Genomic DNA, 288,358 nt, shown 5'->3' with positions numbered 1-288,358 from the left:
GTTGTTCTGCTAAACACTGTGAGGAAGCTACGTTGGCCACACTTGCGAGCTGTCCCCGGAACATCCTTGAGTCATGTTATAGACAATAGACAATAGGTGCAGGAGTAGGCCATTCGGCCCTTTGAGCCAGCAACACCATTCACTGTGATCATGGCTGATCATCCACAATCAGTATCCAGTTCCTGCCTTATCCCCATAATCTTTGATTCCACTATCTTTAAGAGCTCTATCCACCTCTTTCTTGAAAGCATCCAGAGACTTGGCCTCCACTGCTTTCTGAGGCAGAGCATTCCACAGATCCACAACCCTCTGGGTGAAGAAGTTTTTCCTCAACTCTGTTCTAAATGGACTACCTCTTATTCTTAAACTGTGGCCTCTGGTTCTGGACTCACCCATCAGCGGGAACATGCTTCCTGCCTCCGGCATGTCCAATCCCTTAATAATCTTAATGCTGGTGGTTAATGCAAACTGTATGCTTCAATATGCATGCGATAACTAAATCCTCCTTCTTCCGACCTTTACCTCTTCCACCTATCATCTCCCAGCTTCGTACTTTATCCCCCCTCACCCACCCACCGCCTCCCCTCCCCCCCCACCTGGTCTCACCTATTATTTGCCAGCTTGTACTCCTTCCCCTCCCCACCCCCTTCTGCCCCCTTCCTTTCCAGTTCTGATGAGGGGTCGCTGCCCGAAAGCAATACCAGAATACAGAAAATAGTGTAGCAGTTCCAGACTGTTCATTCCTTACCACAGGTACAACTTAACCTGTCGAGTTCTCCAGCTCTTTTAGTTTGCCCCTCTGGATTTCCAACAACTGCACAACTTCTTGTGCTTATGGTAATCTGCCCGACCTGCTGAGTTCCTCCAGAATTTTTTGTGCATTGCTCTGGCTTTCCAGCAACTGTGCAGTCTCTTGTGTTTATACAGCGTGCTCGCCTTCAGAAACTGCAGAATAAAATATAAAGTTGGGATGTCATATGATCGCTTCACAAAACGCAGGCTAGCAGGGGGAGCCCAACCTTTTTTATCCCATGGACCCTACCACTAACTGAGGGATCTGTGGACCCCAGGTGGGGAATTCCTGGGCTAGAGTATCACCTGCCAGCGTATACTCCTTCCCCTCTCCCACCTTCTTACCCTGACTTCTGCCCGCTTTTCTTTCCAGCCCTGATGAGGAGTCTTGGCCCAAAAGTTCAAATTTCAAAGTAGAATTTATTATCGAAGTTCATACATGTCACCACATACAACCCTGTGATTCTTTGCCCTGCGGGCGTACTCAGCAAATCTATAGAATAGTAACTGTAAACAGGATCAATGAAAGAACAGGAGCATAGAAGACAACAAACTGTGCAAATGCAAATATAAATAATTAACAAAAATAACAAGAGCATTAAAAATTACAAGATAAAGAGTCCTTAAAGTGAGATAATTGGTTGTGAGAATATCTCAGTAGATGAGCGTAGTTATCCCCTTTTGTTAAAGTCCGATGATTGAGGGGTAGTAACTGTTCTTGAACCTGGTGGTGCGAGTTCTGAAACTTTTGTACCTTCTACCTGATGGCAGCAGCAAGAAAAGAACATGGTCTGGGTGGTGAGGATCTTTAATGATGGACGCTGCTTTCCTGTGATAGCGTTTTATGTGGATGTGCTCAATGGTTGAGAGGGTTTTACCCGTGATGGACTGGGTCTAACCCCTAACTTTTGTTGGATTTTCTTCTCAAAGGCACTGGTGTTCCTATACCAGGCCATAATGCAGCCAGCCAGCACACTTGACACCACACAACTGTAGAGGCTTGTCAAGGGTTTCGATGTCATGCCAAATCATCGCAGACTCCTGAGGAAGTAGAGGTGCTGTCGTGCTTTCTTTGCCATTATATTTATATGATGGGTCCAGGACAGGTCCTCTGAGATATTGACACCCAGGAACTTAAAGGTACTGACTCTCTCTACCTCTGCTCCTCCCATGAGCACTCGCTCATGAACCTCTGGTTTCCCTCTCCTGAAGTCTACAATCAGTCCCTTGGTCTTGCTGACATTGAGTGAGAGATTGTTGTTATGACCTCACTTGGCCACATTTTCAATCTCCCTTCTGTATGCTGATTCATCACCACCTTTGATACGGCCCAAACAATGGTGTCCTCAGCAGACCTGAATATAGCATTGGAGCTGTACTTAGCCACACAGTCATAGGTGTAAAATGAGTAGAGCAGGGGGCTAAGCACACATCCCAGTGGCCTTGCTATGTTGATGGTGATTGTGGAGCAATAACAGAGTACAGTTACAGAGAAAATGGAGTGCAGGTCAACAGTAAGGTGCAAGGGTCATGTTGAAATGGACAGAGAGATGAACAGTTCATCTTTATCATACTAGAGGTCCATTCAAGGATCCTTTAATTGTTGGATCGAGGATGTTATTTAGCTTGTTTGTATCTTTTTCAAGCTTAGCGTGGCGACATTGCTGGCTGCCCCCTGAGCATCCTTGGATTGTGTTGATCGTTGATGTGAAACGACCCACTTCACTGTCTGTTTTGATGTTTCAATATCATCATCATCATCATCACCATCACTATGTGCCATATCTTATGACATCATCATTATGTGCTGTGTCATGTGACATCGGCAGTCATGGTCTAACCATGACCATGATTGTTCTTGGCAAGTTCTTCTACAGAAGTAGTTTGTCATTGCCATCTTCTGGGCAGTGTCTTTATAAGACAGGTGACCCCTGTCATCATCAATACCCTTCAGAGATGGTCTGCCTGGCATCAGTGGTCGCATAACCGGGACTTGTGATATGCACCAGCTGCTCATACAACCATCCACCACCTCCACCCATGGCTTCATATCAGCCTAATCAGGGGCTAAGCAGGTGCCACACCTTGCCCAAGGGTGACCTGCAGGCTAGCAGAGAGAAGGAGCACCTTACACCTCCTTTGGTAGAGACGCATCTCCACCCCGTCAGCCGGTTTTGAAACACATGTGACAACTAGAGCTAATCTCTAAAAAACTGATCGGCCTTCTGAAGCTGTTTTGGGATTCAACATGTGAATATATGCAAGATAATAGTTCTCTTGATACAGCTAAAGGCTGACGTCAAATCCAGTTGCAGTGATCCTGATGGGAGGGGCTGACGAGCAAATAACCAGATAAGAGGGGTCTTTGATAATCTCCTATTATTGTGTCAGCAGTATGACTCATGTTGTCCTGTTGCCTACACCACGACAGTAACTAAACATCAAAATGTCTTCATTTTTTGGAGCACTTTGTGCTGTGATGTAATGATAAAGCGATATTTTCTTGCATCCAGGTTATACTTTACCTGACCGCATCTCTGTGAGCAACTCTTTCAATTTCTGTCTCACTATTTCAATTATGAAATTCCTATTAGTCATTCTACGTAATTGGCAAGGAAAAGTACGTTGGATCTCTGTAAATCAGTTTTGACATCAACCTTCAGTTGCATCGAAACAGTATTAGCTTGCAGATATTTGCTTATTGAATGCCAACACAGCTTTGGAAGGCCATTTTAAAAATTTTATCCTGATTTATTACAAGTACATTGAAACATCAAAACTTACAGTGAATTGGGTTACGTTGCAGCAATGACAACACAGTCCGAGGATTCCGGCGCCTGCTACTTACTAACATTAACCCATACATTTTGGAATGTGGGAGGAAGGTAGAGCAGCTGGAGGAAACCACTGCAGTCGTGGCACACCAACTCCTTACAGACGCCAGCGGGGATTGAACCCCTATCACGGGCGCAGCAAACGCCGTGCTGACCGTGACACGCTCCGGTGAAGGAAGCAAGTTTTAAGTAGCATCAGATGAAGGCGAGCGCGGCAGCTGCAGAGAGTCAGACCGCAACACCACACTTACATCAGAGGCATGCTAACTATGAACAAGTATAAAATATTAATACCATGTTTTATGAAAATATGCTTACAAAGATTAAATGTTATCCTGAGGAAAACCTCAAGTCCTTTGAGAGCAAAATATAGAACATCTCACTGTACTTTTCACTCTCTCTTTTTCTAAAGACGTTTAGTTGGACTGAGACATCTCTCCACATGTACCAGATATTCCCTGGTGGCTTGTTGCCGTGTCCTAGATAGGCAGCTTATCTGCATAAGTGTTACTATAAATAAGGTATATTTACACACACATTTAAGAGGCGATGCTTCAGGAAGGCGACATCCATTAGCAGAGACTCCCACGATCCAGGCCGTGCCTTATTCTCGATGCTGCCATCAGGCAGGAGGTACAGGAGCATGAAGACCGCACCTCAAGGTTCAACAATAGCTTCTTCCCCTTTGCCATGAGCTCTTGATAAACCCTAACACTTCCTCAATCTCCCTCTCTCTCTCCAAACTTCTACTAATATGGTTATGTTATTTTGTTGTTTATTCTGTCGTGTGGTCATAGACTAATATTGAACAGGATTAGGCCCTTTGCCCAAGATTCCCATTTAAATGAATCCCATTTTCCCTCATTTGGTCCAAATCTTTCCTATCCAAATATCTTCATATACTAGAATCAACCACTTCCGCTGGAAGCTCATTCCATGTCCTGACCACCCTCTGAGTGTAAAATCTGCCTTTCAGGTCCTTATTAAATCTCTCCCCTCTCACCTTAAACCTGTGCCTTCTGGTTCTTGATTCCCCAACCCAAGGGAAAAGACTGTGTGCTTTCACCCTATCTATGCCCCTCATGATTGTATATATTTCTATATAATCACACCTCCTTCTCTTGGCAATAAATTACATTAAATTTATGCTAACTTATGTTTGTCATGACTTTAAAGATTTGAAGATTAGTAATATTTGTCACATGTATATTGCAACACACAGTGAAATGTGTCGTTTACATCAATGACTAACGCAGTCCGAGGATGTACGGGGGGCAGCCAGCAAGTGTTGCTATGCTTCTGGCGCCAACAAAGCATACCCAAAGCTTACTGACCCTAACCCGTATGAGGGGGGAGCCACAGGAGACCCGCACGGGGAGAACACGTACACTCTTCAAGGACAGCGGTGGGAATTGAACCTGGGTCACTGGTGCTATCGAACATCACACCAGCCACTACACTATCATGTTGTGATAAGCTGTGCTACAACTCTTAAAAAGTTGATTTTCATGGCATTTCTACTGTGCGTGTGTATGCCTATGTCAAGAAACCTGAATTTGAACTTATAAAACACGGATCTTTTTTTTAAATGGTATCATTGGCATGTTTTGTAGTTTTGTTGTTGCTGTGCTCTGTGTCGTTCTGGCCATTGTGGCCGTGCTATGTTGGTGCCGGAATGTGTGCCGACACTTGCCGGCTGCCCCCAGCACATCCTTGGGTGTGTTGGTTGTTAATGCCAGCAACGCATTTCACTGCATGTTTCGATGTACATGTGACAAATCAAGTCAAGTCACTTTTTATTGTCATTTCGACCATAAACTGCTGGTACAGTACACAGTAAAAACAAAACAATGTTCCTCCAGGACCATGGTGCTACATGAAACAACACAAAACCACACTAGACTAAGTGAGTAAACACAAAAACTACACTAGACTACAGACTTGCACAGGACTACATAAAGTGCACAACACTGTGCAGGGCAGTACAATAAATAATAAATAAGACAATAGGCACAGTAGAGGACAAATTACAATATAATAATAAATGATGTACTGTGGATGTCAGTCTAGACTCTGGGTATTAAGGAGTCTGATTGCTTGGGGGAAGAAACTGTTGCCCAGTCTGGTCGTGAGAGCCCGAATGCTTTGGTGCCTTTTCCCAGATGGCAGGAGGGAGAAGAGTTTATATGAGGGGTGCGTGGGGTCCTTCATAATGCTGTTTGCTTTACGGATGCAGCATGTGGTGTAAATGTCTGTAATGGCGGGAAGAGAGACCCCGATGATCTTCTCAGCTGACCTCACTATCCACTGCAGGGTCTTGCAATCCGAGACGGTGCAATTTCCAAACCAGGCAGTAATGCAGCTGCTCAGGATGCTCTCAATACATCCTCTGTAGAATGTGGTGAGGATGGGGGGTGGGAGATGGACTTTTCTCAGCCTTCGCAGAAAGTAGAGATGCTGCTGTGCTTTCCTTTCTATGGAGCTGGTGTTGAGGGACCAGGTGAAATTCTCCGCCAGGTGAACACCAAGAAATTTGGTGCTCTTAACGCTCTCAACGGAGGAGTTGCTGATGTTCAGTGGAGAGTGGTTGCTCCATGCTCTCCTGAAGTCAACAACTATCTCTTTGTTTTGTTTACATTCAGAGACAGCTTGTTGGCTCCGCACCAATAAACTTGAATCTTGAATTAATGTAACACCTTTAACGAATGGGCTAAAGATAACCCAGAAGTTTAACTGAGCACAAATTAACATTGTGAGTGATAGGTCAGAGAGGCAGGTGTTATTGGACATTCCAAGGGTAAGTTGCAGAGCTTTAGAGTATAAATTGCAGAATTAAGGGCTCAGAGAGATGAAAGTTTATGTGGCAAGAATAGAAGAAGTAGAGGAGAGGGGAAAAGATTCAGATTCAGACTAATTTATTTATCATATGTATTTAGAAACATACAGTGAAATGTGTCCTTTGCGTTTACACCCAACACACCCAAGCATGAGCTGGGGGCTGCCTACAAGGGTCGCCACACGTTCTGACAGCAACATAGTATGTCCACAATGCTTGACAGAACAATGCAGAGCATAACAGGCAATGAAACAACAGCAAAACAAGCCACATTCCTTCCTCCCACGCGTGCACATACATTGTCCTCTAACCCCAGGGCAGGCCATCCTCTTCAGCCTCTAGACTCCAGCAGATTCGTGAGTTTGCAGTCATGGGGCCCTTAGCTCTCCAGTAGACTCACAGAGATTCACAGATATGATGTTTTGTAACTCCAAAACATAAAACTAGTTGAAGGAAAAACACAGAAGACCAAAAGATGCACATCTTAGTTTTGTTTTGCCCTGGTGAGACGTGCACATGTGACGTGGTGGCATAATGACGTATGCCATTTACATACTTTTACATATAACCTGCAATGAATTATTTAAATGAACAAAGAATGCTTAAGCAAATGACTTATTTACAATTTTACTCAAAATACTATTTAACTATTAAATATAGACATCCTCATTTTTAATTTTCTCATTCAGGCCCAAAGATTTACTCGCTGTGGAGGATTTCTTACAGGTGGGATAATATCTTTCCTGATAAGGTGGGGTGGGGGGGGGGGGGGTCACTCTGCTTGGCAGGAGAGACTTATGGCTGTGAAACAATCTCAGTTTCTGGGGCCTCCTCTGTGGAGATTGTAGGAGTTGATTCTGGGACTGCAGGATGTGGGTCTGACAGCTCTGGACACCTTTCTTCTCTAACAATCAACTCTGCTCTCCTCAACTGATCGATGTGTCGTCTCCAAACAATCTCTACTGTGAAGGATAGTGGTCCAGATCTGTCCTTAATTTTGCCATGTACCCACTTTTGATCAGTAACAAGGGGAAACGCTCTCCCATACAAGTACTGGTTGAAACGTTTTGCACACTGAATCAAGGCCTTTCTCTCAATCTGTGCATAATTTTTCTCTGCAGAAGTAAGCAAATGTGTTGCAAAGTCTATGGGGTGTTCACTTCCATCGGCACTCGTAACATGTGACACAACTGCACCTATACCATAAGGCGAAGCATCACAGGCAAGCTTCACTGGAAGATGTAGATCATAATATGTGAGTACAATGTCTGAAATTACCATTTGCTTTGTCTTTTGGAAAGCCTCCTCACACTGCTTTATCCATTTTCATTTCCTCTCAATCTGTAGTAAGGAGTTCAGGGGGTTGGAGCATTGTAGCCAGGTTTGGCAGGAACCTGTTACAGTAATTGACAAACCCTAAAAAGGACTGCAACTGTGACATCCTTTGGCCTTGGAGCATCCATCATTGATTGAATTTTCTCAGCACACTTGTGTAATTCTTGTGTGTCAATGGTGTGACCACAGTAAGTAATGTTTGATTTAAAGAATTCACATTTGTCACACCATGATCTGAGCCCATAATCTTCTAATATTTGCAACACTGTCTTGAGATTTCAGAGATGTTTCTTATCGCCTTACTAGGAACAAATGATATCATGGTAACAGAGTGCCTGGGCAGCTTTGCAATGCTGGCCAATAGCTTTCTGCTAGAGTGCGTATTATAGCAATAAAGCCCTTTATGAGTGTTTATGGTGAGAAATACCTTGGACTCTTCTTCTATCTCCATCTTTAGGTAGACCTCAGTTAAGTTCACTTTGCTGAAATATAGTTTGCAAAGGTATCCTTTATCCAGGGAAGAGGGTATTGATCTACTTTCACTACCGGGATAATGGTGATCTTAAGATCACCGCAGATCCTGACAGACCCATTCCTCTTGGCCACTGGGACCATAGGTTTTGCCCATCAGCTCCACTCAACCTTGAAAAGGATTCCTTCAAACTCCGTGTGATCACTGGCTACCTTATCAGAGTGTAAAGAACCAGATGGTCTTTGTAAAACTTGGGTGCTGCATTTTCATTTAACATTATTTTACCCTTGAATTGTTCCAGTTTTCCAATGCCATCCTTGAACATTGCTGTGGCATCATCCAGTACCTTTTTAAATTCACTTTCAGTTGACTCTATTGCAGGGGATGGGCCTGTCACAATGGTGGGGCATTGGGAGCAAGGGTGGACCCAAATGCAAGACACATCTTGTGAGGTTACTTAGATTTAGTTTATTGTTTGATACCAGGAGAGCAAGGCAGGAGCAGGAATAGCGAACTGGACAAGGACTGAGGACTACGACTAGGCTGGGACCAAGGGTCTGGGCTAGGACTCGGAATCGGCTCCCAGAACTAGAGGAGACATGAAGAGGCTAGGGTATGGACTCCGAGCCAGAGACTGGGCAAGGACCCAGTACCTGGGTCTTGCCTTGGGCTTGGACCCCAGAACCAGGCAAGGACATGACATGGGCTAGGGAGAGGAGGAACATGGGAACACAGAGCCTTGGTCTCAGGGAGCAGGTACATGGAACCATGGATACGTACACAGAACACAAAGTTGGGACCCCTCCTTGGGTACAGGACATAGGGCTGGGACTCACACACAGAACAGTGAGCTGGGACCCCTCCTTGTGTACAGAACATAGGGCCGGGACTCATGATCCTCCGCGGGGCAACGGCAAGACGACCTGACTTACCCCACGGAGGCAAGGACAAGACAAGACAGAACATGACCCCCCCCGCGGGGCAACGGCAAGATGGCCTGACCTACCTCACGGAGGCAAGGACAAGACAAGACAAGACCAACACGAATGAACACCAGACAGTACCTATCTAGCTCCGGCGATGGAACTAGACCGAAGTGCAGGCGGGGGCTGCAGACGAGGGCTAGAGGCGAGAGGGGCAGAGAAGGGATTCAGACAAGGGGGTAGGACAGGAATCACAGACCGCCAGGGCCAGGACTTGACTTGGAACTGGGAAGCCGCCAGGACCAGGACTTGACTTGGTACTTGAATGCCGCCGGAGTCAGGACTTGACTTGGAACCTCCGGGTAGTGGCGAGCTCTCGACTCGGCCCGGGAACAGTAGGCAGCGGTTCTTGATTCCCTCCGGCAGGTTAACTGACGGACCCACCTTGGTGAGGAAACTTTGCAGGCTCGCTTTGGCGAGGTAACTGGGCAGGGTTGCTCCAGTGAGGAAGGATGAATTACCGACACTCGCTTCGGGTGGAGACTAGGCTTGCTCCGGCCAGATGACATTGGCATGCTGTACCTTGGTGACTTTGCAAACGCTCCCACTCCGAACAGCTGAAAGCCGGAGACCATAAACTATTGATTCAGCCGAGCATTAATTGCCTCTAATCACCAAAGTTGAGGGACACGGGAATACAGGGAATCAATGGTCCGGATCGTAACATAAACAAGGTAAATTTAAAGGGACCCCGATCCGGACCATGACAGGGCCATGCAAATAGTGGATGGATCTCCAATCAAGTGTAGTTGTCTCAGCCACTCACAAACCCACAATGCCGGCCCTCCTGTTTTTACCACATACACGCCCAATGTGGCTGGTTGGTTATTGTATTTCACTTACAAATGTCATTCCCACAGGAGTTAGCCCTTCTCTAGTACAAGTTCTTTGTTGGATAGCTGCAGGCTTTAGTTCGGTATCTTTGAAATGCCATTCAGACTCATATTATGGAATGACTGAAACAGCTGAGTCAGTATCCAATTTCATGTTAATAAATTTGCTGTTCACTTCTGGTGTAAGCCATATTGCTTGTCTATTATTACAGTAGCTTTCACATTGTAATTCTCAAGGCTTCTCAGTCCTGTGTCATTCTCAACATTATCAGATTTTCATAACGACATACAGATTAGTGCCCTTTTTGAAACTGCAACTTTACTTTTTAACTTTATTCTCCCCCGTGCAGTCCAATTATTTTTGTCTGTCCAACATGCTCTTTGAGTGTGTCCTACTTATTGCTTTTTCTGCAAGTTTTGCCTTTAAATCTGCATTGGTCTGGTGTATGTGAGTCTCAGCCACAATGGTAACACAAATTGTTCAACCAGGCCAGTTTCTTTTCGGACACTGCAATTTTGTTCACGCTCACTTTCATTCCTGACTGCAATTCAATTGCACCTCTGACTGCTGTTTCCATTGACACAGTGATTTCAACTGCTCTTCTAAATTTGAGTTGCACTTCAGATGGAAGATATATTTGAATGCTTTCTTATGATTCCACTAAATGATCTCTCAGTGCATCATTAAGCCCATCACTGAACCAGCAATGCTCAAACAATCTCCTCAATTCAGGCATGTATGCTGAAATGGACTCCCCTTCCTTATGATTGAACTTATGAAACCTAGACTCTGCAATCAACAATGGTTTGGGTTCTAAAAGTTCTTCCATTAATTTCCAATATCATCAAAGACTATTTTGGCAGGTTTGGTGGGAAAATTCAAACTTCTAAGTAAACTGTATGCTCAGTTACACTCAGCAAAACTAGAACTCACTTCTCATTGGCTATTTCATTTGCTTTAAAATGCTGCTAAATTTGCTCAGTATACAATATCCAGTTATCTCTTGTGATATCAAATGCATCTATCTTTCCAATGTAGCTGGCAATTTTTGCTTTTTAAGAATTTATTATTATTACTACCTAGTATTCACCCATAAACTTGTCTGTTTTCTGTCTTTTTTTTAACTTGACTGGCTTTGTCACGTCTCAGAGAAGCACATGCTGTACTGCTTTTTAACTCAACAATTTCTCTCTATGCTTTTTTAAAAATAGAACCTCTCACTGTGCTTTTTTTAAACTCAAACATCTTGCTATACTTCAAAAGGTGGTAGTTGTCTCAGGTTCATTCAAAACTTACATGTCACCACTCTTATGATTTCCAACTCTAAAACATAACACTAATTGAAAGAAAAACACGGAGAGACTGGAAGACATACTCCTTTGTTTTGCTTTACTTTAGTGAGGCACACATATATGACGTAGTGGCCTAATGAGGTGTGCCATTCACGTACTTATACATATAACCCTTAATGAATCATTTAAACAAACAAAGAATGCTTAATCAAATAATATATATATATAATATTACTCAAATATTATTACCATATTAAATACACAACAGCAGAATTGGGGCTCCAGCCATCAGGCTTCGATCTAAATTTTACATCAACCTTTGGATCTTGATCTTTGGAATTGACCCAGGACTTGCCAATGATGACGAATGAGGGCCCTTAATGAGGACTGAAATTCCAGGTCTGAAACTCTGGTTTCGCAGACTTGCAAACCTAAGGGATCACCGGCCCTTGTGCTTCCTGCCCATACGGACCTCCATTCCCGGAACATGCTAACACTGACTGAGGCGGGGGGGGCCCACAAGCTCTCATCCTCAATGTTCCATAACCACATCACTGGCCTTCAAATGTAGACCAGAAGCTTAGATTCCAGTCTGTCCTCTAATTCCACCACTAACTGGTTCTAAACCCAAACCTGACCCCTAACCCCCCCCCAATCCTCAAAACTATCCTTATGGATCTAAAAAAAGCTGAAGAGCAATGAGGTTTGAGCTATGATCCCAATGGAGTTTGTAGCTCAGCAGGTGATAACAAAGTGATGTCAAAGGTTGGCAGTGGGGAATAAGCTGTTGTTGGACATTCTGTGAAGCATAGGAGAATGAGGGGAGATTTGACAGAGGTATACAAAATTATGAGTGGTATAGATGGGGTAAATGCAAGCAGGTTTTTCCCCCTCAAGTATGGCAAGACTAGAACTAGAGGTCATAGATTAAGATCGTAAGACCATAAGATATAGGAACAGAATTAGGCCATTATCTCTGCCATTTCATCATGGCTGATCCAATTTTCCTCTCAGCCCCAATCTCCTGCTTTCTCCCATATCCCTTCATGCCCTGACCAATCAAGAATCTATCAACCTCTGCCTTAAATATACATAAAGACTCAGCCTTCACAACTGCCTGCGGCAAAGAATTCCATAGATTCACCACTCTCTAGCTGAAGAAATTTCTCTTCATCTCCATTCTAAAAGGATACCCCTCTATCTGAGGCTGTGTCCTCTGGTCTTAGACTCTCCCAGCATAGGAAAGATCCTCTCCACAATCCACTCTACTAAGGCCTTTCACCATTTGATACATTTCAATGAGATTACACCTCATTCTTCTGAATTCTCATGAAAACAGGTCCAGAACCATCAAACGCTCTTCATATGACAAGCCGTTCAATCTTGGAATCATTTTCGTGAACCTCCTTTGAACCCTTCCCAGTTTCATCACATCATTTCTAAAGGGCCCAAAACCGCTCACAGACTTAAGGGTTAAGGGTGAAAAGTGAAATATTTAAGGGAAAGGCATTTAGCACAACCGCTTTACAGTGCCAGATGGCAATTATCAATCGGGGGTTCAATTCCCACCGCAGTCTGTAAGGAGTTTGTACATTCTCTCTGTGGCCACGTGGGGTTCCGCTGTGTGTCCTAGTTTTCCCCACAATCCAAAGACATACTATAATGGAAGGAGGGAGGAGAAGATGGCGGCGCGTCACAGCGCGCGCAGCCGTTCCGGATTGATATCGTATCTGTGAAGTAGGATGCCGTGCACAATCCTGATTTGATAGAGACGGACGTGAAGAGGCACGGAGGAATATCTGGAGTAACTTCTGAAATGCCCGCTTCGCTGCCGCTGCTACTGAGCGATCGAGAATCTCCGGAGGAAAGGCCCCAACTCCTCAGCCTTGCATATCGCCTGTTGCTGGGGCTGGGGTCGAAACGCTCGGCAGAGATGGTGCTCGGTGCATCGGTGTTGAGGAGCTGGTTGGAGGCTCTGAGTTTTCGGACGGATTCGGAGTCGGACTGTGGTCGGATGCTTCCGGGATGCTGCATCGGCAAGTTGGCGGCGCTGGAGGTTTATCGTCTGCGTGAGATGATGGGACTTTTGAGAGACTCTGTGATTTTACCGTGCCCATGGTCTGTTCTTATTAAATTACAGTATTGCTTTGCACTGTTGTAACTACATGTTATAGTTATGTGGTTTTTGTCAGTTTTTCAGTCTTGGTTTGTCATGTGTCTCTGTGATGTCATTCTGGAAAAACATTGTATCATTTCTTAATGCATGCATTACTAAATGACAGTAAAAGAGGACTGCGTGTCCTCATAATCTAATGTTTTGTAACCCCATAAACTAGTCAAAAGAAAAATGCTGGAGCTCGGGATAAACTTGTACTCTTTGCTTTTTACTTTAAGTAAGGCATAAAAATATGAATAATAATGTAATGACTCGTGCCATTCACGTACCTTTTTCATATAACCTGTGTAAATAAACAAAGGATGCTTAATCAGACAATATATTTACAATATTACTGACATATTAAGTACACAACAGGGACAGCTCAAGTCATTATGTTCAGAATAACTGACCGGCTAAGTATCTTTCAAAGGAGATTGTTTAAACTTAAGAGACAGAGGGAAGAAGATCTGAGAGCTCAAGCAGATTACAAAAACAAAACATTTTTGTAATATACTGCGGTCCCAGGGCATTAGAGCTTTAAATACAAGTAAGAGAACTTTAAAATCAATTCTAAAAGATCCTGGAAGCCAATGTAGAGTAGCGAGGATGGAAGTGATCTGTTCCCTCATCCTGGTTTTGGTTAAAAGTGTAGCAGTGGTATTCTGAATGAGTTGAAGTTTGTCAATAGATTGCTTTGGAAGGCCAGTAAAAAGTGCATTGCAGTAATCTAGTCTAATGACAATTGGAATCAGAATCAGGTTGTTTAATATCACTGGCATATGTCATGAAATTTGTTAACTTAGTGGCAGCAGTTCAATGCAATATTTGATAAAATCAAAAAAAAAATTACAGTACATATATATTAAGGAGGTTCACGAAAATGATTCCAGGTCTGAATGGCTTGTCATATGAAGAGGATTTGATGGCTCTGGGCCTGTATTCACTAGAATTCAGTAGAATGAGACCCATTGAATGGTGAAAGACCTTGATAGAGTGGATGTGGAGAGGATGTTTCCTGTGTTGGGAGAGTCTAAGACCAGAGGACACAACCTCAGAATAGGGGGCATCCTTTTAGATCAGAGATTTAAAGGAATTTGTTTAGCCAGAGAGTGGTGAATCTGTGGAATTCTTTGCCACAGAGCCAAGCCTTTATGTATATTTAAGGCAGAAGTCAATAGATTCTTGATTAGTCAGGGTATGAAGGGATACAGGGAGAAGGCAGGAAACTAGGCCTCAGAGGAAAATTGGATCAGTCATGATGAAATGGCAGAGCAGACTCGATGGGCCAAGTGGACTAATTCTGCTCTTATATCCTGTGGTTTTGTGGTCCTATATTAAATACTTAAATTAAAAATAGTTCAAAAAAAACAGAAACCATATTAAAAAGTGAGGTAGTGTTCATGGGTTCAATGTCCATTTAGGAGTCGAATTGCAGAGGGGAAGGAGCTGTTCCTGAATCACTGAGTGTGTGCTTTCAGGATTCTGTATCTCCTATCTGCCAGTAACAATGAGAACAGGGCATGTCCCGGGTGGTTGGGACCCTTAATAATGGACGCCGCCTTTTTGAGGCACTGCTCCTTGAAGATGTCTTGGATACTACAGAGGCTAGTACCCAATACGGAGCTGACTAATTTTACAACTTTCTGTAGCCTCTTTCAATCCTGTGCAGTAGCCCTCCCCCCTATACCAGACCATGATGCCGCCTGTCAGAATGCTCTCCACAATACATATGCAGAAGTTTTTGAGTATTTTAGATGACAAACCAAATCTCTTCAAACTCCTAATGAAATATAGCTGCTGTCGCGCCTTCTTTATAGTTGCACCAATATGTTGGGACCAGGTTAGATCCTCAGAGATCTTGACACCCAGGAACTTGAAATTGCTCACTTTCTCCACTTCTGATCCCTCTGTGAGGACTGGTGTGTGTTCCCTCGTCTTACCCTCCTGGTCCATAATCAGCTCTTTGGTCTTTCTGACATTCAGTGCAACACCGCTCAACTAACTCGTATATTTCACTCCTGCACGCCCTCTCATCTCCATTTGAGGTTCTGCCAACAATCGTTGTATCATCAGCAAATTTATAGATGGTATTTGAGCTATACCTATCCACTCAGTCATCAGTATAGAGAGAATAGAGCAGGCTGCTAAACACACATCACTGAAGGGCACCAGTGTTGACTGTCAGTAAGGAAGAGATATTATTATCAGTCCACACAGATTGTGGTCTTCTGGTCAGGAAGTCAAGGATCCAATTACAGATGGAGGTACAGAGGCCCAGGTTCCGTAGAATATTGATGAGGACTGTAGGAATGAAGGTGTTAAACGCTGAGCTATAGTCAACAAACAGCATCCTGACATAGGTGTTTGTATTGTCCAGGTGATTTAAAGTCATGTGAATAGCCATTGAGATTGCATCTACCATAGCCCTATTGTAGGAATAGGCAAACTGCAGTGGGTCCAGGTCCTTGCTGAGGCAGCAGCCATGACCAACCTCTCAAAGCATTTCAACACCGTAGATGTGAGTGCTACTGGACGATAGGCATTAAGGCAGCTCTCATTATTCTTCCTAGGCACTGGCGTGATTGTTGCTTTTTTGAAGCAGGTGGGAACTTCTGACAGTAGCAGTAGCAATGAAATTGTTCTTGAATACTCCTGTCAGTTGGTTGGCACAAGTTTTCAGAGCCTTTTCAGGTACTCCATCGGGGCCTGCCACCTTGTAGAGTGTTTGCCCTCCTGAAAGACAGCCTGACATTGGCCTCCAATACAGAAATCACAGTGTCACTGAGTACAGCAGGGATCCTCACAACTGTTGTTATATTCTGTCTTTCAAAGCTGGCATAGAAGGCGTTGAGCTGATCTGATAGTGAAGCATCGCTGCCATTCATGCTATTGGGTTTCACTTCGTAGGAAGTATTGTCCTTCAAACCCCGCCAGAGTTGACGTGCACCTGATGTCGCCTCTAACCTCGTTTGCAATTGTTCCTTCACTCTTGAAATAGCCCTCTGCAAATCATTCTGGTTTACTTGCACAGATCTGGGTCACCAGACTTAAATACCACAGACCTAGGCCTCAGCAGATGACGAACCTACTGATTCATCTGCAGCCTTTGCTTTGGGAATGTACAGCGAGTTTTCATAGACACACACTCACCCACGCAGGTTTTAATGAAGTCAGTAACAACTGCAACATACTCATCCAGATTTGAAGGTGAATCCCTGGATACAGTCCAGTCCACAGATTCAAAGCAGTCCTGTTCTTCCCTTGTCTACACCTTCTTGGTCTTCACTACTAGTGCTACAGTCTTCAGTCTCTGCCTATGCTCAGGGAGTAGAAGTACAGCCAGGTGATCAGACTTATCAAAGTGTGGGCGTGGAATAGCACGGTGGGCATTCTTGATGCTGGTGTAACAGAGTTCCAATGTGCTTCCTCTGGTACTACAAGTGATTTATTGATGATAATTATTTAGTGACTTTTTTCAAGCTGGCCTGGTTAAAATTCCCCAAAATGATGGGGAAAGTGTCAGAGTGCGTTGTTTTGTGCATGTTGATCACATTGCACAGGTCATCTAGAGGCTGTCTGACATTGGCCTGAGGTGGAACGTACACTGCTACCAAAATAATCGCTGAAATCTCACGCCGCAGGTAAAATGGCCGACGCTTAATTGCGAGCTATTCCAGGTCTGGTGAGCAGAATTGGAACATTTGTGCACCAAGAGGAGCTGATCATGAGGCAAACATCTCCACCTTTGCTTTTGAGAAACTCAACAGTCCTATCCTGGCAGTCAACCTGTCAATCTGAATCGTAGCGTCCAGTAAAGAAGGGGTTAGGCAGGATTCCATGAAGCAGAGGACGCAAGCAGTCCTCATGTCTCTCAATTCTAATCGATATAAAATTATTTTTGAACTAGTTCTTCAGCATCAGAAGGGAACATAAAGTGTAGAAATACTGCTCTGGTCACTTACTTTCTTTATGTGGGATTTAAAATTCAAATCTAAATCAAGGATAACACCCGGGCTTGTTATTTCTGATTTTACAAGGGGAGCCAAGTTCCCAGGTTTATCAAGGAGTTTATCTCTTTTGGTTTTGGGACCAAGCAAGATTATTTCAGTTTTACCTTCATTTAGTTTTAGGAAATTATTGCTCATCCATTTTAGCCATATCAGAAGTCAGAGAAGATAGTGTGTTATCATCATCAGGTTCAACTGAGCTATACAATTTGTGTTATCTACAAAACTGTGCAAGTCAAGTTTATGCTGCCTAATGATGTACCCTAAGGGGAGCATGTAACTGTTCAGCGTGTTTTTAGTGGTTGTGGTTACCTTTGTATCTTTCTGACGGGTATCACGTTACTCGTATTGGGGCTTTCTTATTGGTTGACTGTTATCTTATGGAAATTCAAAAGTACTAGCAATCTGGATCTCAATAAATAAGTAAATGAACTGCTGGAGGAACTCAGCAGGTCAGGCAGCATCTATGGAGGGGAATAAACAGTTATGAAGGACTATAAGAAGACCAGATCACATTCGCTCTAACTCTTCTTTCACTTGCGTCTGCTCTTTCGTCTCTGTTCTTACCCCGTCACTAGGCTCTTTGCCTTTTGCTCTTTCACTCTTCCCTTTGCTCGTTCTTGTAATGCATAACAAATGACCGTAAGCAACAAGCTTATGCCTCATCCGTGGCATCCGAAGATCAAAAATATCAGGATCCAACTCTTTCCATATAGTCCCCCATTTTTCTTTCCTCCATAAATGTTTATTCCCCTCCATAGATGCTGCCTGACCTGCTGAGTTCCTCCAGCAATTCATTTATTTATTTATTGAGATACAGCACCTGACATCCTCCCGATGCTTTCCTCCACTGACCTTGAAATTATGCCCTCCTGTATTAGCCATTTCCACCTTGGGAAAGAGCAATCTGTTCTGCCACTCGATCTATGCCTCTTATCATCTTGTACGTCTTTGTCAAGTCACCTCTCAACCTCCTTCACTCCAAAGAGAGAAGCCCTAGTTCGCTCAACCTATCCTCATAAAACCAGCTCTCTACTCCAGGCAGCAACCTGGTAAATCTCCTCTGCACCCTTTCTGAAGACTCCACCTCCTTCCTCTAAAGAGGTGCCCATAGCTAGGTGAGCATTTACTTTCTGCAGGAGTGTGCTCCAGTATTTTTTCATCTCTGTCTGTCACCAGGACCCTTCATTCCCTTCTCCCTTGAACCTCCACCATTCGTCTCAACCTCTTCCAGCTGGGGAATTTAAATTTAAACACTTACAAGTAAATCCCTGATGTAAAACGCTCAAGTCAATAATAACAACCACAAAGCTACTAGATTGTTGCAAAAATCCATCTGGTTCATTAATATTTGTTTTGATGCAGGAGCACTGCCATCTTCACATGGATGCTGCTTCTGAAAACTCTATGGGATGTTTGGGTAACTGTTTCACACACATGCACTTAAATTATACTTATCCCCCTAACATCTGTGTGTGGGCACGTGGCCAAGTTGTTAAGGCATTGGACTAGCGACCTGAAGGTCGAGAGTTCGAGCCCCAGCTGAGGGAACGTGTTGTGTCCTTGAGCAAGGCACTTAATCACACATTGCTCTGTGACGACACTGGTGCCAAGCTGTATGGGTCCTAATGCCCTTCCCTTGGACAACATCGGTGTCGTGGAGAGGGGAGACTTGCAGCATGGGCAACTGCTGGACTTCCATACAACCTTGCCCAGGCCTGCGCCCTGGAGAGTGAAGACTTTCCAGGCGCAGATCCATGGTCTCGCAAGACTAACGGATGCCCCTGACATCTATCAAAAACTTCCATTGTACCAAAGACCTCCATAATGTCACCCACCAACCTTCTTTCCCCAGAAGAGAGACCGAGTCTATTCAAACTGCCCTGATGTACACTCAGTGGCCACTCTATAAGGTACTTGGACCTGATGAAGTCGCCACGACGCACGTTCACGGTCTTCTGTTGCTGCAGCCCATCCACTTCAAGGTTTGAGATGTTATGTTCAGAGATGCTCTTCTGCACACTGTTGCTACAACGTGTAACACACACAAAATTCTGGAGGAACTCCGTAGGCCAGGCAGCATCTATGGAAAAGAGTAAAGTTAACATTTTGGGCCGAGACCCTTCAACAGGACTCGAGAGATAAAAAAAGAGGAGCCAGAATAAGAAGGTGGGTGGAGGGGAGGAAGAGACGCAAGGTGATAGGTGAAACCAGGAGTGGGGAGGAGGTGAAGGAAAGAGCTGGGAAGTTGATAGGTAAAACAAATACAGGGCTGGAGAAAGCCTTAAAGCTTTTTGTTGCTTTCTGGACACCAGACTCAACCAGTTCCCCTCCACCACCACTCTCCTCCGTCTGGCAGAACTTGTCCTTACTCTCAATAATTCTCCTTCGGCCTCCTCGCACTTCTTTCAAACTAAAGGTGTGGCCACGGGCACTTGCATGGGTCCCAGCTATGCCTGCCTGTTTGTCAGCTACGTGGGACAGTCTATGTTCCAAGCTTCCACTGGTGACCACCCAACTTTTCCTACGCTACATCGACGACTGCATTGGTGCTCCTTCCTGCACCCGTGCCAAGCTCATCGACTTCACCAGCTTTGCCTCCAACTTCCATCCTGTCCTCAAATTTACCTGGTCCATTTCTGGCACCTCCCTCCCCTTTCTCGATCCCTCTGTCTCTATCCCTGGAGACAGCTTATCTACTGATCTCTATTATAAGCCCACGGACTCTCACAGGTACCTGGACTAGAGCTCTTCCCACCCTGTTACTTGTAAAAACACCATCCACTTCATCAATTCCTCTGACACATCACCTTTCAGGGTGAGGCTTTTCATTCCAGAACTAAGGAGATGTTCTTCTTCAACCATATCTCTTCCATTTCATTCATGTCTGCCCTCACCCCATCCTCTCGCCACCCCACCAGGGACAGGGTTCCTTTATCCTCACCTACCACTCCACCAGCCTCTGCATCCAACTCATGTCCCCACAACTTCTGCCAACTCCAACAGGATCTCACCACCAAGCACATCTTTCCTCCCCCCCCCCCAACTATCTGCTTTCTGCAGGGATCACTTCCTACGCAATTCCCTTGTCCATTCGTCCCTCCCCACTGATCTCCTCCTGGCACTCATCCTTGTGTGTGGAACAAGTGCTATACCTGCCCCTACACCTCCTCCCTCACTACCATTCAGGGCCCCAAACAGTCCTTCCAGGTGAGGCGACACTTCACCTGTGAGTCTTTTGGGGGTCATCTACCGTATCCAGTGTGGCCTCCTGTAAATCGATGAGACCCGATGCAGATTGGGAGACCGCTTCACCAAGCACTTCTGCTCCATCCGTCAGAACAAGCGGGATCTCCCAGTGGCCACCCACTTTAATTCACCCATTCCAACAAGTCAGTCCATGGACTCTTCCACGGTCGTGATGAGACCACACTCAGGCTGGAGGAGCAACAACTTGTGTTCCATCTGGGCAGCCTCCAACCCGATGAACATAGATTTTTCGACCTTCCTCCTCCTTCACCATTCCCCATTCCCATTTCCCTTTCTCACCTTATCTCCTTACCTGCCCATCACCTCCCTCTGGTGCTACTCCCTCTTTTCTTTCTTCCATGGCCTTCGGTCCTCTCCTATCAGATTCACCCTTCACCTACCAACTTCCCAGCTCTTTATTTCACCCATCCCACCACACCGGGTTTCACCTATCACCTTGTGTTTCTTCCTTTCCTCCCCCCACCTAATAACCCTGACTCCTCATTTCTTTTTTCTCCGGTCCTGATGAAGGATCCCAGCCCAAAACATTGACTTACTCTTTTCCATAGATGCTGCCTGGCCTGCTGAGTTCCTCCAACACTTTGGTGCGTGTTGCCTGGATTTCCAGCATCTTCAGATTTTCTCTTGTTGCAACATGTGTTTATTTGAGTTACTGTCATTGTTCTGTTAGCCTGAACTGGCCTGCTCATTCTCCTCTGACCTCTCTCATTAACGAGGCGTTTTCACCCACAAAACCGCTGCTCAGCTTTTTTGCACCATTCTCTGTAATATCTAGAACCTGCTGTGTGCGAAAATTCCAGGAGGTCAACAACTTCTGAGCTACTCAAACCACCCCATCTGGCACCGACAGTCATTCCACAGACATAGTCACTTAGATCACATTATGATCTTTGGTCTGAACAACTGAATCTCTTGACCATGTCTGCATGCTTTTATGCATTGAGTTGCTGCGACATGATTGGCTGATGAGATATTTGCAGAAACGAGCAGGTGTACCTCATGAAGAGGTCACTGAGTGTCTGTCAGAGACAATAAACTTTCCCAGTCCTAACGCAGCGTCTCGACCCGAAATGTTGTAGGTTCAGACCCCATTTCAGAGATGTATTACAGGTGAGGTGCAAAGGGATGTAACGCGGTGTGCATTTTTTGGGAACACCACCATTTTAAAAGGTTTCACTGACCTGACTGCTATGAGGCCGTAATCATTACTCCTCTCAGCCTTGTTTTAGTACCGTGTGATGTGTGATTAGAAATTCACCTCTGAGCAAGTCCTATTTCACTTCCATTAGCTCTGACATCTCTCTGCATTCCCAAACGGGTGATGTGTCATTCACAGGCAACAGTAAATTAATCCTCAGTTGCTTTCTCTTCCACTCTCACACACCCCAACCACAAATTGTTTGGCTGCAAGTGTTGCGCCATTAATCAACAAAGAGACAGAGAGAGAAAGACAGAAAGAGAGAGAGAGAGAGGGAGGGAAAGAGAGAGAGAGGAAGAGAGAAAGAGAGAGGGGGAGAGTGAAAAAGAAGAGGGAGAGGGAGGGAGAGAGGGAGGGAGAGAGAGGGGAAGAGAGAGAGAGAGAGTGGGACAGAGAGAGAGAGGGAGAGAGAGTGTGTTTGTGAGAGAGAGAATGAGAAAGGAAAGAGAGGGAGAGGGATACAGAGGGAGAGTGAGAGAGAGAGAGAAAAGAGGGAGAGCAAGGAAGGAGAGAGAAGAAGGAGAGGAAGGAGCGAGGGAGAGGGAGAGAGACAGTGAGAGGGAAAGTGAAAGAGAGAGGGAGGGAGGAGAGGCACTGAGAGAGAGAAGAGGGAGGAGTGGCTCTGAGAATGCAGAGACAGTGAACAGTCACATGGAGGGTCATAGGGAGAGATACAGGAGAGTTGGGAGGATTCAACACAGGAGTGAAGAGAGGAGAAAGATAAGAGGGAGAGGACCATGTGACAGAAGGCAAAGGTAGTGAGTGAGGAAGCTGGGGGGAAACCTGTGTGTGCAGTGTGTATGTGTATATCTGTTCGCAATGTGTAAGTTTGTGTGTGTGTGTGAGAGAGAGAGACTGGCAGCTCCTGCAGCGCGCGCTGGTGCCAAACTATATCAGTCTCTGCCGTTCCTTTGGATTCATCAACAACGTGGAGACGGGGAACCTGCTGCACGGGCAACAGTTCGCTCTCCATGTTGTACTGCCCTGGCTTGCTCATTGGCTTTGTCAGCTAGGACACAGCGTTCACGGCCACGCCTGACCAATGGAGGTCTGTCGGTGTCTCTGTGTCTGTGCATGTTTATGTGTGTATGTATATATATAATGTATGTGTAAGGGAGAGAGAGGTTCAAAAGTTCAAAGTTCAAAGAAAATTTATTATCTAAGTATATATATGTCACCGTGGACAAACTTGAGATTCGTTTTCTTGTGGGCATTCACAGTAGGTGCAAAGAAACACCATCAAATCAATGGAAAGCCGCACAAGGAGTGTTGTCGCCTTCCTGTGACATCGCTCCATGTAGACATGCTCAATGGTTATCAGGTCTTTACCTGTGATCAACTGGGCTGCATCCACTACGTTTTGCAGGATTTTCCATTCAGGGGCTATTTGGTGTTTCCAAACCAGGCTGTGATGCAGCCGGTCAGTATGCTCTCCGGCACACATCTATAGAATTTCTTAAAAGTTTGTTTTAGATATCATGCATCACCTCTGAAAACTCCTAAGGAAGGAGAGGCGCGGCAGTGCTTTCTTCATAATTGCACTTACCTGGTGAGCCCAGGGGAGGTCCTCTGAAATGATAACACCTCGGAATTTAAAGTTGCTGACCCTCTCCACCTCTGGTCCTCTGACGGGGACTGGGTCATGGACCTCCGATTTCCTGCTGCTGAAGTCAATAATCAGCTCCTTGGTCTTGCTGACACCGAGTGAGAGGCCAGATTTTCAACCTCCCTCCTATATGCTGATTCATCCCACCGTCGTTTCGGCCAGTGACGGTGGTGCTGCCCACAAATTTAGATATGGCATTGGAGCTGTGCTTAGCCACACGGTCGTAAGTATAAAGTGAGTAAAGGGAAGGGGGCTAAACGCACAGCCTTGTGGTGCTGTCTGTATGTTCACCGCCCCCCCACCCCATAAGGTATTCCCCATTTCACACCAGCCTCAGAAACTGAATCACAGGGTTGTCGGGGACCGTGGGAGCTTGTGAAGATGCCTCCATATTTTGACAGTCAAAGCGTGCATAGAAGGCTTTGAGCTCATCTGGGAGTGAAACCTTGTTGTCACCTACGTTGCTTGGTTTCACTGTCGGAGGTGATACCATTCAAACGCTGCCACAGCTGTCATGAATCCTTCAGTGATTCAAGTTCAGAATGGCCACTTCGCATATGAGAAGGCTTTCCTGGAACTCTTGTTCTTCACTTGGTTCCCCAGACCTGACCTGAACACAATTAATCTTCGAATCGACATGTGGAGGATCTCTTGGTTCATTCGGGGCTTCTGGTCAGGGAAGACTCTACTTGATTTTTTGGGGGCAAATTTGTCCACAACTGACTTTATAAAGTCCATCACAACCGTGGCATATTCTTTAAGATTTTCTAATGAGTCCTTAAACATAATCCAGTCCACTAGATGAAAGCAGTCCTGTAGATGTTCCTCTGACTCCCATGACCACCACTTTGTTTTCCTTACTTCTGGAGCCTTGCTCTTTAGATTAGGTTAGATTAGATTCAACTTTATTGTCATTGTGCCAAGTACAGATACAAAGCCAATGTGATGCGTTTAGCATCTGACCAGAAATGCAAAGAATAGTGTTATCTACAAAATAACTGCGAATAAAAAAAGTGCTACAGCACACAAATATAAAAGTACTGAGACAGTACAATATGGGTGCGATACTGGTTAGTGCTGTGATGAGAGGTTCAGCAGGGTCACAGCCTCAGGGAAGAAGCTCTTCCTGTGCCTGCTGGTGCGGGAGCGGAGGCTCCTGTAGCATCTACCGGATGGGAGGAGAGTAAAAAGTCTATGGTTAGGGTGAGATGCATCTTTGATAATGCTTTTCGCCCTGCTCAGGCAGCGTTTATGGTAGATGTTCTCAATGGTGGGCAATTGGGTGCCGATAATCCGCTGGTCAGTTTTCACCACACGCTGGAGTGCTTTGCAGTCCGATACGGGACAATTGCCATACCACACTGAGATGCAGTTGGTGAGTATGCTCTCAATGGTACAGCGGTAAAAGTCCGTCAGTATCCTGGGACAGAGGTGAGCTTTCTTCATGCTCCGCAGGAAATAAAGGCGCTGTTGCGCCTTTTTGATCAGGATGGAGGAGTTCAGGGACCAGGTGAGATCCTCGGAAATGTGGACACCAAGGAATTAGCCTCTGCCTGTATGCAGGTAGGAGCAGGACAGCACAGCCAGGTGGTCAGATTTCCCAAAATAAAATATAGGAACAAAAACCTGAGGTGCAAAGGGACTTGAGAGTCCTTATGCAGGATTCCCTAAAGGTTAATTTGCGGGTTAAGTCTGTGGTGAGGAAGGCAAACGCAATGTTAGCATTCATTTCAAGAGGATTGGAATACAAAAGCAAGGATGTAATGCTAAAACTTTATAAAGCACTGGTGAGGCCTCACTTGGAGCATTGTAAGCAGTTTTGGAACCCTTATCTCAGAGAGGATGTGCTGGAGAGGGTTCAAAGGAGGTTCACGAAAATTATTCCAGGATTGAATGGCTTGTCATATGAAGAGTGTTTGATGGCTTTGGCCCTATATTCACCAGAATCCAGAAGATTAAAGGTCGACCTCATTGAAACTTATAGAATGGTGAAAGGCCTTGATAGAGTGGATGTGGAGAGGATGTTTCCTAAGACCACTTGACACAGCCTCAGAATAGAGGAGCGTCCTTTTAGAACGGAGATAAGGAGGAATTTCATTAGCCAGAGAGTGGTGAATCTGTGGAATTCCTTGCCACAGGCAGCTGTGGAGGCCAAGCCTTTAGGCATATTTAAGAATCTATAAACCTCTGCCTTAATCAGTCAGGACATGAAGGGATATGGGGAGAAGGTAGGAGACGGGGGCTGAGAGGAAAATTGGATCAGCCATGAGGAAATGGTGGAGCAAACTCAATGGGCCAAACGGTCGATTTCTGCTCCTCATGGTCTTATGGTATTTTGAGAACTACTGTTTGTGTTGGGAGGTTCTGCGTGGCCCAATAGCAAATGGGTAGCATAGTACTGTGTGGGCAGTATGTTAGCATAGTTGTCACGGTAACGCTATTACAGCGCTAGCAACCTGGATTCTCATCCGCCACGGTCAGTCAGGAGTTTGTACGTTCTCCCCATGGCCGCAAGGGTTTCCTCCAGGTGCTCTGGTTTCCTCACACGTTCCGTTAGGGTCAGTAAGTTATCGGCATGCTGTGGTGGTGCCGGAGGCATGGCAACACTTGTGGGCTGCCCCCAGCACTTCCTCAGACTGTGCTGGTCATTGATACAAACCAGACATTTCATTGCATTTTGCAATGTATACGTGACGGATAACGCTAATCTTTAATCTTTAGTATTTTGGTCATCACTAGCTGCTGCTGTTCTGACAAATTCCTGATTGTATCTGAAATACATTTCCACAGATCTTGAGCTGGGGATTATCACGGCAAATGAAGAGCGTGCTGTTTCTATACACAATCATTGATCATCTTTGGCTCATGCTGTACGATTCACTTAGACCGGAGATGAGCAGAAAAATACCACTTGGGAAAGGTGTCGCAACGATCTTGTCCACCCACCCGAGTGAAGGATTATCAACACACTTCAGCTTCGAGTGCCCCCCTCGATATTTGCCAAGCACAACAGCGCTGCACTTTGTCTCAAGTGGAACATAAGAAAGAAATCAATAACCGCACTCATTTCTGTAGTGCGACCACAACTTCAGGACAACCTAAAGTGCTTCACAGCTAATGAAGTATTTTTTAAGAACACCAGAGATTCTGCAGATGCTGGAAACTTTGAGTAATGCACAACACACAAAATGCTGAAATAACTCAAAAGGTCAGGCTGCATCTATGAAGAGTAATAAGCAGTCGATGCTTCATCAGGACTGGGAAAGAAGGGGGCAGAAACCAGAATAAGAAGGAGTACAAGCTGGCAGGTGGTAGGTGAGATCAGGTGAGGGGGAGGGTGGGTTCGTGGGGGAGATGAGGGATGAAGCAAGAAGCTGGGAGGCAGATGAGGTGAAGAAGGAATCAAATAGTAGAGGAGAGTGGACTATGGATGAAAGGGAAGGAGGAGGGGCACTAAGGGGAGATGATGAGCAGGTAAGGAGAAGAGTAGAACCAGAATGGAGAATGGAAAGACAGAGAAGGGGGAGATACTGATGTGCACACCGTCAGTCTGGTTCGGGATGTTGTTGGCTTGCTTCTATTGTTTGCACAATGTGTTTTTTTTTACCCTCTTTCTCTGTGCAGTAGTTTTTGGTCTTTTTAAAATTGGGTTATTCAGGTTTCTTGCTTTATGGCTGCCTATAAGCAACAAATTTCAAGGTGTATAATTTATGCATTCTTTGATAATGGGTGTGCTTTGAATCTTTGGATCAGGTTGGAGACGGTTCAGATGGAATATGAGGCGTTGTTCCTCCATCTTGAAAGTGTCCATGTCATGGCAGTAGATGAGGCCATGGACCGACATGCTAGAATGGGAATGGGAAGTAGAATTAATACGGGTGGCCACTGGGAAAACCCTGTCTTTTGTGGCAGATAGAGCAAAGGTGCTCGATCTATGCCAGGTCTCACTGATGTAGAGGAGGCTACACAGGGAGCACTGGATATAGTAGATGACCCTGACAGACACCTCACCTGGAAGGATTGTTTGGGGCCCTGAATGGGGGTAAGGGAGGAGAAGGGGCAGGTGCAGCACATCCCATTTGCAGGGACAGGTGTCAGAAGGGAGATTGGTGGGTATGAGCGAGTGAACAAGAGAGTCACATAGAGAACAATTCCTATGGAAAGTGGAGAGAGTGAAGAGGGAAAGATGTGCTTAGAGGTAGGATCCCATTACACACTCAGTGGCCACTTTATTAGGTGCCTGTACACCTGTGCATTAATGCAAATACCTAATCAGCCAATCATATGGCAGCAACTCAATGCAGAAAAAGCATGCAGACATGGTCAAGAGGTTCGATTGTTCAGACCAAACATCAGAATAGGAAAAAATGTGATGTAAATGACTTTGAGCAAGGAATGATTGTGGGTGCCAGATGGGGTGGTTTGAGTATCTCAGAAACTCCTGATCTCCTGAGGTTTTCACACAGAATGGTCTCTAGAGTTTACCGAGAATGGTGTAAAGAACAAAAAAAAATCCAGCCAGGTGGGATGGTTTGAGTATCTCAGAAACTGTTGATCTTGTGGGATTTTCAAGCACTAGCCTCTAGAGTATTGGCGCGTGGCCAAATGGTCAAAGCGTCGGTCTAGTGATCTGAAGGTCGCTAGTTCGAGCCTTGGCTGAGGCAGCGTGTTGTGCTTGAGCAAGGCACTTAACCACACATTGCTCTGTGGCGACACCGGTGCCAAGCTGTATCAGCCCTAGTGCCCTTCCCTTGGACAACATTGGTGGCGTGGAGAGGGGAGACTCACAGCATGGGCAACTGCCGGTCTTCCATACAACCTTGCCCAGGCCTGCGCCCTGAAAACCTTCCAAGGCGTAAATCCATGGTCTCACGAGACTAATGGTTGCCTATTATTATTATTAGCCTCTATACCGAGAATGGAGCAAAAAGCAGTTAGCAGTAGGTCTGTGGGCAAAAATGCCTTGCTAATGAGAGAGATCAGAGGAGAATGGCCAGACTGGTTCAAGCTGACAGGGGGCAATAGCAACTCAGATGACCACGTGCTACAACAGTGGTGTGCTGAAGAGCATCTCTGAACACACAACATGTCGAACCTTTGAGTGGGTGTTCTACAGCAGCAGAAGACCATGAATGTGCTCTCAGTAGCCACTTTATTAGACACAGCAGGTACATAATAAAGTGGACACTGAGTAAATCACCCATCCATCACCTCGTTACTTTCCTTTAACTGATTCTGTGGATGCCTTAATCAGGTAAGCCGCCTTCCAACAGTTGCAAAGGATGAACTTTTATGTTTAGTGGGGCAATTTTGGCGACATAATGACAGTGGGAGTTTGAGTCATTTTATGAAGTTTTTTACAGAGATCTTAATGTAATTCAGTCTGACTCCAGGGAAGAAGATTGGCAAATGAACACACAACACGCTCATTTCTAGAAATCTAATTTCATCAGCAGGATGAATTAGTGTAATGGCAGGGCTCACTCTGATTAATTCTGGTCGCGTACACTTCAGCCCATTTATGGGATATGACTGTCACTGGCCATGTGGGCACCCACTGTCCTTTACCAACAGCCCTTGAGAAAGTGGTGGTCAGATGCCTTCCAGAACCCCTAGACCCTGCAGAGAGCATGCCAGCGGGAAGGGAGACAGACCAGGGACCACAGAGAATTTCTTTAGCCAGGGGGTGGTGAATCTGTGAAATTCATTGCCATAGACAGAGGAGGACAATTCATTGGGTATTTTTAAAGTGGGGGGTTAATAGATTCTTGATTTTATTTATCTATCTATCAATCTATTTATTTATCTGTCTGTTACTTATTTATTATTTGTTTGTTTGTTTATTGATTGATTGATTGAGAAACAGTGCAGAATAGGCCCTTCTGGCATTTTCAGCCACACCACCCAGCCTGCTCATGGAACTATTTACAATGACCGATTAATCTACCAACCGGTAGGTCTTTGGACTGTTTGATTAGGAAAAGTTTACAAGAAGAAGGCAGAAAAATGGAGATGAGAGGGATAGTAAATAGGACATGATGGAATGGATAGTAAATAGGACATGATGGAATGGTGAAGCAGACTCAATGGGCCGAATGGCCCTGATCTGCTTATGGAGAGGAGGTTCCTTTAATAGCCAGGTGGGTGGCTTGAAGGCAGAGCCCGAGATCTGAGAGGAAGCCTCACGACCTGCACTTCAGGAAGTGAGGTTGAGGAAAACAATTGCGCCTGGCTAATATGAGGAGCGCAATGTTAGGAGATTGCAGGAAAGTATAGGAGGGACGTCGGAGGTGGGTGTTTTACACGGAGAGGGGTGGGTGCTTGGAACATGCTGCCAAGGTGGTGGTTGAGGCAGATACATTCAGTGCATAGAAGACAGAAGAATGGGGGGGGGGGGGAGTATGTGGGAGGGAGGGGTTAGATCGATCTTAGAGTAGGTTAAATGGTCAGCACAACATTGTGGGACAAAGGAGGCTGTAATGTGCTGTGCTGCCCTACGTTCTCTGTTAAGATCTGGAATCTGGAGGAAAGGGGGATGACATTATGAAACAGAGTTAATATGCAGGATTAGTGGGCGACTAGGAAGACAAGGACCACTCCCAGCAGTGATGAAGGGTCATCACGGGGCACAACATTGTGGGCTGAAGCGTCTGTACTGTTTTATGTTCCACGTTCTTCCTTGTTCTTTCATTAAATCATATAACCCACTTGGTCCGTACTGACCCTAATGCCTCTCCATGTTAAACCCATGTTCTTGAATTAGGCCAGTACCATTCCACACTGTTCCTTTACCTATGCAGTTGCCTTTTATATGTTTTGATTGTATTTTTGGGTGGTGGAGTGGACATACGTCTCTACCAAAGGAAGTGTAAGGAGCTCCTGCCCTCCGCTAGCCTGCATGTCACTCTTGGGCAAGGTCTAGCACCTGCTTAGCACCCCCCCCCCCCGATCAGAGACATTTAAACCATGGGAGCATGGTGTTGGATGGTTGTATGAGCAACTGGGGCATATCGCAAGTCCAGTTTATGTGACCACTGATGTCAGGCTGACAACCTTTGAAGACTAGTGATAATGGCTGGGATCACCCGTCTTGTAAAGACACTGCCCAGAAGAACCCAATGGCAAACCACTTCTGAGGAAAAATATGGCCAGAACAATCATGGTCATGAGAGGACCATGATTGCCCACATCAAACGACATAGCACATAATGAATGAATGGATTGTATTTGCCTCTACAACTTCCTCTTTCCAGATAATTGTGTGAGAATCTTACCCCTGAGATCTTACCCCACGGTAGTGTACTGATAAGCACCATGCTTTTACAGCATGGAGAGTTCAGAATTCAATTCCATGTCATCTGTTAGGAGTATGTCCTCCCTGTGAAATGCATGGGTTTTCCCTGGGTGCTCCGGTTTCCTACCACAGCCCAAAGACAAACCGGCTAATAGGTCAATTGGTCATGGTAAATTGTCCCATGATTAGGCTGGTGTTGCTGAGCAGTGCGACTCAAATCAGAATCATGTTTAATATCACCAGTGTATGTCGAGAACTTTGTTACCTTTGTGGAGGAGCCGGATGTGCACTGTATCTTCAATAAGTAAATAAACAAATATCCTATAAATATCTCCTCTCTCTGTGCCCTCTAGGTCTGTACTCCATGTGTAAGTAAAGAAAGAATCAACCTGTGTATCCTATCAGCACAATCATGTAGCAGTTAGTGTAAGGCTTTACAATGCCAGCTGTAAGATCGAGATTTAAACCCTGCCATGCTCCTTAAGGAGTTTACACATTCTCCCCGCGACCGCAACGGTGTCCCCCCACATTCCAAAGACGTGCGGGTTAGGCTTAGTGAATTGTGAGCATGATATGTTAGCGTTGGAAGCATGGAGACACTTGTGGGCTATCCCGAGCACATCCCCGAACTGTGCGGAGCAAATGATGCATTTCTCTGAGAGTTTTGATGTGCTTTGCAAATAAAGCTAATCTTTCATCTTCCAGTTTTTAAGACCTCTATGGCGCCACTCCTCGGTCTCAGTAGGAACAAATGCAGCCTTTGCGATCTTTCCACAGCCATTCATTCCATGCACCGTCCTGGCACATCTCTCCTGCAGTCTCCCCACCGGTGCGCATCCTTCTTGTTGTGTGGCAGTCACTTGTGGGCTGCCCCAGTGCATCTCCAGATGATCTTGTTCGATGACGCAAATGGCACATTTCACTGATGTTCCAATCTTTCAATGTGCATGTGACAAATAAAGCTAACCTAATCTAATCCACAGTCAGTGGCCACTTTATTAGGAACAGAAGCAGAACCCATTTTGGTCTTCTGCTGCTGTAGCCCATCCACTTCAAGGTTCAACATGCTGTGCATTCAGAGTTGAACTTCTGCACACCACTGTTGTAACACGTGATCATTTGAGTTACTGGCCTTTTCCTGTCGGCTTGAACTAGTCTGACCTCTTCTGACCTCTTGCATTAACAAGGCCCACAGAATGGCTGCTCATAGGATTTTTCTTTTGATCTTCACACCATTCTCTGTAAACTCTAGAGGCTGCTGTACATGAAATTCCCAGGAGATCAACAGTTTCTGGGATACTCAAAACACCCCAACTGGCACCAACAATCAATCTACGGTTAAAGTCACTTAGATCACATTCCTTCCCCATCCTGATATTTGGTCTGAACTACAACTGAACCTCTTGACCATGTCTGCATGCTCTTATGCATTGAGCATGATTGGCTGATTAGATATTTGCATTATTGAGCAGGTGTACCTAATAAGGTGGACACTGAGTCTAATGTTATATTAAGACCGTACCACCCTCATCCCAGGTCCTTCTCTGAGGTGAAGAACAAAAATCTCATTGAGGAAGTGTGGGACCAGGGTGGAGACCACCACTCCTGATGCAGGTCTTCCTATGTTTGTGTCACACACTTGAATGGAAGTGGGTGGGATGCTTATCGTAGAAGGAGTGCCCACCACCTCATCATCATTATGTGCCATGTTGTATGATGTGGGCGATCATGGTCTCGTGGCCATGATTGCTCTTGGCAAATTTCTCTTCAGGAATGTTTTGCCATTGCCCTCTTCTGGGCAGTGTCTTTACAAAACCGGTGACCCCAGTCATTATCAATACTCTCAGCAAATGTCCGCCTGGCGTCAGTGGTTGCTTAACCAGGGCTTGTCATATTCACTGGCTGCTCATACAACCATCCACCAACTGTTCCCATGGCTTCATTGGCTGGGGGTGGTGGGAGGGGAGGCTAAGCAAGTGCCACACCTTCCCCAAAGGTGACCTGAAGGAACACCTTGCCTTGCACCTCCTTTGGTAGAGACGCAAATCTAACCCGCCACCCTGCCCACCACCTGGATGGTTTAAATGTTTCTGGGAGAATAACATTTCCTTCGTTTCCCCTTGCCCACAACAAATTCCCTCTTTATAGCATGGCTGTAAAACTGGGAATTTTTAAGACAACCTCAGTGCTGCTCACTGACAGCAGGAATTGTTTTATGAAGCTTCAGAGAAATATAGAAATGTTTCAGCCAGACTCCAGGGAAGAAGATTGGCAAATTAACACACAACACGCACATTTCAAGGAATCTAATTTCTTAAGCAGAATGAATTGGTGTAATGGTGGAAAACCTTTTTGATTAATTCCTGATAAACTGCCAATTAGTTGGAGCAAACTCAGCAATTATTTAACCCACAGCGTAGTTCCATTTCCACCTCCTGATTTGCAGTCATAGTCATAGAGTCGTTAAGCACAATAGCACAGAAACAGGCCCTTTGTCCCATCTAGTCTGTGCCAAGCCATTATGCTGCCTAATCCATAGGCCTCTATACCCTTCCCTGGGTATCCATGAGCTTATCCAAATTTCTCTTAAATGTTGCAATCACACCTGCATCCACCACCTCCACTGACAGCTCGTTCCACACTCGCACCACCCTCTAAATGAGGAAGCTCCCCCTCACGTTCCCCTTAAACGTTTCATCTTTCACCCTTAGCCCATGACCTCTAGTTCTAGCCTCGCCCAGCCTCTATGGAAAAAAACAACACACACAAAGTGCTGGAGGAACTCGGCAGGTCAGGCAGCACCTGTGAAAATGAATAAACAGTCGGCATTTTGGGCCAAGACCCTTCTTCAGGACTTGCGGGAAAAACCTTCCTGCATTTACCCTTAATATTTTGTATACATCTTTCAAATCTTTCCTCAAATCTTCTGATTATCTATGTAAAGTCACTTATTTCACCTCCTTTTTCCACCCTCCCCTGGCCCCTTTCAAACCCACAGCCCTGTCCTCAGCCACTCACCCTTTCATGAAAAGCTCCATCTTTTTGGTATGTGTCGAGTGGACAACCAGAGACTCTTTTCCCAGGGCAGAAATGGCTAATAAAAAGGGACATAATGATGAATGGTCTCGGCCCGAAACGTCGACTGTACCTCTTCCTATAGATGCTGCCCGTCCTGCTGCATTCACTAGCATTTTTTGTGTGTGTTGCTTGAAATTCCAGCATCTACAGATTTTCTCGTGATAACTTTAAGGTGTTGGAAGGAAAGTATAAGGCAGATATCAGAAATGTTTTTTTTTTACACAGAGAGCTGGTTAAAGAGTTGGCACAGCAAGTGGGTCGAAGGACCTGTACCCTGCTGTAGTGTTCTATGTTTTCACCTTTCAGTTCAAACTGCAGTTCTCCCCCTTTGTGTGTTCTGTGCTGATGTGCTGAGCTTGTTACCACTGATCCTGGGCACGTTATGCTGTCGCTGGAATGGGTGACAGTGCTTGCGGGCTTGCATCGTCACATCCTTGGGTGTGCTGGCTGTTAACACGAAGGACGTATTTCGCTGTATGTCTCGGTGTCCGTGTGACAAACAAGCTTGGATCCTGCGTTCTGAATCACGCTGCCATTTCTCCGCGGGCCCTTCACTGGAGTCAAAGTGACGGACGTTTTATCTGGGGTGGAGGTACAACCGGACCAAAACAAATGCTTTGACCTTAAGCTGATGTGTTATCCCTGTCGTCTGGGAAAGAATCCAGAAGCAAGCTGTTACTCAATACATTGCTGTTATGGCATCCTGTTGTGAAATTAATTGACTGCTGTTTGATTACACTTCAAAGAAGGTATAACATATTCTCCCACCTCCCGCCTTCTTTATTTTACTATTCTAGTTCTCCTCTCACCCGCTTCTCTTTTCCTTTCTGTGGTTCTCTCCTTCCTTTTCTCCCATTGTCCACCCTCCTCGCTTATCAGATTCCTTCTTCCTCTTTACCTCTACCACCTACCACCTCCCGGTTTCTTACTTCCACCCTCCTCCTCATCCCTCACCCACCCATCCTCCTCTCACCTGGTCTCACCGATCACCGGCCCCTCCTCTCACCTTCTTACTCTGCCTTTTGCCCCCTCCCTTCCCGGTCCTGAAAAAGGATTTTGGTCTGAAGTGTTGACAGCTTATTTCCCTCCATTGATGCTCCCTGACCTGCTGATTTCCTCCGGCATTTTAGGTGCGTTTTATGTGTGTGTGTTGCTCTGGATTTACAGAATCTGCAGAATCTCTTGTGTTTACGAGCCATGCTTCTCTTCATAGACTAGGGAATAAAATATAAAGTAGGGATGTTACGCTACCACTTCAGAAAAATCTGGCTAGACCACACATGGAGTATCAGCTGTCAGCTTGCATTCCTCCCCTTCCCAAACAAGAGAAAGTCTGCAGATGCTGGAAATCCAAGCAACACACACAAAATGCTGGAGGAACTCAGCAGGCCAGGCAGCATCTATGGAAAAGAGTGCGGTCGACATCTGGGCCGAAAACGTCGACTGTACTCTTTCTCATAGATGCTGCCTGGCCTGCTGAGTTGCTCCAGCATTTTGTGTGTGTTATTCCTCCCCTTCCTCCCGCCTTCTTATTCTGGCTTCTGACTTTTCCAGCCCGGATGAAGGGTCTCAGTGCAAACTGTTGACTGTTTATCACCCTCTATAGATTCTGCCTGACTTGCTGAGTTTCTCCAGCATTCTGTCTGTGTTGCAGAGGGCACATGGGTCAGAAACGGGGTAAAGCTCTCACTACACCATCCTGTCACACACTCCAAGGTTCAGGTAGCCTCCTGGGGGCAGGAAAGGATAGCTATCCATGTATCCTGGAAGCGGGCAGCAGAGGACTCCACCTGGCAATATTCCAGGAGTACGTCTGTGTCTGGGTAGCCACGGAGGAGGAACCCATGGTGTCCACAGATACCGTCATGACCACAGATTTTGCCGCAGAGTCTGGGGCCCTTTCAGGCAGGCAGCTGAACATGAGAATGCATATTCCAGCCAGTTAGTATTTCATTGTGGTTGTACGTAACTCCCTGCCTTGTTGTTTCATCCTTGTCAAGTCTTGACCAACGGACAGTGATAGCTACCTCCCACCGCCCCCCCCCTTACCTTAGTCCTTATTCCAGTACAGTTTAAACTGATGCTGTAAAGAGGTGGAATTAATTTAGTGTTAAGTTACTACTCTGAGCTCCAGTGTCATTGTTAGCTTTAGTTTGAGAGTTCTAGTTAATGGCCTTGTTGGCCTAGCTTTTATTATTCTCTTTCCTTTTGTTCTGCGCAGTTCTTATTAAAATTCAATGAACTGTTCAATCTGCTTTAGTGTCTCTCCCTCTGCACTTGGGCTATCACTGCACATCTGTATGAACAAGACTCAAGCACCAAAATGGACCCAGTGAAGAGAGAACAGCTGAGCATGGCCCTGACATTCATTGTTCAGGTAGGAGAGAAGTTAAAGTCAGTGGAGGCTGCGCTAGCAGCGGTGTCTCGTGCAGTGCGACAGCTACTCATAAAAGACAAGCCCAGTCCAAACTGAAGTTCGCAAAGGAGAAGTTAAAGTCAGTAGAGACTGGGTTGGCAGAAGTGACTCACACAGGGTGACAACTACTTTAAGAGTGGCAGGCCCAGTCCAAGCAGGAACGACTGGTTTCAACACTCACACAGAACAGTTCAATAACTCACCACGAACAGCCAGAACCAGGTGGCAACATTAATGCTCTCGCTGCCGCACTTCAGCAGCCTTCAGCCAGGACGTTCCCACTCCCAGCATAAGCACCTCCCACATACTCCTCTATAACAGTTTCATCCGCCTCAGCCACTAATTCTCCAATTCCCTTGGCAGCTTCTTGACCTGAACCAAGCATTCCTCCACCAGAAACTCCAGTGACCCCCCCGCCGCCATGGCTGCAGAAACTTTATTACCCACTGTGAGATAACTTTCCAATCCCAGCCAGGTCTTTTAGGTGACGAAGTGTGTAAACTAGTTTACATGATGAATTTCTTAGATGAACTCCGAGTCAGCCTGTTCAACGTTCAATGAGGACTAAGTTCCCCTGCAGCCCAGTCTTTCGTGCAATTTGTAGTCGAGATCAAGAGAGTTTTTGATCTTCCAGTACGGGATCGGGAGGCTGATGGTCAACCTCTGGGCAGCAGCAAGAACGACCTTTCCGCAGAGCCCCTCCAACTTCTGCTAGAAGGCAACCGCAGGGAACAGCTCTCCTAACCTGAACTGCTGTTGGTACTTGGCCTTGCCTGGTTATCTCCATACAACCCATGGACCTGCCACTGTGCACCACAGTGTATTGGATTGAGGTCACCCTTCCCATCTGCTTGGCCACACGTGGATTCAACAGACACTAGAATTTATAGAGAGACTATTTTGGTGGTTGCCTATGTCACAGGATGCCCACAACTTCATCTCTGCCTATCCCACATGCCCAGGACAAGACACAATGTCAGCACTCTGCCTCTAGTCCCAACTCTCAATGGATTTTATCACTGGCCTCTCTCCGTCAGATGGAGACACTTCCATTCTGGTAGCTGTGGACTGGTTCTCCAAAGGTGCCTCATTCATTCCTCTCCCCAGGGTCTCCCCATCAGCTTGTGAGACTGTCACCCTCATGGTTCAGCATGTGTTCAGGCAGCACAACTTCCCTCTGGACATTTTGGGAAGATTTTCTGTTCTCTTTTGGGAGCAACAGACAGCCTCTCATCAGACTTACTCTCACGATCCAATGGCCAGACTGAGACAGTGCATCAAAAGCTGCAGACAGCCCTGCACTGCCTTGTCTCTTCCAAACCCATGACCTGGAGCTCTCAACATGCTTGGGCAGAGATTGCCTACAATAACCTCCAGTCATTCCCCACTGGTATGTCTGCCTTTGAATTTCAAAAGGGATTCCAGCCACTGCTCTTCTCTGATCAAGAGAATAACATGGGAGTTCCTACCCCTGTACAGTTGGTCCAACGCCAGAAGCACATGTGGGAATGGGCCGGGGCTTAGACTATAAAATATAGAAGCAGAATTAGGCCAATTGGCGCATCAAGTCTGCTGCACCATTGCTTCATGGCTGATACAATTTTTTTCTCGGACGCACTCTCCTGCCTTCTCCCTATATTCCTTCATACCCTGACCAATCAAGAATCAATCAATCTCTGCCTTAAATGGACATGAGGGTGATCTCCACAGCTGCCTGTGGCAAAGAATTCCACAGATTCACCACTCTCTAGCTAAATAAATTCCTCCTCATCTCTGTTCTAAAAGTATGACCCTCTATTCTGAGGCTTTGTCCTCTGGTCTTAGACTCTCACACCATAGGAAACATCTCCTCCACATCCACTCTGTTAAGGCCTTTCACTATTCAATAGGTTTCGATGAAGTCACCCCTTATTCTTCTGAATTCCACTGAATACAGACCCAGAGCCATCAAATACTCTTCATAGGACAAACCATTCAATCCTGGAATCATTTTCATGAACCTCCTCTGAACCCTCACCAGTTTCTACACATCCTTTCTAAGATAAGGGGCCCAAAACTGTTCACAATACTCTAAGTGAGGCCTCACCAGTGCTTTACAAAGCCTCAACAGGCATACTTTTATACTCTAGTCATCCTGAAAAGAATGCTAACAGCTCATTTGCCTTCCTCACCACAGACTCTATCTGCAAATTAACCTTTAGGGAATCCAGCACAAGGACTCCCAAGTCCTTTTGCGTCTCAATTTTTTTTTGTATTATCTCTCCATTTAGAAAATAATCAACCCTTTATTTCTTCCACCAAAGTGCATGACTGTATACTTCCTAACACTGTATTCAGTCTGTCATTTCTTTGTCCATTCTTCTTATCTGTCTAAATCCTTCTGCAGCCTCTCTACTTCCTCAAAACTACCTGCCCCTCCATCTAACTTCATATCGTCTGCAAACTTTACAACAAAGCCATCAATTCCATCATCCAAATCATTGACATATAATGTAGAAAGAATCAGTCCCAACAGAGACTTCTGTGGAGTCACTGGCAGCCAACCAGAAAAGGCTTCCTTTGCCTCTTGCCAATCAGCCACTGCTTTATCCATGCTAGAATCTTTCCTGTCATACCACGAACTCATAGTTTGTTAAGCAGCCTCATGTATGGCACCTTGTCAAAGGCCTTCTGAAAATCCAAGTACGCAACATCAACCAATTCTTCTTTGTCTATCCTGCTTGTCATTTCTCCAAAGAATTTCAACGGATTTGTCAGGCAAGATTTTCCCTTGAGGAAACCATGCTGACTATGGCCTATTTTATCATGTAGCTCCAAGTACCCTGAATCCTCATTCTTAACAATTGACTCCAACATCTTCCCAACCACTGACATGAAACTATCTGGCCTACAATTTCCTTTCTTTTGCCTCCCTCCCTTCTTGAAGAGTGGAGTAGCACTTGCAATCTTCCAGTCTTCTAGACCCATTCCAGAATCTAGTGACTCTTGAAAGATCATTACTAATGCCTCCACAATCTCTTCAGCCACCTCTTTCAGAACTCTGGTGTGTACACCATCTGGTCCAGGTAATTTATTTACCTGCAGAACTCTCAGTTCCCCAAGAATCTTTTCTCTAGTAATGATAACTTCACTCTTCATGACCCCTAACACCTGGAATTTCCACTGTACTGCCAGTGTCTTCCACAGTGAATACTGACGCAAAATACTTATTCAGTTCATCCACCATTTCCTTGACCCCATTACTACTTCTCCAGCATTGCTTTCCAGTGGTCTGTTATCCACTCTCGGCTGTCTTTTACACTTTACGTATCTGAAGAAACTTTTGGTATCCTCTTTAGTATTACTGGTTAGCTTACTTTCATATTCAATTTTACCTTCTTAATGACTTTTTAAGTTGCTTTATGTTGTTTTTTAAAAGCTTCCCAATCCTCTAAACTCCCACTCATTTTTGCTGTATTATAAGCCCTGTTATTTACTCTATTATTATTGCGATTAAATAATATAAAATACTGATTTTTGTGTTGCTGTTGTTGCTTGTGGTGTTCCGTTCAATATTGTGTGCATGCTGCACTGATGCCAGAATACGTGGCAACACTTGTGAGCTGTACCAGTACATCCTTAGCTGGTATTGCTTGTTCATGCAAACGACACGTTTCATTGTGTGTGTCACAGCTAGGGTACTGTGTGCGGCTCTGGACACCACACTACAGGATGGGTTTGATTGCACTGGAGTGGATGCAAAGGAGATTCCCTCTTCTCATTGCTACCATCATGGAGGAGGTACAGGGACCTGAAGACCCACACTCAATGTTGTAGGAACAGTTTCTTCCCATCACCATCAGATTTTTAAATAGTCCACTTACCCTTTCTCCCTCCCTCTCTCTCTCTTTCTCTCTCTCTCTCACTCACTCACACACACACACACACACTCTCTCTCAACAACTCAAAGTAACTCAGTTAATTTATTATCAAAGTGCATATATGTGACAGACACGGGTGGTGGGGAAAGAAAAAAAAGTGCAGATATGTCATCATATACAACCCTGAGATTCATTTTCTTGTGGGCATACTCAATAAATAATAACTATGACCCCTGACGCCTGGAACTTCCACCATACTGCTAGTGGAGACTGTTGCAAAATACTTACTCAGTTCGTCTGCCATTTCCTTGTCCCCCATTACTACCTCTCCAGCATCATTTTCCAGCGGTCCAATGTCCACTCTCACCTCTCTTTTACACTTTATGTATCTGAAGAAACTTTTGGTATCCTCTTTAATATTATTGGTTAGCTTACTTTCCTATTCCATCTTTACCTTCTTAGTGACTTTTTTTTAGTTGCCTTCTGTTGGTTTTTAAAAGCTTCCCAATCTTCTATTGTATGTCATCCCTTTGGCTTTTATGTTGGCTTTGACTTCTCTTGTTAGTCACGGTTGTGTCATCTTTTCTTTTGAATACTTCATCCTCTTTGGGATGTATATATCCTATGTCTTCTGAATTGCTTCTGGAAATTCCAGCCATTGCTGCTCTGCCATCATCCCTGCCTGTGTTCTTTTCCTATCAATTCTGGCCAGCTCCTCTCTCATGCCTCTGTAATTCCCTTTACTCCACTGTAATACCAGTACATCTAACTTTAGCTTCTCCTTCTCACATTTCAGGGTGAATTCAATCATATTATGATCACTTGCCCATAAGGGTTATCTTACCTTAAGCTCGCTAATCAGTTCTGGTTCATTACACAACACCCAATCCAGAATAGGTGAGCCCATATTGGGCTCAACCCCAAGTTGCCCAAAAAAGTCATCCTGTAGGCACTCTAGAAATTCCCCTTCCTGGAATCCAGTACCAACCTGATTTTCCCAATCTACTTGCATATTGAAATCCCCCATGATTATTGTAACATTGGCCTTTTGACATGCATTTTCCATCTCACAATGTAATTTGTAGACAAAATCCTTACTGTTGTTTGGAGGATTGATATACAACTTCCATCAGGGTCTTTTTACCCTTGGAGTTCCTTAGCTCTATCCACAATGATCCAACACCTTCCGACCCTATGTCACCTCTTTCTAATGATTTGATTTCATTTTTTTACCAACAGAGCAATGTTGCCTTTCCCTTGCCTTCCTGCCTATCCTTTCCATACAATGTGTATCCTTGGACGTTAAGCCCCCCTTGAAAGGGATAAGAACCTTTTAATTTAGTTTGTGTTAGTTATTGCGTTTGTGTTTGCTGTGGTACTGTAGCATGGAATTTGTAATCAACATATTTTTGTAAAATGTAGGTTAGATACAGAGTAAGGAGTAAAGCTCCCACTACACTGTCCGATTATCATTAGGCCATAAGACATAGGAGCAAATTTAAGCCATTTGGGCCATTGAGTCTGGTCCACCATTCCGTCATGGCTGACTTATTATCCCTCTCAACTCCATTCCACAGCCTTCTCCCTGTAATCTTTGATGCATGATGGAACAACCTAATTCTGCTTTTATGTTATGTCTTAAATCTTATGGTCTTATGGACTGTGCCCTCTGGTCTTAGACTCCCACATTATAGGAAACATCCTTGCAATGTCCACTCCGTCTAAGCCTCTCAATATTTGGTAAGTGTTAATGAGATTCCCCCCCCCCCCCAACCCTCATTCTTCTGAACTTCAGCAAGTACAGGCCCAAAGCCAGCATTCTTGTGAAACCTCCTCTGGACCCTCTCCAATGCCAGCACATCCTTTCTTAGATAAGGGGCCCAAAGCTGCTCAGAATACTCCAACTGCGCACTACTCCATCCTGCCAGCCATTCCAAGGACAGGGTGGCAGAGGTTAGATCCAGAATGAAGCTCCCTCTACACCAGCCTTTCAATCTGTCTCAGGACAGACAGAGTGTGTGCTTTAGTGCCGAGTAATCGCCCTTTGCTCTGTCAAACAAATGGTTTATTCTGTTCCAAAAGAGCGTCTGTAACAGGATCACTGTGTTCCAGTTTCCACATAAAACAACTTCAAGAGCCCTGTAGATGAAATTGATCATTTAGTAACTGCCAGGACAAATACTGAATATTCATCACAGTTTAAACCTACAGAACAAGGATAATGTTCAGAGACATGTGGAAGTTACCCTTAGAACCTGATCTCTGACAGAGGGCATACACAGGAGAGAAAGCATTAGAACCTTTGCACTTAGTGATCATAATCCCATGTTCTTCAAAGTAAAAATGGGAAAAAGACAGGTCTGGTCGGTGGGTTGAGATTCTAAATTGGAGAAAGGCCAATTTTGATGAGTCTCGGTCCGGAGTGTCAACTGTAATTTTCCCCGCAGATGCTGCCTGGCCCACTGAGTTCCTCCAGCATTTAGTGTGTGTTTCTTGGAGCATCGCCTTTTGAAGATGTGTTCGATGGTGAGGAGGCTAATGCCCATGATAGAGTTGGCTGAGTTTACAACTCCCTGCTGCTTTTTCGGATCCAGTGCATCAGCCCCTCCACACCAGACAGTGATACGACCAGTCAGAATGCTCTCCACCGTACTTTAGTAGAAATTTGCGAGAGTCTTTGGTGACGTATCAAATCTCCTCAAACTCCAAATGAAATATAGCCACTGGTGTGCGTTCTTTGTAACTTCATCAATAAGTTGGGCCCCAGATAGATCTTCAGAGATGCTGACACCCGGGAACTTGAAGCCGCTCACAGTTTCCACTGTTGACAGTGTGAGTCGGTGACTGTGGAACTTCACGTTACAGCGTTCCAGTGTTCCGGTTTGAAACCTGGTGAGTTTGAGCACCTTTTGAAGTGGAGAGGAGAATTGTGTTGGAACAAAATAATGTTGTCAATCACCTGCAGAAACACTTCTGCTGAATGCTATATACAAAGCCCTCGCGCCACTAACGTGGAACAACAGAAACACGCCACTTATCTGCAGGTCCTTTGCCACGCTCTCTGCTGGATCTGACTGCTCTACCCCCACAAAGGTCGCTCTTTGTCACAGCAGAGCACCTGCAGAGAAGCACAGTACATCAATTATAACCGATGCAAAATCCAAAGTTCAAAGTAAAATTATTATCAAAGTACATGCATGTCACCTCATCATATAATATCCTGAGATTCATTTCTTAAGGCCGTAAGATTCAGGAGCAGGTCGGCTCATCATATCTGCTCTGCCATTCTATCATAGCTGATCTGTTGCCCTCTTTCCTGTCTTTTACCCGTAGCCCTTCATGCCTCGACTAATCAAGAACCTATCAATCTCTGCCTTAACTGTACCCAGTGACTTGGCCTCCACAGCTGCAAGAGGTGTCATTCACAGTAGAACAAAAAAATACCATAGGATCAATGAAAAACTACATCTCCACCATGGACGGTCTTTGGACAAGGGACTAACAATCCCATCCCATAAAAACCTAACGGCAACAGATGCTCCAAAGACCTCACTCATGGGAGAGGAAGATTCTTTGCCTACTGACGCGGGACAGAGGTCACTGCCACCTCCTATGCCCCAGTAGGGGTAATGGACTTAAGTAAATGAAAAACTACACACAAATAAAGCCTGACAAACAACCAAGATTCAAAAGAAGACAAACTGTGCAAATACAAAAAAAAAAATGAAAGGTCGCCTCAGTAGCGCGATGATATTGTAGCGTGGGGCGTTTTGGAGTTCGGTGGTCAATTCCGGCACTGTTCTGTAAGGAGTCAGTATGTCCTTCCCGTGGAATGAGTGGGTTTTCCCCAGGTGCTCCGGTTTCCTCCCACAGTTCAAAGACAGGCGTACTGGTCTTTGTTCAGTGATTATGCTAGGGTTGATTGGGTTTGTCAGTGCTTGCTGGGGTGGCATAGGCTGCAAGGCTGGAAGGCCTTACTCTGCTCTGTATGGCTAAATAAATAATACTGAGAACATGATTTGTAGAGTCCATAGGCAGTGGAGCCAGTTCACTGTTGAGATGAGTGACGTTATCCATGCTGGTTCAGGAGCCTGATGGTTGAAGGGTAATGACAGTTCCTGACCTGATGGGTGCAGGACCTAAGGCTCCTGTACCTCCTGCCCAGTGGCAGCAGCAAGAAGAGACCATCCAGGCAACCTCCTTTGGCTTGAATCGTGCGGAACAACTCTTCCATTCTCTCGGTTCTTCGTTGTCCCCGAAGACCTTTCCGCCTCTTATCTCTCCGGAAATATTGTAGGTCTCGGAGGAAGAGTTTGGAAGAATTTAATCCCAGTTCATTGGCCTTCATGTGAGGCTGCGTCGCTGATTAGGGAGGCCGCTTTTTACTTATTTAGAGGTACATCACAGTAACCGTCCCCTCCGGCCCAACGAGCCTGTGATGACAAGTTACGCCATGTGACCAATTAACCTACAAACATAAGAGAATCTGCAGCTGCTGGAAATCCAAAGGAACAGCCGCTAAATGCTGGAGGAGCTCGGTGGAGAGGAATAAAGAGTCAATCTTTCGGGCTGAGACTCTTCATCAGGGCTGGAAAGGAAGGGGCGGGGGGAAGAAACCAGAATAAGAAGGTGGGGAGGGGGAGGTGTACCATCTGGAAGGTGATAGGTGGAACCAGATGAGGGGGAAGGCAGGCAGGTGGGGGAGGGGGAATAAAGTGAGAAGCTGGGAGGGGACAGGTGGAAGAGGTGAAGGGCTGATGAAGAAGGAATCCAGCTGACTAACATATGTCCTTGGAATATGGGAAGTCACAGGGAGAACGCACAAACCTTTTACTGACAGTAGTGGGAATTGAAGTCATGTTGCTGGTGATGTAATAGTGATACACTAACCACTACCCTCCCATACCAGGATATATCCCACTTGGCCATCACTGCAGTTACCCTAATTGTTCATGCCATCCTTTCCCACCACCTCTGACCTCGCCCAGACCAGAAGCTTAAGTGGCAAGGAGCTGGTCAGGAGGACGTCAGCACAGGCGTGACCCTCCATGACCCACCTCCCCGGCCGACAACTGATGGCCACCAGCATCACCGTAGCTACTGAGCAGGCAGAATCAACCTTCCATCTCCCCCCTTCCCATTTCTCTTCCTTCTGCGAACAGCCACAATGACACACTGCTTGCATTAAAGTTATTAGCATTTATCAAAAAGTGTCTGCCAGGCAATTCCTCTCCACCAATGAGAGGGGAGAGGGATAGATCATATTTGTCATTATGTCATTGCAATAAATGACTCGATAACAGTCTGCCATCCGATTTATGCTGCACAGATGCCAAGTGAAAATGCACAGGGATGTTGTGCACAGCTTGGCTTAAGGGACTATTCCTTTTACCTGAGCTCCCGGCACCCTTCCCAAGAATCACTGCTGCACTCCAAACCCTAAGATTGGTAAGTAGGTTTGTTCTTGTCACATGTACCAGGGTAGGGCGAAAAACTAGGTTTTGCATGCCATCTACACCCTGTGGCCACTTTATTAGGTACACTTGTACCCCTGCTCGTTCATGTAAATATCTAATCAGCCAATCATGCGAGAGCGACTCAGCGCATAAGAGCATGCGGACACGGTCAAGAGGTTCAATTGTCGTTCAGGTCAAACAGCAGAATGGGGAAGAAATGTGATCTAAGTGACTTTGACTGTGGGATGATTGTTGTTTCCAGATGGGGTGCCCTGAGTATTTCAGAAACTGCTGATTTCCTGGGACTTTCACCCACAACAGTCTTTGGAGTTTGCAGAGAATGGCGCAAAAAAACAAACAGAGAGAAAAAAAACATCCAGTGAGCAGCAGTTCTGTGGGCAAAAATGCCTTCTTAATGAGAGAGGTCAGAGGAGAATGGCCAGACTGGTTCAAGCTGACAGGAAGGTGACAGTAACACAAATAACTACATGTTACAACAGTGGTGTGCAGAACAGCATCTCTACATACACAACACGTCGAACCTTGAAGTGGACGGGCTACAACAGCAGAAGACCATGAGCATACACTCAGTAGCCAATTTATTAGGTACAGAAGGTACCTACCTAATAAAGTGGCTACTGAGTGTATAAGATCGTACATAACAGCAGTCCATTTTTTTTAGATTATGAGAACACTCAGTCCTCTTTTATTGTCATTTAGAAATGCATACATGCATTAAGAAATGATACAATGTTTCTCCGGAGTGATATCACAGAAGACAGGACAAACCAAAGACTAACACTGACAGAATCACATAATTATAACATATAGTTACAGCAGTGCAAAGCAATACCATAATTTGATGAAGAACAGACCATGGGCACAGTAAAAAAAAGTCTCAAATTCCCGAGTCGATCGACTCCCGAGTCCCCGATAGCAGGTGGCAAAAGGGAGAAACTCCCTACCATAAACCTCCAGGCACCGTCAACTTGCCGATACCTTGGGAGCAGCCGACCACAGCCGACACTGAGTCCGTCTGTCCAAAAACTTTGAGCCTCTCCGATATAGCCTCCCAAGCACCATCCTCTGCCGAGTGCCTTCGACCACGCCCCGGCTGCTGAAACACGCAAAGCCGAGGATTTCGAGGCCTTCAGCTCCGGAGATTCCGGTTACCACACAGTAGCAGCGGCAGTGAAGTGGGCATTTCAGATGTTTTCCAGATGTTCCTCTGTACTCTCACATCTGTCTCCATCAAATCAGAATTGTGCACGGTCCCCTACTTGACAGATAACAGATATTACATTGAGGTGGTACAATGGGAAAAAAAAACAGAATGCAAAATAAAGCGTTACATTTACAGAGAAAGTGCAGTGCAGGTAGGCAATAAGGTTCAAAGGCCATAACAAGGTGGATTGAAATGTCTAGAAGCCATCTTATTCTACCAGGGAACCATTCAATAGTCTCAACAGGCTTTTGTATGTTCTGCCCAATGGCAGAGGGGGGATCAGAGAACGTCTGGGGTGGGCTGGCTCTTTGATTTTGCTGTCTGCTTTACTGAGGCAGTAAGGAGTATAGTCCAAGTCTATGAAGGGGGGGCTGGTTTCAGTGATAGGCTGAGCTTTGTTCACAACTCTGTGAAGTTTCTTGTGGTCTCAGATACAGCAGTTGCCATACCAAACTGGGAATAACTGGGGAGAGGTCTATCTGAGGTGGCCTGTTCCCAGTTACTCTTCATCCCACCCTCACTAATATGAATGGAATAATAACATTGTACTGGTGTCACCAAGGTAATAGTGGCCCATTGGGAAGGTGAAAGCCCACTACCCCATTCTGTTTCTACCATCAGCAGTTTCTTCAGTCATTTGAGGATCAACTGAGGTCAAAATGGAACAGGTTTCCAGTCATGTAACCTGGTGGGCTTGCATTCAAGCCCAACACATGTCTTCCTAATTTTAAAAAACAAGAGATTCGACAGATGCTGGAAATCCAGAACAGCACACACAAAATGCTGGAGGAACTCAGTAGGTCAGATTGCATCTAAAGAGAGGAACTAACAGTTGACATTTTGGGCCAAAACCTTTCATCAGAACTGTGTATGTTCCTTGTCTTCCTCATAGTGTCGTAGAGCATAGTAAATTGCCCACTAAACCTGCATATTAGCTCTGTTTCATAAAGCAGTAACCCCTCCCCCAAAACCGCCAGATTCCAGATCTTAACGTAGAACATAAAACATAGAACATTACAACAGAGTACAGATATATATATGATACCTATTGTTTTGTGACAGCAGTACAGTGCAGAACATAAAAAATACCATAAATTGCAATAAAAATATATATGTATAAAACATATAAGGTAAAAAGAGGGCAAAGATAGTGAGGTAGTGTTCATGAGTTCATTGACAATTCAGAAATCTGATGGTAGAGAAGATCCCACTTTCTTGAAGCAAGAAGAGTCTCAGCCCGTAACTTTTTCCATAGATGTTGCCTGGCCCGCTGAGTTACTCCAGCACTTTGTGTGTGTTTCTTGAAGCCTCACCTTTTTTAAGGTGTCTTCAATGGTGAGGAGGCTAGTGCTCATGTTAAAGTTGGCAGAGCTTACAACTCTGCAGCTCTTTTCCAATTCTGTGTAGGGGCCTCTCCATACCAGACAGTGGCACAACCAGTCAGAACGCTCTCCACGGTAAAATCTGTCGAGATTTGCTAGAGTCTTTGGTGACATGTCAAATCTCCTGCCTGTAAAAGGTTTGCATATTCTCCCTGTGATCGTGTGGGTTTCCTCCCATATTCCAAACACATACAGGTTAGTAGACCAGCTTCCTTCTTCTTCATCCCTTCACCTCTTCCACCTGTCCCCTCTCAGCTTCACACGTCATTCCCCCTCCTCCACCCACCTATCTTTCCCCTCATCTGGCTTCACCTATCACCTTCCAGCTGGTAAATTGCCCACTAAACCAGCATATTAGCTCTGTTTCATAAAGCAGTAACCCCTCCCCCAAAATCACAAGATTCCAGATCTTAACATAGAACATAAAACATAGAACATGACAGCAGAGTACAGCTATATATATGATATCTATTGTTTTGCGACTTGTCTCGCCACTTTTGGCCTATAATGTTGTGCCAGCCTTTTAAACTACTCCAAGATCAATCTAATGCTTCCCTCCCACATAGACCTCCATTTCTCTATCATCTATGTGCCTATTTAGGATTTTATTAATGTATCTGCCTCTCTACCACCACCCCTGAAAGCTTCCACTCTCTCTGTACAAAACCTACCTCTGACATCTCCCCTGTACATTCCTCCAATCATTTAAAATTATGCCCCCTTATGTTAGCCATTTCCACCCTGGAGAAAAGGTGTTGGCTGAGACTCTTAACATCTAGTACACATTTATCAAGCCACCTCTCATCTTTCTTCGCTTATTCTTCTCATATAAGACACGCTCTCTAATCCAGGCAGCATCCTAGTGAATCTCCTCTACACCCTGTCTAAAGTCTCTACATCCTTCCTACAATGAGGTGGCCAGAACGGAAGACAATATACCAAGTGTGGTCTAACTGGAAATTTATGGAGCTTGTAGGATCCTGATGTTTTTGTAATCCAAAAACTCGTTGGAAGTCAAGAATGAGGCTTATAACTTGCTTACATTTGTGTTATATTAATTGTTGCAAGAGCAAAGAAGAGGAAGGAAGAGGAGGCATGGCAAGAAAGAACAGAGGAAAGAAAAGCTAGAGTTGTCTTCTCACCCCAAACCAGAGATGACAGAAATTCCACTGATCACAATTAACCAATAAAATAGCCAGGTTCGAGTAATATGACACTTGCCATTGAAGCCAAGGAGTTTCCAGAAAAATCATTACTACTGGAAAACATACTGAAAAGTTACATGCAATACTATATAAAAGTCTTGGGCACATATACATAGGTAGGGTGCCTAAGACTTTTGCACAGTACTGTCGATGGCATGCAAAACAAAGCTTTTTGCTGTACCTCAGTGTAGGTGACAATAATAGATCGATTAACCTTTTCTCAGTGACGTTTTCAGTTCTTTTCTGGATGTAGGCTTTGTTGACACAGCCTGGCTTCATACAGTGAAATTGTGCTGATTGGTCACCTCCCTAATGGCTGCAGTGGGTGTGAAGGTTTAGTCAGAGTCAGCAGTCAGGAATCACGAGTAGGTCAGATAAGGGTGGAAGGGAACCGAATGGAAGCATATCCCGACAGGTGAGAATACGTCACCGCAAAATAGAAGGTTTCAGAAGAAGAGACACCAGAGATTCTGCAGCTGCTGATAATCCAGATCAACACACACAAAATGCTGCAGGAACTCAGCAAATCAGGCAGCATCTGTGAAGGGAAATAAACAGTTGATGTTTCGGGCTGAGATCTTACGTCAGGAGTCCTGATGGTTAATTCCCATGATGGAGCTGGTTGCGTGTATTACGCCCTGCAGCTCAAATGCACGGTGTCTACTGTTTAATATTTCTACCTTGGGAGAACAATTCTGACTACCTATCCTATCTGGACCTCTCAAAATTTTCTTTCACCCTTCAGCCTCTGACACCCTAAACAAGGTTGATCTTGACAAATATTCTCCTTTAAACAACATCCATGTAACAGATTATTGGCTGCACTCACAACACACTGGAGGAATTCAGCAGGTCGGGCAGCATCCGGGGAAACGATCAGTCAACATTTCGGGCCGGAACCCTTCGTCGGGACTGATTATTGGCTGTTTGTGAGATCATGCTGTGAAAATAACGATTGGCCCAATTTCATAAATAACAACAATACATTACTTTTGATGAGATATTTATGATAGATTATAAGTGCGATATTAATTTGTACTGAGGTGAGAAAACATTTCTCCCGTTTCCATGGTGGTGTGAAGCCCAGTGCTGCCACCTGGTGTCAAGATCCTCTCTGCATCTTACAGTTTATTTCTCCAAGGTGTTCAAAGTTCAGAGTAAATTAATTATGAAAGTATATATATGTCACCATATACTACCTTGAGATTCATTTTCTTGCAGGCATTCACAGTAGCACCAATAAAGAAGTTTACTTGTGGGCCCCCAGATGCTAAGAACTTTCTACAGAGGCACAATTGAGAGCATCCTGACTGGCTGCATCACTGCCTGGTATGGGAACCGTACTTCCCTCCATCGCAGGACTCTGCAGATAGTGGTGTGGACAGCCCAGCACATCTGTAGTTGTGAACTTCCCACTATTCAGGACATTTACAAAGACAGATGAGTAAAAAGGGCCGGAAGGATCATTGGGGACCCGAGTCACCCCAACCACAAACTGTTCCAGCTGCTACCATCCGGAAAATGGTACTGCAGTGTAAAAACCAGGACCGACAGGCTCCATGCAGCTTCTTCCACCAGGCCATCAGACTGCTTAACTCATGCAGACACAACTGTGTTTCTATGTTATATTGACTATCCTGTTGTACATACTATTTATTATAAATTACTATAAATTGCACATTGCACAGTTAGACAGAAACGTAACAAAAGATTTTTACTCCTCATGTATGTGAAGGATGTAAGTAATAAAGTCAATTGAATTCAAATACAACAGAATCAATGAAAAACTACATGAAGACTGACAAACAATCAATGTGCAAATACTAAAGTAAAGAAAGAAAGAATACTAAGAGCATGAAAAACATAGAAAGTCTACAGCACAATACAGACCCTTCGGCCCACAAAGCTGTGCCGAACTATCTAGGCTTACCCATAGCCCTCTATTTTTCTAAGCTCTCATGTATCCATCCAGGAGTCTCTTAAAAGACCTTATCGTTTCCGCCTCCACCACCGCTGCCAGCAGCCTATTCCACGCACTCACCACTCTCTGTGTAAACCACTTACCCCTGACATCTCCTCTGTGCCTACTTCCAAGCACCTTAAAACTATGCCCTCTCGTACTAGCCATTTCAGCCCTGGGGAAAAGCCTCTGACTATCCACACGATCAGTGCCTCTCATTGAGTTGTGGAGTCCGTGAGAGTGAGCCTATAGGCTGTGTTCAGTCGTTAGCTCAGTGTTGAGGTGAGGGAAGTTGTCCATATTGGTTCAGAAGTTTGATGGTTGCAGGGCATTAACTGTTCCTGAACCCAGTGGTGTGGGACCTAAAGCTCCTGCATCTCCTTCCCAATGGCAGCAGCGAGAAGAGTGCATGACCTGGGCGCTGGGATTCCTTGATGATGGACACTGCTTTCTTGTGGCAGCGCTCCTTGTAGATCTGGTCAGTGGTGGGGAGGGCCTTGCCCATGATTAACTGTAATTGACCCTTACTAGTATGTCACATGTAGCAAGAAAGACTGAAAATCTTTCGCTTGGATGCCATCCAGACAAATCATTCCACTCTAGGGGTGATACAGCAAGGAAACAGGTGGATGTGACAGACAGCTGACAACAAACCCTGGTGAGTTTACAGGAAGCATGGGAACTCGGGTGCCAGGAACTTTAAAGAGGCACGGAGAAAGAGTCTGGTTAGGAGCATGGGGAGCCACACCCCAGCAATTTTACACAGAAGGGAGTGTGGGAGCAGGACTCCTCGGTGTTCAAAGGAATGGCGGGACCCTTCTGAACCAGTTGTCAAACTATTGGGATTTCCAAGCAACGTCAGAGTTCAACTATTTCATAAAACTTGCAATTATGAGCGATTTGGCATGACATCTAAGCCTTTGATAAACTTCCATAGGTGTGTGGTGGAGAGTATATTTTCTGACTACATCACAGTCTGGAATAGGAACACCAACATCTTTCAACAGAAAATCTTACTCAGCGTAATGGATATGACCCATTTAATCGTAGGCAAAGCCCTCCCCACCATTGAGCAGATCTACACAAAGTATTGTCATTGGAAAGCAGCATTCACCATCAGGGACCCTCAGATCCACGCCATGCTCTCTTCTCTCTGTTGCTATCAGGAAAAAGGTACAGGAGCCTCAGGACTCACACCATCAGGTTCAGAAACAGTTATTACCCCTCAGCCATCAGGCTCTTGAACAAAAGGGGATAACTTCACTCAACTTCACTTGCCCCATCACTGAACTATTCCCACAACCAATGGACTCACTTTCAGGGACTTGCTATTTGTTGCTTATTTATTTATTATTATTATTATTTCTTCTTTTTGTATTTGCACAGTTTGCTGACTTTTGCTCGCTGGTTGAGCACCCAAGTTGATGTGGTCTTTCATTCATTCTATTATGGTTATTATTTTATTATAGATTTATTGAATATGCCTGCAGGAAAATGAATCTTAGGGCTGTATATGGTGACGTGCTTTGATAATGAATTTAATTTGAATTTGAATTAATTTACATTGAGCACATAAAACAGGACAGTCCATCTCGTCTGTGGCAAATTACATTAAATCCCCACCATTGAGCACATTTACAAGGAGCGCAAGAAACCAGTATCCATCATCTAGCACCCTCACCAGCCATGCTCTCTTCTCGCTACCAACATCGGTAAAGAGGTACAGGAGCCTTATGTCCTACACCAACGGGTTCAGGGACAGTTATTACCCAGCGATGGCCGGGCTCCTGAACCAGTGTAGACAACATCGCTCATCTAAACACTGAACGGTGGGAGGAGAAGATGGCAACGCGATTCAGCTCGCAGCGGTCACTCCAGTAGTGATGTCTGTCATCTGTCAAGTAGGCTGCTGTGCACAATCCTGATTTGATAGAGACGGACGTGAGAGCATGGAGGAACATCTGGTGAAAACTCTGAAATGCCTGTTTCGCTGCCGCTGCTACTGTGTGATCCGAAATCTCCGGAGGAGAAGGCCCTGAGTCCTCGGCTTTGCTTGTTGCTCGGCGGCCGGGGCGGGGTCAAAGCACTCGGCAGGGATGGTGCTCGGAGAGGCTGTGTGGGAGGGGCTGGTCAGAGGCTTGAAGTTTTCGGACAGACTCAGAGTCCACTGCGGTCGGGTGCTTCCAGGGTGCTGCATCAGCAAGTTTGCGGCACTTGGAGGTTCATGGCAGGGAGAGTTTCTCCCTTCTGCCACCTGCGTGAGATGATGAGGCTATCGGGACTTGAGACTTTCTTTCACCGTGCCCATGGTCTGCTCTTTATCAAATTACAGTATTGCTTTGCACTGTTGTAACTATATGTTATAATTATGTGGTTTTGTCAGTTTTGGTCTTGGTTTGCCCTGTGTTTCTTGTGATATCATTCTGGAGGAACATTGTATCATTTTTTAATGCATGCATTTCTAAATGACAATAAACGAGGACTGAGTGTCCTCATAATCAAATCTAAAAACAAAACTAATCACGCAACACAAGGGTTATAGATAGGACAGGACGGATTATACATGCAAGTGGGCTTTTTCCACTGACGTTGGGTGAGGCTAGAACTAGGTTAAGGGTGAAAGGTGAAATATATAAGGAACTTCTTCACTCAGAGGGTAGAGAGAATGTGGAAGGAGCTGTTCACGAACGTGGTGGATACAGCTTTGATTTCAGCAGTTAATAGAAATTTGGATAAGTACATGGCGGGAGGTGTATGGTCCAAGTGTGGATCAATGGGTCTGGGCAGAATAACAGTTCTGCATGGACCATAAGTGCCTGTTTCTGTGGTGTAATGTTCTATGACTCTAAGTAGATTTAAGTGGTTATTACACAGAGCATTACCTATGTCTAATGGGGGGGGGGAGGGAAGAGTCTAATATTGCAGTCCTTCCTCACAGAACCTCTGTCGTGACTTGCCATTTATCTTGCAGGCCTGAGCCCCCAGATTGAAAGTTCTGGTCACAATCAGTCCCTTGCGCTAGAAGATAAAACAAAGTATGCCTTCCATAGAGTTGATGACCCTCCTGGGCAAAGTTTGGTGTTTGTCGCAGGGAGCACAGTCCTGTGATAAAGACTGAAGACAAAAGAAATAAGCTTCATTTGTACTTTGAACACCAAAACATACGGTGAGATGCATCGTTTACATCAATGACCAGAACAGTCCAAGGATGTGCTGGGGGCAGCCCACAAGTATCGCCATGCTTCTGGCGACATATACGGTGACATGTATGTACTTTAATAATCAATTTAGTTTAAATTTTGAACTTTGCCAACAACTTACTAATTGATTATATCATTACAGAGCCTGCCATTAGTTTTGGTTACAATATTTATGTATGTTAATATTGCATGAATTTTTCATTCCAATTATTTTATCAGAAATAAGTTTGAGAAGTTATTACACAGAGTCCTGCCTTGGTCTGGTAGTTGAAGGATCTATTATTAAAATCTGCAGATGCTGGAAATCCAAAGCAACACACACAAAGTGCTGGAGGAACTCAGCAGGTCAGGTAGTGTCTATGGAAATGAAGAAACAGTCGACGTTTCGAGCCGAAACCTGAAGGGGGAAGATGCCAGAGTAAAAAGGCGGGGGAGGGGGGGAAGGAGAATTAGCTAGAAGGTGGTGGCACTTTGTTTTCAAATGTTTTTATTGTGAAGCAACATCAGCTTAACCACAACTGACAATGTCCTAAAGTGTAATGCTTCTTTTTCCTTTTCTTTCTTATAACATGATGAAAGTCAAATGAATGTATGTGTGGTAAACAAGCAAAAAGCAAAGGAAACCCTACCACCCTGTCTCCTTTCCCCTTCCCAGCCCTACCCTCCCCTCACCCCTCCCGTACGTGCTATTTAGGTGCTACCGCCCCCCACGTTTAGTTCAGCTGTCGGTCTCTTTGAAATACAACAGTAATGGTTGCCAGATTTTTTCAAATTCATTGAGTCTCTCCTTGATAACATATCTTATCCACTCTAGATGCAGAGTATCCATTAATGCAGCCAGCCATTGTCTGAGTGATGGAGTCTCCTCCTTTTTCCAGAATATCAGTATGAGTTTCTTTCCATTAAGTATGCCATAGGTCAGGAGTTGTTGCTGGATAGCCTGGAATTTATTTGACCTCGCAGAAGTTCCAAAAATTACTAAAGTGAGGTCTGGTATTATCTGAACCTTTAGTACCTTCGATAGGACCTCAGATATTTGCTTCCAATACTCTTGTATCCTGAGACATAAAGCATAACTATGTAACAAAATTGCTTCCGAGGACTTGCATTTCTCACACATTAGGGACACCTCTGGGAATATTTTATAACCATACAACCATATAACAATTACAGCACAGAAACAGGCCATCTCGGCCCTTCTAGTCCGTGCCGAACTCTTGCTCTCACCTAGTCCCACCGACCTGCACTCAGCCCATAACCCTCCATTCCTTTCCTGTCTATATATCTATCCAATTTAACTTTAAACAACAAATTTATGAATCCTTACTTTTGAGTAATGTAGTCTACGTAGGATTTTAAATTGTATTAAACAATGCCTGGCATTGATGGAACGGGAGTTAACATACTCCAAAGCCTCATTCCATATAACCTCCTCTATCTCTGTACCCAACTCCTTTTCCCACTCTTTTTTAATATTATCCATTGTTGTATGACACTTGTTTTCTATGGCATCGTACAGATAGGCGATAATGTGTTCTGTCCCTAAACATGATCTTAAATGATCATCTAATTTATCAGGTTCTGCCATCTTAAAACCAGAAATATGTGATCTTATGTAGTGTCTTAGCTGGAGATACCTGAAAAAATGAGTCTTTTGCAATCCGAATTTGTCCTGGAGCTGCCGAAATGATCCAAAAATCCCTTGTATGTATAAGTCTCCAACGCTGCATATCCCTAATTCTCACCATGCATCAAAGGCACCATCTATGCATGAGAGCTTAAAGAGAGGTTCGCTGATATAGGTACAAGAAAAGATAATGTTCTGAGTTTCAAATGCTTCCCCATTTGTCTCCACATCTATACGGTGCTATGGATACTGGGATTGCCTCTATAACAGGCTTTATTTAACCAAATAGGGGACATAATGATTGCCCCTATGGAATATGGTAGGCAATCCTCACGCTCCACCTCCAACCGAAGGTGATGGTACTTTATACTTTATACTTTATTGTCGCCAAACAATTGATACTAGAACGTACAATCATCACAGCGATATTTGAATCTGCGCTTCCTGCTCCCTGGATTTCAAATCGATAGCAAATATTAAAAATTTAAATTATAAGTCATATATAGAAAAAAGTAAGGTAGTGCAAAAAAAACCGAGAGTCAGGTCCGGACGTTTGGAGGGTACGGCCCAGATCCGGGTCAGGATCCGTTCAGCAGTCTTATCACAGTTGGAAAGAAGCTGTTCCCAAATCTGGCCACCCGAGTCTTCAATCTCCTGAGCCTTCTCCCGGAGGGAAGAGGGACGAAAAGTCTGTTGGCTGGGTGGGTCGTGTCCTTGATTATCCTGGCAGCACTGCTCCGACAGCGTGCGGTGTAAAGTGAGTCCAAGGACAGAAGATTGGTTTGTGTGATGTGCTGCGCCGTGTTCACGATCTTCTGCAGCTTCTTCCGGTCTTGGACAGGACAACTTCCATACCAGGTTGTGATGCACCCTAGAAGAATGCTTTCTACAGTGTATCTATAAAATTTGGTGAAGGTTTTAAGGGACAGGTCAAATTTCTTTAGTTTTCTCAGGAAGTAAAGGCGCTGGTGGGCCTTCTTGGCAGTGGACTCTGCTTGGTTGGACCAAGTCAGGTCATTTGTGATATTAACCCTGAGGAACTTAAAGCTTTTGACCTGTTCCACTTGCGCACCACCGATGTAAATTGGGTTGTGCGATCCCCTACTCCTTCTGAAATCAACAACTAATTCCTTCATCTTGCTGACATTGAGAGATAGGTTATTGTCTTTGCACCATGCCACCAGGTTCTTAATTTCCTCTTTGTACTCAAACTCATCATTACCCAAGATACAGCCTACAACTGTTGCGTCATCAACAAACTTGTATATTGAGTTTGATGGAAACTTGGCTACACAATTATGGGTGTACAGTGAGTACAGCAGGGGGCTGAGTACACAGCTTTGTGGGGCACCGGTGCTCAGAGTGATTGTAGAGGAGAGCTTGTCCCCTATTTTTACAGCCTGGGTCCTTTCTGTGAGGAAGTTGAAGATCTAGCTGCAGATCTGAGTGCTAAGGCCCAGGTTCCAGAGCTTAGGAATCAGTTTATTTGGAATGATGGTATTAAAGGCAGAGCTGTAGTCAATGAAAAGGAGCCTTACGTATGCGTCTTTATTCTCCAGGTGTTCTAAGGAGGAATGTAGGGCCAGAGAGATGGCATCTGCCATTGACCTATTGCTCTGGTAGGCGAATTGCAAAGTGTCGAGGTTGACCGGTAGGCTGTGGTTGATGTGTGCCATAACCAATCTCTCGAAGCACTTCATAGCAATTATGTCAGAGCTACAGGTCATTAGTCATTCAGGCATGCCACCTTGCTCTTCTTCGGCACTGGGATTATCGTTGCCTTCTTAAAGCACGAGGAGATCTTAGACTGAAGCAGGGAGCAGTTGAAGGTGTCAGCAAACACTCCAGCTAGCTCGCTTGCACTGACCCGGAGAACCCATCCTAGGATGCCATCTAGGCCCGTCGCCTTCCTTGGATTTATCTTCAGGAAGGTCCTTCTAACGTTCTCCTCGGTGACAATGAATCTCGATGCCACCAGGTCCAGTCAATCCAGAGGGAGCAGAATGCTCCTCTTCTGTTTGAATCTTGCGTAGAATACGTTAAGTTCATCAGGAAGAGAAGCGCCACAGTTATTGATATTCCCAGCCTTTTCTTTGTGCCCAGTGATCTCATTTAGACCCTGCCACAGTCTGCTGGCATCCCTCTGTTTAGCCTGGGCTTCCAACTTGGCTTGATATTGTCTCTCGGCGCCCTTAATGGCTTTCCGGAGTTCACGCCTGGATTCCGTGTAACGACTGGTATCTCTGGACCTAAGAGCCACAGCTCTAGCCTTCAAAAGGAATTTGACCTCATAATTCATCCAAGGTTTCCAGTTAGGGAATACCCGGATCATCTTGCGAGATACACAGTCCTCCGTGCATTTCCAAATAAAGTCTGTGACAGCTGAGGCATACTCATCGAGGTCAGCTGCCGAGTCCTTCAATACCAACCAGTCCACCGATTCAAAGCAGTCACGGAGGACCTCATCTGCTTCCTCCGTCCAACGCGACACTACTTTTGACACCGCGACCTCCCGCTTCAGTTTCTGTTTGTAAGCTGGGAGGAGGAGTAAACTATTGTTGTAGATTTAGTAAACCTATATATCTTTGGTATGTGGGAGAAAACTGGGGCACCCAGAGCAAACATATGCAGTCCGGAGGAGAACATTCAAACTCCATAGAGACAGTGGTGGCAGTTCAATCGCAACTGGTAATCGCTTGTGTTATAACAGTGTTGTGCCGGCACTGGGTTACTGTGCTACCCACAACTGTTCTGATATGCAAATATTCTGGAGCCTCGACAAAGGCTGTTGTATTCCCTCCACCCTTTCTTGGAAACACACACAAGAAATTGATAGTCTCATAGGTAGCAAAAGAAAAACTGAATGCAGAATACAGGTTTGCAGCTAGACAGAGAGAGAGAGAGATGTGCTTTATTTGTTATGTGTACATCGAGGTGTACAGTGAAATGTGTCATTAGCATCACCGAGGATATGCTAAGGCCAGCCCGCAAGTGTCACCAAACCAAGCTTCCGTCACTAACATAGAACGCCTACAACTGGCTAACCTGCACGTCTTTGGAACGTGGGAGGAAACCGGAGCAGCGGGAGAAAAGTCACAAGGTCATGGGAAGAACGCACAGACAGGGGTGGGAATTGAACCCGCCCGCCGGCACAGTAAAGCGATATGCTAACCACTTCACTACTGCGCCTCCCACAATAGTTCTGATATGCTACAGTTCGGGAACCACTGCATCCCTTCTACCCTTTCCTGGAAACACACAATAGAAGTTGATAAACATAAAGCCATGAGCCTATAAGACTATTAGACACAGAAGAGAATTAAGCCATTCAGCCCTTTGAATCTACTCCATCATTCCATCATGGATGATTTATTAACCTTCTCAACTCCATTCTCCTGCCTTCTCCCTGTAACCTTTATAGGCATCCGTTAGTCTCGTGAGACCATGGATTTGCGCCTTGGCAAGGTTGTATGGAAGACCGGCAGTTGCCCATGCTGCAAGTCTCCCCTCTCCACGTCACTGATGTTGTCCACGGGAAGGGCATTAGGACCCATACAGCTTGGCACCGGTGTCGTGGCAGAGCAGTGTGTGGGTAAGTGCCTTGCTCAAGGACACAACACACTGCCTCAGCCAAGGCTGGAACTAGCGACCTTCAAATCACTAGACGAATGCTTAACCACTTGGCCACGCGCCAACACTGTAACCTTTAATACTCTCACTAATCAAGAATCTATCAACCTCCACTTTAAATGTACTCAATGACTTGGCCTCCACAGCCGCCCATGGCAATGAATTCCACAGATTCACCACTCTCTGGCTAAAGAAATTCCTCCTCATCTCTGTTCTAAAGGGACATCCTTCTATTCTGAAGCTGTGCCCTCTGGTCCTAGACTTCTCCATGATAGGTTTCAATGAGATCCTCCCTTCATTCTTCTAAACTCTAGTGAGTACAGGCCCGGGGCTATCAAATGCTCCTCATACATTAACCTTTTCATTTCCAGGATCATTCTCGTGAACCTAGTTTGAACCCTCTTCCATTTCAGCCTATTTTTAGATGTGGGGCCCAAAGCTGCTCTCAATGCACCAAGTCTGGTCTAACTAATGCCTTATAAGGTCCTAGCAGTACAATCTCATCTGCAGTGCCTTATGGGCAGATGCAATTGGACTGAGAATCGGGCTACGGGTTAAAGGAATGAAAAGGGAGAGCCCTTCTCACCAGCAGCCAGGCAAAATCTTGGTTCCCACTGAAAGCTCATGAGAGAAATCTTTTCTGCCATATGGCCTTGACAGTCTGCTCAGGAAACTGTCCAACAAAATGCACAGGGCTTCAGGCAAGTCCAGACAATTACTGACTGACTTCTGATCAACAATGTCCAACCATACACCATCAGGCTCCTGAACCGACGTGGATAGCTTCACACAGCTTAACACTGAACTGACTCCACAATCTACAGACTCAATTTCAAGGATTCTATAACTCACAAACTCAGTGTTATTTATTTACTTTTTACTATTTGCATGATTTGTCTTCTTTTGCACATTGGTCTGTCAGTCTTTGTTATTTATAAATACTGATTTTTCAGATTCCAATTTTAGATTTATTTATCTTGAAACATAAAATGAAATGACCAACACACCCAAGGATGTGTGGGGGTTTCCCGCAAGTGTCGCCACGCATTCTGGCACCAAAAATGCGTGCCCACAAAATGTTCAACGCAACAACACACGCAGTGACAACAACAACACAACGCCAGTAAATACAAGCCTCTTTACCACCCTCACACACAGGCCGCCAATCGCAAGATAGGCTGCTTCCAGGTCTCCAGTCTTTGGCACCAGAATCTCAAACTCGCAGACACTGGGCCTCTGATCTCCACATTTTTCCTGGTATTTTCACTAAAATTTGTCAAGAACTATTTCAATGTCTTTATTCTCCTGCAAGTGTCTACAAGAAAATGAACCTCAGGGTAATATATGGTGACACATACACTCAGTGGCCACTTTATTAGATCGACCTGCTCCTTAATGCAAATATCGAATCAGCCAACAATGTGACAACCCAATACATAAGATGCTAAGACAATAAGACATAGGAGCAGAATTAGGCCATTTGATCCATTGAGTCTGTTCTGCCATTCAATCCTAGCTAATCCTTTTTTACTCCTCCTCAACCCCACTCCCCGGCTTTCTCCTCGTAACCTTTGATGCTGTGGCCAATCAAGAACCTATCAATCTCTGCCTTAAATACACCCAACAACCTGACCTCCACAGCTGTCTGTGGTAACAAATTCCACAAATTCACCATCCTCTGGCTAACGTAAGTACTCCATGTCTCTGTTTTAAATGGACGCCCCTCTATCCAGAGGCTGTGCCCTCTCGTCCTAGACTCCCACACGAAGAGAAACATCCTTTTCACATCTAAGCATGCAGACATAGTCAGGAGGTTCAGTTCTTGTTCAGACTAAATGTCAGAATGGAGAACAATGTAACGTAAGTAACTTCGATCATAGAACGATTGTTGGTGCCAGATGGGGTGGTTTGAGTATCTGATAAACTTCTGATCTCATGGGATTTTCACACACAACGGTTTCTAGAGTTTACAGAGAATGGTGTGAAAAGCAAAAAGAAACATCCAATGAGCATCAGTTCTGCTAATGAAAGAGGTCAGATGAGAGTGACCAGACCAGTTCAAGCTGATACAGAGGCAACGCCTGGTGGCCCTGGCGTGGACGCTACATAGTCTCCTCCCTGATGGGAGTGGGACAAAAATCTGAATCTGAACCTGAAATGTGTGGCCATGCTTTTACCACAGCCCTCCAGAAATCCTACAGTTAACTCAAACTGATCTCAGAGCCGTAGAGGAATGAGATAGCTTGGTCGGTTGAGTGGTATCACAACAACAATCTTGCACTCAACGTCAGTAAAGAATTGATTGTGGACTTAAGTTAAGTTAAGTTTGGTTAAGTTAAGTTAAGTTTGGTGTCAAGTTAGGAAAAGGGGAAGTACAACAAGATCTAGGAGTCCTTGTTCATCAGTCACTGAAAGTAAGAATGCAGGTACAGCAGGCAGTGAAGAAAGCTAATGGCATGTTGGCCTTCATGACAAGGGGAGTTGAGTATAGGAGCAAAGAGGTCCTTCTGCAGTTGTACAGGGCCCTGGTGAGACCACACCTGGAGTATTGTGTGCAGTTTTGGTCTCCAAATTTGAGGAAGGACACTCTTGCTATTGAGGGAGTACAGTGTAGGTTCACTAGGTTAATTCCCGGGATGGCAAGATTGTCATATGTTGAAAGATTGGAATGACTGGGCTTGTATACACTGGAATTTAGAAGAATGAGAGGGGAGCTGATTGAAACAAATAAGATTATTAAGGGATTGGACACGCTAGAGGCAGGAAACATGTTCCCGATGTTGGGTGAGTCCAGAACCAAAGGGCACAGTTTAAGAATAAGGGGTAGATCATTTAGAACGGAGTTGAGGAAAAACTTTTTCACCCAGAGAGTTGTGGATCTGTGGAGTGCTCTGCCTCAAAAGGCAGTGGAGGCCAATTCTCTGGATGCTTTCAAGAAAGAGATGGAGCTCTTGAAGGTAGCGGGGCCAGGGGATATGGGGAGAAGGCAGGAACGGGGTACTGATTGTGGATGATCAGCCACGATCACAGTGAATGGTGGTGCTGGCTTGAAGGGCTGAATGGCCTACTCCTGCACCTATTGTCTATTGTCTATGCAAGATGGGGAAGTCAGGCAACACACACCAGTCCTCATCGCAGCAATGGAAAGGATGAGCAGCTTCAGGTTCCTGGTGTCAACACCTCTTAGTCAACATCCTGGGCCAAGCGTATTGATTCAATCACAAAGAATGCACAAGATCAATAAAGGCTGCAATGGGTGGTAAACTCAGTCAGTTCCATCATGAGCATGAGCCTTCCCTCCATCAAGGTTATCTCCAAACGGCGGTGCCTCAGGAAACATCATTAATTACTAAGGACTCTCACCATCAGGGCATGCCTTCTTCCCATTTCTACCATTGGGGAGGAGGTACAGGAGCCTGAAGACACACACTCACACTCGACATTTTACGAACAGCTTCTTCCCCTCCGCCATCAGATTTCTGAATGGCCCATGAACCCTCCAACACTACCTCACTAACAAGAGAAAATCTGCAGATGTTGGAAATCTCAACGACGCGTACAAGATACCGGAGGAACTCAGCGGGACAGGCGGGACCTATGGAAAAAAAGTACAGCTGAAGTTGCGGGCCAAAACCCTTCGGCAGGTTTCAGCCCAAAATGTTGACGGCATGCTTTTCCCTAAATGCTGCCTGGCTTGCCGAGTTCCTCCAGCGTTTTGTGTGTGTTGCTAACACTACCTCACTATTTCTTTTAGATTTTTAATAATATTTCGTATTTCTAATTAGAGCAATCTTTTTATATATTACACTGCATTGCTGCTGCAAAACAACAAATTTTATTTGTCAGTGATAATGAACCTGACTCTCTGATCTCCAGCATATGAACAGCGGGTCGGAGCAAAGGGGCTGATTATCAGCTACAGGAAGACTTTGACCTGCAGGGTCACTACACCTTTTGTGATGGATTCAGCCAAACACTTCATACTTTTGTTGGATGGGGAGGGATTAAGTCGTCCAGATGGTTCCTCAGAAGTAAAGAATGAGGCTCAATCCTGAAAGTCCCACTTGTGTTATTGGATGTGCACCATCATACAGGTCAGATTGCGAGCACCATGGTAGTCTAGTGGTTAGCCCATTGCTATTACCACTCAGGTGTTCTGGAGTTCAGAGTTCAGTTCCAGCACTGTCCGTGACAAGTTTGCGCGTTCTCCTCATGAATTGCGTGGGTTTCCTCCTGGTGCTCCAGTTTCCTCCCACAGTCCAAAGACGTAGGTTAACTGGTCATTGTAAAATGTCCTTTGTTAAATAGGTGGGTTGCTGGGCAGTGTTTCTCATTGGGCCAGAAGAGCTTGCTCCTCACTGAGTTTCTGAATGAAAATAAATTTTAAAAAATACGGAGCAAAACAAATAAAGAGAAAGGAAAGGAACAAAGAACTAAAGACTAGACATAGTCACTTTTTGTACAGCAAGCATAATCCAATAGGAACAGTCTGTGAGACAGCAAGGACAGTCTTGATTTACACAGCCATGATATCTCAGGCTCACTGACGAAAACACTACGAAAGGAACTGATAACTGAAAATCTGAACATTTACAGGCAAACTGGTGATTATGTAACATATAAGAGAAGATAACTTTATTCTTAGATGAAAGAAAAATAAAGGGCTATTTCGGAGGGAAGGTTGAGAATAATTTTGGAGTAGGTTGCGATTGTTCTAGGACCATGCTCAAGAATGTCCTGACCAGCTGCATTGCCGTCTGGTAGAGAAATCACGAGGCATCTGATGGCAAGACCCTACAAAGGGTTGTGAGGACTGCTGAAAGGAGCATCAGTCTCTTCCCCCCCTTCAGAGATATTTACTAGAATCACGGTGTACGCAAGGCCCCTACTATAGTCAATGATCCCTCCCATCGATCTCACAATCTCTTTGACCCCCTACCATCAGGCAGGAAGTATCATAGCATTAGGATAAGGTCTGTTAAGATAGGAAACAGCTTCTTCCCTAAGGCTGTGAGACTACTGAACTCCCTGCTACCACCAAGTCTCACCACATATGAAGTGCCAGTAAAGTTATTGTTCTGGCCACTAAAGGTACAGTTCATTTTGTTTGAATATCACCTCCTGTACACAAGGCTCTTTTTTTATGATAATTTCCTGAAGCGGTTAATTTGGATTCAACTTGAAGCTCACGGCAGAAAGACATCCATCTACATTTTCTCTTTATTTGCCCTTGAAATAGAAAAATCTGTGTATCTTAAGCAATGTTCCCTCTAATTTTTAGTAGTCAGTGTGAGCAAAAATCTTATGTTGTGCAAATTTTTTTCCTGTGACAAAAGTACGTGCACACTGAATGCACACATGGCACAGTTTCTGTAGGTTTACAAAATATCTGACATAAAACTGCACAGAATAACAACAAAATAGCATACATATTTAAGTCACTCAGTTATTTTTCCTCTCTCCTGTCTTTGGCATTTAGCTTTTGATTCCCATTAACATGTCCAAATGACATTCACCTAAATGGTTTCTCAGCTTGTTTTTGAGTTGATTCATTAGGCTAAAACCTCGCTCACAGTCCGCACTAGACACAAGAAAGGTCCCCCCAATGTCCATCAACTGTGCAAGGTTGCAAAACTGTTCATTTTGAAGTACAAATGCCAGCATTTGAGCAAAGTTTGAAATCAGTTTGGATTTAATTTTTTTCTTGCATGGAAAATTTGAAATCATTAAACTGTCAACCTATTACAGTATTTTCAGCTAGAAAATCATGATACTTTAGACATAAGGCATTTACTTGTTCATCGCCGAATGTGAAGTCATAATCTGCAATTGTGGAGAAATCAAAAGCTGACCATTCTTGTACCTCATCTCCTGGAAACCTTTCTTCTAAATGAACACAAAGACAACAGCGAACTTGTATCTACTGTGATGTTTTCTTCACGTTGTTGGCTTAGCAAAACTTTAACTTTGTCACTCCATGAAACATTGTCTCCCAGATACTGCTTTCTTATCTTGTTAATTTTGCCTCGTGCAAAATGAAGTGAATCCATCAGTGTCAGGCCACTCTTTTGTAGAATCTTGCACAGTGCAGCCAGTTCATCAAAGACATCACTTAAAACCTGTAAAACTACTTTGTACGTGATGTTTATCAATTTCTTGGGATAATATTTAGCCACAGGGTCATTTGACTGATCTTTTTCAATAAAAACTTAGTAAGCTATCTACAAGATTTGAAACAGATCTTTGTAAACTTTATGATATGAACATTGTCCGCCAAAGATGGCTGCCGCCATGATGCAGCTGTACAAACCGGAATAGGAAAGTTGAGGTGACGTAAATTAGCGATGTGCATTGTAGTACTTGAAAAACCGACTAACTAGTTAACAGAAACATTTAGCTAAAAGATTATTTTCGATAAGTATCATTATTAATTACTACATTTTTTTGGTAACTAACCTTTTGTGCACACATTAGTTTCCTTTGTGCGCTGATTGAAAAACGTGTGTGCATGTGCACATGTGCACAGCTTAGAGGGAACATAGATCTTAAGTTTTGTTAATGTCGGCAGACATTTAGTAGATATATTTTGAAGGAAGTACGTTTATTGTTTATCATTATTACGATATCATTGCACCATGAGTTTACTCTTGTTTACATGGCATAGGCATGGACTGTTGCATGAGAGTATTACCTTGGTGAATACCATTGTGAGAATAATCGACAGTATTAATATATTCAGGTGCGCGATGATTCTGTATTGAATTTAATATGCATTTTACTTAATTTTCTGAGTTTCACAAGTAAGATTTCATTAAGAGTGCTGAAGCAAGCTTCCTTCTCTGGTGATTTTTGAGAAGGTGTTTAACTCACTGCATAGCTTTGTACATATGCATTGCGAGGGCAATGGAGTGAAAGATAACTTGTTTACAAGCACAACTTGAGATGCAAATAGAGAAAGCTCACAAAAACATGAAGAAACCTTGTATAGACATGGAGAAAGCATGTGTAAACATTGAAAGACACGTATAGGCATGAAGAAAACATGTAGAAACTACATTAAGTACACCTAAGGAAGAGCGTGAAACTGGGGCTGCATTAGCAGAGGCAAAGGTGTATGAATCAGCATCTGACCTAGACAGTGATGAGTCTATAACCAGAATCAATCATCCTTTGCCATCACAACAGCCAATGCAGCTTACTAAAGAATATGTTCAAATGCAGTTTGTCTGAAAAAAAAAAGACAGTGCTCTAGCTCTACAAGGAGAAGCTGTCCAGCCAACTTGCCTTTCACATAGTTCAGATATTGACAGTTAAGGTCTACAGCACCCCCTTCTGTAGTTTCATCACAGTAAAGACTTCAGTCAATGACGCCAATCCCATCTGAACAGATATGGTCAGACTGAACTTCCCTCCACCCTGGGACAAACATCTGGCAAACTAGTCTCCACAATTCTCTCATTCAGGAGCTGCAGATGCAAATCTGGCTTGTCGAGACCTAGTCACAGGGAGACTAAAAGTGTTTGACAGCCAGTCTACTGGTTATCTGTCCTGAAAGTCAAGCTGTCACAATACTGCGGAATGAGTGAGCCTCAAACCTGGTGAAGAAGCAGACCTTCTCTGTAAGTGGCCTGGTGCAGAGTCACTGCAACATGCAAGAAGGGTTAAGGCAGTTCACATTAATAATTCAGCTAAGTGTTTACAAATGTTGTGGCAAAGGCCGGACAAATGCTATGGCTCTCCAGGGGCAACAAATCGCTCTTCAGTAGACCTGATGATTTCCCAAAGCTCTCACATAAACAATCTCGGAAGCTGCTGGACCTTGCAGATCTCTTGTCAGAACTGCAAGCCCCAAATCCAAGGTTTCCCTACTAGGACTGAGTCACTTGGACGCAAACCCTATCGTGGAGAAACTAACAAACAATATGCAAGAACAGTGGATAACAGACAGATTCAGGTATACAATGAAGTATCATATCCCCATCTGCCATTTTTTGTGGAATTCAACTGCATCCATGCAGAACTACAAAATGATGCTAGTTTTATGATCACAACTTCCAGCAGCACCTCATTCAAAGAAAGGTCTCTGACAAACACGTGAAAAACCAAAACCCCTGTCACGATCGACAAAACTGAAGTAGAAAGCTCTGTCACGAACACTGATAGACAACGCTCTGTCCACCAGAAACCTCACCCCTTAAGGAAATGCAGAAGATTCGGAGAAAAGATGCTCCCAGATTGAAAACAATCTCTAAAAGAGCACTCAATATGTTTCAAATGTTGTGCTTCAACAGCACACTGGGCAGAAGACTGAAAAGCTGTCAGATACTGTGCTGAGTGCAACAGTGACCAGCATATATCAGCATTTCATTCAGGGCTGGCACCTTGGGCTATTACTGAATCCAACACACCCACGACAGAGCACAGCTGGGAGCCAGCTGAGCATCCATCAGATGTAGCTGCTTCCTCATGCACAGAGGTATGTAGGAAAGGATTCTAAGGCAAATCCAGCTCTAAAATATATCAAGCCGACACCTATCCAAAAGTCTGCTCAGGGTCCTCATGTGCTTCAGAAATGAACTGAATTAAATTGACTTTATTACTTCCACCCTTCATATACATGAGGAGTAAAAATCTTTATGTTACATCTCCATCTAAATGTGCAATGTGCAATTTATAGTAATTTATAATAAATAGTATGTACCACAGAACTGTCAATATAACAGAAATACAGTTGTATCAGCACGAATTAATCAGTCTGATGGACTGGTGGAAGAAGCTGTCCCGGAGCCTTTTGGTCCTGGCTTTTATGCTGCAGTACTGTTTTCTAGATGGCAGCAGCTGGAACAGTTTGTGGTTTGGGTGACTTGGGTCTCCAATGATCCCTTGGGCCCTTTTGACACAACTGTCTTTGTGAATGTCCTGAATAGTGGGAAGTTCATATCTACAGATGCGCTGGGCTGTCTGCACCACTCTCTGCAGAGTCCTGCGATTGAGGAAAGTACAGATTGAGGGAAATGAGTCGGCCAAAATGACGGAAGGCATTGAGGAAATATTCCATGGCTTTCTAGTGAGAGAAGACCATTAATACGACCTCAAAATCTTGTGGTTTTGCGACCACCAACTAGCCAATAAGATTCTGAAGTAGCGCATGAGAGTGCATGCATTTGGTAACTGTCCCTCCTCAGCTATGCCAATCTATGGCCTTAAGAGTACAGAGAAGGTATTCGGGACTGAAGCACAGTAGTACAGTCCATAGGTAATCATTTTCTGGTGCAGAAGAAGCAGCCAGCATACTGAAAGCAGCTGAATTGTAGGTCAAATCAAAAGTGGTGATGAATCAGCATATAAGAGGGAGATTGAAAATCAGAATCAGGTTTCATTCCACTGGTAAATGTCGTGAAATTTGTTAACTTAGCAGCAGTATAATGCAATACATGATAATATAGAAAAGAAAAGTAAATCAATTATAGTAAGTATATATATGAATATTAAGTAGTTAAATTAAAACTAGTGCAAAAACAGAAATAATAAAAGTGAGGTAGTATTCATGGGTCCAATGTCTGGTTAGAAAGCAGATGGCAGAGGGGAAGAAGCTATTCCTGAATCGCTGAGTGTGTGCCTTCAGTTTTATGTACCACCTGCCTGGTGGTATCAATGAGAAGAGGTAGGTCCTCGGTGGTGGAGGTCCTTAATAATGGACCTTCTTTCTGGTCCTTGAAGATGCCTTGGATATTATGGAGGCCAATACCCAATATGGAGATGACTAATTTTACAACTTTCTGTAGCTCCTTTCAATCCTGTGCGTTAGCTCCCCGCCAAACCCCACTTTCCAGACAGTGATGCAGCCTGTCAGAATGCTCTCCATGGTACATCTTTAGAAGTTTTTGAGTATTTTAGGTGACAAGCCAAATCTCCTCAAACTCCTAATGAAATACAGCTGCTGGCTTGCTTTCTTTATAGTTGCATCGATATGTTGGGACCAGGTTAGATCCTTAGAGATCTTGACACCCAGGAACTTGAAATTGCTCACTCTCTCCACTTCTGATTCCTCTAATGAAGATTGGTTCATGTTTCCTTGTCCTACCCTTTCTGAAGTCCACAATCAACTCTTTGATCTTACTGACATTGAATGCAAGGTTGTTGCTGTGACATCACTCAACAATATATCTCACTCCTATACATTCACTCATCTCCATCTAAGATTCTGCCAGCAATGGTTGTATCAAAAGCAAATTTATAGCCTAGCCACACATTCATGATTATAGAGAGTAGAGCAGTGGGCTAAGCACACATCCTTGAGGTGCACCAGTGTTGATCGTCAGCGAGGAGGAGATATTATTACCAATCTGCATAGGTTGTGGTCTTCCAGTTAGGAAGCTGAGGATCCAATTGCAGAGGGAGGTACAGAGGTCCAGGTTCCATAGCTTATCAATCAGGACTGCAGGAATGATGGAGTTAAATGCCGAGCTATAGTCAATAAACAGCATTGTGACATAGGTATTTTTATTTTAGAGGTGACCTGAGGCTGTGTGAAAAGCCATTGAGATTGTGTCTGCTGTTGACTTATTGTGGAGGTTGGCAAATTGCAGTGGGTCCAGGTTCTTGCTGAGGCAAGAGTTGTTTCTGGCCATGACCAACTTCTCAAAGTATTTCATCACCGCAGATGTGAGTGCTACTGGGTGATAGTCATTAAGGCAGCTCACACTACCCTTCTTGGGCACCGGTATAATTGTTACCCCTTTCAAGTGGATGGGAATTTCAGCCTGTTGAGAGGTTGAAAATCTGGTTGAGTGGTGCCACAACAACAACCTCTCACTCAATGTCAGCAAGACCAAGGAGCTGATTATTGACTTCAGGAGGAGGAAACCAGAGGTCCATGAACCAGTCCTCATCAGGGGATCTGAGGTGGAGAGGGTCAGCAACTTTAAATTTCTCTGTGTTATCATTTCAGAGGACTTGCCCGGTGCCCAGCACCAAAGCACAATTACAAAGAAAGTATGGCAGTGCTGGCAGTGCCTCTACTTCCTTAGAAGTTTGCAAACATTTCAAACTTTGGCAGACTTCTATAGCTGTGTGGTGGAGAGTTGTGTCACAGCCCGGTACGGAAACATTAATATCCTTGAATGGAATATCCTACAAAAAGCGGTGGATACGGCCCGATCCATCATGGGTAAAGCCCTCCCACCATAGAGCAGGAAAGCAGCATCCATCATCAAGGACACCCACCACTCAAGCCATGCTCCTTTCTCACGACTGCCGTCAGGAAGAAGGTCCAAGAGCCTTGGGACCCACACCACCAAGTTCAGGAACTGAAGCATCAAGCTCTTGAACCAGAGAAGATAACTTTATTTAACTTCACTCGCCCCATCACTGAACTGTTCCCACTCATATAACAGAGTTGACTGGCCATATTTTAGATCTGGATTTGCCTTGTAACCCTTTCCCATATACCTCTGTAGAAATGCTTCTGATGGATACTCAACAGGCCCCCCCCACCCCCGTGCTCTGCTGTGGGCGTGCTGGAACCAGTGGTAGACTGGCTATAACTATATAACAGTGTTATACTGTTTACTTTTTAACTTGTGTTGTAAATGCACCACATTATTTGATCCTTATTTGTGGTAATATTACTTTATGTCTTGTTTATGTATATGTGTGAGAAGTATTTGAACTGTGTTGTGCACCGTGGTCTGGAGGAACGATGCTTTGCTTGGAGGTGCACATGTGTACAGGTCTTATCCTTCTTATCTATCACCCCTACTGGAGCATAGGCCACCAACATCAGCTCGCCAGGGTCTTCTGTCCTGGGCCAAAAGAAGGATGATCAGCCCTGTGGCCTTCACTTTCACCACATGACTTCATACTTCTTCTGGGAAGTGATCCTTCCTCTCCTAGGGATGAGGTCTTTTGAGCTTCTACTGGCATTTCTCCAGCTCTGGGTTTTTATTGGATCGCGTTGCTAGCCCCATGGCCAAACCTCTTTCTTTCACAGCCAGACTTGGGACCGTCCATGGCAGAGTTGTGTGTACGGTTGAATGAGAATAAACTTAAACTTGAACTTGTAGGGTTGGCACAACACTGTGGGCCACAGGACTGGTGGTGTACTGTACTGTTCTTTGTTCTATATGCAGAAAAAGTTAACAATTTAGCCCCTAATGCAACACTTGTTTCGGTGGCAACTGAACAGGAGTAATACAATCCTGTGCAGTACTGGGCAGAATTTGTTTTCAGCTCCTATATTTGGACAACATAACCGGAGGCAAAGGAATTTTTTTCTTTTCTGTACATTGAGCCTCTGCCACAGCTCCTGTCTGTGCACAGTACGAAAGTAAAGACTTCATTCCCAGCTGATCGACCTCCAAAAGACGTACGGGTTACGGGTATTAAGTTGTGGGCATGCACGTTGTACATTGGTTGTTTGTCAGTCTTTGAGTGTAGTTTTTCACTGATTCTATTGTATTTCTTTGTTCTACTGTGAAAGCCTGCAAGAAAATGAATCTCAAGGTAGCTTATGGTGACATATACGTACATACAGTACTTTGATACAAATTTCTTTTGAATGTTGCTATGTTGGTGTTGGAAGCATGGCATCACTTCCAACTTCCCCCAGCACATCTGCAGACTGTGTTGGTCATTGATGCAAAGTAATGCACTTTACTGTATATTTCAATATTTTGATGCACGTGACAAATAAAGCTAATCTTTAATCCTTACACTACCAGCTTTGCCAGTGAAATGGGGGGGGGAGTGGGCATCAACTGCTGGAATTACACCCAGCTTCAGTGAACAAACAATTAATTTCTCCTAAAATGTTGGCCGTTTCGTTCAGGCATCACTTCTTACATGGCTGGCTGCATCACTACTTGACTTGTCAATCCCAAGTCTCAAATTCCAGTAATTGCTAGTAAATTATCTGACTCTTTTCACCATTTTCAAAGCAATGGGAGTAACAGTTATTTGCAAATCTGCCTTCTGGGTGAAATCTCTCAACAACATGGATCTGGCAGGCAATTTGTTCCCTTTGCTTTTTGCTTTGCAGGGAGAAGAAAAGAACATTTCAACATCCAGGCTTGTCAAATCTTTTACAGGGAACCTCATGCATGAGAGCACAAACTCCCCCCTCATGATTCTAACCTGCCACTATATAAAGTGAACCAATAGCCTCATTATCTGCTCATTTTAACAACCCGCGTACTCCTTGATCTGTTAAAATTTCGGGAGTGGAACACTACAGCACAGACAGGCCCACAATATTCTGCCGACCTTCCAGTCTACTCAAAATTCAACCTAACCCTGAACAGGAGAAAATCTGCAGACTCTGGAAATCTGAAGCAACAGACACAAGATGCTGGAAGAACTCAGCGAGCCAGGCAGTGTCTACGGAAAAGAGTAAACAGTTGATGTTTTGTCTGTTTCATCAGGACTAGGACTCTTCCCTCTTACAAAGCCCCCACTTTTATATCACCTATGTGCCTATCTAATTGTCTCTTCAATGCCCCTAATGTATCTGCCTCTATCACCAGAATCAGAATCAGGTTTAATATCACTAAATCAGGTTTAAGTTTAAAAAACAGTGCAAAAAGAGAAAAAAAATGTAGTGAGTTAGTGTTCATCGGTTCAATGCCCATTCAGAAATCGGATGGCAGGGTGGAAGAAGCTGTTCCTGAATTGCTGAGTGTGTGCCTTCAGGCTCCTGTACCTTCTCCCTGATGGTAGCAATGAGAAGAGGGCATGTCCTGGGTGATGGAGGTCTTTAGTGATAGATGCTGCCTTTTTGAGGCATCGCCTTTTGATCATGCTTCGATGCTGAGGCTGGCTGAGTTTGCAACTTTCTACAGCTTTTTCCAATAAAGCAGTGGCTTCTCCATACCAGAGGGTGATGCAACCAGTTAGAATGATCTCCACAGTACATCTGGAGAAATTTGCGAGTGTCTTTGGTGACATACCAAACCTCCAAAATAATAACACTTAGGAATTTAAAGTTGCTAACCATCTCCATCTCTGATCCCCTGTTGAGGACTGGCTCAAGGATCTCTGGTTTCCTTCTCCTGAAGTCCATAATCAGTTCCTTGGTCTTGCTGGCATTACTGCAAGTAAGAGGTTGTTGTTCTGGCACCACTCAGTCAGATTTTCAATCTACCTCCTATATGCTGATTTATCACCTCTTTGATTCAGCCTACGACTGTGAGGTCATCAGCAAACTTGAATATGGCATTGGAGTTGTGCTTAGCCACAGAGTCATAAATGCAAAGCAGGTAGAGCAGGGGGCTGGGCACACAGCCTTATGGTGCACCTATGCAGATGGAGATCATAGAGAAGATGTTGTTGCCAATCCAAACTGACTGTAGTCTGCAAATGCAAGGATCCAATTGCGCAGAGGTATGGAGGCCAAGGACTTGGAGTGTATTGATTAGTTTTGAGGGGATAATGACATTAAATGCTGAGCTGTAGTCGATAAAGAGCATCCTGATGAATACATCTTTGCTGTCTAGATGTTCCAGGGTTGAGTGAAGAGCAGTTGCTATGGACCTGTTGCTCCAGCAGGCAAGTTGGAGTGGATCTAAATCACTTCTCAGGGAGGCGTTGGTATGTTTCATCACCAGCCTCTCAGGATGCTTCATCACTGTGGTTGTAAGTGCTACTGGGCGATAGTCGTTGAGGCAGGTCACCATGCTCTTCTTAGGCTCTAGTGCAATTGAAGCCTGCTTGAAGCAAGTGGGTACCGCACACTCCATTTCAGAGTGTGTATGAAAGGCATTGAGCTCATCTGGGAGGGAAGTATCACAGCCATTCATGATATTAGGTTTCACTTTGTAGGAAATAATAGCCTGCAAACCCTGCCAGAGCTGATGCGCGTCCAATTCTGTCTCTAATCTGATTCGGAATTGTCTCTTCGCCCTTAAATTAAGCCTTCCGTAGGTCGTACCTGGACTTCCGGTATAGTTCCGGATCATTAGTCCTGAATGCCACAGATCTAGCCCTCAGCAGACTACAAGTATCCTGGTTCATCCACAGCTATTGGCTTGGGTACGTCCGGTATGTTCTCAAAGGCACACACTCATCCACACAGCTCTTGTTGAAATGGTGATAACAGAGATGTATTCATTCAGACTCGAAGATGAATCCTTGAATATTGTCCAATCCACCATATCAAATCAATCCTTTGAGCACTCCTTCACTTCCCTTGACCATACCTTCTTGGTGCTCACCACTGGTGCTGTGGTCTTCAGTCTATGCCTTTATGCTGGGAGTGAAGTCTAGCCAGGTGATTGCACTTTCAAAGTTTCATAGGATGGCACGGTGCGTGTTCTTGTTGATGGTATAATGGCGATCAAGTGTGTTGGCTCCTTTGTTTCCACAGACAATATGCTGGTGGGGGTTGTTCAGAGACCTCTTCAAGCTGATTGAAATCCCCACAATGATAGGGAAGGGATCAGGACTCCCAACTTCATGCCTGCTGACTGCATTGTTTAGCAAATCCAGTGCCTGCCTATGTTGGCCTGAGGTGGAATGTAACAGCTACCAAGACGATGGTGCAAAAGTCCCTTGGCAGGTAAAATGGATGGCATTTGATTGTTCCTGGTTGGTTGAGCGGGACTGAGACAGAACTGCCATTTCTTTGCACCATGCGGAGTTAATCATTAAACATGTTCCATCTCCTCTGCCTTTAAAAAACTAATCTGTCCTGTCTTTACAGAGAATGGTGAAGCTATTGGGCTGCAGCGCTGCGTCCAAACTTGTCAATGTAAGCCATGTTTCCATGAAGCAAAGTACACAGCTGTCCCTGATGTCACTTTGGTACAGCATTCCTGCTCTGAGGTCAAGGCCAGACTTTAGGCAGGGCTAGGCTGGGCTGCAGCCCAGAGGCCAGAGCTGCAGAGGGGCCCAAAATAGCTAGCTATCATCATAGCAGACAAAAAAAGAATACAAGAGTGGAGCACAGAAAAGAAAAAAGAAACAAGAAAAAGAGGACCGTGAGAAGGAAACATTTGAAAAAGACATTGAAATCGACAGAGTTTTTTAAACTTGTTCTCGATGATGCAGCAGTACCATCGCTCTTTTCACAGTCTGAGACCGGTGGACAAATGGAAACTTGTTCAACAGCTAGTGTTAGCACAGGACCACCGCCCTTACCACAGTCAACAGCTAACGTTGAAGAGGCAGAGAGCATGACTTTGGGATTCCCGACCACAGAGGCCTCAGAACAACCAAGTTGGGCCGCCATTAATGTTAATGTTACCGCTACTGAGGATCCTTACAGCACTGATCCTGCTCGCTGGGGAAAGGAAACGCTAGATGATTCAGTCCGAGCACACTGGGCTAAGAAAGGGCCGGAGTCCTGCTGGATAGCAAAGCTTCGGAACGAGTATAAAAGCAACAGAGACGTTTTTCTAATTTCACTTCAAACGCAAGCTGGTAAACGGTGAGTACACATCAAGGCGATGGCTCTTGTATTCCCTTCCACTGGCTGTGTGTTTTGTTTTGCCGCATCTTCAGTGATGGTGACTGTCAGTCCATCTTCGAAACTGGCTTTAGCGACTGGAAACATGCCGCTGTGCGCATAGGAGAGCATGAAAATAGCGAACACCACAGGAAAACGATACTGACCTACGTTATACTAGCATCTTACAGCAAAAGAATAGATACAGAACTGCAAAAACAGTTCAAGCCAGAGTGTGTCTACTGGACCGATGTATTGAGAAGAGTGGTGACGGTTGTGAAGTTTTTGGTCGAGAGGGGACTGGCGAGCCGAGGCTCCAGTGACATATTTGGCAGGCCTGATAATGGCAGCTACATGGGCATTCTAGAGGTAATAAGTGAGTTTGACACGTTTTTGAAGGTGCACGTACAGAAATTTGGAAATGCAGGATCGGGCACCCCTTCATATCTTGCACCTAAAACATGTGAGGAGTTTATTGAGCTCATGAGCGATCAAGTTCTGTCAGAGATCATCAGTGAAGTCAAAATGGCCAAATACTTCTCTATTAGCATCGATTCAAGCACAGATGTTCCACACGTAGTTCAACTCATACTTGTTTTACGTTATGTGTCAACTGATGGAAACATTCAGGAGCGATTCTTACAATTTCTACCCATTGAGAGCTCCACAGGGGGAGGCTTTATGTGAGTCTGTGCTCAAAGTTTCAGGAGCGATGAATATTGATATAGGCAACTGCAGGCGGCAGTGCTATGACAATGCTGCAAATATGTCCAGTGCATACAAAGGCTTACAATCCTGCATCAAGGAAATCAATCCACTTGCTGAGCGGGTTCCATGTGCAGCACACACATTGAATCTCATTAGAATGAACAGTGCCAACTGTTGTGTTGAAACAGCTGATTTTTTTCAGCTTCGTGCAGAATGTGTTCAACTTCTGCTCCAAGCCAGCTTCTAGGTGGAAGGTGGTGACCGCAGGTCTTCAGCCCAATGCGAACAAGCGCATTGAAACTCTGAAGTCTCTCTCTAATACTAGATGGGCAGCACACGCAGAAGCCACACAGGCATTGTGCAGAAATTATGCCAATATTCAAGATTCATTAAAGAGCCATGCAGATGACGTTAATCAGAATGTGGCAACTAGAAATGAAGCAAGGTCACTATACAAAAATATGGAGAAGCTTGAGATAGCTTTTCTGAGCAAATTGTGGCATTGCATTCTTCAGTGTTTTGAAAGTGCAAGCGTTGCATAGCAAGCTGTAAATCTAGACTTGTGTAATGCTGTGGGTTTGGTGAGATCGCTACGGGGATACATAGCAAGCTTGTGTGATCAATCTGATATTTTTGAGACTCAAGCTAAAACTATGCCTCCAACAGTCTCACAAGTGTACAAAGAAGCCACCCAACGACAAAGAAAACGTAAAGCCTTTCTGGATGAATCCACAACATCTGATGTTGTCTTGTCAGCCAGAGAAAAATTCTCAGCTACTGTTTTTTTGGTTGTGATGAATAGATTACTTGCAGAAATTGATTGCAGATTTGCATCATATAATGACCTTAACAACACATTTGGCATCCTAAACAATATCCCTTCTCTCTCTGTACAAGATCTGTGCAAGAAAGCATCTGATCTTCAAAGCAGATATTCAGCTGACCTGGAGTTAGACTTTGTGGAGGAGATGGTCCATTTCAGGGAATTTGCAAGTGGCAAAGATATTTCATCCACCACAGAGCTTTTATGCTTCCCCAGAGAAAAAAAACTTGCAGGTCATCTTCCCAAATGTAAGCATTGCTTTGAGGCTTTACCTGACTCTCCCTGACACAAATGCAAGCGGTGAGCGATCCTTCTCCAAGCTCAAGCTAGTGAAGAATAGGCTCAGATCCACAATGGGACAGGACAGGCTGAATCATCTTACTCTGATGTCACTTGAAAGTGATCTTGTTCGGAAACCGGATTTTAGGGATCTGATCAAGGACTTTGCTGTGAAGAAATCCAGAGGAACTAGGCTTTAATTTTGAAAAACAAGCATCCGATCTTGTAAATATTTTGGCTTGTGTGTTAGTACTGTTCCTGTTTTTGTGGCAATGCTAATAGATGACTGCTTACAAACCTAGTAAGTAATAAGTGGTCTTTACTCTGCAAGCCACACAGCACAGTAATAGGTTAGTATGTGCTAGATCTCATTCTACAAAAAGATTGTTGGAGTATTGTCAAGTTTCCTAGTTTGCCATTGTGCCATCTCTCTTGGCCTTTCTGTCTCTCATTTCCATTTTACTTTCTCAGAACACACAGTTGAGAAAAATACCGAGATAAAAATGCTTTGGCATTGTTTGAGAGATAAGGCCTATGGTATGTGCAGCAATAGCTAAATGAAAATTTAAGATTGGGTACATCATACTTCATCTCACTCATAACTTTAATAAGCCAACTAAGCCTCGGTCAATTTTTGAGTGCTTTAGATGCTGTCCTTCAAACTAAGAATCTGCATTACTTTCTGTCCTCCCTCTTAAGGCCTGTAAGTTTATAGCCTACGTGTTGTATTAAACGAATGTCTTCGTTCTTGGCTTTGATATTTAGACCAGTACAACCTTTGCTCTTGTTCTTGCCTTTTTTTGCTTGGTACAGCAGCATTTTACAGTGTCGGCAGGGGCCCATTAGGGCCTCCAGCCCAAGGGCCCCGGCCCACTAAATCCGGCCCTGTCTGAGGTCTTCAGATTTATTCTCCGGAGACTGTACATTCATCTGCTGGATAGTCAGGGGTGGAAGTCTAAGGCCACTGCACTTTAATCGCACCTGTAGACTGGTACGGCGTTCCCACTTCCATTTTCTTAGAGGAACTGCACCTGTTACTCGAGTCTGCCATCTGAGGTTTGTCAATTTAGTTGTATCGATGGGTTCTTTAAACGTCTTAAAATGATGCTGCTACTGAAGTACCCATAGCTGAGAAGGGTCTCAGCCTGAAATGTCGACTGTACTTTTCTCCATAGATGCTGCCTGACTTGCTTGAACTCCTCCAGCATTTTGTGTGTGTTACCCATAGCTGTGGCTGGAGATATCAGCATAGTGGTCCTAAGCAGGAAAAATTGATGATTCCCATTTAATGGTGCCATCTTATCAGAACCACATGTTCATGGACTGTTAAGAAATCTGATGGCAGAGGGGAAGTGGCTGTTTCTAATATGTTGAGTGTGTGTCTTCAGGCTCCTGTACCTCCTCCTTGATGGTAGCAATGAGAAGGGAGTATGTCCTGAGTGATGAGGGTCAGTAATGAAGGATGCCGACCTTTTTTTGAGGGAGGTGATGGGGTTGGCTGAGTTTACAACCCTCAGCCGCCTCTTTCCATCCTGTAACGTTGGCACCTCCATACCAGACAGTCATGTAACCTGTCAGAATGCTCTCCATGGTATATTAATTTATTTGGCACGTGGCCAAGTGGTTAAGGTGTTCGTCTAGTGATTTGAAGGTTGCTAGTTCGAGACTTGGCTGAGGCAGCGTGTTGTGTCCTCGAGCAAGGCACTTAACAACACATTGCTCTGCGACGGCACCGGTGCCAAGCTGTATGGGTCCTAATGCCCTTCCCTTGGACAACATTGGTGGCGTGGAGAGGGGAGACTTGCAGCATGGGCAACTGCTGGTCTTCCATACAACCTTGCCCAGGCCTGCGCCCTGGAAACCTTCCAAGGTGCAAATCCATGGTCTCATGAGCTTATGGATGCCTATATATATTGTGATACAGAGCAGAATAGGCCCTTCCAGCCCTTCGAGCCGCACTGTCCACCAACCCCCCGATTTGATCTGAGCCCAATCACAGGACAATTTACAATGACCAATTAACCTGCTACACATGCCCTTACACTTCCTCCCTTACCACCATTCAGGGCCCCAAACAGTCCTTCCAGGTGAGGCAACACTTCACCTGTGAGTCGACTGGGGTGATATACTGCGTCCGGTGCTCCCGATGTGGCCTTTTATATATTGGCGAGACCCGACGCAGACTGGGAGACCGCTCTGCTGAACATCTATGCTCTGTCCGCCAGAGAAAGCAGGATCTCCCAGTGGCCACACATTTTAATTCCACATCCCATTCCCATTCTGACATGTCTATCCACGGCCTCCTCTACTGTAAAGATGAAGCCACACTCAGGTTGGAGGAACAACACCTTATATTCCGTCTGGGTAGCCTCCAACCTGATGGCATGAACATTGACTTCTCTAACTTCCACTAGGCCCCACCTCCCCCTCGTACCCCATCTGTTACTTATTTTTATGCACACATTCTTTCTCTCACTCTCCTTTTTCTCCCTCTGTCCCTCTGAATATACCTCTTGCCCATCCTCTGGGTCCCCCCCCCCTTGTCTTTCTTCCCAGACCTCCTGTCCCATGATCCTCTCGTATCCCCTTTTGCCTATCACCCGTCCAGCTCTTGGCTCTATCCCTCCCCCTCCTGTCTTCTCCTATCATTTTGGATCTCCCCCTCCCCCTCCAACTTTCAAATCCCTTACTCACTCTTCCTTCAGTTAGTCCTGACGAAGGGTCTCGGCCTGAAACGTCGACTGCACCTCTTCCTACAGATGCTGCCTGGTCTGCTGCATTCACCAGCAACTTTGATGTGTGTTGCTTGAATTTCCAGCATCTGCAGAATTCCTGTTGTTTTTGTAACCATAATGTCTTTTGTCTTTGACTGTGGGAGGAAACCAGAACACCCGGAAGAAACCCACATGGTCACGGGAGAACGTACACGCTCCTTACGGGCGGTGGCAGGTTGCCTGTACCGTAAAGCATTGTGATAACTACTACGCGACCGTGTCGCCCATCTGCAAATATTTGGTATAGGAGACTTAATAGAGAAAGTATTAATATTCAGAAGGACGGACAGCATCTGTGAATATAGAAAAATGGTGTTGACGATAAAGGTTGAAAACCTGTCATTGAAACCAGCCAGTTATCACCGCAAATTAAAACGCTTTTGATTTCTTTTCCTACTACCACTGAAAGATCATCATTATGCAACACTGATCCAGTTTCTCTCCACATAGCGTATGAAGAACTATCAGTACTGTCCAGCTCTATTCCAATTTCTCCAGTTCTCCACACAATTCAAATTCAGATTCTTATTTATTTATTACCTGCTCAGAAACATACAGAGAAATGCGTCCTTAGCATCAACAACCTAAGCTGGGGCAGCCCGTCGGGTGTCGCCACACATTTCAGTGCCAACATAACATGCCCGCAATGTTTAGCAGAGGAACAGCAACAATAGAACAGGACAAGACAGAACGAGAAACAAAACAACCACAGCTAAACAAGTCCCTCTCTTCTCGCCCATCCCACACACACACAGTCCTCCAACCCTTGACAAAGCCTCTGGGCCTCGGGCCTCCAGCCTTCAGTGGACCCAAACGCAACAGGCTTCCAATTTCCTGTTAGACTCTCAGACTTGTAGACCCGGGGCTTCGACTTCCGAACTTCCGATCGACCTTCAGAGCCGATCCCAGGAGTAGTTGATAATAGCGTCCCAAACTTCAGATCTTGGACTCTGGACTCACTAACTCCAGACATCCCACCCTGCAAAAACTCATTTCAGGGAGGTAGCACCATCAATTTGCGGGAGACTCCCGGAACTTCCAGGAGAGGTGGGATGTCTGCAATAGAGTAGCTCCTTAGTAGCCAGCCAGCTAGTTTAAATAACGTTAGCTATGCAAATGAACGAATGACACCTGTTAAACTCACCTCAACATTTCTTTTACAGTCTTAACCCACCATGGGCAATAGAAAAGTCACTGTTGCAAACAGTGCAGCGGGCAACACTGTCATTATTTTTGACCCCTATTAGGCAGGGGTACACTTTAGTGTAGTCTGGGGTGACTGCGTTTTATATTTTCTTTATTTTGAAACACTCTGCCATGGCGGTACAGGACACTAAACTAAACTGATGGAGAGACAGAGGTTGACTGTAAAGCCCACCCACAGAGAAAACTGATAGGTCTACTTAGCACAAAGAGAGGCTAATCAGGATGCTCGCTCTCGCTCCTGCTCCCATTTCCGGGACATTGTATATGATTTGCGGGCGTCAGGGAGCTGCTATTAATATGCGGGAGACTCCCGGAACTTCTGGGAGAGGTGGGATGTCTGTAACTCGCTGACCTGGTGGGGCCCTCGTGTCTCCTAACGCTCGCATGGACACTTGATTCAGGGGCCCGCTTAACATCCTGATGTCAATGGATATTCTTCACCACACATCCACATTGCTGACATTTGAATGCAGAGTGAAGGCCTATGCTCCAACCTGACCTCTAACTCCTCTACATCCCTGTCCCTAAACCACAATCCTGACCTCCAGCTCTTCCCACATACCTGTCTCCAAACCCCACCCTGACACCTAACTCCCCTCACTGTCCTCAAAACCATCCCTACGATCTTAAGAAGCAACATGGTCTATCCACAACCTCCTTGGAGGCTGCATCTTGGTGACACCTTGACCTAAGGACAGTTAGAATCTCTCGACCCAGAATCCATTTCCATGCTGTGGTACCCTATAGCTCTACCTTGCTGAGATGGGAATTACATACGGGCTAGACAGGGCTAAGATGGCAAATTAAGATAGTATTTAGCTAACACTTGGATAGGAACATGGAGGGTCATAGCTTAAAAGGATCTTGGTTGCATGCAGGAAATTCAGACTAGTTGGGTCGGTGCCATGGTTGGATGAACACATTGGAAAGAAGGAATCAGTATCAGAATCAGAAGAAAACAGACACAACAGAATGCAGATGCTGGAATCTGGAACATCAAACAATCTGGAGGAACTCAGAGGACCTAGTAGTAACTGTGATCAGTCCTAGAAGTTTATGCTCATACCTCTAGCACTGGATGTAATCCTTGAACAAACACACAAGATGCTGGAGGAACTCAGCAGGCCAGGTGGCATCGATGGAGTGAGATGGACAGTTAACATCTTGGTTCAAAACCATTTCCGTAGATGGGATGCATCCAATCGTGAGTCCACATGACATGATTCAACCCAAAATGTCAGCATTCACTTCCCTCCACAAATGCTGCAAAAACTGCTGAGATCCTCCAGCATCTTATGTGTTACTTCCAGATTCCAATACATGTACTATGCCTGGGAAAAAAAAAACACAAATAAAACAGACTAAAACTGATGGGTAGAGAGCATCATAAAAAGAGCTTTGGTATATTAGCCTTCATAAATCAGAGTATTGAGTACAGAAGTTGGGATGTCGAAGTTGTGTAAGACATTGGTGAGGCCAAATTTGGAATATTGTGTGCAGTTCTGGTCACCTACCTGCATGAAAAATAGCAATAAGATTGAAAGAGTACAGAGGAAATTTACAAGGATGTTGCTGTGACTTGCATTAAAGGGAAAGATTAGGACTTTAAAGTTTAGGCCTTATTCCTCAGAGCGCAGGAGAATGAGTGGCAATTTGATAGAGGTAAATGCAAACAGTTTTCCCACTAAGCAACACACACAAAGTGCTGGTGGAATTCAGCAGGCCGGGCAACATCTATGGATATGGACAAACAGTCAACGTTTTGGGCTGAGACCTTTTTTTTAAAAAAAGACTGGAACTAGAGGTTATAGATTAAGGACAAACTAATTATGGGGAAATCTGAGGGAGATCTTCCACAGAGGGTGATGCAGGTATGAAAGGAGCTGCCAGCTGAAGTAACACAAATCAAAGTCGCTGGTGAACGCTGTCCTGACAAAGGGTCTCGGCCCGAAACGTCAACTGTGCCTCTTCCTAGAGATGCTGCCTGGCCTGCTGCGTTCACCAGCAACTTTGATGTGTGTTGCTTGAATTTCCAGCATCTGCAGAATTCCTCGTGCTTGCCAGCTGAAGTGGTGGTCATGGTTTCAATGGAAACATTTCTAAGGGTATGGAGGGCTATAGTCCAGGTGTGGGTCGATAGAACCAAGCAGAAGAAAGTCTGACATGGAATAGGAGGGCTAAAGGGGTGCAAGTCCTCTATGACTAAAATAATGTAGAAAGTTCACTGAAAGCAATTAAGCAAGTAGTGAGGGTGGTGAAGAAGGCATTTGGCATGCTGGCCTTCATCAGTCAGGGCACCGATTTAGTACATTATGGTACAGTTAATAAGCCATTAATAAGCACACACTGAGAATACTATGTACACGTGCCCTTGACTCTCATCATTCGCCATTTCACAATTTCTACAATCACCAAAAGACGTCACATAGCGACCGCGAAGCTTGATTGGTTGAGCTAAGGCGGGAAGACTGACGACTTGACAGAAGATAGGTACAAACAACAACCCAATCAAAAATGCATACGTCAAGGCATCGAAGCTACCATTGGTTAATTTGAAACTGGACGACTTCTGACTGGTTCAAGCCGCCGTCCATCAAAGTGGGCAGCGTCGGCCGCCATTTTGTGGTGAGGTTCGGAGAGGGAGTTTAGGAGGCAAGAGATCTGAACGCGAAAAAGTCGTGGACGGCAGGTGAGGCCTATCGTGAAGGGATGGGCGGCTTCGGGAGCGGTGATGGTCCGCAACACATCAGTGGGAGGGAAGAGCAGTGACCGCAGTCCCGTTGTAATCCAGGAGGAGCGCGGACCCAACGTTGCTGCTTGAGGCCTTTTTACGCCCCCGTGTTCACCATTCCTGTTCTCCTTACACCCCGGTATACCCATTTGTTTCCCACCTTTATACTCCTGCCCTTCCCTATCTCCTTGCGCCCGCTTGTAGTCTTTTCCTTCCCCCTTGTAGCCCTCCCCCCCTTTGGCCCTCAGCTCCCCCCTCCATGCTCCTTTATACCTATTAAATGGCTTCCATCTTTACATCTGTTCTGCCCGCACAACACGCTGGAGGAACTTAGCAGGTCGGGCAGCATCAATGGAAACGAACAGTCAACGTTTTGGGCTTCTATAAAGAAGGTGGGGGGAGGGTGGGAAGGAGAAGGCTGGTAGGTTCTAGGTGGAAAATCAGTAAGGGGAAAGATCAAGGGGTGGGGGAGGGATAGGCAGGAAAGGTGAAGAAGGAATAGGGGAAGCATAATGGGTAGTAGAAGGAGACGGATTCCCCCCCTTCCCCCATCCCAGTTTCACTCTGCCCCGTCCTCCAGTTGCCTATCATCTCCCTCATGGTTCTGCCTCTTACTACCCATTATGCTTTCCCCTATTCCTCCACCTTTCCTGCCTATCCCCTCCCCCACCCCTTGATCTTTCCCCTTACTGGTTTTTCACCTGGCACCTACCAGCCTTCTCCTTCCCACCCTCCCCCCACCTTCTTCATAGGACCCCTGCCCCTTCCGTCTTCAGTCCTGACGAAGGATTCCAGCCCAAAACGTTGACTGATCGTTTCCACGGATGCTGCCCGACCTGCTGAGTTCCTCCAGCGTGTTGTGCGTGTTACTTTGACCCCAGCATCTGCAGGGTATTTTGTGTTTACGATCTGTTCTGCCTTGCTTGTTTGCCCTTCCCCCTTGTTTCACAATCCTACTACCTTCATCTTTGCTTCACACATTCTTCCCCCGTGTTTCACCCACTTTTTTAGGCTGCCTCTTTCCAAGTTCAAGTTTATGTAGTTCAACCACGTGCATATGTACAGTGAAACGATGCAACTTTCCTCGGGGCTTATGTGCACAACATAGTAATATAACTCGCACACAAACTTAAATTAATATTGCCATAAATATCTGGCTATACTGTGCATTTAAGATGCAAGTTTAAAAAGTAAACTCTGGCACCTGATGAAATCTGGGGTGGTGGCAGGGAGTTCAGTAGTCTTGTGTCTTGTGAAAGAAGCTGTTTCCCATCTCATTCTCATTGAAAGCTGTTTTTCAAATTTTGAGGTACAGTATATGTTTAAAATTTTGGTATGGATCTTGTCCTCTGCACTGTTTATCACTCCTAATGCCTGCTTTCTCTCATAATTCTCAATTTTTCTCCTCTATTATAGTGAACTATGACAGGATTCTTATCTCATGATTTCAATATTCCTATTAATGATCTCTCAAATGCTCACTCTGCCAGCTGTATTCCGGAGCCTAGGTCTTACCCAACACGTCACTGAGCCCACTCCATTGATTTGGAAATACACTTAATAATATTTAACCCTTTTGTCATTACTAATGCCTCTCTGTCTGATACCACTGTGTCTGGTTGTTTCTGTGTATTTTTTTATGCCCTCATGTCTGGAATCAAGATCATGAAAGAAATTATAGATTAAAAAAATGTTCTTGATGCTGCAACTCCACTTAGATTCTCTGAGCAGGCTAGTTTATCTGACTCATGTGACCCTAAACTGCTCAGTAAATTGAAATGATTGATCCTTTCAACAATAACTTGACAATTATAATAAGTGCAGTGGCCCCATTTACGATTAAAAAGAAACCACATATGTGAAATCAGAATGTTGTCCATGAACTCAGGATCATGCAGAGTAGCTGAGTGAAAATGGAGGAAAACTGGACTAGAATATGTAATTGTAAATATTTTTTCAATTAAACTGTACCGCATGCATTGTAAATATCTTGCACGACTGGGGTCGCACTGCAATCTCGTCTTAAGCAAAGACGATAAAGGTCTGTTCTATTCTAGAAATCCACTGTAGTATTTTCATTGGAAAAACTAGGCTCCTTTAACGCTAGTAGCACTGCAAGAACACCTTCTTCCAAGATTATTACAGAGGATAGTGACATTTCAAAGATATTGGCTGTTGAACCCTGCTCCAACCTATAATGTCCTTAGTCACGCATCTACTATGAAATGTGATGAGTTTGTAATATTTTTGTCATCAAAATTAATTCCATTAGGGAGAGTATAGATGCAGATATTGGGAACCTCTATAGTCAACCTCAAAAAGAGGGTAACCATGTCAAAATTTATAAGTTTTTTCAGTTCAGAACTGCATAAGGTTATAACTAAGAGTAAATAGTTGATTTGCTGTTTCAACTCTGTCCCTACTGCACCTTTTAAGGACTCTTAATAATAGTGTTTTCAATTCTGTTAAGAAAATTATTAGCACATCTCTAGAAACTGGCTTTTTCCCTGATACCTTCACAACAGCAGCTGTCAAACCCCTACTTAAAAAGTCAAACCTCGATAATGAGGTACAGCTAACTATAGGGCTATATCTAAATTTCCCTTCATGGGTAAGATGCTTGAAAAAGTCATTTTCAACTAATTCAACAACTTTTTGAATGGGAACAATATTCTAGAAAAGTTTCAGGCAAGTTTTAGAACAAGCCACTGCACGGAGGTGGCCCTTACCAAAATTGTCAGCAACTTTGGACTCAGCACTAATGCCAGCATTCTCAGTTCTAATTCTTAAATCTGAGTACTTCCTTCAACACAATTGACCACAACATTCTCCTAGATTGCCTTGGGAACTGGATTGTCTTGGAAACCAATTTTCTAAGAGGTATGATGTACCTTTATATATGCTGCCTTTAGGAGACATCATTAGAGAGTTTATATTTGATTTCCCCCAGTATGCTTATGAAACACAATTGTATGTCTTGATTGGGTCTGATGATAACACCCTGATTTTTGGTAAGGCTAGAATAAGTGGATGAGCAATAATTTCCTAAAACTATATGAAGATAAAACTGGTCCCAAAGCCAAAAAGAGATAAACTTGGGAACTTTGCTCCCCTTGTAAAATCAGAAGTAACAAGCCTGGGTGTTATCCTTGAATCAGATTTGAATTTTAAATCCCACATAAAGTGACCAGAGCAGCATTTCTACACTTGAGAAGATATGTAAAGATATGTTTATTTCTGTCATGTAATGATGCTGAAAAACTAATTCAAGCCTTAGTATTGAATAGACTTAGATTACTCCAATGCATTTTTTGACTGGCCTTCCAAAACAATCTATTGACAAACATCCAACCAATTCAGAACACTGCTGCTAGACTTTTAACTAAAACCAGGATGAGGGTTTTAGTTAAAACCCTCATCACTCTTATACTAGATACTTAGAATTGGCTTCCTGTACCTTTTAGAATTGATTATAAAGTTCCCTTACTTAGTTCTAAAGCTCTTAATGGTCTGGGACTGGAGTGAGTACATCACGGAATTGTTTTGGGGTCTTCTTCCATCTATCTCTTAAATGTAAACCGTCTCCCTCCAAAGATGATCAGGTTTTTTCAACTGCATGCCTAAACTGGAATACTTAAAAGTATAAGGGATACAGACTCAGTGGACACTTTTAAACGGCAGCTCAAAGCCCATCTATCTTTGCTTTTATCTAATATCTTTTTGTCTTATTATTTTCATGATTATTTTCTAATTTTCAAGTTTGTACTTTTATTCAATAGTAAAGCACTTTGAACTACGTCTGTGTGAAAAGTGCTCTATAAATAATTATCCTAACAGTTGTCCTAATGCTGGTACCTCTGGCCTGATGGTAAGGGATTCAGAGAGATCATTGGACGGATGGGAGGGTGCATTGATGATGTTAAGGGCCCTGCATATGCAGTGCTGATAGATTTATCGGATATGAAGAAGAGAGACTGATTCTCTTAGCAGTCCTCACAATTTACATTTAATTTGTTTTTTGTGAATGCTACTTATGGGGCTATATACCTGTGAGTGACAATAAACTGAACTTGTTTTGGCTTCATTCAATTTCGAAAAGTATTTAAATCTCTTCTGAATGTTATCAGCAACTGATCCTGCACACGCTCTAATTAAAGAATTCCTAAGGTTGACTGAGTTTTGGATGAAGATTTTTTTATATACTGTTCAGAATATATGTCTAGTCTGCTTTAATATCCCCAAGTCATGCCAGGAGTTGGTTTATTGAACATTTGCTAACATCAACCCTTTACCCTTCATTTGTTAAGTTGAGACATCCACATGCTATTCCAGTGCTGGATATAATTAAATCATCTCTAGTCTTATCCTCTTGCAAACAGTAAAACATTCTTTACTAGCGAGTTAATTTTTAGTGATTTATGTAGAACATCACTGAGCATTCTCTGAACATCAGCACCTTTCAGTTGTCTCATTTAGAAACAGGAATTGCTAATTTTCTAAGTCGATGACCTCCCATGCTTCCAGTTTATATTTTATCTGCCACATCACTGCACATTGACTTGACCTTTGTATATTGCCCGAAGCCTTTCTGCATCTTCACTGCTGCCCACTTTTGTGTTACCAGCAAATTTGGTTTTGTCGTATTTGATCTTTTCATCCCAGTTTTGCACGCACAAAATGCTGGAGGAGCACACAGATCAGGCAGCATCTATGGAGTGGAATAAAGAGTGTAGGTTTTGAGCCAAGATCCTTCACCAGGACTGGAATGGAAGGGGGAGGAACCCAGCAAAATCTCTACTGCCACAAAGAGGCTACTCTTAGGTTGGAGCAACACCTCATATTCTGTCTGGGTAGTTTTCAACTTGATGGCATGAACATCAATTTTTCTCGCTTGCTGTAGTTTCTTTCCTTCCCCCACACCCCTTTCCATTCCCTATTCTGGCTCTCCCCATTTCCTTCTTGCCTATTTCTGGTGCCTGTCATTTGTTTTCTCCCACGGTTCACTCTTCTTTCCCATCACTTTCCTCCTTCACTCCTGTACCTCTTCTAGGACTGGAGAGCACAGCCTCAGACTAGAGGGATGTCCATTTATAACCGAGATGGGGAGGAATTCCTTTAGCCAAAGTGTGGTGAATCTAGAATTCATGGCCACAGAGGGCTGTGGGGGCCAAGTCATTGGGTATATTTAAAGCGGAGGTTGATATGTTCTTGATTAATCAGGTTGTCAAGGTTATGGGGACAAGGCAGGAGAATGATAATAAATTAGCCATGATGGAATGACAGAGCAGACTTGATGGGCTGAATGGTCTAATTTTGCTGCTATAATCTTATGGTCTTCCACCTATCACCTCCCATCTTCTTACATCATTCCTATTCTCAACTACCTACTTTCCCCTCAACTAGTTTCACCCATCACCTGCCTGCTTGTACTCCTTCCCCCTCCCCCTACTTTCTTATTCTGACTTCTTCCCTATTCCTTCCCAGTCTTGATGAAGAGTCTCAGCCTGCAACATTGATTCTTTATTCCTTTCCATGGGTGCAGCCTGACCTGTTAAGTTCCTCCGGAACGTTGTAGCTATGGATTTCTGGCATCCACAGACTTTCTTGTGTATATAATGGTGCACAACTGGATTTCACTAACACATTCGTGCAGCATCTCACAAGCATCTGTTTCCAAACACAAACATGATTTTTTTTCCCAGGAGGCACGAGACTGCGGTTGCTGGAATATGGAGCACCTCCCCTATCTGGCACCAGGCACTATCTGCCTGTCATCTAGCCCACCGATCGGCTCAGAATCCATTTTCATCATTTCTTTGTGCTAACCATTTCATTATCAGTCCTGATGTAGCATAAAGACTCAAAGCTTCAACAGCTTTTTTCCAAGATGCTGCATGACCCATTGAGTTCCCTCAGCACGTTGTTGCTCTTTCTGTGCTTTGTTCTTTTCAGTTCTCAAGACTCAGTATTGTTTAACATAATTTCCAGTACACAAATGTACAGGAGAATGAAAAAATTGCTGCTCTGTATCTGATGCAGCATAATTAATAAGTCAAAGAACACAATAGTTTAAAAAAAGCATGCTAAGTATAAATACCTGAAATAGCTTAAAAGAAAGGTCTCAGCCTGCAAGTTCAACTGTGTGCACTTTTCCATAGGGTGCTGCCTGACCTGCTGAGTTTCATCTTTGGTCCACAATGTTGTGCTGCCCATGTAACATACTCTAGAAATTGCCTGGAATTACCCTCTAATTTTCTAAGCTTCATATACCTTCATGTCTCTTAAAAGACTCTTGTATGTGCTTCCACCACTGTCGCCAGCAGTGCATTCCACAGATCCACCACTCTGTGTGGAAAAACTTTCTGCTGACATCCCGCCTTGTATCTACTTCCAAGCACCTTAAAACTATGCCCCCTTGTGTTAGCCATTTCAGCCCTGTGAAAAAGCCTCTGGCTAACCGCATGATCAATGCCTCTCATCATCTTATACAAATGTATAATTGATTTATAGATTAATTGTATGTTCATAAAGTGACACCAGGCATAGGAGGAAATTATAAAGTAGTGGTGGTGGGGGCTGTTGAGGGGTGGGTTAGTGGGTGGATATGTTGATTATCCTTGCTGCTTGGGGAAAGTAACTCTTTTTGAGCCTGCAAACATGAGGAAATCTGAAGATGTTGGAATTTCAAGCAACACACATAAAAGTTGCTGGTGAACGCAGCAGGCCAGGCAGCATCTCTAGGAAGAGGTACTGTCGACATTTCGGGCCGAGACCCTTGTCAGGACTAACTGAAAGAAGAGATAGTAAGAGATTTGAAAGTGGGAGGGGGAGATCCAAAATGATAGGAGAAGACAGGAGAGGGAGGGATGGAGCCAAGAGCTGGACAGTTGATTGGCAAAAGGGATATGAGAGGATCATGGGACAGGAGGCCCAGGGAGAAAGAAAAGGGGGAGGGGGGAAGGCCAGAGGATGGGCAAGGGGTATAATGAGAGGGACAGAGGGAGAAAAAGAAAGTGTGTATATAAATAAATAACAGATGGGGTACGAGGGGGAGGTGGGGCATTAGTGGAAGTTTGAGAAGTCAGTGTTCATGCCATCAGGTTGGAGGCTACCCAGACGGAATACAAGCTGTTGTTCCTCCAACCTGAGTGTGACTTCATCTTTATAGTAGGGGAGGCCATGGATGGACATATCAGAATAGGAATAGGACGTGGAATTAAAATGTGTGGTCACTGGGAGATCCTACTTTCTCTGGTGGACAGAGAGTAAGTGTTCAGCGAAATGATCTCCCATTCTGTGTCGGGTCTTGCCAATATAAAGAAGGCCGCATCGGGAGCACCGGACGAAGTATATCACCCCAGCCAACTCACAGGTGAAGTGTCGCCTCACCTGGAAGGACTGTCTGGGGCCCTGACTGGTGGTGAAGGAGGAAGTGTAAGGGCATGTGTAGCACTTGTTCCGCTTACAAGGATAAATGCCAGGAGGGAGATCAGTGGGGAGGGATGGGGGGGGGACGAATGGACAAGGGAGTCGCTTAGGGAGCAATCCCTGCGGAAAGCGGGGGGGGGGGGAGGAGGGAAAGATGTGCTTCGTGGTGGGATCCCATTGGAGGTGGCGGAAGTTACGGAGAATTATATGTTGGATCCGGAGGCTGGCAGGAGGATGGAGTAAGAGCAGATGTGCGTGAAATGGGGGAGCTGCGTTTGAGAGTTGATGGTGGAGGAAGGGAAGCCCCTAAAAAAGGAGGACATTTCCTTCGTCCTGGAATGAAAAGCCTCATCCTGAGAGCAGATGCGGCGGAGACGGAGGAATTGCGAGAAGGGGATGGCATTCTTGCAAGAGACAGGGTGAGAAGAGGAATAGTCCAGATAGCTGTGAGAATCAGTAGGCTTATAGTAGACATCAGTAGGTAAGCTGTCTCCAGAGATAGAGACAGAAAGATCTAGAAAGGGGAGGGAGCTGTTGGAAATGGACCAGGTAAACTTGAGGGCAGGGTGAAAGTTGGAGGCATTGGCAAAAGAGATATGAGAGGATCTTGGGACAGGAGGCCTAGGGAGCTTTTTTTGAGCCTGGTTGTTCAGGCATGGATGTTACATAACCTTTCTGATGGAAGTGGGACAAACAGTCCATGAGCAGGGTGGGTGGGATCCTTCACAATGTTACTGACACCTTTCTACATGTGTGTCCTTGGTGGGTAGGCTGGTGCTGGTGATGCATTGGGCAGTTTTGGCCGCCCATTGTAGAGCCTTCCTATCTGCTACAGTGCAGTTTTTGTACCATGCAGCATGTTAGGATGCTCTCTACTGTTCATTTGTAGAACGACAAAGAGTATAGATGCGCTGCATAATCCAGCTGTCTTTAGCCGCCTTAGAAAGTAGAGGCTTTGGTGAGCTTTCTGATTGTGTAGAATATGTTCTGGGATAATGAGAGGTGGTTTGAGATGTGCACTCCCAGGAATTTGAAACTGCTTACTGTTGATGTAGAAAGGGGTGTGAGTGGTGCGAGTTTGTCTGAAGTCGATAACCGTCTCCTTTGCCTTGTTGAAATTGAGGGAAAGATTTCTTGCCTGGCACCATGTTTTGAGCTCTTCCCACCTCTAGCAATCCATGCTAGTATATCACCCAATCTTCTGCAAAGGTTATTTAACAATGCTTTGAATGATACCTTATCAAAAGCTTTCCAGAGTCCAAATATACCAACTAATTTGCATTTGTTGATTCTGACAGTGATACAAAAAAGCAGAAAAACAACTCAACAAACTTGTGAAGGGCAATTTCACTTTGATCAATCCTAATATTTATTCTTTTAACTTTTCTTGAATGGTAGATTCTGGTGTTTTCCCTACTAATGTCATTTGGTAATCCAGTTTTTTCCTCCCTCATTTCAATGTTGGAGTTATTTTGATTACAGCATTCATCCAGAATCCATGGAATATAGTGAGATGACAACTAGAGTATCCTTTATGCCCGTTACTTACCGCTTTCAAAACCATAGGATATAGGTCAGTAGGTTCTAAAGATTAACTATCGCTTGATCCAATTAACTATAATGTTAATTTTTGAGTTTCTTGTTTAGTCTATTCCTGTATTATCTTTCTATGGTGTTGTGAACATCGACACTAGTTAAAAGTAATTCCACTTCCTTATTCCTCAGTGTAATTTATCTGTCTTTAATGTGAACTAATTGATCATTTTCTGTTTCTGTGGGAGTTATTGCCTTTGTTTGATTGTTTTTCCCACCAACAGCTCTCATTCTACATTATTTTCCCTTAAAAATACCATGGTCTTTCATGAATTCTGATTTTCCCCCTTCATATCCCCAGGCTGTTATTTCTTTTTGGCCATAAGTCTATGTCCTTGATTTATTACTACCTCCTGATAGCCATGGCTGCGCTTCTCTTGCATTTGGGTTTTATTTGCCTAAAGGATATTTGTAAACAGATTTGTTTCCTTAAATGTTAGCTGCACTGTCAAATCTTTTAATGTAGTTTTCCAGTGTGCCATAGGCAGCAGCTCCTTGGACTTTTGTACATTCCCATGCTTACTCTTTTTTTATTATTTATTACGTGAAGGTGTGTTTTATTGTATAGCTATTTAGTATCATGCTCATATTCTGTTTTCTCACACAGCTGACTAAATGTGTTGTATAAACAGTAAATTTAACCTTGATCATCTGCACAGGCCATCATTTCTGGAAGCCATTACGTATGGCAATCAAAAACAATAAGACATAGGCAAATTAGCCCATTTAGCCTATCGAGTCTGCCCTGTCATTCCACCATGGCTGATTTATTGTCCCCTTCAACACCATTTTCCTGTCTTCTCCCCGTAACCTTTGATGCCCTTACTAATCAACAACCTATATGTCTCTTTAAATATATCCAATAACTTGGCCTCCATACCTGTGGCACCCTTTGGCTAAAGAAATTCCTCTTTCTCTCTTTTCTAAAAGAATGTCTCTCTTTTCTGAGGCCTAGACACCCCAAGAAAGGAAACATCTACACATCCACTCTATCTAGGTGTTTCAATATTTGATATGTTTCATTTAGATCACCCCTCATTGTGCTAAATTCTAAGGAATACAGGTCCAGAGCCATCAAATGCTTATCATACTGTCAATCTCGTGAACCTCGTCTGGACCCTCTCCAATGTCAGTGCATCTTTTCTTAGAGGCCCAAGACTGTTCATAATACAAGTGTGTCCACATCAGTAATGTGCAGAGATGGCAATTGGCAGTTGAAGCAACAGAACAACTTGCATTCATTTAGCACCTTGGGTGAATTAGTAAGCCCTAAAGCGCTTTGCAGAAGATACTGACCAAAATTTGACAGTGACCCTTAGAGGTGTTCAGAGAAATGACATTTCGATAGAAATGACTTGAGGAAGGGAGAAGAGTATACTGGTAATTTACTTTAGAAGCTAGGCCAAGGGAGTAGGGAGAAGGAATTGAAGGACAAAAGTTTTTGTAGGAATAGGTGGGCTACAGATTGATGTGGAAGGATGCCTCCCCTTCTGAGTTTAAATCTTGAGACGTTACTGAATCAGGAACTAGCTTATGTGAGCCAGCTGATGGGTAAACAGGAGTTGGGATGTAGGGAACAGTTAGTATTAGTGTAATTTTTAAAGTGGATGATAGTTGTGCAGTTTAATTTGTGGAGCAACTTACCCATTTTACATAAATTACTTTCTCAATCTATATGTCAGGTTTGCACTAACTTTGCTACCATATGAGTCAATTATAATGACACTGATTAGAACATAGTAACCACACTGTGTTTCAGGTGATTCAGTCAGTGATTGTGCTCCATAACCTAATTTTGAAGCACACTACTCATTCTGAGTGGGGGCTGCAAGTTTTCAGCTGTAGTGATTTAAAGTATAAGATATATTTTACTGTCTTTTGTATAAATGGAAAAGTAGTAACACTGTCATACATCTACAAAAGTTGTGGAGACATTATTGAGGTGTTAAAAGGTGTACTATTAATTTTAAGTCTTACGAACAACTGTTTCCTGGAAACATGTATGGAGAGGAATAAACTGTTGATGTTTCAGGCCAAGAACTTTCATCAGGACCTGACGGAAGGTCTCGGTCCAAAACATCAACAGTTCATTCCTCTCCGTAGATGCTGCCTGACCCAAGTCCCTCCTGCATTTTGTTTGTGATACTATGGATTTCCAGAATATCTTGTGTTTATAATAGTTCCTGGGATTGTTTTCAATTTGGTATTCAGAAATCAAAGTTTTTTAATAAAGATTAAATAAGAATCAGAATCAGGCTTATTATTACAGACATTTTGTGAGATTTGTTTTGTGGTAACAGTACGGTGCAATACATGAAAAATTGTAAGTTACAGTAAGAAAAAATTTTTTTAGTGCAAAAAGAGCAAATAGTGAAGCAGTGGTAGAGAGGAAGAATCTTTTCTAAAACATTGAGTGTGAGCCTTCAGGCTCTTGCTGGTAGCAGTATGAAGAGGGCATGTCCTGGCTGGTGGGGGACCTTCATGATGGATCTGCCTTCTTGAGGCATCACCTTTTGAAGAGAGTCTTGATTACTGATTTTAGTTTGTAATTGGTTACAGTCTGTAAGTAAATATAAAAGTAAGGATGGTGTCGGAGATTGGATTTAAGGTGGGTGGAATTTTCTTTAGACCTAATTATACTTGGAAGTTTGACCTGTATCCACTTGGCTTGCACAAAATCTGTTGGTAAGAAGTTATTGAAAGAAATGCTGAAGGCAGAATACAGCTCTCTGATAACTGCTTAATATCAAGACAGATTGTGTGGAAAAGTCTGAGCTCTAAACGTTTACCCACATTTTTTTCATCAAAAGCTTTATAATTGCATGTTACTGTTTGAATTTTTGAAAAAGTGTTAATAAAGTAGGCGTTAATTAGATTGGATTCAGAAGGTGTTCTCATGTTGTCTGACTTGAAAGAATTACTCACTCCCTGTTATCTCAGCCACAATGCATGACGTTTTGACAACTTCTATTTCAGACTATTACTGTGATGATAAGCACTTCATTAAAATTGAATTGCTGTTGGATATGTAGGAATAAAGATTAAGCAGTAGGTTAGATAGTATTCTGCTTTGTCAAATCTGTGTTGAAAGCAATGCTGTAGATGTCAGAATACCAAAAACCATGTCAATCTTGTCAGGGTTTCCTGGGATTCTTGACATATTCCTGAATGTTACGATGACATTAAACAAATAGAAATTAGCATTAACTATCCATAATCCGTGGAAAACACCAGACTGAACCTTACTAACACACACAATGCTGGAAGAACTCAGCAGGTCAGGCAGCATCTGTGGAAAGGGTTAAAGAGTCAACATTTCAGCCGAGGGCTTACATCGGGACTGGAGAGGAAGAGCATAGAAGCCAGAATAAGAAGGTGAAGCATTTTGAGTGTGTTACTCTGGATTTCCAGCATCTGAATAATCTTGTGGTTAAATTTAGCCTTATTCTTTGGATGAAGTATTTCTCTTAAGTTCTTCATGTGAGAGAATTAAATTTGAGGGTTTCTCTATGCACGGGGTATTGGCAGAATAATTTTGTTTTTTTTTACTGTGATTCACTTTTGTTAACATAAAGATGCATTCAGAAAGACAGAAATGGTGTACTACTTCTCTATATGAAATAATGCTTATTGCACTGCAAGTTTATGTAAGATTCACTTCACAGTTTAGCTGAAGTTGATTATCAGCAGATGTGTTTGAAAATCAGAGTAGGAAATTTGAATCCAACCTAAAATGTGACAAAGTACATGTTTGAATTCTGTTACTTTTTTTAAACAATAACAAAGATAAAATACTAGGCTGCATACATTGTTAAGGACCTTCACCAAGGACATGCCCTTGTCTTATAACTACCATCTGAGAGGAGGTACAGAAGTCTGGAGGTACATGCTCAACATTTTGGGGACAGCTTCTTCCCCTCTACCTTCAGATTTCTGAACATACAATGAACCCTTGGACACCACCTCAATATTTTTGCTCTTTTTGCACTTTTGTAATTTATAATATGTTCAATGTATTGCACTGTACTGCCGCAAAACAAATTTCATGATGTCAACAATAATAACCCTGATTCTGAGCACGTTAGTGCATGTTTAAAAGCTTAAATTTCTTTTTTTTAATATTAGTGAACCCCACCCCAAACCCTGGTTTGTTTGGGTACTGTGTAATTTGCTACACATCTGTATATGACTGAAGAAGTTGTATTTATGAATCTTAATTAAAAGGTTAGTAAAGAAATAAAAACAACAAAAAGGGCCCATCATAATTAAACTGTCAAATGTGAGCAAGTTGGAGCTCAACTCTTCTAAAAGGCATATTCACCAATCCTCAGTAAACCTCGGCACCTTGCTCCATCGCATCACGGTCCCCCACCAGGTCAAGTCCTGCAGTGATCCTTCTCTCTTCATCTTCTGCCAAACAAAGGACCCCAGAACACACTGGTGTCAGGCACACAACACAGAAACCTGCTCCTCAGTGGGACAGCTCACATTCCAAAGCACCCGTTACCTCTAACCATAACCTAAACACTGCTTCTACAGAAAGACCATTACGTTGGCGGTGCAACGTTTGCCAGGGTATTATATTAGCAAAATTAAAATCGCTTCTGAACATTGTGATATTAATGATGTGCTTCTTAATGTTGGATTTGTGTTCTTATTTTAAAAAGAATTCAGCTGAACGATGATGCGCCGTGATTCCTGCCCGCTTGACTGCAAGGTCTATGTGGGTGATCTGGGAACCAATGGGAACAAGACAGAGTTGGAGCGCTCATTCAGCTACTATGGACCCCTGAGGAATGTCTGGGTTGCAAGGAATCCTCCTGGCTTTGCATTTATAGAGTTTGAGGATCCTCGTGATGCAGCAGATGCTGTGCGAGAATTGGATGGCAGGTATGGAATTGGTAATGAGCTCAACAGTTTAAGCGTAATATTCCCCATGATCTGCTCCTTTATAGTACAGAAGGTGCAACAAACAAAATACCATCAATGTTTATCGCAAGGGGAGCATAAAATCACATTTATAGAAATGCGATTTTCATAGGACTCATGGGTTACAGTTTCCATGCGTCTGATTCCAAAGATCCGTATGTGCATTTATACTTCCAATTAGATTAACTTTATTTGTCATATGTGCATTGAAGCATAAGGTGAAATGCATCATTTTTGCATCAGCAACCAACACAGTCCAAAGATGTGCTGTGAACAGTCCAAAGATGTTGCTGTGCTTCTGGCACCAGTATAGCATGCCCACTATTCACTAATCCAAACCCATGTGGCTTTGGAATGTGGGAGGAAACCTACGCAATCACGGGAGGAACATACAAATTTCTTACAAACTGCAACAGGAATTGAACCCTGATCACTGGCTGTTAAGCATTGTGTTAACCACTGTGCTGCTGTGCCACGTATCTGGAATACTGGCCACAGGTCTGGTCAACCTCTTGAAGGACATAACTCTGATAGGATTGCTACAGTGGAAGGTCAGCAGATTTAAAGCTAGCACTCATAGGTTTGTCACGGGAGTAAGAGATAAACTGACCTTCATGAGATAGTGAGAATGAATTTTTTTCTATTGCACTAGATAGACATTAGAGTTGGGATTTGGAGTTAATGGTTGTTAGCAGCATTCTGCTTCGATTGTCTACCTCAAGAGTGACATCAAAACACTCCAGAGGTGTAAATAGGGAATAGAGGTCATGGGCATACATTTTCAATTGCATTTAAAATGTAAAGGCACTTTAGATCAATAACACTTTGTTACAAATTATTTTTGTGAAGCTTGGCAAGCTCCCAAACTATTGTAAAACAACTAATACAGATTTAATGATGGGAAAATAATCAGGTATGTAACATTTTAAAATATCGAATTTTTTTTTAAAGTCTACCAAAATAATAGTAAATTTATTAAAGCAACTTTTTCATGCAGGAGATTGAGAGTATATGGGCAGAATGCAGAAAATTGAGACTAGTTGCTTGGACACCATGGTTGGCGTGGACGGATAGTGTCATCGAACACTACAGCACAGAAACTGGCCCTTTGGCCATGTCAGTTGTAATTGTGCCTAGTCCTATTGACCTACATCTGGACCATAGCCCTCAATATCCCTCCCATCTATCCAAACTTCTTTGCATGCTCAGCCTAGTTGCAGGGTCTCGTCTGAAGTATTAACCGCCCTTTTGCATCCACAGATGCTGCCTAACCTGCCGAGTTCTTTCAGCAGTTTATTCTTTTTCAGATTCCACCATCTGCAGTCTATTGCCTCCAGTGAACTTTTGGCTTGCTTGGCTAGGTGCTGTGCAGTAAATGGTGATTCTGTCTATTGAGATGTCAGTGGTGAATTTTGGAAGCACTCTGACCTGATCATTCGGTGTACGCCATTGTCTTCTGTCATGCTGTGATTTGGTTCTTGAGGGAGAAACATTTCAATGTTATTTTGTCTTCAGAGATACCAACAGTTCATCTTTTATTGATTAATACAGAACCTTGTGTGGGGTTCGTGTCCGAGTGGAGTTGTCTTCTGGTGAAAGGAGGAAGCGTTATCGTGGTCCACCACCACCCTGGAACAGACGTCCCCGTTACGATGATTATCGCTATCGCAGCCCACCACGGCGACGTTATTCTAGGTGAGAGTGGATCCATTCATGGTAACATCGATACTTTTTCGCTCCCAACCTTGTGTGTGAAGCTAAAACAGGTACAAAGATGTGTTGGACCCCTATGTCTGGAGTCCATTGTGTAGAAGGGCCTGTGGTCAGCATTGAAAAGGTTAAATATTTTCTGACTTCTAGTTTACTACCTTACTGTAATTCTGAAAACCAAGCCTTGGAAATAAATATTAAAATGTAAGTGTTTTGGTAATGCTGCCCTGAACTTCTACTGCCATGTCATTTTATTGGCGGGTGAGTGCAGTCTGTCAGATCTTAAATTTCTTTCCACGTAGCAAGAGTAATGCAGACTTCAGTATAATCCTTGGAAATTTGAATATCTGAAATTCACTTGACTCTTTAGAGATTTTATGTTTTATAAATATATTAATCCCTTTTTCTGTTACAACATTAAATTCCATAATCTTCAACATGGCTTTGATGTTAGCTGCTTCAGTCTACCTTTTGAACCTATTGAACAGCTAATTTAATTCAGTGTACAAAGTCATAATCACATAGCATAAATTTACAAATTGCCTCCAATATATTGTGAAGAAATAGATCAAACCTTGGATTTTCCTGAATTAAATTTGGAAATCTAGATTAAATCCTAATTCTGAAACTCCTATTTTTTTTTTGGCAGAGAGGGGATTTTTATTATATCAGGATCATTTACTGAACAAGCTCCCATAACTCTTTAAAACTTTAATTGGTCATCTCATCCATTTGATATCTCATAGAAATAGATGCAGTTATATAGTAAGGAGTATTGGCAAAGTGCTGTAAAGGACTTCACAATGAGAAAGTATCTAAGGACCACAGTAAATCATTTCTGCAGTCCTTTACAGCTTTGGGGAAGGGTTTCAGTACCACAGTATCACACCATAATGTTTTACTGAGCATTGCAACAACATATAATTACTTGGGTTCTGTTTTCATTTAGTATAAATAGTGCTTCTGTGGTGCAATTTCAAGGCAGCCAATGTTAGAATCAGAAGTCAGTTGGGTAGATGCTTAGTTATCAAGACCTTAAAGGAAATTAACGTAAGACGTAGGGGAATTGGGCCATTTGTACCATTGAGTGTGCTCCACCATTTCATCATGTCAACCCCATTCTCCTGCCTTCTCCCTGTAACCGTTGATGCCCTGCTTAATCAAGAAACTGTCAGCCACCACTTTAAATGTACCTAATGACTTGGCCTGCACAGATATCTGTATCAAAGAATTCAAAAGATTCGCCACCCTCTGGCTAAATAAATTTTCCTCATCTCTGTTTTAAATGGGTGCCCCTCAATTCTAGGGCTGTGCCCTCTGGTTTTAGACTCACTCACAATAGGAAACTCATTGTCTGCATCCATCACACCAGACCTTTCAATATTTGGTAGATTTCAATGTGATTTCCCCTTCCCCACTGCGCCGCCCCCCCCCCCCCCATTCTTTTAAGCTGGAGCGAGAATCAAACTCTCCTCATCTTAACCCTTTCATTCCTGGGATCACTCCCGTCAACTTCCTCTGCCAGAACATCCTTTCTAGCTTTGACTTCCCTTGTCAGCCATGGTTGTCTCAACCTCACTTTAGAATACTTTGGGCTTTATCTTTCCTGTTCCTTCCGAATTTCCCCCAGAAGCAACAGCCATTGCTGTTCTGCCATCTTCTCTGCTATTGTCTCCTTCCAATCAACTTTGGCCAGCAACTCAGCCATGCCTCTGTAATTCCCTTTACTCAACTTTGGCCAGCAACTCAGCCATTCCTCTGTAATTCCCTTTACTCCACTGTAACGATACATCTGAATTTAGCTTCTCTTTATCAAACTGCAAGGTGAATTGCATCAAAATATGATACTGTCTCCTCAGGATTCCTTTACCTTAAGCTCCCTAATCAAATCTAGGTCATTACATAACACCTGATCCAGAATTACTATTCCCTTAGTGAGCTCAACAACAAGCTACTCTTAAATCTACGAATTCCCTCTCTTGGGGTACAGCACCAACCGTATTTTACCAATCTACCTGCATATTGAAATCCTTCATGACTATCATAACATTACCCTATTGTATGTATTTTCTATCTTCTGTTGTAATTTGTAGCCCACATTCTGGCTGCAGTTCACGGTCTTTTCACCCTTGCAGTTTCTTAACTCTACTCTCAAAGTTCTACACCTTCCGATCCCATGTCACCTCTTTCTAAGCGTTTGATTTCATTTTTTTTTTAAACCCATATAGCAACCTCTCTCCCTCTACCTATCTGGCTGTCCTTTTGATCCAACGTGTACCCTTTGATGTTAAGCCCCCACCTATGATCTTTTTTCAGCCAAGATAGGGAGATGATGCCACAACGACATACATTCCAATCTCTAGCTGTGCTACAAGATCATCTTCCTTAATCTGTATACTGCATGTATTCAAATATAGCACCTTCAGTCCTGTATTCATTACCGTTATTGATTTTGGCCTCTTACACTCTAGCTCATCACGATGACTGCAGTTTTGCCCTATTATCTGCCTGTCTTTCTCAGTCTCACTACACACTGTGTATACTTGCATGGCAACTGTCCCATCCTCAGCCTTATTCTGATTCCCATCTCCCTGCCAATTTAGTTTAATCCCTCCCCAACAGCAATAGCAAACCTGCCTGCAAGTATATTGATCCCCCTCAGGTTCAGGTGTAACCCATCCTTTTTGTATAGGTCATTGGGCTCCTGAAGAGATCCTAATGATGCAGAAATCCTGAAACCTTAAAACACACATTCATCTACCAAAACATCTTTTTACCCTCTACTGGCGCATGACAGAGACATCAATCCAGAGATTACGACCTGCTTTTCAGCCTTCTACCTCTATATCCTTTCTTCAGGACTTCTTCCCATTTCCTACCTATGTCGTTGGTATCAGTATGTACCATGACTTCTGGCTACTTACCCTCTTCCTTGACCCAATCAGAGACATCCCTGACCCTAACACCTGGGAGGCAGCATACCTTCCGGGTATCTCGTTCACATCCACAGATCTGCTTTTGCTCCCCCAATTATGGAATCTCCTGTCACTACTGCTCCTCTCCTTCTCCTCTTCCCTTCTAAGCCACAGAGCCTGACTCAGTGCCAGAGACTTGGACACTATGACTTCCCCGTGTGGGTCATTTACCTCCCCCCCCCCCCCCCCCCAAACAGTCCCCAAACAGTGTCCAAGGCAGTATACTTATTATTAAGGGAAATGGCCATGGTTGTGCTCTGCACTGGCTGCCTATTCCCTTTCTCTATCCTGGCAATCAGGGTCCTGCCTCCTGCAGCTTCGGGTCACTACCTCCCTATGCTCCCATCTTTTACCTCATGCTCCCATATGAGCCAAAGATCATCAAGCTGCCACTCTGGTTCCTTAACACGGTCTCTAAGGAGCTTGGGGTCTCTGAAATTTCCGAGGTCTCATACAAAAAACATACCACTACCTCCAGATTAATTCTCAGCGCACCAGTTCTGTATTAACAGGAAAAGGTACTCATGAGAAATCTTGTTGCTTGGAACCATGGCTATGCTTTCCCAAACCTGTTCTCGCCTAAGCTTGTTGAGCCAAAGCCAAGACCACTCTTAACAGTGCCCCACTCACAATGGCTGCTCTGCGTACATTTCTTTTCCTTTTATTGGCTCTGCACTGATTGCCGCCAGCTGAAAAAAAGCCGAAAGTCACCTGAGCTCTATTTAAACCTTGTGCTGCATTACCAGTAAGTGACCTCTTGTGCAGATTGCTGCTTGCCGACAAAAATATTTTATCTAGAGGTTTTGTTTTATAACATTGTTTACCCACCATTTACTCATGCCTCTGTTTCTGACACAATGATACTATGCAAGAGGACCAATGAGTGCCTCCACTACAGTGCGCTGTAATTGCTGGCTGTTAAGCATTCTGTAGATTTCAGCCTGGCTTGTTCTGAGGTCAGAATCAGGTTTATTATCACTAACTTGTGTCGTGAAACTCGCTGTTTTCTGGCAGCAGTATAGTGTTAAAATATAAAAATAACAATAAATTACAAACTAAATCGAGCCAAAAATAAGGAATAACAAAGTAGAGTTCATGGACTATTCAGTAATCTGATGGCAGAGGGGAAGAAGGTGTTCCTAAATCATTGAGTGTGGGTCTTCAGATTCCTGTTCCGCCATTAAGATTAAAAATAAAAGATAGCTCTCTGTTCTTGAAAGCTATTTAGTGCACTTCATCTGGAGATGTGTGAATGATAAATAAGGGTAAGATCACAATGTCACATCGACAAAACATTCAGTGATTTACGCTGACACAGGAGAGCATATTGCGAAACTAGGAAAGAAAACAACAAAAAACTTTTATTGATATGAAGTTCTTTTTCTTGAACATCTATAAATAATGAAGCATAAGACTAGGTCAGAGTTTAAATTCTCAAAAGCAAAATACTGCAGGTGCTGGAAATCTGAGGGAGACAAAATGAAGCAAGTGTAGAGTAGCATCTGTTGGGGGAGAGAAGGGGAGGGCATATTGGCATTTAATGTTGGTAGCTTTTCATGCAAACCTAGGTCTGTAATGATTTTAAAAGTTAATTCTGTTTCCCTTGTTTTCACCCAGGTGTTGCTTGCCTTGCTTAGTATCTCCAGCATTTTATTTTATACTAAGATCCAGTCTTGATACGAATGGCACTGGCAAAGTAGAGAATGATGATTCCCACTTTCTGTGCTTGCACCTTCTGTTAAAGTGTGGCTTTCTATTCCTGCTTTTTATATATACTCTGGGAGGGATGTGCTCTGCCGCTAAAAGTAAGTCATTGATGTCCTCCAGGCTTCCCAAGGTGATGCTTTACACATCCTCTTGCCTCTCATGTTTCTTTTCTATTTGAGGAAGAGGGCAATTACTAACACCTCACCCCCATTCTCCCCTAAAAACCTTCCTCAACTACAGTGTGCATACTTGACACCAAGGTCTTCCAAGACTTAACCCTTAATGCGAAGAATGTATTTCACATTCACTCTACTCTGCTTTCTGGTTCCATAGATGATCCTTTGATAAATGACTGTGGCAAAAATAAATGAGTAGCAGACATCAGATTATTAGTGGAAAGCCTTAACCTACTTTTTAACATTGTTTAAAAGAAAGATGTTGGAATCATTCACCTGGTTCATTCCCTCTCAATTAGGACATCAGTGAAGTAATGCTATTCAGACATTGTTTACTAGTTTTAACTTGAGTTCACCACTTCCATCATATCGATGTTGAATGAAATTTATTGAAATCAAGCAGCTACATATTGCATTGTATTAGGCTAACCATTAAAAATAATAGCTGGTGTTATATGTAATGATTGTTCTTGGAGTTCATAGAACACTTACAGCAAGGTACAGGCCCTTCGGCCCACAATGTTTTGCTGACTGTTTAATCTTACTGGTAAGATTAATCACTCTCTAAGTGCAATCAAATATTTACAACTAAAACATAACGGGCTACAACATTGTACGGATGTAGAGTTTATTATATGTAAATCTAAGCTGAATTACTGTTTTTGTACGTGCTGACTAAAAGTTTCTAAATTTTATAACAGCGAAGTATGAATTTCTTTAATTGTGTACTTGTTAATGAATGGTATATAAAAAATAATCTACAATTTGGAACAAACAGTGGGAAGTTTCATTATCTTTGCAATGTTAGGTGTTCCTTTTAAAAGCCACAACCCTAATGATTTTTCTTAGTTGTCACTCTTCAGGTTAATGCTGACTGTAGGGCCAACAAGCCAATTTGTCTGTCTTCAAAGCATTGCACAGCAAAAAGTACAACAGTTACTTCTAGCAATCCTATCAGAAAATGTCACTAGCTAGTAATCAAGGGCATGAGCCCTGTCTTTAACTTATTCCATAAGATGTAGGAGCAGAATTAGGCCAATTGGCCCATTGAATCTGCTCTACCATTTCAACATGACTGATTCAATTCTCCTTTTATCCCCAATCTTCTGCATTCTCGCTGTGTCCCTTCATGCCCTAACCAATCAAGAACCTTATCAACCTCTGCCTTAAAATTTACATAAAGACTTGACTTCCATAGCTGCCTGTGGCATTAAATTCTACATATTCACCACTCTCTGGCTAAAGAAATTCCTCCTCATCTGTTCAATCTGAGGCACTCTCTTCTGGTCTTAGACTCTCCCTCCATAGGAAACATCCTGTCCACATCTACTCTGTCAAGGCTTTTCACCATCCAATAGGTTTCAATAAGGTCACCTCTCATTCTTCTGAAATCTAGTGAATATAGGGCCAGAGCCATCAAACACTCTTAGTCCTTACTTTGAAGTTGTTGGGTCAGTTAGTGGATTTTCTTTTGCCTCAGCTAAGACCAGTTAAGACATTTCAGAGATATTTTATTTCTGGATTAGTGCTGGGCCAAGGCCATTTTTGATTGACTTATTATAAAAGAATATTCAATATTTGCAGTCTGAGCTTATTTACTTATCCCTGCTTGCCTTTTAAGGTGGCAGTAAGCTGCCTGTTTGAACCACAGCAGTCTTTAAGGTGTGGGTATACCCAAAATGCTGCTGGGCAGAGAGAGTTTGAGGATTTTGACCCAATAACTTGTAGCTATTGGAAAATAGGGGTTGCAATAGTTCAACTTGTCACCATGCTTGGGTTTGTGTCTATACCCAAAATACACAGCAATATGGCAATATTATGATGTTAGCAATGTCATAACATAAAATTTTTACAGGGAAATGGGGCAATAATTGGAGTTCAGAAAAGATTGAATGTTTCAATTCAACACTGGTAATATGACTGCTCAAACTTAAAAGTGACAAAGTTTTTTTTCTTTGTGTTCTGTATATTCAGTGTTGGATGATTTTTTAAATCTCGTACTGGTGTGTATTTCTATGTATTGAAAAGTTAAGTTAAATGAAAATGCATCATCATTGGTTAGATAGTAACTGGTGTTTCTGTGCATTTTTTTTTCTTTTGATGAAATGTGCAGTTGAAACCCACGCACTCACCCCCTGCCCCCTTTCAGAGACCGTCCACTTCTCCGAGTCTACATTAGCCAATCAACTGGTTGTGTCTACATCAGGGGATCAGCACGTCCCACTCTAAACGAACGCCTCACACTTCAAATGTCCAGCATTCACGTGTATCTGTGAGTGTGTGCAACCGAATGGCCAACCGCTGGACCGACAAGTTTGGGTCTTTTCCTGCGCACCCCAGCACGCTGTTTATAAACAACCATCCCTTCTCTACTGTTTCTGCCGGCAACCATAACGACCAAACAGCCAACGGGGGAAAAAAAATAACCATCTGAAATCCTCTCGATCCATCAGTGGGGTGTGGCTGTCCGCCAGCCTTTGCAAACCCAAGGCCTGCGTCGGCAGTAAACTGGTACCAACGCACTCTAAAAGTGGCTGCTCCGATTGGTCTCCGTGCCAATACACAGCAGATAAATTAATACCTATTTTTATTTAATTCTACACTTTACATCGTGCATGAATCCAGGTGCAGGCCCCTTTTTTTCCCTCCCCACCACCATCGTCACACGACACGCCCTGCAGATGGCTGTTGAGTTGCTATAATGTTGACTGTTCTAGTAAGTTTTATCTGCCTTTTACGTTTTAAATTGAGAATTCACTTTTGTGTTTCCCACTCTGCCTTCCCATCCCTTGTGGTTTTTCAGTCCCTTCCACTCCTGGCTGTTCGAAGTTTTCTATTGGACTGATAACCTGAAATTTCTGGAATGTGAAACAGTTGCTGCTATCCTGTTGAGTTAGTGTTAGACCTGTTGAATGATTTCTTAAGAAAAGCAAAACATTAAAAATTTACACAGTTCTTAAGCAGGTTGTGTACTTAAATTAATCCTGAATGCAGGTGGACCTTTGTATTTCCAGTTTAGTTTTCAAATTTTAACTATTTTTAAGTAATTCAGTTAGCTTAATTCCAGCATAATGTGCAAGTTCCAAATCTATCACAAAGGCATAACTAGAGATTCACACTATGGAGAAACTTAATCTGTCACCAGGGGCCTGTATTGAACAAATTTGTAATAAATTATTACTGGATTATTTAGCTGGATCATGTGCATTGTTCCTTCTTCCACCCACAAAAAAAGGATATGGTAATGAAGTATTTTCAAACGATTGAATTATTCCAATTTCCATAAAAAGGGAATGTGAACCATGTTAGTTTTCTTCCTGAAATTTTTGCTTTGCTCTCCTGTTTTGCTGAACTGGGGATCTTGTTGATTAAAAGATGCCAGTGCCTTAAAAAGATAAGATTAGGAAAAAAAAACTGCTTTATTTGCCAACGTATACATTTTAAAAATCCATTGACATATGTTGTTGGTGTCAAATCAAGTCAGTGAGGGTTGTGCTGAGCAGCCTGCAGGTGTCGCTGTGTTTCCGCAGTCAACCTAGCATGCCAACAACTTTCTGACCCTAACCCATGTCTTTGGAATGTGGGAAGAAACCGAAACACCTAAAGGAAACCCACGCGATCACTGGGAGAATGTACACTGCACAGTGACTCAAATGGAACCCAGATCTTAGCTGGCGATGTAAAGCATTATGATACCGCTTCGCTACCATGCCACTCACTTGTGTAGTGTTCTAGTGTTGTGGGGAATATAACTAAGCGAGGATTAATTTACACTCTCCTGGGAACCACCCCTCTCCTCAACACCCCGATAGTGGCAAGGGTTGATCAGAGTGGTATCTGAGCCTAAAGCTGATATCAAAGTTGATTAGTCTTGACTTTGGTACAATGTTGTTAGATCAGGCATATGGAGGCAATTAGTCCTTTATCTTGATTTTACTAGCATTCAAAGTAGAACAAAAGATATTCACCAGCTTAATTTCTAGAATTATCACACATTTCTAAAAAGGAGTTGCATTTCATTCCCCATTTGAACACTGATTGACGTTATTGAGATCATAAGAGAGCATGGCAGGGGTAGATTTTAGATATGGTAGTGTAGCAGTTAGCGGGATGCTATTACGGCTTGGTGTATTGGAGTTAAGTCCTGGCATCCTCTGTAAGGAGTTCATTTGCACTTGCTGTGGAATCTCTGGGTTTCCTTCCATAGTCCAAAGACCAGGTAGTAGGTTAATTAGTCATTGTAAATTATCCCATAATTAGACTAGGGTTAAATCAGTATGTTGCTGGTGGTGCTATTCTGTGCCATATCTCCAAATAAATAAATATTTCCACTGGTGGTGAGTGGCATGAATTCCAGAAGAGGGAACATGATCATGTGTAGTCTTAGTGAAAACTACCACCTTTAGATGTAGAATACTGATGTATTTGGAGGCTATTATGCTTAGATGCAGGCCACCAAATTACATAGTGGCTTCTTCTAAATGGATTTTTTTTTACTAAAAGTGCATGTTGCTGCCTGATTGGTCAGCACATTGTTTCACAATCCAGACATTGGAGGTTGCTTAAGAATCAGTCCTTCAGCTGGGAAGACAATGTCACCAAAATCAAGAACTTATTGGGCTGCTTTCAGACCCACACAGTACATTTTAATTCAGATGAGTGATTTTTCTCAGAAGTATCTTTATATTTTGCCATGGTGAAGATTTCCAGAAATTGCTTATATGTTTGGGTGTAATAGCGTGTCAAGAGTGACCCAACTGTCAGTAAAGGCCATTTGATATTGGTGTTGGAGGTTGTTGTTACCGGAAGGTGTCCTTGCTGCCATCCAGACAAGTTGAGTGTGCGTGTTACTTTCACTGCTCCCAGGTGCTTGTAGTCATGGTGAAAGTGACCTTGATTAGGGAATGGCCAGTTGACCATTGGATCTGCATACCTATTCGTACCGAGGAGCTGGGGAGCGGGCAGTGGAAAGTTACACCTTTTTAACAGATCAGATTAATTACTTCACAAGCTAGATATGATTTCACAGGCTCATAATGGATTTCTCAAAATCAGGTTTATTATCACTGACAATGTGATAGATTAAAAAACTTGCAATGAGAAATATAACAGTGCAAAAAGAGAGCAAAATGGTGAGGTAGTATTCATGGGTTTAAGGACTGTTCAGAACTCTGGCAGAGGGGACGAAGTTGTTTCTGAAACATTGAGTCTGTGTCTTCAGGCTCCTGTACCACCTCTGGTAGTAATGAGAAGATGGCATGTCCTGGATGGTGAGGGTCCTTACCGATACGTGCTAGCTTGAGGCACTACCTTTTGAAAATGTCCTCAATAGTTGATTTTTTTTTAATGTAAATTCCAAGATGCATGATAAACTTATTTTAATTGTAGTTCTTCCTTTGAAGCCCGAGGGGTGAAAGAGTAGGCGGTGATAATTTATAATGGTTTGAGGGTAAGAGTGTGGAGAAAATACACATAGGAAATTTCATCTGCAGTTCATAAGATTTAATTCCTCAGGATCATGATGTTTGCAACAGAGTAAGATAATGGCCTCTCTAATCTGGTCTCTTGTCAGTATGGGAAGATTGATCTTCTGCTCAATATCACACAAGATAAAACTTTATTTTGTGCCCTTTAACTTTTACCTGTTCATTTTTCAGGATTTGATCATTGTCGGCAAGGCAGCATTTAGTTCCTAACTTTAGTTGTTCCTGAAAGTATTGGTGATCCATCCTTTGACCTGCTGTTGCCCTTGAGATGAAGGTATTCTCACCTCTCTATTGGATAGGAGATGAGGATTTAGACCCAGTGAGGCAGAAGTTACACCCATCCACTTCCACCTCTGGATGATGTCTGATTGGTAAAACTGCAGATGATGGTGGTATCTCTGTTGTCCCTTTTCTCCGTATTCCCCTTGGTGGTAGAGATTGATGTGGTCATTTGCTGTTGGAATAAGTTTGGTGAATAAAATGGTTGGTGTACACTGCAGACGCTAGAGAGAATGGATGGGATGCTGGTCAAATAGTAGTTCTGAATGTTGTCAGGCTCCACTCATCTGAGCAAATTCCATTGATTTGTAATTTGTGTAACATGCAGTACTGTGCAAACGTTTTAACATATATAGATTGCAAGAAAGTTTGTGAGCCCTTTGCAATTACCTCGTTTTCTGCATTAATTACTCATAAAATGTGGTCTGATCTTCATCTAAGTCACAATAATACACAAACAATTGTGCTTTTCATGTCTTTATTGAGCACATCGTTTAATCATTCACAATCCAGACTGGAAAAGTATGTGAACCCTTCTATTTAATAACTGGTAGAACCTCCTTTAGCAGCAATAACCTCCCTCAGATATTTCCTGTAGCTGTTGATCAGACTTGCACAACAGCGAGGAGGAATTTTAGACCATTCCTCCATGCAAAACTTTCAATTCATCAAGATTTTTGGAATACCTTGCGTGAACAGCCCTCTTTAGGACATGCCACAGCATCTCAATTGGGTTAAAGTTTGGGCTCTGACTTGGCCATTCCAAAATGAAAATTTTCTTTTTTAACCATTCTGTTGTTGATTTACTCTTGTGTTTTGGATCATTATCTTGTTGCATCACCCAACTTCTATTAAGATTCAGCTGTCGGACTGCTAACATTCTTCTGGGAAATGTCTTGATACAATTTTGAATTTATTGTTTCCTCAACAAATACAAGCTGCCCAGGCCCTGAGGCAGCAAAGCAGCCCCAAGCCATGGTGCTCCTACCATGCTTCACAGTTGGGATGAGGTTTTGGTGTTGGTGTACAGTGCTCTTTTTCCTCCAAACATAGCAGTGTGCATATCTGCCAAAAAGTTTTTAACTTTTGTCTTATCTGTCCACAGAACATTCAGGTGTTCTTTTGCAAACTTGAGAAGTGCAGCAATTTTTTTTTCCTGTTTTGAAGAGCAGTCATTTCCTTAGTGGTGTCCTTCCATGAACACCATTCCTGTTCAGTGTTTTCCTTATAGTGGACGCATGAATAGACTTCAGTAAGTTAAAGAGATCTCTGCAGGTTTTTTGTTGTTACTGCTGTGTTTTTCACCTCCTTCAGCATTACACTGATCTTTGCAGGATGCCCACTCCTAGGGAGAGTAGGAACAGTACTGAATTTCCTCCATTTGTGGACAATTTCTCTAACTCTGGAATGATGAATAGTCAGGTCTTTAGAAGTACTTTTGTAACCCTTTCCAGCTTGCATCTCTACAATTCTTCTTCAAGGCATGGTGCACATAAATAGATTTTTCTTGAGAAGCGCAGGCTCAGTCAGCAACCTGACTGTGTGTCTTTTTTATAGGGCAGGGCATCTCTACAATCCACACCTCCAATCTCATCTTATTTCCAAATAGCCGTTGTAGAAGGCATTACCCTAGGATTGTGATTGTTTAAATGGTGTACTCAGTATTGATGAGAAGTAGTACAATTGTTTGTATATTATTAGTTTGGGCAGATTGTGTTTGTCTATTATTGTGACTTAGATGAAGATCAGACCACATTTTATGAGTAATGCAGAAAACCAGCTGATCGCAAAGGGTTCACAAACTTTTTCTTGCAACTGTATATTGCTAGAATGCCTAAAACTTTGTGCAGTACTGTAGTAAATTTGTGTATTACACTGTACTGTTGTCACAAATGAAAACAAATTTCATGACATATGTGAGTGATGATAAACCTGATTCTGATAAGGGTCTCTATTGTGAACTTGAGTGGGAAGGGGGCAGGGAGAGGGGAATCATGGTTGGGAAAAGGGGATGCACGAGGGGAGGGAGCAGGAAGCACCAGAGAGATTCTGTAATGAACAATAAACCAGTTGTTTGGAATCAAATGGCCTTGTCTGGTGTCTCAGGGCTGGGTGGGTCTGCACCTGCTCTGCCCCTCACCCCTGACACTCCCCTGTACCACCTGTCCAACATGCCTCCTGCCATTCCCAACATGCTTTGCTCCCGCCAAATTTACAAGCTCACTGTCTTCTCCACGTTGACAGTACTGTATGTAGTGGAAAGAGCTGTCTTAAGGTAAAACAATTGTCTTGGCATACTCGGTCTGACCTGTTACTGATAACGGTTTGTTTAGTTGAGTTTCTGGTCAGAGGTGATTACCGAAGATTTGGTTTATGAGTTGGTGACAGGCTTCCCGAGCAGACTTGAGAGGATATTAGACTCTCCGTATTGATGGTGGTGCCATGGATATCACTTTGGTAGTTCAATGTTAACGAAGAGGTGCTGTGATTAAAGATCTGTTACATGGCTCAGTTGTTAGTTAGCATTTTCCGCATTTGCCCTGCAACTCGCAGTAAAGTACCCTTTTCCATCCGAGATAAAGAACATACATAGGTGATTAGAGGGAGATGAAGGGGGAGAGATTTAATGGCTCTTGCTGCATAGATGTAATAATTGGTATTGGAACTCTGTGCCACCCTTGCAGTTACAGAGAGTGTGGACTTCAGAAGTAAGTTCAGGATTAACACAACTTATAATAATTTATTAGCTCCCCTCAGGTGGTTACTGCCTCTTCAAGGTCCGATTGACTACACTGCACTCTGGTCTTTGGTATTGCAGATAAAGAGGAAGGCAGTCAGGATTCGTATTCCTCTAAGAAAATTAAAGAATGCATTTGAAATTTTGCTAGATGGTGATGGTGCTCTTTTCTGGAGTAAATTTTGATTAAATATTTAAGATTTTAAAATGGTAGCCTCACCACTATTAACTGGGTTTATCAGATAGTTAAGCTGAAATGCTCAAATCTTTATCGTGGGGAACATTTCCTACCTCATAGTTTTAAAAGGGGTTTACCTACTTGTATATTTTGTGCATTGGGGTAGCATGTTCATTTTTTTTGAAAGTTGCCAGATTGTGCATATGTTCACAGACTAATTAAGAAAGTGCACTAGCATCATTTAGTGAAAATAAAAGGTTGCTGTGTAGTTGTGGTTTGCATTAAACTGGCTTGAGATTTTCATTTTTATGGTGTCTTCCCCTCTCACATTTGATAGATCCCTGTAGTGGATTTTGTAATGCCTGAATACAGTTGGCTCACGTGTTCTTTTGCTCCTGTTTCACTTGGTTCACCACAGGTCTCGGTCCAGGGAGAATAGGCGTCGTGAGCGTTCAATTTCAAGGGAAAGACGTGAGCCATCCAGATCTTTCTCCAGGTCACACAGGTTGGTAGTCATTAAAGGCCCTTCAGCCCATCTACTTGTACTGTACTGATTCTGCCTAGTCCAATCAATCTGCATCTGGACCATATCCCTCCCCTCCATGTACTTATCCAAATTTCTCAAGTATTGTAATCAAACCTGAATCCAGCACTTTTGCTAACAACTCATTCCACACTCTCAGTAGCATTAGAAGTTCCTGCTTGCTTACCCTTTAAATAGTTCATCTTTCACCCTTAACTTATGACTTCTAGTTCTATTCTCGCCTAACTTCAGTGGAAAAAGCATGTACGTATTTACCGTGTCTACATCCCTCATAATTTTTGTAAATCTCAATTAAATTTCCCTTCATTCTTCTGTACTCCAGAGAATAAAGTCGTAAACTGTTCAAACTTTCCCTATAACTCAGTCCTCAAGTCCTGGCAATATCCTTGTAAATTTTCTCTGTAGTCTTTCAATCTTAGTGTTGAAGTTCTTGATGGAATTTTCTTCTGCATGTGTTCTATTGCTGTATTGAGATTGTAAGAATCTTTTTAGTTAGATTCTTGCAATGTGCTGGATTTATTAAATCTGTCAGGGGCGGCATGGTAGTATAGTGATTAGTGTAACCCTTTACAGTGCCAACTATAAAATTGGGGTTCAATTCCCACAGCTGTCTGTAAGGAATTTGTATGTTTTCCCTGTGACTGTGGGTTTCCTCCCACTTTCCAAACACAGGATTAGTAAGTAATGGCAGGCTGTTTTTGTGCTGGAAACATGGTGACACTTGTGTTGGTCGTTGATGTAAACTAGTGGTCACCAACCTTTTTAAGCCCAAGATCCCCTACCTCGACCTCCGTGAAAGGCAAGATCTACCTAATAAATCGTTTAGAGAAAAAACAGCTCAGATTGTACTTCCAGTTTGAGGCCTTTTATTTGGGCGAATTGTATTTGAATTACACAAAATACTTTTTATCAAACTTTCAAATTAATTCAAAAAGAAAACACTAACTAGCATAGCCATAGCTGTCTTTCTTTAAGAATATTACAATACTTCACACCTTTAATTCTAAGTTTCATTATTTGATTTTATTTCAACATGAAAAATAAATGAATAAAAATTGACTGTTGCACTCAATGTGATAACTGGGGCTGAATACTTTCTGCTAGTTCCCTGAAATTTGGCTCATAGCTACAGACAGCCAGTCTGAGACAGTCTGTGAGGTGTAGGGTTGCCAACTGTCCTGTATTTCCCCCGCTAAGATAGAGCGTTCCTATGAAACCTTTCGTACCAAAATGCTTTATGCCGAAAAAGCAACTGCCATTAATTTATATGGAAAAAATTTTTGAGCGTTCCCAAACCCAAAAAAATAACCTACCAAATCATACCAAATAACACATAAAACCTAAAATAACACTAACATATAGTAAAAGCAGGAATGATATGATAAATACACAGCCTATGTAAAGTAGAAATAATGAAAACTAAGCAAAAACGGATTGGTGGGGTAAAGAAAAGAAATCGGCACGTACGCGCCCGTGCAAGGCTTCATGGTCATGGTAGTCTTTCTCGGGGTAAACACAAATGTCCCGGATTTGACTGCTACTTTTGTCCCTTATTTGGGAGTGAGAGAGTTGGCAACCCTAGTGAGATGTCTGTCAGTAAGTCAGCTCCTGTACTTAGGTTTAATAATTTTCATTTGTGAAAATGCAGTTTCAAATAGATAAGTTGACCCGTTGTAGGCACTGACTTTTAGTGGTATAAAACCACGCGCACACTGCGCACTGCTGGGGCCCCATCAGTAGTAATTGCCACCAGTTTATGAATGGGGATGTCATTTTCGCGGACATATTTTTTTAAACTCATTGTAAATATCCTCACCTCTCATTCTTTCCTTTAATTGCAAAAGAGTGAGGAAGTCCTCCATTGTTGTAAAATCCTAGAAAGCCATTCTGACAAATACAACATGCTGAGCTGTTTGCATTACATCCAGGGATTCATCGAACTGTAGTGAAAAATTACTCACAGAGTGACAAGTGGATCCACGTCCTCTGACAGTGATTCTACCCTCCTTGTCACTGTTGCAGGGCCAAGCGGTATGTTATGTATTGCGGTTGTGATGCCGTTTTTGTTTTTAAAGTCATTAAAAACATTCTCTGCGGTAATGACCATTGCTTCCTTGAATAAATCACCATCTGTAAAAGGCTTCTTGTGTTTAGCGAAAAGATGACTTACACGAAATGATGCTTCAATAGCAACCTTATTTTAAGCAGCATGTTTTGTGGAAAACGATTGCTGGGCCTTCAACCCTGATTTCAGCTCAACTTTCCAGGCATGAATTGCGCTTTTTGGGGGGTAGATGTCTTTAAATTTCTGGTGGTTGGTGGTGTGGTGCCGCTCCAGATTCCCTCTTTTAGTCAGTGCTTGTGTTTGGTGGCACAACATACATACACACTTGTCTTTCACCAAGGTAAACAGAAATTCCGCTTCCCATTCTGGATGGAATTTGTACATTTTTGCCTTCTTTCGTGGAGCTTTCGCCACGCTATCAGGATATCACGAGTGATTGCCGACTGCATCGCCTCTGATCTGGGCCGACATTTATGTGCCAGGCAGCACCTAATTAATTAGCTTGTTTATTTCGGCTATTTTTTCTTAAAGATGTGCTGTGTGCCTCCCGACTACTGCTGCACCCCTGCATGCTTCGCGGCCCGGAGGTTGGGGACACTGCCGAATACTGATGTTTGCGACAGTCTGTACTCTTACCTAATCTGATTGGTCACTTTGATGGAGCACAAGCTACGCTAAAAACGCGGTGCATGCGGGGGGAAACTACACACATGCGCACTCGGCAGAAAGAACGGAACTCAACCCCTGCAACCCAGAAACAATCTCTCTTTACAAACAGCTTTTTAGCAAAAATATTGCTATATTACCATTATCCTAGTTAGTATTACTTTTATAATGCTCACGTAACAGTACTTGTGAATTTATTTTTGATTTTTCTTCGGGATCTACTGGGAAGGTCTCAAAGATCGACCGGTCGATCATGACCCCTAATGTAAACAATGCATTTCTCTGTATTTTTCTATATAATTAAAAAAAACTCACGTCCAACAAAATGTTGAGTAGAAGAATTTGTCAGTGAGGTAGCTATAGAATATGTTGTTATACAAGAAAATGCAGGCTGATGCAGTCCTTTGCCATGTATCTGATTATAAGCAAAATTTGTTAAAAATCAGACAACAGAGCACTAAACAACCGGGGAGTTGTGTTTGGGGAAGAATATTATTACTGTTTTCGAACTGGTGGCAGTTTGGAATTGTCCCTGACCATTGATTTGATAATTACTGAGCAGTTTGCTACTGATATGTGGTAAACAGCATGCAGGGGGACTGTCACCACAAGCAGATAAATGCATGCCGTTGAGCAACTTGTGACTTGTGTGTAATTAAAAACAATTAATGAATGGTGGGGAGGACAGAGAAAATTAAGAGTTTAGTTCTAGTGCACAGCATGACGATTATGAGATTCCTTTTGCAGAGAGAAGCCATATACACCAGCTTGTCCTATTTGCTGATGATAGTTTGGGAATCTTCCAAGTGCACAGTGAATGTAGCAGTAGGTGGTGGCGTTGGGGGGGAGGGGTTACCAGCCTTCATTTTATGAATTGGTTTGATAATTTAGTCATTAAGTTTAGAGACTTTGATTTCTGCAGCAGTGTAGGTGAGAACCTCAAAAGATTTCTTTGGCGACTGTCTTCCTTGGCGTTTCTATTTATGGTCACGTAGCCTGCAACATAATGGCATAAACACAGATATTATCCCCCTTCACCTTCCCTCTTCTGTTTGCACTCTGGCTCGCCTCTTATCTCTTCCCCTCATCTGCCTGTCGCCTCCCCTCCTTCCCTTTCTTCCTTCTATCAGATTCCTCCTTCAGCCCCCTACTTTTTCCTGATCACCTTCCAGTTTCTCACTTCATTCCTCTCTCTCTTCCACCCTCCCCTCCCCCATGAAGTTTGTTACACTTAAGGCCTCATTAATCATCCAAGGCCAGAAATTTCTTAATGGGGGTGAAAATTTTCTTAAGCTATTTTCCCACATCTTCCTTTTCATGCCATACTGTTTATTTATATGTTTATGTAGTTATGTATAGTTTTTCATAAATTCTATTGTTTCTTTATTTTCCTGTAAATACCTCAAATTACAAGAAAATGAATCTATGGTGACAGGTACAACTTTGATAATAAGCAATATGATTTTGACTTTGACTTTATTTTCCTTCCCTGCAGTCGTTCCCGATCTGTTGAGAGGAAGTAAGATCTCTTGGTGGAGATGGCCTCTTCTCCACCCTGGCCTCTGGGAGATGAAGAACATCTACAATGCTCCTTTGATTCTACATCTGGTGACGATTTAAAAGCAGCAGGGTGGGATTGGGAGAGGAGGCTCTTCTTTCTTTTATTCTGGTTTGAAGGATGAGCTTTAACCAGCTCACTTTTTTTTTGGAACTTTTTTTAAAAACAAAAAAACTTGTGTCATGCAAAATATATAAAATTTCATACTAATTATTGAAGAAGGGGGTCAGACCAATAGTAGAGCAGTAACAAGACATCTATTGTCAATCACTTGTAATTGTTTTTGCTTTTGTTACCCAACGATGTCAAATGTTATTCATTAAATCCCTTGAAGTGATTTTTTAAAAGTTTCTCTTGCAATGAAAAGTTACTGTGTCTGAAAAAGGGCTGTTTTCACCGAGATGTACATACTGTTAATAAACTGCACCCCATGGTGTCTGACCTCAGTTCCCTTTATAGATGCTGTGAGTGAGGAATTGGGGGGGCATTTAGAGGTGAGCAGGAATGGGGGTACAGTTCAGAGGAGAGCAAGAATGGAGGTTCTGCTTTTGTCAGGTTGGTCTTTGTATTGAACTGCGTGGATAAGAAGGTTGTTTGTAACAGTGAGTCAGATCTGGTGTTGGGGAAGGGAACATCTTGTAAACAATGGTTTAAGCAGCTCTAGCGACAGTGGCCTTAACTCACTGATGCACAGCTAGTCGATTTTGATTAATGGGCCCATGGCTGAAACATGATGGGAACCACCTATTGTTTCTTTAACATTAAGGCGCCCAGACTGTGTTGGTAAATATTCATCCCTGTAACAGAGGAACCCTGTAAATGCTGCTGATTCAAAATTAGATGAAACATTGTACTGTAACAAAGTGCATTACAATAAATGACCCAGAGTGTGGGGGGGCTTGTCCATTTGGCTGGCACCCAATGGCCCAGGGGTGGGAGCTAATAGCCAACGGCCCGTAGGGAAAGCTTGTCCACCTAGCTGAGACCCAGTGGCCTGGGGTGGCGGGGAGGTGGTGCAGGTGCTTGTGCTTATCTACCTAGCTGACAGCTAACAGAAATGTACTTCGGCTTTTCTTTATTTTGAAGGATTCATTCACCTTTGCGGCAAAACATTCCTATGAAATATGACATGATTTAGGGTGTGGAATAGATTGTGTGCAGTGCACCTCTGTCTTGAAGCTTTTTTTTCTTGTGGCTAATTTTTTTGTGAAAAGCATTGATTGTGCACAATTCCCCGCTTGAGTTGTTGCTGCTAGCTCTTGTAGTGTATACCTTGTGTTGTTGATGTAAGTGATGGCCCATAGAGGTTTACCCCAAAGGGCTGGCAACAAGCCTACAGCCAAATTTCCCTGAGCGCATCTGCATCTCTGACCTTGTCACTCTGAAGAAATACTTCACTTCGGGTATTGCAGCCAGTTAAGCCCATTTTGTCTTCAAGGAAGTGTTCACTGTTGCATTTTTTTGAAGGCACTGTGGACAGTGCTCTGGCAAAGTATCCGATCATCGTTCAACTACTGCTGACTCAGGCCGAGTGTACCTTACCCTGTACAGTCGAATTTGATTTCAATCATCTTTGCTTGTAGTGACTATTCTGTTGCAAGCAAACAGTCTGCATTTGAACTCCTGCTTGCTGTATCTTTCCTAACTGGTAATATCTTTATGCTTGTATGGGAATCGATGCTTGCAAGGGAAGACCTCCAGTGCAAAAAATCATAACCCTTAGTGCACAATTACATTTATTAACTAAATAAATGCAATCCTGCACCATGGGATATGATTTTTAAATAAATATGGGAGATTTGGTGTTGCATTATTTCCACAGGACATCTGAACCACCTATTCTTCATTGGTAATGGAGGTGAGAAACATTCTTGCTAATATAACGTTCTTGGTGACAGAGCCCCCACAAATTATTGTTGCTCTCTGGCAAACAGATTTAGGTATTATAGGACATCACCTTTCTAACTAGCATCTCCAATGTTCTTGTGTTAATGTTCAAAAATGCTGAGTGAAGTGATTCGTCAAGGTGTCTGATGTGAGATAAAAGGGGTGTGGAAGTCACAATCTTGTTACTGTAACTAATGTGCTAGTTAGTTCTATTGCCAGGAGCTGATGTGTCTAATTACCAGCTAATTCTCCAGATGAATGAGAATTCCATTGATTTTCCCCTTTGGTCCAGCAGATGGTCTGTTTCATGTGGGAATATTCCTGGAGCTATATCTGACAAAGTAATAAAATGGCAATATTTTTCTCCCTACTTGTTAGTCCAAATAGATGTCAATTCTGTCATGGGATATATTTCTGTTGGAGTTACTTAAGGAATGGCAGCTGCACTTGTATTCGAGGATTAATCCCAAAACTTTGCTGATGTTGCAAAGTCACAATCAATCTACTATTCCTCAGTAACCTAACTCCAGCCAATAAGAATTTAAGAATAGCAGCAAGTATTAATAAAAGTTGTTGGCTTCTCAGTGATGGGGACTGGTCACTAATAGTGACCAGGCATAAGACTAGAGAATTCTATCTTTCCTGATACAAGGACTAATAACTCTTACGGGCTTTGCTAATATTACCCATCAGAGACAGCTAGAAATCCACCCTGATCCTTTGGAGCTTTTTATTGAGCATTCAGAACCAGCTACACCTGCCATTCTGTTGTTTAATTTGGATTTCCAGTGCCACATTTTGCTGATTTAGTCATAAGATCCGCAGCCTATTCTAAAGGTTCTCTCACACACTGTGAAATGCCTACATTCCTGTGTAGTTTGCTTCACAAAAGCTACCAAAGGCCATTCTGTAGCTCCAAAGACACCGCTGTGCAATGGTTTAATATTTTCATGTAGACAGGATCTTAATAATGGGGTCTAAAAAGGATTGTTTACTTTTATGATTTCTTGGTGGGAAAATGGCATTTCTACAGCACTGTTGAAAGACTGTTTGGCACTACAGTGGAGCAGATTTGGTTCAAAAATGATTAATTGGGATGGAGTTCCGCTTGCAAGTGTAGTGCTACTTGTTTGCAGGCTTGCTTATCTAAGTACTTTTACAAAGAGCAGTGTTTGTCATGCTGTTTATTGTTGCAATGTATTTAAAGCACGCTCTATGAGAACTTAGAGGTTTCTGTTATACATGTTGCAAATTCCCAGTTAATAATGTATTTCAGACCTGTAAACTACACCTTTAACCTTGTTCTGAGAAGTTTTGAATATATCCAGGTGAATGTTTGCAAATCTTTTACTGTTGGACCAGTTGTACAGTTAATCTGAATCTCTTCATTAAGTTACTGCATTTTAATGCTCCTGCAAAGTTAACGACCCCTTGTGTGTGACATTAGTGCTAAGAAAATGATTTCAGATTGTCTAACTGAGAAAATGGTGTGGCATCCACAGCCAAACCCTTTTGAAGTCACTGTGGATAGCTGCAGTCACACTGTCAGGAACTGACTTTTTTTAAGAAAAGACTTGATACTAGCTGGATTGATGTTTTGATTGTACTTTCTTTTGTTCTGTGTTTTTTGTCAGATTTCAATATAAAAGTTATTACAATCACATTTGTTTGAAATGGCATTGTTCTTTAGGGGCCAGTTACGCTTAACATTTTCATTCCAATGTTGTGCTGCCCAATCAGGAGATCCTGGGTTTGATCATCTGGAGTCGTACATTAAAGAGCAGAGAAACAGGCCCTTTAGACCAACTAGTCTATATTGTCCATGACTGATATCCCTCAATAGCAGGGGTTCCCAACTTTTTTTTTTATATGCCATGGTGCCTTAAGATTAACCATGGGTCCATGGACCCCAGGTTAGGAATTACTGCCCTGGAGCTTTCCTGTATGTACCCATCCAAGAGTCTCTTGCCTCAACCACTTCCTCTGGCTGCTTGTTCCATAAACAGGCCACCCTCAGATTTTTTTATATATCTTTCCTCTCCCCTTAATGCCACTAGTAGCTAGCATAATGCTATTATAGCAACATAGTTTGAACGTTGTCCCCATGACGACATGAGTTCCCTCTGAGTGCTCCGGATAGCTGCCAGATTCCAGAGACATCAGGGTTAGTGAATTGTGGGCATGCAGTGTTACCGACAGAAGCCTGGCGACACTTGCAGGCAGCCCAGTACAACCCCTGCTGATTTGATCTGACGCGAATGACACTTTTCACTGTTTTGGTGTACCTCTGACAAATAAAGGTAATCTTTTGTTCTCAATTTGCATTCCCTTTGGAAAGAAGTGTGCATTCACCCTGTGTCCTTCGTGATTTTATAGGGTGGGTTCGATTTTAAAAAGTAGGGTACTTTTACCTCAGGAACAGCTGTAACACGCAGTGGGGGGAAAACGAGAAAGAGATGGTGATCAATGGTTCCATTTAATATCTGTGAAAATACAGTATACAACCTGGAATTCTTACTCTTTGCAGGCATCCACAAAACAGAAGAAAATAAAACCCACAGAATGAATGACAGACAAAAAAAACGTTAGAACCCCCCAGATCCCTCTCCTCTTCACACACAAGCAGCAGCAAAGCATCAACTCTTCCTCCCCCCACCACTTGTTGCAGCAGAAAACATCAGCCCCCCCCCAACCACCATTCAAGCAATAGCAAAGCCCCAAACAGACCATGATCTAGAGTCCATCAAAAACCACTGTTCATCTTAACAGTTTGACATGCCACAGGCGCTGTCACACTAACAAGGGAGAGTTAGCACTTCTGCCACAGCACAAGGGAGACCAACAGCTCACTGTTTTGATGTTAGTCTGCAGTGTCGCTTATCTCGACAGCAGTGTACACTGTTGTCTCAATGGCTTCATGTAGATAATTCTCACTATTGTTACTAGTTAATACCAATAACTAGAATGAAACTGGACAAGATCCTGACTAAGATGGTGATGAACAGAATGTGATGATCATGATGGGCAACGAGGGATGAGGCGGCTGTAGTGGCTGATGAACACTGGTGAGATCTGTTCTGATGTGAAGTGGTTAGATGAATCAATAAATGATCTCAATAAAAGCCTGTGTGGTACTGCAGCACACTGACAGACGATCTGGAGTATTTCCTTATGTTCTGGAACAGGGCTTTAACCCGCTTTTGACTTGAGAAGAGGTTTGCAAATGATCACATGACTTGCTGCATACCTGTCCTGCAGACATGGCAAAAAGCGTCCCATCTTCTAACAAATGGAAGAAAATTAATGTAGAATTCTTCCGAGACGATTTCAAAGGATGGATTGGAAGTGGCTATAGTTTCAGTTCTCAAGTTCAAAGTAAATTTAGCAAAGTATGCGCATATCACCAGATACTATAACGAGATTCATTTTTTTGCAGGCATGCACAATAAACAAAGAAGTACAATAGAATTAATGACAAGCTATACACAAAGACTAACAAGCCACCCTTGTGCAAAAGATGACACTGCAAATGCAAAAATAATAAATACTGAGAAGGAGTTGCAGAGTCTTAAAAGTTACCTGATGAGTGGGTAATATGCGATGTGGGAATTACTGGTGAATGCTTGGTGTTCATTTCTAAGTTCCTGGTAATCAGGAGATAATGAAGTTGTGCAATTTATTATCTCTGCACGGGTGGAATCTCTGTGAGCAAATAGCCCCAGCAATTCCCACTGGCATAGCGACTGAGCATTAACACATTTGGTGTTTTGCATTTGCGGTACAAAGTGTTTGCAGTGCATTTTATCAACGATTAAGGGTCAGATTTATTTATCGTATGTACATGGGAACAGTTGAAATATGTCATTTGTGTTAACAGTGCCTCGGTAGTGTAGCGGTTAGCATAATGCTATCCTTGCTCAGAGTTCAAGGTTCAATTCAGTATCCTCTAAGAAAGTTTGTGTCTTCTTCCCATGAGTGAGGGTTTCCTTCAAGTGCTCCAGTTTTCTCCCATGTTCCAAAGACATTTCAGTTAGTAGGTTAATTGGTAATTATAAATTGTCCTGTGATTAGGCTAGTGTTAAACTGGTGGGTTGCTGAGTGGTGTATCTCTAAATAAATACATTTTTAAAAAATACACAACCTAAGGATGCGCTGGGGTAGTCTGCAAGTGTCCCCACACATTCCAGCACCAACCAATGAATACTTAAAAGCTATGAAGAACCTTGTCAGACCACTTCCTCCTTTGCTGCGATAGGCGTCAACAAGAAGATCTCAAACAAAAGAAAATCTGCAGATGCTGGAAATCCAAAGCAACACACACAAAATGCTGGAGGATCTCAGCAGGCCAGTCATCAGCTACGGAAAAAATGTGAACAGTCGATCTTTCAGACTGAGACCATTTGGAGGACCCCCTTATTTAATAAATGGCCATCCCCAGGACAGTGCTGTAGTGGTTAGCATAATGCTTGGCAGCACCAGCAGAGCAGCAATGGCTGGAATTTCTGCTACAAGTGAGGGAAGTGCAAGGCAGATATATTCCAAATAAGAAATTTTCAAAGGGAAGGACACTACCGTGGCTGACAAGTGAAATCCGAGCCAAAATAAAAGCAAAAGAGAGGGCATACAAGGAAGATAGAGGATTGGGAAGCTTCTAAAATCTGGCAGAAGGAAACTAAGAAGGTCATTAGGAAAGAAAAAATTAATTATGAGGGGAGGCTGGTGACTAATATCAAAGAAGATACTAAAAGCTATTAAGGGTAAAAGAGAGTCGAGGGTATATAAAGGACCAATACAAAATAACACTGGAGGTTTTGTAATGAGAGATACAGAGATGGCAGAGGAACTGAATGCGTATTTTGCATCAGTCTTCACAGTGGAAGACGTCCGCAGTATACCAGACATTCAAGAGTGTTGGAAGTGAAGTGTGTGCAGTGAAAATTACGACTGAGAAGGTGCCCAGGAAGCTTAATGGTCTGAGGGTGGATAAATTTCCTGGACCTGATGGAATGCACCTTTGGGTTCTGAAGGAAGTAGCTGGGGAGATTGTAGAGGCATTAATAATGATCTTTCAAGAATCGATAGATTCTGGCATTGTACGGCATAACTAGAAAATTACAAATGTTACTCCACTATTTAAGAAGGATGGGAGGCAGCAGAAAGGAAACTATAGATCAGTGGTTGGGAAGTTGTAGGAATCGATTGTTAGGGATGAGATTACGGAGTACCTGGAGGCACATGACAAGATAGGTCAAAGCCAGCACGGTTCCCTGAAAGGAAAATCCTGCCTGACAAACCTACTGTGATTCTTTGAGGAAATTACAAGCAGGGTAGACAAAGGAGATGCAGTAGACATGGTGTACTTCAATTTTCAGAAGGCCTTTGACAGGGTGCCATACATGAGGCTGCTTAGCAAGATAAGAGCCCATGGAATTACAGGAAAGTTACTGCATGGGTGGAGCATTGGCTAGTCAGCAGAAAACAGTGGGAATAAAGGGACCCTATTCTGGCTGGCTGCTGGTTCCACAGGGGTTGGTGCTGGGACCACTGCTTTTTACAATGTACGTCAATGATTTAAGACTGTGGTATTAATGGATTTGTGACTAAATTTACTGATAATACAAAGATAGGTGGAGAAGCAGGTAGTGTTGAGGAAACAGAGCCTGCAGAGAGACTTAGGTAGTTTAGGGGAATGGTCAAAGAAGTGGCAAATGAGATACAACATTGGAAAGTGTATGGTTATGCACCTTGGTGGAAGAAATAAACAGGCACAGTATTATTTAGATGGGGAGAGAATTTAAAATGCAGAGATGCAAAGGGACTTGGGAGTCCTTGTGCAAGATACCCTAAAGGTTAACCTCCAGGATGAGTCGGTTGTGAAGAAGGCAAATGCAATGTTGGCATTCATTTCTGGAAGTACATAATAGAAGAGCAGGGATGTGATGTTCAGGCTCTATAAGGCACTTGTGAGACCACACTTGGAATAATGGAATATTGGTCCTGACGAAGGGTCTCGGCCTGAAACGTCGACTGTACCTCTTCCTATAGGTGCTGCCTGGCCTGCTGCATTCACCAGCAACTTTTATGTGTGTTGCTTGAAATTCCAGCATCTGCAGATTTCCTCGTGTTTGCGTTGGAATATAGTGTGCAGTTTTGGGCTCCTTATTTTAGAAAGAATATACTGACATTGGAGAGGGTTCAGAGAGGATTCCCAAGAATGATTCCTGGAATGAAAAGGTTACTGTATGAGGAATGTCTGGCAGCTCTTGGGCTGTATTCCTTGGAGTTCAGGAGAATGAGGGGGGATCTCATAGAAACATTCTGAATGGTAAAAGGCCTGAACAGATTAGATATGGCAAAGTTATTTCCCATGGTAGGGGATTCTAGGATAAGAGGGCACAACTTCGGGATTGAAGGACGTCCTTTTAGAATTGAGATGTGAATAAATTACTTTAGTCAGAGGGTGGTAAATCTGGAATTTGTTGCCATGAGCAGCTGTGGAGGCCAAGTCATTGGGTGCATTTAAGGCAGAGATAGATAGGTTTTTGATTAGCCAAGGCATCAAAGGGCTAAGGCAGTGGAGTGGGGATGGAAGAATTGAATCAGCCCATGATTGAATGGCGGAGCAGACTTGATGGACTGAATGGCCTACTTCTGGTCCTATATGTTATGGTCTTAAGATCAGGGTTCAATTCACGTTCTTGTCTAAGGAGTTTGTGTGTTTTTTCTCCCACATTCCAGACATACAGCTTAGGGTTAGTAAACTGTACACGTTCTGTTGGCGCCAGAAACATGCCGACACTTGCATTAGTGTGTTGGTCATCGACACAAATGATGTATTTCACTGTATGTTTTGATGTGCATGACAAATAAAGCCAATCTTTTTTATCTTTGCAGCTATTTGATCCACAACCAAAAAAACATTGAATTACTTGTGTATAACAGAGCAAGGATCCAGTCATTCCTAACAGTTCTAGTCACTTTTGTAAATGTGCAGACACTGGATAAAAGAATATACTTTGCTTACATTTTCTGAAGACCTTTCACATAAACACACGGAAATGAGAGGTAGAACATCTGGACCCTGAAACCTGCCCAAATTCAATATGAATTTGATCCACAGCAGGCCTCAACTCCTCTTTTGTGTCAGATCTGCATGGTGCTCAATCACCCAGTCTTTCAAAAACGTGTCTACCTTCACTTTAAATATACTCATGACATAGCCTTAAACATAATAGATTCTAGAAATGCAGAACATCACACAAAATGCTGGAGGAACTCAGCAGATGAGGCAGTATCTATGGAGAGATTTAAACAGTCCATGTTTTGGGCTGAGTCACTTCATCAAGACTGGAAAAAGAGACAGAAGCTGGTGGAGACAGGAAGGAGCAAGTGATAGGTGAGACCGGGTGAGGGTGGAAGTGGGTGGGTGGGTGGGGGAGAGAGGGTGACATGAGAAGTTGTAAGGTGCTAGGTAGAAGAGGTAACGGGTTGAAGAAGGAATCTAAAAAGGGAGGACAGTGGACTGTGGGAGAAAGAGGAGGGAACCAGAGGGATGTGATAGGTGAAGAGAAGAAAGAGAGTGGGAGCCAGAATGGGAAATGGAAGTGGGGGGGGGAAGGAATCCAAAGTTTGAGAAACCCTAATGCCATCAAGTTGGAGGCTACCCAGACAGAATATGAGGTGTCCCCTCCAGAAATGTTTCACTTCCCCCACCTTCTTACTCTGGCTTCTGCCCCATCCTTTCCAGTCCTGACAAAGGGTCTTGGACCAGAATGTCAACTCTTTATTCCTCTCAGTAGGTGCTGCTGGACTTTCCGAGTTCATCCAACACTTCGTGTGTGTGTGTGTGTTGCTCTGGATTTCCAGCATCTTGTTTAAAATTCTCCACCCCACCCCGTCTAGTTTTGAAGTTGACCCAGTGAAGCCTGACAACATCTCACCTCCGATGAAGGCCTGCTTCAGAAATCAATGCTGAATCACTTCACATGATAATCGAGTCGGCAGCGAAGCACGACCATTGGCCCACTGAATCAGTGTAAGAGTAGGCAGTTGCGTGAGCGTTCAAAGGGTCAGCTGTCTCTATTGTTATGTGAAATGTTTTGAAATTGCAAAACTGGCAGCTCAAGCAGCCAGAATTATTTGTAACTTTTACTTTCTTGCTGTGCACAGCCGATTAAGTCAACCCTTGGGAAGAAATAACAGTGAGATCGGAAAAATATCAGAAACTTTAATCTAAAGTCTTCAACTAAACGTTCTCAAATCGGGAAGTGAAATCACAAAGCATCATGATCACAAGAGAGAGAAATAACTTTGGGCAAGCAGATGTAGTGGAATTCAATGAAGAAATGCTGTGAACACAGTCAGCTGAAAGACGAGGGTAAACATGCGCCTCAAGTCAGGAGGGAAACATGGGGAGTGAAATTTGGCTTTTTCAATACCAAAAATAAATTAGATGTAAGCATTTTATTAGACATGTTTAAACACCCCGTTTCTATGTTTATGCTTCCTTGTTTTCTATCATTAACACATCCTTCATCAAACTGTTTTTCCACCATGTTCCTCACTGATTAATTCACATCTTTCTCCTTATCCCTTTTGGTCTTTGCTTGCTTTGTTTTGTCCTTCTGCTGCGACCTCTTCTCCTTTTCCTCCGTCCTGCTTTGTTTCCTCCCTCTCTCGCTGTTTCTTCTCCTCCTCCCCCCTCTGCTTAGCCTTCTTTTCCCTCCGTCTCTCTTCCTTTTCTCGCTGCCTCTCTTCCCTTTTTTGCCGCCTCTCTTCCCTTTCCTGCTGTCGCCTCCCCTTTTCCGTGCCCCCCTTGTCCTCCCTCTCTTTCTTTTTATCCTTTTCTTGTTGCCTCTTCTCTTCTTTCTCCTTCAACTGTTGCTCTCTTTCCTTCTGTTTTTCCATTTTCTCCTTCTTCTTATCTTTATCCCCCTGTTTCTTCTCTTTGCCCTCCTTGTCCTTTGATTTCTTCTTCTGCCTGTCCTTGCCTTTATCTGACTTCTTTCTGTCATCTTTCTGCTCACTCTCCATCTTTAGTTCCTCCTCATGGTCTTCAGTCGGAGTTGTTGCTGGCCCCAACATTTGGTCTTCCTCTGGAGATTTCTCTTTAGACCCCTTGTCTGTCTTGAAGAAGTTGAAACCCATTGGCCCTGCCAAGAAAAGCAAAGGGATTACACCACAATCATTTCAGTTTACCTTTTAATTTCAGTTAGCCAGAGCCAAAGAGAGGAGCACTTTCAGATTGAAAAGTGAAAATTGATTGGTTAATTAGTTAATTGGCAGCAGACAATTAAAAGATGTTAGGGTCAACAGAGTGGCAATTGTGGGAATGGTAGAGTGGCGGAGCTGTGGCTTTGTCGAGCAGAGGCGAAGATTAAAGTTAAGGTGAGATACTGGTTAGTTCACTTTTATTTTTTCTTATTGCACAGGTGAAAGCAGTGGGAATGACCTTCAAGGCCATGGAATGCTCCTTTTGCAGGATGTGGGAAGTCAAGCAGACCTCCAGTGTCCCTGGTGACAACATCTGCAAGAAGTGCATCCAGTTGTAGCTCCTTACAGACCGTGTTAGGGAACTGGAGCTGGAGATGGATGAACCCCAGACCATTTGAGAGACTGAGGGGTTGATAGACAGGAGTTCCAGGGAGAGGGAACGGAAATAAGGAGTCAGTGCGGAGTACCCCTGTGGGCATTCCCCTCAAAAGCAGGCATACCACTGGGGGGAGGAGGGAGTGGGGGAAATGACCTACCAGGGAAAGCTGCAATGGCCAGATCTCTGGCACTGAGTCTGGTTCTGTGGCTCAGAAGGGAAGAGGGGAAGAAGAGGAGTGCAGCGGTGAGACGGAATTCAATAGAGCAGCAAACAGAAGGTTCTGTGGATATAATAGAGACACTCGGATGATATCTTGCCTCCCAGATTCCAGGGTCAGGGACATCTCGGATTGGGTCCACAGCATTCTACGGTGGTGGGGAGAGGGTGGGGGGGGGTAAGGTGAGCAGCCCGAAGTCATGATACATAGTGGTACCAAGCCAGGGAAAAAGCTGAAAAGCAGGACCTCAAGAGTGGTAATCCTGCCTGTGCCTCATGCCAGTAAGGGTAAGAATATGATAATTTGGCAGTGATTGAGGAAAAGGTGCAGTGGGCAGGGTTTCAGATTCCCGGTTCATTGGGATCTCTTCTGAGGATCTGTCCAAAAGCGACAGGTTACACTCAAAAAGGACCAATGTCCTTTGGTTTGTTAGAACTGTTAGGGGAGGGCTTAAATGAGATAGGGAGGGGAATTGGAATTGGAGTGATAGGCCAGAGGTTGGGGCAGTTGGTAAATGTAAAGTGAGAGACTGAGAGACCATAAGAAATTTGTAGGGCATAAACTCATTCAGTTGTATGTGTTGAAATGTGTTTAATGCGAGAAGTATTAAGGACAAAGGTGATGAACTTGGAGCATGGTTCAGTGGGGTTCAGCAGCAATCAGTTCTGGGACCCCATTCTTCAAGATTATTATAAATGACTTGGATGGGGAAGTGGAAGGGTGGGTTTGCAGATGACACGAAGGTCGGTGCTGGTGTGGGGAGTGTAGGGGGTTGTTGAGGGTTACAACAGGTCATTGGTAGGGTTCTGATGGAGTCCAATCCAGAAAAGTGTTAAGTTGTACACTTTGGAAGTTCAAATTAACGGCAGGATTCCTATCAGTGTGGAGGAACAGGAAGGTCTTGGGGTGCATATCCATAGATCCTCAAAGCTGCCACACATGTTGTTAGGGTGGTTAAGTAGATATATGGTAAGTTGGACTTCATTAATTGGCGAATCAAGTTAAAGAGATGTGAGTTAATATTGTTTCTCTATAAAACATTGGTTAGACTACACACTTGGAATATTGTGTTCTGATCTGGCCACCTCATGTGGTAGCTTTAGAGAGGGTGCTGAGGAGATTTATCAACACGCTGCCTGGATTAGAGTGTATGCCTTATGAGGATAGGTTGAGCAAGCTAGGGCTTACCTCTTTGACCCAAAGGAAGATGGGGGGCATAGAGACAGTGGGCAGCCTGCGCCTTTTTCTCAGGGTGGGAATGGGTAATAGCAAAGGATATCCTTTTAGGTTAAATAGAGAAAAGTAAGTTTTTTTAAAAAAAAACAGAGTGGTAGATGAATGGAATGCATTGCTGGGGATGGTGATTGAGGCTGATACGACAGAGACATTTAAGAGGCTCTTAGATAGGCACATGGATGAAAGTTAAATTGAGCTAAGTTGTGGGCTGTGTGGGAGGGAAGGGTTAGATTGAGTGTGAAGTAGGTTTAGGTAGATCAGCACAATATTGTGGGCCAAAGGTCCTGTGCTGTGCTGTAGCATTCTATGTTTTGTGTTTGGAGACCTTATAGATATGGCACCAAGTAGCTGGTCATCTCAACAAGGTATGAACGAGCAAAACTGGTTTGAAGCATAGCTTCAAGCAGACTTGGTCCATAGCCGGAGGTCAATTAAATACCATAGGCAAATTTTCACCACAATACAGGATCGCATGACATGCTTGTCTTCATTGGTAGAGCCATTGGGTACAAGGGTAAGGAGGTCATGCTACAACTGTATAAAACTTTAGTTAGACTGTACTTGGAGTGTTGTGTGTATTTCTGGTTGCCCCATTATAGGAAGGATGTGGAGGTTTTGGAGAGGCTGCAGAAGAGGTTCATCAGGATGCTGCCTGGATTAGAGAGTATGACCAAGAAGCAGAGGTTAGACAAATCGTGTTTTCTCCAGTGCTGGAAGCTGAGGGGAGACCTGATGGAGGTGTATAAAATTATGAGCCGCATAGAAAGCGTTGACAGTCAGAATCTTTTCCCCCGGGTAAAAATGTCTTAACCTCAAAGAATATGCTTTTAAGGTTGGGGGGTGTTTTTAAAGGTGATCTGAGGGGCAAGTATTTTTTTTAAAAACATACAGTATGGTCGGTGCCAAGAAGGAGTTAGCCGGGTAGTAGCAGACCAGTATGGCGGAGTTTCAGAGGCTTACGGATAGTCACAGGAATGGGAGGATATGGATGCTATACAGGAGGGCCTTTAGTATAAATTGGCATCAAGACTGGCCTGAGGTTGTGGGCCGAATGGTCTGTCCTGTGCTGTACTCTTCTATGTTCTAACATGCCGGGAAGTGTGTGTATTTATTGTCCATTCCATCTCCTGGTCTTCACGTGTGGCTTAGCTACTAAGCCCAGCAGAACTGTTTCTACTGACAGGAAAAGGGGCAAAGGTGGGTTACCAGCACCTTAAAACCAGTTGCTTCCGGCAGATGGGGCTCATCAGTCATGGTTGACAGCTCATCTAGGAGAAGGAAAACTCTGATTTCAACCTCCACCACTTTGAGGCTATATCCACTCATGGGATATGGGAATAAACCCCTGAGAGAAAAATCCAGAGCTGTAGTCACTAAGGCAGTCCTACGTTGAGTTCAATGCTGACTGGCAACTCCTGCGATGCTGCTGGTACCAAACTGCATTGGTCTCCGCTGTTCCTTTGGGATCATCCGAAGAGGGGGAGCTTGCTACATGGGCAACAGCTTGCTCTCCATATCGTACTGCCCAGGCTTACTTAACTAAACAGTTAGGTCACTATATCCATGGTCAACTCTGACCAACAGAGGCCTCAACCAACTTCACTACCCCAGAGCTGAGGAGATAACCAACCTCAGTGCTGGATCATTGATTAAGGATTGCCTGAAGGACCAGATAGAATTTTAAGACACATCCCCATCAGTTCATCATTACCCCACCCCCCCAACACACTTTTTAACTCCAGAGGCATTTAATAACCAGAACTGAAGTTACCCAGGTGGCAAGGTGAGATGCAAGCTTTGGTCGGTGGACCGGAGTTCACCCACAAGCTTCCCTAATCCTTGAGCGTGAGAAAATGATCCAAGAGCCCAAAAGAATGTCAGCCAGCCTTTACACTTAGAGAGCCACAATGCAAGCAGAAAGGAGTTACGGTAGAGATATACAAAGCCCAGGTTAGACCTGGCAGATGTGTGTGCATGCTGGAAAATGGTATTTAATCTTGACGGATGACTTGATTGAAGTTTCTCAAGGAATTGACAAGAGTGGCAGAAACCAAGGACTGAGAGGTTTAGTCCAATATTCAGAGCTACCCGAGCAGTCAACATCTCGACATACGGAGAGAGCAGCAGAGATTTAGAATGCCCTGAAAAATAGCAATTACTGTGGGGGCCAGTTGTTAAATTTGGATCAGAGATTGAAGGATCTCGTTAACCACATATGTGAAGACACATAGGGTCAGCGAGTTGTCGGTGGGTTCTGGAGTCGGAGCTCAGTGTGGGCAGGAGAAACGAGTTCCCATGACTCCTTGGGTTCAAGAATCGGTGAGACTGGAGGTCGACGTCTAGCGTTTGGTGATTGGCGAGCCCTCTAGCCGAAGCTGAGGATCGAATCGGAAGTCTGGAAGCCGGAGCCCTGGCTCTGCAAATCTGCTCGGGTAGTCAAAGGATCAACATCTGCATGTTTGCACCCAAATTCGGGTTGAAGAATACAGACGGTCTTCGGATTAGAGGACTGCATATATGCATGGGTGGGAGGGAGGAACAGGGGATTGTTTTTGCTGTCGCTGTTTTGTTGCTTGTTGTTCTGTTGAGCATTGTGGACACGCTACGTAGGGGCCGGGAATGTGTCCCGACACTTGCGGGCAGGGGTACATGGAGTAGTACACTGCAGGTTGGGGTGCCGGAAATGGAGGCTCATCGAGTGAAAGGCGAGGATGAGGGGTCTCTGTGTCTGTTGGGAGGAGGGGTCAGAACAGGACGAGAAACTGAGGAGAAATCCTTCAGCAGACAGCACCAAGTTGCAATCTCTGTCGACGTCGGGGCTCGGACTCAGTTTAGTTTTAAGTTTGCAAGGATGGTTTTGTGGACAGAGAGCGGAGCTGGGGTTCAGGTGAGGGTTTAGGGACAGGGAGTGAGAGAGTTCGAGGTCAGGCCGGAGTGCTTTGTGGGTTGAAGGCCAGTGATCCCTGTGGACACAGATGTCAGGCCAGCAAAACGGTGTGGATGAAGTCTAGCAAGGACGATGGCAGGTGACCCCCCAGACCGGTGGGTCCCAGCATCCAAGGTCCTTGCAGGCAGGAGGCATAGGGGCCACCCTCCCAAGTTGGCAAGTTTGAAATACATGCCCAGGAATTCAGGGTGCCATCATCAGAGAGTCCTGAGGTTGATAGCAAAGATGGGAGTCCGGAAGATGAGGCCTGTTGGCCAAAGACCTCGGTCTGCAAGTCTATTAGGCAAGTCGGAGGCCTGATTTCTGCAAGTCCACTGGAGGCTGGAGGCTGGGAGGTGGCCTCTGTCCTGGGGTTGAAGGCCTGTCTGCATGTGTGAGTGGGAGGGAGGTAAAGGAGTTGCTTTGCTCTTGTTGCTTTGTTGCTATATAGGCACCGGAAAGTGTGGCAACACTTGGCAGCTGGGCCCAGTTTGTTAACAGTTGTCAAAGCAAACAATGCATTTCACTGTATGTTTCAATGTACATAACGAATGAATGTGAAATCAGAGAGGAAACCATGCTTCCTAACAAAGGGCGTTTTAGATGTCTGGAAGAGAAAGCCTCATCTTGAGAGCAGATGTGGTGGAGTCAGACACATTGGAAGAAGGGAATGGCAGCCTTACAGGAGATAGGGTGGGAAGAGGCGAAGTCTACGTGGATGAGGGAGTCAGTGAGTTTATAGTAACTATTACTCGATGGTTTATATGCTGAGATGGATACAGCAAGATTTAGAAAAGTAGATAGATAGAGGTATGCCTGATTGAGTGGACTAAATTAGCCCAGAAATGGCAAATACAAGGGGCAGAATTTTAAAGTGATTATATGAATGTATGGGGGGGGGAGGGAGGGAGACGTCAGTGGTAAGTTCTATTTTTAAAAACATGAAGAATGATGAGGGTGTGGAATGCACCATCAACGGTGGTGGTCGAGACAAATGCTTCAGAAGCATTTAAGAGACTCTTAGGTAGACACATGGATGATAGGAAAATGGGGGCTATGTAAGAGGAAGGGTTAGAGTGATCTTAGAGGTTAAATGGTCAGCACAACATCATGGACTGAAGGGCCTGTACTGTGCTGTGATGTTCTATGTTGTATGTGCTAAAAGGAAGGGAAGTATCAGAAATGGTCCTCGCGAGAGCAGGGTGAAACAGGGAAATCTGTTACGTTTCAGACTGGGCTGTTTTCCCGTTGGACGGTAGAATATGTCTGAGGGCCAAATGGGCTCTGCCTGTTCCTACAGAATGATCATCATAAATTCTAAAGGGGGAAGGTGTGCAGCCAGAGGTCATGGTAAATACTGGACTGTAAGTGTTATATTCGAATGCACGTGGCATAAGAAACAAAATGGACAATCTTGAAACTCAGCTAAAGATTGGCAAGTATGACGTTGTGGCCATCTCTGAAACTTGGCTAAAGAATGGCTGCCATTAGGAACTGAACGTCCAAGGATATACAGTGTATCGGAAAGATAGGTTAGTATGCAGAGGGGATGGTTGGCCCTATGTATAAAAAATATTAAATCATTAGAAAGGAATGACATAGGATCAGAAGGTGTAGAGTCTCTATGGGTTGAGTTAAGAAATGGCAAGGGTAAAAGGACCCCAAAGGCAGTTGTATACAGGCCTCCAAAAAGCAGCCAGGATGTGGATTACAAATTACAGCAGGAGATAGAGAAGGCACATCAGAAGGGCAACGCCATGATAATCGTTGGGGATTTTAACATGAAAGTGGATTGGGAAAACCAGGCCAGTACTGGACCTCACGAGAGAGAATTTGTAGAATGTCTAAGGGAGTGTTTTTAGAACAGCTTGTTGTTGAGCCCACCAGGGGATCGGCTGTGCTGGATTGGGTGTTGTGCAATGATCCGGAGGTGATGAGAGAGCTTAAGGTTAAGGAACCCTGAGGGAACAGTGATCACAATACGATCGAGTTCACATTGAAATTTGAGGAGAAACTAAATTCCAATGTGTCGGTACTTCAGTGGAATAAAGGAAATTACAATGAGATGAGGGGGGATCCGGCGAAAGTTGAATGGAAAGGGACACTAGAAGGAAGAACAGCACAGCAGCAATGACTACACTTTCTGCAGGAAATGAGGGAAGTGCAAGAAAGATATATTGGTGCAGGGGGCAGAGTTTCATATTTTGGGATCATTGGGATCTCTTCTGGGGAAGGTATGACCTATACAAAAAGAACGGGTTAAACTTGAGCCTAAGGGGGACCAATACCCTTGCGGGCAGGTTTACTAGAGCAGTTCAGGAAGGTTTAAACTAATTTGGCAGGTGGATGGGAATGGGAGTGATATGGCTAAGGATGGGGCATCTATACATTTAGGTGCAGTATGTAGTGAGATTGTAAGGAAGGACGGGCAAATGATAGGGCAAAATTGCTGTCAGTGGGATAAGTTGAACTGTAACATGGGGGCAAAAGCAAAAAGGGTGATGAATACAGGACTGAAGTGTTATATTGGAATGCATGCAGTATATAGAATAAGGTAGATGATCTTGTAGCTCAATTAGAGATTTGCAGATACGACGTTGTGGGCATCAATGAGTCATGGCTGAAAGAAGAACAGAATTAGGAGCTTAACACCCAAGGATACACATTGTATCAAAGGAACAGGCAGATGGGGTACCTCTATTGGTAAAAAATTAAATCAAATCCTTAGAAAGAGTGAGTGACATAGGATCAGAAAATGCAGAATCCTTGCGGGTAAAGTTAAGAAACTGCAAGGATAAAACAACCCTGATGGAAGTTATGTACAGTCCTCCAAATAATAGCCAGGATGTTGGCTACAAATTAGATTAGATTATGAGGACACGCAGTCCTCTTTTATTGTCATTTAGTAATGCATGCATTAAGAAATGATACAATATGCCTCTGGTGTGATATCACAGAAACACAGGACAAACCAAGACTGAAAAACTAACAAAAAACACCTAATTATAACATATAGTTACAACAGAGCAACAATACCATAACTTGATGAAGAACAGGCCATGGGCACAGTAAAAAAGTTCAAAGTCTCTCGAAAGTCCCACATCTCACGCAGACGGGAGAAGGAAGAAAACTCTCCTTGCCATGCCCGACCACAGTCCGACTCTGAGTCGTCCGAAAACTTCGAGCTCTGACCAGCCCTCTGACACCGAGTACCGAGCACCATCTCTGCCGAACGCTTCGACCTCAGCCTCGGTCACCAGCAGCAGGCAAAGCCGGGGAGTTTGGGGCCTTCCCTCCGGAGATTCTCGATCGCACAGTAGCAGCAGCAGCGAACCTGGCATTTCAGAAATTTCTCCAGATGTTCCTCTGCTTCTCACGTCTGTCTCCATCAAATCAGAATTGTGCATGGCGCCCTACTTACAAACACGATATCATTTCACTGGAGAGCTGCGCGCGCTGCATCGCGCTGCCATCTTCTCCTCCCTCCCTTCACTCTGTCCCTCCTTAAAGAGAGGAGTGACATTTGCAATTTTCCAGTCCTTCAATGGGACTGGAATTTCCCATTACAATGGGAGATAGAAAAGGCATGTCAAAAAGGCAATGTTACGATAGTAATGGGGGATTGTAACCTGGTGGTAGATTGGGAAAATCAGGTTGGTGCTGGATCTCAAGAAAGGGAATTTGTAAAATGCTTATGAGATGGCTTTTTAGGAGCTTTTTGTGGTTGAGCCCACTAGGGGAAAGGCACTTCTGGATTACTTTGTAGATGTTATATAATGAACCAAATTTGGCTAGGGAGCTTAAGGTAAAGGAACCCGAAGCAGATAGTGATCATAATGTGATTGAATTCATCCTGCAGTTTGAGACAGGAGATGATAAAGTCAAATGTGTCAGTACTACAGTGAAGTAAAGGCATGAGAAAGGAGCTGGCCAAAGTTAACTGGAAGGAGACACCATCAGGGAAGATGACTGAACAGCAATAGCTGGAGTTTTGGGGCCAATTCTGAAGGTGCAGGTAAGAAACATCTCAAAGATGAAGAAGCATTCTAAAGGGAGGCTCAGGCAATTGTTGTGGACAAGTGATGTCAAAGACAACATATAAGCAAAACAGAGGGCATACAATATAGCAATAATTAGTGGGCAGTTAGAGGATTTGTAAAGTTTTAAAGACCAATGGCAACCAAAGAGCCATAAAGAGGGAACAGATTAAATATGAAGGGAAACTAGCTGATAAAATATAAGAGGACACATATGTTTTTATTCAAATAACTGCATAAAGAGTAAAGGAAAGGCAAGAGTGGATACTGGACCGCTGGAAAATGATGCTGGAGATGTAGTAATGGGGACAAAGAAATAGTGCACAAATTTTGCACCAGCCTTCACTGTGGAAGACACTAACAGTACACCAGAAATGCGAAGAGTGTCACAGGACAGAAGTGAGTGTATCTAAGGAGAAGGTGCTTGGGAAGTGGAAGGTCTGAAGGTAGAAAAGTCACCTGGACCAGATGGACTAACCCAGGGTTCTGAAAGAGGTGGCTGAAGAGATTGTGGAGGCATTAGTAATGAGCTTACAAGGATCACTAAATTCTGAAATGGTTCTGGAGGACTGGAAAATTGCAAATGTCACTCCTCGCTTTAAGGAGGGGCGGAGCCAAGTTAAGATGGCACTAAACAGCAACTCCTTTGCTTCCATCTTCAGAAATAGCCCTATTTCTACCTTTGATATCTCCTTTTTTTTTCCCTTTTCAAGGTTCTTTTGAAGACCCTGACCTGGAGTTACACTCTGACTCTGGATCTTGCGGGAATGAAACCTGCTCTCAGGGCCTCACGACCGGCGCTTTTTGATATCCCAAGGACGTGGCCTGGAAAACTAGCGTGCCTTCAGGGTGCCGGATTTTCGTGGCTCTGGAGACGGGCTGATTCAAGGCCGGTGCCCCTGACACCGCGGGAGAACACGGAACATCGGCAGCAGCGAGTTAGCCGCTGCAGGCTGTGTCCAGAGACTCGAGTCTTTCTGGGGCCAAATCTCCGGGCACAGAGCTCAGAAAAAGCGACGCAACGGACTTTTAACATCATAAATCAGTGAGTTGTTTGTTATGTTTCCCCTCTCACTGCGAAACAGGGACACCTCTTTTTCCTTTATTAGGGAGAGTGAGAATGCCTGTGGTATGTCGAATTACCGGGTGAACGAGTAGTCTTTGGGGTACTGCAAGTCTGTGTCTTTTTTGATGCTTTGCTGCATGCCTGAGTGCTCGGTTGAGGGTGCAAATGCTTTTTGCTGGTGGGGAGGGTGTGCTGTGGCCTTGCTGCTGCTTGTGCCTGGTAGGGAGAGTTGGTGGAGGGACTTCGAGGTTCTAACATTTAACTGTCATTCATTCCTTGGGGCACTCCTCTGTTTTTGTGGATGTTTGCAAAGAAAAGGAAGTTCAGGATGTATATTGTATACATTTCTTTGACATTAAATGTACCTACTGACCTACTGAAAAAGCGAGGGAGACAGAAGAAAGCAAATTATAGGGCAGTTAGCCTGACTTCCATGGTTGGGAAGAAGTTAGAGTCCATTATAAAGAATGAGGTTTCAGGGCACTTGGAGTCACATGATAAAAATCATGGTTTCCTTAAGGGGAAATCTTTTTGGAATTATTTGAGGAAATAACAAGCACAATAGACAAAGGAGAGTCAGTGGATGTTGTTTACTTGGATTTTCAGAAGGCCTTTGACAATGTGCTGCACATGAGGCTGCATAACAAGAGCCCAAGGTATTACAGGAGAGATACTAACATGGATAGAAGATTGGAGGCTAGGAGTGGCTGCCTTTTCTGTTATATGTCAATGATTTGGATGACGGAATTGATGGCTTTGTGGCCAAGTTTGCGGATGATACAAAGATAGGTGGAGGGGCAGATAGTGTTGAGGAAGTAGGGAATCTACAGGAGGACACAAACAGATTAGGAGAATGAGCAAAGAAATGATAGATTGAATACAGTGTAGGGAAGTGTATGGCCATGCCCTTTGATAGAAGGAATAAAGGTATAGACTATTTTCTAAATGGGGAGAAAATTAAAAATCAAAGGTGCAAAGGGACTTAGGAGTCCTTGTGCAGGATTCCCTAAAGGTTAACTTGCAGGAAGACAAATGCAATGTTAACATTCATTTGGAGGGGATTAGAATACAAAAGCAAGAATGTAATTCTGAGGTTTTTTAAGGCATTGGTCAGGCTGCAGTTGGAATATTGAGAGCAGCTTTTGGCCTCTTATCTGAGAAAAGATATGCTAGCATTGGAGAGGTTCCAGAGGAGGGTCACAAGAATGATTCCATGAATTGAAAGGGTTAACGGTTGAGGAGTGTTTGATGGTTCTGGGCCTGTACTTGCTGCAGTTTAGAAGAATGGGTTGGGGGGGTGGGGGAAGAGGGGGAATCTCATTGAAGCCTACCAAATTTTGAAAGGTCTGGGTAGAGAGGATGTTTCGTATAGTGAGTGAGTCTAGAACGAGAGGGTCTCAAGGCTAGAGGGATGTCCATTAAGAACAGAGATGAGGAGAAATTTCTTTAGCCAGGGAGTAGTGAATCTGTGGAATTGATTGCCATGGGCGGCTGTGGAGGTGAAAATCACTGAGTATATTTAAGGTGGAGGTTGATAGCTTCTTCATTAGTCGGGGAGTCAAAGGTTACAGGGAGAAGGCAGGAGAATGGGGTTGAGAGGGATAATAAATCAGTCATGATGGAATGGCAGAGCAGACTCGATGGGCTGAATGGCCTACTTCTGTTCCTATGTCTTATGGATATTTTATCTATTCACTGGATGCAGGCGAAGGGGGCCATCCATTAACAAATGTTCCTTCAGCTGCATTTAAAACCTCTCCAGCAATGGGGTGAAAGAACTGCATTGTTAAGATTAAACTCCTACTGTTGATGCATCACGGACACTTGGTTCGATGCTGCTAATGGTGCAAAGGAACAGGGTAAGTGAATGGTGACATGAGCATCTGTTCGGGCCCCAGTTCTCTCAAGTGCCACAAAGTGCTGGAATTATTCAGTGGGTTTGCAGCACCCACGGAGAAGGAGAGTGATTTGTACTTTCACATAGATGTCCTTCTATCTCTTACAGGGCATAAAACAGCTTTAAAATTCAGGGGAGGGAGAGAAAAGAGGAATAGTGGCCAAGACTAGCTGGAAATGGGATGGGTGTCTAGATGTTTACACTGAACCCGCCAGTGGGCAATATGTTTCAATGTCAAATCATCATGGTCAACTCTGACATACCTATTAACGTCCCGGACTCTCCCCTCCCCTTAATCATTCTTACTTTACCCAAACAGCTCGATCTCCGTGCCAACCAAACATCATACCTCGAGTTTTCTTCTTTCTCTTAGGCCTGTTGGATAAAGTACGATGGCGGTTAGCGGAAAAGCGAATTGTGACAATGGCGCACATGCAGTGATTTATATCACACTGTAACCATCGGGATCAAGGCGAAAGTTCAAAGCTCCAAGTAAAATTTATTACATACACGTCACCACATACTACCCCAAGATTCTTATTGCTGCGGGCATACTCAGCAAATCTATAGAATGGTAACTGTAAACAGGATCAATGAAAGAGCAAGAGCTTAGAATACAACAAACTGTGCAAATACAAATATAAGTAAATAGCAATAAATAACGAGAGCATGTAATAACAGGATAAAGAGCCCTTAAAGTGAGATCATTGGTTGAGAGGGTATTTCAATAGATGAGTGTAGTTATCTCCTTTTGTTCAAGAGCCTGATATTTGCGGGATAGTGACTGCTCTTGAACCTGGTGGTGTGAGTCCTGAGGCTCTTGTACCTTCTACCTGAAGGCAGCAGTGAGAGAAGAGCACGGCCTGGGGGGTGCTGCGGACCTTTGATGATGGATGCTGCTTTCCTACGACAGCACTTCATGTAGATGTGAAGTAGGGGGAGCCAGAGGGAGGGCTGGAGACAATCTCAAAGTTCAAAGTAAATTATCAAAGGACACATGTGTGTGGCGGGGTGGCGCTGTGTCTCTACCAAAGGCGGTGTAAGGCACGCCTTCCCTCCACTAGCTTTCAGGTCACCCTTGGGCAAGGTGTAGCACCTGCTTAGCCCCACAATTAGGGTCACATAAAGCCATGGGAGCAGGTGGTGGATGGTCGGATGAGCAGCTGGTGCATATCACAAGTCCTGGTTATGCGACCACTGACACCGGGCAGACAGTCTCTGAAGAGCATTGATAATGGCTGGGGTCACCCATCTTGTAAAGACACTTCCCAGAGGAAGGCAATGGGGGCAAGACACTTCTGTTGAAAAATCTTGCAGGAACAATCACGGTCATGGAAAGACAATGATTGCCTACGTCTCATGATACGGCACGTAACGATGATGACAAGTATGTCTTTTGCACATTGGTCATCATATACCATACAACCCTGAGATTCATTTTCTTGCGGGCATTCACAGAACAAAAAAAAACAATCGAATCAATGAAAAACTACACACAAAGACTGACAACCAATGTGCAAAAGACAAACTGCAAGTACAAAAAAAATAAAATTATAATAATAAAAATATGAAATAATACCAAGGAAATTAATCGTAAAGCCTTGAAGCTGAGTCCATAGGAATCAGATGAGAGTTGAGATGATTACACGATTGATCTACTGAATATTGGTCGATTCCAATGGCGCACAAGGAAATTTTGCAGCTTTTTCCACCCTTGGAAACTCTTCCAAGAGCTTTCTGACTGGAGCCAACCCTTCTACCATCACCCATTTCCCTACGCCCTCAACTCTAATCCATTGACATTCAGTAGCCACTTTATTAGGTTCTTCCTGTACCCACTTTATTAGAACCTCCTCTACCCAATAAAGCGGCCACTGAGCGTAAGTTTGTGGTCTTCTGCTGCTGTAGCCCCTCCACTTCAAGATTCAGAGATGCTTTTCTGCACACCACTGTTGTAACACTGGCTATTTGAGTTAATGTTGTCTTCCTGTTAGCTTGAACCAGTCTGGCCATTCTCCTCTGATCCCTCTCATTAACAGGGCTTTTATGCCCACAGAACTGCCGCTTGCTGGAGCATTAACTGTAAACTCTAGAGCAGGGGTTCCTAACCTTTTTTATGCCATGGACCAATACCGAGAGGTCTGTGGGCCCCAGGTTGAGAAGCCCTGCACTAGAGTTGTGTGCTGTTGTGTGTGAAAATCCCAGGGATTCAGCAGTTTCTGCTATACTCAAACCATCAACAATCATTCCAAGGTCAAAGTCACGAATATCATATTTCTTCCCCATTCTGACGTTTGGTCTGAACAACAACTAACCTCTTGACCATGTCTGCATGCTGTTAAGCGTTGAGTTGCTGCCACGTGATTGGCGGATTAGATTAGCAGGTGTACAGGTGCTCCTAATAAAGTGGTCACTGAGTATATGTTTCTAATCCATTCTCCAACTGTCCTCTATTATCCTCTGCATTTTGCAGTTCTCCACAACTCTTCCTGGTAAATGAATTCCTCTTCAATTTCCCTGCTGCTTCTTTTGGCAATTCTCTTTGTGAAGTTGCCTCTGGCCAGTAGCTCTCACACGGTCCCCAGCCCTGCCCTAGCATCCTGAACCCATAGAACATCAGCATTGCTCCCACAATCCTAACCCATGCGAATCCTGTCTCCGTCACCCCACCCTCACCACCATCCACAGCCTCTCTCCCTCCCACCCTCCTTCGCCTTTTCAAATGGAACCGTTTACTATTAGTAAGAAAAAACCATCCTGTGGAGTTTAGAATTTAAAAAAAATATGTAAAATATGTTCGAAACACTCAGCAAATCAAGCACCGTCTGTGGAGGAAGAAGCTGAGGTAATATTTCATCTACCTGAAATGTTAACTCATTTTTTTCCTCTCTTGTATCACTTATGAGGTTAGGTTGAGCGAGCCAGGGCTTTTCTCATTGAAGTGAAGGAGGCGTTGATTGTGGACAGCCAGAGAATCTTTCCCAGAGCAGCAAATGGCTAATACCGGAGTATTAATACATAAAGGTACTTTTAAGGTGAACAGAGGACAGTTTAGGGGAATGTCAAAGTTGTAAAATCATTGTTTTTTTTACATACACACTCACAGATCATGCTAGATCGTACTGCAGGGGGGTAGTGGTAGAGGCGGATCCAATAGGGATTCTTAAGAGGCTCTTAGACAGATACAGCTATAAGAACAATAGAGAGTAATGGGCCAGACAGGAGAGACAAATTAGATTAATGGTGGAATAGGTCAACAGAACATTATGGCCAAAGGACCTGTACTATATTTAAAAAACTATGTTTGCGTAGAGCCTTTTAGAATCACTGAGGTACTTTTGCAATGCTGTATTGTAGGAAAAACATTGTCAATTTGTATGCAGTCAGGCCCATATGGACAGCAATATTGGCCAGTGATTTGGTTTTACCAATATTAATTCAAGGTTAACTATTCTGAAGGTTATCTGCACAACTTTTAAGACTGATAGATGGATAGAGTGGAAACAGGCCCTTCACTTCATTGAGTTGATACTGACCATCAAATAACCAGTTACAACAATCCTAGCTGATCCCATTTCTACCGAGCACCGTGGCCGTGCTACGTTGGTGACACTTGTGGGCTGCCCCCAGCACACCTTTCGGTTGTGTTGGTTGTTAATGCAAAGAGCACATTTCACTGTACTTTTCCACGTATTAATCCAAATTTGAATCGCAATGTCCGACTGCTGTTTGGGGTGTGGGAGGAAACCGGAGCACCCAGGGGAAACCCATGCGGTCGTGGGGTGAGTGTGCAAACTCCACACAAACAGTGCTGGGCATTGGAATTGATCCCGGAGCTCGGAAGCAGGGATTTACTCACTGCGCCGCTGTGGCGTAGAGGTGCGGCTTACTTGCCAGTCGGAAGCCGCTTTCGTGGATCGGTTAGTTTAAAAGCCGCAGGCGCCCTTCCCATTGTTGGCTTGCGCGCCACAGCACCTGGCATCCAATTTCAAACACCCCGGGTATAAAGAGTAACACACGTGCGAGAGGCTCACACTCTCTTTCCTTTTGTTCTCAGGGCGCGCCTCGCAGAACCGTCAGGAAGGTATGCTCCGCACGTACTTTTAACTAAGTGTCTATTGAATATTTAGTTCTGTAGTTTGTGTAACTTGGAGGGACTTAAATGGTTGGTCAATTTTTTAAAACTATTTTAAAATAAATTATTAATATGCTTATTTGTAGTCAGTGTTTTCGGTCTCACTCACCAAACCCACGAACCTGCTTCCATGTTACAGCCACGCAAATTTGGTCTGGTTGGGATTAATGGAGACCTTCTCAGCAGAGGCAGAGACGGTAGCCCTGGTCCATTCTATTGAATAACACTTCCCTCCGAGACAGGAGATGGAATTTTGTTTCGATTCCACATCTACACCTTCTCTCCCTCCGTACCACAGTGATGTTGGACTTTCTCTTGAGTAAGAGCCCAACTCCACCCACCCTGATCTATCATCCTACTCACTGCTGACCGCAAACACACACACACACACACACACAAAACCTACAGCACCCAGAAGGGGGATACCCACGGTTCGATGGGAGGCCAGGACTCCTGCTCCTGGCTGAAGTCTGGAGTGCTCTCAGCCTCCTCCGCTTTGCCGGAGTCGCTCTTCCGGCTCCTGCTCCGGGTCCTCGTGCTGCAGTCTTCGGGCTTCTCGCTCACCTCGCTCTTCTCGCTCTTCCTGCTCTTGTCACTCTTCCCGCTGCCTGGGCGATTGGTCTCGTAGTACTCCCGCATGGCCTGGCGCAAGGAGGTGGGGTGGGGAAAGAGGGGGATCATTAGTTCAACATTACCGAGGGGTAGGAGCAGGGGTTAAGTCAGGTCACCCCATTATAGGAAGGGTGTGGGCGCTTTGGAGACGGTACAGAAGAATCCCCTCGGAATGCAGCCCGCATTGGAGGGGCCACTTCCGATTGACCGATCAAGAAGACCACATGCGAACTAAGAGAAAAGGCCACCAGGAGCAGATGTTATTCCCTTAAAATGCTGCAACTCGGCATCCACAACAGTGTTGTCCACGTTCATGGGCAAAGTAAGGGGAAAGTATGCAGTTAATGGCAGACCTGCTGGAGCACCGAGGTACCGAGAGATCTTGATGCCCAAGTCCGTAGCTCCCCTGAAAGTAGCTATAATTGAGAACGGCGGCGTTCGCATCCTTGCCTTTATTGATCAAAGCACGGAGTACAAGAGGAAAGATGCTATGTTGCATCTGTTAGATCACGTTTATTACTTTCTGTTGTTCTGGTTGTCCCACGACAAGAAGAATGTGGGGGCTTTGGAGAGGGTGCAGAGGATCATCTCCAGAGTGCCTTTGGGTCAGTACCTGCTGGAGTTTAGAAGAATGAGGGGGAATCTCATTTGAACCTACCAAATATTGAAAGGCTCAGATACAGTGGATGGGAAGAGGATATTTCCTATAGGGGTAGAGTTGAGAAACAAAGGGCACAGAATACAAGGGCATCTTTCTAGAACAGAGGTGAGGAGGAATTTCTTAAAGGGTGGTGAATCTGGAGAATTCTTTGCCGCACGAAACGAGGTCAACGGTGCATTTAAGGCAGAGTTTGGAAGATTCTTTACTGGTAAGGGGCTTGAGCATTACTTGGATTAGAGAGCATGTCTTATAGGATGAACAAACTGGGGCAAAAGAAGACAAGAGGTGACTTGATAGAGGTGTACATGATGATTGGAGGCATTGATCGATTGGATAGCCAGAGACTTTTCCCCCCAGGGTAGAAATGGATAATACAGGAGAATGTAATTTTAAGAAGATCGGAGGAATGTTTAGGAAGTTTGTCGGAGGTATTTTTTTTTGCACACAGAGAATGTTGGGTGTGTGGAATGTGTTGCAAAGGGTGGTTGTAGAGACAGATACCTTAGGGAGATTTAAGAGACTCTTAGATAGGCAAATAGATGAAAGTAAAAGAGAAGGGTTTGTGGGAGGGAAGGATTAAAAGTCAGCACAACACTGTGGGCTGAATGGCCTGTACTGTGCTGTAGTGCTCCATGCTGTATATTACAGTGAGAAGGTGGGGAAATGGGATTGACAGAATCAGCCAGGGTGGTCAGACTTGATGGGCAAAATGGCCTAATTCTGCTCCTATATCTTATTGTCTAAAGGTCTGACCTTAAACAGTGATGCCGCAACCCCGCCGTCTCCCTTTGAAAGAGAGACTGAACCTACCGGTGACATGGCAGGTTCTTCCAGTTGCCAGTCAGAGAGCTCGGTAGCCAAGGTCTCAACGCTCGTCTGCTCCAGGATACACTCGATCTCAGGAGTGATGGCTTCGTAGCCGTACACGTTCTCTGGATTGTTGTGGAGGAGGGTCACAAGTTTCATCCAGCGCTCAAAAACCTCGTTCTCACAGTCCGGGTGGACATACAGCTGGAGGTAAAAGGCACGGCCGTTGGCGAGTTTCAGCCGTAGCTGCCGGTTGTAGACGTCGTGGATCGAAATGTTCACGAAGCAGAGAGGGAAAAGCCTGTCAGAGAAATGGAGAGTGAACCAGCAGTCAACGACCTCCACGTGGAAAGGAAAGGGGAGCAGACATCAACCATCACCAAGCAAACAATGGCACAGATACAACACAGTGACCAGCAGAATACAGATAGGGAGAGGCAAAGAGGGAGGAACCAAAAGAAAACAGGTGGGGAGGGAAATGGGGAGGAGAGGGAGGGATTGGGGATAGGGAGGGGGTGGAAAGAGGGGGTGGGTGGTGAGGGTGAGGGGCGGTGAGAGGGGGGTGGGCGTGGTGTGAAGTTCCGATTAAAGAAACCTTGATCTGAGCGAATGCTGTGTAAATGTTGTTCCTGCACAATTGTCGGTCGGTAGGAAATAACTTTCTCCTGATCCCACCATCCTGAACAGCGACACAACATTCCCAAGTTAAACAACATGGCGTCTTATCTCGAGCCAAAGCCAAAACGTTCTACCAGCAGGACACACTGCTTGTGCAGGACACTGCTGAAAACAAATACCTACAGCAGAGCAGTATAAATCTTAACCAGGGCATTATATTTGTATCATGCTTACTCTCTGACGAAGTTCAGCACTGTGTACGGGTGTTCTAAATGCAGGCTGCGTAACTTGGCCACGATTTTGTGCTGAACAAATTGAGCTAAAGAAATTGCAAGAGTTGTGGATTCAGCTCAGCATGCCACGAGAAGCAGCCTTCCCTCCACAGACTCTGTCTATGTCTCGTTGCCTCAGTAAAAGCCGTCAGCGTAATCAAACGCCCTACCCACCCACCCCGAACATCCTCTCTTCTCCCCTCTCCCATGCGGGAGGAAGTATGAAAGTTTGTAAGCATGAACCACCAAGCTCAAGGACAGTTTCTATCCCACTGTTACCAGACTCTTGGACGATAAGATGGACTCCTGACCTCACAATGTACCTCATATCATCTTGCACTTTATTGTTTACCCGCACTGAACTCTTTCTGTAGCTGTTACACTTTATTCTGCATTGTTACTTTGTTCTACCTCAATGCACTGTGTAGTAACGATCTGTATGAACAGAATGCAAAAAAAAAATCACTGCGTCTCAGTTGATGATAAACCAATATCAATACCCAATTCCTGCTGTCTACGCATGGTCAATATCCCTCTGCACGGGCCTATCTCCAAGAGCATTTTAACTCTCTCTGTGATATCTGCCTCCACCAGTGTATTCAAGGCACCCACCACTCCCTGTGTCTTGCCCCACACATCTCCTTTGAAACCCACCCCCCTTTGAGGTCCTGCTTTGGTTGCGGTTGACCATGGATATCACCTCTGAGCTTATCCCCGTTACTTTCTCCGGCTATAACATTCTGAAGGAACCTACGCCCACCCCCTCACCTTAAATTGATGCACTCTAGAATTAGACATTCCAACCCTGGGAAAACCTCAGGGAAAGGGCAATAAATCCTCACTTGCCAATTACACAGATCATAAGAAAATATTAAAAGAATTGAGTCTTAAAGTTGGACTAAAATACCGCAACATAATCTGTGAAATATCAACGGGAACACACACCGAATAATTGATAGTTCACATGTCCCTGCCTTTGATGGAACGACAACCACCTCATTTTACATAGCACCTGTAGAAAATCCTGCCACAGGATTACGGACTAGAGGGAACAGCCTCGGAATAGAAGGACTTCCCATTAGAACAGAGATGAGGAGGAATTTCTTCAGCCAGAGGGAGGTGAATCTGTGGAATTCGTTGCCATGGACAAGTCATTGGGTATATTGAAAGCAGAGGTCAATAGGTTTTTGATTAGTAAGGGTTAAGCGGAGAAAGCAGGAGAATGGGGGTGGGGGGGAATAATAAGTCAGCCATGATTGAATGGCGGAGTAGACTTGATTGGCCGAATGGCCTAATTCTGCTCCCATGTCTTATGGTCTTATAAAACGTTGGAGGAACTCAGCAGATCAGGCAGAAACTGGGAAGGGAAATGAACTTCCCAGGAATTAGGTATCGATGATTATAGTTTATCAATACCAGGGAAGGCTGTGACCCTTCATCAAGACTTGCAGAGGCTTCCTTCCACAGAGGCAGATGGACTGCAAGGTACTTTCCACATTGAATGTTATTACAACAGCAGGCGGATTGGTTAGTCACGTGCATACAAATACATATTGATGTAATTGCAGTCATTATTAATGGCCGGTGTCAAGAGGCAACTATTTTATTTAATTTTATTGAGAATTAGTGCAGAATAGGCTCTACAGCTGTGACACGCAGCAACCCTCAATTTAATCCATGCCAAATCATGGACAATTTACAATGACCAATTAACCTACTGGCCGGCATGTCTTTGGACTGTGGGAGGAAACCAGAGCACCCAGAGGAAACCCATGTGGTCACGAGAATATACAGACTCCTTATAGACAGTGGCAGCAACTGAACCAGGGTTGCTGGTACCGTAAAGTGTTGTGCTAACCACTATGCTACTGTACCAATGGTTTTGGGTCAAGAACGGTGGGGCGACAGAAGAGGAGGATACGTAAGAGGGATGAGCAATGGGAAGTCTTCGGAGAGTTGTTAGAGGCTGCCGAGAGTCGGACAGGGAAGGGGGAGAGGAGATGAAACACAACGGCAAGAACTGAGAGCTCAGTAAATCAGAGCCATAGGAAGCAGAGAGTAAGAGGACCTGGAATAAGCAGGGTATAGGAGGGACCCAAGCTCTTATTTTATTAAACTCTTCATTCTGAATTGGCAAGTATGACAATCCTGAACAGTAATCACCCTCTCCTCAGCCTGCATCATCCCTCACCCTCCCTTCCCATTTTAGAGTGTTTTCTTGTTTGACATTTGAGGCTTCACGTCTTGTCACAGTTCATTGCTGCCATCATGTGGTTGATTTGCACAGTGCAGCCAGGAGAGGATTAACAGAGAATTACACCTGTGAGTTCAGCCTAACATTGTGGGCCGAAGGGCCTGTCCTGTTCTGTACTGTTTTATCTTCCAAGTGTTAATGTATTTGCCTTGACCACATTCTCTGACAGCTATACCGAGCACCCACTGTATAAAAAAAAGTTGCCTCTCAAGTTCCCTCTCACCTTAATTCCATCTCCTCTAGTTTTTGATTCTCCCTTGTTGGGAAACACACTGAGTATCCAGGCTCCTCACAACTTTATACACCTCTGTAGGATCACCCTTCAGTTTCCTAGCCTGTCTCTATAACCCATTCCCTTGAGTCCTAGCAACATCCTTGTAAATCTTTTCTGCATCCTTCCTACAGCAGGGTGACCCACACCACCTCCTTTAGACAGAGGCCAGTGAATCTGTGGAATTCATTGGCTTAGATGGCTGTGGAGGCCAAATCATTCAAAGTGGAGGTTGATGGGTTTGTGATTAGTTCTCTCAGTTAGGCACAAGGATAATAGAAAAATGGAGGGCTGTGTTGAGGGATATTAGAGGAGGTTAAAAGGTCAGCACATTATGTCCCCCCCCACCCACCATTGCATGAATGAAGTCACCAGAGAGAAGTACAGGTAGATATGAGGCAGACTCTGTATTTGACAAAGTATCACAAATAAACTGACAGCCTTTGGAGTCACAAGAGAGAGATAGAGAGAAAGAGAGAGCCCCTTTCGGAGCAAGAGGTCTGCCTGGCCTAACTTTACATGATATTTTATATGCTAAAGGTCAAAGGATTCAGGCTAAAGTTTAAAGGACAATTCCATATTTACAATGCTTCCTTTGAATTGCATGTAATAGTTTCAAATGCCTGGATCTTCCCGCCATCCCACCGCCCTGTTCGCACCTGTATTACAGACATCCAAGTACTTTCAAGTAATGAATCTAAATCAGCATTGTCTGTTCTTCCCAATTAACCCTGCTACATGGTTCTTAGGAACCCATTGTTCAGAACTGCATTTTAGATTTCATCCACAATTCCTATTTGAATCTGAAGGCTAGTAGCTGATATCAGTTAAATATATTTGCTATATGTGCTAGCCCCAAACATCGCCCTAGTGGGACCTGTACTTTGCTGTAGTGTTCTGTGTTCTACCGAGTCCAAATGGTTAGTTGTTGGTCAGTCAGACCCAACAGGCTGCAGGGCCTGTTTCCCTGCTGTGTGGCTCGTTGATTACCATGGCGATGACAGGAGCACCTCGGAGGCTGGCTATCCAGGAACAGCAGTTCACCAGTCGGCTCAACACCATCCGGGTAAAGGCAATGTGACTGATTGGCACCCAGCCACCAGCCTAATCCCTCACTACCCCTTCCCCCCACCACTGGCTGGACACACAGTGGCCGCAGGATGGACCACGTACAAAGTACCTTGTAGTTATTCGCTCGGGCTACCGTGACAACAGCTTACAAACCCACCAAGGACAAGGACAGTGGGACACAGGGGAATAAAGTTACCGTGCCATTTTCTGGGGCTTAGATGCTCTAACTCTCTGGAATATGGAGAGCTGTCATGACTCTTTTAAGGGTTCAGGACCATCCTGCTAATTAGCAGTCATGGTTTGGGCAGCAAGAATTGAGTATTTGAAGAGCCCCTGAACTGAGGTTCGGTGCTCTAACTAGAGATATTGTCTAGCATTGTGTTTTTGTTCAGTTCTCGTTCCAGCTTAATACTCAGTCTCGATTCTAGCCTTGGATACTCCAGCCTTGGGTCCAAACCATTCGCGTCATGGTCTCTCGTCATGAATAAAGCCAGCGCCTGCAGGTTGTCCTCAGACTCGCATACCATCCTGACTGGTAACTGGACAGAGCTTTCGTCATTATACCAGAGATTCTGCCAATGCTCGAAATCCTGAATAACACACACATACACATGCACGCACACATAGAAACATAGAAAACCTACAGCACGATACAGGCCCTTCGACCCACAATGCTGTGCCAAACATGTACTTACCTGAGAAATTATCTAGGGTTACCCATAGTCTATTTTTCTAAGCTTCACGTACCTATCCAGCAGTCTCTTAAAAGACCCTATTGTATTCACCTCCACCACCGTCACCAGCAGCCCATTCACCACTCTCTGCTTGAAAATCTTAACCCTGACATCTCCTCTGTACCTACTTCCAAGCATCTTAAAACTATGCCCTGGGAAAAATCCTCCGACTGTCCAAACAATCAAAGCTTCTCATCACCTTATACACCTCTATCGGGTCACCTCTCATCCTCCGTTGCTCCAAGGAGAAAAAGCCAAGTTCACTCAACCTATTCCCATAAGGCATGCTCCCCAATCCAGGCAACATCCTTGTAAATCTCCCCTGCCCCCTTTCTATAGTTTCCACATCCTTCCTATAGTGAGGTGACCAAAACTGAGCACAGTACTCCAAGTGGGAAAAGGTCAGCAGGTTAGGCGGCATCTACGGAGGGAAATAAGTAGTTAATATTTCCGGCTGAGAACAGTGACCATTTATTCCTCTGATAAGTTCCTCCAGCATTTTGTCTACATGTTACACTTTCATCGTTACTGGGTCCAAATCCTACGATTCTCTCCCCAACAGCACCTTCACCAGAAGGACTGCAAAGGTTCAAGAAGGCAGCTCACTGCTAGGTCCCTCAGGGTCAGTTAGGAACGGGCCTTGTTCCTGTCTATATCCCCCCACCCCCACACACAAAAAAAATTAAAAGCAACCCACTTAGAGTGTCCCTCCATCTTGGTCTCCTGATGGAGCTGATTCTAACTGGATCACTTCTGAAAGTCTGGAACTGTGTCAACGAGATGTTGAGAGGTGAACAATGGGATAGAGGGAGTGGCATGGTAGTGTAGTGGTTAGCGTACCACTATGACAGCCTACAGAGGAGAGGTCGACACCCTGACACAGTGGTGCCAAGATAACAACCTCTCCCTCCATGTCCAAAAGCCTGAAAAGCTGATGGTGGATTACAGGAGGAACGGAGACAGGCTCGCCCCGATCGACATCAATCAGACTGCAGTTGAGAGGGTGAACAATTTCAAGTTCCTCGGTATTCACATCACTGAAGATCTCACCTGGACTGCACACACCGGCTTTGTGGCTAAAAATAAAGCACAACAGTCTCTCTTCCACCTCAGGCGACTGAAGAAATTCAGCATGAGCCCCAAATCCTCAAGATCTTCTACAGGGGCACTACTGAGAGCATCCTGACTGGCTGTATCACCGCCTGGTGTCGGAACTGCACCAGCCTTAATCGCTGGGCACTGCAGAGAGTGGTACGGACAGCCCAGCACATCTGGGATGTGATCTTCCCTCCACTGAGGACATTTACAACAGCAGGTGCGTAAAGAAGGCCTGGGAGAGCATCGGGGATTCCAGTCACCCCAACCATAAGCTGTTTCAGCTGCTTCTGTCTGGCAAATGGTACCACAGCATTAAAGCCAGGACCAACAGGCTACAGGAGGAGTTTATTTCTACAAGCCATTAGGCCTTTAAATTCACGTCTGCACATTGCAATGGAGTCATGACGCAAAGAGTTTTACTCCGTCGCATTGTGGGACGGGGGATGTAAGATTTAAATAAATTCAAATTCAAATCAATGCAAATTACTGCACCAGCAACTCGGGTTCAATTCCTGCAGCTGCAGGTAAGGACCTCCTACGTTTCCCCCTCGTGCTCTGGTTTCCTCTCACATCCCAAAGGCATTTGGGCCAGTAGGTTAATTGGTCACGTGGGTGTAATTAAGCAGCCTGGGCTTGTTAGGCTGGAAAGCACAGTTACCGTGCTGAATCTCTAAATAAAATAAAAAGATTTAGTGTCCCAAGATGGAGACATTCTTGAGACATTGTAAGTGTTGCTTACTTCAATGTACTCGTGTTAATTTTGGATAATAATAATAATAAAAAGATTTGAAAAGAAAGAAAGAAAGAAAAGATTTAGTGTCCATCTATTCCCATTCTCCACTGACATTACCAACTTCACGTGGACCAGTTTACCTCGCCTTTCACCCCAACCCGTGGCAGTCTGGATACTGAATGCTTCTGTGACTCCTCAAGTGAGGTCCCCTTGTGCCCCCACCCCCCACCCCACCCACCTTACCTGGTGAGCTCCATGGGGCATCTATCGGTCGAGATTCGGCAGTTGCACACCATCTCCCTCAGGCTGTCGATCGGTCGGGCAAGTAGCATGACATTCGGAAGGGAAAAGCTCGGGCTTGTGGATGTCACTCCCACAGTCACCATGGTGATATCCTTATGTATGCTCAAGACCTCCCCCTTCTTTGTCACCTGTGTAAGACAGAGACCAGTGAATCCTGGTGCTCGACACCTCAGTCCATGCGGCTCGTAAGCATGACATTCTGCTGGGGCTGGGAACTCACAGCCGCACACACAAAACGCTGGGGGAGCTCGGCAGGTCAGGCAGCAGCTGTGGAGTTAGTTGGAGCACGGAATCACTGGGGTACAGGGGCATGGAAAGTTGAGGTGCCAAGTTCAAAGTAAACTTATCAAAATATAATCATATCGAGATGCCAAGGATGCAGCCTGGAAGACTAGTGAGCCTTCAGGGTGCCCGATTTTCTTGGCTCTGGAGGCGGCGGATTCAAGGCTGGTGCTGCCGCCTGATGTGTCATGGGAGTACACGGAAGATCAAAAGCAGCGAGCTGGTTGCTGGCTGTGTGCCCAGAGACTCGAGTTCTTTGGGCACAGAGCTTGGGAGAAGCAATGCAACAGACTTTTAACACCATAAACCAGCGAGTTGTTTTGTTATGTCTCCCCTCTCACTGTGAAACAGGGACATCTCTTTTTCCCTTATTAGGGGGAAGAGAGGGAGAGAGAGAGCCTGTGGTATGTTGAATACTGGGTGAACTAGTAGTCTTCAGGGTACTGCAAGGCTGTGTCTTTATTGATGCTTTGCTGCACACTTGAGTGCCCGTTGGGGGAGGGGTCATTGTTTTGCTGCTGCTTATGCATGGGGGTGGGCTTTGGGATTCTAACATTTAACTGTCATTCATTATTTGTGGCACTCCTCTGTTTTTGTGGATGTTTGTGAAGAAGAAGAATTTCAGGATGTATACTGTATACATTTCTGACATTAAATGTACCTATTGAAACATATATGCCACCATATACAACCCTGAGATTCGTTTTCTTATGGGCATTCACAGTAAATCCAACAAACATGATAGAACGAATGTTCAAAAGACAACAAATTGCAAATACAAAAGAGAGAAAAAAGAGACACTAAAAGACAGATTAATAAGTATTAAATATCAAGAACATGAGACAAAGAGTCCTCATAATTGAGTCCACAGATTATGGAAGCAGTTAATTAATTAATTAATTTAGCAATGCAGCACAGAGTCATGTTGCCTCTGACAACCAGATTAACCCTAACCTAATCACAGGACAATTTACATTGCCCAGTGAAGTGACCCAGTATGTCTTTGGACTGTAGGGGGAAACTGGAGGACCAGGAGAAATCTCACGCATTCCACGGGGAGGACTTACAGAGACTTCTTACAGAACGGTGCTGGAATTGAACTCCAAACTCTGGAATGCCCCGAGCTGTAATAGTGCCCCTACCACAGTGTCCAGTTCAGTGGTGGGGCGAGTGAAGTTACCCCCACTGGTTCCAGAGGCTGATGGTTGACGGGCAGTAACTATTCCTGGCTCTGGTGGTGTGGGTCCTGAAGCTCCTCCTCCCTGATGGCCTTAGGTGGCTGAGCAGGTTAACGAGAACCAGCAATAACTTGATTGTTTCAAACAGTAAGTACATATATGAGAAAGGAGTTGATTTCAGCCTGTGAAATCAAAGCAAAGTCTGAACAGTTTACAAAGAAAAGTGTAAAAAGGTGCCTCATGAGATGATTGACATCAATAACTCTGGAAGACCACAAGTCTACAACACAGGAACAGGCCATTCGGCCCACAATGTTGTGCTGAACCAGCTAAAAAGCAAATCAAATATACCCAAACACTAATCCCTCACATCTACACAATGTCCATATCCCTCCATCTTGCTTATGTTCATCTGCCTATCTAATGTATTTGCCTCTACCACCATACTAGGCAGTGCATTCCAGGCATCTACCACTCTGAGTAAAAAACCTACCCCTTACATTCCCTATGAACCTACTCCTTCTCACCTTCAATGCACGCTCTCTAGTATTAGACATTTCAACCCTGGGAAACAGATACTCTCTGACCACTCTATCTATGGCTAGCATAATCTTGTAAACCGCTATCAGATCTCCCCTCAGTGTCTGACGCTCCAGAAAAAACAACTCAAGTTTATCCAGCCTCTCATGATAGCCCATGCCTTCTAAACCGGGCATCCTGGTAAACCTCTTCTGCACCCTCTCCAAGGCCTCAATATCCTTCCCATAGTGGGGCGACCAGAACTGTATCAATACTCCAGTTGTGGCCTAACCAGAGTTCTATAAAGTTGCAACATAGCCTCATGACTTTTGACCTCATTGAAAACAAACATTCTATAAGCCTTCCTAACCACCTTAACGACTTGTGTAGCCACTTTCAAGGAGCTGTGAACTTGGGTCCCAAGATCTCTCTGCTCAGCAACATTGCTAAGAGTCTTGCCCTGAACAGTGTACTGTCTCCTCGCATTTGCCACACCAAAGGTGCAACACCTCACATTCAAGCAACACACATCAAAGTTGCTGGTGAACGCAGCAGGCCAGGCAGCATCTCTAGGACGACGTTTCAGGCCGAGACCCTTCGTCAGGACTAACTGAAGGAAGAGTTAGTAAGAGATTTGAAAGTGGGAGGGGAAGGGGAAGACCCAAAATGATAGGAGAAGACAGGAGGGGGAGGGATGGAGCCAAGAGTTGGACAGGTGATTGGCAAAAGGGATATGAGAGGATCATGGGACAGGAGGTCCGGGGAGAAAGACAAGTGGGGGGGGAACCAGAGGAAGGTAAGGGGTATAGTCAGAGGGACAGAGGGAGAAAAAGGAGAGTGAGAGAAAGAATGTGTGCATAAAAATAAATAACGGATGGGGTACGAGGGGGAGGTGGGGCATTAGCGGAAGTTAGAGAAGTTGACATCTCTAACTTCCGCTAATGCCCCACCTCCCCCTCGTACCCCATCCGTTATTTATTTTTATACACACATTCTTTCTCTCACTCTCCTTTTTCTCCCTCTGTCCCTCTGACTATACCCCTTGCCCATCCTCTGGTTCCCCCCCCCCTTGTCTTTCTCCCCGGACCTCCTGTCCCATGATCCTCTCATATCCCTTTTGCCAATCACCTGTCCAGCTCTTGGCTCCATCCCTCCCCCTCCCACTTTCAAATCTCTTACTAACTCTTCCTTCAGTTAGTCCTGACGAAGGATCGCGGCCTGAAACGTCGACTGTACCTCTTCCTAGAGATGCTGCCTGGCCTGCTGCGTTCACCAGCAACTTTGATGTGTGTTGCTTGAATTTCCAGCATCTGCAGAATTCCTGTTGTTACACCTCACATTCATCTGGGTTAAACTCCATCTGCCATCTCTCTGCCCATATCCACAAATGATCCATATCGCGCCACATTCTTTGCCAGTCTTCTACACTATCCAGAACTCTGCTAACTTTAGTATCACCCATAAACTTACTAAGCCAGAGACTCGCAGCTGGAATGCTGCACCCATTATCAGTGACTTGCTGCCCTGATGTGCCCAGACAGAATACGATCTTCTGTGCAGTGACTAAGAACTGGTAAGGTTCAAAAGAGACATGCTGAGTTTCCTTAGCAATTAAACCAAAGTAAATGCAGAACCAGAGTACAACTTGGCCCATTGACTGCATCTCTTCATTAATGGCCATTAGTTCAATCAACTTAAAAGTTCATTAACTCTTCGCTTCCACATAAACAACTTTCTTTCAGCAGTTTCATAGCCTTCAAAACTCACTATTACTTGCTCGAGATAAATCTAGCTGGGGCTCAATGTGGTGAGTTCCCTTCCGTGTTGGGAACTTCAAAGTAAATTTATTATCAAGGTACATATATGTACTTTTTTAACCAATTTACTATTTTTATCATTAAAATTTTCTCGCGGGCATTCACAGTAAATAGAAAGAAACAAAAAAGGATCAATGGAAGAACCACGCACAACAAGATGGCCAAAAAAAAAAGTCATGGTAACGTAGTAGTTGGCACAATGCTTTACAGTACAAGCAAACGGGAATCAATTCCCACCACTGCCTGTAAGGAGTTTGTTTGTTCTCCCTGTGACCACGTGTTTCCTCCGGGTGCTCCGGTTTCCTCCCACAGTCCAAAGACAGACATACTGGTTGGAAGGTTAATTGGTCATTGTGAATTGTCCCGTGATTAGGCCAGGATTGGGAGATTGCTGGGCGGTGTAGCTTGAAGGGCCGAAAGGGCCTTCTCCGTGCTGTATCTCAATAAACAAATACGCAAATAATCAGCGTGCGGAAGACAACAAAATGTCCAAGGACAAAAAAGAATCAATACAGTAATAATTAATATGCAAGCAATAAATATTGAGAATGTGAGAGGAAAGGTCCCTGAAAGAGGGTCCACAGGTAGTGGGAAAAGTTCTCATCACAGCTCGGTATGCCATCTGCTCTGCGCATGATCGTACGAAAGTGAAGCTTAGAACATCACATGAAACCAGCTACCCCTCTGTGGAATCAGTCAATGATTCTCGCTGTCTCAGCAAAGCAGCCAGTGTAATCAAAGACCCCACCCACCCCAGATATTCTCTCTTCTCTCCTCTCCCAGAAGAAAAGGAAGCCTGAAAGCATGTTCCACCAGGGTGAAGAACAACTTCTACACCACTGTTATCAGACCCTTGAATGGATCTCTTGTACGCTTGGCTCCACGGTGCGCCTCACTCTGATCTCGCACTTCGCCATTTACCTGCACTGCACATTTTTGGAAACTTTCACAGTTTATTCCGCATTGTTATTGTTTGACCTTATTCTAGCTCAATGCACTGTGTCACAATTTGATCTGTACGAATAGCATGCAAGTCAGCTTTTCATTGTATCCTGGTAAGAGGAGCAGATTCGGGAAAGGCTGGTCTCTTTGGACTATGCAGGCATGGAAAGCGTCGGAGTCACCTCAGCTGCAAGTAAAAGGAGGGTAGGCTCGGGTGGAGCGGCCATTGTGGGAGTGTGTCAGTGACAGAGTGTGAAGGATTTGGCTCAACAGGCTTCAGCGTGCACAGGCGGAGGCGCACTTAAGAAAGGGCAAGGCTTTTTCTTTATTGGGACAGGGCAGCCAGGATGGAATGCTCCTCCTGTCGGATGTGGGAATTCAGGATACCGGATGACTAAATCTGCGGAAAGTGCACCCAACTTCAGCTCCTGACTGACCGGGTCAAGGAGTTAGAGCTGGAGTTGGACGTACTCAGGATCATTCGGGAGACCGGAGACGTTACAGATGAGACTTTTGAAGAGCTGCTCACACCCAAAGTACAGTAGGTGGGTGACCGCCAGGTGATGTAATGGGAATAGGAAGTCAGAGCAGGGTTGCCCCTGTAGCCGCTCCCCTCAGCAACAAGTATACTCCTTTGGATACTGCTGGGGGATGGGGTGGGAATGACCCATCAGATCACAGTGACAGCTGCCAGCTTGTTGGCACTGTGGCTGGCTCTGAGCCTCGGCCGGGAAAGGTAAGGCCAGGCAGTGTGGTAGTTACACGAGACTCGATAGTTAGGGGGAGAGAATGGAAATTTTGTGGAGGCAAAAGAGACACCAGGATGGTGCATTGTCCCCTGGGTGCTGGAATCCATGATATATTGGAGTGGCTGGAGGATATTCTCAAGGGAGAGGGGAACAACCAGAAGTCGTGCTGTGTGTTGGCACCAAAGACATAGGCAGAAAAGGGGAAGAGATCCAGTGCAGTGAGTATAGGAAGTTAGGAAAAAGGCTGGAGAGAAGGACCGACAGGGTTGTAATCTCCAGATTGCTCCTGGCGTCATGGGCTAGTGCAGGTAGGAATGGGGTGATAGTGTAAATGAATGAGGAGATGGTGCAGGGGGACAGGGTTTCAAGTTCTTGGATCATTGGAACCTTTTCTGGGGAAGGGGTGACCTGTATAAAAGGGATGGGTTGCACTTGAACTGGAGGGGAACCAATATCCCGGCCGGGAGTTTTGCTGATGCTACTCAGAAGAGTTTGAATTAGTTTTGCAAGGGGTTGGCAATCGGAGCCCCAGGGCAGTAAGGTAAGGATTGGACCAGAAGGTAGATGTCAGGAAAAGAATTGAAGGTAAAATTGAAATAACAGGTATGATGGGTCAGAGGGTTTGAAGTGTGTATATTTTAATGCTTGGAGATTATGGGTACAGGTGATGAACTTGGTTGAGAGAGGGGAAGGATGGGTGAATGGGTGTACCAGGTTTTCGAGGTTTTAGGAGGTTTTCGAAGGTAGGGGAGAAGGTAAATGAGGGGGCAGAGTTGCACTACTAATCAGGGACAATATCATACCTTCACTCAGGGAAGACATAATGGAGTGGTCAGACACCGAGCCCATTTGTGTGGAACTCAGGAACAGGAAGGGTGCAATGCTGGGATTGTACTACAGACCCCCCCCAGTAGTCACCGGGACACTGAAGAACAGATACATAATCAGATTAAGGGAATATGCAAAAAAAAGGGGGGTTTTGTCATAGGGGATTTCAACCTCCCTAATATAGACTGGGACCTTCTTAGTTTAGATGGGGCTGAATTTGTTCAGTGTATCCAGGAGGATTTCTTAAATCAATGTGTGGCCGGTCCAAGGAGAGGAGGGGCCGTACTGGACCTGGTGTTGGAAAGCCTGGCCAAGTGACTGACCTTTCAGTGGGTGAGCAGTTAGGGAACAGTGACCACAGCTCCTTATCCTTCAGGATAGCTCTACATGAGGAGAGGTATGGTCCTTGTGGGAGAGTTTTAAATTGGAGTAGGGCAAATTATGAGATCATTAGGTAGGAACTAAGAAGCGTTTATTGTTTTTCTGGTAAGTCAACATCAGGCATGTGGAGGGTGTTTAAAAACCAATTGAACAGAGTACAGGAAAGGTATGTTCCTGTTGGAAGGAAGGATGAGGATCAAAAGACAAGAGAACCTTGGATGTCCGGAGAGGTGATGAATTTAGTAAAGAAAAGAAAAGGAAAGGTATGTAAAGTTTTGGAAGTTAGGGTCAAACGGAGCACATGAGGAGAATAAAGAAACCAGAAAAGGACTAAAGAGGGGAATTGGGAAAGCCAGGAGGGGCCGTGAAAAGTCCTTGGCAAGTAGGATTAAGGTGAACCCCAAGGCATTTTATACATACATCAAGAGCAAAAGGATAACTAGGGAGAGGGTGAGACCACTCAAGGATAAAGAGGGGAACACATGCTTGGATGCAGAGAATGTGAATAAGGTACTTAGTGAGTACTTTGCTTTGATATTTACCAAGGAAAAGGATATGAAGGACCAGGGGGTCGGTGCTGAGTGTATAAATACATTAGGGCATTTAGATGTCAAAGAGGAGGAGGTGCTGGGCCTCCTAATGAGCATTAAGCTGGATAAGTCCCCAAGACCTGATGGGATTTTCCTCAGGTTACTGAAGGGGGTAAGAGGCGAGATTGTTGGGCTCTTGACCAGTATCTTCCTGTCCTCTCTATCCACAGACAAGATCCGGAGGACTGGCGAATGGCTAATGTTGCACCTCTATTTAAGAAGGGAATAAGAGAAAATCCTGGGAACTATAGACCGACGAGTCTCATGTCAGTTGCAGGGAAATTGCTGGAGAGAATTCTCAGGGATAGGGTATGTGAGCATTTGGAAATCCGTGGCCTAATTAGGGAGAGCCAGCATGGCTTTGCGCGGGACAAGTAGTGACTTACCAACTTGATTTGAGTTTTTTGACAGGGTGATAACAGAGATTGATGAGAGTAGGGGAGTGGATGTTGTCTACATGGACAAGGCATTGACTTCAAAATTCAGGAGATTATGTTGCAACTTTGTAAAACTCTGGTTAGGCCACATCTGGAGTATTGTGTACAGTTCTGGTGACCCCACTATAGGAAGGATGTTGAGGCTTTGGAGAGGGTGCAGATGAGGTTTACCAGGATGCTGCCTGGTTTAGAGGGCATGTACTATCAAGAGAGGCTGGATAAACTTGGGTTGTTTTCTTTGGAGTGCCAGAGGCTGAGAGGAGACCCGATAGCGGCTTACAAGATTATGAGCGGCATAGAGTAGACAGGGCGTATCTGTTTCCCAGGGTAGAAATGTCTAATACCAGAGGGCATGTGTTGAAAGTGAGAGGTGGTAGGCTTAAGGAGGCTGTGGGAGGCAAGTCTTTCCTCAGAGAGTGGTGGATGCCTGGTGTGGTGGTAGAGGCAAATACATTAGAGACATTTGAACAGGTACGAGGATACAAGGAGGATAGAGGGATATGGACATGGTGTAGGTAGGAGGGATTAGTGTTTGGGTGTTTTTGATTTGCCTTTTAGCTAGTACAGCACAACATTGTGGGCCGAATAGCCCATTCCTGGGCTGTACTCTTCCATGTTCTATGTTCTAAATGTGACAATAATAAAGCAATACCAACACAAATCAGTAACAATGGAATGGGTCAGGTCCCAAGCAGAAATGTAGGTAAAGGGAAACCCGCTGATTCTGAGGGTAATGTGTGTGTTTGGGCTGAATAGCCTATTTCTATGCAGCTGCCATGTGCCGGCTTCATGGGGGGAAAAGGAAATGAAGGATGCCGCAGCAGATGCTAAATAATTTCTTGTCACCTGTATGAAATCGCTCTCGAAGATGGGGGCGTACTTGAAAGGGCTGTACTCTCCGTAGAAGAGGTGTTGCTGGAGGGCCCCAGGAACGGGAAACTTGGAGCAAATCTTCTGCTTGGCAAGAGGACTGCACAGCTTTGTGCCTTCCGTGTCCGGGAGGACCATTCTGAAACCTGGCCCAACAGAGACACGAAAATGAGAAAGGCTGGAAAGCGATCCCTCTAAAAGTCAACATGAAATAAAAAGGTAAGTTGAAATGCAGGAAACACTCGGCAGGTCAGGGAATATCTGTGGAGAGAGGAACAGAGTTAATGTCTCAGGTCTCTAGCCTTAGATCAAGAACCAAAACATTAACACTGTTTTTGCTCTCTCTCGCATTATGATCTTGCACGTTTATCTGTACTACACTTTCTCTGTAGTTTTTACACTCTATTCTGATCTATATGAACAGTGTGCAAGACATCCTTCACACTGTATATCAGAATGTTTCTTTGTTATGTGCTAAGTCTTATGACGTGGGCAATTATGGTCTTTTCATGACCATGATTGTTCCTGGCAAATTTTTGTACCAAAGTGGTTTGCCATTGCCTTCTTCTGGGCAGTGTCTTTATAGGACAGGTGACCCTCCCCCCCCCAGCCATTATCAGTACTCTTCAGAGACTGTCCGCCTGCGTCAGTGGTCGCATAACCAGGATGTGATATTCACCAGCTGCTCATACGGCCGCCCGCCGCCTGTTCCCATGGTTTCACGTGACCCTGATCGGGGGGGGGGGGGGGCTAAGCAGATGCTACACCTTTCTCAAGGGTGACCTGCAGGCTAGCAGAAGGAAGGAGCACCTTAGACTATATTCGACTTATCACCACCCCACCACCCTATTGGTTCATTGCTGTCACATGTCTCAGTGCACATGATAACAATAAACCAATTGCGATTCTAGTTCCGATATGGAACCAGCCGTTTTAGTTCAGTCAGGTAAAATAACATTTAAAAGACATTTGGAATAAGTATGTGGAGAGGGAAGGGTTGGAACGATGTGTGTGAAATATGGGCAATTAGTTCCAGATGGGTATAGATCTGGCCTGGACTAGATCAGTAAGATGTTAGAGTCGATTCTTAACCATGAGGTTTTAGGAGTACTTGGAGGCACATGATAAAATAGGTCAAAGTCCGCATGATTTCCTTAAGGGGAAATCTTGCCTGAAAAATCTGCTGGAATCCTTTGAGGAAATAACAAGCAGGATAGACAAAGGAAAATCGGTGGTGTTGCTTATTTGGATTTTCAGAAGGCCTTTGACAAGGTGCCGTTAAACAAGAGCCCTGGTATTACAGGGAAGATATTACCGTGGATAGGAGGTTGGCTGACTGGCAGGAGGCAAAGTGTGGGAATAAAGAGGGCTCTACCGATTGGCTGCCAGTGACTAGGGGTGTTCCGCAGGGGTCGGTGCTGGGACTGTTATATGTTAATGATCTGGATGACAGAATTGATGGCTTCGTGGCCAAGTTTGCAGACGATACGAAGGTACATAGAGGGATAGTTACGATTGAGGAAGCAGTGAGTCTGCAGAAGGACTGAGACAGATTAGGAGAATGGGCAAAGAAGTGCCAGATGGAATACAGTGAATGATCATGCAATTTCATAGGAGGAATAAAGGCATGGACTATTTTCTAAATGGGGAGTAAATTCAGAAACCAGAGGTGCAAACAGGCCTGGGAGTCTTTGTACAGAATTCCCCAAAGGTTAACTTGTAGGGTGAATTGGTGGTAAGGAAGGAAGGCAAATGCAATGTTAGCATTCATTTCGAGAGGACTGGAATGTAAAAGTGAGGATATAATGCTGAGGCCTTATAAGCCATTTGTCAGAATGGAGAATTTTGAGCAATTTTGGGCCTTTTATCTCGAAAGGATGTGCTGGTATGGGAGGGGGTCCAGAGGAGGTTCACACAAAATAATCCCAGGAATGAAAGGGTTAATGTATGAGGAATATTTAATGGCTCTGGGCCTGTACTCGTTGGAGTTTAGGAGACTGGGGGGGGGGGATCTCAATGAAACCTATCAAACGTTGTAAGTCCTAGAAAGAGTAGATATGGAGAGGATGTTTCCTATAGTTGGGGGAGTCCAGGACCAGAGAGCATGGTCTCAGGATAGAAGGTCCCTCCAGAACAGAGATGAGGAGAAATTTCTTCAGCCAGAGGGTGGTCAATCCATGGAATTTATTGCCGCAGATGATTGCGGAGCCAAATCATTGGGTATGTTTAAAGCAGCTGATAGGTTCTTGGTTAGTCAGGGCATCAAAGATTATGGGGAGAAGTGAGGAGAATGGGATTGAGAGGGATAATAAATCAGCTATGATGGAATGGCGGAGTAGACTCAATGGGCCGAATAGGCTAATAATGCTCCTATGATTTATGATCTTGTGGCGCCTTGGTTGGCATGAACTAGTTGGGCTGAAAGGCCTGTTTCTATGCTGTATGACTCTTAGACTATTTACCAAAGCTGCCCAATCGGCATCTTTTACACGAGCCCTGGTGACTAGTGTGCTTTTCTGACAGTGTCTAGACAGCTACGTCTGTTCCTGTGGGGTTTAACTCACAAGTGGCATTCTTCCCTCAATTACTCATTGGCTTCCTTGGTCTTGGTGGTAACTTCTCCTGGGGATGGAATGAAATGCGGCCACGGAAGACCCCCCCCCCCAGCCGCCCAACCTTATATACATTTAAAATTGGTGTGCCACCTTAGCCAGATTATATAAAACAAGGAAGTAGACCCACAGGCCCAAAACGCCTCTGCCTACCAAGATATTTACCTGAGCTATCTATCTGCACTTGGCCCATATTCCTCCAAACCTTTCCTACCCCTATACCTACCCAAATATCTTTTAAGTGTTGTAATTGTAACTACCTCACCCATTTCTTCCATCAGCTCGTCCCATATACGTGCCACTTGCTGTGTGAAAAAGTTCAATTTCATGTTCCTTTGAATTTTTCCTCCCCCCCCATCTTAACTCTATGCCCTCTAGATGTTGAGTTCCCTATCTTGAGGAAAAGGCTGTGACCATCTACCTTAACTAAGTTCCTCATGACTTTTTACATGTCTGTAGTGTCACCCCTCAACCTCCTAGGCACCAGGTAAAACAGTCCCCACCCTCCAGTCCTGGTAACATCCTTGTGAAGCGTTTCCGTGGCCCTTCCCAACTTAACAACATCCTGACTATAGCTGGGGGACCAGGACTGCACACGTTACTCCAGGTGTGGTTGTAATCTCAGCCAGCGCCACCAGGGGCACTAGCCTCCCCAGCGTCGACGACATCTTCGAAAGGTGGTACCTCAAGGAGATGGAATTCATCATGAAGGACTCTCACCATCCAGGACATGCTCCTCATTACTACCTTCAGGGAGGAGGTACAGGAGCCCGAAGACTCACACTCAGCACTTTAGGAACAGCTTCTTCCCCACTGCCATCAGACTTCTGAATGGGCAATGAACCCATACATTACCTCACTATTTTTGTTTCTTTTCGCACACCTTTTTTCCCCGTGTGTGTGTGGTGGAGATACGTCTCTATCAAAGGAGGTGCAAGGTGCTCCTTCCCTCTGCTAGCCTGCGGTCACCCTTGGGCAAGGTGTCGTACCTGCTTAGCACACCCCCACCCCCCAATCAGGGTCACGTGAAGCCATGAGAACAGGTGTTGGATAGTTGTATAATTCTGGTTACGTGACCACTGACGCCAGGCAGACGCTCTCTGAAGGTAATTGATAATGGCTGGGGTAATCCGTCTTGTAAAGACACTGCCCTGAAGGTGGCAATGGCAAACCACTTCTGTCAAAACATTTCTCTGGAACAATCATGGTCATGATCACCTACGCCATACAACACGGCACGTAATGATGATGATTCTGATGATGTGTGTACATCTTATTGTATAGCAAATTTTACATATTGAACTGTGCTCCAGCTGCAGAACAACTAATTTCATGACATACCTCAGCAATAATAAACCCAATTCTGATACAGTGAATGTGGGAGAGGGGGCTGGTTGAGAAAGGCTACCGTGAGTAGATGGGAGTGTGGACGAACCCACAGTTTCATCAGTGGTTTGCACGAACTGTCCCACTAACCAAGGAAAGCACTAACAGAGAAAATCCTAAACACGAGAGAATCTGCAGATGCTGGAAATCCAGGGCAGCACACACAAAATGCCAGAGGAACTCAGCAGGTCAGGCAGCATCTATGGAAATGAATAAATGGTCGACGTTTCCGGCTGAAACCCTTCTTGAGGACTGGAAAGGAAGGGGGAAGAAGCCAGAATAAGGTGGGGGTGGGAGGTGAAGGAGTACAGCTGGCAGGTGATACAGCACCCCCCCCCCATACCTTTTCCATCCACCTACCTATCTAAATTTTGCTCAAGTGGTGAAATCGACCCCGCATCCACCACTTGTGATCCACACTCTCACAGCTCTCTGTGAAGTTGTTCCCCCTCTAGTTCCCCTTTAACATTTCACTTTTCACCCTTATCCCATAACCTCTAGTTGTAGTGTCACACAAATTAATACCTATCTATACCCCTTATAATTTCCCATACCTCTGTCAAATCTCCCCTCATTTTTCTACATTCTAGGGAATAAAGTCCTAACTTATTCAATCTTTCACTATAACTCATTTTGGGCATCGAGGGAGAGAGGAAGAGGAGAGCCATCCGCAGTACCACCGATGTGGCAGAGAGGGCCTCAAGATGGCTGTGGCTCAAAAGAGGGGAGCCATGGAGTCATAAGTAGCTAGCCATCTGGACACAAGCTGGGGTTTGATCAGCCCCGGCTGGGTCACCTGGAGGAGGTTGTATGATGTTAAAAGACCCGAAACACCCGATGATTCCAGGAGCATCACTGAAGATGTGTCCAGAAGCATCAATAGATGTATGTACACAGCAGGTCCTCAAATCCCAGCAACAGCTTTGTAAATTTGCTTTGCACTCTTTCAACCTTATTGACATCTTTCCTGTATGTAGGTGACACAGTACTCGAAATTAGGCCTCACGACATCTAATACAATTTCAACATAACATCCCAACTCCTGTTCTCAACACATTCACTTATGTAGGGCAATGTGCCAGAAATTCTCTTTACAACCCCAACTACCTGTGATGCTACTTTCAAGGAATTATGGACCTATATTTCCAGTTTGCTTTGTTCTGTGCAACTCCTCAACACCTCACTGTTGACCTGTCCTCCCAAAGTGCAATACATCACACTTGTCCGCATTAAATTCCATCTCCCATTTTTCAGCCCATTTTTCCAGCTGATCCAGATACTGCTGCAAGCTTTAACAACCTTCTTTGCCGTCCACTACACTCCCTCTCTTGGTGTCAACTGCAAATTTGCTGATCAAGTCTACTAAATTATCATCCAGATCACTGATAAAGACGACAAACAGAAAAGGACCCAGCACCGATCCCTGCGGCACATCATTAGTCACAGGCCTCCAGTCAGAGATTTAACTATCTACTACCACTCTCTGGTTTCTCCCACAAAACCAATGTCTAATCCAATTTATAATCTCATCTTGAATACCAAGCAACTGAACCTGCTAGACCAGCCTCCCATGTGGGACCTTGTTAAGCACCTTACTAAAGACTATGTAGATAACATCCACTGCCTGGCCTTCATAAACTTCCTTGGTAACTTCCTTGAAAAATTCTATAAGATTGGTTAGACACAATCTACCAAAAAGCCATGTGACGATCCCTAATCAGTCCCTGTCTATCCAAATAATTATGCATCTGGTCCCTTAGAAAACCTTCCAATAACTTTCCCACTACTGATGTCAGGCTTACCAGCCTTTGATTTCCTGGTTTATTCTTACAGCTTTTCTTAAACAGCAGAACATTAGCTAATCCTCCAACATCTCAGTTGTGGCCATGGATGTGGAGAAAAAGAAGGGGGTATTGATATTGGGTAATAAGGAAATGGCTGAGGCTTTGAATGACTATTTTGTGTCGGTCTTCACGGTGGAGGACACATCTAACATGTCAAAGAGAGATGTTATGGATGCAATGGGAGGTGAGGACCTCGATACAATAGCTATCACTAAAGAGGTAGTGCTGAGCACGCTTGTGGGCTTACAGGTAGACAAGTCCCCTGGTCCCGATGGAATACTGAAAGAAAGGGTAGCAGTTACAGTTGAGGCTTTGGTGATAATTTATCAAAATCGTCTTGACTCTGGGCAGGTCCTGGCAGATTGGAAGAAGGCAAAAATCTTGCCTCTGTTCAAAAAAAAGGCAGGTAACTTTAGGGCAGTTAGTTTAACATTTGTAGTCGAGAAAATGCTTGAAGCTATCATTAAAGAAAAAGTAGCGAGGCATCTGGAAAGAAATGGATCCATCAGGCAAACGCAGCATGGGTTCAGTAAAGGCAGGTCCTGTTTGACAAATTTACTGGAGTTCTTTGATGATATAACAAGCACAGTGGATAGAGGAGAACAGATGGATGTTATTTACTTGGAGTTCCAGAAGGTGTTGATACGGTGCCACATAAGAGACTTATCCGTAAGATAAGGATGCATAGAGTTGGGGGTGATGCATTAGCATGGATAGAGGATTGATTAACAAATAGAAAGCAGACATTTGGGATACATGGGTGTTACTCTGGTTGTCAATCAGTGGTGAGCGGTGTGCCACAGGGGTCGGTGCTGGGTCTGCAATTGTTCACGATATACATTAACGATCTGGAAGAGGGGACCAAGTGTAGTGTATACAAGTTTGCTGATGATACTAAATTGAGAGGAAAAGCAAATTGTGCGGAAAAGCAAATTGTGCAGAAGAGATGGAGAGTCTGCGGAGAGATATATAGGTTTAGTGAGTGGGCAAAGGTCTGGCAAATGGAGTACAATGTTGGTAGATGCGAGGTCATCCACTTTGGAAGGGAAAATAGAAGATCAGATTATTATGTAAATGGTAAAACAATGCAGCATGCTGCTGTGCAGAGGGACTTGGGAGTGCTTACGCATGAATCACAAAAGGTTGGTTTGCAGGTGCAGCAGGCTATCAAGAAGGTAAATGGAATGTTGGCCTCCATTGCTAGAGGGATTGAATTTAAGAGCAGGGAGGTTACGTTGCAACTGTACAGGGTACTGGTGAGGCCACACCTGGAGTACTGCATGCATTTCTGGTCTCCTTACTTGAGGAAGGATATACCGGTTTTGGAGGCGGTGCAGAGGAGGTTCACCAGGTTGATTCCAGAGCTGATGGTGTTAGACTATGAGGAGAGATTGAGTTGCCTGGGACTGTACTCGCTGGAATTCAGAAGGATGAGAGGAGATCTTATAGAAACATATAAAATTATGAAAGCTATCTGTCACTTAGAGGCAGGAAAATTGTTTCCACTGGTAGGTGAGACTAGAACTAGGGGATATAGACTCAAGAATTGATGGAGTAAATTTAGGACGGAGATAAGGAGGAACTGCTTTTCCCAGAGAGTGGTGAATCTGTGGAATTCTCTGCCCAATGAAACAGTGGAGGCTACCTCAGTAAATATATTAAGACAAGGTTGGATAGTAGGGGAATTAAGGGTTATGAGGAAAAGGCAGGCAGGTGGAGATGAGTCCGTGGTCAGATCAGCCATGATCTTATTGAATGGTGGAGCAGGCTCGACGGGACAGATGGCCGACTCCTGCTCCTATTGCTTATGTTCTTATGTAAATATATCTGCTAGGGGCCCCGGCAATTTCTGAACTAGCCTCCAATAGGGTCCGAGGGAACTCCGTCTCAGGTGCTGGGATTTATCCACCCTGAATTGCCTTAAGGCAGCAATCACCTCCTCCTCTAATCTGTACAGGGTCCATAACCTCACTGCTGCTTTGCCTCACATCTATAGACTGTATCTGTCTCCCGACTAAATGCTAAAAATTAATATAAGATCTCTCCCACCTCTTCCAGCTCCACGCTTAGATGACCACTCTGATCTTTCAGGGGGCTGATTTTGTCCCTTGCTCTCTCTTTGCTTTCAATACATCTGTAGAAACCCTTAGGATTCTCCTTCACCTTATCTGCAAGAGCAAGGTCATGCCTCCTTTTTGCCCTCCCGATTTCCTTCTTAAGTGTTCTCTTGCATTTCCCATACTCCTCAAGTATCTCTGGAACAGTGAGTGGAGAAGTTGTGGAAACAGATGTTCTTTAGACCCCAGACAAAGTCAGGAAACAAAAGGTTGAGCGTGGTGTGACTGATGTTCTGAGCTGCAAGAAGTATTGTAGGAAAGGCAGATGAGCTCGGGACATGGAACAACACCTGGAATGATGATATTGTAGTCATTGGTGAGACTTGTTTGCAGGAGGGGCAGACTGGTCGCTCAATATTTTGGAGTTCTGCTGTTTTAAATGTGACAGAGCGGGAGGGTGTAAAGGAGAGGTGGCATTATTAGTCAGAGAAAATGTCAGGGCAGTGCTCAGTCAGGACAGACTGGAGAACTTGTTTAGGTCTTATGGGTGGAACTGAATAATAAGAAAGGTATGACCATGGGCTAAATGACAGACCATCCAACAGTCCAAAGGATTGAGAGGAACAAATTTGTAGAGATCTCATCGACTGCTGCAAGAAACCTAAAGGTTTTTATAGTAGGTGATTTTAACTTCCCACATATTGATTGGGATTCCCATACTGTAAAATGACAAGATGGGATGTAATTTGTCAAATGTGTTCAGGAAAGTTTCCTTAATCAGTACGTACAAGTCCAAATGAGAGAATGTGTGATTCTTGAAGGGAAAGAGACACGACAGGTGACAGAAGTTTGTATAGGGGAACACTTTGCATCTAGTGATCACAATGCCATTAGTTTCAAAGTAAACATGCAAAAATATAGGTCTGGTCCGCGGGTTGACATTCTAAATTGGAGAAAGGCCAATTTTGATGGTATTGGAAGGGAATTTGTAAGTGTGGATTGGGACAGGTTGTCTTCTGGCAAGTGTGTACTTGGTAAGTAGAAGGCCTTCAAAGGTGAAATTCTGAGAGTGCAAAGCTTGTATGTGGCTGTCATAATAAAAGGTAAAGATAAGTGGTGTAAGGAACCTTGGTTTTCAAGAGATTTTGAAGGTCAAGAAAGAAAAAGGAGGCGCACAGCAGGTATAGACAGGTAGAAACAAATGAGGTGCTGATGGTGTATAAGAAATGCAAGAGAATGCTTAAGGAAATCAGGAGGGCTGAAAGGCAGCATGAGGTTGCCCTAGCAGACAAGGTGAAGGGGAATCCTATGGGATCTTGCAGTTATGTTAAGAGCAAAAGGATAGCAAGGGACAAAATTGGTTTTCTGGAAGACCAGAATGGTAATCCATGTGTGGAGCCAAAAGAGATGGGGGAGATCTTAACTGGATTTTTTGTGCATCTGTATTACTCAGGAGATGGACACAGAGTTTGCAGAAGTGAGGCAAACCGTTATCAACTTCATGGATCCTATGGCGATACCAGAGGAGGAAGTGTTTGCTGCCCTGAGGCAAATTAGGGTGGATAAATCACCAGGGCCTGGCAAGGTTCCACTTGAATCCCGTGGGACGCAAGTGGAAAAATTGTCGGGGAACTAGCAGAGATATTTAAATCCTTAACAACAGTTGAGGTACCAGAGGATTGGAGGATAGCAAATGTTGTTCCACTGTTTAAGAACGGCTCTCAAAACAAACCAGGCAATTATAGGCAAGTGAGACTGACGTCAGTAGTGGGAAAGTTATTGAAGGGTATTTGAGGGGACCTGATATATGAATACTCGAACAGACATGGACTGATTAAGGATAGTCAGCATGGCAGAGTGTGTGTTAGGTCATGTCTAATTAATCTTATAGTTTTTTGCTGAAGTTACCAGGAAAGTTGATGAAGGCAAGGCAGTGGATGTTGTCTACATGGAGTTTAGCAAGGCATTTGACAAATCCTGCATGGGTGGCTGGTCAAGAAGGTTCAGTTGCTTCGTATTCAAGATTGGACACTGGCTTTGTGGGTGAAGCCAGAGAGTGGTAGTAGATGGTTGCCTCTCTGACTGGGGGCCAGTGACTAGTGGAGTGCCACAGGGATCAGTGCGGGGTCCTTTGTTCAACGATCTGGATGATAAGGTGGTTAACTGGATCGGCAAATTTGTGTACAACACCAAGATTGGGGGTGTGGTGGACAACAAGGAAGACTATCAAAAGGTAGAAAACTGGCAGATGGATTTTAATGCAGACAAATGTGAGGTGTTACACTTTCAGGGCAAGACTTGCACAGTGTGCAATGGGGCACAGAGGAGAATGGAAGAACAGAGGGATCTGGAAACACAGATCCATAATTCCCTGAAAGTGGCTTAACAGTCAAATATGGTTGTAAAGAGAATTTTTCGTACATTGGCCTTCATAAATTAAAGTACTGAGTACAGGAGATAGAATATTTTGTTGATTTTGTATAAGATGTTGGTGAGGCTTAATTTGGAGTACTGTGTGCAGTTTTGGTCACCTACCTACAAGAAAGATGCGAATAAGGTTGGAAGAGTACAGAGAAAATTTACAGGGATGTTGCCAGGTCTGGAGGACCTGAGATATAAGGAAAGATTAAATAGGTTTTTGCCAGCCGGTGGTGTAGAGGCACTCACACCAGAGGTGAGTGGTTCCAGGTTCGAATCTGGCCGGCTCCTTGCACGCTTTCCATGCGTGCTGGGCTGAGCGTCGAGCTAGCAAATGGAGCTCGTAAAAAACAGACAAATGGTAAAGAAATGGCAAGGTTGCCACCCGATGTGCCACAAGGCGTGGAGAGGAACAATAAATAGGTTAGGACTTTATTCCTTGGATTGTAGACGATTTGCAAAGGGGTTTAACAAATTATGAGAGGCATTGACAGAGTAAATGCAAACAGGCTTTTTCCCCACTGAGGTCGCGTCTGACTACAACTAGAGGTCATGGGTTGAATATGAAAGGTGAAAAGTTTAAGGGGAACATGGGAAAGCTCTTCACTCAGAGGGTTGTGTGATTGAGGAACAAGCTGCCAGCACAAGTGATGCACGTGAGCTTGATTTCACTGTCTTAGAGCAGTCTGGATGGGTACATGTTTGATAGGGGTATGGAGGGCTATGGCCACGGAGTACGTCGATGGGAGTAGGCAGTTTAAATGGTTCAGCATGGACTAGATGGGCCAAAGGACCTGTTTCCGTGCTGTACTTCTTTTATGACTCTACCTCATTTGTTACTGCTTGTCTATACCCATGACACACCCCCTTCTTTTCTTACCCAGTCCTTAGTAACTCTTGAAAAATAAGGTTCACTAAACCTATTATCCTTGCCTTTTATTCTGACAGGCACATACAAGCTTTGTACTCTCAAAGTGTCACTTTTGAAGGCCTCCCACTTGTCTGGTACACATTTGCCAGACAACAACTTGTCCGGTACACCTTTGCCAGACAACAGCTTGTCCAAATCCACACTTGCCAGATCTTTTCTGATATTATCAAAATTGTCCTTATTCCAATTTAGAGTCTTAACCCAAGGATCAGACCCATCTCGTTTCACAATTACCTTGAAACTAATGGCTTTATGATCATTAGATGCAAAGTGTTCCCCTACACAAACTTCTGTTACCTGTCCTGTCTCATTCCCTAATAGGACACCTAGTATCACACTCCCTGTAGTTGGGAGGACTTTGTATTGACTAAGGAAACTTACTTGAGCACATTTGACAAACTCTTTCCCATCCAGCCCTTTTACAGTATGGGAGGGAGTCCCAATCAATAACTACTTAATTTATTATTAAAAAAAGTCATGCAAATATACTGTAAATTACAATACTTATCTATCTTATTATTTCTTACTATAATTTAGAATACTTTTTATGCATTGCAGTGTACTGCTTCGTGACATGTATCACTGATAATAAACCTGATTCTGATTCTAATCTTTTGAAAGCAGTCGGGTGCCACCATCCAGTACCTGTGCTGCCATCCCCACCCGCTTCTCTGTCTAGGCCTTGCTATCAAATCCCAAACCCAGCTGCTCCCTCCACTGGTAGTTGCTTTGTGTGTGGAGGAAGGAAGGAAGTTCGGCGGGTTCACTGCAATGCTCTCCACAGCAGAATAACCCATTGAGCCGACTGATGGCATGTTATTATGGGACGGGACCACCACACAGATCCAGAACCACCCATGTGGTGGAACAGCGGGATCTAGGGGGCCACATCCATTGATTCTTCGAAGTTGCCACACAAGTTGATAGGGTGTTTAAGGCGGCCTGTGGTGTGTTGACCTTCATCAGTTGGGGGCTGAGTTCAAGGACCATGAGACAATGTTGCAGTGTAAATGTAACTTTGCTGGATCAAATAACGACAGCACAAAAAGATCGTTACTTATCCTTTCACCCATTTATTTCTTCGAGCTCGGCCGGCGAGTGAACTTAGACCCGACATCAGGGAGAGAAACGCTCTCATCTCCCCGGCAGTTCAACAGGTTCACTGCCTGATGTCAGAACTGTTAGAAGTTATACAGCCACCAATACAAAGAACAATCAGTTTGATAACCATTCCGGTCAAGTCAATGGACTATTGATACAAAGTACAATCAATTTGTTAGACACTCCAGACACCTTAATTAAAGAAAAGAATGTCCTACCTGGTTTGCTGGAGTCACAACTTAATTACAAAGGTAAGAACATCCGTCAAATTTATGCTTTAATTAAAAAGGAATGTTCTGTCTAATTTCCATCAGGTACTGCTTTTGTCAAAATCAAAAGGTTTGAAAAGCCCAGAGACATCTTATGTGGAGCTGGGTGAACTTTAATCCTTATTTTGCTCCAAAGAAAGCAGCTGTGAGACATTATTCAAACACACTGCAGTCACAGACATCGTCAGTACCGAATCTATTGTTTACGGGAATCTGAGAATCCCCCATTCCCCTAAAGTTTATCAGCAGCTTTATAAGACCCTGGTTAGACCACACTTGGAGTATCGTGTTCAGCTCTGGTCACCTCATTATAGGAAGGATGGGAAAGCTTTGGAGAGAGTGCCGAGGAGATTTACCAGCAGACTGCCTGGATTAGAGAGTTTGTTTTATGAGGATAGGTTGAGCGGGCTAGGGCTTTTCTCTTTAGAGCAAAAGAGGTTTGACAAAGGTGTACAAGATGCATAGAGTGGACAACCAGAGATGTTTCAGGGGTAGAGTCATCACCACAGAAAACGGTCCTTCAGCCCATCTAGTTCGTGTCCAACTGTTATTCTACCTAATCCCATGGACCTGCACCTGGACTACAGCACACCATAACACTCCCATCCATGTACTTATCTGAACTTTAGTGTTGGAGTAATGACGGTTAGTACATAACTGCTTCGGGACCTGGTGGTGTGGGACCCAAGGCTTCTGTAGTTCCTGGCCGATAGGTACTAGCGAGCAGAGAGCATGGCCTGGGTGGTGTGGGTCTTTGATGATGGATGCCGCTTTCTTGTGGCAAGTTTGATTAATAGTGGGGAGGGCTTTTCCTTCGATGGTCTGGGCTGTATCCACTGTGATGTAATTAATATTTCAATAATATTTGAGCAACCTTGTGTATATATTGGTTGATTAGACATTCTTGTTCGTTTAACTTATTAACTACGGGTTATAGTAAAAGTACATTAAATGCGTACATCGTCACGCTACCACGTGATACGTGTGCGGCTCGCTTAAAGAACGAACCAGTCCGTATTCTCAGACTCGCGTGTATTTCTTAGAATTAATGTTTTGGAGTTACAAAACATTAAATTAATTCAAAGGCACGTGATGTTACGAACATAACATCCGCCACTAATCCCAATGAAAACTTGGTAATTACCATTCACAATCCGTCTACAAGAGGTCACCGCACACTTGGGCAGGTACTTACGCTCTTAATGGAACCGCCCCGACCGGCACATGCAGCGTTAGGGAGAGCCAGTAGCTGCCTTGCCCGTGCCTCTAGCAGCTCCGTAGCGGACCATCAACAGCGGTGAAGGGAAGGGGAAAAATCATCGATTATTGTTAATCTCCGAAAAGTCCAAAGTCTGCGGGGAATCCCCAAAGCCTGTCGTCATCGGGTTGTGACGTCACAGGGGCGCCCCTTTACTCTGTACCATTAATCCCGTTGAAGGTTAAGAAGTTTATCTCCTCCCGGAGGGGGCAACTCCCTTGCAAAGCTCTTCTCTTCTCTCCCTTTCCCTCTCCTCAAAGCCGGAGCACTACGCAACTGTCTCCCATAATTTCAACGCCTGTCTCTCTGTCATTATTATGTCATTTTACTAATCATTCATAAACGTCTGATATATATATAAAAAATTAACTTGCTCCCCCAAATCCCCTTAGCACTCACTTGTTTCGTTTCGTTAATTTGCCACGGGTCTACGTGTCTGTTATCTCTTAAAAAAGAAACAATTTTTATATTTTTCGACATCTGGCGCAGGATGGTTCAAGAAATCACTGTCGCAGAATTAATAATATGTAAATTAGAAAACGATGATGTCACCATGAACTGTCACAAAGTATTATCAGGGGCTTTGGCTAAACTTTTTTCCTGCAACCCCCCACCTCCGCCATCTAGTGGTCATTTAAAGCACCACACGCATTTTCGCAATAAGGCAAAGATGTAATACTGAAGCTTTATAAGGCATTGACCAGACTGCTCTTGGGTATTGAGCTGTTTTCGGTCGCATATCTGAGAAGGGATGTGCTGTCACTGGAGAGAGTGAAGAGGAGATTCGTGAGAATGGTTCTGGGACTGAAAGGGTTAATGTTTGAGGAGTGTTTGATGGCTCTGGGCCTGCACTTGCTGGAGTTTAGAAGAATGAAGAGGGATTTTATTGAAACCTATCAAATATGGAAAGGCTTGGATTGGATGTGGAGCAGATGTTTCCATTAGTGGGTGAGTCTAGAAGCAGAAGGCACATCCTCAGAATAGAGGGCAAACACGAGGAAATCACCCTACTAGGAATAGGGTTTCCCCTTGTCCTCACCTACCGCCCACCAGACTCCGGGTCCAAAATATAATTCTCCGTAACTTCCACCACCTCCAATGGGATCCCACCACTAAGCACTTTCCCTTCCCCCTGCTTTCCGCAGGGATCGCTCCCTAAGCGACTCCCTTGTCCATTCGTCCCCCCCATCCCTCCCCACCGATCTCCCTCCTCGCACTTAACTTTGTAAGCAGAACAAGTGCTACGCATGCCCTTATACTTCCTCCCTCACTACCATTCAGGGCCCCAGACAGTCTTTCCAGGTGAGGTGACACTTCACCTGTGAGTCGGCTGGGGTGATATACTGCGTCCGGTGCTCCCGATGTGGCCTTCTATATATTGGCGAGACCCGACGCAGACTGGGAGATCGTTTCGCTGAACACCTACGCTCTGTCCGCCAGAGAAAGCAGGATCTCCCAGTGGCCACACATTTTAATTCCACGGCCCATTCCCATTCTGACATGTCTGTCCACGGCCTCCTCTACTGTAAAGATAAAGCCACACTCAGGTTGGAGGAACAACACCTTATATTCAGTCTGGGTAGCCTCCAACCAGATGTCATGAATATTGACTTCTCTAACTTCCGCTAATGCCCCACCTCCCCCTCGTACTCCATCCGTTATTTATTTATATACACACATTCTTTCTCTCTCTCTCCTTTTTCTCCCTCTGTCCCTCTCACTATACCCCTTGCCCATCCTCTGGGTTTTTCCTCCCCTCCCCCTTTTCCTTCTCCCTGGGCCTCCTGTCCTATGATCCTCTCATATCCCCTTTGCCAATCACCTGTCCAGCTCTTGGCTCCATTCCTCCCCCTCCTGTCTTCTCCTATCATTTCGGATCTCCCCCTCCCACTTTCAAATCTCTTACTAGCTCTTCTTTCAGTTTGTCCTGATGAAGAGTCTTGGCCCGAAACGTCGACTGTACCTCTTCCTAGAGATGCTGCCTGGCCTGCTGTGGTCACCAGCAACTTTTATGTGTTGCTCAGAATAGAGGGACTCCCTTTAGGACAGAGATAAAGAATTTCTTTAATCAAAGTATGTTGAATCTGTGAAGTTCATCGCCAAATATGGCTGTGGAGGCCAAGAAATTGGATATATTTAAATTGGGGTTCATAGGTTCTTGATTAATAAAGGTGTCGAAGGTTATGGAGAGAAGGTAGGAGAATGGAGTTGAGAGGGATAATAAATCAACCATGATGGAATGGTGGAGCAGACCTGATGGGCTGAATGGTCTAATCCTGCTCCCATGTCTGACGGTCTAATGGTCTTAGTTCAGTATTAGAGATACAAAAGACTGCAGATGCTGGAATCTGGAGCAATGCACAATCTGCTGGAGGACCTCAGGGGCTAAGCCGCAACTATGGGGAGGGAGGGCAATCACTGAGGTTCTAGTTTGATCCCTGTGTCTGCAGTCCCTTGTGTCTCCATTTTCACCCTCCATTTGAGTGTCTGTCAATCCATGAGTCTGACGTTGGCCTGTCCTGGGGTTGGAGGAATGTGTGTATGTCTGGGTGGTTGGATGGGGGGAGGGGAGGCTTGTTTTGCTGTTGTTGTTGTGTTCTGCGTTGTTCCACCGAGCACGGTGGGCACGTTACAGTACATTGGTGCTGGAATGTGTGGTGTCACTGTGGGCTGCCACCAGCCCATCGTTGGGCTCTGTCGGTTGCTAACACTCTATCTTTCGACGTGCATGTGATAAATACATGAATCTGAGTCTGAACGCGGTCCGAAGTCTGTTCAAGGCAGGGCAACTTCGAAAAGGTTCATCTTCAATCCAGATGCAGGGCTTTGACGATTCCTTTCCAACCCCTCCCAGAGATGCTGCTCAACCTGCTGAGTGGCCTTCACTGCTGGGACAGGGACTCTACAGACACCGAGGGGGGAGTCGCTGAGCCAACTGTCCTAATCATCTGGCAGAATGCCCCACTGCCAGACAAGCACCAAGACCTCACTTAGCCGGTAGTGAGAGAAGCCCTCGCAGTCAGATCCTTTCTGTACAGATGACACACCTTGCCCAAAGCTCACCCACTCGCGGGACGGCTGAGATGGGGAGGAGATGCTGGTGTGCTTTCCTCCTGGTGGTTCTTGGATTCATGATCTCTGGTAGTTAGAGTGGTTCAAGTGGCGTCATCACAAACTTTATCACTTTAACTGATGGATGTCTGGAGAAAACAGGAGAGCAGAGCGAACGTGCCCTTGTGGCGCAGCAGCACTGAGTGAACAGGATGTGGAGATATTCTTGCTGAGTCTGACAGGCTGCCTCCTGTCAGAGAGCAAGCTTGTGATCCACCTGCAGATGGAACTTGGAAAGTTAAGGGAAGGACTACCCCTCACTAAATCAAGTCAAGCTGGGGTCAAATAATTAACACGGGAGTCCGCCGACGTTGGGAGTCCAGAATTATACATACAAAATGCTGGAGGAACTCAGCAGGTCAAGCAGCATCATTGGAGATGAATAACCAGTCAAAGTTTCAGGCTGAGATCCTTCATGAAGGCTGGAAAGGAAGGGGACAGAAGGCAGAATAAGAGGGATGGAGAGAGTGGAGGGCTACAAGTTCGCAAGTGATCGGTGAGACCAAATGAGGGAGAACATAGGTGGGGTATGAAGTGAGAAGCTGGGACATTATTTGTGGAGGAGTTAAAGGACTGAAGAAAAAGCAACCTAATAGGACTCCCCTCTGGATACAAATAATTTTATTACACTTGTTTGAAGAAGAAATGGCTTTGACAATGTTGATAAAGTAGATTATCTAGTTGTCGCTTATACTCGTGAATGTTCTGTGAAAGCAAGTTGGCCACTGTATTTAGTGCGTGCTGTGGGAGTGACCTACAGTATGCTGTCCCCAGATGTTGGTTCAGCAGCTGCCAGTTTGCTGAGCAAGGCACTGTATAAATGTAGAGTTTTCACTCTAATTATTGTAGTTCAAATCCGCCATTAATATTCGCTTGTTAATCTGTGAAGTAGATTGTCCATAGTCGGAGAACCATTGAAACTTACAATTGACAGGAGAGCATTTGACCTGCTGTGTCCACGCTGGCCACACATGGAATCACACTTCCCAACTGTTTTTAGCTCTGTAAGACACAGTTCTTCAAGCTATTCTCTGAAATTAGACTTCTACCACCATCTGGACCACCACTATTTATTGAATGAAATATTATTTTCTTTTAATTTTAATTTTTTATTTTGAGCTGCAGCATGGTAACAGGTCCTTCCATCCCACTGAGCCCCCACTGCCCAATTACACCCATATAACTAACCTACACACTTGTTCGTCTTTGGATTGTGAGAGTAGCTGGAAGAAACTCATGTGGTCATGGGGGGAACGTACAAACTTCTTACCAACTACAGTGGGAATTGAACCTGGGTCGCAGGAGTTCTAATAGCATTACACTAACCACTAAGCCCTGTCCGCCAGAGAAAGCAGGATCTCCCAGTGGCCACACATTTTAATTCCACATCCCATTCCCATTCTGACATGTCTATCCACGGCCTGCTCTACTGTAAAGATGAAGCCACACTCAGGTTGGAGGAACAACACCTTGTATTCCGTCTGGATAGCCTCCAACCTGATGGCATGAACATTGACTTCTCTAACTTCTGCTAATGCCCCACCTCCCCCTCGTGCCCCATCCATTATTTATTTTTATACACACACTCTTTCTCTCACTCTCCTTTTTCTCCCTCTGTCCCTCTGACTATACCCCTTGCCCATTCTCTGGGTTCCCCCCCCTTGTCTTTCTCCCTGGGCCTCCTGTCCCATGATCCTCTCATATCCCCTTTTGCCAATCACCTGTCCAGCTCTTGGCTCCATCCCTCCCCCTCCTGTCTTCTCCTATCATTTTGGATCTCCCCCTCCCCCTCCCACTTTCAATCTCTTCCTAACTTTTCCTTCAGTTAGTCCTGACGAAGGGTCTCGGCCTGAAACGTCGACTGTACCTCTTCCTAGAGATGCTGCCTGGCCTGCTGCGTTCACCAGCAACTTTGATGTGTGAAGCTATTGAGCTGGCCCAATTTTCTTTCAACTATTCTGGAAGCTTTAGAGAGGGTGTAGAGGGAGATTTGCCAGGATGCTGCCTGGATTACAGAGCATGTCTTGCAAGGATAGGTTGAGTGAGTTGAGGCTTTTCTCTTTGGAGTGAAGTAGGCTGAGTGGTGATGGTAGAGGTGTACATGATGATAAGATTAGATTGAGTTGACAGCCAGCAACTTTTTCCCAGAGTAGAAATGGCTAATGCGAGGAGGCATAATTTTGAGGTGATTGGAGTAAAGTATAATGGGGGAGACGTCAGAGGTATGTTTTTCTTTACACAGAGAGTGGTGGGTGTGTGGAACGCCCTGCCAGTGGTAGTGGTGGAGACAAATAAATTGGGACATTTACAAGACTCTGAGATAGGCACATGGGTGAAAGAATAGAGCAGGGCTGTGTAGGAGGGAAGAGTTAAGTTCAGTTTAGAGTAGGTTAAAAGGTCAGAACAACATCGTGCGGAAAACGGCCTGTATTCAGCTGTACTGTTCAAAGGTCTATAAACCTTCTGCCAAGAAACTTGATTTTCTGCCCCAGCACCCTCACTCCAGTCTCTCCTCTCTCCTCCCATCAGGAAGAAGATGCAAAAACATGAGAACACATAGCACCAGACGCAAGGGCAGCATCTCTCCGACTGTTATCTCTTCCTCATATTGCTAAAGATGAACTCTTGATCTCCCAATCTGCCTCACCGTGACCCTTGCACTTCATTTGTCTATCTGCACCACACTTTATCCATAGCTCGAATACTATATTCTGCTTTCTTTTCAATATCTCATACTTGCGTATGGAACGATCTGACTGGCTAGTAAACAAAAGCTTGATAAATTGGTAAATTGTTTCATCATTGTCTCATGTACTAAGGTACGGTGGAAAATTTGTCTTAAATACTATCGATACAGTCTTGAGGGCTGATTTATGCTTCTGCGTCAAATTGACGCCGTAGGTACGGCGTCACCGCGAACCCTACGCAGATCCCTACGTCGTAGGCTGACGCACACCTCTCCCAAAATGTAACTACACATCGCGGCAACGCAGACCGCAACAACTGTGATTGGTCCGCTTGGTAGCATCGCCTTTCCTCCTACACTGCAATAGCTTCCCATTGGGTGACTGAAGGGCAGGGAAGAAACTCTGGCTGCAATGCTTTCCATAAAGCTTTACAGACCTCCGAAATTATGGAGGACGCATTTCACTTCTACGAAAAAAGACGCTCCCTTTAAACTTGCTTACCCTGAGAAAGACTACCATGACCATGAAGCCTTGCACAGGCAGGTGTGTGTGCATGCGTGCCATGCGCGAATTGCAGAGCGACGCAGATGCACCAACGCACAAGTATAAATGCTCACAGCGCGCTTAGGCCACTTGCGTAAGTTACGGCGTCCATTTGACGCACAAGTATAAATCAGCCTTCACACCTCTGACCTTAAACATATACCCTCTAGTTTTAAACTCTACTACTGTCTTATTTACCCCGTTATGATTTAATAATACTGAATAAAGTTACCCCTTAGAAGCCACCTCTCTAGTGAAAACAGTCCTAGCCTATCCTATCTCAGTCTATATTTCTTGCTGCTTCAGTAAAGCAGCCAAAGACTCCATCCACCCCAGGCATTCTGCCTTCTGTCCTCTTCCATTGAGTGGGAGACACAAAAGCCTGAAAGCGTGCACCACCAAGGTCAAGAACAGCTTCTACCCTGTTGTTAATAAGACTATTAAATTATCACAAAATGCTGAAGGAACTCAGAAGGTTAGGTGGCATCTATGGAGATGAATAATTCCCTCCAGCATTTTCTGTGTGTTCCTCAAGATTTCCAGAATCTGCCAAATCTCCTGTGTTTATTAAATAGTCCCCTAGTACTGTAAGGCAGAATCTTGACCTCATTATGATCTTGCACCTTGTTGTTTAGCTGCACTGGACATTCTCTGTAGCTGTTAATTTATTCTGCATTCTGTTATTGTTATCTTCCTCAACACACTGTGTATTGATTTGATCTGTATGAACAATATGTAAGATAAGCTTTTCACTGTGTGTCAGAACATGTGACAAAGGTAAACCAAATCCAATACCAACTCGTAACTCAAGCCCTCAAATTCAAGCAACGCCCCTGTGAATCTCTTCTGCAACATCTCCAGCTTGCTCATAAATACAAGAGATTCTGCAGGTCTGGCAATCCAGAGTAGCACACATAAATACTGAAGGGATTCACCGGGTCGGGCAGCATCTATGGAGAAGAATGAAGAACCGCGCGTTTCGGCCCAAAATGTCACTTCGTTATTCCTCTCTATAGATGCTGCCTGATCAGCTGACTTGCTACAGCATTTTATGTGTGCTACTCCAGCTTAATCTTATCTTTCCTGTGGTTTGCCAGGCAGGACTACGCATACAGTAATTCTCCCGATGCAGTTGTACTACTGTCTGGTATGGTTGCAACATGATGACATTCTAAATCCTGTAATTAATGCTCTGACAGGATAGGGTGTCGTCGCCAACCAACTGGGCACTGAAAACACACTCGTTCCTCAACCGCACTTTATTTACTTGTGTGGGGTGTATGGGGTGTCAGGGAAGGGTAGCACCTCTGGTGGGGGAACATGTTGCATCACACGCTAGTCACGACACCATCATAATGGTGTCAAGGTCCTCATCGACGTTGACGATGGACAAACACAGATTTACTTGTGCACGAGGAGAACAGCACAGCCCCTGTCACCCACACTGTTCTGAAATCTGAAAAAAGAAGTGCCATTTTTATACAGGTATTGTCTAGAGAATACAGATATTGGTCAATTGGTAAGCTGGTGTATGTTCAAATTCATTATTTTCATAATCAATCGCCAATCACACTGGCCGGCTGGTGGTGCAGTGAGATCAGCGCCGGACTCCGGAGCGAAGGTTCCCGAGTTCGAATCCAGGTCGGGCCACCCCCGAGCGCACTTTCCATCCGTGCTGGGTTGAGTGTCGAGCTAGCCACTTGGCCTCGTAAAAAATACAACGGTCGAGCAGGAATGTTCATAACGTGACCCAGTTAGTCCTGACACCACGTGACAGACAAGAATGGCTGAATGTCTGGTACGACACGCTTAAAAAAAATCACACTATGATAATGCAGATGTTAATAGCCAATGGAATCTCCACGTTGAATACTAATGATACTTTGGAATTAGTAAAGGAATAGTAAGTGTCACCACAGAATTCTTCATTTGCACCCTTACCTTGTCCCCGTGAGCCAAATGGCTCTGGTCCCCAGCTGTTAAAAGGGAAGTTGTGCTCTTCAAAGACTTCTCTTGCCTGGGCTGGTCTGCACATTATCCATAGACACCCCTTGCCAGGACATGACCTTAATCCGTGCCTTGTCACTTCCACAAAGTCCAGTGTGCCAAGTGCCACCTTCACCACCCGAGTCACCTCTTTCAGGAACTTGTACCCCTGGGAGAATATTATGGAGATACAAGATGGGGATTGGAGTTGTGGGACTCTTCTGTAGAGAGCTGCGCAAAACCTTTAGGCTGAATGGACTCCTGAGTTAAATCACACACATTGATTGGGCCATACTTCAGGTCCAGGCTAATGGCACACATCCCAAACACCAAAACTATCAAGTAAACAAAAATTTTGAATTAAACTCTTAAATCATTACCCAGCTAATGATTCCTCTTCCCTTTCTCCCATGGTCTACTATCCTCTTCTATTAGATTCCTTCTTCAGCCCTTTATCTCTTCCACCTATCGCAATCCAGCTTCTCATTTGGTCCCTGCTCCTCCACCCACCTGTTATGTATTTGATGTTTCAGTAATATTTGAGCAATATTGTTAATATATAGCTTTATTAAGCATTCTTGTTTATTTAAATAATTCATTGTGGATTATATGTAAAACTATGTAAATAGCATATGTTATCATGCCACCACATCATATGTGGGTGCTTTGCTTAGAGTAAAAGCGAAACCAAGATACGTTTATCTCCCAGCTCCCTTGTTTTCCTTTCCATTTGATTTAATGACTTGGAGTTACAAAACACAATAATGCCTACATAACTCGGTCTACCTTCTGCCTCACCTGGTCTCACCTGCCTGCTTACGCTCCTACTGCACCCACCCCCACCTTCTTATCCTGGCTTCCTTCCCTTTCTTTTCCAGTCCTGATGAGGGGTATCAGCCCAAAACAATGACAGCTTATTTTTCTCCATAAATGCCGACTGACCAGATGTGCTCTGCCCAGCATTTTGCATTTGTTCCTCTGGATTTCTGGCATTTGCAGAATCTCTTGTGTACTGGAGGATTGGAGGATTATTCACTGTTTAAGAAAAACAGCTAAAAATAAACCAGGGAATTATAGGCTGGTGAGCCTGACATCAGCAGTGGGAAAATTACTGGAAGGTATTTTAAGGGACCGGATATGTGAGTACCTGGATAGGCATGTACTTATTAGGGATAGTCAGCATGGCTTTCTGCGTGGCAGGTCATATCAAACCAATCTTATAGAGTCTTTTGAGGAAGTTACCAGGACAGTTGATAAAGACAAGGCAATGGATGTTGTCTACATGGACTTTAGCAGGGCATTGACAAGGTCCCGCATGGGAGGCTAGTCAAGAAAGTTCAGTTGCTTGGCATTCAAGATAAGGAAGTAAATTAGATTAGAGTTTGGTTTTGTGGGAGAAGCCAAAGAGTAGTAGTAAATGGTTGCCTCTCTGACTGGAGAACTGTGACCAGTGGAGTTCTGCAGGGATCAGTGCCCAGCCCAGTGATGTTGGTCATCTCTATCAACAATCTGGATGATAATATGGTGAAAGAAATGGCAGAAGTTATAGTAGAGGCCTTGGTGATAATTTACCAAAACTCTGGACTCTGGGGAGGTCCTGGATAATTGGAAGGAGGCGCATGTCAGACCACTGTACAAAAAAAGGAATGTAGGCAAAAGGCAGGTAACTATAGGCCTGTTAGTTTAACGTCTGTCATTGGGAATCTACCATTAAAGAAGAAATAGCAAGGTATCTGGAAGCAGCATGGATTCAGAAAAAGCAGGTCCTGTTTGACAAAAATTGCTGGAGTTCATTGAGGATGTAACGAGCGCAGTGGATAGCGGGGAACAGATGAACGCTATTTACCCGGATATTCGGAAGGAGTTCGATAAGGTGCCACGAAAAAGACTTAATCATAAGATAAAGATGCATAGAGTTGGGGGTGTTGTATTAGCATGGATAGAGGATTGATTAACAAATAGAGAGCAGACAGTTGGGATACATGAGTGTTATTCTGGTTGTCAATCAGTGGTGAGTGGTGTGCCGTGGGGGTCAGTGCTGGGCCCGCAACTGTTCACCATATACATTAACGATCTGGAAGAGAGGACTGAGTGTAGTGAATCCACGTTTACTAATGATACTAAATTGAGTGGAAAAGCAAATTGTGCAGAAGAGACAGAGAGTCCGCAGAGAGATATAGATAGGTTAAGTGAGTGGGCAAGGGTCTGGCAGATGGAGTACAATGTTGGTATATGTGATGTCATCCACTTTGGAAGGGAAAATAGAAGATCAGATTATTATTTAAATGGTAAAAAATTGCAGCATGCTGCTGTGCCGAGGGACTTAGGAGCGCCTGTGCATGAATCACAAAAGGTTGGTTTGCAGGTGCAGCATGTTATCAAGAAGGTAAATGGAATGTTGGCCTTCATTGCTAGAGGGATTGAATTTAAGAGCAGGGAGATTATGCTGCAACTGTACAGGGTACTGGTGAGGCCACACCTGGAGTACTGTGTGCAGTTCTGGTCTCCTTACTTGAGGAAGGATATACTGGCTTTGGAGGTGGTGCAGAGGAGGTTCACCAGGTTGATTCCAGAGATAGTGGGTTTGACTATGAGGAGAGATTGAGTTGTCTGGGACTGTACTCACTGGAATTCTGTAGAATGTGAGGAGATCTTACAGAAACATAAAAAATTATGAAAGGAATAGATAAGATAGAGAGAGGAAAGTTGTTTCCGCTGGTAGGTGAGACAAGAGCTAGGGAACATAGCCTCAAGATTCGGGGGAGTAGATTTAGAATGGAGATGATGAGGAACTGCTTTTCCCAGAGAGTGGTGAATCTGTGGAATTCTCTGCCCAATGAAGCAGTGGAGGTTACCTCAGTAAATATATCTAAGACAAGGTTGGATAGATTTTTGCATAGTAGGGGAATTAAGGGCTATGGGGAAAAGGCAGGTAGGTGGAGATGAGTCCATTGTCAGATCAGCCATGAGCAGGCTCGATGGACCAGATGGCCTACTCCTGCTCTTATTTCTTATGTTCTTGTGTGGTTAAAGGGATTAGCAGATTTGTGGATGGCACCAAGATTGGGGGTGTAGTGGACTGGTGGGGGGGAACTATTGGAGCTTGCAGTGGGACCTGGACCAGTTGGAAAAATGGGCTGAAAAATGGCAGATGGAATTTAATGCAGACAAGTGTGAGGCTTTGCTCTTCGGAAGGACCAACCAGTATAGTTTTTACACATTGCATGGCAGGGCACTGAGAAGTGTGGTAGAATAAAATTCTTTGAAAGTCGTGTCACAGGTGGATAGGGTCATAAGGAAAGCTTTTGGCACATGGCCTTCATAAATCAAAGTACTGAGTGCAGGAGATGGGATGTTATGTTGAACTTGTAGAAAACATTGGTGAGGTCTGGTTTGGAGTATTGTGTGCAGTTTTGGTCACCTACCTACAGGAAACATGTAAAAATGGTTGAAAGAGTACAAATAAAATTTACAAAGATGTTGCCAGGACTGAAAGACCTGAGTTATAAGGAAAGATTGAAAAGGTTAGAACTTTATTACTTTATTACTATCTCGTTATTATTCTTATATTGATCCAATATGTGATAGATGTCATTTCAAGATAGCTTCTTTAACTCACATGTTTTAGTCATGTCCTTTGTTGGAACAATATTGGAAAGATATTTTTGATATTATTTCAACGGTTTTGAATATGGATTTACAACCTCACCCAATTACTGCTATCTTTGGATTACCAATGATAGATTCAAATTATTTAATCTCTTCAGCATGCTGGATGATTGCATTTCTTACTTTAATGGCTAGAAGATCCATTTTGTTGAATTGGAAAGAGATTAACCCTCCTACTGTATTTCATTGGTTTTCACAAACTATGGTGTGTTTGAATTTGGAAAAAATTAGAAGTGCGGTTTATGACCCCTCTATTAAATTTGAAAAAACTTGGAGGCCATTCATTCAGCATTTTCATTTGATGTAATTTGACCATTTCTAAACTTATTTTATTTCTCTGTACTGCTGGTTGAGAGGAACGGAGTCGTCGACACTAAGGTTTTCTTCTTTCCCATTTTTAAGTTGTTAGAATTGTCCAAGTCTTTTAGTTTAGTTGACTAATTCTGTTTAGTTTAGTTTTTTTTTGGGCTGGGGTTTTTTTTTCTATTTTTTTTTTCTTTTTCATGATTTTTCTTCAGTTTTTTTTTGCCCTGTATTATTCATTGTTATCCTACACGATTGGGAGCTTTGTCAATTTATACTATTTGGCCTTACAATTACTCATTTTAAGTGCAACAATGTATCTCCCACTATTTGTATTATTGCTATGTTATGTTTTCATTCTATGAAATTAATAAAAAGATTGAAAAAGAAAGAAAAAACTTTATTACTTGAAATGTAGAAGTTTGAGGGGAGATTTTGATGGAAGTATACGCAGTTATGAGAGGTATAGATGGGGAAATGCAAGTGGGCTTTTTCCACTGAAGTTACTACGAGAGGTCATGGGTTAAGGGTGAAAGGTAAAAAGTTTAAGGTGAACATAAGCCCATAAGATATAAGAACAGAATTAAGCCATTTGGCCCATCGAGTCTTCTCTACCATTTCATCATGCTGATCCATTTTCCCTCTTAGTCCCAATCTCCTGCCTTTGCCCTGTATCCCTTCATGTCCTGACTAATCAAGAACCCATCAACCTCTGCCTTAAAAGTACCCCATGACTTGGCCTCCACAGCTGCCTGTGGCAGTGAAGTCCACAGATTTACCACTCTCTGGCTAAAGAAATTCCTCCTCTTCTCCGTTCCAAAAAACACCCCTCTATTCTGAACGCAAATACGAGGAAATCTGCAGATGCTGGAAATTCAAGCAACACACACAAAATGCTGGTGGAACACAGCAGGCCAGGCAGCATCTATAGGAAGTAGTACAGTCGACGTTTCGGGCTGAGACCCTTCGTCAGGAATAACTGAAAGAAGAGTTCAATTCGTCCTGACAAAGGGTCTCTGCCCAAACATCGACTGTACTTCTTCCTATAGATGCTGCCTGGCCTGCTGCGTTCACCAGCATATTGTGTGTGTTGCCTCTATTCTGAGTCTGTGTCCGCTGGTCTTAGACTCCCCCATCATAGGAAATACCTTCTCCACATCCACTCTATCAAGGCCTTCCACAATTGATAGGTTTCAGAGGTCACCCTTCAATCATCTGAATTCCAGTGAGTAGAGGCCCAGAGCCAACAAACACTCCTCATGTGACAAGCCATTCAATCCTGGAATCATTTTCCTGAACCTCCTTTGAATCCTTTCCAGTTTCAGCACATCCTTTCTAAGATAAAGGACCCAAAACTGCTCAGAATACTCCAAGTGAGGCCTCACCAGTGCTTTATAAAGTCTCAACATTATATCCTTGCTTTTATATTTTACTCCTCTTGAAAAGAATGCTAACATTACATTTGCCTTCCTCACCTCCAAATCAACCTGCAAAGTGACCTTTAGGGGATCTAGCAAAGAGGATTCCCAAGTCCCTTTGCACTTCAGATTTTAAAATTTTCTCTCCATTTAGAAAATAGTCTACTCTTTTATTTCTTCTACCAAAGTGCATCTACCAAAACCATCAATTCTGCCATCCAAATCATTGGTATATGATATAAAAAGAAGCAGCCCCAACTCAGACCCCTGTGGAATACCACCAGTCACCAGCAGTCAATCAAAAAATTATTAGCTATTACCTTCATATTCCATTTTTTTTCTTCTTTATGAATTTTTTAATTGCCTTCTGTTGGTTTTTAAAAGCTTCCCAATCTTCTAACTTCCCATAATTTTTGATCTATTATATGCTCCCTCTTTTGCTTTTATGTTGGCTTTGACTTCCCTTGTCATTCATGGTTGTGTCATTGTGCCTTTTGAATACTTCTTCCTCCTTGGGATGTATATATCCTGTCCCTTCCAAATTGCTCCCAGAAATTCTAGTCATTGCTGCTCTGCCGTCATCCCTGTTCATGTTGCTGTTCAAACAATTTTGGCCAGCTCCTCTCTCATGTCTCTGTAATTGCCTTTACTCCATTTGATCTTAACTTCTCCTTCTCAAATTTCAGGGTGACTTCTATCATATTATGATCACTGGCTCCTAAGGGTCCCTTTACCTTAGGCTCTCTAATCAATTCCAGTTCATTGCACAACACTCAATTCAGAATAACTGATCTAGTGGGCTCAACCAGGAGCTGTTCTAAAAAGCCATCTCATAGGCATTCTATAAATCCCTAACTTGGGATCCAGCACTAACCTATTTTTACCAATCTACCTGATATTGTATCCGTTAAATAAGGGCCGTGGACAATTCTGATTTGATGGAGACGGACGTGAAAGCACAGAGGAACATCTGGAAAAATTTCTGAAACACCATTTCGCTGCTGTTGTTACTGCGTGATCGGGAATCTTCGGAGGGAAGGTCTCAAAATCTCTGGCTTTACCTGCTGTTGGCGACCGAGACGGAGGTTGAATCGTTCGGAGAGAGATGGCACTCAGTACTCGGTGTCGGACAGCTGATCAGAGCTGGAAGTTTTCAGATGACTCAGAGTCGGACCGTGGTCGGGTATGGCAGGGAGAATTTTTCTTCCTTCTCCCATCTGCGTGAGATGTGGGACATTTGAAAGACTTTGAACTTCTTACTGTGCTCATGGACTTTTTCATCAAGTTATGGTATTGTTGCACTGTTGTAACTATATGTTATAATTATGTGGTTTTTGTTAGTTTTTTTCAGTCTTGGTTTGTCCTGTGTTTTGTGATATCACACCGGAGGAAATATTGTATCATTTCTTAATGCATGCATTACTAAATGACAATAAAAGAGGACTGCGTGTCTTCATAATCTAAATCTAAATGATATGGAAATCCCCCATGAGTATCATTGCCCTTTTGACATGCATTTTCTATCTCCCATTGTAAATTTTAGACTATATCTTCACTACTGTTTGAGGGTCTGTGTATAATTCTCATCAGGGTCTTTTTACCCTTGCAGTTCCTTAAGTCTATCCACAACAATTCAACACTTTCCGATCCTATGCCATTTCTTTCTGATTATTTGATTTCATTTTTTATCAATATGTAGGGAAGCTTCTTCACTCCGAGGGTCATGAGAATGTGGAATGAACCAGTGCAAGTAGTGCAACTGAGTTTGATTTCAACATTTAAGAGAAGCTTGGATAGGTACATGGATGGCAGGGTTATGTAGGGCTATGGTCCAGGTGCAGGTCGATGGGACTAGGCAGTTTAAATGGTTTGGCACAGACTAAAACTGCTGAAGGGTCTGCTTCTGTGCTATACCTTTCTATGACTCTATGTAAAAATGCCCTTTTAATTTTTAAAAACTTTGTTATAAATTCTCAAGTTTCCTGCTATTTTCTTCTCCCTCTTGCAGATGGCTAACCCAGGCAGGTTTAAAACAAAAGACCATCTCAATTTTATTTGCTGCAATCCTTCCCCAGCCTGTAGGTTGTGAGAGCCTTTCCCCACCAGCAGAGGGCAGTGCTGACCAGCACTTGGATATAGGACTTGCCCTGTTGGATTATGCTGATCCTGATATCAGGCAGGAGTCTGATCAAGAGCACTTAATGTATTCATGTGCATAATAACATAACAGGAGTGAATTATAGACTGCAATCTAACTGAGGGTGCCTGACAGTTTATATAGTATATACTCGTGGCCATTTTAATAGGCACCTTCTGTACATAGTGAAGTGGCTACGGAGTGTATTTTTGTGGTTTCTGCTGCTGTAGCCCATCCATTTCAAGGTTCGATGTGTTGTGCGATGAAAGGTGCTCTTCTGCACACTACCATTATAACGTGCGATTACTTGAGTTACTGTTGCCTTCCTGTCAGCTTGAACCAGTCTGGCCGTTCTCCTCTGACCTCTCTCATTAATGGGGCATTTTTGCCACTTACTGGATGTTTTTATTTTGTTTTTTGCACCATTCTCTGTAAACTCTAGAGACTGTTGAGCATGAAAATCCCAGGGGATCAAGAGTTTCTGAGATACTCACCCCACCCTGTCTGGCACCAACAATCATCCCACGGTCAAAGTCTCTTAAATCACATCTCATCCTCATTCTGATATTTTGTCTGAAAAACAACCGAATCTCTTGACCGTGTCTGCATGCTTTTATGCACCGACTTGCTGCCACATGATTGGCTGATTTAGATATTTGCAGGAATGAGCAGGTAAACAGGTGTACCTAATAAAGTGGTCATTGAGTCTAAAATAAAGTTTCCCCCAAGTAACTGCGTCTAGATCCTGATGTGAGTTATATGAGGAGTTCAACGGAGTGGCTATGGGGTCTTTACTTATGGAATCATGGATACTGTGGTTCAAGGGTTCCCAATCATTGTTTATGCCATGACCCCTACCATTAACCGGTGGGGGGGGGGGTCCATGGACCCTGCGTTGGGAATCCTTGCTCTAGTCTGGGTTATAGCTGGGCTTGCACTGAGGAGACTGGGTGGTCTGTACAGTAAGTAACAGATCCCCAAAGTTTTACACGTGGAATATAACGGAGGGACTCGGGTGGTTTGTATACACACTAACGAATGTCTTATCATGAGGGACAGGTTAAAGCGGTATTGAGAGACTCATTTTGTGTGAAGGTGACTGGACAAGATGGAAGGTGATCACGAACGGTTGGCTGGCTTGGTAATTGGGAAATGGTTTATTATTGTCGCATGCACCGAGATACAGTGAAAGGCTTTGTCTGCATCCCCTCCAGACGGGTCATTCCATACACTGAGGTAGTACAAGGGAAAGCAATAACAGAATGCAGAGTAAAGTCTTAGAGTTACAGTGTAGATAGACAATAAGGTGTAAGGGCCACAACGAGACATATTGAGAGTTCAAGAGTTCAGTGAGCAACTGGGAGCATTTCTGCGGACAAAGAGATGCTCTGCAGACTTCTTATCCAAAGCTTTGACAACTTATTCCTACTCTGGTTCTGTGGAATCTATCACTTGTGTTACCCTGAATCTTGGTTTGACTGATGAGATAAAACTGGAATAAGATCCTACTTTCACAATAAAATCAGTGATTCTGATTCTGACTGCTACAAAACTACCAAATAGTTGTTAAACTTTTGTCCTCTGTACCCTATCATCATCATTATTATGTGCCGTCTCGTATGATGTGGGCGAATATGGTCTATGACTATGATTGTTTTTGGCAATTTTTTTTCCCAGAAATGGTTTGCCATCGCCTTCTTCTGGGCAGTGACTTTACAAGACAGGTGACCCCAGCCATTATCAATACTCTCCAGAGATTGTCTGCCCAGCATCAGTGATCACATAACCAGGACTTGTGACATGCACTGGCTGCTCATCCAACCATCAACCTCCTGCTCCCATGGCTTCACGTCACCCAGATCATGGGGCTAAGCAGGTGCTACACCTTGCCCAAGGGTGACCTTCAGGCTAGGGGAAGGAAAGACACCTCCTTTGGTAGAGACGTATCTCCACGCCACCACCCATCAGTACCCTATAGCGATATTAAATGGCTTCTGAAATGGGTGGACGGGACAGAGATGGCGTGAAGAGTCTGAGTTTTTTTGGTAGAGTTGCAAAAACTTACACACACAGAAGATCTGTTGCCAATGAAACCTGGGCTTTCTTAGCATTTTACTGTTATATGTAAAAATAAACTTCATTCACAATGAATTATTTACAAGAATAAACCATGCAATGCCTTTTCATTCTTGCATTCATAGATAATGTGTTAAATAGTGTTCTATGAAATTAAACCCAATTGCACCATTGACAATCATGTGGCTCTGTGGGCTGGTACACTACTACAATAACTGAGGCGATTCCTCACCCAAACCAGCCCCTTCCTGCCCAGTAGCAGAAGACCCCTATACTGTCAATAGAGACACTGCCAAATGGTTGGCACGAGATTGGCACTCCCCAAGGAAGGACTGAGTTCCAGCTGTCGCTCTCCTCGATGCTGACGGAGGATGCTTATTGAAATTCCGAGACTTATGTAACTGTTGGTGCGGACTGTAGTTTACATGATCTCATTCAGTTTTCTGTGTTTTCTCTCTTTTTGCCATTTTCTGGCTGGGCGGTGTGCTAGTCTTTGTGCGAGGGAGGGGTTGGGGAGGTGGGTTTTGGGTTTGAGATTCCAGCTGCCATTTTCAGGTGGGTGATCGGTTAGTTTTTGTGCGAGGGAGGGGTTTGGGGTTTGCGTGTTTTGATTCTTTTTCACGCAAGGGAGAGGGGTGTTGATGTCTTTTCTTCCAACAACTTGAGTTGAGCTGCTGATCAGCGACAATATCACAGCTGCACTCAGTATCTGGAGGGGTCATTTGGGTGGAGCTCGGGAATAGGAAAGGTGCGATCACACTGATGGGATTGTACTACAGACCCTGTAATAGCCACCGGGATATTGAGGAACAAATATGTAATCAGATTAAGGTAAAAATAATCGGGTTGTTGTCATGGGGGATTTCAGCTTCCCTAAAATACAGTGAGTCCTTCTTAGTGTAAGGGGATTAGCTGGGGTAAAATGTGTTAAGTGTATCCAAGTGGGTTTCTTACACCGAAATGAAGATGGTCCAATAAGAGGAAGGGCTGTCCTGGGTAATGAGCCTGGCCAGGTAACTGAGCAGGGTGAGAAGTTAAGAATCAGTGATCTCAACACCTTAACTTCCAGGGTAACTATAGATAAGGATAGGTATGGTCATTATGGGAGAGCTTTAAATTGGAGTCGGGCAAATTATGAGGACATTAGGCAGGAACTAAACAGGGTTAATTGGGAACACCTTTTTTTCCAGGCAAATCCACATCAGATGTTTAAAGATCAATTGCACAGAGTACAAGAAAGGTATGTTGCTGTTAGAAGGAAGGACAGGGATGACAAAATAAGAGAACATTGGATGTCTGGAGAAGTAATGAATTTAGTCAAGAAGAAGAAGGAAAAGTATGTAAAGCTTCAGAAGTTAAGATCCAACGGAGCACATGAGGAGTAGAAAGAAGCCAGAAAAGAAGTAAAGACGAAAATACCTACAAAATGTTAAAAGGACTAGATAGGGTGGATGTGGAGAGGACATTTCCTAGTGGGGGTATCCAGAGCTGGAGGACACAGCTTCAAAAGTGAGGGGGCGGCCTTTTAGAACGGAGGTAAGGAGGATTTTTTTTTTTATCCAGAGAGTAGTAAATCCATGGAATGCCCTGCCACAGATTGCGGTGGAGGCCAAGAATGTGGGTATATCTAAGGTGGAAGTTGAAAGTTTCTTCATCGGCCAGGGCATTAAAGGATATGGCGAGAAGGCAGGTGTATGGGGTGGAGTGGGATCCGTGATCAGCCATAATGGAATGGTGGAGCAGACTCAATGGGCTGAATGGCCTAATTCAGCTCCAAATGCCTTACGGAATTAGGAAAGCCAGGAGCAGTCACGAAAAGTCCTTGGCAAGTAGGACTAAGATGAATCCCAAGGCTTCCTATATATACATCAAGAGCAAGAGGATAACTAGGAAGAGGGTGGGACCACTCAGGGATAAAGAGGGCAACATTTGCTTGGACGTGGAGAATATGAGTATCTTGCTTCAATGCTTACCAAGGAAAAGGATATGGAGGACGAGGATATCAGTGCATTAATATGTTAGGGTGTTTAGAGGTCGAGGAGGAAGAGGTGTTGGGTCTCCTTGGATGTATTAAGGTGGATGTCCCCAGGACTTGAGATTTACCCCAGGTTATTGAGGGAGGCATGAGACAAGATTGACAGGACCTTGACCAGTAACTTCATGTCCGCTCTAGCACAAGCGAGGTCCTGGAGGACAGGCGAATGGCTAATACTGTACTTGTATTTAGATTATGAGGACACTCAGTCCTCGTTTATTGTCATTTAGAAATGCACGCATTAAAAAATGATACAATGTTCCTCCAGAATGATATCACAAGAAACACAAGACAAACCAAGACTAAAACTGACAAAACCACATAATTATAACATATAGTTACAATAGTGCAAAGCAATACTCTAATTTGATAAAGAGCAGACCATGGGCACAGTAAAAAAAAGTCTCAAAGTCCCGATAGCCTCATCATCTCACGCAGGCGGCAGAAGGAAGAAAACTCTCCCTGCCATGAACCTCCAAGCGCCGCAAACTTGCCGATGCAGCACCATTGGAAGCACCCGACCACAGTGGACTCTGAGTCCATCCGAAAACTTCGAGCCTCCGACAAGCCCCTCCAACACAGCCTCTCTGAGCACCATCCTCTGCCGAGCACTTCAACCCCGCCCCGGCCACCGAGCAACAAGCAAAGCCGAGGACTTGGGGCCTTCCCCTCGGGAGATTCTGGACCACACAGTAGCTGCAGCAGCGAAACAGGCATCTCAGAAGTTTCACCAGATGTTCCTCCATGCTCTCACGTCTGTCTCCATCAGATCAGGATTGTGCACGGCATCCTACTTGACAAATAACAGACATCACCGCTGGAGTGGCCGCTGCGAGCTGTGTTATGCTGCCATCTTCTCCTCCCTCCAGAAAGGAACAAGGGAAAGTCCTAGGAACTATAGACCGGTAAGTCTCACATCAGCTGTAGGGAAATAGCTGATGAAAATTCTTAGGGATAGGGTATATGAGCATTTGGAAACTCATGGTCTAATTAGGGAGAACCAGCATGGCTTTGTGCGGGGGCAAGTCGTGCCTTACAATTTTATTGAATTTTTTGACAACGTGAGAGAGATTGATGAAGGTAGAGCAGTGGATGTTGTCTACATGGATTTATTAAGGCGTTTGATGAAGTCCCTCATGGGAGGCTAATCCAGAAAATTAGGATGCATGGGATCAGCAGCGAATTGGCTTTTGTATTCAAAACTAGCGTGTGTGTTGAAGATGGAAGGTAGTGGTTGAAGGGATTTGTTTAAGCTGGAGGGCTGTAATTAGCCGAGTTCCGCAGGGATCTGTGCTGGGACTCCGCCGTTGGTGATGTACATAAGTAACCTGGATGAAAACGTGGATGGGTGGGCTAGTAAGTTTATGGATGACACTAAGATTGGTGGAGTTATGGGTAGTGTAGAAGGAATACAGCACGATACAGATATGGGCAGAAAAATGGCAGATGGAGTTTAACCCAGATGAATGTGAGGTGTTGCACCTTAGTAGGGCAAATGACCCTAAACTGTATCACTGAGCAGAGATATCTTGGGGTCCAAGTTCACAGCTCCTTGAAAGTGACTACACAGGTTGATAAGGTGGTTAAGAAGGCTTATGGAATGCTTACTTCTATTAGTTGAGGCATTGAGTTCAAAGGTCAAGAGGTTATGTTGCAACTTTATAAAACTCTGTTTAGGCCACATCTGGAGTATTGCGTACGTTTCTGGTCACCCCACTATAGGAAGGATGTTGAGGCTTTGGAGAGGGTGCAGAAGAGGTTTACCAGTATGCTGCCTGGTTTAGAGGGCATGAGCTATCACGAGAGACTAGATGAACTTGGGTTGTTTTCTTTGGTGTGGCAGAGGTTGACGAGAGATGTAATGGAGGTTTATAAGATTATGAGAGACATAGACAGAGTAAACAGGGCATCTGTTTCCCAGGGTAGAAATGTCTAATACCAGAGGGCATGCATTGAAGGCGAGAGAGTGTAGGTTCAAGGGGGAAGAGAGGAGCGAGTTTTTTACTCAGAGAGTGGTGGATGGCTGGAATGTGCTACCTGATATGGTGGTAGAGACACATACAATAGAGGCCTTTAAGAGATATTTAGATAGGCATATGAATATGCGGAAGATGGAGGGATATGGACACGTGTAGGTAGGAAGGATTAAGTTTTGGAGATTTTTTTGATTTACTTTTTGGCTGGTTTGGCACAACACTGTGGGACGAAGGGTCTGTTCCTGTGCTGTACTGTTCTATGTTCTATTAAAGAAAAAAATAACAATGAGAGAATGAGTTGCAGAGCGCACTCTGACTGCGCTGGGGATTTGAAATTCACACAATTAAATAAATGTGGAATTACAGAAGCAAAAGCTTGTCTCAATAAGGTAATCACAAAACTTGCCTTACTGTTGGCAAAGATCATCTAGTTCTCTAAGGAAGGAAATTTGCCTCTCGTATGCATGACCCCTGACCCACCAACATTGTTCTATCAGATTCCGCTTTCAAATTCAGACTTAATAATTTCTCACGTGTAAATGGAAACACACTGTGAAATGTGTAATTTGCGTCACCAACCAACACTGTCTGAGGATGTGCTGGGGGCAGTCCACGAGGGTCAACACCCAGGCGGCATCACTAGAGCACGCCCACGCCCATGCCCACCATGCTAGAACAGCGTCAAACTCAGCAAGCCGCAAAACAATGGCAACAAAACACCTTAACAAGGTTTAAAAGCCATCTACTGTAGATAGGTCCATGGGTAGGAGCGGTTAGAGGACTGTGGGCCAAAGGTGGGCCGATAGGATTAGCTCATTGGGCAACGCTGTTGGCAGGGTCTTTTTCTTCACAGTGCAACTCTACAGGTCTGCGATGGTTGGCTCCTTTGACCAGAGGCAAGCAGAGAAATTCCACCCTCCATAAGCAAATTTAAAAAAAAAAGTATAATTAGTGCATAAAGAGCTGTTCGACACAGTTACTCCTTGCCTGGATTTGCCCAAAAAAAAAGTGGCCCCTTCCATGTGCTTGACTCCCTCCAATTCCACCTCAGATTCTTGGAAGCACTTGTTTAAGCAGGCTAGGGAATTCCCAGCACTGCATATAGCAGAGACTGAGGATTAAAACCCTTACGAGGGGAATCCTGACTCACACTGTGACTCATTGCTCAATATTGCTTGGCTGAACTTTGGTGAGGGAAGGCGAGCTGGTGGATTATGGAGATGAGTGAGTGTGTGTGTGTGTGTGTGTGTGTGTGTGAGAGAGAGAGAGAGAGAGAGGGGAAGCCTTGTCTTGGGATGAGTCATTGCCATATGCCCAGAGTTTTGTCAGAGCCAGCCACTCTGTCAGACATCAACACACAGCAACGGAGATTGGGATCGCCCTGCCGACACTGGGGTTAGGATTGAGGGGCTGGGTCAACAATGAACTTGGAAATTTGATGTGTCCAATGCACTACATTGCATTCCAACCAAGCGCCTCACGTTCCACCTAATGATATTGCCTTGACACTTTTTCTGTGTTTATTTTAGTGATTTGTGACCTAGCCCATCGTCAGTTGTCTTCGAATGGTGGGGGAAGGGGAGGAGAAGATGGCTGGGTGTTTGCTGAGGGCACTTAAGGGATTCAGCTCTGCCTGACCTGCTGAGTTCATCCGGCACTGTGTGTGTGTGTGTGTGTGTGTGTGTGTGTGTGTTGCTCAAGATTTCCAGTGTCTCCACAATCTCTAGTTTTTAGATTAATATATCATTTTCTTTGGTGGGTACCTGCATTTTTATTCATCACACCAAAGCTTTTATGACTTTCCAGCAAATATAGAAGTTGGCCAATCCAGATAGCAAGGGTGACATGTATTCATGAGTGACGACTGATCCTGGTGGGCTTTTACAATAATCTGACAGCTTCATCATCACCAGTAGTGGGGTTGATTTTATTTGTAGTCACACATCATGAAAATAGGCCCTTCAGCCCATCCAGTCCCTGCTGACCATCAAGCACCCGTTTTGCACTGAGCCTACAATAGTACAGTGACCTGTCCTCATTGAGAGGTCACTGGTGGAAGGAGTGAGCAGCTTCAAGTTCCTCGGTGTCAGCGTCCATCCCGGGCCCAACACATTGATGGCATTATGGAGAGGGCTTCCTACTTCATTAGGAGTTTGAGGAGATATGGTGCGTCACCGAAGACTCTAGCAAGCTTCTACAGATGTGTGGTGGTTCTGAATGGTTGTATCTCCACTTGAGGCTCCAATGCACAAGATCGAAAGAGGCTACAGAGAGCTGCAGACTCAGCCATCTCCATCAGCGGCACGTCCCTCTCCACCATTGAGGACATCCTCAAGAAGGCAGCATCCAACGCTAAGGGCCCGCACCACCCAGGACGTACCCTCTGCTCAGTTCTACCACCAGGGTAGAAATGGAGCTTGAAGACACATATCCAATGTTTTCTGAACAGTGTTATTCCCTCCATTGTCGGATTTCTGAAAGGTCCATGAATCCATGAACACTACCTTGATATTATTGTTTTGCTTTATCTATCTATCCATTTATTTATCTATCCATCTATCTATTTACTACAACTTAGAGTATTTTTAGTAAATTGCACTGTACTGTTACCCCAAAACAGATTTCATGACATACAGTATGCCAGTGATAATAAACCTGATTCCGATTCTGGTCCCGTTTCTTTTAGTTCTCCTCTCATTCCTATCAACCACCCTACTCCCTCCCCCCGAGATTGTACACCTCACCTACACACCAGGGAAAACTTTCAGTGGCAAATTAGCCCACCAACCCGCCCGCCTTTGGGGTGTAGGAGGAAACTGGAGCACCACGTGGTCACGGGGAAGAAGTGCAAACTCCACACCTCAATAGTGCTGGAGGCTGGGATTGAACCTGGGACTCTAGAGCTGAGAGGCAGCAGGACAATCTGCTACACCAGTGCACTGCTAGTAATTGTAGGTGTATTGGTGAGATCGCGTGGGATTATCGCACAGTAACATTAAGGCCTACAGCACAATAGGTAACATTCCTTGTCCTAGTCCATCTTGCATTCCATTGCCCCTCCCTCTTCCCCACTGGCTGCTGTGCTTTTAGTTGGCAGGGAGTGGGGGGAATCTAGTTGCTCTCCCTAAGCCCTCCCTGCCTCTCCAATTCCCACCCCCTCGCCATAAAACCCACCACAGAGGTGGATCCACAGTCCAATGCTTCCCTCTCACCACCAGCCCAGCGTTGCCAAGCGATTGAGCTCAGCGGTGGACAGAAGTAAAGAAAGAGTTGGCACTCATTTCACCCTGTCAACATCTTCATAAAGTGCAGCACTCTTGATGTGTGAGTCCAGTTGTGACATCCAAAGGAGACAGCCAATGTGTACACAGGAAGCTCCCACAAGCACCAATGTGATGGCCACAATATGATCATTTGGAGTTCAAAGTTATTATCAAGGTATGTACAATACTGAGCAAAAGTCTTAGGCACATGTAAAAAACATCTGTAAAGCGAAGGTGCTTTCAAAAACAATGAAATGACATTTCCTAAATATCAAAAAAATTGCTATAATGAGTGTTAAACAGTAAAAAAAGAACTAAATCAAATCAATAGTTGGTGTGCCTTTAAAACAGCATCAATTCTCTCAGGTACACTATCGTGCTGTTTTATAAGAAAAGCGGCTGGCAGGTTGTTCCAAACATCTTGGAGAAGTTTCACAGTTCTTCTGCAGACTCTGCCTGTCTCGCTTGCTGCTGTCTCTCCAGGCAGACTGGATGGTGTTGAAACCGCGGCCGAGCCATCGGGAATCCTATTAAAAATGAAGGGTGCCTTGGCACAGTACTGTATGTGTTACCATGTGCTAACTTCAGATTCACTTTTCTTGCAGGCATTTTCAGGAAAAAGAAATACAATAGGATTTTGATAAAAACTATACATAAGCAGACAGACTGAGAAACAACCAATGTACAAAAGAAGACAAACTGTGTAGTTTAAAAAATACTGAGAGCATGACTTGCAAAGAGCTCTCGAAAGTGAGTCCATAAGTCATAGAATCAGTTCAGAGTTGTGACTGAAATTATCCACACCAGTTCAGGAGCCCAATGGTTATAGGGTAAGAACAGTCCCTGAGCCTGGTGGTGTGGGACTCAAAGCTTCCCTACCTCCTTCCTGATGGCGGCAGTGAGAAGAGAGCATGGCCTGGACGATGGGAGTCCTTGATGATGGATGCTGCTTTCTTTTGGCCAGTTCTCCAAGTAAGTGTGCTCAATAGTGGGGAGGGCTTTTCCCGTGATGGACTGGGCTGTGTCCCACTACATCCTTTTCTTGCTGCTGCCATCAGGAAGAAGCCTCAGGACTCACACCACTAGGTTCAAGAACAGTTACTACCCCTCAACCATCAGGCTCTTGAACAAAAGACGATAACTGCACTCACCTATTAAGATATTCCCACAACCAATGATCTTACTTAAAGGACTCTTTATCTTGTTATTTCATGCTCTCATTATTTATTGCTGTTTATTTACATTTGCATTTGTACAGCTTGTTGTCTTCTAAATGCTTGCTCTTTCGTTGATCCTGTTTACAGTTACTATTCTATAGGTTTGCTGAGTATGCCCACAGGAAAAAGACTCTCAGGGTTGTATGTGGTGACATGTACGTACTCTGATAATAAATTTTGCTTTGAACCTTGAACATCCTAGATTTTAGGAACAACCTACTAGCTGATTTTCTTATAAAACTGCACGCCAGCGTACTGTACCTAAGAGAACTGATGCAGCAGGACTATCCAGTGCATTACTGCACCACAAGTGGACATTCTGTGTGCTCTCTTTCCTGGCCATTGGTGTTTCTATACCCGGCCGTGACGCCTAAGTGAGGGATAAATATTGACAAGTTGCCTGCCAGCCCTTTTTCAAGGTGACTCTGTGCGAGAAGGGATGTGGCCTTGATTTAATGGTTCTTGGTAGCTGGTAAATCAGTTTATTTCTTTCACAAGTTCAAAATTACAGCGAAAAGCTTAATTTTGCTTACTATCCATCCAGATCATTTCACAGCAACAGTACACCCAGGTAGTATAAAAGGAAAACAGTAACAGAATGCATCAAGAGTCCATCAAGAGGGAGGAGAAGATGGCGGTGCAATGCAGCGTGCGCAGCCTCTCTGGTGAAATGATATCATATCTGTTAAATAGGGGCCGAGCACAATTCTGATTTGATGGAGACAGCTGTGAAAGCACAGAGGAACATTTGGAGTAACTTCTGAAATGCCCGGTTCGCTGCCGCTGCTACTGTGCGATCGAGAATCTCCGGAGGGAAGGCCCCAAAATCCCCGGCTTTGCCTGCTGCTGGCGACTGAGGCTGGGGTCGAAGCGTTCGGCAGAGATGGTGCTCGGTACTCGGTGTCGGAGGACTAATCGGAGCTTGAAGCTTTCGGATGACTCAGAGTTGGACTGTGGTCAGGCATGACAAGGAGAGTTTTCTTCCTTCTCCTGTCTGCGTGAGATGTGGGACTTTCGAGAGACTTTGAACTTTTTTACTATGCTCATGGCCTGTTCTTCATCAAGTTATGGTATTGCTTGCACTGTTGTAACTATATGTTATAATTATGTGTTTTTTTTCAGTTTTTCAGTATTAGTCTGTCCTGTGTTTCTGTGATATCACACCGGAGGAATATTGTATAATTTCTTAATGCATGCATTACTAAATGACAATAAAAGAGGACTGCATATCCTCATAATCTGATCTTATCATCAAGGTCTATTCAATAGTATTATACAGCAGGATAGAAGCTGTCCTTAAGCCCGGTGAGATGTATCTTCTGTCTGGTAGGAGGGAGAAGAAGAGAGAATGACAGGGGTGGGAGGGGTCTTTTATTACTTTGCTTTTATGAGGCTGCAAGGAACGTAGAGGTTGGTTGGTTGGGAGGCTGGTTCCATGATGCGCTGGGCTGTGCACGCAGCTCTCTGCAGTTTCTCATGTTCTCAGGCAGAGCAGTCGGCACGCTGCAGCCAGACAGGAAGCTTTCTATGGTGCATCTGAGGGTGAATGGGGACATGTCAAATTTGCTTCGTCTTTTGAGGAAGTAGAGGTGCTGGGGTATTTTCCTGGCCTTGGCATCTACCTATTCATCTGAAAGGCAATGTAGCATTCTTCCTGCCCTACACCATGGTGTGAACTTGTCTCTAAGGCTTGAAGAATTCACAGTGAAAGTGGAAATGAGCTACAACCAAAACAACTCCAAAGAAGCCAGGGTCGTTGTATTTGGTTACCCAGATGTTAAGCTCACCACTTCATCAGGTCATGTGTCATGTGTCCAGTGTCAGTGGTGGGTTAAGGGTGGCATGGTGAAAATCCTCAAGCCTACCACGGGGGAATCCACAGGGAATGCTCGACTTTGATACCATCACGGGGCTCTGCGAAGGAATTAAATCATCGAGGAACAGATGACTGGAAAGAGCGAGCAGTGATTAAAACAATCTCAGGCTGCTGCTTTTGGCAGCCGATACCCTGCCTCTTGATGGGAGTGAGGGTAACAGGGAACGACTTCCCCACGTTCTGGGGCCTTCTCTGGTGGGACCAGCTCCCCGGGGGTGGGGGAAGTACGCTGTCACATGGCTGAGTTAGATAGAGAGTCATAGGAGAGCTGACTCTGAGTGTGTGTGTTTGTATGTGCGGGTATGTGTCTGGGGGGGCTGGTGTTCTCCCCTCTCCACTCTCTGTGCTCTCTTTCCGCTGGACAGAGCAGGTGCAGCCAAAGTGAGCACGGACGGACTCCTGGCACCGTGTGTACCCTGCATTTCCCTGGCAACAGCTGTGCCCTCAGGGGGCTGTTTCAGGATATTAAGGGATGTGGAGAGAAGGGGAGAGGAACTGCGAATGGGAACAGACGATTCAGAGGGGCTCTTTGTAAGTTAATGCAGGGACACAGCGGATCCGGGGAGAGGAATGGATGTTTGTACACAGCAAGGAAGCTGAGAGTAAGTGTACGGCGCGGACTAGAAGGGCCGAGATGGCCTGTTTCTGTGCTGTAATTGTTATATGGTTATAAGGAAAGGGATGGGGGCAGGGGAGATGTGAGGTAGCAGAGGGGCAAGTAGTGAATGAAGTATTATAAGGGGAGATTGATTCGTGACCCAATCAGCTCGCACCCTGGAGTGGGAAGGTTGTACATTCCGATCCCACTTTATACCCAGTGTCGCAGTTAAGTGCTGAGGGAGTTCTGTACTGTTGATAATAAAGATAGATTAACTTTATTTGTCACGAGTACATCAAAACATGCAATGAAATGTGTCGTTTTGTGCCAAATCAAACCAGTGAGTATCGTGTGCATCCAGTGCCAATATAGATACCCACAACTCACTAACTCTAACCCATACATCTTTGGACTGTGGGAGGAAACTGGAGCACCCGGAAGAAACCCACACAGTCATGGGGAGAACGTACAAACTCCTTCCAGATGGCAGAGGGAATTGATCCCCAGTCTTACAGCTGGCATTATAGAGTTTTGCACTAACTTCTACGCTACCATACCACTCTTGTTTTATGCCACAACACATCACTGGCACCAGCCTACATGCCACCAAGGACAGAAGGATGCCAGAAAAAGGTCAGCAATACCAAGAAGCATCCCACCCACCCTGCTCGTGGACTGTTTGTCCCACTCCTGTCAGTGAGGCGGCTACGTAGCATCCACATCAGGATGATAAGGCTCAGAAACTGTTACCCTGCCCCCCGCACCAAGCTGTCAGGCTGATCAACACCTCCAGCGATTAACTCACCCCACCACCCTCCCTTCACCACTACATCCACATCAGCCATTCCTCTTCACAGATCCTCAGCACCCTTCAACTCCCCAGACGCGGCCACTTTACAGTTGCAGTCCACACACACAGTCACTGTCCTACTGCGTTTCTACGTGTCCTGTTATACCTAGAAGAGATTCTCAGGACAAGAGTCACTTTGTCACTTTATCATTTCCTGTCAGAGTCACCTTATGTACAGATACTCCTGCACCTCACGTCATTTTGTCTACAGTCTATCAGTCTATGTACTGTATATCGTTTGTTATGTACTGTGTCATATGATGTAGGCGATCAAGGTCTTTCTATGACCATGATTTTTCTACAGAATTGGTTTGCCATTGCCTTCTTCTGGGCAGCGTCTTTACATGATGGGTGTCCCCCAGCCATTACCAATACGCTTTGGAGATTGTCTGCCTGGTGTCAGTGGTCACATAACCAGGACTTGTGATGTGCACCGGCTGCTCATACGACCGTCCACCACCTGCTCCCATGGTTTCACATGACCCTGATTTTTTTTTGGGGAGAGGGGGTTAAGCAGATGCTACACCTTGCCCAAGGGTGATGTGCAGGCAGGCGGTGGGAAGGAGCGCCTTACACCTCCTTTGGGAGAGACGTATCTCCACCCCACCACCCACGATCTATATTATGTATACACAGTATAGCCATTCTCAACAGTTAATCGTACATTATGTTGTATAGAAATGCTTTTATATTTATTGTCTTTCTTATGCCATGTCAGATCGGGAGTAACAATCATTTTGTTCTCCTTTACACTCATAATGAAGAGTGACAATAAACCAGCTTGAATCTTCATAAGGATTCTTAAGACTCTGGTGTGGACTGGAAAAGAGCAATAACAATCTGACCCCTCAAACAACATGGCTGAGCAGCAAGAATGGGTAGGGAAAGGGATATGTTGTTTGTGATGTATATACAGTACTGTGAGTGGGAGGGGTGTGGCAGAGAAGGGGTGCCAGGGGCGAGAGGGGGATGGCACGGGTGCAGACACACCCAGCCCTGAGACACTAGACAAAGTCATTTGATTACAAACAATTGGTTTATTGATCGTTACAGAATGTCTCTCTGGTGCTTCGCTCTGCCTTCCCCTTTTCCCAACCATGATTCCCCTCTCCCTGCCCCCTTCCCACTCTCAGTCCACGACAGAGACCCTTATCAGAATCAGGTTTATCATCACTCACATATGTCATGAAATTAGTTTTTTTTTTGTGGCAGCGGTACGGTGCAATGCATAAAATTACTACAGTGCTGTGCAAAAGACTTAGGCACCCTAGCAATGTATATGTGCCCGGGAATTTTGCACACTGCTGTAAATATGCGATTTGGACAGAAATGTGGATGGGCTGTTTGTAGATGACACAAAAAGCTTTGTAGAATAGTAGACCAGAAACAAAGTTATTAAAGGATTCATCAGGATACTGACCTGGATAGAGCAATGGCAGATTGAGTTTAATCCAGGCAAGTGTGAAGTGTTGCACTCTGGGAGGTCAAATGTAAGAAGAGAGGATAGAGTAAATGACAGGACTCTTAGTAGCACCCATGTGCAGAGGAATCGCATAACTCTCTGAAAGTGGAATCACAAGTAGATCAACCGGTAAAGAAGGTGTATGGTGTACTTGCCCTCAACCGTCAGGGCACTGGGTACAGAGCAGATTAAATGCTGGAGGAACTCAGCCGATCAGGCAGTATCTATGGAGGGGAATAAGCAGTCAACGTTTCAGGCTGAGACCCTTCATAGGGTCTTGGCCGAAACATCGATTTTTTTATTCCTCTCTGGTGAGTATCTCCAGCATTTTGTGTATGCTGCTCTGGATAAACAGCAGAGCCTACTATGTCATTGACGAGGAGGGTCAGGAAGTCATCTTGTAGGTTATAGGAAATTATTTAGGCAAAATTCGGAGTAATGTGTGCATTTCTGGTTGCCCTATTACAGGAAGGATGAGAGGGTGCAGGAGAGAATTGCTGCCTGAATAAGAGGGAATGAGCTATAAGGAGCGTTTGGACAAACTTGTGTTATTTTTTATATAGAGGTATATAAAATTATGACTGACTTCCACAGGATAGAGAGTCTTCTTCCCAGGGTGTAAATGTCAAGTGCCAAATGCCAAATGCCAGAGAGCATAGCTTTAAGGTGGGAGGGGGAGCCCTAAAGACTTGTTGGGTATGTCTTTTGCACAGAGAGAGGCAGGTGCCAGGAAAGTGTTGCCCTGGAAGGTGGTGAAAGCAGATACAATAACGGTGTTTAAATGGCATTTAGACAGCCACATGAACTGGCAGAGAGTGATTCATAGTTTCATTGAGTTATATACCACGGGAAAATGTACTTTGGCCCATTTAATCCATGCTGACCAAGTTGCCTACTTGAGCAGGTTCCCATCTGTCTGTGTTTGACCCATAACCCTCTATACCAGGGGTTCCCAAACTTCTTTATGCCATGGACCCCTACCATTAACCAAGGAGCCTGTGGACCCCATGTTGGGGACTCCTGCTCTAAACCTTTCCTATCCATGCACATGTCCAATTGTCTTTTAAATGTTATTAATGTACCTGCTTCATCTGGCAGCTCATTCCATATGTTCACCACCTCTGTGTGAAAAATGTTGCCTCTTGAGTCCCCTTTTAATCTTTTCCCTCTCACCCTAAGACCATGCCCCCTAGTTTAGGACTACCCTACCCTGGGGAAAAGAGTATTTTAATCATTTCTGTAAGGGGGATCCTCACTCTTCTACATTGCAAGGAGTTAAAAAATCAGAATAAAGTTTATTTTCACTGTTCTATACAGCACGAACTTTATTGTTTTGTGAGAGCAGTATAGTGCAAGGTATACTAATTACTCGGTGGCCAATTTATTAGGGAGCTACTGAACCCAGTAAAGTGGCCACTGGATGTAGATTTGTGGTTTTCTGCTGCTGTAGCTCATCCAGTGTTCTACATTGTTCTACTCTCTCCACACCCACCTGTGTGGCTAGACACAGCTCAAACACCATCTATAAACTTGCCAAAGACACAACTATTGTTGGCAGAATTTCAGGTGGTGAAGAGGAGGTGTACAGAAGTGAGGTAGATCAGCTGGTTGAGTGGTGTAGTAAGAACAAACTTGCATTCAACATCAGTAGGACAAGGGAATTGATTGTGGACTTCTTGAAGGGGAAGTCGAGGAAACACACATCCATTCTCACCAGGGGAATCAATAATAGAAAGAGTGAGCATTTTCAAATTCCTTGGTTATCATTATCGTTGAAGATCAATCCTGTGACCAACATATTGATGCAATCACAAAGACAGCGGCTGTATTTCATTAGGTGTTTGAGGAGGCTTGGTATGATGCCAAAGACTCTCGCTGATCTCTACAGATGCACCATGGTTGCATCGCAGTCTGATACGGAGGGGCGACGGCACAGAATCGGAAAAAGCTGCAGGACACTGCGCACTCTGCCAGTCACGTCCCAGTCACTAGCCTCTCCAACATTGAGGACATCTTCATAAAGCGATCAGAAAGGTGGCATCCCCCATCACACAGGACATGCACTCTTCTCGTTGCTACCATCAAGGATGAGGTACAGGAGCCTGAAGGCACAAACTCAATGTTTTAGGAACATCTTCCCCTCTCCCACCAGATTTTTGCATGGACAATGAACCTACATACGCTACCTCGATATTTTTTCTTTCTTTTTGCTCTCTTTTTGCACTACTTACATAATTTAATTTTTATAATGGAACACCTACCGTAATTCACAATTTTTATTATTATGTATTACAATGTACGCGGCTGCAAAACAACAAATTTCATGACATATGCCAGTGAATTTAAACCTGATTCTGATTTACTTCGACATGTTGTGCATTCAGAGATGCTCTTCTCTACACCACTGTTGTAACACGTGGTTATCTGAGTTACTGTCACCCTCCTGTCAGCTTCAGCCAGTCTAACCATTCTCCTCCGACCTCTCACATTAACAAGGCATTTTTGCCCACAGAACTGCCGCTCACTGGATGTTTTTTGTTTTTCGTACCATTCTCTGTAAACTCTGAACACTGTTGTGTGTGAAAATCCCTGGAGATCCCAGAAGGTTAACAGTTTCCGAGATAGTCAGACTAGCCCCGTTTGACACCTACAATCACTCCACGGTCAAAGTCACGTAGATTTCATTTCTTCTACATTCTGGTGTTTGGTCTGAACAAGAACTGAACCTCTTGACCATATCTGCATGCTTTTATTCTGCCACATGACTGGCTGATTAGATATTTGCATTAACGAGCAGGTGTACAGCTGTACAAGTGGCCACCGAGTGTTCAAAGATTCAAAGCATATTTATTATCAAAGAACGTATAAATTATACACCTTGAAATTTGTCTGCTTACAGGCAGCCACAAAGCAAGAAACCCGAATAACTCAACTAAAAAAAATGACCAAAAACCACTGCACAGAGAAAGAGAGAGAACAAAAAACACACACACATCATACAAGCAAAAGAAACAAGCCAACAGCATCCCAAATCAGAGTGAGTCCCAGTTCCGCTCCCGGGGCAACTGAATTGGCCCAAACCTCTGTCCCCAGTTTGTCACACCAGTGCAGAAATGAACCCCCCTTCTAACTCGGGCCCTCTAGTCCAGACAGCATCCTCACAAATCTTCCCTGCACTTTTTTTCCAGTTTAACTATCATGTCTTTCCTATAACAGGGTGAACTTCTTTGAGAAACAAGTTTTGGAACCTACCTGAGAACAGACTATTTCAGATTTAATCGTGACCAGTGAGGAAGAATCTTGTGCTTAACGATCTCCTAAGAGGTAGTGACCACAGTAATGATGTTCAAGTTTGACAGCGAACACCACAGAGCCAAACCCTGTGTCTCTTCAACTTAAATAAGGACAAATTTAATGAATGAAGGTGGAGGTGTCTGAGGTGCACTGGGGAGATAAGCTGAGACGCAAGTCAGTAGATGAGCAGTGGCACATGGGCAGATGTTCAGACATCTGGTATATAGTGCTCAGTAGGAATTGATCCAAGTTAGGAAGAGGGATTTCATGGGAAAGAGGCTCATGAAGTTAGGAAAGGAGGTCAAGTTTAACAGTATATTGAGAAGGAGGTCATACAATGTGGTAAGGGCTGGTGGTAACCAGAGTTCTTCTTCAGGTTCATATTCAGGTGTGTTCATCACATGCACATCAATGCTTACAGTGAAATGCACCATTTTCACCAACAACCAACACACCCCAGGATGCGCTGGGGGCACAAGTGCATTTATGATCAAGTGCAATGAAATATCTATTTTGCTTCTGTAACCCCTGCCCGATGATAGCTGTGAGGAGATGGCATGGACCATATGGCGGGGATTAGTACTGATGGATGTTGCCTTCTGTAGACACTATTGATGGTGGGTGTTGAAACGTGAACAAAGTCACCAGAGAGACACTCTGAACTTAGTGAATACAAAAGTTTTTTATTCCTCAAAAACAAGCTATAGGCATCGTATTGAGACACTCTTGGAAGAGGAGGCCTCCCAACCCAATATTACATGACACTTTTATATGCTAAGGATCAAAGGTAGCAGCAGGACAACTCTATAGTTACAACGTACCTACAACGCTTCCTTTAAATTACATATAGTTTTCACATACACCTTCTTCGCAGCCACACCCCAGACACCTAAAATGAATGTTAATCAGCAGTGTCTGGTTTGCAATCAGCTCCAGGAACAGTGGACAGATCAGGTCTGCATTTTAAATTCAGTTTGCAATTCACGTTCGTATCCGAAGACTGGCTGCTGGTGAAGTAAACATTTACGGTATACCCTAACTCCAGAATATGCCCTTACAGTGCAGAGGGATGTGACTGTAATGTATTGGACAGAGTCCACTGCCATGAAAGTAAATGACATGTTGGCCTATATTACACAGGAGTTGAAGATTATAACAGGGAAATCTTGTTACAGTTGTATGGGCAGTTGGTGAGGTTTCACATCAAGTATTGTGCATGGTGTTTTAGTCATCTTACCAAGAAAAATAATGTAGTTTGGAGCTTGGGAGAGACAATGGCACCTAACGACAACTCCTTTGTTTGCATCTTCGGAAACAGCTTATTTCCAGCTTTAATATCTCTATTTTCCCCTTTCAAGGTTCTTTTGAAGACCCTGACCTGGAGCTACCTCATTATGGGAAGGACGTGAAAGATATAGAGAAGGTGCAGAGGAGATTTGCCAGGATGCTGGCCTGTCTCGAGAGGACACTCTGAATGATCTCAGGCTTTTCTCTTTGGAGCGAAGGAGGATGATCACATTTGGAGTGTTGTGTTCCGTTCTGAGCGCTTCATTATAAAGAAAATGATGTGGAAGCTTTAGTGAAGGTGCAGAGGAGATTTACCAGGATGCTGTCTAGACGAGAGAACATGTCTTATGAGGATAGGTTGAACAACCTGGGGCTTTTCTCTTTAGAGTGAAGGACAATGAGAGGTGAGTGCATGGAATATGCTACCGGGGTGGTGGTAGACACAGACACATTAGGGACATTTAGGAGACTTTTAGCTAGGCATGCCCTCCAAGAGAACCACAACCTTGTCGTAGGGTTTGGAGGCTTGCATGCCTCAGTGACCAGGAGAGCTACACTGGCTGGAGTCAAGGCCTTGTGGTTTGGCTCTTGGTAGGGTCACCCATACCAAACAGGTCAAAGGGTAGAGGACAGACCAAGGGAGGTCCACTGGTCCTCCAGGTTCAGGGGTTCAGCTCAGGGCTAACAACCCTGAGTGGTTAAAAAACAACTGTTGTGGAAACAGCAATAAAGAATCCTTTTATACAGAGACAGAGGACCTTCATTGCTACCCTAAACGTCAGCTGCGTAATGAGCAGTAGGTAAGAGCAGCACATTGATGAATAAAACTGGAGGGTTTTGTCGGAGGAAAGGGATAGATGGATCTTCGACCCATTAAGTTGCTCCAGATTCCAGCCTCTACAGTCACGTGTGTATCCAGGTGTAGTTTTGAATTGAAAATGTCTGCATAGGAGCATGGAGAAGACTGCACATCATATCTACCTACGGCCACCAACCCTGTTTCAGAGTCCGATCCAGAGTCACCCTACACCAGGACCAACGTTCAATTGTAATGAGTCTGAACATCAGACAACTGAGCAATGTGAGGACAGGGGGACAGCAACGTGCTCACTGGGTGAAGGCAAACTCCCCCTGCAGAGTCAGGCAGTTGGGCCCCGAGGTGAGGGGAAACCTCTTCACTCCAAAAATCAGGAGTCTTTGAAATTCCCTGTGTACTTGGCTGCTGATTATAACACAGATTGACTGCCGATGTCCACCCCACCTTCTAAGGATGTTCATCAAACCGCAGCCTTTGTAGGGAAAGGGTGTCAAGTTGGGGGTTTTAGAGTCATGGAGTATTATAGCAGAGAAATAGGGCATTTGGCCCACCAAGCCTATGCTGAACACGGTGCCAAATTAAACTAAATCCCTTCTGCATGTGCATAATCAATATCCCTCCATTCCCGGCATATTCTCTGCTTCCATCTAAACATTATTTGAACACCATTGATACAGTATATCTGCTTCCACCACCATCCTCGGCAGCCTATTCCAGGCTCCCATCACTCGCTACATAAAAATCCTCCTTCTTATTCCCCCTCCCACTTCAAATGCATGCCCTCTAATTGTTGACGTTTCTACCCCGGGAGAAAGACCCTGTCCTCGGCTCTCGGAATTTTATAAATTTCTATCAGGTCTCCCCTCAGCCCCTGACGCTTCAGAGAAAACTTTGTCCGACAATCCAAGTTTGCCCAATTCCGATGATTCGGTTCAAGAGCTGATGAGGGGCATTCAACCGGAAACTTCAATGTTCGTTTCTCTTTCCACAGATGCTGCCAGACCAGATGGGTGTTTTTATTCCCCCACCCCACCCCAGCATTTTCTGTCTGTATTAATGTGCATTCAGTGCTGGGCGGGAAAGAGTTAACTGGTTAACCCCCCGATGTCCAATAGGAGAGAGGTCTTCTGTGTGGAGGCTGCTGCTTTTTCTAGCCTGGTTACCCATTGCTCAGCTCTGCTTTGCAGCTGAGAGATTACGCACGAGCCTTCTGTTCATCAGTCCGTGCACGACCAGCGTTGCTTCTATTTCTGGCACTGCAGGGTCGCTGACTTTAAAACACGAACCTGCTCTATTTTTAAACATTTCGAAGCTTCACAGGCAGACAGACCTGGGAAGACTGCAGAGTTAACTCACGGTGTGCCAGCTTCCTCCCAACACCCCCCTTTACCCCAGCCTCCCTTCACTTTGTGGGGAGCCGGAGGGGGTGGGGAGAAAGTCCAGCCCATCTGCTGGGGCAGAAATAAGGGGGAAGGAGGAAGCAGGAGGGGCCATTTGCTTCACATTAAATCTGCCTCCTTTTACCCTCATCAGTGCTAGAAACAAGAGGGCACTGGTTTGAGATCAGAGGCGAGAGATTTAAAAGGGACATCAGGGGCAGCTTTTTTCACGCAAAGGATGGTGCGTATTTGGAATGAGCTGTCATAAATAATGGCTGAAAGGCATATTAGTGATACTTAAACGTCATCTGGATAAGTACATGGATAGGAGTGGTTTATTTAAAAACAATTTTATTTCAGACGTACAGCCTGGTGACAGGTCTTTCCACCAGTCCAATGAGCACATATCACCCAGTTACACCCAAATGACTAATCAACCACCACCAGGTTCAGGACTAGTTATTACCCCTCAGCTATCAGCTCTTGAACCAAAGGGGATAACTTCACTCGCCCCAGCACTGAACTGTTCCCACAACCTATAGACTCACTTTTAAAGACTCTTCATCTCATGTTCTCAAAATTTATTGCAAATTTACTTATTATTATTTCTTTATTTTTGTATTTGCACAGTTTGTTAACTTTTGCTCACTGGTTGAATGCCCAAGTTGGTCCGGTCTTTCATTGATTCTATTATTGAGTATGCCCACAAGAAAATGAATCTCAGGGTTGTATATGGTGACATGTATGTACTTTGATAATAAAATTACTTTGATCTTTGAACTTTGATCCTACTGACCCGTACGTGCTTGGAACACATCATCTCAATGTGTTCCAGTCTACCTGTGTCAGTTGGGTCAATTTCAGGTTGCTTCGGAAGACAGGAATATCCCGGGATATATTTTTTTAGAGATACAACGCAGAACAGGCCCTTCCGGCCCGACAAACTGCACCACCCATCGACCCACCTATTTATCCCGAGCCCAATCACAGGGTAATTAATTAACCTGCTAACCAGTATGGAAACCCACAGAGTCATAGGGAGAGCATGCAAACTCCTTACAGATGGCAGCGGGAAATGAACCCGGGTCGCTAGTGTCGCAATAGCGTTAGGCCACCGACTACGCTCCTATGCCGTCCCACTTAGAGGGGTCTGGGGCCAAACACTGGCAGGTGGGGCCAGCTTGTTGGGCTGCACCATCAGCATGAACAAGTTGGGCCGAAGGTGTCCCTGCCGTATAACCCTATAGTTGTAATACTTGCCCAGCACAGAGCCCTGAATCTAACTCCTCCATTTCACTTGATCTCAGCAGTCTAAACACTTACCCATCTACTGTGAAATTCTTCCCATCCAGCATTTCCAGGGTATAATCCTACTGGCTGAAACTCTTTTCAATATCTGCCCAGTGCGCAGATCTCAAGACAAAAGGGTCAATCTCCCAGTGAACTCTGAAACCATTCCACTCTACTAGGAGAGGTTTGGGATACGGGCCAAGTGTGGATAACTCACTGAGCAGCGCATGGATGAGATGGGACGAAAGGCCTGTTTCCATACTGTAAGACTCTATGACTATGATTAGCTCCGTGGAAACTTGCTGGACCAGCCTGTCATCACCGGGCACTTCCACTGTCCCGAGCATATAGACGGTGTCCCTTCACGATGAGCCCACTCACCTGTTTTATATTGGGGATAGGGCAGCTGACCAACAGGGACTTAGAGCGGTACTCTCCAATCCTGAGGGCAATCCACAATCCTTGCACCTCTAGCCTGCCACCCCCCCAACCTCCAGCAGCCAATGCAAAGACAGAGTCTCCATTTCGTCATGGCAGCTGTTGGCACCTAAATCAGGAGGTTTCAGGTTCAAATCCCACTCTGGAGAGACCATAAGATTCAGCAGAGTACAGAGGGAGTGCTGCACCATCAGGAGTGTGCAGAGCAGATCAAGAGAATAACCCCAGAGTTCTGACCACATTGTTGCTCTCACAGTGAGCAGGCTGTCCAGTGACTTTTGCGTGGCCTCTCATGGGAGCTCGTGACTGACAACCTACTTACATTGCAAGACAGGATGCACCTCAAGCAAAATAAACCAAGGATTCTGCTGATACTGGACATTTTGAGCAACATGCACAAAATGCTGGTGGAGCTCAGTGGGTCAGGCAGATCTATGGAGGGGCTCACTATTTTGGGTTGAGTGATGAGGGATCTCAGACTGAAATGTCACCTGTTTATTCCCCTCCATAGCTGCTGCCTGACCTGCCGAGTTCCTCCAGCATTTTGTCTGTATTAGTCTGGTGTAACCACGAGAACCATTTTAAAGATTTATTTGTCACATGTACAGTAGTGTGCAAAAATCTTAGGCGCATATAAATAGCTGGGGTGCCTAAGACATTTGCACAGTACCGTAGTAATTTTATGTATTGCTCTGTACTGCTGCCACAAAAAAATTCATGATGTATGTGAGTGATGATAAACCTGATTCTGATATGGGTCTCTATTGTGGACTGAGAGTGGGAAGGGGACAGGGAGAGGGGAATCCTGGTTGGGAAAAGGGGAAGGGAGAGGGGAGGGAGTGGAAAGTGCCAGAGAGACATTCTGTAATGATCAATAAACCCAGAATCAAATGACCTTGCCTGGTGTCTCAGGGCTGGGTGTTTCTGCACCCCCACCACCCGTACCCTTGGTGCCCCTTTGCTGCCACCTGTCCTGCACCCTCCTTCAGCGCTCCACTCTCGCCATTCCTAACATCATTTGCTCCCACTTAGCCTAATCATGGGACAACTTACAATGACCAATTAGCCTACCAACAGGGAAGTTTTTGGACTGTGGGAGGAAACTGCAGCACCTAGAGGGAACCCATGCAGTCATGGGGAGAATGTACAAACTCCTTACAGGCTGCGGTGGGAATAGAACCTGGGTCACTGGCACTGTAAATCATTGTGCTAACTACCACACTAGCATGCTGCCGTATCCCTCGAAACACCATTCTCCTGCCTTCTTCCCATAGCCTTTGACGCCCTTACTAATCAAGAACCTATCAACCTCCGCTTTAAATATATCCAATGACTCGGCCTCCACAGCCTTCTGGTGACAATGGATTCGACCAATTCACCACCCTCTGGTTAAAGAAATTCCTCCTCATCTCTGTTCTAAAGGGGCGTCCTTCTATTCTGAGGCTGAGGCCTCTGGTTCTAGACTCTCCCACTATAGGAAACATTCTCTCCATATCCATTCTATCTAGGCCAGAGGTTCCCAACCTGGGGTCCATGGAACCCTCGGTTAATGGTAGGGTCCATGGCATAAAAAAGTTTGGGAGCCCCTGATCTAGGCTTTTCAGTGTCAAAAAGTTTCAGGGAAATCCCCCCTCACTGTCTGATGAGGTACCATGATAAAACTCCAGGAGAAAATCCTCACCTCATGACAAAACACTTTGCAAAAGATCAAGGCAAAATAATGCTGGCTCTCAGTAACAAGTAACTGCAAACAACAATGTCCTCTGAACCTTACCTTGGGTATCCGGAAAAAAAAACTGCTACCAACTGATCTACAGCAACAGTAGCCTCCATTTACATAGTACCCGACACAGCAGAAATATCCCAAGGCATTTCACAGAGGCGGCAGATAAAGTTCTGCCTGGAAAAATATGAAGGTCGATTTTGAAGGCAAAATGCAAGAGGATTCTTAGCAGACTCATCCAAAGTTGCAGTGCACATCGATATAGTGGTTAAGAAGGATTCTGGTATGTTAGCCTTCATTAGTTGGGGGATTGGATTTCAAGAGCTGTGAGGTAATATTGCAGCTCTATAAAACCTTGGTTAAATCACACTTGGAGCATTACCCTCTAATTCAGGATGCTGCTTGGATTAGAGAATATTTTGATGAGGATAGGTCGAGTGAGTTTTGGTTTTTTCCTTTTAGAGCGAAGGAGAATGAGAGGAGACTTGCTAGAGATGTACAAGATAATAAAAGGCATAGAACAAATGGACAGCCAGAGAGTTTTTCCCAAAGTAGAAGATGATTAGAGTAAAGTCTAGGGAAAGTCAGAGGTAAGTCATTTTTTACACAGTGGCTGGTGGGTGCGTGGAATGTGTGTGGGTGGTGGTAGAGGCAGATACATTAAGGACATTTAAGAAACTTTTGGATAGGGACATGAATGACTGAAAAAATGGAGGGCGATGAAGAAGAGCTTAGCTGACTGGTGGTGTAGTGGCATCAGCACCGGATTTTGAGGTGAATGGTCCCGGGTTCGAATCCGGCTGGTTCCTTGCACACTTTCCATCCGTGCTAGGATGTGTGTTGAGTGAGCAACTCCGCCTCGTAAAAAACAGACAAATGCTAAGGAGATGGCAAAAATTCTGCCTGATGCGCTACAAGGCATGAAGGGGAACAGCAACAATGTGAGAGGGCAGGATTAGATTGATTTTAGAGTAGGTTAAGAAGTCAGCAAAACTTCATGGGTCAATGGTAAACACAAAATAAACTGCAGATGCTGAGGTCAAAGCAACACTCAAAACACACTGGAGGAACTCAGCATGTTGGGCAGCATCCGTGGAAGCAATCAGTCAACGTTTCCACGGATGCTGCCCGACCTGCTGAGTTCCTGCAGCGTGTTGTGAGTGATGGGTCAATGGGCCTGGTCAAACATCATGGGTCAATGGGCCTGGTCTATGTTCTATATGAGGCATCAGGGCAGATGGGCAACGGCTGGACAGTCTTGGCTGTAAGATGCATCTTAAATGTGGAGCAACAGAGAGGCGGGGGTAAATTTGTTTATTATTATCACATGTGCAGTGAAAAATCTATCTTGTGTACCATTCATAGACATCAGTTCATTACACAGTACAAGATAAAACAATAACAGACGCAATATAATGTGTTACTTTTACAGAGAATGTACAGTGCACGTAGACAATGAGGTGCAAGACTGTGAGATTAACAGTCCATCTTATCATACTAGGTGACCATTCACCAATCTTATAACCTTGAGCCTAGTGGGACATGCTTTCAGGCTTTTGTACCCTCTGCTGGAGTGGCGGGGTGGTGGTGAGAGGAGAGAATGTGGGTGGTTGTGGTCTTTGAAAGATGCTGCCTGCTTTACTGAGGAAGCAGGAAGTGCAGACAGAATCTGTAGATGGGACGCTGTTTCTCATGAAGTGCTGAGCTGTGTCCACAACTCTCTGCAGTCACAGGCAGAGCAGTCGCTGTACCAAGCCAATGATGGATGCTCGATGCGGTGTGTCAATGAATATTTGTCCAGAATTTGAGAGTTCAGCATCCAAAGATAGAAGCAGCAGTAGTGGGGTGGTTAAATTCATGGACAAACAAGAACCCAGAAATGGAACGTTGGTATGTTGGGGGGGCTTGTGTGAATGGAGGACATCACGTTCACGGGGAGTTATTGAGTCATACAGGATTGAAACTTGTCCGTGCTAGCCAAGCTGCTCATCTAAGCTGGTCCCATTTGCCTTTGTTTAAACCAATATCACTTTAAACCTTTCTGATCCATGAAGATCCTCCAAGACAAACACAACCTTGTTGTAGGGTTTGGAGGCTTGCGTGCCTCAATGACCCGGGAAGCTATGTTTGATGGAGTCAGAGCTTTATGCTTTGGCTCTTGGTAGTATCACCCAGGTCAAACAGGTCAAAGGCTAGAGGGCAGACAGATAGAGGTCCACTGGTCCTCCAGGCTTTGGTCTGGGGGTTTCAGCTCAGGACCAACAATCCTGATGGATCAAACAAAACTGTTACGGAAGCAGCAATGAAGAATCCTCCTACATATCAGTGTGCTGATATTCTTGAGTCCTTGCCCAGAGCTTGCATGACTGACAGTAGTGAAAACTGAGCTACTGACGTGATGGAGGAAGTCCTGAACTCCACCAGATGTGGAGGACGTTCATTGCTCCCCTAAACTCCGGTGGCGCAATGGGCAATAGGTAGGTGGGATCCACAAACCTGTGTAAGTGTCTTTTCATGAGGTGAAGAGCAGGAAGAATGGATAAAACCTTTAAAATTGATAACAACAAGATTCTGCAGACGCTGGAAATCCAGAGTAATATACACAAAATGGCGACGGAACTCAGCAGGTCAGGCAACAGCTACGGAGAGGAATAAGGGGTTGATGTTTCAGGCCAAGACCAATTAAGAAGTGTGTTTTTGTAATTCAAATTTTTAGTATTATTTATTCATATTTTACAAAGCAGCACAGCATCTCATAGAGCAGATAGAGTACAGCATACTTACACAGCCATCCCATGACAGGAAAACAAATAAAACAGAAAGAAGTTCTAATTTAAGTTTAAATTAACATGCAACCAAAATTGATCCCACGCGTCTTGCACTTTTCCCTCACTGTTAATTCTTCCCAACATGTGTTCATATGATGAAATCTTAATCATTTCCTCAGTCCATTCCTTCACAATGGGTTATCTGTGTTTTTCCCAGTTTTGCAATGTAATTCTTGCAGCTGTGATGAGACCCACCTCTAAAATAGTAAATTTGTCATTGTTTACATTAGGTATCATTGTCCTATCACCCAGGAGACAAAGCCGTGGGCACAAGGGCAGTGTGGAACCCGACCAACTCCCCAACAAATCAAGAACTTTACACCAAAATGGATGAACTGTGGAACACTCCCAAATCATGTGAAAATACGTGCCCACCTCATTTTTACATTTCCAGCATAAAGTACTATCAACAATCCCCATTTTCTAGTTGGTGTCCAATAATTTCTGTGTACTATCTCATACTGAATAAGTTTCCCTTTCACTTCCCTAATATGTCTACCCACATTTGATAAAATATTAGACCACTCATTATCTTCAATATCGCTTTCAAGATCCCTCTACCATGCTGCTTTGAGATTGTTACACGATTCACCCACAGAGTGCTTGAACATTTTATAAAACGCTGATATTTTATGAATTTCCTGTGGTAATGTAAAGTATTCAGTTAAAGAGTTACTTTGTGGGTCATCGTTCTTGAGTATGCTACTAACGCAATGTCTTATTTGTAAATACTTCCAAAAATTCCCTTTATCTACAAAGTTATATTTCCTCTGCAAATCCACATATGACATAAAAATCCCATTCTCATAGAGATCACCTATTGTATTTACACCTTTAATCTTCCATTCTTTCCAATATACCATTCTTTTTCCAAGGCGTACCTCAGGGTTATTCCAGAGTGAGGAGTATAACTGGTTTAAATGTGACATTCTACAAGCTTTATGAATTGTACTCCACATACTCCTTGAATGAAATAGTATAGGATTTAGATTAGTCTTGTTTTCCACATGTTGTGAGAGGATGTTAAGGGGAGAATGTGGTGCAGCCAGGCTCTGTTCTATAATTACCCAATCTAAGTCAACATCAGCCCTGTCCCAATGTTTAGCTAATTTGGTCATTTCAAAGGATAATTTATATGCCCTGACGTCTGGTAGACTGAGCCCACCCATGTCCCTGGACATACACATCTTACTCATTTTAATTCTGGGCTTCTTCTTATCCCATAGAAAATTCCTGATAATTTTGTTGTATTGCTTGTAGATCAAATCTGAAATATTTAAAGGAAGCATCATAGAAAGATAGTTAAATTGAGGTGCTATGACCATTTTAACCACATTGACTTTACCCCAGAGTCACAGTCTCAGTGCCCCCCACTTATCCAGATTATTTCTTATCCTACTTAATAATGGATCATAATTTAAAGTAATTATTTCATCCAAATTCTGACTGAGTTTGACCCCTAAGTACTTCATTCCAACTGGCACCCATCTGAAATTAAACTGAGACACTGAATTTGAATAACACCATTTTGACATTGGCATAGCCTCAGATTTATTGTAGTTGATTTTATAACCAGATACTTCAGAACATAATTGAATTGTTTTCATTAGTGGGGGTAAGGAATTAGGAGGGTCACTAATCAGTAATAAAATATCGTCAGCATATAGCATCAGCTTATGCTCCTTTCCGCCTCCCTTCACCCCTCTAATATTTGGATCTGCTCTAATCATGTTTGCCAACGGTTCCAAAAGAATCGTAAATATCGGTGGGGAGAGGGGGCAGCCTTGGCGTGTACCCCATGAGATGTTGAAAAATGGGGGTATGATACCATTTGTAATAAGTGCAGCCTTAGGTGCAACCTCGTCAAAATTCTAATCCATGATTTAAGGCTGTGGTTAACAATCTCCACTCAACCTCGTCAAAGGTTTTTTCGGCATCCAGGGAGGTGGCAGTAACTGGGATACAACTTGAGGAGTTCAGCCATGTTAAGTGCAGTAATCTCCTTAAAATGTCAGTTGGGGATCTGCCTTTAATGAAGCCAACCTAGTCAGTATTAATTATAGATGGCAATACTTTCTCTAATCGCAAAGCCAGTATTTTAGTCAGTATCTTACAGTCCACATTAATTAAGCTTATAGGCCTATAATTGGAAGGATCTATTGCATCCTGTCTTTTTTTGGGATCAACGATATTAATGCTTCATTAATTGTATGAGGTAAAGATCCTAAATTAAATGCTTCTGAATAGATTTTTGTTAGAATGGGAGCCAATATGTCCAGAAATTTCTTATAATATTCATCTGGGAAGCCATCCATACCTGGAGATTTCCCCATTTTCATAGCTGCAATAGCCCGTCTGACCTCATCCTCAGTAATTGATACTCAGCTTGTTGTGGGGATAATGTAGACAATTTTATGTTAGCAAAAAACTGATTCAGCTCCTCCTGGTCATGATTAAATGGTGGAGAAGTTGTTTAATTTGAGATCCAGGGATGAGGGTGACTTACAAAATGGACAATTGGTTAGTCGGAAGCAACACACACAAAATGCTGGAGGAACTCAGCAGGTCAGGCAGCATCAATGGAAATAAAGGAACAGTCAATGTTTCAGGCTGAGACCCTTCATCAGGACAGTCGGATTTACAAAGAGGAGAGATCATGGCCATGTTACACCACAGAACACTTTCTAATTTGTTCTGATCTGTTTTATTTGAATTATCACGTTTATCAATTGATGCTGACCACAAAAACTCACATCAGTAAAGGAAATCTGCAGAAAATTATCTTCAATGAAAAATTATTTTTGGCAGCAATCAAATACGTGATTTCCAGAAGACATTCAGTACTCATGCGATTTAATCTGAATTGTTTCATCCCAGTAATTTTTTTTCTTCGTCCCTTGAGAACGTGGCTGATGACGATGACAGTTGTAAAGCGGGAGTGCTACAAAGTTGGCAGGGCTGCACGAAATTTAGCCAGGATGCACTCACAGAGTATGCCTGCATAAGTTATATTGCATGCAGATGTTAAAGCAGACTGATGGAGAGACACAGTTGTAACATGAACTCTAACTAAAAAGTCAAAAATTACAAACTAGTAATAGATCGGAAGGGAAAATTGCCACAAATGAACGTTAGTTGATGTGGATGGTGAATGTGTGTGTGTGTGTGTCTCTCTCTCTCTCTCTCTCTCTCTCTGTATCTGTGTGTATGTGTGTGTGTGATAGATAGATACTTCATTGATCTCAAAGGAAATTACAGTGTCACAGTGGCATTTCAAGTTCACAGATATGCAATATTAGATGATAAGTAAGAAGAATAAATTAAAAATTACCACAAACAGTCTAACAGGAGGGGATCATCATTTCCCTGGCTATAGGTTGACTCATTATAGAGTCTAATGGCCGAGGGTAAGAATGACCTCATATAGCGCTCTTTGGAGCAGCACAGTTGTCTTAGACTATTACTGAAAGTGCTCCTCTGTTCAGCCAAGGATTGCCAGGATTTTCCGTAGGGTCCTTTGTTCTACTGCAGCCTCCAGTGTGTCCAATTTGACTCCTATAACAGAGCCAGACTTTCAAATCAGTTTAGCGAGCCTGTTGGCATTGCTCGTGTTGATGCCATTGCCCCAGCACACCACCGCATAAAAGATTGTACTGTCTGTGAGTGTGTGTTTGTGTGTGTGTGTGAATGTGTGTCTGTGTTTATGTGTATATTTGCATGCACCAACAGCAGACTCGTGCACATCTTTCAGTTGTGTTTTACATGCGCCAATATATGCATGTGCTTGTGTGTGCACTGTACGTGAAATAGTTGAAATAGTTGGATGCATGTTTGTGAGTGTTTATGTGTGCATGTTTCTGTATGCTTGTAAGTAGTTTTGTGCGCATGCCTGTGAGATGATGTACGTGTGTGTGTTTGTTTGTGAATGTCGATATTTCTGTTTGTGTGTGGGTGCCTGTGTTTTAGTGTATTCGTTTGCGCGTATGTCTTTTAGCTGGAGTGATTGTGTGCACATGTTTATATTTCATGAGGTCCGATAACCCCCTGGGTTCATGAATCGGTGAGACTGGAGTTCGAAACATGGCATTTGGTGATCGGCAGGTTCTGGGAGTGATGCCAAGGATCGCTTCGGAATTCCGGAAGCCGAGGCCAGTAGGCCGGAGTCAAGTCTGCAAATCTCTGTGAGTACGCTGAGGCTTTATAAGGCATGGGTAAGACCCACACTTGGAGTATTGTGAGCAGTTCTGGGCCCCTTGTGTAAGGTGTGCCGGCCTTTGAAGGGTGCAGAAGAAGTTCATGAGAATGATACCTGGAATGAAAGGGTTAACATATGAGGAGCTTTTAATGGCTCTGTGCCTGTACTCGCTAGAGTTAGAAGAATGGGGGGGGGTAAATTTAATTGAAAGCTATCAAACAGTGAAAGGCATAGATGGAGCATATGTGGAGTGGATGTTTCCTATAGTGGAGGACTAGGATGAGAGTCTAGGACCTCAGAATAGAGGGATGTTCATGTAGTGGAATTTCTTGAGCCAGAGGGTAGTGAATCTGTAGAATTCATTGCCACAGTCGGTTGTGGGGGCCAAGTCATTTGGAATATTTAAAGCAGAGGTTGACAGTTTCTTTATTAGTCGGGGCATTAAAGAATATGGGGAGAAGGCAAGAGAATGGGGTTGGGAGGGATAATAAGTCAACCATAATGGAATAGCAGAGCAGAAGGGCCTAATTCTGCTCCTATATCTTATGGTCTCATGGCCTTATGGAAAGTCGGAGGCCCGAGTCTGAGTCTGAGTCCGCTGGAGGCTGGTGTCCAAAGACGGCCTGTCCCGGGGTTAAAGGACTGTGTATGTGGATGGGCGGGAGGGAGGAAGGGGCTCGCTTTTGCTGCCGTTGTCTTGTTGCTTGTTGTGTTCTGTGTTGTTCTGCCAAGCATTGTGGGCTCGTTACATCAGCACCGGACGTGTGGCGACTCTTACGGGCTGCCCCCAGCACATCCTTTGATTGTGTTGCTCATCAAAGCAAATGACACATTTCACTGTATGTTTTGATACACACATGATAAATAAAGGTGCACTTTGAATCTCCATGTGGGTTTGGATGTATGTGAGTGTATTTCTACTTATCTTTGTATGTACATGCTTGTGGTTCTGCGTTACTTTGAAGTTTGAGATTTGTAAGTTTATCAGGGCCTGGGGGAAGACTGACTAGGTTATGACTTTATTTTCTGGAGCACAGGAGAATGAGGGGAGATTGATAGAATTATGAGGAGTGTAGTCAGGGTTAATGTAAGCAGGTTATTTCCACTGAGTTCGAGTGAAACTAGAACTAGAGGTTTAAGGGTGAAAGGTGAAATATTTAAGAGGAATCTGCGGGGGATCTTCTTCATTCATAGGGTGGAGCGAATGTGGAACAGGCTGCCAGTGTAAATGATGGATACGGGTTCGAGTGTGACGTTTAAGAGAAGTTTGGCTAAGTACTTGGATGGGAAGGGTCCAGGTGTAGGTCAATGGGACTATGCAGTTTTGCATGGACTAGATGGGCTGAAGGGCCTGTTTCTGTGCTGTAGAGTTTGATGACTCTACGTATGCACATGGCGTGTTTATGCATGTTTGTATTTGTACATGTGTCATCTGTATGTAGATTTTTGGTACCTATAAGCATGCATGTTGCATGTTTGAACACACATGTCAATGTAACGGGCATTTCCAGGATACAGTGCTGCAAAACTCTCTATAGGTGAAATTCCTGCCAATTACACCTCCCAATGCAACACACACAACATGCTGGAGGAACTCAGCAGGTCAGACAGCTTCTATGGAGAGGAACAATCAGTCAACGTTTTGGGCCAAGAGCCTCCATCAGGACTGGAAATGCAGGGGGAAGAAGCCAGAATATGGAGGTGAGGGGAGGGGAAGGAGGACAAGCTGGAAGGTGATAGGTGAAGCCAGAAGTGAGAAGCTGGGAGGTGATAGGTGGCAGGAGTGAAGGACTGAGGAAGAAGGAATCTGATAGGAGAGGATAGTGGACAATGGGAGAAAGGGAAGGAGAGGCTTGAGGGGGAGGTGAGAAGGGAGCCAGAGTGGGGAAAGGAAAGAGACGGAAGGAGTGGGAGAAATTATTAAATGTTAGAGAAATCGATGCTCACGCCATTGTGTTGGAGGCTACCAGGACAGAATATGAGGTGTTGGTCCTCCAACCCACCCAGCTCACGTCTGAGGTGAAACCACACATGGACAAAAGTGTAAGCCCGCCAACAGGACATGAGAGATAGGGAGCAAAAAGGAAAGAAGATATAACATTTAAAACAGGGGGAGAAAACGAAAGCAAACAAAAAAACAGGGCGACCTGAGAGATGGAGAGCGATCATGCCTGTGGAATCCTCATTCAGAACTGGGAATGAAAATTGAGAATAGCAAAAAAATCTGAGGTGGAAAATGCTAGCTGGAAGGTTAGTAAACTGGGTTCTGTGAGTGAAACACGGAACAGTGGCTCATTTACATGGCCGTACTGCAGGATTTTTGCTTTGGCACTCGAACGGTTAATCATTGAAATTCTGAACACAGAGTCTATGTCAGGGGTCCAAGATTTATCAAAGGGGCTCACGTGCCGAATTGCGTCAGCACCCGCCCCCTTGAGAGCTTCGAGTGTTCTATAAACAGAATGAAAGGAGTCGATACTAACCCAAGGCATCTCGGTCTGAGGGTTTTATATAGACAGAAAGGTACCAAAAATAGAAATGTGCCTTGAGACAGCAGGCTCTAAAGAGACAGACAGACTGAGAGACACAGAACAGACAGATAGACAGAAAGAGACAGATGTGCAGGGAGAAGATAGAGGGACTCACCAGAAAATGAATGAAACTCACCACTGTGAATAAAAAGCAAAGATTCATTCTTAAAAACCTGACAGAAGAGGTACTTCTGAATGAAAAATGTAATCATTCAAATGGATCAATTTTCATTTATTTTTCTCTTCAACGTGCCCAGTCTATTCCTATTCAACCCCTCTCCATTTCGTTACCTTCCTCTTCTGGTTCATTCATTCACGTTCATTCAGTCATCCCCTCTGTCTCTCTCTCTCTCTCTCTCTCTCTCTCTCTCCCTCATTCTGCTTTTCATTTTGCTGGCTTATCTTACTGTTTTCGCTCACTGGTTCTTTCAGTATCACTTTCCCGGTTTTTGCTCTACTCTCACTCTCTCTCTCTCTTTTTCTGTCTCTATCTCTCTCTTTAGCTTACTCTTTCTCTTTCTCTTGCACTCTCCCTTTCCCCCATCTCTTCTGCACTCTCTCTCCCCTCCCCTCTCTTTCTCTGTCTCACCCTCATCCCTCTTCTCTCTCACACTCTCTGTCCTTTCCTTATCCCCAATCTCTCTTATTCTTCCTCTCTCCCTCTCTTCCTTGCTTTCTCTTCCTCCATCTCTCTTTCTCTCTCATTCTCACTCTCCTTCTCCCTCTTTTTCTCCTCTTCCACCCCTCTCGCTCCCTCTCTTTTTCTCATGACCTACCGTCTCCCTCTTTCTTTCTCCCTCTCTCTCTCACTTGTTTTACATCTTTATCTTTTCTTCATTTCTCTCTCCCCCCTTGTGTTCAGTTTCCCTCACCCTGTTATAGGAAAGAAAGTGTTCCTAAAAGATTTATCAAGATGTTGCCAGTACTTGGGAGCCCGAGACATAAGGAGAGGTTGTGTAGACTGGGACTTTATTCCTCGGAACGTAAGAGATTGAGGGGTGATCTGATATACGATCATGAGGGTCATAGACAGGGTGAAAACGCATTGTCCGTTACCCAGGAAGAGACTGCAAAGATAAGAGGGCATGGTATAATATCAGAGGCAAGGGGTTTACAGGGATATCAGGGGCAGCTTCGTTACACAAAGGGTGGTGTGTATTTGGAATGAGGTGCCAGAAATTGTGGCTGATGTGGACATATTAAGGATATTTTAGAGCCATCTGGGGATGTATATGGTTAGGAAAGGTTTGAAGGCCTATCACAGAGAGGGGGACAAAATCATGGGTTTTAGATTGGGGTGTAGAACTGCGGGTCTTTTGGAGCCTAACTTTCCTATGTTTGCTTGTATTTTTATATAATCACCTCTATACACGTGATTGTTCAGTGAATTTTACAGCAATTACGGTATCATTGCTTCTGTATTTTTCCAGAAGCTTTTTAGCTTTCAGTATCAGGTATCACACCACTTGAACCTGGCAATTTTATAGGTTAATTGTTATCCCTGGAATTTTTGTTATCACTAGTCAGAGTATGAGACGGCCACAACTTCTTGTCCCTTTACTTTGTTCCCTCAGCTCCCCTTCTTCCTCCGATTTCCATTCTTGTAAAACACTTCATAAAACGATGGTAAGCAATAAGTTTTATGCTTCATTCCTGACTTAAAACACTTGATAAAACAAGGGTAAGCAAAAAGTGTCATGCTTCATTCCTGACTTCCTAAAAAACTTTGGATCACAGAAATATCAGGATCCAACACTGTGCAAAGCAAGTTGCTGTGGATGTCTCCATATCTCCCTGCTTTTGCTTGGACCTTCTTTCTCTGGATGCCTCATTGTGGAAGTTCCCTTCATTCCAATGCGTCCACTCCATCTCGCCTCCGTCTACAAGTTCAAGGAAATGGTTACACCTAACTCAATCCCTAAGAGTGTTCATGCTTCAGGAGTACATGTCTACTGACCTCAAAGTGTACTGATATAAGCAAAATCAGAGCACATTCATTCAATCCTTCCAAGGATCAAGGATCAAATTTAATCACCATATACTGTACTTTCATGTGTATTAAGAATTTGCTGTGGTGTGTTGGCCCAACATGCAACAAAAAAAATCACCAATTATAAAGTATAAAGAATATTGTAAATAAAACATATACAAAAAAATAAAGTTAGAAGTTAAAGGATGGATATAGAATGAAATGTTCATAAATAAACACTTTGTGGCCACTTTATTAGGTACACGCATACACCTGCTTGTTAATGCAAATATTTAACCAGCCGATCAGGTGCCAGCAACTCAATGCATAAAAGCATATAAACATGGTTAAGGGGTTCAGTTATTGTTCAGACCAAACCTCAGAATGAGGAGGAAATGTGCTTTAAGTGACTTTGACTGTGGAATGATTGCTGATGCCAGATGGGGTGGTTTGAGTATCTCAGAAACTGTCTCTAGAGTTTATACAGAATGGTGCGAGAAGCAAAAAAAAATCTAGTAAGTGATAGTAACATCTTGTTAATGTGAGAAGTCAGAGGGGAATGGCCAGACTGTTTCAAGTTGACAGGAAGGCAACAGTAACTCAATAATCATGCATTACAATAGTGTGCAGAAGAGCATCTCTGGATGCACAACACATTGAACCTTGAAGTGGATGGGCTATAGCAGCAGACGATCTTGATTGTACAGAAATATACTAAGTATAGGTATACAAGCATGTATTTACAGTGCAAACAGTGTTATAAAATGTGGTTTAAAGAGTTTACAGTGCAGCGACTGGGGCAATAAACTTTGACAAGTCTGGAAAAGAGTACTTGACTGGAAGTCCCATCCCTAATCCCACAGAAAAGGTGATAGATAACCACTCAGACCAGTCTAAAATAGATCAACGAAAATCAGAAAATACAGGAAACACTCAATGGGCCAGGCAGCATCTGTAAAGAGAGAGAAACAGAGTTAATGTTTCGGATCCTAGACGCTTTGTCAGAATCCTTTCTGAATCTTGTTCCAATTGGATCTGAATCGTTAATCTCTCAAAGGGAAAGATAGAGATTAGGTTTATTTGTTACATATACATTGAGACATACAGTGAAATGTTTCAAATCAAATCAGTGAGATTGTGCTGGGGTCAGCCCCCAAGTGCCACCACGTTTCCAGTGCCAACATAGCAGGTTCACACTCACTACCCCTACATGGTACACCTTTGGAATGTGGGAGGAAATCAGAGGAAACACATGCGGTTACGGGGAGAACATACAAACTCCTTACAGAGAGCGGCGAGAATTGAACCCTGATCTTCCCGCTGGTGCTCTGAAGCATTGTGCAAACCGCTTCGTACAGATCTCTCTCCACAGTTGCTGCCTGACTGACTGTGTGTTTCCAGCATTTTTATGTTTTTATTTCAGTTTGCAGCATCTGCTGTTTTTTTTTGCTTGCTTATTTATTCTCATTCATAATGGCATGGATTATGTTTTCTCTGGGATATGACTAAATAGCTTGCAACGCCTTTTCAGGGAAAGTTCTGAGACAACTGTGGTGCCGTTTGTCTGAAGTCACAAATGCCATTGTCAAGGGCATCACAGAACCTGTAGCTCAAACAATATTGACAACAAGTCACTATTAAGGGTGCAAGCCTTTTATTCTAGATCTTTATCAATATAAACTAAATTTAAATTTATCAACTGATGCAGACAGGATTTGGCTTCATGAATCCAGATTTCATTTCTGGACAATTCTAAAGTTCAAGTTCAAAGTTCAAAATAAATTTATTATCTAAGCAGCTATACATTCAGTGGCCACTTTATTAGGTATAGGAGGAATAGTAAGTCTTCTGCTGCTGTAGCCTATCCACTTCAAGGTTCGACAAGTTGTGCATTCAGAGATGCTTTTCTGCACAGCACTTTTGTGATGACGAGGCCTCTGTCAGTCAGTGTTGACCATGGATGTTGCGTCTAATCTGTCTAGATATGCAAGCCTGGAGAGTACGATATGGAGAGCGAGCTGTAGCCCATGTAACAACCTCCCCCTCTCCACGCATCAGATGAACTCAAAGGAACGGCAGAGACTGATACAGTTTGGCACCAGCAGCGTCACAGGAGTTGCCAGTCAGCGTTGAACTCAACGTAGGACTGCCTTAGGGACTCTAGCTCCGGATTTTTCTCTCAGAGTTTACTCCTGAGTCCTTCCTCATGAGTGGGTACAGCCGCAAGGTAGCAGAGATTTGAGATCAGAGTTTTTCTTCTAGATGAACTGTCGACCATGGCAGTTCAAACGTAGGATTGCCTTAGGGACTCCACTTCTGCAGGCTTCCTCAGAGTTTACCCCTGAAGCATTCCCCATGAGTGGGTATAGCCACAAGGTAGCGGAGATTTGAGATTTTCATCTCCTAGATGAGCTGCCAACCATGGCTGACGAGCTCCAAATGCACAAAGTGACTGGTCTTAAGGCACTAATAACCAGTCTTTGCCCCTTCTCCTGTTCGTAGAAACGGTTCCGCTGGGCTTAGTAGCTAAACCACACATGAAGGCCAGGAGCTGGACTTGGTTGTCAGCGGCTATTTGAGGCGCATGCCATTGGGAGCATTTATTAGGTAGAAGGAGCTTGTCCTCATTACCACCCCCGTCTGTAATAACCTTAAGGAATCGCCAATGCTGTAACGCATGGTTATTTTAGTTAACATCACCTTTCTGTCAGCTTGAAGCAATCAGGCCATTCTCCTCTGACCTCTCTCATTAACAAGGCATTTCCACCCACATACTAGCCGCTCACTGGATCTTATTTTGTTTTTTGCACCATTCTCTGCAAACTCTAGAAATTGTCGTGCGTAAAAATCTAAGGAGATCAGCAGTTTCTGAGATACTCAAACCACCTCATCTGGCACTAACATTCATTCCACGGTCAAAGTCACTTACATCAAACTTTGCCCCAATTCCGATTTTTGGTCTGAACAACAACCGAACTTCTTCACCCTGTCTGCATGCCTTTATGCATTGAGTTGCTGCCACACGATTGATATTTGCATTAATGAGTAGGTGTACCTAATAAAATGGCCACTGAGTGTATGTTACCACATTCTACCCTGATATTCCTTTTCTTGAAGACATAAACAGGAAAATAAAGAAATAAGGTTTACAAAAATAACTGAAGGTTGTGTGATCTTTCTTTATGACTCGTACCCTCTAATCCAGACAGCATCCTGGTAAGGCTGTCCTGCACACTTTCCGAAGCCTCCACATCCTTCCTATCATGGGACAACCAGCATAATACTCAATAACTACTTTACCAAAAACATTTTCTCAACTCCCTGATCTTCTTTCTCCCTGTTATTCTGATTCTCTGTTCCATTCTCACCTCTTTATTATTAGCATCCGATACTTGGGAGTACTGTGTCCAATTCCAGTCACCTCATATTGGGAAAGATGTGGAAGTTCTAGAGAGGGTATAGGGGCGATATACCAGGATGCTGCCTGGATTAGAGAACATGTCTTATGGGGATAGGTTGAGCGAGCTAGGGCTTTGCTCTTTGAAGAGAAGGAGGATGAGAGGTGACTTGATTGAGGTGTACAAGATGATATGAGACAGAGCTAGATACTTTTATCCACAGTGGAAATTGCATAATTTTAAGGTGATTGGAGGAAAGAGTAGTTTGGGGGATGGTGGAGGATTGTCAGAGGTAGGTTTATTACACAGAGAATGGTAACACACTACCAGGGTGGTTGTAGAAGCAGATGCATTAAGGACATTTAAGAGACTCATAGATAGGCATATGGGTGAAAGAAAAATGGAGGGTTAAGTGGGATGGAAGGGTTAAGTTGCTCTAGGAGTAGGTTAAAGGGTTGGCACAGCATTGTGGGCCTCTAGGTTTTTGAAAATAAAAACAGCGGAGGCATTTTATGTTTAAGAAAAACCATAGCAACTCATGTATTGTACTGCCAACACTGAACACAAAGCGCGTTAAAAGTACTTTACATAATTACGTCAGCACGTCAGGCCTGCCTCTTAAAGTGAACCCCAACTCAATGTCGGTGGCTGTGAATTATGAACACTTCCACCTACAGGCCAGAAGTCCTGTATTCTACTGTAATGTTCTGTGTTCTATGTTCTCCCTCAAATGTTCTTCCTTTTTGATGCTCCTATACTATCTTGTTCAGTCACTCCCTGTGGAGGTGAGGTCTATAATGTCACCATTATTGGTTTTTGGTGATTGTCTGATGTTATCAGCCTCTGGTTTCCCCTCCTCCATATGTGGAATCATTTTCTTCGCATTAAAAACTCTTTGCAATTGTAGAGATCTCTAATAGGTCCACCTTCAAAGAGAGAAACAAGGCCAAGTCTGTTCACTCATTTTAGTATCATTGGTGTAAATTCTGCCTGCACCCTCTCCATCACCTTGACATCTTTTATAAAACAGGCTCAGCAGAAATGCGCGCTGTGATCTAAGTGTGCTTCAACTAAGTTTTGTAAAAGGTTTCGCGTCTCTTCCTTACTTTGCATTTCCACCCCTCTAAAAATTTATTTATCCTTACTTTTGAGATATGGCACGGAACGGGCCTCTTCAGCCCAATGAGCTCTGTTGTCTATTTACTTAACCCTAGCCCAATCACGGGACAATTTACAATGACCAATTAATCTACTCAGTCTTTGAACTAAGGGAGCAAACTTGACCACTCAGAGGAAACCCGCGCAGTCACGGGGAGAACATACAAACTCCTTACAGAATTGAACTTTGAACCCTGATACCCCCCCCCCTCCGAATTGCAATAGCATTGCACTAATTGCTACATGAAAGTGGCACCTAGTAATAAACCCAACTTCTTGGTTTGCCATTTTTTTAAATGATTCTTGCTTGCTCAGCAACTGTGCGTTTATGTTCCAAGATGCCTTTATTTCTCAATCACACTCATGTTCAACATCAAGTGGCTATAATTTCAGAATAATAATTGAGTTCAGATGGAGTTCAACCCAGATAAGTGTGAGGTGGTTCATTTTGGTAGGTCAAATATGATGACAGAATATAGTATTAATGGTAAGACTCTTGGCAGTGTGGAGGATCAGAGGGATCTTGGGGTCTGAGTCCATAGGACACACAAAGCAGCTGTGCAGGTTGACTCTGTGGTTAAGAAGGTGTGCGGTGTATTGGCCTTCATCAATCGTGGAATTGAATTTAGGAGCTGAGAGGTAATGTAGCTATATAGGACCCTGGTCAGACCACACTTGGAGTACTGTGCTCAGTTCTGGTCACCTCACTACAGGAAGGACGTGGAAACCACAGAAAGGCTGCAGAGGAGATTTACAAGGACGTTGCCCGGACTGGGGAAGCATGCCTTATGAAAATAGGTTGAGTGAACTCGGCTTTTCTCCTTTGAGTGATCGAGGATGAGAGGTGACCTGATAGAGGTGTACAAGATGTTGAGAGGCATTGATCATGTGGATAGTCAGAGGCTTTTTCCCAGGGCTGAAATGGTTGCCACAGGAGGACACAGGTTTAAGGTGCTGGGGAGTAGGCACAAAGGAGATGTCAGGAGTATGTTTTTTACTCAGAGAGTGGTGAGTGCGTGGAATGTGCTGCTGGCAAAGGTGGTGGAGGTGGATACAATAGGGTCTTTTAATAGACATTTAGATAGGTACATGGAGCTTAGTAAAATAGAGGGCTATCGGTAAGCCTAGTAATTTCCAAGGTAAGGACATTTTCGGCACAACTCTGTGGGCCGAAGGGCCTGTATTGTGCTGTAGTGTTTCTATGTTTCTATGTTTCTGATAATGGGTCAGCCTCTTGGTATTGGAATGAAGAAACGTTCCTTCACTCAGAATATTGTGAATATTTGAAATTCTCTGTTTAGAGCAGGGGTTCCCAACCTCTCTTATGCCATGGACCACCCGCCGTTAATTGAGGGGTCCATGGATCCCAGGCTGGGAACCCCAGACTTACACGACCGTGGATGGTCAGCATCCTCAAAGCTCAAGGCAACGATTTCCACCATCCAAAGAATGAAGGGTTATGGGAATAAGATGAGTGGTGGACCAGGCTTAAATACCAGTGCAACCCTTTCCTGTTCCACTTAGACTCAGAGAGTTATAGAGGAATGCAGCATGGCTACAAGCCCTTCAGTCCAACCAGCCCATGCCAACTATGGTGCCCAACCAGCTTGTGTTCGGACTATATCCCTCTAAACCATGTCCCTCCATGTACCTGTCCACGTCCTTCTCAAATGATACTTGTATACCCAACTCAACCACTTCCTTTGGGATATATTCGTCACCCTCTGCATGAAAAAGTACCTTTTAAATATTTCCCCTCTCATCTTAAACTTATGCCCCCTAGTTCTGGACTCCCCTACTGTGGGGGAAAGACTCTTGGTGTCCATTTTATCCGTGCCTCTCATCATTTTAAACACTTCTAGACGGTTGCTCCTCACTCTCCTGCAATCTGAGGAATAAGGAACCAGACGCAGAATCAGAATTAGCATCATTTTTGCGGTCTTATACGACATGAAATTTGTTGTTCTGTGGCAGCAGTACCACGGAAAACATACAAATTACTATAAGTTATAAAATTACTCTAAGTTATAAAAATATATAAATCGTGTAATAGGTCTCTTTTGAATGTTTCCCCTTTCACCCTAAATCTTAGTCGATGCCCCTGAGTTTTGTTCTCTCCTATCCTACAGAAAAGATTATCATCCATAGTATGTATTCCTTGCATAAACTTGAACATTTCTATATGGTCACCCCTCATTCTTCTGCATTCCAAGGAATAAAGGTTCTTTTGTCATTTGGTGGTGGATTAGTGCAGTTCATTGCCACAGACAGACTCAAATGCCGAGTCATTGGGTATATTTAAAGGGGGATACCAGGGAGCTGAGGAGAAGAGAAGGGTAAGAGGGGATCCAGAATGGGGAATAGATAAAGTTGTGAAGGGCGAGAGGAGAATTACTGGAAGTTAGAGAAATCACTGTTCATGCTTTCAGGTTGAGGCTATCTAGACAGAATATGAGGTCTCCAACCTAAGAGTGCAGAGGAGGCCACGGACCGATACATGCCCCAATCTGCTATGCAGGTTGACTCTGTGGTTAAGAAGGCATATGGTACATTGGCCTTCATCAATCGTGGGATTGAGTTTAGGAGCCGAGAGGTAATGTTGCAGCTCTCTAGGACCCTGGTCAGGCCCCACTTGGAGTACTGTGCTCAGCTCTTGTTGCCTTACTACATGAAGGATGTGGAAACTATAGAAAGGGGGCAGAGGAGATTTACAAGGATGTTGCCTGGATTAGGGAGCATGCCTGATGAGAATAGGTTGGGTGAACTCAGCCTTTTTTCCTTGGAGCAACGGAGGATGAGAGGTGACCTGATCGAGGTGTACAAGATAATGAGAGGCATTGATCGTCAGAGGCTTTTTCCCAGGGCTGAAATGGCTAGCATGAGAGGGCATAGTTTGAAGGTGCTTGGAAACAGGTACAGTGGCGATGTCAGGGGTAAGTTTTTTTACACAAAGAGTGGTGAGTTCGTGGAATGGCTGCCAGTGACGTTGTTGGAGGTGGATACGACAGGGTCTTTTAAGAGACTCCTGGATAGGTACATGGAGCTTAGAAAAATAGAGGGTTATGGGTAACCATAGGTAATTTTTAAGGTAAGGACATGTTCGGCACAGCTTTGTGGGCCGAAGGGCCTGTATTGTGCTGTAGGTTTTCTATGTTTCTATGTAACCTATATTGATAGGTTCTTGATTAGTAAGGATACGGGAGGAGGCAGGAGAATGGGGTTGAGGGAGATAATAAATCAGCCATGATGGAATTGCAGAGCAGCCTCCATGGGCTGAATGGCCTAATTCAGCTCCTACGTTTTATGGTGAAGTTTGTGATGCACATTAGCATGTTATAGAGAAGTGTGTGGGGTCTCTCAAAGTGTTAGAATGATATTCATGGATAAATTGTGTTGGTTAAACAGAGGAGCATGGCCTCAGAGTGAAAGGTGTGGAGCTCTTCAGAGTTTTAGAGTGAGAGGTACTGAGATGCGAAGAACATGGAGCTTAGTGTGTTAGAGTGAGAGCTGTAGGGTATATCAGAGTTTGTTACAATGAGGTGTGTTGGGTATACTAGAGAGAGTTTATACACTGTAAGTGTGTGTGACATAGTAGAGAATATTTGTGATGTGTAACAAGGTGGGTGATGACCTCAACGTTACAGAGATACAGTTTTGTTAAAGGGTCCACAACCTGGAAGGTTAACCATTTCTCTTCCCACAGATGCTGCCCAACCTGCTGGGTGTTTCCAGCATTTTCTGTCTCTATTTCCGATTTGCAGAATATGCATTTTTCTAATTTTATTGAAAGTTACTTAAGTATAAATTCCTCAGTGACTACTTCCTGCCCATTACACCACTGGCATTAGGGCATCAATGAAGGTCCTCCATCGCTGGTGGAGCTCAGGGCTTCCTTTGCCATGTCAGGAGCTTCCTCTCGGTTTTCACTAGTCAGTCATGCAAGTCCTGGGTGGAGACTCAGGAATATCATCACACTCAGAAGTAGATGGATTCTTCAGTGCTGTTTCTGTAACAAGTATGACCAGTCACTGAGATGAACGCCCAAACCTGAAGGACCAGCAGACCACTCTTAGTCTGGCCTCCGCCCTTCGACTTGTTTGGCATGGGTGTACCTACCAAATGGTGTGGCTCTGTTGGTAAGAGATGGAATTACATCTTTGGAAAGAGGTGGCATACTGACAAAGAACATTGAATCTTTCTGGGTAGAGTTAAGAAACTGCAAGGGTAAAAAAAAAACAATATAGGAATCATATATAAGCCTCCAAATAGTAGTCAAGATGTGGGGTTGAGATTGCAAAGGGAGCTGGAAGTGGCACGTAATAAGGGTAATGTAAATATTGTAATGGGGGACCTCAATACACAAGGGGATTGGGATTGCAAGAGAGGGAATTTGTTGAATGCCTAGGAGATAGTTTTTTGAGAGCAGCTTGTGCTTGGGCCTAATCAGGGAAAGGCTATCTTAGGTTGGGTGTTGAGTAATAATCCAGCTTTTATTAGAGAGCTTAAGGTAAAGAAACCCTTAGGAGACTGTGATCATAATGCAGCTTGAGAGGGAGAAGCATAACTCACATGTATCAGTATCACAATGGAATAAAGGGAATTGCGGAGCCATGAGAGAGGAGCTCGTCCATATGGATTGGAGGGGGATAATGGCAGGGCTTGACAACAGACCAGAGGTGGTTGAAGTTTCTGGGAATAGTTCACAAGGCACAGGATAGATAGGTCCCACAGAAAAAGAAGTTTTTCTCAAATGGCAGGGTAGGCAACCATGGCTGACAAGGGAAGTTAAGGACTGCATAAAAGCCAAGGAAAAGGTATATAATGTAGCAACAGTGAGTGGAAAGTTGGATGATTCAGGAAGTTTTAAAATCCACCAAAAGGCAACTAAAAAAGCCATAAGAGGGGAAAAGATGAAATATGAGGGCAAACTAACTGATAATATAAAGCAGGATATAAAGGTTTTTTCAGTTATATAAAGAGTAAAAGAGAGGTGAGAGTTGATATTCAGCCACTGCAAAATGATGCTAGTGAGGCGGTAAGGGGGGCAAAGAAATGGCAGGTGAACTTAATAAGTACTTTGCATCAGTCTTCTCTCTGGAAGACACTGGCAATGTACTAGAGATCCATGAGAGTCAGGGAGCAGGAGTGAGTGTCATTGCTACTATGAAGGAAAAGATGCTAGGCAAACTGAAAGGTCTTAAGGCAGATAAGTCACCTATACCAGGTGGACTACATCTCAGAGTTCTGAAAGAGGTCGCTGAAGAGATAGAAAATGCATTGGTTGTGATCTTTCAAGAATCACTTGATTCTGGCATGGTTCCAGAACAATGGAAAAGACCAACTGTCACTCCACTCTTTAAGGAGGGAGGAAGTCAAAAGAAAGGAAACTAAGGGCTACTTAGCCTAACCTCTGTGGCTGGAAAAGTGTTGGAGTCCATTATAAAGGATGAAGTTTCAGGGGACTTGGAAACTAATGATAAAATAAGTCAAAATCAGCATGTTTTCGGTAAAGGGAAATCTGCCTGACAAATCTATTATAGTTCTTCGAGAACGTAACTAGCAGGATGGACAAAGGAGAGGCAGTGGATGTCATTTACTTGGATTTTCAGAAGGCATTTGATAAGGTGCCACACATGAGACTGCTTAAAAAGATAAAATCCCATGGTATTACAGGAAGGATACTGACATGGATAGAGGAGTGGCTGACAGGCAGGGGACAGTGAGTGGGAATAAAGGGGGCCTTTTCTGGTTGGCTGCCAGTGACTAGTGGTGTTCCTCAGGGTTCAGTATTGGGACCACTACTTTTCACATTGTATGTCAATGATTTGGATAATTCCAAATGGCTTTGTGGCAAAGTTTGTAGATGATATGAAGAGAGGTGGAGGGGTAGGTTGTGCTGAGGAAACAATGCGATTGCAGCACGACTTAGACAAGTTGGGAAAATGGGCAACAAAGCAGCAGATGGATTTCAGTGTTGGGAAATGTACGATAAAGCATTTTGGTAAATGGAACAAAAGTGTAGACTATTATCTAAATGGGGAGAGAATTCAAACATCAAAGGTGCAAAGAGACTTAGGAGTCCTTGTGCAAGATTTCCAAAAGGTTAATTTACAGGTTGAGTTCATGGTAAAGAAGGTAAATGCAATGTTGGCATTAATTTCAAGGGGAATAGAATATAAAAACAAAGATAATGCTGAGGTTTTGTATATCACTAGTCAGGCCACACTTGGAGTGTTGTCAACAGTTCTGGGCCCCATATCTCAGAAAGGATGGGTTGTACTTGGAGAGAGTCCAGAGGGGATTCAGGAGGATGATTCCAGGAATGAAGGGGTTAACATATGAGGAGCATTTGGCACCTTAATGTCAGGGTGGGGGAGGGGGGGACTCATTGAAAACTACTGAATGTTGAAAGGACTAGATAAGGTGGATGTGGAGAGGATGTTTCCTATGGTGGGGGTATTCAGAACGAGAGGGCACAGCCTCAGAATTGAGGGGCGACCCTTTAGAACGGAGGTAAGGAGGAATTTTTTTAGCCAGAGAGTAGTGAATTTGTGGAATGCTCTGTCACAGACAGCTGTGGAGGCCAAAATCATAGGTATATTTAAAGAGAAAATTGATTGTTTCCTGATTGGTCAGGGCATCAAATGTTATGGCGAGTAAGCAGGTATATGTGGTTGAGTGGGATCCGGGATCAGCCATGATGGAATGGCAGAGCAGACTCGATGGGCTGAATAACCTAATTCTGCTCCTGTGTCTAAAGGATAAAGCATAAAGCTCTGACTCCAGCCAACATAGCTCTCCGGGTCATTGAGGCACGCAAACCTTCAACCCAACAACAATGTTGTGGTCCCTTTGGAGGCTGGTGGATTCAGCAATTTAAACAAATGTCTTTGCATCAATGATCTGCAACTCTGAACCATTAGATCAACTACTATGCTACAATGCTACCATACCAGTGCTGGATTTGGTATAGGGAATAAATGGTGCTGAGAAGGCATGTAGTATGTTAGCATTCATTAGTCAGGAGATTGAGTTCAAGAGTGTTGATGCAATGTTGCAACTCTATAAAACTCTGGTTAGATCACACTTGGAATATTGTCACAAAATGCTGGTGGAACGCAGCAGGCCAGGCAGCATCTACAGGAAGAGGTTGCCTGGCCTGCTGCATTCCACCAGCATTTTGTGTGTGTTGCCTGAATTTCCAGCATCTGCAGATTTCCTCGTGTTTGGAATATCGTGTTCTGTTCCGGTCACCTCATTAAAGGAAGGATATGGGGGCTTTACAGAGGATGCAAAGGAGATTTACCAGGATACTGCCTGAATTAGAGAGGTAAGTGAGCTAGGGATTTTCTCTTTGGTATGGAGAAGGATGAGGGGTGTCTTAGTCGAGATGTACAAAATCATAAGGTCAAGTGGACAGCCAGAGACTTTATCTGAGGGCATATATGGCTAATATGCTGGGGCATAACATTAAGATGATTGGAGGAAAGTATAGGGAGATGTCAGAGGTAAATTGGGTTTTACACAGATTGTGGTAGTTGCATGGAATGTACTGCCAGGACAGATGGTAGAGGAAGATGCACATTACAGACACTTAAGAGATTCTTAAGTAGACACATGGATGAAAGAAAAATGAAGGTCTATGCGGGAGGGAAGCATTAGAATGATCTTGGAGTAGGTTAAAGGGTTAGCACAACACTGTGGGCTGAAGGGCTACACTGTGCTCTACTGTTCTATATCCTGTGGTCGAACATGGCCAGGACATCCTCTCCCACTGTCCATTCAAACTCTTCAATGATTTTGTTGAGGTTCTGTTTTGTGATAAAGGGCCACCAGATAATTCACCATTGCTTCAGTGTGCCCCTCAATTGAAGTGGTCTTCTGGTCAGATCTCCCCGTTCCTTCAGTGATGTCCTGCCTTGCCTGGTTGTTGCTTTAAATATTAATTCAAGTGTTAATTCTTCCTGTGTTTCCTTTGGGTGACATCATCCTTTCTCTGCATGGGTAAAAGATATTTTTATTAATAAGGAAATAAGTGCAAGAAATTGAAAAATTCTTTCTTGAGCTGCGGGTGATTGTTCACTGCCCAGTTCATTTCAGAGGACCTTTGTGGGTCCAGCATGTAAGTGCCATCATAAAGAAGGGGTGGCTACTTTCCTGAAGTTTCAGTAGATTCAGCATGTCTTCTAAACTTGACAAACTGTAAACGTGCAGTGAAGAGTATCCTGACTGGTTGCATAACGGTCTAGTATGGAAACACCAATGCTCAGGAACAGGAAACTCTGCAGAAAATGGCGGATACAGCCTAGTCCATCACAGGCAAAGCCATTGAGCCCATCTACAAGTAGCACAGCCACAAGAAAGCATCATCCATCATCAATTTTCCCCACCATCCAGCACCATGCTCTCTTCTGGCTGCTGCCATCTGGGAGGAGTTACAGGAGCTTTAGGTCCCACGCCACCAGGTTCAGAAGCAGTTATTACCCTTCAACCATCAGGCTCCTGAACCAACGGGGATAACTTCACTCACATCAACTCTGAAATGATTCCACAACCAACAGACTCGCTTTCAATGACTCTTTACAACTCATGTTCTCAGTATGTAGGTAGGTACAGTACTGTTGGGCACCCTAGATTTTTTATCTGGATTAGAACGGCATCGCCTCCACAGAGACCTGATCTCAACATCATCGAGGCTGTCTGGGACTTCCCCAGAAAGACAGGAGCAAGCAAGACAACCAAAGTCTACAGAAGAACTGTAGCAAGTTTTCCAAGATGTCTGAAATAATCTACCAGCTAACTTTCTTATAGAACTGCATGGCGGTGTACCTAAGAGAATTGATCCAGTTTTAAAGGCAAGTGACGGTCACACCAAATATTGATCTGATTTAGATTTTACTGTTAACTGCTTTTTATAGTATTTTTAAAAAAAATTATAAACTTTTCATTTCATTATTTTTAAAAGCATCGCCACTTTACAAATTATTTTACATGTGCCCAAGACATTTGCACAGTACTGTGTGTGTTTATTTATTAATTATTTGCAGAATCTGTCACCTTTTGCACATTGGTTGTTTGTCAGTCTGTTTATGTTTAAGTTTTCATAAATTCTGTTGTATTTCTATACCTTCCTGTAAAGGCCTGCAAGAAAATGAATCTCAAGGTAGTATATGGTGACATTCAGTACATACAGTATACTTTGATAATTAAAGCAACACATAAAAAATGCTGGTGAACGCAGCAGGCCAGGCAGCACTTATAAGAAGAGGTACAGTCAATGTTTCGGGCCAAGACCCTTTGTCAGGTCCCTTTTGCCAATCAACTTTCCAGCTCTAGCTCCATCCTTCCCTTTCCTGTCTTCTCCTATCATTTCAGATCTCCCCCTCTCCTCCCACTTTCAAATCTCTTACTATCTCTTCTTTCAGTTAGTCCTGACAAAGGGTCTCGGCCTGAAACGTCGACTGTACCTCTTCCTAGAGATGCTGCCTGGCCTGCTGCGTTCACCAGCATTTTTTATGTGTGTCGCTTGAAATTCCAGCATCTACAGATCTCCTCGTGTTTGCATACTTTGATAATTAATCTACATTATCTTTGACTTTATTCATTGACTCTCATGAAGGACAGAGTGCCACCATTAAGCCACAAGTGACACTGAAGCTGAATTTCTCCTCTAACTATCCCCACGTTCTTTAGCTGACAGCTTTAAATGTACAGTCTGAGTACACACTTAGATACCAGGTCCACACAGTGAGATTGATTTAGTTTTGCGATACCCTGTGGATAAAGTTTGACCTTTATAACTGAATGATCCATCTGATAGGAAGTCGATTGATCAGGCTGTGTTATCAATTAATGGCATCTGGTCGGGGCTGGAGGAAAGCGACGGGCCAGCATTCAGCTCACTGCTCCACGACGTTTACTCGTTTATTCGTCTCTGTGCTGAACTGAGGCCGTGGTCTGCAACTACCAGGCTCCTGTTTCAGCTGCGATCGGCTTCGTGACTGTGAACTCACTTTCGTGAGCTTCAATTCTGAATGTTACTTGCTTACTTTTACTGTTTGCACGATTTGTGTTTTTTTCTGCACATTTGCTGCTTGACGATTTTCTTTTTTAATGGATTTTACTGGGTTTCTTTGTTTTGTAGCTGCCTGTAAGGAGATGAATCTCAGTTTTGTATACAGAATACATATGTTGATAGTAAAAGTACTTTGAGCTTTGAATTTAACAATTTGGATTATCGTCCCTCATCAGGAGGTCATGACTTTTAATTCTACATTTGGAATTAATTGCCCACAATTTTCCCTTGAACAGAAGAAACCATTAAGAGTCAACTACACTGGTGGGCTGGAGTCAGAGGAAGACCAAACCAGACAAGGAGATGAGAATTCCTTCTCAGGAAGAGTGAAGCAGAAAGGCCAAAATGAGGCATCCCTTAGGTTGGAGGAGCAACACCTCACATTCCGTTTGGGTAGCCTTCAACCTGATGGAATAAATATCCATTGTTCTAACTTCTGGCAATTTCTCCCCTCCTCCTTCTCTCTTTTTCCATTTCCCATTCTGGTTCTCCTCTCACCCCTTGTCTTCTCACCTGCCCATCACCTCCTTTCTGGCTCTCCTCCTCCTCTCTCTCCCACTGTCCACACTCCTCTCCTATCAGATTCTTCCTTCTTCAGACCCTTACCTCTTCCACCTATCACCTCCCAGCTTCTCCGTTCGCCCTGACACTCCAACAAGCCACCTTCCCTCTCACCTGGTCTCACCTATCATCCACCAGCTTGAATCCCACCCCCCCTCCCTGCACCTTCTTTTTCTGGCTTTTTCCCACTTGCTTTCCAGGGTCTTGGCCTGAAATGTGACCGTTTATTCCCCATTGATAGATGCTGCCAGACCTGCTGACTCCCTTCAGCGTTTTGTGTGCGTTGATCTGGATGTCCTGCATCTGCAGAATCTCATGCTTGTGCCTGTACCTTTATTTCTCATTGAATACCATGGTATCTTTCCATGGACTCATCAGATTCATCTCTGTATAAACATAACACCTTACAACCTTTTCAGTCCTTCACTTTACAACCCTCAACCACTCCCCCTGCCCCAGTTCTGTCTCCCCTGCTTTTCTCCAAATTTCTCTCTTGGTAAATCAAACAGAAAACATTCACAAGATTTGCGTAGGATTGAGCTGCACAGGAGGTTGAGCAGGACAGGACTTCACTCATTACAGTAGGGCAATGGAGGGTGACCTTATGGAAGTGTTGAAAATGTTGATGGACGCAGATAGAGTCACAGAGTCAGAGAGCAACATCAGGCCGACAGGCCCTTCAGACCATCCTATCCATGCTGACAATGGTGCCCAGCTAGTTTGTCCTAATTCCCTGTATTCGGCCCATATCTCCCTAAGCTCTGCCCCTCCTTGTGCCTATCCAATCACTTCTCACACCACAAGACCGTAAGGCATTGGAGCAGAATCAGGCCATTCGGCCCATCGAATCTGCTCCGCCATTTCATCATGGCTGATCCATTTTCCCTCTCAGCCCCAATCTCCTGCCTTCTCTCCATAACCTTTCACCCCCTGACTAATCAAGAATCTATCAACCTCTGCCTTAAATATATATAAAGACTTGGCTTCCACAGCTGGCTGTGGCAACAGATTCACCACCCTCTGGCTAAACAAATTCCACCTGATCTTCACTCTACATCGACATCCTTTTATTCTGAGATGTAGGCCATCTAATTCAGGTGACTTACCTACCTTCATACCTTTCAACTTCCTAAAGCACATCTGGCACACTGCTAGTGTCTTCCTCAGTGAAGACTGATGCAAAATACTTATTCAGTTTGTTATATTCTTAAATACTATTGTACCTGCCTCAACCTCTTCCCCTGGCAGCTCGTTCTATATACTCAGCTCCCTCTGCATGAACAAGTTCCTCCTCCAGTACCTTTTAAATCTCACCCAAACCTGTGCCCCTTGTTCTGGACTCCTCTACCATGGGGAAGACTGTTACCATCACCTTATCTACGCCTCTCATAATTTTTAAGCATTTCTATATTTCGTCCCTCATTCTGGTCAGCCTCTCTTCTTTTTTTACTGAATCCCTGAGTCCTGGCAATATTCATATAAACCTTTTCTGCACTTCTTCCACTTTAGCTACATTTTTCCTAGAACAAGGTAACCAAATGGGACACAGGTAGGGTGAACGAAGAAAGCCCGACTATAACTGCACAGGTGGTCGGAGAGACAACACCATTGCCAGTACAGAGCTGTTTAAAGTTCGAAGTAAATTTATTATTAAAGTACATACAGTTTCTATAAAAAGCATTCACCGCCCCCCCCCCACCAGAAGTTTTCATGTTTTATTGTTTTACAACATTAAATCACAGTGGATTTAATGTGGCTTTTTTGACACTGATCAACAGAGGACGACTCTTTCGTGTCAAAATGAAGACACATCTCTACAAAGTGATCTAAATTAATTACAGTTGTAAAACATAAAATAATTGATGGCATAAATTCCCCCCCCCCCCCCGTTCTTTTTTTGCAGCCGAGTGCGGCTGGGGTGGCGGCGGCTGCTGCTGAGGCAAGGGTTCCGGTCCGAGGGGCGACCGAGCAAACTGCTGGGGTGTTGTGGGGGACATTCTGTGGGAATATTGACCGGTGATCTGGATAGATCCGGAACGATATTCGTACATGGTCCCTTGCAAACTCTGATAGGATGGCAGGGAGGGAGACTGATGGTGACAGCAATAGCACGGAGTGTGAGTGGGAAGAGGTGGGGAGAGGGACTAAGAACAGGAAGGTGATGGGTCGGAAGAAAAAGAAAGGAGGTGGGTCTAGTGTAGGTGGATCGGAAAGTGAGGGAAGAGAAGTTGAGGAGAAGGGTGTGAGGGCAAAATTGCTAAATGTAGTGGTAAAATTTGAGGGGGAAGGGGGAGTAAAGAAAATGGATCCACTTAAGCTAACAAAAATCATCAGAGGGCAAGTAGGGGAAGTGAACCATGCAAGAATTTTAGGAGATGGAAACCTGCTGATAGGATGTAAAACTGAAGAGCAGATGGGGAAGGCAATGAAGGTGACTACTGCTGGGAAAGTCAGAGTGTCCAGCATGGTAAGAGTTGGTGCACAAAGGGAGAATGGTTGCAAGGGGGTGATCTTCAGGGTTACCCTCAGTGTTAATATGAAGGAGCTAGTGGAGAACTTGAGGATGAGGAATGGTTCAGTGAAGAGTGTGAAAAGAATGACAAGGGGAGCAGAGAAAAGGGAGACTGAAACCGTTCTGGTAGAATTTGAGGATAAGGTGCCTCCAAAGGAGTTATATTTTGGATTTCTAAGATACAGTGTAAAACCTATGAAGTGTTTCAATTGCCAGGAGTTTGGGCATGTGGCCAAAGTGTGCAAAGTTAAGAGAAGATGTGCAAGGTGTGGTGGGGAACATGAATACGGAAAGTGTGGAGAGGGAGTGAGACCAAAGTGCTGTAATTGTGGAGGTAACCGTAGTGTAGCGCACTGGGGATGTGAAGTGTTGAAAAAAGAGGTGGGGGTGCAGCAGACAAGGGTGATGGAAAAAGTCTCATATGCTGAGGCAGTGATATGATAGGATTAAAATGGGAAGAAGTAAACGATGAACTCAGGGTACAGTCAAGTCAAGAGACGGTATGTGTGTATATATTACTAATAATGCTACTTCTTCAATGGAATGTAAGAAGCCTGATTGCTAATGGACAAGATTTCAAGCAGTTTATAGCTAGTAGGAGAGAAAAGCCAGATATTGTGTGTATCCAGGAGACCTGGTTAAAACCTAATTTGGATTTTGTTTTATATGGTTATATGGCAGTAAGACAGGAGAGAGAAGGGAGGAGGAGGATGTGCAACTTATGTAAAGCAAGGTATTCCTTATAGCATACTAGGTATAGGAAGTGAGCAAGAGTATGTGGTAGTAAAAGTATGGGCTGAAAGGAAAGAGTTAGTGATTGTGAATTATTATAATCCATGCAAATGACTAGAGTTAAACAAACTTGAGGAGATAGAAGGAAAGAATAGTATTAAAGTTGTTTGGTGTGGTGATTTTAATGGATATAATGTATTATGGGGAAGTGACAGAACAGACATCAATGGTCAGGTAATAAAGGAGTTGCTAGATGAGAAGTATTTAGTGTGCCTAAATGATGGCAGTAGTACTAGAATCGATGTTAATACAGGTAAAGAGTCTGTGCTTGATCTTACATTAGTATCAAACTCCATTGCATCAGTGTGTGATTGGTTAGTGTACCAAGAAGGAAGTGTAGGAAGTGATCATTAACCAATCTGGTGCAAAATAAATACTTCTGCCTCATTGGTCACAGAGAATACAGGTGGGAAATGGATCCTTGAGAAAGCCAATTGGGAGAAATTTCTGAAAAAAAGTGATAGATATCTAAGTCAGGTCAGTGATGGAATGGACGTAGAAACACTTGACAGCATATTAAAACAAGGTATAATATCGGCTGCATTAGAATCCATTCCTAAAAGTAAAGGAAGAATAAAGAAGAGAATAATACCATGGTGGGATGATAATTGTAAGGAAGCAGTGAGAAATAGAAATAAGGCATTTAAACTGGTTAAAAGAACTCATAACTTCCAACATATGACTCAGTGCAAACAAGCTCAGGCAGTAGTAAGGAGGACAATAAGACATGCTAAAAGGACGCACTGGAGAAAGTATTGTGATTCAACCGGAAACACAACTCAAGCAGGAGAGGTGTGGAGGATGATAAAAAGGATGGGAGGGGACAGGAGAGAGTGGAGGTACCCAGTTCTGGTTGATGGAAATGTGACTGCAGTAACAAATAAGGAAAAGGCAGAGTTGTTGGCAAACACTTTTGTTATGGTACATAGTTCCGATAATTTGTCTGAGAAGGGAAGAAGAGGTAGAGAGAGAACAAAAGCTGAAAATATGGAGGCTTTATGTAGGAAAACTAACCTTGACAGTGTGCAAGATGTCCCTTTCAGCATGGGGGAATTAAGAAAGGCACTAGATAAAACAGGAAAGACTGCGCCAGGTAAAGATGAAATATGTTATAGTATGATAAAACACCTGAGTGAAGGAAGTCTGGAGAAACTACTGCTTCTGTATAGCAAAGTCTGGGATGAAGGGAGAATACCAGGGAGTTGGAAAGAGGCAATAATTATTCCAATAAGGAAACCTGGAAAAGATGCCAGCAGGCCAGGAAACTACAGGCCAATTGCCTTGACGTCACATGTATGTAAACTTATGGAACGTATGATAAATGAGAGGTTAGTGTACTTCTTGGAAAGTAGAGGTGGCTACATACCAAAGCGGGTTCAGGAAGGGAAGGAATACGATGCATCCAGTGTTGTGTCTAGAGGACGAAATACGAAAAGCTCAAGTAAATAAAGAGACAGTGGTTGCAATTTTTTTTGATGTTGAGAAAGCTTATGATATGTTATGGAAAGAGGGGCTCCTAATCAAGCTACATTTAATGGGAATTGGGGGGGAAATGTTCAATTGGGTTGAGGACTTTTCAAATGGGAGAACTACTCAGGTGAAGATAGAATCAGAGCTATCAAGCCAGTATGTTGTAGAAAATGGGACTCCTCAGGGGAGTGTAGTGAGTCCAACTTTATTCTCCATTTTGATGAATGATATATTAGTAAATATTCCAATGGAAGTGGGGAGGTCATTGATTGCAGATGACAGGGCTTTGTGGAAAAGAGGGAGAAATATTGAACATATAGTTACGAAAATGCAAGATGGAATTAATCACGTTGAAGAGTGAGGGACAAAGTGGGGTGTTAAATTTTCAGTGGAGAAGACAAAAGCCATGTTCTTTACAAGGAAAAAGTTCAGGGGACTTAATTTAAATCTGTATGGAAGTAACCTGGAGAGAGTTGAAAGTTTTCGGTTTTTGGGAGTGCACTTTGACTTGAGATTAACATGGAGAGAACATGTTAGATATGCAGTTACTAAATGTAAAAATGTGATAAATGTCATGAGGTATCTTGCTGGATTGGAATAGGGTGCTGATTTTGCATCACTGAAGTATATTTATGTAGCATTAATAAGATCAAGATTAGACTATGGAGGTATTGTATACAGGTCAGCAGCAAAATCTGTGCTGGCAGAACTGGATATCGTGCAAGCTCGGGCTCTAAGGGTGTGCTTGGGAGCGGTTAGAACTCCCCCAGTGTGTGCACTCCAAGTTGAAGCAAATGAAATGCCATTGGGGCTGTGGTGCAAACAGCTGGATGCTGATTACTGGATTAATTTAAGGGGGCATGGTGATAGCCATCCTACAAAAAGGGTGTTGCAGACATGCTGGAAGAAGGAGAGGACACAAAAAGAAAGTTTTGGCTGGACAGGGGAGCAAACAGCAAAAGATATGGGTGTATACGATAAAGAGTTTTGTCCAAGTGTGGTGTGGCCTGTCAGACCTTTCTGGGTCCTAGAAAATCCCTCTGTAGATTTGGAATTGCTTGAGATTAAGCACAGTAATAAGACGGCTGATATACTCAGTGAATATCACAGTTATAGGGAACGTAAGTATAAAGGCATACAGATTTTTACAGATGGATCAAAGGATCCAGAAACAGGTGCAACAGGGTCTGCAATTGTTGTACCAAGTTATCGAGTGGAAATTAGCAAGAGAACACCTGATTGCTTGAGGGTATATGCACTTGAAATGTTTGCCATATTGTTAGCACTAGAATGGAGTGAGCAAGTTGATTGTAATAATATTGTGATATGTAGCGATTCCGTGTCGACCCTTGCAAGCATTAAGGCTGGTACAGCTAAAAGTCACCAGGATCTGCTTTATGAAATCCTGTTTGCAAATTCAAGACTGGCTAGACAAAGCAAAAATATCACATTCATGTGGGTTCCAGCACATTCGGGTATTATGGGAAATGAGACAGCAGACAGGCTGGCAAAAGCAGCCGTCAAAAAAGGATCGATAGAGGTCAATATTAAACTATCAAAATCAGAGGGGAAGAGCATAGTGCGGAGAAGGATAAATCAACAGTGGCAGCAGCATTGGGATAGAGCAATAAAAAGAAGACATTTACATTCAATTCAGAACAGAGTAGATATGGGAAGAAGTAGGGGAGTAAAGCGGAAGGAGCAAGTAATTATAAGTAGACTGAGAATTGGGCACAGCAACCTTAATGGCACTCTGGCTATCATAAATAAGCATCCAACAGGTTTTTGCGATCTACGTCAGGAGACTGAAACAGTAGAGCATATCCTTATTTCATGCAGGAAATTTGCACAGGAAAGGCAACAAATGTTACAACAATTACGCAAAATAGGACTGGTAGAGAACAGTGTTAAAGGTTTATTGGAATGTGGGGAGAGTGATCGGGGAGGAAACGGTCATTTAGTTTTTTAAGGGCGTTGGGACTGGAAAGACGGCTTTAAAGTGAATCGACAATGAGGGACAATAATTCCTGAAGATGGTAGTAATGCAACAGTGTGGATGCCAACTGCCATAAAATCTCAAAAAAGAAGAATAAAGAAGAAGGTCCAAATGCTGGTGAGTCAGTGTCCTGGTAAAGACTACAGCATGAAGGCAAAAGAACACTCCAAGCAACTCAGAAAAAAAGGTTATTGAAAAGTGCAAGTCACGAGATGGATACAAGAAAATTTCCATCACCGAATATCCCTTGGGGTACAGTTAAATCAGTCATCAAGAAATGGAAAGAATATGGCACAGCTGTAAATCTGCCTGGAGCAGGCTGTCCTTAAAAACTGAGTGATCGTGCAAGAAGGGAACTAGTGAGGGAGGCCACCAAGAGACCTATGACAACTCTGGAGGAGTTACAAAACTTCAGTGGCTGAGATGGGAGAGACTGCACATACAAGAATCGTTGCCCGGGTGCTTCGCCAGTTGCAGTTATCAGAGAGTGGCAAAGAGAAAGCCACTGCTGGAAAAAAACTCACATGAAATCTCAGATAGAGTTTGCCGGAAGACTGAAGTCAGCTGGAAGAAGGTTCTATGATCTGATGAAACCAAAATTGAGCTTTTTGGCCATCATTCTCAAAGTAAGCCAAACACCACACGTCATCAAAAGCACACCATCCCTACCATGAAGCGTGGTGGTGGTTGCTTCATGCTGTGGGGACGCTTCACTGCAGCAGGCCCCAGAAGGCTTATAAAGGTACAGGGTAAAATGAATGCAGCAAAATACAGGGAAAACCTGATGCAGTCTGCAAGAGAATTGTGACTTGGGAGAAGGTTTGTTTTCCAACAAGACAAAATGACTCTCGGCATAAAGACAAAGCTACACAGGAATGGCTTAAAAACAACAAAGTTAATGTCTTGGAGTGGCCAAGTAATAGTCCAGATGACAATCCGTTTGAGAATTTGCAGCTGGACTTGAAAAGCTGCTCACCCAGATCCCCATGCAATCTGACAGAGTTTGAGCAGTTTTGTAAAGAAGGATGGGGAAAAATTGCAATGTCCAGATGTGCAAAGCTGATAGAGACCTATCCACATAGACTCAAGGCTGTAATTACTACCAAAGGTGCCTCTACTTAATGGTGACTTGAAGGGGATGAATACTTATGAAATCAATTATTTTCTGTTTTGTATTTGAAATTAATTTTGATCACTTTGTAGAGACCTGTTTTCACTTTGACATGAAAGAATCTCTTTCTGTTGACCAGTGTCAAAAAAACCAAATTAAGTCCCCTGTGATTCAACTTTGTAAAACAATAAAACATGAAAACTTCCAAGGCAAGTGAATAGTTTTTATAGGCACTGTACATGTCACTATATGCTACCCTGAGATTAATTTTCTTGCAGGCATTTACAGTAGAACAAAGAAGCACAATATAATAAATGAAAAACTGCACACAAAGACTGACAAACAGCCAATTTACAAAAGAAGATAAATGTACAAATATATAAAAAAATTATTATTATAATAAATAAATAATACATTGAGGATATGAGTTGTAGAGTTCTTGAAAGTGAATCCACAGTTTGGGATATCAGCTCAGTGTTGGGGTGAGTGATGTTATCCACAATAGTTCAGGAGCCTAATGTTTGTAGGGTAATAATGGTTCCTGAACCTGATTGTGTGGGAGCTAAGTTTCCTGTACCTCCTACCCAACGGCAGCAGCAAGAAGAGAGCATCATACTCTGCAGAGTATTCCCAGATCTTCCTGCTTTTACCCCAGATTTCTAGAGTCTACAGTATTTTGCTTTTTCTGCAAGTTCAGGTTGGTAAATTGGCAAAATGGTTTATTATTGTCACGCCTACCGAGATACGTTCAAGCACACCGTTTTGCATGCCATCCATAGAGGTCACTTCATTACATCAGTTCATTGAGGTCGTACAAGGAAAAACAGAATGCAGAATAAAGTGCTTCAGGCTGGCCAGGTAAAGTGTGAAAGTTGACTAAATTTTGGAGATTTGAAGGGACAGGAAGAAAGACTACAAAAAATAACTTTGTGCAGAGGTCAAGTAGGGAGCTAGAGCTAACCTGGTAATTGCAAGATATTTTCAAATGCAGGGTTCACGAGAATGATAGTGGGAATGAAAGGATTATGTATGAGAAGCGATTGATAGCTCTGGACCTGAACTTCCTGGAGTTTAGAAGAATGGGGGTGGGGAAGATACCACTTAAACCTGTCAAATGTTCAAAAGCTCAGCTAGAGTGGATATGGAGAGGACGTTTCTTATTGTCTAGGCGCAGAGGGCACAACTTCGGAATACAAGGATGTCCCTTTAAAACAAAGATGAGGAGGTATTTCTTCAGCCAGAAGGTGGTGAATCTGTGGATTTAATTGCCACTAATGGCTGTGGAGAGCAAGTCATTGGGATTATTTACAGTGGAGGTTGATAGGCTATTGATTAGTAAGGGTGTCAAAGGTTACAGGGAGGAAGCATGACAATGGGGTTGAGGGGGAATAATAAATCAACCATGATGGAATGGCACAGCAGACTCAATGGGCCAAATGGCCTAATTCTGCTCCTATATTTTATAGTCCAATGGCCTTAATTTAAACCCTCTCATAAAGAGAGAAGTTATGAGATAGAAGACAAGGAAAAATACCTAAAAGCAAGAGAATTTGGAATTCATAGAGAAGAATTAAGCCAGATAAACTCAGTTGATGGAAGAACTACAATGGCTGTGGAAAATAGGAAGGAAAGCATGGAAAAGTAGCCTAACTGGTCTCATAATTCGCTCCCATAGTAGTGCGATCACTCGAGTCTAGTATGATAGTCTCCAAAAGGGGTTGTGTATTGGTGGCTGTAGAGCCTGAACTGAGATCCAAGTAACCAGGATATTAGGGTGAGTTCTCTTAATGGAGAAGGCCTATGCATGACTCTGTTTAACGTGGAGAGGCTGAAGCACGGGCAGCCACCACATGGTCCTTGACAGATCAGGGTCAGGGTTTAGAGGCATGGAGTGCAAGGTGACTGGGGAACCTTCACCACTGCAGCCTTCCTCCGCCTTCACTGCCATAGTGATGTGTCATCATCTTCCACAATTTCCACTGCTGAGGTCTTGGTTGGATCGCTCTTTGTCTGGACCGACCCCCTTGACCTTTCAGGGCCAGGAGCTAAGCACCAGATGGCTAAACTCCAGACAGCATTGCTCACAGGGTAAGCTGACAATCCTCATTTAAAGGATTTATTTAAAGTATTTAAAGGATTCATTTCACATATACAGTGAGTGGTCACTTTATTAGGTACACCTGTACACCTATTCATTAATGCAAATATCTAATCAGCCAATCATATGGCAGCAACTCAATGCATAAAAGCACGCAGACATGGTCAAGAAGTTCAGTTGTTGTTCAGACCCAACATCAGAGGAAGAAATGTGATCTGAATGGCTTTGACCTTGGAATGGTTGTTGGTGCCAGATGGGGTGGTTTGAGTATATTTGAAACTGCTGATCTCCTAGAATTTTCATGCACAACAGTCTCTAGAGTTTTCAAAGAATGGTGCAAAAAACAAAGAAATGACAGTTCTGTGGATGAAAACACCTTGGTAATGAGAGGTCAGCCAGAATGGTTCAAGCTAACAGTAACTCAGATAACCAGACATTGCAACAGTGGCATGCAGAACAGCATATCTGTATGCACAACACATTGAACCTTGAAGTGGTTGAGCTGCAGTAGCAGAAGACCACAAACATATATTCAGTGGTCACTTTATTAAGCATAGAAGGTAATTTTTTTGTATTTAATTGATGCCTTTTTAGAGAGGGGCAGGGATGACAGGTATATCCTCGCCAGGAATGTACTGCAATGATAAAAAACTATAGGTCTATTTCTTATGTGGCATGTTTGTCCCCAGCAATGATGTTGCTTCTACTTGTAGCTTCATGGAAATATTCTTCAATGTTAGACAGTGAGCATTAGGAACAGTACTGTAACATTAACACAAAGCCAGTCTCATGATAAATCTTGCATCGACAAACCTTATATTTATTTTTATTCTCTCTCACTCCTGGTTCATTAAAGAAGAACTATCCTAGTAAACAGAATTTCTGTCTAGCCTTGGATGTATTCATTAATTCTCTTTGCTACAGATGTTGTATTATGTTATAGCTCAGAGAGAGCCCATTCAATCCAATGTATCTGTTCCAGCTTACTCAAAGAGCACTCTAGTTAGACTTGCATTGTGTTTTCATTCCAGCACACACAATTCTCCTTTGAAAACCATCATTTTATCTATTTCCAGCATCAAGGGCCAGGGCTTTCTAAGCTCTAACAACTGGCTGTGAAATAGTGAACAGCTAGAGACTTTTCCCAGGGTGCAAATGGCTGATACCACGGGACATAATTTTAAGGTGACTGGAGGAGAGTATAGGGGGATGTTTGAGGGAAGTTTTTTTAAACAGAGAGTCAGGGGTGCTTGGAACTCCCTGCCATTAGTGGTGGTACAGGGAGATACATCTGAGAAGCTGTTATGTAGACATATGGATAAAAGAAAAATGGAGGGCTATCTGGGACGGAAGGGTTAGAGCATAGAACATACTGTAGAATACTATAGCACAGTACAGGTCCTTTGGCCCACAATGTTGTGCCGATCTTTTAACCTAATCTATGATGAATCTAATACTTTCCACCTACATAACCCTCCATTTTTCTCTCATGACCTTAGAGTAGGGCCTGCACTGTGCTGTAGTGTTCTATGCTCTATCACCCAAATCATTACATTCTCATCCAAATCAATGTAATAACGATGTACAAAATCATGAGGGGCATAAATGGGGCGGGGTGCACTCAGTCTTTTTTCTATGGTTGGGGATTCAAAAACTAAAGAACAAAGTTTCAAGTGAAAAGGGAGAGATTTAATTGGAACCTGCCAGGCAACTTCTTCCAACCCCAAGGGTGGTCAGTGTATAGAGAGAGCTGCCAGAGGAAGTGGCTGAGGCAGGTATTCAGAATCAGGGTTATCATCATTGCTTTATTTCAAAGTGAGGTTTGTTACCTTGTGATAAAAGTACAGTCCAAACACAAAACTTCTATAGATTTACTGTGGAGAGCATGCTGACACTGTCTGGTATTGGGGTGGGGGGTGCTATTGCACAGGACGGAAAGAAGCTGCAGAGGGTTGTAAATGTAGTCGGCTCCATCTTGGGTACTAGCCTACAAAGTACCCAAGACATCTTCAAGGAGCGGAGTCTCAGAAAGGCAGCACCCAGAGCATGCCCTTTTCTCATGGTTACCATCAGGAAGGAGGTACAGAAGCCTGAAGGCACACACTCAGCAATTCAGGAACAGCTTCTTCCCCTCTGCCATTCGATTCCTAAATGGACATTGAACCCGTGAACATGACCTCACTTCCTTAGTATATATTATTCCTGTTTTTTGCACGATTTTAATCTATTCAATATATGTATACTGTAATTTATTTATTTATTTATTCTTCTATATTGTGTATTGCATTGATTGAACTGCTGCTGCTAAGTTAACGAATTTCATGACACATGCTGGTGATAGTAAACCTGATTCAGACAAAATGACTATGAATTGCAAAACAACTAAATAGAATGTAAAAAGGAATGCCAAGGTAGTGTTCATAAAATTCATGACTGCTAAAAGAAATTGGACAGGCTTATGGATTAGAAAGGTTTAGAAGGTTATGGGCCGAATGAGACAGACATGTTGGTCAGCATAGTCTGAAGCTGAAGGATCTGTTTATATGCTGTATAAATGGTTAGTAGGTTAATTGGTCATTGTAAATTGTCCTGTGATTAGGCCAGGGTTAAATAGATGGGTTGCTAGGCAACGCAGCTCATTGGGGCAGAAGGGCCTGTTCCACGCTGTATCACTCATTAAAAATAAAAATAAATGAAATAACTCTGCAACTCTCTATTACCCTATCAACCCTGGTTCCGTAGGAATTCTGAGTACCCATATTAAAACTCTGACGAACATTTTCTCACCTCAGAGAACAATCACAGCATCTCCAGCTCCTCCCACATAAGCAAACCCAGCTGGTCACGGAGACACAACGACTGCCTCACAGTTCCAGTTACTTGAGTTCAATCCACACCTTGGGTGCTGTCTACACACATTCTCCCTGGAACCACGTGTGTTTCTACCAGGTGCTCCCATCTTCTCCTGCGTTAGAGGGGTAAATTGACTACTGTAATTTTGCCAATCTCTACACATGGACAATGCCGGAGGAGCTCAGAAAGTCAGGCAGTATCTATGGAGGTCAATAAGCAGTCAATGTTTGGGGCCCAGATCCTTCATTAAGAGTCGAAAGTAAGGTGTGGGGGGTTGTGGAGGGGGCAAAAAGCCGAAATTGTCAACTGTTCATAAGGAGTAAGGAGTCTGTATGTTCCCTCTGTGACCGCATGGGTTTCCTTTCGGTGCTCCGGTTTCCTTCCACATTCCAAAGATGAGTGGGTTAGTCGGTTAAATTGTCACATGGGTGTAATCAGGGGGCTCAGTCTCCTTGGGCCAGAGGGCCTGTTACTGTGCTAAATCTCTACTACTAATAATAAAGAATGCTGGAAGAACTCAGCAAGTTGAGTGGAGAGATCGCTTCTGGCGCAGACCCTTGATTAGGACATGAAAGGAAGGGCGGCTGAAGCCAAAATTGCCAATTGCTTTTTCTCCCTTGAAAGTTTGCACCAAATCCTATTCACCCATCATCCATCATCAAAGACCCCCACCATCCAGGCCAGGTTCACTTCTCACTGATACCATCGGGCAGGAGGTACAGGAGCCACACCAACAGGTTCAGCAACAGTTATTACACTACAACCATCAGATTCCTGAACCAGCGTGGATAACTTCACTCACCTCTACACTGATACAATTTCACAACCTACAGACTCTCCCTCAAGGACTCTACAACCTATAGACCGCTCTCAAGCACTCTCCAGGTGCCAGGGTCTGGGATGTCCAGGAGCCAGGGTCCAGGATGTCCAGGAGCCAGGGTCCGGGATGTCCAGGAGCCAGGGTCCAGGATGTCCAGGAGCCAGGGTCCGGGATGTCCAGGTGCCAGGGTCCGGGATGGCCAGGTGCCAGGGTCCGGAATGTTTCTGATCGCATCCATGACATCCTGAAATGGGAAGGTGAACTGCCAGAGGTCGTGGTACATATTGGTCCAATGACATAGGTAGGAAAAGGGAGGAGGTCCTGAAAGCAGACTACAGGGAGCTAGGAAGGAAGTTGAGAAGCAGGACCACAAAGGTAGTAATCTTGGAATTACTGCCTGTTGCATGCAACAGTGTGTATAGGAATAGAGTGAGGTGGAGGATAAATGCATGGCTGAGAGATTGGAACAGGGGGCAGGGATTCACATTTCTGCATCATTGGGACCTCTTTTGGGGCAGGAGTGACCTGTACACAAAGAACGGGTTGCACGAATCCGAGGGGGACAATATCCTGGCAAGGAGGATTGCTAAGGCTATTGGGGAGAGTTTAAACAAGTTTGCTGGGGGGGTGGGAACTGAACTGAAGAGACGGAGGAAGTGGTGGTTGGCTCACAAATCGAGAAAGCTTGTAGACAGTGTGAGAGGGAGGATAGGCAAGTGATAGAGAAGGGATATGCTCAGTCTGATGGTTTGAGATGTGTCTATTTTAATGCAAGAAGTATCATGAACAAAGCAGATGAGTTTAGAGAGTGGATCAGTACTTGGATCTATAATGTTGTGGCCATTACAGAGACTTGGATGGCTCAGGAATGGCTACATAGAGTGCCAGGCTTTAGATGATTTGGAAAGGACAGGGAGGGAGGCAAAAGAGGTGGGGGCATGGCAGTTCTGATCAGAGATAGTGTCACTGCTGAAGAAAAGAAGGAAGTCATGGAGGGATTGTCTACTGAGTCTCTGTGGCTGGAAGTTAGGAGTAGGAAGGGGTCAATAAATCTACTGAGTGTTTTTTATAGACCACCCAATGGTAACAGGGACATTGAGGAGCAGATAGAGAGACAGATTCTGGAAAGGTGTAATAATAACAGGGTTGTCGCGGTGGGAGATTTTAATTTCCTCAATTTTGATTGGCATCTCCCTGGAGCAAGGGGTTTAGATGGGGTGGAATTAATTATGTGTGTTCAGGAAGGATTCCTGGTACAATATGTACATAAGCCCACAAGAGGAGAGGCTGTACTTGATCTGGTTTGGGGAAATTAACCTGGTCAGGTGTCAGACCTCTCATTGGGAGAGCATTTTGGAGATAGTGATCATAATTCTATCTCCTTTACCATAGCATTGGAGAGGGATAGGAACAGACAAGTTAGGAAAGAGTTTAATTGGAGTAAGGGGAAATATGAAGCTATCAGGCAGGAACTTGGAAGCATAAATTGGGAACAGATGTTCTCAGGGAAATGTATGAAAGAAATGTGGCAAATATTCAGGGGATATTTGCGTGGAGTTCTGCATAGGTACGTTCCAATGAGACAGGGAAAACATAGAAACATAGAAACATAGAAAATAGGTGCAGGAGTAGGCCATTTGGCCCTTTGAGCCTGCACCGCCATTTATTATGATCATGGCTCATCATCCAACTCAGAACACCGCCTCAGCCTTCCCTCCATACCCCCTGACCCCCGTAGCCACAAGGGCCATATCTAACTCCCTCTTAAATATAGCCAATGAACTGGCCTCAACTGTTTCCTGTGGCAGAGAATTCCACAGATTCACCACTCTCTGTGTGAAGAAGTTTTTCCTAATCTCGGTCCTAAAAGGCTTCCCCTCTATCCTCAAACTGTGACCCCTCATTCTGGACTTCCCCAACATCGGGAACAATCTTCCAGCATCTAGCCTGTCCAATCCCTTTAGGATCTTATACGTTTCAATCAGATCCCCCCTCAATCTTCTAAATTCCAATGAGTACAAGCCCAGTTCGTCCAGTCTTTCTTCATATGAAAGTCCTGCCATCCCAGGAATCAATCTGGTGAACCTTCTCTGTACTCCCTCTATGGCAAGGATGTCTTTCCTCAGATTAGGGGACCAAAACTGCACACAATACTCCAGGTGTGGTCTCACCAAGGCCTTGTACAACTGCAGTAGTACCTCCCTGCTCCTGTACGCAAATCCTCTCGTTATAAATGCCAGCATACCATTCGCCTTTTTCACCACCTGCTGTACCTGCATGCCCACTTTCAATGACTGGTGTATATAATGACACCCAGGTCTCGTTGCACCTCCCCTTTTCCTAATCGGCCACCATTCAGATAATAATCTGTTTTCCTATTTTTGCCACCAAAGTGGATAACTTCACATTTATCCACATTAAATTGCATCTGCCATGAATTTGCCCACTCACCTAACCTATCCAAGTCACCCTGCATCCTCTTAGCATCCTCCTCACAGCTAACACTGCCACCCAGCTTCGTGTCGTCCGCAAACTTGGAGATGCTGCATTTAATTCCCTCATCCAAGTCATTAATATATATTGTAAACAACTGGGGTCCCAGCACTGAGCCTTGCGGTACCCCACTAGTCACCGCCTGCCATTCTGAAAAGGTCCTGTTTATTCCCACTCTTTGCTTCCTGTCTGCTAACCAACTCTCCACCCACACCAATACCTTACCCCCAATACCGTGTGCTTTAAGTTTGCACACTAATCTCCTGTGTGGGACCTTGTCAAAAGCCTTCTGAAAATCCAAATATACCACATCCACTGGTTCTCCCCTATCCACTCTACTAGTTACATCCTCAAAAAATTCTATGAGATTCGTCAGACATGATTTTCCTTTCACAAATCCATGCTGACTTTGTCCGATCATTTCACCGCTTTCCAAATGTGCTGTTATCACATCCTTGATAACTGACTCCAGCAGTTTCCCCACCACCGACGTTAGGCTAACCGGTCTATAATTCCCCGGTATCTCTCTCCCTCCTTTTTTAAAAAGTGGAGTTACATTAGCCACCCTCCAATCCTCAGGAACTAGTCCAGAATCTAACGAGTTTTGAAAAATTATCACTAATGCATCCACTATTTCTTGGGCTACTTCCTTAAGCACCCTGGGATGCAGACCATCTGGCCCTGGGGATTTATCTGCCTTCAATCCCTTCAATTTACCTAACACCACTTCCCTACTAACATGTATTTCGCTCAGTTCCTCCATCTCACTGGACCCTCTGTCCCCTACTATTTCTGGAAGATCATTTATGTCCTCCTTAGTGAAGGCAGAACCAAAGTAATTATTCAATTGGTCTGCCATGTCCTTGCTCCCCATAATCAATTCACCTGTTTCTGTCTGCAGGGGACCTACATTTGTCTTTACCAGTCTTTTCCTTTTTACATATCTGTAAAAGCTTTTACAGTCCGTTTTTATGTTGCCTGCCAGTTTTCTCTCATAATCTTTTTTCCCCTTCCTAATTAAGCCCTTTGTCCTCCTCTGCTGAACTCTGAATTTCTCCCAGTCCTCAGGTGAGCCACTTTCTCTGGCTAATTTGTATGCTTCTTCTTTGGAATTGATACTATCCCTAATTTCTCTTGTCAGCCACAGGTGCACTACCTTCCTTGATTTATTCTTTTGCCAAACTGGGATGAACATTTGTTGCAGTTCATCCATGCAACTTTTAAATGCTTGCCATTGCATATCCACCGTCAATCCTTTAAGTGTCATTTGCCAGTCTATCTTAGCTAATTCACGTCTCATACCTTCAAAGTTACCCCTCTTTAAGTTCAGAACCTTTGTTTCTGAATTAACTATGTCACTCTGCACCTTAATGAAGAATTCCACCATATTATGGTCACTCTTACCCAAGGGGCCTCTCACGACAAGATTGCTAATTAACCCTTCCTTATTGCTCAAAACCCAGTCCAGAATAGCCTGCTCTCTAGTTGGTTCCTCGACATGTTGGTTCAAAAAACCATCCCGCATACATTCCAAGAAATCCTCTTCCTCAGCACCTTTACCAATTTGGTTCACCCAATCTACATGCAGATTGAAGTCACCCATAATAACTGCTGTTCCTTTATTGCACACATTTCTAATTTCCTGTTTAATACCATCTCCGACCTCACTACTACTGTTAGGTGGCCTGTACACAACTCCCACCAGCGTCTTCTGCCCCTTAGTGTTACGCAGCTCTACCCATATCGATTCCACATCTTCCCGGCTTATGTCCTTCCTTTCTATTGTGTTAATCTCTTCTTTAACCAGCAACGCCACCCCACCTCCCCTTCCTTCATGTCTATCCCTCCTGAATATTGAATATCCCTGAACATTGAGCTCCCATCCCTGGTCACCCTGGAGCCATGTCTCTGTGATCCCAACTATATCATAATCATTAATAACGATCTGCACTTTCAATTCATCCACCTTATTACGAATGCTCCTTGCATTGACACACAAAGCCTTCAGGGGCTCTTTTACAACTCTCTTAGCCCTTATACAATTATGCTGAAAAGTGGCCCTTTTTAATGCTTGCCCTGGATTTGTCGGCCTGCCACTTTTACTTTCCTCCATAGTACTTTTTGTTTCTACCCTCACTTTACACCCCTCTGCCTCTCTGCACTGGTTCCCATCCCCCTGTAGTGAACTAACCTCCTCACGCCTAGCCTCTTTAATTTGATTCCCACCCCCCAACCATTCTAGTTTAAAGTCACCTCAGTAGCCCCCGCTAATCTCCCTGCCAGGATATTGGTCCCCCTAGGATTCAAGTGCAACCCGTCCTTTTTGTACAGGTCACGCCTGCGCCAAAAGAGGTCCCAATGATCCAAAAACTTGAATCCCTGCCCCCTGCTCCAATCCCTCAGCCACGCATTTATCCTCCACCTCATCGCATTCCTACTCTCACTGTCGCGTGAGAAAGGATGATAGGGTACAGGAACAAAGGTATACATAGGCTGTTGAAAATCTAGTCAAGAAGAAAAGAAAAGCTTATGAAAGGTTCAAAAAACTAGGCAATGATAGAGATCTAGAAAATTATAAGGCTAACAGGAAGGAGCTTAAGAATGAAATTAGGAGATCCAGAAGGGGCCATGAGAAGGCCTTGGCGAGCAGGATTAAGGAAAACCCCAAGGGATTCTACAAGTATGTGAAGAGCAAGAGGGTAAGATGTGAGAGAATAGGACCAATCAAGTGTGACAGTGGAAAAAAGTGTATGGAACCGGAGGAGATAGCTGAGGTACTTAATGAATACTTTGCTTCAGTATTCACTACGGAAGAGGACTTTGGCAATTGTAGGGATGACTTACAGTGGACTGAAAAGCTTGAACATATAGACATTAAAAAAGAGGATATGCTGGAGCTTTTGGAAAGCATCAAATTGGATAAGTCACCGGGACCGGATGAGATATACCCCAGGCTACTGTGGGAGGCGAGGGAGGAGATTGCTGAGCCTCTGGCAATGATCTTTACATCATCAATGGGAACAGGAGAGGTTCCGGAGGATTGGAAGATTTCAGATGTTGTTCTGTTATTCAAGAAAGGGAGTAGAGGTAGCCTAGGAAATTATAGACCAGTGAGTCTTACTTCAGTGGTTGGTAAGTTGATGGAGAAGATCCTAAGAGGCAGGATTTATGAACATTTGGAGAGGCATAATATGATTAGGAATAGTCAGCATGCCCTTGTCAAAGGCAGGTCGTGCCTGACAAGCCTGATTAAATTTTCTGAGGATGCGACTAAACATCCTCAAATGGTAGGACACTCTCACCTCAGAAGGTAAAGCAGTAGATGTAGTGCTTATGGATTTCAGCAAGGCATTTGATAAGGTACCCCATGCGAGACTTATTGAGAAAGTAAGGAGGCATGGAATCCAAGGGGACATTGCTTTATGGCTCCAGAACTGGCTTGCCCACAGAAGGCAAAGAGTAGTTGTAGATGACTCATATTCCTCATGGAGGTCGGTCACCAGTGGTGTGCCTCAGGGTTCTGTTCTGGGACCCCTTCTCTTTGTGATTTTTATAAATGACCTGGATGAGGAAATGGGATGGGTTAGTAAATTTGCTGATGACACAAAGGTTGGGGGTGTTGTGGATGGTGCGGAGGGCTATCAGAGGTTACAGCAGGACATTGATAGGAGGCATAACTGGGCTGAGAAGTGACAGATGGAGTTCAACCCAGATAAATGTGAGGTGGTTCATTTTGGTAGGTCAAATATGATGACAGAATATAGTATTGATTGTAAGACTCTTGGCAGTGTGGAGGATCAGAGGGATCTTGGGGCCTGTGTCCATAGGACACTCTAAGCTGTAGCATTGGTTGACTCTGTGCTTAAGAAGGCATACAGTGTATTGGCCTTCATCCACCGTGGGACTGAGTTCAAGAGCTGAGAGGTAAAGTTACAGCTCTATAGGACCCTGGTCAGTCCCCACTTGGAGTACTGTGCTCATTTCTGGTCACCTTGCTATAGGAAGGATGTGGAAACTATAGAAAGGGTGCAGAGGAGACTTACAAGGATGTTGCCTAGATTGGGGATCATGCCTGATGAGAATAGGTTGAGTGAACTTGGCTGTTTCTCCTTGGAGCGACGGGGGATGAGAGGTGACCTGATAGAGGTGTATAAGATGTTGAGAGGCATTGATAGTGTGCATAGTCAAAGGCTTTTTTCAAGGGCTTAAATGGCTAGCATGAGAGGGCACAGTTTTAAGGTGCTTGGAAGTAGGTACAGAGGGGATGTCAGGGGTAAGTTTTTTATGCAGAGAGTGGTGAGTGCGTGGGATGGGCTGCCTGCGACTGTGATGGAGGTGGATACAATAGGGTGTTTTAAGAGGCTCCTGGATAGGTGAATGGAGCTTAGAAAAATAGAGGGCTATGGTAACCCAAGGTAATTTCTAAACTAATACATGTTTGGCACAGCATTGTGGGCTGAAGACCCTGTATTGTGTTGTAAGTTTGCTATGTTTTCCAGAACTGATGTACTCAGTATTATTTATTAACTTACTTTTTTTTTTGTATTTGCAGAGTTTCTCTTGTTTTTCATATTGGTTGTTTTTCAGTCTTTGTTTGTGTGTAGCTTTTCATAAGAACATAAGAAATAGGAGCAAGAGTCGGCCATCCGGCCCATCGAGCCTGCTCCGCCATTCAAAAAGATCATGGCTGATCTGACAATGGACTCATATCCACCTACTTGCCTTTTCTCCATAACCCTAAATTCCCTAAGTATGCAAAAATCTATCCAACCTTGTCTTAATTATATCTACTGAGGTAGACTCCATGCTTCATTGGGCACAGTATCCCACAGGTTCACCACTCTCTGGGAAAAGCAGTTCCTCCTCATCTTGTCCTAAATCTACTCCCCCAAATCTTGAGGCTATGTCCCCTAGTTCTAGTCTCACCCACCAGTCGAAACAACTTTCCTGCCTCTATCTTATCTATCCCTTTCATAATTTTATATGTTTCTGTAAGATTTTCTCTCCTTCTTCTGGAATTCTAGGAAGTACAGTCCCAGGCAACACAACCTCTCCTCATAGTCTAACCCCCTGATCTCTGGAATCAACCTGGTGAACCTCCTCTGCACCGCCTCCAAAGCCAGAATATCCTTCCTCAAGTTAGGAGACTAGAACTGCACGCAGTACTCCACATACAACCTCACCAGTACCCTGTACAGTTTCAGCATAACCTCCCTGCCCTTAAATTCAATCCCTCTAGCAATGAAGGCCAACATTCCATTTACCTTCTTGATAACATGCTGCACCTGCAAACCAACCTTTTGTGATTCATGCACAAGCACTCCCAAGTCCCTCTGCACAGCAGCATGCTGCAATTTTTTACAATTGAAATAATAATCTGCTTTTCCATTTTGTTCTTCCAAAGTGGATGGCCTCACATTTACCAACATTGTACTCCATCTGTCAGACCCTTGCCCACTCACTTAACCTATCTATATCTCTCTGCAGACTCTCCATATCTTCTGCACAATTTGCTTTTCCACTCAATTTAGTTGACCCCTGCAGCACACCATTCACCACTGATTGACAACCAGAGTAACACCCATGTATCCCAACTGTCTGCTTTCTATTTTATTTGTTAACCAATCCTCTATCTATGCTAATACATTACCCCCAGCTCTGTGCACCCTTATCTATGGATAAGTCTTTTATGCGGCACCTTATTGAAAGCCTTCTGGAAATCCAAGTAAATAACATCCATCTGTTCCCTCTATCCACTGTGCTCATTATAGCCTTAAAGAACTCCAGTACGTTTGTCAAACAGGATCTGCCTTTACTGAATCCACGCTGCATCTTCAAGCATTTTCCCAACTACAGATGTTAAACTAATTGGCCTATAGTTACCTGCCTTTTGCCTACATCCTTTTTTTAAACAGTGGGCATGACATTTGCCATCTTCCAATCCACCGGGATCTGCCCAGTGCAGAGAATTGTGGTAAATTATCACCAAAGCCTCTTCTATAACTTCTACCAATTCCTTCAGTACCCTGGGACCTTATCTGTCTTCAAGGCCCACAAGTGTGCTCAGCACTAGCTCTATAGTGATAGCTATTGTATTGAGGTCCTCACCTCCCATCGCATCCATAACATCTCTCTTTGGCATGTTAGATGCGTTCTCCACCATGAAGGCCGACTCAAAATAGCCTGTCAAAACTTTGGCCATTTCCTCATTACCCAATACGAACTTCCCCCTCCTGTCCTCCAAGGGACCCACATTCACTTTAGCCATCCTTTTCCGCATTATATAATTACAAAAACTTTTACTATTCTTTTTTATATTTTGTGCTAGTTATGTTCATAATCTAGCTTCCCTTTTTTATTGCTCACTTATTGATTCTTTGCTGCTTTTTAAAGTTTTCCTAATCTTCCAGTTTCCCACTACTCTTGGCGACTTTGTATGCATGACCTTTTAATGTGATGTCTTCTTTTATTTCCTTAGTTATCCAAGGCTGGCTCTCCCTACCCTTAATGCCCTTACTTTTAGCTGGAATATACTTCTGTTGAAAATCTCTTTGAAAGTCTTCCACTGTTCCTCAACTTTGCCACATATAGCCTGCGTTTCAAGTCTACACTAAATCCTCCCTCATCCCATTGTAGTCTTCATTGTTTAGGCATAATATGCCGGTTTTAGATTGAACTATTGCACCGTCCATTTGTATAAGAAACTCAGTCATGCTGTGATCACTCTTTCCAAGAGGATTCCTAACTATAAGTTCGGTAATTTTACCTGTCTCATTGCACAAGACCAGATCTAAGGTAGCATGTTCCCTTGTAAGTTCAGTAACACGCTGTTCAAGAAAGCCATCGCGGATGCATTCTATGAAGTCCGCCTCAAGACTACCTTGACCAACTTGATTCACACAATCTATGTGCGAGTTAAAGTCCCCCATGAAAACTGTTCTGTTCTTCCATGTCTCAGAAATTTCTCTGTTCATTTCCTGTGCCACTGTAATGTTATTAAAGTGATTTTTTTCCCTTTACTATTCCTAATCTCTACCTAGATGGATTCAACATTCTGCTCCTTAGATCTTATATCCTCTCTCACTATTGCCCTGATCTCATCTTTAAAGATTTTACTGTAATTTCTTTGTTTTACTGTGAATGCCTGCAAGAAAATGAATCTCTGTGTAGTATATGGTGACATATACAGTACTGTGCAAAAGACTTAGGCACACTTATAGACGTATAGCTTGAGTGCCTGAGACATTTGTTCAGAACTGTAGTAATTTTATATATTGCACTGGACTGCTGCCACAAAAACTGCAAGAAAATGAATCTCAGGGTTATATATGGTAACATATACAGTACGTACTTGGGCAATAAATTTCCTTTGACTTTGAGATCTGAAGGGCAATTTCTTCATATGTGTTTATGGTATGAGATGACAGAGAAAGTGGTTGAGGCATGTACAATACCAACATTTACAAACTGGACGTGTACATGGATTAGAAATGTTTAGAGGGATATGAGCTATACTTGGGCAAATGGGACTTGTTCGGGTGGGCACCATGGATGAGATGGGCCAAAAGGCCTGCTTCCTTGTTGTATTACTCCATGAGTCCGGGACTCTATTTTTAAAGTGATAGTTTAAAATATCGAAGATGGAGGAAGAAGAGAAAAATAAAAAAAAACAATTTGAAGCAGGAACATGTTCCAACGTTAACACACACAAAATGCTGGAGGAACTCAGCAGGTCAGGCAGCATCTATGGAGAGAAATGAGCAGTCATTGTTTCGGGCCAAAAGCACTTCATCAGGGTCCTGCAGAGAATAAGATGTAGTTTATTAGGATGAAGGGTCGCAGCCCGAAATGTTGACTGTTTATTCCCCTCTATTGATACTGAGTTCCTCCAGCATTTTGTTTGAGTTACTCTGGATTTCCAGTACCTGAACCATTTCTGTGTTTACTCGTTCCATCAAAGTAGAACAGAAGACGTTAGGGTGAGGCAGAGCATTACTGTGACATCAGAGATAGGAGGTGCATGTGGTACGGCACGCAGATCATAACAGACTACAAGTCCACCTTGTATGTCAACAAGAGAGATGCCGCTCTTCCTGATAGGCTAAGTGTCCTTTATGCACAGTTTGATGTACGGAGGAAGCCACCCCCATCCCCCGAGGAGCAAGCACTCTCTCTGGCCACAGCTGATGTGAGGAAGACCCAAACCAGAGTCAATCCACATAGAGCTGCTGGACCTGATAACATAATAACATACCTGGTTGGGTGCTGTGTGACTGTGCAGCCCAACTAACAGAGGTTCTAACAGGCATCTTCAATATCTCTCTGGAATGGTCCATTATCCCCACAGACCTCAAGGTGGCCACCATCACCCCAGTGCCCAAGTGGACGACCGTAACCTGCCTCCACAACTACCTCCCGGTGGCACTAACTTCAATAATAATGAAGTGATTTGAGCGGCTGGTTAAGATTCGCATTGAGTTGCATCTTCCTGCTACATTGGGCCCTTTCCAGTTTGCTTATTGCTCAAATCAGTCCACTGATGATACCATAGCCTCTGTACAACACTCCATCCTGTCCCACCTGGAAAATGATGCCTCATACGCTAGGATGCTGCTTATTGACTTCAGCTCAGCGGTTAATATGATCATCTCTCAGAAGCTTGTGCGTAAACACTTCTCTCTGCAACTGGATATTGGACTATTGGCGGAAAGGCCGCAGCCAGTCTGCGTTGGCAGAAACATCGCTAGCGCCATCATGTTGAGCACCTATACACCCCAGGGCTGTGTGCTCAGTCCACTGCTGTTCACACTCCTGACGCATAACTGCACTGCTAGAGACAGTTCAAATTGAATCAGGTTCACTGATGATGCACAGTGGTTGGCCTCATCAACAATGACAATGAATAGGGAGGAGGGCAGTGCAACTTGCAGAATGGTGCCAGCACAGCAACTTGAGTCACAAGGTGGACAAAGCCAGGAAGATGATTGTGGACATCGGAAAGGTGCAGGCTGACCACTCATCATTGTACATAAATGGTTCCTCCACAGAGAGTGCTAGGAGCACCAAGGAGCACATCGCAGACAATTTCACCTGGTCCCTCAGCATCAACACTTTAGTCAAGAAAGCACATCTGCATCTCCACTTCCTGAGTGGACTGAGGCGAGCAAGGATTCCCTTCCCCCATCTTAACCAATTTTTACAGAAGAACCACTGAGCGTGTCCATCTGGTTCGCATTTGACCGCTAGTCTCTTCAAAGGATTGCGGGGGATCATTGAGATCTCTGTTCCACCCATTCAAAATATTTGTCAGGAGCAATGCATATGCGGGGCCCTTAACATTGTCAACGATCCCTCCCATCTGTCTAACACTCTATTTGACCCCCTAACATTAGGCAGCAAGTACCATAGCATTAGGACAAGAACTGTTAGGGTGGAAAACAGCTTCTTCTCCCAGGATGTAAGACTACTGAACTCCCTGCCACCACCCAGCTCTCAGTAGCATAATACTATTTACTTAAGTTGTGTTGCAAATGCACCTTATAATTTGTTAATTTATTAATTTGTGCTAATATTACTTGATGTGTTGTGTGTGTGAGTTATATGCACTGTATTGAGCACCTTAGTTGAATGATAATAGACTGAACTTGAACTTGAAGAAATTAATTCAGGAGGGAGGAGGAGACAGGCAGAAGTGTTTTTTGGGTGGGTCTACAAGAATCAGAGTCAGATTCAAGTGTATCATTCAAGAGAATATATTTAAAAGTTCTGGAGTAAATTAGGAAACACTTCAATTTGGTATGGTGCAAAATCTGACAAACAGTACTTACTTTGGACTTCATTATTAATTGTAATTTGAAGATTGATCAGATTTAACCTGAGTATTTAAGAAGTCTGCAAAAAAGACAGGAATATGGAGTTGGGACGGATCAGCCGTGATTTCATTAAATAATGGAACAAGTTCAAAAAACTCTTTTGATAACCATCACACACCAAAATCATATTTGCTTTCATCACCACTGACTCAACCCATAAATTAACCTTCAGGGAATCTTACAAAAGGACTCCCAAGTCTTGTTGCACCTCAGATTTTTGAGTTTTCTCTCTATTTAGAAAATAGTCTATGCTTTTATTTCTTCTACCAAAATGCATGACCATACACTTCCTGACACTGTGTTTCATCTGCCACTTCTCTTTCCATTCTCCTAATCTGTCTAAGTCCTTTGGTAGCCTTTCTACTTCCGCAAAACTATCTGCCCATCCACCTATCTTCATATCATCTACAAACTTGACCACAAAGCAATCAATTCCATCATCCAAATTACTGACATATAATGTAAAGAGAAGTTGTCCCAACACAGACCCGTGGAACACCTCTAGTCGCCAACAGCCAACCAGAAAAGGCTCCTTTTAATCCCACCCATTGCCTCCTGCCAATCAGTGAATGCTCTTTCCATGCTAGTATATTTCCTGTAATAGCATGGGCTCCTATCTTGTTAAGCAGCCTCACGTGTGGCACCTTGACAAAGGCCTTCTGAAAATCCAAGTACACAACATCTGCCAATTCTCCCCTGTCTATCCCACTTGTTGTTTCTTCAAAGAATTCCAACAGATTTGTCAGTCAAGAACCATTCCAGAATCAACTGATTCTTGAAAGATCATTACTAATGCCTCCACAATCTCTTTAGCCACTTCTTTCAGAACCCTGGGGTGGACTAGGTGACTTATCTATCTTCAGACATTTCAGTTTCCCAAGTATCTTTTCCCTAGTAATGACAGCTTCACACACTTTTGCTGCCGACACTCTCAACTTCTGGCACACTGCCAGTGTCTCCACAGTGAAGACTGATGCAGAACACTTATATGGTTCATCTGCCATTTCCATGTCCCTTATTACTACCTCTCCAGCATCATTTTCCAGCGGTCCAAAATCTAATTCGCTTCTCTTTTACACTTATATTTTTGAAGAAGCTTCTGGTATCCAGTAAAATGCTGGAAATCTCTCCATGTTATTATCCCTGGACATCCTTCATGAGAGTGACTGCAGCAATTCAAGAAGGTAGCTCTCCACCTCCCTTGTGGAGGGTAATAAGGGACACACAATAAATATTGCCCTTGTCTGTGATGCCCAGATCCAGAGTCTTTTTCAAGATGGTGCCAAGCTGCAGTCTCTGTCAGGGTCACACCTACAGCATAGTTGTTTTAATTTTTTTTTTCATTTGTAGGGATGATCTTGGGGACAGAGTGGGGGGTTAGGGGTCATGTTAGGGTTTAGGGACAAAGGTGCGGGGGAATTAGAGGCCAGGCTGGAGCCTAAGCCTCCACTTAACGTTTGGAGGCCAGCAACGTGGATGTGGTCAGTTGCTGGGTGGACAGACCAGTGAGGACGGAGGGCCTCTAGGTACACAAGTCAACGAGACTGGAGTTTGAAGCCTGGTGTACGGGGTCCCATCATTGGCGAGCGTGGAGCTCAGGGCTTGGAATTCAGATCCTCTTCCATCATCATTGGTGAGTCCTGGGTTGATACTAAAGATCGTAGCCCACAGGTCAATTGGAAGTCCAGAACAAAGCCCAAAGATCGATTGAAAGTCCAGAAGTTCTTAAAGAACTTGTGAACTGAGGCAGCACATCTGTGTTGGTTGTTAACATAAATGATGACTTTCACTGTATGTTTTGATGTACACATGATAAATAAATCTAAATCAGAATCAGAATAATTTCATAAACTGTGAGGCATATAGCTTTTAGCTTGGACCACACATAGAGGTAACATTCTCCTTAGGGTGTAGTGTTTGTTATGGGTGAAGTCATACAGCCAGAGAGTAATACAGTACAGAAACAGGCCCTTTGGCCCATCTAATTCATGCTGAACCGGTCTCATCAACCCGCACCCAGACCGTAAGCCCTCCATACCTTCCCATCCATGTAGCTATCCAGATTTCACTTAAATACTGAAATTGTTATGGGCACCACAAAGCATAGCAGTAATGCAACACCATTACAGATCGGGGCGTCCCGGAGTTCAGAGCTCATTTCTAGCGCCACTCTGTAAGGAGTCTGTATGTCCTTCCTGTGGAATGCATAGGTTTAATCGGGGTCCTCCTGCAGTCTAAAGATGGGTAGGTTAATTGTCATTGTAAATTGTCCTGTGAATAGGTTAGGGTTAGTTGGGTTTGTCAGGGTTTACTGGGCTGATGTGGCTTGTAGGACTGGAAGGGCTGCTCCGCACTGCAACGCTAAATAAATACAGACATTGAACCCACATCCATCACTTCCTCCAGCAGCTTTATCCTAACTCTCACCACCCTCTGAGTGAAAAACTTCCCATCAAATGTTTCACCCTTAACCCATGACTTCTAGTACTAGTCTCACCCAACCTCAGAGGAAAAAGCCAACTTGCATTTACCCTATCTATACCTGTCAAAGGATATGATGACAATGATGACATTGGAGAAGGTTCAAAGCAGGTTACTGAACATTATTCCGGGATTGAAAGGCTTATCATATGAGGAGTGTTTGATGGCTCCGGGCCTGTACTCGAGGAGTTCAGAAGAATGAGGGGATCTTATTGAAAGCTACCAAATTTTGAAAAGCCTAGATAGAGCGAATGTGGAGAGGACGTTTGCTATGTTGGGAGAGTCTAGGACCAGAGGGCATAGCTTCAAAATAGAGGGATGTCCATTTAAAATGGAGATGAGGAGGCATTTCTTTAGCCAGAATGCGGTGAATCTGCGGAATTTGTTGTTACAGATGGCTATGGAGGACAAGTCATTGTGTATATTTAAGGTGGAGGTTTAGATTGTTGGTAAATCAGGGCATGAAAAGTCATGGGGAGAATGCAGGAGAATGAAGTTGAGAGAGAAATAGATCAGGCATGATCAAATGGCAGAAAAGATTCAATGGGCTGAATGGCCTAATTCTCCTCCTATGTCTAATAGTCATAAGGTCTTATGATCATAATTTTGCATACCCCTATCAATTCTCTCCTTATTCTCCTATGCTCCATGGAAAAAAGTCCTAACTTATTCAATCAGGTCCTCCAGATCCAGCAACATCCTCGTGAATTTTCTTAGCACTCTTTCAATCTTATTGATATCTTTTCTTTAGGTAGGTGACCAAAACTTGAGACAGTACTCCAAATTCAGCCTCACCAATGTCTTATACAATTATACATAACATCTCAACTCCCGTACTCAATACTTTGATATGTGAAGGTCAATGTGCCAAAAGCTCTCTTTATGGCTCTATCTAACTGTGATATCACTTTCAAGGAATTATGTATCTGTATTCCCAGATCCCTCTGTTCTACCGTACTCCTCAGAAGTCACCATAGAAGTCCTACCCTAGTTTGTCCTTCCAAAGTACAACATTTCAAATTTCTCTGCATTAAATTCTACCTGCCATTTCTCAACCCGTTTTCCAGCTGCTCCAGATCCCAATGCAAGCTGTGATAGCCTTCCTCGCTGTCCAATGCACACCCAGTCTTGGGGTGTCATCCGCAAATTTGCTGATCCAGTTAACCGCAATGCCATCCAGATTGTTGATAAAGATGACAAACAGCAATGGACCCAGCACCGATCCCTGCGGCATTTCCACCAGTCACAGGCCTCCAGTTAGATAGGTAACCATCTACCGCCATTCTCTGGTTTCTCCAACAAAACCAATTTCTAATACAACTTACTGCCTCATCTTCAATGCTAAGCAACGGAATCTTCTTGACCAACCTCCAATGCGGGAGCTTGTCAAAGACCTTGCTAAAGTCCATGTAGCCAACATCCACTGCCTTGCCTTCATCAGCTTACCTGATAACTTCCTTGAAAATTTCTATAATATTGGTTGGACGTAACCTGCCATGCACAAACCCAAGATGACTATCCGTAATTAGTCCCTGTCTATCCAAATACTTATATATCCGGTTCCTTGGATTACCTTCCGATTACTTTCCCCTCACTGATGTCAGGCTTACCAGCCTATAACTTCCTGACTTATTCTGAGAGCCTTTCTTAAACAATGGGAACAACATTAGCTATCATCCAATCCTCCAGCAACTCACCCATGGCTAAGGACACTTTAAATATCTCTAATTATGCATTGGGAACTTTTGTAAACTGGGAACAGATGTTCTCAGGGAAATGTACGGAAGAAATGTGGAAAATGTTCAGGGGATATTTGTGTGGAGTTCTGCATAGGTATGTTCCAATGAGACAGGGAAAGGATGGTAGGGTACAGGAACCGTGGTGTACAAAGGCTGTTGTACATCTAGTCAAGAAGAAAAGAAGAGCTAATGAAAGGTTCAAAAAACTAGGTAATGATAGAGATTGAGAAGATTATAAGGCTAGCAGGAAGGAGCTTAAGAAAGAAATTGGGAGAGCCAGAAGGGGCCATGAGTAGGCCTTGGCAGACAGGATTAAGGAAAACCCCAAGGCATTCTACAAGTATTTGAAGAGCAAGAGGATAAGATGTGAGAGAACAGGACCAATCAAGTGTGACAGTGGAAAAGTGTGTATGGAACTGGAGGAGATAGCAGAGGTATTTATTGAGTACTTTGCTTTAGTATTCACTACGGAAAAGGATCTTAGCGATTGTGGAGATGACTTACAGTGGACTGAAAAGCTTGAGCATGTAGATATTAAGAAAGAGGAGCTTTTGGAAAGCATCAAGTTGGATAAGTCACCGGGACTGGACAAGATGTACCCCGGGCTACTGTGGGAGGCGAGGGAGGAGATTGCTGAGCCTCTGACGATGATCTTTGCATTATCACTGGGGACAGGAGAGGATTGGAGGGTTGCGAATGTTGTTCTATTATTCAAGAAAGGAAGTAGAGATAGCCCAGGAAATTATAGACCAGTGAGTCTTAATTCAGTGGTTGGTAAGTTGATGGAAAAGATCCTGAGAGGCAGGATTTATGAACATTTGGACAGGCGTAATATGATTAGGAATAGTCATCATGGCTTTGTCAAAGGCAGATCGTGCCTTACGAGCCTGATTGAATTTTTTGAGGATGTGACTAAACACATTGATGAAGGTAGAGTAGTAGATGTAGTGTATATGGATTTCAGCAAGGCATTTGACAAGGTACCCCATGCAAGGCTTATTGAGAAGGTAAGGAGGCATGGGATCCAAGGGGATTTTGCTTTCTGGATCCAGAACTGACTTGCCCACGGAAGGCAAAGAATGGTTGTAGAGAGGTCATATTCTGTATGGAGGTCGGTTACTAGTGGTGTACCTCAGGGATCTGGGACCCCTACTCTTCATGATTTTTATAAATGACCTCGATGAGGAAGTGGAGGGATGGGTTAGTAAGTTTGCTGATGACACAAAGGTTGGTGGTGTTGTGGATTGTGTGAAGGGCTGTCAGAGGCTACAGCGGGATATTGATAGGATGCAAGACTGGGCTAAGAAGTGGCAGATGGAGTTCAACCCAGATAAGTGTGAGGTGGTTCATTTCGGTAGGTCAAATATGATGACAGGATATAGTATTAATGGTAAGACTCTTGGCAGTGTGGCGGATCAGAGGGATCTTGGGGTCTGACTCCATAGGACACTCAAAGCTGTTGCGCAGGTTGACTCTGCGGTTAAGAAAGCGTACAGTGCATTGGCCTTCATCAATCGTAGGACTCAGCTTAGGAGCTGAGAGGTAATGTTGCTGCTAAAAAGGACCCTAGTCAGACCCCACTTGGAGTACTGTGCTCAGTTCTGGTTGTCTCACTGTAGGAATGATGTGGAAACCATAGAAAGGGTGCCAAGGAGATTTATAAGGATGTTGCCTGGATTGGGGAGCATGCCTTATGAGAATAGGTTGAGTGAATTCTGCCTTTTTTCCTTGGAGCAATGGAGGATGAGAGGTGACCTGATAGAGGTGTATAAGATGATGAGAGGCATTGATCATGTGGCAAGTCAGTGGCTTTCTCCCAGGGCTGAAATGGCTGCCACAAGAGGGCACAGTTTTAAGGTGCTGGAGAGTAGGTACAGAGGAGATGTCAGGGGTAGGTTTTTCACTCAGAGAGTGGTGATTGGGTGGAATGGGCTGCCGGCCACTGTGGTGGAGGTGGATACGATAGGGTCTCTTAAGAGACTCCTGGACAGGTAAATGGAGCTCAGAAAAATACAGGGCTATGGGTAACCCTAGGTAATTTCTAAAGTAAGGACATGTTAGGCAGAGCTTTGTGGACTGAAGGGCCTGTATTGTGCTGTAGGTTTTCTATGTTTCTATGTTATATCTGCTGTGCACCTCCTTCTTCTTCTTAACCAGAGCCTCAGTATCTCTCAAATACCAAGGTTCTCTAAATCTATCATCCTTGCCTTATTCTGACAGGAACGTACAAACATTGTACTCAATACTTCACTTTTGAAGGCCTTCCACTTACCAAGTACTGTACATCTTTGCCAGAAAGCAACTGTCCCAATCCACACTTGCCAGATCCTTTCTGGTACCATCAAAAATTGGTCTTTCTCCAATTTAGAACCTTAACCCAAGGACCAGACCTTTTCCCTTTCCATAATTACCTTGTAACTAAGGGCATTATGATCACTCGATGCAAAGGGTTTCCTTATTCAAACTTCTGTTACCTGCCCAGACTCATTCCCTAATAGGAGATCCAGTATCACACTTTTTCTAGCTGGGACTTCTAGTTGAAACTTTCCTGAACACCTTTGACAAACTCAATTCCATCCATCCTTTTTACAGTTTGGAAGTACCAGTCAATATGTGGAAAGTTAAAATCACCTACTAACACAAACTTATGTTTCTTCCAACACACATAAAAGTTGCTGGTGGACGCAGCAGGCCAGGCAGCATCTCTAGGGAGAGGTACAGTCGACGTTTCGGGCAGAGTCTCTTCCTAGAGATGCTGCCTGGCCTGCTGTGTTCACCAGCAACTTTTATGTGTGTTGCTTGAAATTCCAGCATCTGCAGAATTCCTCGTGTTTATGTTTCTTTCAACTGCCTGCGATCGCTCTACAAATTTGCATCTCTAAATCCCTCACTGTTGGGTGGTCTGAAGTATAATTTAATTAATATGATTATCCCTTTCTTATTCTTCATTTCTACCCATAAAGGCACAACAGATGAGCTCACCAGTCTATTCTGGCTGAACACTGCCTTGATATGTTCCCTGACCAATAGTGCCACCCCTCCCCCTTTAATCCCCTCCCCCCACCACTCTATCACATCTAAAACAACAGAACTCTGGAATATTGAGCTACCAGTCCTGCCCCTCCTGCAACCAAGTCCCACTAATCACTATAATATCATAATTCCAGGTGCTGATCCATGCACCAAGCTCATCCACCTTTCCTACAATACTCCTTGCATTGAAATATACACAACTCAGAACACTAGTTCCACCATGTCCAACCTTTCAGTTCCTGACTTGGTATGCAGGCTTAACAACATCTTTCCCCAGAATCGCTCCTCTATCTGCTCTGGTACTTTGTAATCCATCCTCTGCAACCCCAACCCCAACCCCCATGCAGTACTAGCAAACCTTCCCACAAGGATATTTGCCCCCTCCAGTTTGGGTGCAAACTGTCCCATCTATACAGTTTCTACCTTCCCTGGAAGAGAGCCCAATGATCCAAAAACCTGAAGACTTCCCTTTTGCACCAGCTCCTAAGCCACATGTTAAACAGCATGATCTTCCGATTTATGCTGTCACTAGCATGTGGTATGAGTAGCAATCCTGAGATCACAACCCTGGAGGTCCTGTCCTTTAACTTAGCCCCTAACTCCCTGAACTCACTCAACAGAACCTCATCAGCCATCATACCCATGTAACTGGTACCAACATGGACCAGACCTCTGGCTGCTTACCCTTCCACTAAATAATACAATGGATTTGATCCAAGGTGTCCCTGACCCTGGCACCCAGGAAGGAACATGCCATCCAGGAATCTCGTTTTTGTTCTCCTGTCCGTTCCCCTAAACATTGAATCCTCTATTACTACAGCTCTCATCTTCTCCCTCCTTCCTTTCGAAAGCACGGAGCCAGGCCCAGTGCCAGAGAATTAACTGAATTGAGTTGACTTTATTTCCTACATCCTTCACATACGTATGGAGTAAAAATCTTTACATTACATCTCTGTCCGAATGTGCAATGTGCAAATTATAGTAATTGGTAATAAATAGTATGTACAGTCAGATATACAACAGGACAGTCAATATCACTTAGAAATAAAATTGTGTCAACGTCAATTAATCAGTCTGATGGCTTGGTGGAAGAAGCTGTCCTGGAGCCTGTTGGTCCCGGCTTTTATGCTGCGGTACCATTTCCCAGATGGTAGCAGATGGAACAGTTTGTGGTTGGGGTGACTCAGGTCCCCAGTGATCCTTCGGGCCTTTTTTATACATCTGTCTTTGTAAATGTCCTGAATAGTGGGAGTTTCATGTCCACAGATGTGCTGGGCTGTCCGCACCACTCTCTGCAGAGTCCTGCAATTGAGGGAGGTACAGTTCCCATACCAGGCAGTGATGCAGCCAGTCAGGATGCTCTCAACTGTGCCCCTGGAGAAAGTCCTCAGGATCTGGGGACTCATGCCAGACTTCTTCAACTGTCTGAGCTGAAAGAGGTGCTGTTGTGCTTTATTCACCACATAGCCGGTATGTACAGACCACATGAGGTCCTCGGTGATGTGTATACCGAAGAACCTAAAGCTGTTCAAACTCTCAAACCCCAAATCCATTGATGTCAATAGGGGTTAGCCTGTCTCCATTCCTCCTGTAGTCCACAACCAGCTCCTTTGTTTTTGCAACATTGAGGGAGAGGTTGTTTTCTTGACACCACTGTGTCAGGGTGATGACTTCTTCTCTGTAGGCTGCCTCATTATTATTTGATGTAAGGCCAATCAATAAGCATCACCTGCAAATTTAATTAGCTGATTGGAGCTGTGGGTGGTGATACAGTCATGAGTGTACAGAGGGTAAAAGAGGGGGCTTGGTACACAGCCCTGGGAGGGGTGGGCTCCTGTGTTGTGGGTCAGAGGGGCAGATGTGAGGGAGCCCACTCTTGCCACCTGCCGGTGATCTGACAGGGAGTCCAGGATCCAGCTGCACAAGGCAGGGTGAAGACCGATGGCTCTAAGCTTCTTGTCGAGCCTGGAGGGAACTATGGTGTTGAATGCTGAACTGTAGTCCAAGAACAGCATTCTCACATAAGCATCCTTCTTCTCCAGATGTATAGGGACGGTGTGTACAGCTGTGGCTATTGTGTCATCTGTTGTTCAGTTATGTCGGTAGGTGAATTGTAGAGTCCAGTTTGGGTGGTAGCAAGCTGAAGATGTAGTCCTTGTCGAGCCTCTCAAAGCACTTGCTTATTATTGAGGTGAGTGCGACAGGACGCCAGTCGTTCAGACATGTTACCTTGGTCTTTTCAGGTACAGGGACAATGGTGGACGTTTTGAAACAGGTGGACATTCTACACAGGGAGAGGGAGAGACTAAAAATGTCTGTAAACACACCTGCCAGTTGGGCGGCACACTCTGAGTACCTCTGGGACGCCGCCCGGTCCCGCAGCCTTGTGACTGTCCACTCGTCGGAAACACCCGCGTACTTCAGCCTCAGAGATGACTAAGGGGCATGTCACTTCGGGGGTTCACTGTAGGCGATATCGAACCGAACGTAAAAAAAAAATTAGCTCATCTGGGAGAGAGGCAGCACCACTGCGCTTAGCTTTGAGGTCTGCAATGGTGTGCAGACCTTGCCAGAGACCTGACTGCTGTGACTTTCCTCTGTTAGATCTACCCCACAAACAGTATCCAAAGCGATATGTTGTTGAGGGGGATGGCCACGGGGGTAGTCTGCACTGGCTGCCTATCCCCTTTGCCCCTCCTGATGGTCACCCAGTTATCTGTGTCCGGCACCTTCGGTGTGACTATCTCCCTGTACGTCCTATTGATCAAACCCTCAACTTCCTGAATGATCCGCAGTTCATCCAGTTCCAGCTCCAGCTCCTTAACACAGTCAGAAAGAAGCTGCAGCTCGATGCACTTCTTGCAGTTGCATTTGTCAGGGACACTGGAGGGCTCCCTGCCTTCCCACATCCTGCAAGTGGAGCATTCCACTATCCTGCCTGCCATCCCCACTGCTCCAACTGTGCAATGAGAAAGAAGGAAAAAAATCTACCAACTACCTCAGCCTCTCCTCACTGAAACCTCTATGAACCAATGCCTGAACTCACCATTCTAATACTGGCCCACTCACACAATAGCCACTCTGCTTAAACCTAGCTTCCTCTTATTGGCCCTTGCCAAGTGCCTAATTATGCATAATCCAACATCTCCAAGGGAACTGCGGCACACAAAATGTCCCGCCTGCCCCCACTCACTTCTTTTGAATTCTCTCTCCCGATCCACAATCCAACATCTCCTTGGGAACTGTGTTGTGCAAAATTCCATCGAGCAAACATTGCAGAGTGCCTACAGGCATTTTGAGTGACCACAGTGATGAGGAAACTATATCTGGAGACGACTGGAAGAAAAGCCCTCAACCCATGTATTGTATTTAACTCTAGTCTAATCACAGGACGATTTACAATGACTAATTATCCTACTAACCAGTAAATCTTTGGACTGTGGGAGGAAACTGGAGCACCCAGAGGAAACCCATGCGGTCACGTAGAGAACTTACAAATTCTTGATGGAGGATACCGGAAGTGAACTCCCAATTCCAGAACGTCCTAAGCTTTAATTTTGTCGCAATAACTGGTACACTACTGTAGCATTCTCATGCGTTATGATATAATGAGACTATTTCAGTGCTGCACAATGTGCAGGTATATCAGATAAGAGCAGAAGCTTGCAGTTGTATGTATGTCTGCATGCCTGTGTCTGTATGTTTCTGTGTGTACGTGTTTGTGTTTGTGTCTGTATGCCTGTATGTGTGTATGAATCGGAAACAGGTTTACTATCACTGACTTATATGACATGAACATTGTTATTTTGAGGCAGCAGTATGGTACAAGGACATAAAAATTATTGTAAATTACAAAAATGAATAAATAATGCAAAACAAAAGGAATAACAAGGTAGTGTTCATGGTCTTATGGGTACTCCGTGTGTGTGTAAATCAGTGTCTATGTGCATACATGTGTATTTGTGTGCGTCTGTATATGTGTGTTTATATATCTGTATTCAAGCACAAGACCATAAAATTCAAGAATTTTCCTGATCTACTTCATCTGACCTCATGTCTAAATGAATTCTGATTCTTCACCTATTTAGATCCTTCAAGGAATCTCTTTTCTTTTTCTCACATTGCTCTCTCTGTCTGTCTGTCTCTCTCTCTCTCAAACACAAAATACCCTGCAGATGCTGGGATCAAAGCAACACTCACAACATGCTGGAGGAACTCAGCAGGTCAGGCAGCATCCGTGGAAACGATGAGTCAACGTTTCGGGCCGGAGCGCTTCGTCAGGACTCTGATGAAGGGTTCCGGCCCGAAACATTGACTCATCGTTTCCATGGATGCTGCCTGACCTGCTGAGTTCCTCCAGCATGTTGTGATTGTTGCTCTGTCTCTCTCTCTTTCTATCTATCTCTGTCTCTCCGCCCCCCTCTCTCTCTCTCTATGTCTCTCTCTCTCTCTCTCTCTCGCTCGCAGTGGTTGTAAACCCAGCCGGCTCCATCATGGGCACTAGCCTCACCACAATCGAAGGATCTTCAAAAGGTGCTGCTCTTCATTAGGGATCCCCACGACCCAGGACCCAGGACCCAGGACCCAGGACATACTCTCTTCTCATTATTGCCATCAGAGAGGAGGTAAGGGAACTTGAAGACACACATTTAGTGTTTTAGAGACAACTTCTTCCACTCTGCCATGAGATTTATGAATAGACAATGAACCGGTAAACAGTCCATCACTATTTATGCTCTCTTTTTGCCCTACTTACTTTTTTTAAACCAACACACACAAAATGCTGGAAGAACTCAGCAGGTCAGGCAGCATCTATGGAGGGGAATAAACAGCTGATGTTTTGGGCCGAGACCCTTTATCAGGACTGGCGTGTTGCTATTTTTTAATATATTTCTTATTGTAACTTAGAGTATTCTTAATGCATTGCACTGTACTTCTGCTGCAAAACAACAAATTTCATGACATACAGTATGTCAGCAATCACAAACTTGATTCTGATTTTCTATCTCTCTATCTTGTTGCCAAAATTTCCCTCACTCAATAGTTAGTTTTGGTCTGTTACTATCTATTTGCTGGTCCTGGTGAGTGAGTTCCTAGTCAGACGCATTTAAAAAGCATTATGATCCTGTCTGTGTATGTCCCCTCAGTGTCGTCGAATTCTTCAGTATCATATTTGATACGGCTGACCTTTGATGCGGCAAATCTTTGAGATGTTAACTAACGATTTCGAAACAGCTAAATCTGTGCCACAACTTAATCTGTACCTTCAGGCTGACTTGAACCCATTGCAGGTTGCTTAAGAAGGCGGGTATACCCTGGGACTTTTTTCTTAGAGATACAGTGCAGAACACGGCCTTTGACCCCAACAAGCCACACCACTCAGCATCCCACCAATTAACACCAGGCTTTATACTTTATACTTTATACTTTATTGTCGCCAGACAATTGATGCTGGAGCGTACAATCATCACAGCGATATTTGATTCTGCTCTTCGTGCTCCCTGGAGTACAAATCAATAGTAAATATTAAAAATTTAAATTATAAATCATAAATAGAAAATAGAAAAGGGAAAGTAAGGTAGTGCAAAAAAAACTGAGAGGCAGGTCCGGATATTTGGAGGGTATGGCCCAGGTCCGCGTCAGGATCTGTTCAGCAGTCTTATCACAGTTGGAAAGAAGCTGTTCCCAAATCCAGCCATACGAGTCTTTAAGCTCCTGAGCCTTCTCCCGGAGGGAAGAGGGATGAACAGTGTGTTAGCTGGGTGGGTCGTGTCCTTGATTATCCTAGCAGCGCTGCTCCAACAGCGTGTGGTGTAAAGTGAGTCCAAGGATGATAGATTGGTCACCTGACAATTTACAACTAACCTGCTGTAACCTGTATGTCTTTGGACTGTGGGAAGAAACCTACACGGTCACGGGGAGAGCGTGCAGTCTCCGTACAGCCGGCACCAGAATTGAACTCGGAACTGCAGAACATGCCGAGCTACGTACGTTAGCATCACACTAACTGCTACACTACCTTGGCTTTCATGGTATCCCTTGGATGAGTTAGGAAGGAGGACTTGAGAGACAAGGAGATGATTCTGCCTACTACCCTTGTTTCACTAGGACAAGCAAGCAATGTTTGCTTATAGTACTTTTGATTGCATCCTCAACTAGGGGACGTAGCCTCAAGATTCGGGGGAGTAGACTTAGGATGGTGATGAAGAGGAACTGCTTTTCCCAAAGAGTGAGAATGTGTATAATTCTCTGCCAAATGAAGCAATGGAGGCTACCTCAGTAAATATACTTAAGACAAGGTTGGACAGATTTTTGCATAATAGGGGAATTAACATAGAAACATAGAAAACATACAGCACAATACATGCCCTTCGGCCCACAAAGCTGTGCAGAACATGTCCCTACCTTAGAACTACCTAGGCTTTACCCATAGCCCTCTATTTTCCTAAGCTCCATATAGCCATCCAGGAGTCTCTTAAAAGACCCTATCGTTTCTGCCACCACCACCACCGCCGGCAGCCCATTCCACATACTTACCACTCTCTGCATAAAAAACTTATCCCTGACATCTCCTCTGTACCTACATCCATGCACCTTAAAACTATGCCCTCTCATGCTAGCCATTTCAGCCCTGGGGAAAAGTCTCTGACTACCCACACGATCAATGCCTCTCGTTATCTTGTTATGGATTATGGGGATAAGACAAGTAGGTTTTGACAGCTTTGAGATGAGTACATGGCCAGATCAGCGATGATCTTATTGAGCGGCGGAGCAGGCTCAATGGGCCAGATGGCCGACTCCTGCTTCTATGTCTTATGTTGTTATGTTCTTACATTCACCTACAAACCCTCAACAGCCTGAATCACCTGTAGCTCATTTGATAGTGGACTTGATGTTGAGTTAAGTGGTCAAAATCAAAGTCAAAGTAAAATTTATCAAAGTACATATATGTTACCATATACTACCTTGAGATTTATTTCCTTGCAGGAATTTAAGGGAAAATAAAGAAATACAAGAGAATTTATGAAAAATTAAACATATAAAAAGATTGACTAACAACCATTCTGCAAAAGGAGGCAAATTGTGCAAACAAAAAAAGAATACTCAGAACATGAATTGTTAGAAGACATTGAAAGTGAGACTGTAGGTTAGGTTGTTTTGAGCTGGGGTATGTGAAGTTCTGCAGCCTGATGGTTGTAGGGTAATAATTGTTCCTGAACCTGGTGGTGTGGGGCCCAAGGCTACTGTACCTCCAGCCCGATGGCAGCAGTGAGAAGAGAGCCTGGGTGATGGGGATTGTTGATAAGGCCTGCTGCTTTCTTGTGGCAGTGGACCTTGTAAATGTGCTCAGTGGTGGTGAGGACTTTGCCTGTGATGGACTGGGCTGCAACCATCAATTGCTATAGCCTTTTCCATTTCTGGGTATTGGCACTTCCATACCAGACCATGATGCAACCAGTCAGGGTACTCTCCACTGTGCACCTATAGAAGCTACTCAAAGTTTTTGGTGACATGGCAAATCTATGCAAACTTCTAAGAAAGTAAAGGTGCATTCTTTGTGATGACACTTAAGTTCTTCATTCAAAACCTTTCCAAAGACTAGGACCCAAAATTAAGATGACTGCCCATTAATAAGGGAGCAGCTCACTCATGAAGACTCTGCCTTCTCAGAAGTCAAACCAGGCTCTCTTGGGTGTCTATAAAATACCCAGGGGAAAAAAGACACTACAAGCTGTTTCTAACACCTTGCCCAATATTTATTTTAGAAGAGTAAAAACTGCTTCTCATTTTCTCATTGCTGCTTGTGGAACTTTGCTGAATGTTTTGAGTATTATTTATCTATCTGTCTACCTATCTTATTATTATTACTATTAACAAAATCTCAGCTCAAGCTGGTAAAACCTGAGTTACAGGCATAGCCAAGCACACTCATGTCTCAATTACTAGCAACTTTCAGACTATTCTAGTGGTGTTTAGTATTGTGGCTTTCTGAGGATTTACATAGAAATTACTATGTATCCCTAATTGTTTAATGCTATTGTGTAGTGTCTTTGGGATGACACCAGTTTAGGTATAACTATTGGGACAATGTATACCCTGTTCATGTTCCAAAGTCTTTCAATTTCCTCTTTTAATTTAGCATATTTCTGGTGCTTTTCACTTATTGATTTCTGTAAGTTATGTGTGTTTGGAATGGCTATATCTATTAAGTAAGTTGTTCATGCTTGTTTATCCTGTATTATTATATCCAGACAGTTATTATGGATTGTCCTATCTGTAATAATGGATCAGTCGTAATATAATTTGCAGTATTTTGACTCTAAAACTGGATCAGGTTGTACTCATAGTAAGGTATGGTTTCTTTTTATAAATTTGTATTTTAAAGCAAGCTTTTGGCGAATACTGTTTACCTCTTGATTGTGCCTGTGTGAGTAAGTAGATCGAGTTAAACTGCTACAGGATCCTGTAATGTTTTGGATTGTCTCTAGTTTTCCTTGACATTTTCTACATTTATCATCTTGAATTTGTTGGTCCTTTATTAAGTTTTTTTTTGATAATTTTTTTTTTCTGTTAACCACTTGGACCTGTATTGCCACAAGAAACCCTTCTGTTTCTGGGAAGATGTCTCCAACTCTGAGTCAAGTGTTTGCTGCTTCCTTGTCGACATCTAGTCTGTTCTGATCATAGGGATGTCTTCTATATAATAATAATGTTACTATGAATCATTTTTACTCAGCTCAAGCTGGTGAAACCTGAGGTACAATCATAACACCATTAGTTTCAATTTCATCATGGACAAGGATAGATCTGGTCCTAGGATTGAGGTTCTGAACTGGAAGAAGGACAAATTTGAAGAAATGAGAAAGGATCTAAAAAGCGTGGATTGGGACAGGTTGTTCTCTGGCAAAGATGTGATTGGTAGGTGGGAAGCCTTCAAAGGGGAAATTTTGAGAGTGCAGAGTTTGTATGTTCCTGTCAGGATTAAAGGCAAGTTGAATAGGAATAAGGAACCTTGGTTCTCAAGGGATATTGCAACTCTGATAAAGAAGAAGAGGGAGTTGTATGAAATGTATAGGAAACAGGGGGTAAATCAGGTGC

At 44.0% G+C, this 288,358-nt stretch overlaps 2 protein-coding genes across 5 annotated transcripts; one reads left to right on the top strand and one right to left on the bottom strand.

The window, feature by feature from the left end:
* Positions 1-84,780: 84,780 nt before the first annotated feature.
* LOC140204935 (serine/arginine-rich splicing factor 3-like) lies at positions 84,781-122,493 on the top strand. Its single transcript, XM_072271917.1, has 5 exons — positions 84,781-84,870; positions 98,601-98,823; positions 100,414-100,557; positions 114,529-114,615; positions 118,881-122,493. The coding sequence occupies exons 2-5, from the start codon at positions 98,615-98,617 to the stop codon at positions 118,906-118,908; spliced, it is 468 nt and encodes a 155-aa protein (XP_072128018.1). The 5' UTR covers positions 84,781-84,870; positions 98,601-98,614; the 3' UTR covers positions 118,909-122,493.
* A 6,605-nt stretch (positions 122,494-129,098) lies between these two features.
* On the bottom strand, positions 129,099-178,338 carry LOC140205438 (uncharacterized). Of its 4 annotated transcripts, none has more exons than XM_072273040.1 (7): positions 178,239-178,338; positions 163,940-164,109; positions 155,311-155,498; positions 148,020-148,317; positions 146,367-146,578; positions 142,151-142,176; positions 129,099-129,982 (listed from the first exon to the last, which is right to left on the bottom strand). In XM_072273040.1, the coding sequence occupies exons 2-7, from the start codon at positions 164,099-164,101 to the stop codon at positions 129,417-129,419; spliced, it is 1,452 nt and encodes a 483-aa protein (XP_072129141.1). In that variant the 5' UTR covers positions 164,102-164,109; positions 178,239-178,338; the 3' UTR covers positions 129,099-129,416. The 4 variants fall into 4 exon arrangements, with proteins under 4 accessions (XP_072129141.1, XP_072129140.1, XP_072129142.1 ...); XM_072273039.1 differs by lacking the exon at positions 178,239-178,338 and adding an exon at positions 177,777-177,914; XM_072273041.1 differs by lacking the exon at positions 178,239-178,338 and adding an exon at positions 177,777-177,790 and having other exon boundaries at positions 163,940-164,157.
* Between the last annotated feature and the right edge of the window lie 110,020 nt (positions 178,339-288,358).

This window comes from Mobula birostris, chromosome 11 (genome assembly GCF_030028105.1).
Source record: "Mobula birostris isolate sMobBir1 chromosome 11, sMobBir1.hap1, whole genome shotgun sequence".
Lineage (NCBI taxonomy): Eukaryota > Metazoa > Chordata > Chondrichthyes > Myliobatiformes > Myliobatidae > Mobula > Mobula birostris.
The sequence above is the reverse complement of the archived record's forward strand: the minus strand, read 5'-3'. Positions and strand labels throughout refer to the sequence as shown.

What these genes read in the sequence shown, in the direction of transcription:
- LOC140204935 (XM_072271917.1), top strand. Translation starts at nt 98,615, where the DNA reads ATGATGCGCCGTGATTCCTGCCCGCTTGACTGCAAGGTCTATGTGGGT. An exon ending in GTGCGAGAATTGGATGGCAG is followed by an intron (nt 98,824 to 100,413) that starts GTATGGAATTGG and finishes TGATTAATACAG; the next exon opens with AACCTTGTGTGGGGTTCGTG. An exon ending in CCACGGCGACGTTATTCTAG is followed by an intron (nt 100,558 to 114,528) that starts GTGAGAGTGGAT and finishes GGTTCACCACAG; the next exon opens with GTCTCGGTCCAGGGAGAATA.
- LOC140205438 (XM_072273040.1), bottom strand. Translation starts at nt 164,101, where the DNA reads ATGGTCCTCCCGGACACGGAAGGCACAAAGCTGTGCAGTCCTCTTGCC. An exon ending in TCCTGGCCTCCCATCGAACC is followed by an intron (nt 142,177 to 146,366) that starts GTGGGTATCCCC and finishes TTTATCCAACAG; the next exon opens with GCCTAAGAGAAAGAAGAAAA. An exon ending in GAGAAAGAAGAAAACTCGAG is followed by an intron (nt 129,983 to 142,150) that starts GTATGATGTTTG and finishes TTTTCTTGGCAG; the next exon opens with GGCCAATGGGTTTCAACTTC.